Below are 288358 nucleotides of genomic sequence, written 5' to 3' on the forward strand. Positions count from 1 at the left end.
CATTAAGTTTCTTGAGGTCAGGGACCATGTCTGTCTTTTTTGCTATGTTCCCAGCACTCAGCACAGTACTCAGAACATGAAGGTGGTGGTCAGTGGCTATCTGCTGAATCAATGAGTGTGGGACCAAAGCCCAGGCTGCTCAAATGTATGTGCTGATGGCATTTATGTGCAGGTAAACAGCTCTTACCCACAGCTTACCTTATTCTACTGTCCAAGTATCAGCATCCTGTGACTAAATAAGAAATCAGAAATCAGTGAATTTTATGGGGACTAATTTTCTGAAGTTGGCTCAGGAGGGGAAAAACGGAGACCTGACATAAAATTAATTTATAAATCAGTTTATTTACAGATTTTATCTTTTCTTAAAGTATATTTCAGTTAACAAATCTATTTACACAGGTATACATGGGAATTCATCCCAGTTATTTTACAGATCATACTTACAAACCACACCCTTAAGTGTTCGGTGCAAAATTGCACTGGATGTGACTATTGGCTGAAAACGGCCTGATGACCAGGCTATTTACACGCACACAGTAAACGGGTTTATTTTTTCATGTCTGCACAGTACAGTACACACAAGGAGGCTGAACCTCCCACAGAATGCTTTGCAATGTGTTTACCAAGAAGGCTTTGCAAAGTTCAGAAGGAAAAGCTATTAAACATAGATTAATTAAAATGACAGTACCTCCTTTACATCAGTTTACATTTTTTCTTCACATTTTTATAATACAAAGATATTTTACTGAATTGCTGCACAACCAGTTGAAGATGATTTGTAAACATGTAAATTCCTACAATTTGCATTAAACGTCATTGTAGTTTCTATAATTTGCTCTTTGAATTAATGTTTTACTCACTAGTATTCTTAAGGTAGTAAAAGGAAGATGTAAGTTTGTATTTCTTGCAGAAAAGTTATGAGTCTCTAATGCTGTGCTACAGAAATTCTTTTGCGAGTACACACTTTATTCAAGTATTGCAAAAAGCTAAGGCCACTTTTTTTCAAGACAAGAAAGTGAACAAAATTGTTTTTATCAATAGGCCACAACACTCTTATGAGCAATGAAATCTCTTTTGAAAGATAATTTCTCAGAGACCTGTAGTCACAGAAGGAATTTTATTTTCTTTTAGGTAAAAGAAAAACAAATTACCTTCCTTATTAACTACGTTTGAGCTCTCCCCACTTTTCCCTACGGTAAAAATTCTTGTGTAGACCTGAAGAGGGAATCTATACCCTGTACTTGTTTAACCCAGAGTTAACTACTCTGGATAGCACAAATTGTTTTGGACTCAGAAGTAAATCTGAAGCCTATATGTTGGTTTACTACTAAATTCTGATAGTGCTATTCTAAAAGATATTACTGCTGATGCAAAGATTTTTTTTTTAGAGGAATTATGAAGGAAGAGTGAAAGAGGACGAGGATGTAGGGAGAAGGAACAAAGATTAGAAAGAGGGAATATTTAGGTTCTTGATTAAGAGGCAGAGCTGATTTAAAAGATACCAGCATGGAACGAGTGGCTGGGTATCCACATCTATCTTTCTTAATCCTAAGAATAAAGCCATTTCAATTAGATCCAAATAGTTAATAAGAAATCTGCTAATTATGTATTTTTTTTTTTTTTTTTGCTACCAAACTACAGATAATCATTTCTAGCAAAGAATAAGACTGATCCATTTCTGCCTCTCATGTGAAGCCTAGGATTCTTCAGATAGTAAAGGCAGTTGGAGTCTGTCAGGACAGCTACTGCCACATTCTTGGCAGCACTTCTTACCAGATTGCTGATTCCATGACTTGTATTATTTTTTCTCTTTCTGGAGTCATAATGTCATAAAGAATAAACTTTCTTATTAAAAACTGGTTTTAGGTCCAAATAATGAAGATGTAGAAAAACAACCTACAGTCCCATTATAACATTTTGAAATTCATTTATAAAAAATTTACAGCAGCTGTAAAGTTTCAGTATCATAAGGACAACGTGATCCCACAAACAGCCAAAAGATGCAGACAAGATGTTTTTCTGTCTTCCAAATAACACAAACTGAAAAGAAAAGCCTTTGCTTTTCCTTGACCACATAAAAATAGTATTTCCACACTACTGGTTAATAACCCCAAGAAACCTTTGCTTTTCTTAGTCAATATGCTCATTATGGCTACAAGACTACAGCTCAACATTACAAGCCCAGAAGAAATGCTGGTAAGACATCAATCTGAGCATTTCCCGAGACCCAATCACAACATTTCAGTGCTTTCCTTATTTGTCAAGAGCTATCATACCAGTCACTGTGCAAAATGCAAATATTCCAATGATTATTTCAGTACATTTCTAATAACGACAAGATGAAACCCAAGAGGAATGGGAGTGTGCATAGTGAAATATTTAAGATGCAAAGGCAAGTTTGGAGGGAAGATGCAGAAATGAACGAACGTGCACACTTAAAGATTATACCATCTTTGGGGTTTTTCTAACACATTTTGAAGCTATAACATTCCAGGATATTTGTAAATATGAATCCAGTGGATGTCTTGGATCATGCTTCTAACCAGGACCTTCAATATTAAGGCATTTACATTTGCGCCTAAGAGTTTCCACATTCTTCTAGATTACTTGAAGAGGGACAGGACTGATGAACAGAAACCAGTCAAGAAGGCAGGGTACTGAGGTCCCAGGAGAGCATCTCTTATGCTCTAATGTAGCAGCTGGAGTCTATAGATTTTTTTTTCAGATGCAGGTAATAGTTGTGAGAAGCAATGCTGCAAGAGAGGCAGAGTTAAATTGTACAGTGTCTTTAAATCATTTTATCCCATCCTGCTACTGCAGGTCATCTTGGAAAGCCCATCTTCGTTTCACTGAATTAAAATGACTTCTTCAATATGTGTATTGGTTTGTTAAAACCATAGGTTCCTGTGCAAAGACTGAACCACAGAAGCTTCAAGATGGAGGTTTAACTATTACAAGAAGAATCTTTCACTTCTGAATAGGGACATACATTTTCAACTTAATAATTTATCTTAAAATAAATTAAAAAATGTTCCATAGCACAAAACAAGCACACAAACAACAGACAATATCTTTTTGTCTTTGGTGCACACACTCATTTCCTAAATCATTCAAGTAACAGCATCTCTAACTTCTTGGGGAAAGATGGGAGTTGAAGGTTTGAAGGCCAAAATGAATTATTTCCACTTTGCCATGCCTGGATGCCTGAGATGGTCCTGAGTATCTGTGATTCTGGGAGCAGCTGGTAGAGATTCAGAACGAGTAAGAAAAGTGCAGGAGTAAACCAAGGGGTAGAAGAACCAGCCCTGCATTGGTCCTTTTGAGCCCAGTCTTCAGTAGGGGCACTTCTTTGTTTTTACGCCCACACAGAGAACACTAAACATAATGCAGAGGTTTAAAATTCTTTAGATGGTGCTCAAAAAGCAAGGCTACCACTTATTCCTGTTAGCCTGACAGTCCACTTGGTGCTGCTCAACTACAATAATGGAAGAAAATGGTCTTCAAAAAGAAATGAAATAAACTCCAGAATGTGAAGTTGGCAGACATTATTAAGCTTGCCTATTTTAGAAGCGGTTAAGGGTTTAATACTGTTTAGAGACTATAATGTCCATTTATGACTTCCATGGTATAGACCAGAATTACATTTCAAAAGTGATGTGATGCATTGATCTATACCTCTCTCACTTGACTTCAGACTCAAATAAGTGATACCCTAGTCTAAACTCAGAGGTAAGTCTGCTGTTTTTGGCCCTCTCTGAGACCCAGTGGGGTTGCTAGCGAGAGGTATACAATTACACTGTACAACTCTGCCCACCGAAAATAACCAATTAATCCAGTGGATAGTCTCGAAAGGCAAAGGCTGTAATACCAGATATACCACATTGTCCTATGAACTCCATACTGGTAGTCTTTAAGAATAAGTACAAGGTCCAGAAGCACTCTTGCTATGATGGCGATGGGGTGTACAGCAGGAGGCAGAAAGGCCCAGGACTCACATTAGCACTCAGTGTTCGATTTATTTGCAAGATGTCACACAAGTAGCATTCTCCCCTGCTTTTCACTGATCTGATTCAGAACATCAATAGTATCTTTGATCAGGGTCTCAAAGATCCCGTCGGCGAGCTGCATCTTCACACACAATTCATCCTCATCATAGTTTACCCACTGTGCCTCCTCCTCATGGAGCTCCTGAACCTAGGATTTAGAAGACAACAAACTTAGAAAATTCCTGTCACACAAAAGCTAGAAAATATAACTGCTGACTTTGTAGTCCTATCCATAGGAATACAGCCCAAGGAAATAAACCAGAGAAAAAAGGTAATTCATATGACATCAATACCCCTTTTAAAATTGCAAAAAGTTTTAAAAACCTCAATTGCCAAATAATATCAAGATGACTTCAAAAATACATTTGACAATATTAGAGTATTTCATAGATATTAAAGATTACCAGTATGTTGTCTATGTCAACATAAGGGAATATGTATTCCATAAGGAATTCCATACCATAAGGGAATAAGGAATTTAATGGAAGGAGAACACAAAATATTAGACAGAAATGTTCCTCTACTTACAATGAAGTTATGTCCAATAAATTCACTGTAAAGTGAAAATATCATTAAGTCAAAAATGCAGTGAATACACCTAACTTACTGAACATATAGCTTGGCCTAGTCCATCTGAAACATGCTCAGAACATGTACATGGGCCTAAAGTTGGGCAGAATCATCTGCATCACAGTCCACAGGAGGGTATCGGTGTTTACCCTCATGATGGTATGGCTGACTGTGAGCTACAGCCCACTGCTGCTGCCCCCATACCACATATCACTAGCCCAGGAAAAGATCAAAATTCAAAAAATCGAAGTACTGTTTCTAGTGAGTGTGTGTTGCCTTCATACCATTGTAATGTTGAAAAACAGTTAAGTCGAACCTTCATTACGTAGGGGACATCTGTATATGGATTTACAATTATAAAATGCATATATTAAAAGACAATATTGAATGTGATTCTGGAGTATTATAATAAATGAATAACACTTGTTATAAATAAATTTATCCTTATGGTAGTTTTCAAATGTAATATTGCTTAAGTTTATTTTTCGAATCACTGTTATATTAATACAATACTTGCTCTTTTTGCATTTTAGGATTCTTAGGTAAATAAAAACTAATCAAATAGAAATAACCTCCCCAGATTTATTGCTTGTTTATAATACATGGAAAAAAAACTACTTTATTCTAAAAGAAATACATTAGATTGGCTGGGTGCGGTGGCTCACGCCTGTAATCCTAGCACTTTGGGAGGCCTACGTGGGTGGTTCACCTGAGGTCAGGAGTTCAAGATGAGCCTGGCCAACATGGCAAAACCCCGTTTCTACTAAAAATACAAAAATCTGCCAGACATGGTGGCACGTGCCCGTAGTCCCAGCTACTAGGGAGGCTGAGGCAGGATAATCGCTTGAACCCAGGGGGCGGAGGTGGCAGTGGGCCAAGATTGCACCACTTCACTGTAGCCTGGGTGACAGAGTGAAACTCTGTTAAAAAACAAAACAAAACAAAAACAAACAAAAAAACCACATTAGATTTGCTATACAAAATAACACTGTGGATGGGATGGAGGCCAGATAGGGAAGTGAACCCTGATCTAGTCACAAATTCAGCAAAATTAATTGCAGTGACAGGGGTCTCTAACTAGAAGTCTTACTTGGCAAAAAGCCAAGTGACAACATGCTCCTGGCTTGCCCGGATCATAGTTTCATCTTTAAAAAAGCATAGCAAGTGGGCCGGCGTGGTGGCTCATGCCTGTACTTCTAGCACTTTGGGAGGCGGAGGCGGGTGGATCACGCGGTCAGGAGTTCAAGACCAACCGGACCAACATGGTGAAACCCTGTCTCTACTAAAAATACAAAAATTAGTAGGGTGTGGTGGTGTGAGCCTGTAATCGCAGCTACTCAGGAGGCTAAGTCAGGAGAATCGCTTGAACCCAGGAGGCAGAGGTTGTAGTGAGCCGAGATTGTGCCACTGCACTCCAGCCTAGGCCACAGAGTGACTCCGTCTCCAAAAAAAAAAAAAGCAGAGAAAGTGAACAGGGGAACTTGTACTCTGGTTTGCCTTATGAGGAAACAAGAAGACTCTAGCAAAAAAGAGACTACATCATCCTGAAGCTTGAGAGAGTAAGACAGGGCAAGAATAGTATTGTCCAACATATGTCCTTGGCTGGAGTTGACAAATATGTAACAGGGTGGCTGCCACATTCTTTCTCTTTTAGAAAGGTTGTTTGGGGGATATGTAAACATTCATTCCTATGTTCCCTAATGTACCACCAAAAAGGGTTCTATGGCCAAATAAGTTCTGGAGAACTCCCTCTGGGAGAGTTACATTGTAATTAAGCCTATAAGACAGAAGCCCACCAGTAAAGAAACTTGTCTTACTCAGCGTTTCCTATATTTAATTGACCACAGAATCATGGGTATCTACGAAATACTTGTCAACCTACCATGGAATTGGTGTTCCTCTCTTATGAAAGATGCTATAATAAACAGCCTAATGTAAGACTTCTTGAACTTGTGCTGAGGGATGGTCTAGGTGTGTGCACAAAAAATTTCACATCTCCAATGAATTTGTTACTCAAAATTGTGCAGCATTCCTTTCTATAACAGTTCTTGCAGACCCCCCCACCTGTTTTTTTTTTTTTGTTTGTTTTTTGAGACAGGGTCTCACTCTGTCACCCAGGCTGGAGCGCAGTAGCACGATCTCAGCTCACTGTAACCTCCACCTCCCAAGCTCAAGCTATCTAGCCTGCCTTGGTCTTCCAAAGTGCTGGGATTACAGATATGAGCCATGCTGCACAGCCTCTCTTGGCCTGTAATATTATATCTGTTCTTTGAGCAATTTCCTCCACAATAACAAAATTTAGGAAACACTAAGGAAACCTTTTGTGCGCCTGCAGTAGAAATACATGCTCATGACATTTTTTATTCTTTCTCTCGGTGTAACCTCAATGCAGCCCCCACTGAAACTAAGATTTCAGTGTTGGCAAAAGCTTTGTTCCTACTTAAGAACAGGAACTATTTCTCTGTCACTCAGAAAGAACATGAACTTTTCCATTTCTCTTTGGCCTTTAGAAAGCTCAGAGTCTAATCTGGAACTTCAACTATAACAACTGAGGGATCTCATAGCCTGCAAATTTGCCTCTATTTTTTTTCTTCTGATCTTATTATATTCTATGACTCATTTCCCCGATCCTGCTCCTGAAGATATATGTATGCATATGTAAAAATTAACACATTTAAAATATAAACAGCCTAATTAATTACATCTAAAAGACTAACAGTTTTTTTGTTTTGTTTTGTTTTTTGGGAGCAGAGGAGGAGACAGGGTATTAGGCTAGTGGAAGAGAGAAATGTAGTAAATAGAATGTGGCCCAATTTCAGCAAGCAGATGCCAGGGTCTTTCACTGTATCCTTGTGAACAAGTTGGGAAAAAATAGACAGGTCAGTTAGGTGGATTTACACTTGTTTGAGACGGAGTCTCGCTCTGTCACCCAGGCTGGAGTGCAGTGGTGCGATCTTGGCTCACTGCAACCTCCGCCTCCCGGGTTCAAGTGATCCTCCTGCCTCAGTCTCCCGAGTAGCTGGGATTACAGGCATGCGCCACTGTGCCCAGCAAATTTTTGTATTTTCAAAGAGATGGGGTTTTGCCATGTTGGCCAGGCTGGTCTCAAACTCCTGACCTCAGGTGACCCAGCTGCCCCAGCTTCCCAAAGTGCTAGGATTAGGTGAGCCACTGCACCTGGCTAATTTACATTCTTTTGATTAAAGGACAGCTCTCAACCTGGAAGGAAGTTTCTGACTTGAAGACTCAGGGAGTTTTTCCTCTACACTCCCATTCTATTTTCTTCATATTCCATTATAGCAATTATCATGCTAAATTATATTCTGTGTATCTGTTTTCCCACTAGGCTGTGAGCTCTTAAAGGGCTGTTTCTTTTTATTTATGATTCCCTCGTGACTAGGACAGTCCAAATAGAAGGTGCTACATAAGTATCTGGCATATAGAATAGATCATTTTTGTGAATAGTGAAAGGCTGTCTTTAGCTCTACTTCATTGTTTTTAGCAATGACCTAGATGAAGGCAGGTACATCAATTTTAGAAATGACATGAAGCTGGGAAATATAATAACTACGTTCAAAGAAAGAATCAAGAAATGTGGTGGTAGCCTGAAACAACGGGCCACATTTAACAAGATGAAGGAATAAATAAAGTTCTGTAATAGGGTCCAAAAAAAATCACTACAAAAGCACAGGTTGGTCTTGGGGTTTTCCTCAGCTCCTGCAAGTACTCTAAGTATGATACAGGTAAAAATAAACAAAAGAAATATGATCATAAACTGAGCTAATCAAAATATACTATCTAGAAAAAATAGGTTGAATGACTACTAATTAAATAATATACAAGGCTGGGCGTGGTGATGCATCCCTATAATCCTAGTGCTTTGGAAGACTGAGGCAGGAGGATCCCTTGAGCCCAGGAGTCCAAGGCTGCAGTGAGCTACCATCATGCCACTGCACTCCAGCCTGGGTGACAGAACAAGACCTTGTATCTAAAAACAAAACCATGAAACATTATAAGGCTAATTCTGAGCACTGTATTTAAAGAGAGACACTGACAGAGCTACAGTTATGTTGAAGGGCTCAAAACTATATCAGACAACAGGAGACAATACTAATGTTTTATAAGGAGAAAAGACTCGGGTGAAACATGATAGCTGTTTCAAAAGGGTGTAGAAAAAATTAAAGTTGTTACGTAAAACCCTAAAGCTGTAGAAGCAAATTGTAATTAATTGTGTGAAGGCCAACTTAGGCTTAATATGAGAAAGAACGCAGAGACAGGAGGAACTCAGGAGTGCTGAGTATCCTTCTTACCAGCTCCCAGGCTATAAACTATAAAGGAGATTTATCATCTTAGGTGCAATTCTACCTACAGTACAGAGATTTTTCAAGGCTACTGTACATAAAGGTTATACAAACAGTGCTCTAATTACTTGCTACTCATTCCACAGCATCTATACTTTGAGAATGTACTGCTAAAAATAGCTCGAATTCTTAGCTAACCTAAGATATAAATTAATCAATGCCTTTGTGAAGGAAAAAAAGGGCAGTGAATGAGAACTAGAGGTGAAAGAAAGATTTCTCTTCTTGTTTGGCTAACAGAAGCCTTTATGTCTAAAAATTATTTGCATTTTATTCACCTGAAATAATGCCTGAAGACACAAATATAGTTAGATTGATTAGGGACATTCTCAGTCCAAGCAACAGCTAAAATATACATTTTCTTAAATTGGAAGAAGCAACTGTTTATTATGAAATGTTTAGTAAGATAGTTTATCATGCTACAAATATTTTAAAATGGGGTAATTAAGATTTTGATAAAAGAATCACCACGATCAAGTGGGATTTACTGCATACACAATCAATAAATATGACACACCACATTAACAAAATGAAGGATAAAAATCAGAGGATCATTTAAATAAATGCAGAAAAAGCCTTTGATACCCTTTCATGATAAAACTCTCAACAGATTGGTATAGAGAAAATACACCTCAGTAGAAAGGCCATACATGACAAACCCAGAGCTAACGTAATTCTCAGAAGTTGTTTTGAACATGTGAAATTTGAGATGTCTAACAGACATCCAAACGCAGATACTGAGTAGGGAAATGGCTATCTGCATCTAGAGTCAAGCAAGAATCCTAGGCTGGAGATACGAATTTGGGAGTGGTGAACATACAGATCGTAGCCATGAGACTGAGAAGGAGTGTAGACAAAGAAGAGGTCTGTGGGCTGATTCCAGGAGCACGTCAATGTTTCAAGGTGAGGATGAACCAACAAAGGAGACTGAGGAGCAGCAGCCAGTGAGGGAGCAGAGAGCCAGGTTTCAAGGAAAAGGGAGGGATCAACTGTGCTGAATGCTGCCAATGGTTCGAGGAACACAGGAAGTGAGATTTCCCACTGGGTTCATCAATCCAAGCAGTTTTGGTGGCATGGATGAGGTAAAAGCTTGACTGGAGTTGGTTCCATAAGAGAAAGACAGATTAGGGAGAGTAAAAATGGACATGTTAAAGGAGTTTTATTGTAAAGAGAAAATTGGAGGGGGAAGTGATGACAAGAGAGTTATTTTAGCTTTAAAGAAATATGCAGTTTGTATGCTAATGGAAAAGATTCAGTAGAGAAAATGCGTAATGCAGGGGAGGTGATGGTCTATGCTTATTATTAGTCCAAGTGCTTTTGCCTTCAAGAATGCTGTATCAGGTGGCAGATTAAAAATGCTACATCTGAAATAGCTTTAAGTGCAAGGAAAAAACTACTGTGTATCAATGAAAATAATTACATTAATAATATCTAATATTTTTGAGAGCTTCTTATATGCCACTTAATACATATTAGACCTTGGTTAATCATCCCAACTCTACAAGGTTGCTACTTTAAAGAGGGGGAGACTGAGAAAGACAGAGAGGTGAGAGAACTCACCCAAAGTCACATTGTTAATAAGTGGTAAAGACAAGACTGGACACTTATAAGCTGTCTGATTCCAGAGACTTTGCTTGTTATATGCCATTCTCTCCATTTATAAAATAATCCCCGTGAGAGAACTTTGGGGTTTATTACATGCAAAAATACTGAAGGAGGCTCAGGAAGTTTCAGAAACTTTTAAAACTAGAGATCCTAAGCAAAATTCCCAATAGTCAAAACTCTAGAAAAACAATAAAAAACATCAATTTTATAGGAAAAGATGACTTCCTTTTATCTATAGTATTGTGTTGTCTAAAATATTAACCACTGTCTTCTCCTGCTCTTTTAAACTACAATATCCAAATATTAATTACAGATAAAATTGGAAAAACTCTTGGAGTATATCAAAAAACAACTCTACAAGAAAACTACAGCTGTCAAGATTCAGTTCCAGCAAAAATGGTAAAGATAAGGCCAAAAAAGTCCTCATATAAATATGTAGACGTATTAGATAAGATATAACATAAACATCTGTAATGTATAAAGAAATTCTGAGAAAGGAGGGAAAATCCTAAGTAACAAATAGTGATTTAAAAGAGGGGCAAGTGCTATGACTACCTAGGGGAGGAGTTAAGAGCCACGGAAAGAGAATAAGGCCAAAGATGTCTAAAGAAGTTTCACAGAGAATTGGGAAAGTTGGGAAGAAGCAATCTTTTAAAAGACAATAGCTGAGAAATTTCCAGAACTGAGTAAAGATATGAATCTATAGATTCAATAAGCACAATGAGTCTAAAGCAGAATAAAAACAAATCCACATTTAGACATATCCAGAAAAATTAGAGAACAAACACACACACATACAATCTTAAATGGAAAACAGAAGAGGCCAATTCTCCATAAAGAACCGACAGCAGACTTCTCAAAAGCAACAAGAGAGGTCAGAATGATATAAAAGTTAAAAAAGAAATTACTTAAGCAGATAGGGTAAGGAAGTCCTTGGTAAGGTTTTCCTTTTAATGAAAAGCAGCCCCCAAATCAGTTTCTTTTCTAATGAAGAACAGCCTGTAAAATCAAGCTGCAGACATAGACAAGCAAGCTGAAAGCTTGCACAAGCGAACGCTAGCAATTGTGACAACAGAAAAAACTACCCGTGGAATAGGCATATTCAAAATGGCGGCTCCATCCTCTCTTCTTTTTGCCACGTGTACAGTAAGGAGCAGGCAAGATGGCACTGGCCAAGTAGAAAATCCATTTGCCTAATAAGATTAGGGTGGGGTGACCAGCCTTTCCCGCACCAGTAAACATCACACCTGGTGGAACCAATCTGTAGGCCCCATGTAAATCAGACACCACCTCTTGAAGCCTGCCTGTAAAATCTGCTGTGGTCCACTGCTTTTCCTTTTTTGGAACACCTCTCTTTCATAAGAGAGACAGATGCTCTCCTCTCGCATTTCTTCTGCCTATTAAACTTTCCACTCCTTAACCCACTTCATGTATGTGTGTGTGTGTGTCGTTAATTTTCTCAGCTCGAGACGACGAACCCTGGGTATTCACCCCAGAAAACGATGCTGCTTCAAAATTACAATGAAATATCTTCAAACTGCTTAAGTAAAAAGAGTACCAACTTAAAATTTTATATAGAGTTAAAATATAACTCAAAAGTAAGAGCTGAAATACAGACATTTTTAAACAAAGACAGAGTTTACATTAAAGGCCTGAAGTTAATGGAATACTAAGTGTGTACTTTAGGTAGATGCAACCAAGCTCAGAATGAAGGACAAGGATGCAGAAACAATGCACTCTATAATATTTTCTACTCTTTTTTATACTTTAAAAATATTTCATAATTAAACATGTAAAAGACTTAGAAAACCAATAACAGGTGAAAAGTGTTAACAAAATCATAGAGCAAAATAAGCTCATTCTTTTAGTAAAAACTTAAAAAATGGCTAATAATTCCCATAGCCCTTGTTATAGTCTCATTAAAATGTGGGGGGTTGGCCAGGTGCAGCGGCTCACACCTGTAATCTCAGCACTTTGGGAGGCCGAGACCAGGTGGATCACCTGAGGTCAGGAGTTTGAGACCAGCCTGGCCAACATGGTGAAACCCCGTCTCTACTAAAAATACAAAAATTAGCCAGGCATGGTGGCATGCGCCTGTAATCCCAGCTACTCCAGAGGCTGAGACAGGAGAGAGGAGAATTGCTTGAACCTGGGAGGCGGAGGTTATAGTGAGCCGAGGTGGCACCACTGCACTCCAGCCTGGGTAACAGAGCGAGACTGTCTCGCAAAATAAATAAATAACATAAAATGTCAGGGGTGTTAGGCCTCAGTGGCAGGCCTGCCCTCCTTTCATTCTAATGTTCCCCTGCCTTTCTGACTGTGGGTCTTAAGGCCCTCCCATGAGAGGGTCCAATCCAATCTTGGGGGAAGGAATGCTGATGTCATGAAGCTTCCAGAAAAACCCAAGAGCAAAGAGTTCAGGGAGCTTCTGGATAGCTAAACCTGGAGGTTCCTGGAGGGTGGCAGCCCAGGGAAGGCATGGAAGTTCTGTGCCCCTTCCCCATACCCCACCCTATGTGTCTCTGTATCCTTTGCAATATGCTTCCTAATAAACCAGTAAACCTAAGTAAGTGTTTCCTGAGTTCTGTGAGCTGCTCCATCAAATTAATTGAACCCAAAGGTGGGAGCCCCAACTTGAAACTGGTCCATCAGAAGTTCTGGAGGCCTGGACTTGCAACTGGTATGTGTGTGTGGAGGGGACAGGGGCAGTCTTGGGGACTGAGCACTCAATCTGTGGGATGTGACACTATTTCTGGGTAGAGAGTATCAGAACTGATTCAGAGGACACCCAGCTGGTGTCCACTGCTTGATGTGTATGGGAAAAGTCCACACACATATGGTCACAGAAGTTTTCTTGTGTGGTGATGATTGTTGTGATGTGAGAGTAGAGGGAAAATGTGGTTTGAGAAAAATTTTATGTGTTATTAAAAAAAATTGTTGTTTTAAATCTCAATCCCCCTAAAATGTAAAAACATTAGAATCTGAAAATACAAGATTGACCAAATCTAATCATGGGAGAGGAGACTAGTTCATTTAGCATTTCTTGTTAATAATTAGCTCAAGAAGCTGACAGTATCGTTTTGTTAAAAACAAACTAAGAAGAATGAGCTCATGCAAAAAGTTATATAGGTCAGGTCTCTCTGTAGGAAGCTAAAAAACATTTTACAACCAGCAAAGGGGATAGTCACATAATATATACTTTATTATTGTTGTTTACCAGTTGCTAAATTGCTTCAATTCTTATGCACAGTACTCCCCTCACCCAAACTATAATAACCTTACCCCTGAAAAACAAATATTTTGTTTAGTATTTGAGAATTTCTGATAACTGTTAGAGAGATGTCTCTGCTTAACTGACCCTATTTGGCACCTACTGGAAGCCTCTGCTGTCAGGGTACTGATATGGTTTGACTGTGTCCTCACCTAAATCTCAACTTGAATTGTATCTCCCAGAATTCCCACATGTGTGGGAGGAACCCAGGGGGAGGTAATTGTATCATGGGAGTCTTTCCCATGCTATTCTTGTGATAGTGAATAAGTCTCGTGAGATCTGATGGGTTTACCAGGGGTTTCCACTTTTGCTTCCTCCTCATTTTCTCTTACTGTTGCCATGTATTCATCTTTAAGATCTGAGCTCAAATGTCACTTCCTCAGAGAAGTCTGCTCTGACCATCCTCATTCGATCAGCTTCCTGTGGTTTTAACAGCTCCCTATTCTTCCATTTTTATGCTTAACTTACAATTATACACTTGTGTGTAAATGATATATTAATGGCTAGTTTCTGCCATCAAACTGGAAATCTACGAAGGTGGGGTCTATGTCTGTTTTGCTTACTATTGTAACATCAGTCCTTAATTAGCACAATTTTTGACTCGATGTATACACAGAGGTGATGTACAAGGGATATCATCAATTTAGCTGATAGGTTAGATGAATGCCTCTTAATATGCTTTTTTCTTTAATTCCTAAGAAGTAAAGGAAGTAACAACTTGGAAATTAATAACAATTCAGACTTTAAAACATGATGGAAATATGAGAACAAGTTCACTTTCTTGAGATGCGAAGATCTATGAAGAATTAGTTGATTAAAATCTTGCCTCTTATTTTACTGGGCAAATCACTTGATATTTTTGAATCTAAATTTCCTCATTTGTAAAACAAAGAGCAACATTAGTCCTTCCTACCTCATTTAATTATTGTGAGGATCAAATAAGGCATAAGACACCAGGCATGTAATCCCAGTGCCTGTAATCCCAGCACTTTGGGAGGCCAAGGCAGGCGAATCACTTGTGGTCAGGAGTTTGAGACCAGCGTGGCCAACATGGCGAAACCCTGTCTGTACTAAAAATACAAAAATTAGCTCGACGTGGTTGCAGGTGCCTGTAATCCCAGCTACTTGGGAGGTTGAGGCACGAGAATCACTTGAACCTGGGAGGCAGAGGCTGCAGTGAGCGGAGATTGAGCCACTACACTCCAGCCAGGGTGACAGAGAGCGAGACTCTATCTCAAAAAAAATAAATAAATAAAAAATAAGGCATAAGAATGATAAACTATAAAATACTAAGCAAATGTTATCTAGTACAGTTATTACTGAGTAAATGAAACACTAGAGAGGTACATACATGAGAACGGTGATAAATTTAAGTATTACACTTTTTTTCATTATATAAATGTCAATATAGATAAGATAAAAGGTCCAGAATTAAAATGTTCAGAGTTAAACCTGAATTTTTTTTTTTTTTTTTTTGATAAACACTTTTCTAATGTTACAGAAATATATTGCAAAACCAAATAAATCCTATCCAGGGAATGTTCTGGATAATGATAATAGTGATGAGGTAACAGCTAATATTTACTGAATTATATATGAGGACCTATTCTAAGTGCTTTACACATATACTCATTTAATGTTCCTAATAACTTTATCAGGTAAGTACTATTATTGTTACCTTCACTTTGCATAAAAATGTTAGATAAATTTGTCCAAGATTACACATCAAGTAAGTGGCAAAACAAAGATTTAAACGTGGGCAGTCTGGCTCCAGAGTCCACACTGGTCTCTTTTCAATTCACTACCTTAAACTTTGCTTCCATTCGAGTTAATTTCTCAAGTTCTACATAAAATACTACTGATCAAGTTAAATGTTCATCTACTGAGTACAAAAGAAAATAATCAACAAAACTGAGGGGTAGAAATGCAGCAAGTAAAGGTTTTAAGATTTTAATACCACAGACTTAAGAATAATTCTATCCCTTTTCCTTTTAGAATCTAACTACATTCTGAGTTTGAAAGATATGGTCAAAATAAAAACAGTTTGGTTGTATACACTGACCAGGATATGATCCACTCGGTCTCTTTTCTTTCTTCCAAATTTCATCATTTTCTGCCAATCTGTTTTGTGGTTTGGCTCCTTTTTAAGACTGAACAACTTGAGTACTTCACTTGCTATGAAGCTCTGTGGAAATAAGACAAATACACGAAACACAAACAACAGAATTCCTGAGTTTCATGTGTTTACAATGCAGTAAACAGATTCGTGCTAAGAATATAGTATTTACAATAAAATATCATACAAATTTCTTCCACTTACAGTTCTACATAGCAATTTGAAGGGAAAAGCATTCCAAATGCTGAGACTTTATTCACTTACGAAACATATAAAAGTAAAACCTAGCTGGGCACGGTGACTCACATCTGTAATCCCAGCACTCTGTGATGCCAAGGCAGGAGAATCACTTGAGCCCAAGAGTTGAGACCAGCCTAAGCAACATAGTGAGAGACCTCATCTCTACAAAAAATATATAAAATTAGCTGGGCATGATGGTACATGACTGTAGTTGTGGCTACTCAGGAGGGTGAGGTGGGAGAATTGATTGAGCCCAGGAGGTCCAGACTGCAGTGAGCTGAGATTGCACCACTGCACTCCAGCCTAGGTGACAAAGTGAGATCTTGTCTAAAAATCACAACAATAAAGTAAAACCCGCTGATTAATCTGCAAAGAAAAATTACTTTAGAGTTTACTTAAGAACTACCATGCTGGGTGCAGTGGCTCATGCCTGTAATCCCAGCACTTTGAAAGACCGAGGCAGCGGATCACCTGAGGTCGGGAGATCAAGACCAGTCTGACCAACATGGAGAAACCCCGTCTCTACTAAAAATACAAAATTAGCCGGGTGGGGTAGTCGCATGCCTGTAATCCCAGCTACTCGAGAGGCTGAGGCAGAAGAATCGCTTGAACCCAGGAGGCGGAGGTTGCAGTGAGCTGAGAACACGCCATTGTACTCCAGCCTGGGCAGCAAGAGTGAAACGCCATCTCAAAAACAAAACAAAACAAAACAAAAAAACAAAAAACCTACCATTAGCTAACTTCAAGCTGGCAAAACTACTAAAGAAAGCATAAAATAAATCTCTGAATTGGAAAAATCTCAAAGAAATTTTTGGGGACAATGTAATGTGAGAAAAGCAAAGACTTTATCTGGGATAGTTTATTTTGAAGCACCAAAACTCAAATATGTTAAATTAAAAAATATCAACACTTCAGTATGAGAAGCATAATAATTTTACTACTAACAATATTTGAACTATCACCCTTAAAAACTTTACAAAATGCTATGTCAATACTAAAATCTGTGGGCATTTATTGTACGCTATATTGATGCATGTAGTTTGATTGTTGGTATATATTATGTATCTTGTCTCACCTCAACTTAATGTTATTAATAATTTATTTTGTTACTTTTATGGTTGTTCTGTTAAAAAAACAATGTTCTTAACAGGGGAAGGGACACATTTATGAATCAGAATCACCTGGGAAGATTCTCAAAGTACCAATGTGCCCGCAAATTCCATCACTCCCTACCTGTTCACAGACACACATAGCATTCAAGCATTTATCAATTGTGGAAGGGTAGAAGGAATGGAGTATACAGTGTGTTTTTAAAAAGCTACTTACTTTAAGCCAGGGGCTGGCCAACTTTTTCTGTAAAACATCAGACTGTAAATATTTTAGGCTTTGTGGGCCATGTGGTCTTTGTCACAACTATTCAATTACACTGTTGTAGCAGAAAAGCAGCCATATATAACATGTAAACAAATAGGTATGGCTGCGGTCCAACAAAGCTTTATTTATAAAAACATACAAGGGCCTGGATTTGGCTCAGGGGCCATAGTTTGCCAACCCCTGAGGTAAGCATACATCCCATCTCATAAATATCTGTTGGTGTTCTATCAGTATAAAATATTTTTAAAGGCTTTCTGTGATCAAGTAAGTTTGGGAAATACAACTTTAAAGCTTTGTTACTCAGCGTGGTCCTGGGACCAGCAGGACCAGCATGACTTGAGAGCTTGTTGGAAATGTAGAATTTCAGGTCCTACTCTAGACCTACTAAATCAGAATCTCCATTTTAACAAGATCCTCAGATCATTCACATGCACATTAAAAGTTGAGAATCACTGCTCTGGAAATATAACCTTTCCTGTAAGGAAACATGTGACTAGGCAGAACAGATTGCCACCAATGTGACTTTAAAATTCGCAGTCCTTGTAGCTTCTGGGCAAGGGTCTACAACGGTTTCTTAGATAACAAAATAAATATTTTTATGTATTATATTATTATCCTACATAGTTCAAAACCACATTACCAATTTGAAACCTCCAAAGTCAAAGATAGAGAAGTAACACCTATCTGTCCAGGGCTGGCATACTGAAAAGACATATATATGACATGTATTCACATGTACTTTTAGAACATTATACCTGTCTCTAAAGCCCCCCAAACTTACCTAAAACTCCTATGAGTTGCAATAATTTATCTCCCTAGGTATTTCCTAATTTTTCTTAAATATTATAATTATGTATATAGAGAAAATGACTGGTAAATTTTTTTTTTTTTTTTTTTTTTTTTTTTGCACAAACTTGAGGATTCAGCCCTTTCACTCGCTCCAATCTTTCCACTGTTCATGGATTCAGTGAGTCAACAAATCTTTATTGAATACCCACTATGGAACAGGTCCTGAAGACACAAAGGTTAATAATACAGAAGAGCACCTGCTTTTACAACATTTATAGATATGTGTAAATGAACAGCAAGTCAAAAAAGAAGACACTTTATAGTTTGCAGTTTACCTTGATTTCATCAAGGTTATTTGGATTTTTCACTCGTCGGAAATAACTAGAGTTGATTCTACATGGCTTCATCCAGACAGGCTGATTTAAGTTGGGATCCTCAGCAAATATTTCCTCAAAAATCTCTTTTGTTAAATCAAAAACCGCCTTGATAAAGAAAAACAAAACAAAATGGCTAAGAATCAAATTTCAGACAATGGGAAAGAAGTTTAAAAACTAAAATTATCCTTTTATTTTACCTACCTGTTTGTAGACCCTTTTGCTAGTGCTTTCTATATCTAGACCTTTACTGGCACAGCCAAGCAGTTTTGTAGGAATACTGATGCTATGAAGATCATGGCCTAATTCTTTCCATTTCCAAAGTTCTTCTGCTGCATTATGTACAAGAATCTCTACTTCCTCTGCAGTATGGGGGACTGCCAATAATGTTTCACATGGTTGTTGGGTTACTCTTTTAGATTCTGCCATTAGAGGTACAATGGTTGCGTCTGCCTTATTTTTTTGGATCTTGTGAGAAGAGCTCAAACCAAAGTCTTCATCAAACCAGTCTTGATCATCTCCTAATGTGCTCAGGAACTCCCGGCTGAGCTCAAGTTCAGCAAGTCTCTTAGCAAGTTCTTCCTGCCCACTGGCACCAAATACTGGGCTCTCCTATAGAAATGGAACCATTCAAACAGAGCACAATTTAGGGACCTCATATCATTTTTTTAAAATAAAGACAGAGTAAATGTACTATTTATATATTTAATATTTCTCTGTAAGTAAGCAGAATAAAAAAAATATGGTGGCTACTCATAAACAATCTTAAGAAAAAGTTATCCTGTTCCCTCAATTCTACTTATATAAACCTTACACATAATTTAATTTTTATAAAATGCTTATTGATTAGGGCTCTCCCTGCTTTTTGTATGATCATTATTCTGTTTCTAAACAACTGTCCATCTATGGGATATGGAAATGGGATATAAAATTTCTCACCTCTGGTGACCATCTGGCTCAAGTTACTCAAAGTCATTACTTTTGCTCAACTGTCCATGGGCAACATAAACAAGCTGATGGTCTGAGTGCATGTCATAGTGGATATATTTCATTTTACCAGAATCAACATCACAACTACTAACCTCTGCAGGCCAACCATGACTGAGTAGACATGTAAACAAACAATTTCACAGGCAAAAAAGAATTGGGTGGTGAGCCACTGGAAAACTCCATGGAATGAATTTGTTCAGTGAATCTGGAAGGAGATGTAATTTGTGGACAGTACAGGGGTTGTCAACTAAGCAGTTTAAATGGATATTTTAGTTCCCCAAAACCTGCCAGTGCTTGTGACAACCCTATATTGACTACTCATGACATAATAGAGGACAATTACACTTCAGCCAGAAAAACAGCTACAAGGCCTTTAAAAACTTGTATAGTGATCCTTCTCTAATAAACAACAAGTCAAGGAAAAAAAAAACCTATCAGGAGTTACAGAATTAAAATGTACTATATAGGCAAGGTAAGTTGCCTTGTTAAAAGTGTCAAAAGGTATACTGATACTTTTTCTAGATGAAATACTCACCGGTCTGGGACACATATCTGGAGAGGAAATCTCTTCTTTCTCATCTTCCAATTCAGATCTTAAGAAGCAACTTGAAACACTTGGTGACTGTTCCTCAACATTTTGGGATAGGTCTTGGGGTGTTACTTTCTTTTGGTCATCACCAAGAAGCTCCTGATTGCTAAGCTGGATTTTCTCATCTCGGGTTTTTTTGATTTGTTGTAGTTGATTGACTGTGTCCTTTACAAAAACTTTTAGTAAACTGTCTGTCAGTAAGCTGATTGTTTCCAGTTGTTCTTTTGACTTTTTTTCCTCATTTAGTGATGACTTCAGTTGGGCTTCCAGCTGGTTTTTTTCTCTTGTTAAAAGATCCAGAAGTGGTGTAGAAAGCTTTTCTGAAGTTTTAGCACATAGGTTGTCTTCCTGTTCTGTAAACTGCTGTTGCTTCTGCAATTCTTCAGAAAAGGTATTGTCTAAAGTATCGTCTTCTGCAGCAATGGAAACCTTTTCTGTGGCATCAGAAATGAGGTCTTTGTTTTCCTTTGAAGAAATCTGTGAATCCACTGAAGACTGCTGGTGAACATGGGCTTCAAGTACCCCAGAAGTGTCCTGTACGTTGTCTGTTTCTATTTTAAGGCTTCTATTTCTATTAACTGAGGCTTCTATATCATTCACACTAGGTAGGGATTTCTCATAAAAATATTCACTGGCATCCTTTTCTCTGTCTTTTGGACCCTCTGTATCATTCTGCTCTTGATTATAGTACTGATATTGTTCATCTGAGTAACAGTCTTCATCTTCATTAATGTCTACATAGTCATCAAAGTTTTCTGGAATGTGAGATATTTTTTGAGGAGGAGCAAAAATACCATGCTTTTCTTTGCACTCAAAATATGCAATGCCATCATATGTTCCATTGTTATTTCCTTCAGGTTTATCTAACTCCACTCCCGCCCAAAATCCTTTAGCAAAACTAGTCTCACCTTTGAATCGAAGAATTCCTGGCTGAACATTTCCAATCAACACCCTATCACCAATGTGGAAATCAAATAACTCATCTGCAGTAGGAACTGAAGCCAAGGAAGGGGATTCAGTAACTTGCTGTTCATGCTCCACATCGCTGCGCTCCTTACTTTTCATCAGCTCAGTAGGGGACTTGAGTTCCAATAGCCTGTCAGAGTGAACATTGCTATGGATAGAAAGGCTTTTCTCACTTAGGCACTCACTGATTTCCTCATTACTACCAAAGCTAGTGGCTCCACTTGTAGAGCTCCTCATTGGCTGTGGCTTATCTCTGCAAGACTGAGAGTCTTTCCTGAGTGACAGCAAAGATGACACCTCAAAATCATCTTTGTATAATTCAGCTGAAATTTCTTTCTTGAAAGAAGACACTTCAAAATCTTCAGAGTATGGTATCTCTTTAGGAGCAAAAAGATGTTCTGACCAAGACAAATCTTTCTCCTTTGTGTTCTTTTGTTCATGAATGTCTTTCCCTGATTGGATGTTTGGACTATGATTCACATCTTGATCTGACTGTCTCTCTTTCAACATTTCCTCACTTTTATGGAGATTTTCAATAGCTAATCCAACTAGGTCTTTCTGAACATTTTCAGAATCCAAAGGAAGATCTTTCTTTGAAAGAATTTCAGATGAGTCTCCCTGTTCTAGGACTAATTTCAGTAAGACACCAGATTTACCTTCTTTAGAAAAGGCATCTTCAATCTTACTCTTCTTCAATTTTGTGTATTCTATTTCTTGTATTTCTGATTTTTTACTAGATTCTTCAACCTTGCCATCTGACACGTCAAGAATTCTACTAGCGGCATTTAATTCTTTGAGAAGATGTAATGCAGGTACATTTTCTAGAGAATCTCCAGATTCTTCCCTGATTTTCCTTGATGATCTGAGAACTGGAGATGGGGTATGAAAACATTCTGTTCGACTGTCCCATTCATTTACTCTCTTTGCATATGCAGATAAAGACCTTTCTGATACGGATCTCTCAGAATCTGACAGTGAAGCATCTTAAAGAAAAAACAAATCACCACATCAAAATGATTTAATCACAATCTTTCAATTTTGTGGACCAAAGTTTAGAGAAAAGCCAAATTTTAGTGGGGGAAAAAAAACCCTCTAGTCAACAAATATGACTTGTTTTGGCTACTTTGTAAGTTTTTCTTTTAATAGAATATCATCTGTATCAACATTTAAAATTGCTTAAAATTCTAAAGTTTGGAATAATTTCTTAAGCATTGTCTTAACTTATAAAGTGAAGAAAAATATATCTAAGTTGATGGAGCCATTGCTTTGCACATTCATCCTCAAATCATGCAAAAATATAACTGTATGATGGTTATTACAAACATTTTTCAAACAGGAAACTAGTGAAGGAGAAACAGACTTCCATATATACTTCTAAAAGAATACATTTTCCTAGGAGGTTCAACTAAGCTCTTGAATTAAAAAGAAAACAGATCAACTATTTCTGCAAATATAGCACTTTAAGAGCTTAACTTGCAAAATATGATCAAAGTACAATATAATGAGCTAACAAACCAAGAGTTAAAAGTTTTAAATTCAAATATCTTTTTTTTTTTTAAGAGCAAGAATCTTGCTCTGTCACCTAAGCTGGAGTGCAGTGGTCACAGCTCTGCGTAGCCTTGAACCTGGGCTCAAGCAATCCTTAGCCTCAGCCTCCTAAGTACCTGGGATTATAGGCACAAGCCACTGTGCCTAGCCAAATCTCTCTTTTGTCACTGATGTTTCTTTGCGCCTCAGTTTTATTTTCTCACTGAATTGCATTTTATTTTTTTGAGATAGTGCCTCACTTTGTCACCCAAGCTGGAGTGCAGTGGCTGATCACAACTCACTTCTTGGGACTTCTTGGGTATAAGCGATCTTCCTGCCTCAGCCCCACAAATAGCTGGGACTATACGTGTGCACCACCATGCCCAGCTAATTCTGTATTTTTTGTAGAGATGGAGTTTCACCAGACTGCCCAGGCTGGTCTCAAACTCCTGAACTCAAGTGATCTGCCTACTTCAGCCTCTCAAAGTGTGGGGATTATAGGCATGAGCTGCTGCACCTAGCCTACATTTTATTTTCAATAATTAACTTTCTTTCAGTTAAACTGAAAAAATGTATACAGCTATTTACCTGAGAAACAGTTAGGCTGAAAATATACATAACCAGATAAAAAATCTGGTTAGGGGAAATTTAGAGATGCTGATGATATACTCAGCTATTTAATCATTATGCTTTGGTTTTTCTAATAAATTTTGAACAATAAAGACTGATTCAGCTGAGTGTGGTGGCTCATGCCTGTAATCTCGGCACTTTGGCTGAAGTGCTGGTAATTTTCAACCAGGCTGAGGTGGGAGGACTGCTTGAGCCCAAGAGTTCGAGACCAGCCTGGGCAACAATGGTGAGACACCCATCTCTTAAAAAAACAAAAAAAGATGAGCTGGGTGTGGTGGCATGTGCCTGTGATCCTGGTCCTGGTTACTTGGGAGGCTAGGATGGGAGGATTGCTTGAGCCCAGGAGGTCAAGGCTGCAGTAAGCTATGATCATGCCATTGCACTCCAGCTTGGGTGATAAGAGTGAGACCCTGTCTCAAACAAACAAACAAAAAAACCCTAAAAACCAAACCAACCAAACAAAAAGGATTCATATAATTTACACGTAGCCAATAAATCACTTTAAAATATAAAAGTAACTTTAAAATGTTAAATAATGTAATTAAGAAATTCACTTTTTAATAAAAAAGCTATAGAGGTAGAATTTTGTAGGCCTCTGCATAAATCTTTAGACTATGTAGCTACAAGTTAATTATTTTTTCTAGTTACATACCAACATGTTCAGCAATAGACTCCAGGGATCCTCTAGAACGTTCTGAGTCTGTCAGTGATTTCCAATTCTTTGCCGTTTCAGATCTGACGTATAAAAATTAATGAGCAGAAATAAATATATTACTATAATAACTGGTAACAAAAAGCAGGCATTCTTAGACAACTGCTTCTTTCCTCTTCTCCACAGTAGGTATGTCAATCTATGCCACTTTCATCAAGCCTATTTCTAATTCTTATCACTCTCACTAAATGAGCTTGCCTTTGTCACTAGATGACAAAAACAGAGGCCATCAGGCATGAACTTTACCTTCAAACTTTTACCTACAAGTTTATCCATATTCACAGCCATCCTAACTGCCTTTCCTCCTGTCTGCAGGATGAAAAGTTGTCTCTCTCTCATTTGTTCAAAGCTATTTGCTCAAACCACTCCCTATTACTGTCCTCTCTTGTTCTTTACAGATAACAGAAGAGGCTACATTCACTCTCTTTATTTTCTTGACTTCATTTGCTAAACTGTAATACTTGGCTTTTACTTCCTACCTTTTTATAATGCCCTAAAATGTTGCTATTTTATCATCTTGAGTACCTGGCTCCCATTTATTCCCTCTGAATGCTATCTCTTCTGGGTGATTTATGGCTTCAACCACTATCTATGTGCTTATCATCCTCATATTTCTAACCCTGTTAACTTTCCACATAGTTTCACTTAAACAACAGGCACTTAAAATTAACACTTAAAACCAAAATCATAAGCCTCCCACAGAAAACCACCTTTTCCATTTACATTAATGAAACCATGACCCAATCAACTACCTAAGAGAAACCTGGGATTCATCTTAGACTTGCCCTGCTACCCCATCTAGCACTTTAACTAGTCAAGTCTACGTGTTTTTTTTTTTTTTCTTCTTAATCCTTCACTATCCTAAAATATGTCTCCTATTTTCTATTCTTAATACTGGTTACTTGAGGTCTGGCTTCAGACTATTTTTCTTCCTGTTTCCAAGCTTACTCTTTTCTATCTTTCTTCTATATTGTGGTCAGAAAGATTTCTGTAAACACAAATATGACTGTGTCACTCTCTGGTTAAAATCTTTCAGTAGCTTGATTAAGAAAATTACAAAGCCATTCAATAACATATTATGTAGAAATTAAAGTGTACACTTCATAATATAATGGAAAAATACATATGTAACAAAAGCACACACAAAATCTGAGCATAAAAAATCCTAGAAGGAAACATATCTAATTGTTGACATTTGCTATTTTGGGATACTTAGGTATGATATGATTCAAACTCTTTTCTTTTTACTGCTTCCCTAGAAATAGTAACAACAATAATAGCAGCAGCTAATGCACGATGCTTACTGTGTCCTATGCCCTGTTAAGTCTTTTAACCCTCATAACAAGTGTATTAATCAGGTGGTATTATTACTCCTTTTTAATAGGGTATGAATCCCTATTAAAAAACTGAAACACAGAGGGGTTAAATAACTTGCCCACAGTTACAGAACCAGCTAGAAATGGAGCCAGGATTCAAATTTAGGTAATGCTAAATTAATTGTAATGAGCCTGCAATACCTCTCTAACAAAAATGTCCCAAAATACTTTTTAAAGAAACCTTCAAAGGCTCCACATTTTCTAAAAGGTAAAACACAAACTGCTAAGGACAAATGAGTACAAGGTTTTCACAGTTTGGCTTTTATTTATTGTTCCTTCTGCTAACTCCAGCAATATCCTATTATGTTCAGCTTCTATGATATGCCAATCTGGTTTTTTTTTTTTTTGCTTTTAGTCATTCATGAATAACATTCTTTCTGAAATGACCCCTATTTCTCAATTGAACTGATCTGTCTAACCTTTTTGTTCAAAATTTAGTTTAAATATTATAACCTGACTTCCTAATACACAATATTATATATTCTAATGTTGCAACTTAGTATCTTCTGTATTTGCTTACTGACTGCATACCATTCCATCACTTGCAGAGAACCATCATTTACTGAGTTATTCATCCATTTTTGGACATAAAAATTGTTTCCAATGTTTTATTATATAAAGAATGTTCTGATAAATATATTCATGCAAATAGAGATTTTCAGTACCCCACATTTTCTCAATTTAGACTTCCAGAAATACATTACTGGGTCAAAGGTTACAGACTTATTTTTGACTTTTGAAACATAGCCAAACTGTTTTTTTCAAAGGTCCACATCAACTTATGCTACTACTAGCAATGTTGGAAAGTACCATTTTCATTGTACCCATCAGACTGCAGGATTAAAAATGTATTTTAAAATCAATACCTTACATATGTAATTTTTAATTGTAATACATAACAGTTTTAATTCACTGACACTAAAAATAGAAAATAATATTTTTACTTCTATAATTTCAGTTACTTAAAAGGTAACTTCTACTGAAAATATTCCCTTATTCCTTTTCCAAACAAGGCAGAATACAGACAGTTATCAAAAATTTCTACCTGTGTAGTGGTGTGAGGGGTTTGATCTTGGGTTTTTCAGAAGCTGAGGAGAGTGTTTTAATCTGAGGCTTGGCTGTTGGTGATGTTTCCAAATCTCGGCTAAGCTCGGCTTCAGTTTTCTTAATAAATTCATCATACGACTAAGTTCAGAAAAATCAGAGGAGTCACTAGGCATAATTTTTAAAACTTATTTTAAATTATAAAATAGTATACTTTAAGGTAAAATACTCAAACAATAAAGAAGATGCAATATAAAATCTCCCTCCTTGCCCCCTCAGCATCATTCTCCAGAACTCTATAGTTATTTGTACAATCTATAAGCAAGATATATAATTGTAATTCCAGTATCAATTAAGAAACGACATTGTGAATCTACAGAAATTTAATACGATGAAGCAATAACTCATACCTTGCCACATTAAAAAACTTCTTTGACTATATTTGCTAAAGAGTGTACTATTACTTTCATGATATTTTTAAGAAGTTAGCCATTCTGTTCTGAGTTTCAATGGCAGTAAGTTTCTTATGGGCTAAGTAAGGGATACAAATTATAAAAAGAGAAAGGTATAGTTGACAGTATGATAGTTCAGAAATACAAAGAAAAAAAAAAAAACACAAAACTTTCCTGGTTATTACCCATTCTTTGTAAACAAAACTTTACTAATTTATAATTTGCATGAAATATAAGGGAATCCCTCCATCTCATATTATCATTCCTTAGTTTTCTGGGCTGAAGTCCTTACTTTTACAGCTCTCACTATTTGAAATTAGTGTTTTGTTCAAAACTGTATGTCTGGTACGTAATGTCCTATTCACAATGTCTGGTCCAAAGTAGCCTATCAATACATATTTATAGAATGAACTAATGGATGGATGGATGCTTGTCAACTGCTACGGATCCCTAAAATCTGGGCTGAAATCACTACTTTTACAACTCTGATCATCCATGTTACCTTCATCTGAATTGTCAACATTTTGTTAAGGTAACTCCTGGTATTAAACCTATACCACAGCTAGGTGTTCTAGCTCAGTAGGTATACATGAGGACTATGACTACTAAGATCTGAAAGCTATACATTTATGAGTACAGTCCATTTATTAAATCTGTGATCAAATAAAATCCAATAGATTTTTTATATTAACTGCTAGGTATTATATATATCTCTCTCATATACTGTAATTTTAAAAGTTAAATACAGAATTTTCTTTTGTCTTTGTTTACGCCATTAAGTAGAATGCTGGAAGAGATGGATCATATGGCACTTCTCTAGAGGGCTCTTTTCTGACTGACATAGTTATTAAGGAACATTTTTGAGCAATACCATTCATTCTAATAGTACTTTATCTCCAACAGTTACTTCAATGACTCATTAGCTGACGTATAAGATGAAATCCAAATTCATCAGTTTTACTTCTAAGGTCCTGAATATAATCTGTATTTTTAAATTTTATTTCCACTTCTTTCCAGCATGAACTCCCCAGTATGGTCATTGTATCTTAATCACTTTTCCTACTCTAACCATTGTGTAAGTTACAATCCCTATTCCATCTGTGTACTGTGTACCTGTTTAAATGTTTATTTTCTCCAGATCTATTAACAGGCCTCTTTTCTATGTGGAAGACAATACAATGGTAAAGGCACAGAATTTAAAATTAGAACTAGATTAAAATCCTAGTTTCACCATTTATGAGCTGTGTATCCTTGGATAAATCATTAATCTCACTGAAACTCAGTTTCCTTACCTGTAAAAGAGGGATAATAATACTCACACCTTGTTGTGAGGATTAAATGAAAAATATGTGTAATTAGCTGAGCTCTTGGCACATAAATAGGCATCTGAATATTTGATGATTAAATTAATAGCGGTAGGAGAAGCATGTGTTTGCTGTTATGTAACAAGGACCAAAAGGTGGAAATTGAAAGGACAGAAATTTTGGCTAAATACAACAAAGAGCTCTTCTAATACTTAGAGCACTTAGAGTTTAACATGGAAACCAATTAGCTCGAGATTTTGAAAATTCCTATTACTGGAAGTGTTCAGGTAGAAGTTGAATGATGTTCTCTGGTGATGAGATGAGAAGGGATTCTTGCAATAAGTAGGAGATTCAGTCTGATTCTACAATGAATGTCATGTTCTAGGAACACGGGGCTGGCAGAATGTGTGTAATAGAAAAGCAGAATGTGTGTAATAGAAAAGCAGTGTGAGGCAGAACATCTAAGAGACTACGCAGACAGTAGAGGCAAGAGGTCATAAGGGCCCCAACTAGCCTGGAGGCAGTAGGAATGGAAAGGAACAAACAAGAAACTTTATAAAAAAATCCATGAGAACTAGTGACTGAATGGACAGGGAAAAACAGAATAAGGAAGACATCCCAGCCTGGGACAGAATCAGGAAGGCTGCTACAGCTTGGGGGAAAATTCAAGTTAAGTTATAATTTAGAATCTATTCAAACAGTACAAAGAGTTGTACTATTTAATAAGTTGTGTGGCATGAAACACCATTCTGTGAAATAAGGGAAGGGAAGGGGAAAGGGGAAGGGAAGGGGAAAAGGGAAAGGGGAAGGGGAAGGAGGAAAGAAAAGGAGAAAAAAAGGGGAAAGGGAAGGGGGAAGGAAGAGGAAAGAAGAAAGTTGGGGAAGGGAAGCAGCAACAATTCCAAACGCTGAAATTATTTACCTGGTAGTTCTCTGCTTACAAGGGTATAGATACCAATCTTTCTTTCGAAGGCCTAATCTTTCTTATTTAGGAAAAAAAAAAAATCTAATACTTTATTTTAATATTAATTTTTAGAGGTGGGGGTCTTGCTATGTTTCCCAGGCTGGAGTGCAGTAGCTATTCACAGGTGCAATCATGGTGCACTACAGCCTCAAACTCCTGGCTTCAAGCAATTCTCCTGCCTCAACCTCCTGAGTATCTGGGACTTCAGAACACACCACTATATATAGCCAATTTTAATATTTATTTTAATACTTATTTTAATATTTAAATTTAAAATTTAATGTTTAGGCCGGGCGCGGTGGCTCATGCCTGTAATCCAGCACTTTGGGAGGCCGAGGTGGGTGGATCACGAGGTCAGGAGATCGAGACCATCCTGGCTAACATGGCGAAACCCCGTTTCTATGTATTGTATACTAAATATACAAAAAATTAGCCGGGCATGGTGGCAGGCGCCTGTAGTCCCAGCTACTCAGGAGGCTGAGGCAGAAGAATGGTGTGAACCCAGGGGGCGGAGCTTGCAGTGAGCACAAATTGCTCCACTGATCACTCCACTGAACTCCAGCCTGGGCGACAGAGTGAGACTCTGTCTCAAAAAAAATAAAAATAAAAAACAAATAAAATTTAATGTTTTAAGCAAGAATGTCCTTAGACACCCTCAGATTTTTTTTTAAGAGAATAAAATGTGGCACCACACTAATAATGAAGAATCCTAATCCATTACTTTATTAACAACATTAAAAACATTTTAGACGTCACATACACATTAGCCTTGACATTAAACCCCTTTCTTCCTATGTCTAACCTCTAACTGCTTGATCAGACTGGCTTCTTGGGCTTTCAGTCTTTCCTTTTGCCTTTTTTTCTGTTCCTTCTTCAACTGGTTCACAACTGATTTTCTTTTCCGCAATTCATCCTTCAGAGCTCTGATCCTACCTTCAATGTCACTCTGGTCAGATGTAGTTTCTGAAAGAGATACAAAATCTTTTATTTATAATTTTGACTTAAGCATAATGTTAACTCAGTAACTACTAATAAAAAGCTGTAATGTAATATTCCATTTAAATAAAGCCAATCTAATAATTAAAATATGAGCTTCTGAAAAAAATGTATTACTAAAATGCATCCCTATAATTTCCCCCCTTGCCACACACACTTTATTTTTGGCTTGGTTCCTCCTATTTATTTTCACTTTCTAATTGTACTACTTGAAATTATAAATAAATCTTGAGATACGCTGTCTTGGTAAGACATGCAGCTGGAAGTTGAGAAATTTTTAGACTGATGAAATTTGGATATTCTGCAAGAAATTACTTCTGGTGACAAGATAATCATATTTAACTGTCTCTTGCCTTGGTTATTAATACATAATTTAATAGTTTTTAAGTCATATTAAAATCAAACTAGAGTTTTACCACTTCAAATTGCTTGTGATTCATTAGCTGATGGCTTAATATCACATTAAAAAGAGAGAAATTATAAAGAAATAGACTCTGCTGTAATCTTTCTTTGAAAGCTCTCAAAATATTTAAAATAAATGAAAGGAAGCTAGTTAAATCTTTCCTCTCCAACAGTTCACATATACAAGACGTCTACTCATAGCAACATCATGAAAAGGATATTTCATTATAATGTGTCATACACATGCTATGAAAACAAACAGGTATCATTTAAAGACACTGCTTATTTCACTACACATGGAAATTACATAGCATAGGAATTACTGTTCCTCACACCTCCCTCAATCACACAATGGTGTCATTTTCATACACTAATGTTGAGTGAGACATTTAATAGTCTTACAATAGAAATAATATCATACACAAATCTTAAGACTCAGACTTAACATTACGTCAAAGACCAGGATTCTATCAGTTACTTCAGGTTAAACTGCGTAAGAGCTAGTTATATAAGTTATTTAAATGCAAAAAGATTACAAATGTCTTTTTAATAGTGTGGTCGGTCTAAATATCTGAATAAGAAATAATAAAATGTGAGTTCCTGTCACTTCTATGACACTGAGTTAAGGCATACTAGGAAAGTTAGGCTTGTTTTATATTAGTGGTGGCATCATACTGAGCCCTTAGCATAGGCAAGGCTCAATTATTTACTTATGTACTTCCAAAATTATTATTTTGATAAGATTTTGTAGACCACTACACTCTCACAGGCTTAGTTTCAATTTTGCCCCCAAAATAACTATTTTAAATTAATATTTTAAAAAATTATATACACCAGCAGTGATTTTCTAATAAAAAAATATATTTACCATCTATGGTTGAAGATTTAATAGCAGGCGATGAAAAACTTGGGGTTTCTAGATGAAAGACCTTGGAAAATGTTTATGTTTTTAAGTACTAAAGAAACCAAACACAGGCTGGGCGCACTGGCTCACGCCTATAATCCCAGCAGTTTGGGAGGCCAAGGTGGGCAGACTAATGAGGTCAGGAGTTCGAGACTACCCTAGGCAGCATGGCAAAACTCCATCTCTACCAAAAATACAAAAATTAGCCGGGTGTGGCAGCATGCACCTGTAGTCCCAGCTACTCAGGCGGCTGAGGCAGGAGGATCATTTAAGCCCAGGAGGCAGAGGTTGAAGTAAGCTGAGATCATGCCACTGCATTCCAGCTTGGGCGACAGGGCTAGAGACTGTCTCAAAACAAAATAACCTGCTAGAATAACTTGTTTGTAAAAAATGAGTTTCTGATTATTTGACACACACTGATTATATTAGCTTGGTTGATAAAACTCTCCATCATTTAAGTAAAGGTATTAAAACTTTACTACATTAATATCTGCCACTTCTACAAATACTGAATATAAATAATGTCATCTTGAATAGTTAGTGAATCTGTTGTTTAGAAACCTCAGAGCTACTTTTTTTTTTTTTGAGACGGAGTCTCACTCGCGTGTCACCCAGCCTGGAGTGCAGTGGCGCGATCTCGGCTCATTGCAAGCTTTGCCTCCTGGGTTTACGCCATTCTCCTGCCTCAGCCTCCCGAGTAGCTGGGACTACAGGCGCCCGCCACCTCGCCCGGCTAGTTTTTCGTATTTTTTAGTAGAGACGGGGTTTCACCGGGTTAGCCAGGATGATTTCGATCTCCTGACCTCGTGATCCACCCGTCTCGGCCTCCCAAAGTGCTGGGATTACAGGCTTGAGCCACCGCGCCCGGCCTAGAAACCTCAGAACTACTTTTCTAAAACCATTTATTCTTACTTAAATAAGCGTCACCAATAAAACAGTATCTTACAAACGTTATTATTAATCCTTGGTGCATAACTCATGCAAGGATGGTTGAAACATTATTCCATTGCTAACAAACGAAAAAGATAAGCCAGTATTGGCAAAGAAACCTGAAGAAAGTCACCAGTAAGTAAGAGATCCAGGATAAGAACGCACGTTTCCAAGTATTTAAGTTTATGTCTACTGACAAGTTATTCTCTTGGAAGCAATTTTTCACCAATGTACATAAAAGCAAATATATAAAAACATTAATAAATTTCCACAGAGAAATATGAGACAACATTCTTCAACTGGCCTGACTCAATTATTCTATTCCTAAGAATCTATTCCACACTGAAATATACAAAAAGAATTTTTATCATATATATGATAAACACACATATAAATGACATATGGTATTACACACACACACACGAGTCATGCACCACATATGATGTTTTGGTCAATGACAGACTACATAGCAGACTACATATCATATATTATAAATATATGATAGTGGTCCCAAGATTATAATATTTTTACTACACCTTTTCTATGTTTAGGTATACAAATACTTAACATTGTGTTACAATTGCGTATAGTATTCAGTATAGTAATATACTGTACAGGTATTACACTCTAGGAGCAAGAGGCTATACCATATGGCCTGAGAGTGCAGTCAGGCTACACAATCTAGGTTTGTCTAAGTTCATTCTATGAAGTTCACATAATGATGAAATTGCTTAATGACACATTTCTCAGAGCATATCCTGGATGTTAAGTGATGCATGACTACATATATGTGTAAATATTTACATAAAGATGTTTATTATAGCATTATTTGCAATTGTGAAATATTTGAGAAAATCTAAATGGCCATCACTAGGGAAACAGTTAAATAAATTACGGTACATCTACTCTTTGAAATATTATATAGTTACTCAAAGTAGAAAGAAGAGCTGTAAATATGGGTAGGAAAATTCCATGATTTATAATTGTCTGACACATGGAAAACATAATCAATTACGAAAACAACAACAACAAAAAACAAAGAATAACATTTTTCATGTTTCCTTTACTAAATGTTTACTCTCAAAACTAAAACTGAATTCAAAAAGCAATACACTGGGCTGGGTACAGTGGCTCACACCTGTAATCCCAGCACTTTAGGAAGCTGAGATGGGCAGATCACCTGAGGTCAGAAGTTCGAGACCAGCCTGGCCAACATGGTGAAACCTCGTCTCTACTAAAAAAAAAATACAAAAATTAGCCGGGCGTGGTAATGGGCACCTGTAATCCCAGCTTCTCGGGAGGCTGAGGCAGGAGAATCGCTTGACCCTGGGAGGTGGAGGTTGCAGTGAGCCAAGATCGCACCACTGCACTCCAGCCTCAGTGACAAAGTGACGCTCCCATCTTAAAAAACAACAAAAAAAAGCAATACACTGAATGTGCCTAACTCAATATATTCAATATGGCAATACTCAATATGGTATTAATCTTCTTCACAATCCTACATAAACCCACCCACCACTGTCTGTCTACATATGCTTCCTAAAGTCAACAAACTCCTTGAAGCCTTTTAGAGTAGAGGCTGTTCAAATACAACACAAATAAAAACTCCTCATGATTAGTCTTACCTGACTGTGTCATAGATAATGACTCATCTGACCAACTATAACAGTGCTGATGGGACTTGATAGGCAGGTGACATTGTCCTCCAGTCCTATGACTTCCTTTGCTAGACTCCTGCTTTGACACAGATGTGCAGCTTTTGGGAAGCGACTGTTCAAACAGAAAACCAAACAAACTATTTTGTGATATAACTGTAAAATTCTATTTAAAATTTGAGATACTAGCCATATAAAGATAATATTTACAAAGAATTTAAGATAAATGTTAGGACCCAAGTGAAAAAAGTTTACAAATTATTCAACCTGGGAAAGCTGATTTTTAAAAAAAGTTTACAAATTATATAAAGGATAAGACCTCAATTTTTTTTGAAGACATAGAAAAAAATTATAAAAGAGAGCATGCTTTTAAAAAGTTTTACAATCAATTAGAAGTGATTATTATGTCAGTGATATTTACCCCTCCCCCAATTCTTTTAATTTTGAAAATACTCAGTACGTACTTTTACAGAAAGAAGAGAGGAAGGGAAGAAGAAAACAGAGCATAAGACGTTTGCCCACAAGAGAACAAAAGACAAAATTTCTACCCTGACATCAGGTGGAAGTGAGATGCCTGATTTGATTCCTAGCTACAATCACTTCCTATCCCTGTGACTTTGGGCAAATTTCCTAAGTTGGGGATTAGAACAGTATCTATAGGATTCTTTCAAGGGTTAAATGAGATAATCCATGTAAGGCACTTGGTAAAAACTTTGTAAATAAACACTTAATAAATATTAGCTTTTATTATAAAAACTACTTTAAGATATACTAGTTTTGATTTCCTTGATATATTTTCTTGTGAAAAAAGCTCTAATTTTTAATAGTCAATCAGTTCGTGGCTACTCCGAGCCTCATCAATAATGATGCTAGGTAGAATGTAATTGATTTATAAGAGCTAATAAACTTTTAAGATTGTATAAATACAGTTTGGTTGTAAATTCCTGGAAGGCAGAAATTTACAGAATAGATAATGCTACAAGTAAATTATCTATATAAGTCTAATATTATCATACAATAAATAAGAGACCACTAACATAATTATTAAAAGCCTTTAATAACCTAAAAATGCTGATTTCAAGTATGTGCACAAGGACACTGAAATATTTTTTAACATAATATTGAATAGGCTCTTCAATGAATAAAAAATGTTCTTCTGGCCGGGCACGGTGGCTCACGCCTGTAATCCCAGCACTTTGGGAGGCCAAGGTGGGAGGATCACCTGAGGTCAGGAGTTTAAGACCAGCCTGACCAACATGGAGAAACCCTGTCTCTACTAAAAATACAAAATTAGCTGGGCATAGTGGCGCATGCCTGTAATCCCAGCTACTCGGAAGGCTGAGGCAGGAGAATTGCTTAAACCCACGAGGTGGAGGTTGCAGTGAGCAGAGATCGTGTCACTGCACTCCAGCCTGGGCAACAAGAGCGAAACTCCATCTCAGAAAAAAAATGTTTTTCTTCTAGATCTTCTAGGTGCTGTAACATAAATGAACCTGATTGACTTTTCAATGGGGAAATAAAATTAATTCTTTCCATCACAATAAAAATGGAAGACTCTAACAAAGAATATTGCATTCTGAATTTGGGCAGATCTTTTTTTAAACATAAAGAGGCTTTAACAATGTCTGTGTATACTTTAGTATACCACAGTATACTAAATATTTAATATTGTTATGCTAATTATTTTCTATATTTTAAAAAAACAGTAAAGTTTCTATCTTGAGTTTTTACCAGCTAGTTTTTTTTTTTTCTATAAAGTACACAATTAAGGACAATGTAGAAAATCTTAGTCTAATAATGGCCATTATCTTCATTTAAAATCAATAACTATTTCAGACCTGCCTTTAAGTGGTTAAACCATTACTTTTATTCTATGAGTTATACAGAAGTTATTAATTCAGTTACAGTAAAAGTACTCTGGTGTGGTTTAAGATCTTACTGTTTTTGTTATGTGAAAAAACAAACTTCAGAAAGAACTTGTGTTGTTCCCACAAATTGTTTTTCATAAAGACTTTAGAAGTTCCTATTCACTCAATATTAACAGACTTGATAGCAAATGATTTTATAACCGCCACTAATGCCAAAATTCATATATTTGTAAATGAAAAGCTTTATTTCTTTTCATTTTAGACAGCTTTTTTCCAGAGAATCTTTAAGATATAAATACACATTAACTTACATGTTTACTAGGAGAGGTAGAAGATTCTAGTTCCTGTGAACAAACCATTTCTTCAGTAAGTATACTGTGATCTGGAGTCCCTGGCTGTTCCTGTCCAATAGACTCGGATGGTACATATTCAACAGCAGGGCTGCCTAATTCTTCTGGAATGGAGCTTTCACTGTTTAGATGAGAGTACAGAGGTACTGGAGATTCCTCTTCACTTGCTATTTCTAGAAAGAGAGGGTGAAAACAAGAAAAAAATACATACAATCTTGGTCAATGGGAAAATTATACTGATAAACATTGTTTTTAGCATATTATTACTCGTTGCATTTTTGCCTCCCACAAACAGGAGAGTCATAGCTTCCACAGATGCACAGATCTATTTCTGGGTTATCTGTTTCACAGTCTATTTGTCTCTCTCTGTGCAAATGTATTATTTTAATCACTACAACTTAGAAGTCTTGATATATGGTAAAGTAAGTTTCAGCATTTTGTGGTTCTTCTTTACTAGTGTCTTTGCTTTTTGGTCATTGTTCTTTCATGTAATTTTTTTTTTTTTTTTTTTTTTTTTTTTTTTTTTAAGATGGCGTTCCGTTCTTGTTGCCCAGGATGGAGTGCAGTGGCATGATCTCGGCTCACTGTAACCTCTGCTTCCTGGGTTCAAGTGATTCTTCTGCCTCAGCCTCCCAAGTAGCTGGGATTACAGGCACATGTCACCACACCCAGCTAATTTTTGTCTTTTTAGTAGAGACAGGGTTTCACCATAGTGGCCAGGCTTGACTCCAACTCTGACCTCAGGTGATCCATCCACCTCGGCCTCCCAAAGTGCTGGGATTACAGGTGTGAACCGCCATGCCTGGCCTCATATAAATCTTTTAATGAGCTTGTCAAAGGTTTCCTATGAAGAAACCTTGCTGAGTTTCTGATGTAAATAGTCTTGAATCTACAGATCAGTTTAAGGAGAATTAGTATCTTATGACACTGAATCTGTGAATATGGAATAATGTTCCATTTATTTTGGCTTTTTTTTTTTTTTTACTTTTTGAGACAGGGTCTTGCTTTGTCACCCAGGCTGGAGTGCAGTAGCATGAACAGGGCTCACTGCAGCCTCGACCTCCCAGGAACAAGCAATCCTCCTGCCTCTGCCTCCTAAGTAGCTGGGACTACAGGCCTGTGCCACCATGCCTGGCTAATATTTCTGTAGAGGCAGTGCTTGGTCATGTTGCCCAGGCTTGTCATGAACTCTTGAGCTTAAGCAATGTGCATGCCTCAGCCTCCCAAAGTGTTGGGATTACAGGCATAAGCAAGCCACTGTGCCCAGGCTGTTTTGGTTTTCTTTAACGTCTCCTAATAAAATTCTAAATTTTTCTATACAAAGATCCTGTACACTTTTTGTTAAATTTATTCCTAGGTACTTCATATTTTTTGTTTCTATTATATATTGTTTCTATTTGTATCTTTTTTAAAAAATATTTTTCTAATCAATTTTTGATCTATAGACATGCAATTGAATTTTGTATATGAATTTTATAACCAGAAACCTTGTTAAGCTCACTTATTAATTGTAATAATTAACATGTAAATTCTGGATTGTCTATGTGTGTAGCTTTATTAACTGTAAGTAACAAGAATTCTGCTTCTTCTCACTCCTTATAGCTTTTAATTCTTTTTCTAGCCTTAAATGTACTGTGTAGGACCTCTACACAATGCTGAACAGAGCTAAAAATAAGCATCCTAGTCTTATCTCCAAATCCAAAGGAACTTTCTGTATTTTATCATTAAGTATGGTATCTATTATAGGTTTGGTTTTTTGTTTTTGTTAACACCGTTTATCGGGTAAAGAAAGTTCCTTTCTACGGCTACTTTCATCTGAGGTTTATTTATTTTATCACAAATGCTTTTTATTTTTATGTAGTCATTTTTTTTTTTGAGACAGAGTCTCATTCTGTCACCCAGGTTGGAGTGCAGTGGTATGATCTTAGCTCACTGTAACCTCTGCCTCCTGGGCTCAGGTGATTTTCGTGTCTCAGCCTCCCGAGTAGCTGGGACCACAGATGCGTGCCACCATGCTCAACTAATTTTTTTATTTTTGGTAGAGACAGGGTTTTACCATGTTGCCCAGGCTGGTCTCGAACTCCTGGGTTCAAGTGATCCACCCACCTCAGCCTCCCAAAGTGTTGGGATTACAGGCATATGTCACTGAGTCTGGCCCACAAATGCTTTTTAAATTTTATCAAATGCCTTTCTGAATCCATTGAGATGATCAATTCTTCTCCTTTAATCTGGGTAAGGTAATTCACCACATTATCAACTGTTTAATGTGTGCTAATCCCACTCTGTCATTAAGTATTAGGATTTGCATATATAGTTGAACTTGGTGTGCTAATACATACTTCAGGATAGGTAAGATTGGCCTTTCGTTTTCTATTACTGTCCTTCTATGGACATAATATCAAACTTATATACTAGCCTCATAAAATGAGTTGAGAAATGTCTCTTTTTTTATTCTATGGAAAAGTAAAGAATTATAATACCATGTTTCACCCCCCCCCCTTTTTAATCTAGTATACTGGTAAAGATGGATGAGGTCTATGTAAAAAGATGCCTAGTTACTGGGGTACAATTCCTTTACTGGTGAAAGAATCAGGAGGGTTCTCTTATCTTACTGAGTAAGCTTTGGTAAGTTGTATTTTTTAGAAGAATTTAGCCACTTCTTCTAAGTTTTCAAGTTTGTATTGGAATAAAGTTATTACAATTTTTTTTTTTCTTGAGAGACAGAGTCTCGCTGTTGCCAGGCTATAGTGCAGTGGTGTGATCTCGGCTCACTGCGACCTCCACCTCTTGGGTTCAAGCAATTCTCCTGCGTCAGTCTCCTGAGTGTCTGGAGATACAGGTGCATGCCACCACACCCAGCTAATTTCTTTTGTATTTTAGTAGAGACGGGGTTTCACTGTGTTGCTCAGGCTGGTCTTGAACTCCTGAGCTCAAGCAATCCACCTGCCTCAGCCTCCCAAAGTGCAAGGATTACAGTCGTGAGCCACCATGCCTGGCCACAATTTTTTTTTATCTTTCTAATTTCTCCAGCATTTGTGGTTATATCATCTTTCTCATCATTTGCATCACCTCAATCATCTGCATTTTAATTACAATTTTATTTTATTTTTAGAGACAGAGCTCACTCTGACACACAGTCTGGAGCACAGTGGGGTGATCACAGCTCTCTGTAACCTTGACCTCTTGGGCTCAAGCAAGCCTCTCGCCTCAGTAGCTAGGACTATAGGTATGTACCACCATACCCAGCTAACTTTTTAATTTTTTGTAGAATCGGGGTCTGCTATGTCATCCAGGCTGGTCTTGAACTCCTGGCCTCAAGCGATCCTCTGGCCTTGGCCTTCCAAAGTGTTCGGATTACAGGCATGAGCCACTGTGCCCAGCCTTGCATTTTTAAAAGTAATGAAATATATCTTTCAATTATGTTAGGCTTTAGTTTGTAGTGTGAACAGAATTAGTATTTATTACCTTTCTGTTCTGTTCTCTGGTCCTCCAGTTCTTTCTTAGGAGTTTTGGGTTTTATTAATTCTTTGTCCCAGGCAGCCAAAGCTTGTTTTTCCATTTGACGAATTTCTGCTTCTTCTGCATCTAAACGTCGCTTCCACTCTAGGAGCTCCTCTGCATGTTGTCGCCGTTGCATTAATTTTTGCTCCCGCTTTGTTAGAAACCTATGGTCACACCATGAAGAACAGTTTGAGAGAACAAATCTATAGGCAGAGATCACTATGAGAGCTCTATCACTCACCACCTTATCAACAAGCTGTGCAAAAGCAGAACATTCATACTACTCTTCTTTCTGAAAAAGGCTTGAGATAATATAAGCTTTCATGAGTCAACTTATTCAGAAAATGAGGGAATTTATGTTTTACTCATAATGGTTTGTAAAGTTAGCAAAGGAAAAATAGCAGTATATTGAGAAAAGAAAACCTTCAGAATATCTAGACAACCATAATTGATAATGTTCATATTTATATATTCATTTTTTGTAGGTTATTCTTTTCTATAACAGAAGAGGTAAGGAATTTATTCTGAAGGCTCAGACCAGAAAACACACAAAACCCGAAACAACAAATACCAAAAATAATAAAAAACAAACCCAAAAGCCCCAAAACAAGCAAGCAAACAAAAAACATGTTCATGTCCCTTTTTTACTTTTATTTTAAAGTTCTGCCTGGCTTTGTTTCAGGTCTAGTGAGTTTTGTTTCTTCCATTACCTAAGAGATGCAATGTCAAGTGGTAAATCTTTTTTTCATGGAGAGAACACTGAGTACCACAGTCCATGTTTTATGCATATAAACCTAACTATTTATTTACTTAAGTAAAGATATGCATCAAATTCTCAATTTAACCTGATTTCTGAACTTAAATAGCCAATGATATCTTAGGCCCAAAGGGTTAGGAGAAATTACTGAGTTAGGAAAAATTACTTAGTTTAGAGGCTACTAATAAACCATCTTCGAATGTAGATGCCACAACTAAATAAAATGTGGGCTGCTCACATTACTAGTGTTATATCTATAGTGGTAGCTAACCAACAAAAATGCATACATGTATCGCACAAACACTAAAAAGCACAAGAACTGTCACTCTACTTCTTGAGCAATCATCATGTCAAATTAATGTGGAAACAAAAGGTAAAATTTATGGGACATTTGACAAGAGGCCTCCAGGCTGTTAAAAAAAAAACAAAAGAGAGAGAGAAAAAAAAAAGCAAACAAAACAAACAAAAAGAACAGAGCATGCTCTATCAAAGAGTGCACTGAAAAAGGTGCAAAGTTACCTGACCAACTGGTTGTAGATATACAGCTGGAATTTGGGATGAAGGTTGGGAAAACAGACACTGAGAGAGGCCCAGTGATGAGACGTAAAGACAGAGAAGAAGTAGTGAACAGGAGAGCAGTGTCTACAAAATAAGGAGGAAGATTTTAAAACCAAGAGATCAAGAGGCAGAAAGAATGAGAAAGGGAAAGTGTAAGAGCTGAGTGAAGAAATTTTAATATGCTTCCTGAAGAACATTATAAGCGACTCAGTTAAAGCAGGCATTACACTCTGTGTGACATTTTTTAAAGTGTATTTTTATAGATCTTACCAATGATTTCTGAATAAACATGCCTTTCTTCTCAAATGTTGCTTAACCACCATCTATATTTTCAGTTAAATTTACTTATTTGTGAGTAAAGTAATAAGAAGTACATTGTGGGACTAAATTAGTTTTCAATTAAGCTTTAACAGACAGTACAACAATTATGGCCATGAACCTAGTATATCAACAACTCTACACACATACGTAATCCTGAGCAAGTGATTTTTAATCTGTACCTCGTCATGTATTTTAAAATACTACATTTGCCTTACTTAACCTTACCATCACAATCTAGCTTGAAAATAATACAATTTAGTAAACTGATTTACACAAAAATACCTTGTTCACCTCTACAATATAAAACTTACAGCTAAGAGGACCTACTGGAGGTATCTTGCTTTATATCTAACAAAGGCCCACTTAATTGATAATATTGAAATACAATACCCATTCTATAAGATATCAGGATGCATAATTAATAAAGTGAGCTACTCCCAATAAATACTGTCAGTAGAAAAAAAAAACTGATATGGATAGCTCAAGCATAAGGTTAAAGGTAAGAAGAACATTCCATTTTATAGTTATAAAAGCAGGAAAAAAACCCCACATTTTCTTCTTTTGTAATAGTAAATAGATCTGTGTGTGTGTGAATGGATTAAAAAGTCTAGTAGTACCTTTGGAAAGGTTAATTCTCTTTGACAGAGCATGCTCCTGTTCACATGCACACAACAATAACTTGTAGATCTGGGCAACATTTATTGCCTTGGAAGGGCAAGGAGTAATATAGTATGTCATAGAAGTGAGAAGATCTAGGTATAAATCCAGCGATTCATTTGGATTTTAAAAATTATGTATAATCTTGCCTATGTGTATTTTTTGATTACAGACTATTTCAATGTCTGTTTCATCACATATAACTCAGTATTTCATTTCCCCTTCACTTACACACACACACGCAAAAACACACACATTCATACCTGGATTGCCTTGATTTTCTGCATTGAAGTTCAAGAAAAACATTTTTGCTAAATTTCAAGTTAAGACATTACAATCTTCCTTGCCATTCTTTATGAACGTACAATAAACTTATTTTGATGTCAATTATCAAAATATTACGCAAAACAAAGGCACTTGGCAAAAGGCTCAAAAATCTATTCATAACATTCAAATATTACCCACCCTCTTAAGTGTATAACTGCTAAATGCATGCATGACCTAGTACAAAAAGTAAAATAATATTGGAAAATGTGAAATAAACTTTAAAAATATGCAATTTAAACTTTTTCTCTAGCCCAATACAGAGAACAATAATTTTCCTCTATTAAAGATTAAGCATATTCAAAAGCTCTAGTTTAGGAATGAGGAACGAAATAACTAACTAATAGAAAATGAAAATAAAATAGTTTAAAAAAGTGTAAGAAAAGTTTAACTTAAAGTTAGAACTTCTTTCCATAAACATGTTCCTTATTAAATATAAATACATTCTATAAGGAGTGCCCTTTAAACGTTGAATAAAGTTGAGATAAAAGAGCATTACTTCACAATAGAATAAATAATCCTTCAAGATGCTACACAGAAACAAAAATTGTGAATGATGCAGACATAAATGCCGACTAATACAAAATGCTTTTGATTGATGTCAACGCATTGCCCCAACAAGTCCCCTGATGGTAACGGAACACTGGACAAGAATAAGATATACAACAGATTTAGTCTAGTATGGAAATCATTAAGTTTTTTAAATGTTTGAACTTAAGGAATTAATGAGTACTTAATTAGCTCTTTTTTTTTTTGAGACGGAGTCTTGCTGTGTTGCCCAGGCTGGAGTGCAGCAGCACCATCTCGGTTCACTGCAACCTCCACCTCCCGGGTTCAGCGATTCTCCTGCCCCAGTCTCTGAAGTAGCTGGGATTAAAGGCACCTGCCACCATGCCCGGCTAATTTTTGTATTTTTTTTTTAATAGAGACTGGGTTTCACCATGTTGGCCAGGCTGGTCTTGAACTCCTGACCTCAGGTGATCCACCTGCCTTAGCCTCCCAAAATGCTGGGATTACAGGCCTGAGCCGCTGTGGCCAGCTTAATTCACTTTTTAAATTTTTTTTTTTTTTGAGATGGAGTTTCACTTGTGTTGCCCAGACTGGTGTGCAATGGTGCAACCTCAGCTCACTGCAATCTCCGTCTCCCGAGTTCAAGAGATTCTCCTGCCTCAGTCTCTTGAGTAGCTGGGATTACAGGCATGCACCACCACGCCTGGCTAATTTTTTGGATTTTCAGTAGAGACAGGGTTTTACCATGTGGACCAGGCTGGTCTTCAACTCCTGACCTCAGGTGATCCACCCACCTTGGCCTCCCAAAGTAGTGCGATTACAGGCATGAGCCACTGTGCCTGGCTTAATTCACTTTTTTTTTTTTTTTTTTTGAGATGGAGTCTTGTTCTGTCACCATGCTGGAGTGCAATGGTGCGATCTTGGCTCACTGCAACCTCTGACTCCCTGGTTCAAGCAATTCTCCTGCCTCAGCCTCCCGAGTAGCTGGGATTACAGGCACGTGCCACCACGCCCAGCTAATTTTTATATTTTTGGCAGAGACGGGGTTTCACCATGTTGGCCAGGATGGTCTCGATTTCCTGACCTCATGATCTGCCCACTTCGGCCTCCCAAAGTGCTGGGATTACAGGCGTGAGCCACCGCGCTTGGCCTTAATTCACTTTTAAAGTCACACTTTCACATTCTGAACTTGCTCTGTACAGCTATTCAACTCCAGTAATTAGCCATCTAGCACTTTGCTAATTTCAACAAAATACTATTTAGAAGGATCAGTTTCCAATGAAGATAACTTTAAGTCATCAATTTAGGTTTTAAAAAAATCTATGAGGTTGAAAGCAGATATGCTAACTTAACTTTGACTTTAGCTAGCTGAACTCTGGAAAACAAGGTTCTAGTTTCAGCTCTGCCATTCTGCTGTGTGTGTGTGACCTGGGGAAAGTTACATAAACTCTGTGGGCCTCAATTTCTTCATGTAAAACAAAGGGACTATGTTTTATGGCTTCCCTAAGAGCCCTTCTAATTTTAACATTTTATGACTCTCCGTTGGACTATTTCCACTTATTTTGTACCTCAAAAGACTGTCAGACCATGTGACTGCTAGACCATGTGATGTAGGTGAGAACTTTTGTTGCCCACTGAGCTGATATAATTGTGGCCGCATTCTAACAGATTATAAAATCATTCTATAATTTGAATAAAATTATAATCTAAATTTTAAATAGAACTCCTATGTCTAAAAATCCTTTCATTATAAAAGATATCAAAAACAAACAAAATCTTAATACCTTCACAGAAGAAACATTTACAGTTCTGTATTTGTTTAGTATGTTACTGTGCTTCCATTATCATTAGTTACTCCACTGGAATACCAAGGAGTCCATGGACACCCTGGAATTGCATGTAAGATTGTATACATGTGTGTATATGCATTTTTCTGAGGCAAGGTTCCAAAGCATTCGTCTGATTTACAAGTGAACTCAAGATCCCCAAAAAGTTAAGAATCACTGCTGTATTTGTACTGATCTTGAAGAAAATTACTGCTGCTTTATTAATGAATCCTTATGCAATGCTATGTATCTCCAAACTACTGAGACTACCTAGCTAAACTAAAATATTACTTTTTACTCTTCCCAAAACAAAACTCACAAAAAAACAATACCTTAAATCATTTTATTCCTTCTGGGTTTTTAATTCTATTACTGTTATAATTAAAAATGGAACATTAGTGCTTTACATTTTAAAACGGACTATTTTGAGTATTTTAGCATCTTTAATAATTAAAAAAAAAAAACAAAACAGGAGGACAAATGAGGATACAGACAGTTTTGACCAAAAAGAAAATGTAGCTTAGGTCTGATTTTCTTTTCTTTTTTTTTTTTTTTTTTTTGAGACGGAGTCTGGCTCTGTCGCCCAGGCTGGAGTGCAGTGGCCAGATCCCAGCTCACTGCAAGCTCCACCTCCCGGGTTCACGCCATTCTCCTGCCTCAGCCTCCTGAGTAACTGGGACTACAGGCGCCGCCACCACGCCCGGCTAATTTTTTGTATTTTTAGTAGAGACGGGGTTTCACCGTGTTGGCCAGGATGGTCTCAATCTCCTGACCTCGTGATCTGCCCGTCTCGGCCTCCAGGTCTGATTTTCTATAGCAAAATCTATTCTATTACTTAAAATTATCTAATAATTTACATACACCTAAGTAAACAAAAGAATACAGCACATTACTCCTGACCTAGGAATTCCCGCAGAGAATAAAAACAAAGTATCAGACTATCAGGATTTATTCAGCTACTATACGTAGACTAGAATGTTATCTAAGAAAATTCTATTCAATTTAAGGCAATGCTATTTAACATTATTATTTAAAACAATCTAATTAAAATATCTCCTTTAATGGAATATCAAAAGCCTTCTCTTGAAAATCCTTCATTTTTAAAATTCATATTAATGGTGAAGATTTCGACATTGATCAGACAATAAATTTGGACAGAGACATTTGGACAGAGAAATGTCATAAAATATTTATCTGCTTAACTTTTTGATCAATCATTTAAAACCAAATACATTAATTTTTCTCCTTTAACAGTTTTGTAAGCCAACTGGGAAGTGTAAAAAGAGTATTTAAAATGTTGTGACTAAAGGTTTCATCTTTCTATGCTACCGTGGTCTGCAATGAATGACCAAACCAAAAAATAGCTATATACTTTCTGCCCCTTCTTTTGATGTTTGAAAGTACTTACTAATTCAACAATATATTTAACTCCCTCAGGAGGCTGAGTGGGGAGGATCACTCATACCCAGGAGTTTGAATTCAACCCTATTGTGGGCAACATAGTGAGACTCTTAAAAAAAGTACACTCATCCATGAAAATGTCCTTGACATATATCACACTGTCAGTAAGAATTTCTCTTTTCTGAACTTCCTTAACAATTGATCTAGATATACTTCTCTATATGAACCTGCCCCTCATTCTTTTTTCCGTCTACACTCTAAGCTTGAGACCAGGGTTTAAGTCTGATTTATCTTGGTACCCCTCAGAACTTAGCATACTCAAACATTAATCAATAAACAATTGCTGAGAGAGTAAGTGTATAATTAATAAATAATATGGAAGAAGAAGCTACTGTTAACGAATGAAAGAAAAAATGCAGTGTCCTATTTTAAGTAATGAAACACTTAAAGATGAAGAAAACACCATTCTTTCAGTGTTTCGTTTGTTCTATAAACAGGAAGAGTCAATCGGGATGTTTTTCCATGAATATCTGTTTCATGTTTATAGGCAATCCACTTAAATTGTAAATAACATCCCTTGCAGTAATAAAACTCAGATTTCACTTACCAATATAACCAAAAACACCAAGAGTTATTCAGTTCATGGCTTAGATCTACTGTATGTCTTTTGCAAACATGTTTTCATTATTGTCTTTTGCATTTTGAATATTATTTTTTCCTTTTAATATGATGATAAATGGAAATTATATGACATTTATAAAATGTCTACTCAACGAAGAGGTCAAAAGCCATATGTTAGGAATATAACGTATGGCTTTTAATATTCAATAAAGGCATTACTGTCTCAGTAAAAAAAAAAAAGGAAATCTTTCACTATAGCCAAAAATGATATGATCACTTCAGAAAAATATCTGTCATAAAATCAGAGTTCAGAAGGTTACCAATAAGCAATGACACAAAATGAAAAGGTTCCCCCTAAAAACTAGCTAAATTTACTGAGAAGGACGACTACTCTTTGGTGATTTATAACAATAAAATAGGAATGACTACCTTTGCAAATCTATGGAACAAATAAGTTCCTGGTCACGAAGTAGCAGAGGTTCAAATGATTTTGTCGTTAGGTGTCTACTGTAGCAAATGACTATGAAATTAACTGACTCTGTATTTATTGAGCTGACATTCCAACATCATTGAAGGAGATGAAACTATGGTGCTCTGATAATATAAATGGTATTTAAAAGCTAGTTTTCACATTACTTTGTTTCAGAGACCAAAAAATAGTGCATAACAATACTCTTCCTTTTCTATGCACCACCAATTTCGGAAAATACTTTAGTTCATCCTCAGATTTCTTTTTTTTGAGACTAAGTTTTGTTCTTGTTGCCCAGGCTGGAGTACAGGGGCGTGAGCTCAGCTCACTGCAACCTCCATCTCCCAGGTTCAAGTGATTCTCCTGCCTCAGCCTCCAGAGTAGCTGGGATTACAGCCATGTGTCACCGCACCTGGCTAATTTTGTATTTTTAGTAGAGACGGGGTTTTACCATGTTGGCCATGGTTGGTCTTGAATTCCTGACCACAGGTGATCTGCCCGCTTCGGCCTCCCAAAGTGCTGGGATTACAGGCGTGAGCCACCAGGCCGGGCCACATCCTCAGATTTCAGCACCATCATTCAAACATTTCTTTGACACTACTGTCTTTATTCCTATCACAAACACAATTTCATTGCCTCAAACAGATCAAAAAGTCACTGAATGCTTCAATGCCTATTCTCCTTGACAAATCTCTCAAAAATCAATTGCCATAGTTGTCAAGGAAAGGTAGAGGAATAATACAAACACTCTAGGTGATTAATATTTTGGAGTATATTAAAATAATTAACAAAATTTGGAACAAAGTCAATAAATCCAAACTTAAACTTGTTATTTAGGATTTTTAAAGCTTTAACCAAATCTGAAATAAGCAGCCCAGAAACTGACTGATCTCAAGGGCAGACTAGAATTAACAGCTTTTTTCTACAAAGGTGGTCAAATTAGGATATCATTCGTAGACACTGGCAATGAAGATTTTACTGAAATAGAAGAGCAAGGGATCAATGAAGAAATCACCCTGACACTGTGTTCCCCCAACATTTACCACTCAAAGACATTTGTGGCAGATATACAAAGTCAAATTAGTGATAAAAATCGGAGAGATTATTCTAATTTTTATTTCAAAAGATTGCTGGAACAATACAGTATGCCCATATAGGCTACTGGAAATTTTTATCAGGAAAGGAAGAAAACATGTTTAATCTAAATTTTAATAAATTCCTACTTGAAGAAGCCTTTATCAGTCTATCCCATGGAAATCATCCAAAAGGAACATTCATTCATATATTTGTCAATACTTGGTTTCACCTCTTATATTTTTAATTTTTTAAAGCTGTATTTAAGACATTTTCATAATCAATTTAAGTGTTTTTAAGTTATGAAATGCCTTTCTTGCAATGAAGTGCCAATATAGAACTGCACCTACAGAAAGTAAGGATTTCACTTACAACTGCTTGACTGTTGCAAAACAAACTAAATCATAGATTGATTTAACATATAAATAGAGCATCATTAAATTTGGTGATGTGTGGTATACTGCCAAAGGTTATCAAATTAAAACTTAAATTCAATCTGTAGTAGTTCAAATTGCGAACTTAAAATGGGTGGTCAACAAAAATTTCTAATGAGTCTCTTTCATATTTAATGGGTTTCGAGGAAGCTAGATATGGGGTGGAGGTTACAGAGGCAAGAATAGAGTCCACAAGCAGTTAATTTATAACCGTATTTAATTAAATATATACCCCAAAGAGTAAAAGTCTCACATAAATGTCATTTTATATGGTCAACACTGATGTACACCTGAGCTATATCTAAGTTGGAGTAGCTTTCTTTCAGAGTCTTTACACATTAATTCTCAGAACTATTTTAGAAGAAGGTTAGACTGCCAAATCAACATTCCTGGAAATTTTCAGCCTTTCTGCTTTTAGCTAAGGAACTCATACCTATTCACCAGGTTAAAATTTCATCTATTTGAATAAGCCTGAGAGGTGCCAGAGAGCCACAGGATGAAATGTCAGGATATACCATTAGTTGCTTCCCCAAATTATTAGACATGCTTTTCTTTTAGTAAAAGAAAGGGGAAAACTTTGTTATGGGTACACGTGCAGATACTTTTTTTTTTTTTTTTTTTTTTTTTTTTTTTTGGAGACAGGGTCTAGCTCTGTCACCCTGGCTGGAGTGCAGTGGCACAATCATAGCTCACTGCAGCCTTGACCTCCTAGGCTCAAAGGATCCTCCCACCTCAGCCTCCCACATAGCTGAGACTACAGGCACATGGCACCATGCCCAGCTAATTTTATTTTTTTGTAGAGACGGGGGTCTCACTATGTTGCCCAGGTTGGTCTTGAACTCCTGGGCTCAGATGATCCTCCTGCCTCAGTTTCTCAAAGTGCTGGGATTATAGGTGTGAGTCACCACTCCTAGCCTTGTTTTTTGGTTTTTTAAAATAAGAAACCTGTTCGTATTAAAATTGTTTTATAAATAAGATCTACAGTTAATTGGCTTCTAACAATTCTGCTAAAATGCTACTGAATCCATAAAATATTTATCTCAATCTAATGAAGTATATTACAAATGTTATTTGTTGTACTACTTTCAATGTAACTAAACAAGAGATATTTATACAAAACAAATTACTTTTCATCCATGCGGCTTCTCATTTTCTTCAGTTTCTGCATAATGCTGCTAGTTTCACTGCTGGAGATTGAAATGGGAGAAGGACTGCGGGTCTCCAAGTCAGTTGGACCAGGACTGGTTGCCTTATTATCCTTTGTATCTTCATCACTATGAGAGTCCTGCAAACAAAAAGAGGCAAAATTGTATTGGACTTTAATAGGACCTTGAAGTCATCATAATACTGTCAATTCAAAATTAAGTTTATCCACAATACAATGTTTATAAAAGAGTTGAAAATAAGATAATAAAGGACAAAATATATCACACACTTAAAAATGGTTAAACTAGTACATTTCATATTATGTATATTTTTACCATCATTTATATATAGAGAGAAAAAGAGAATATCACAACATGTAATAATTTTAAAGAAATGTAAGAAATCCAAAAAAGCTTCTGCTATTAGTAATCTAGTATCTACACGTCCTCTCTGAGATTTCAAAGTTGAACCACTCAAAAGGAATAAAAAAGTTAGATCTATAACTATATAAAACACACATGTACAGACACAAAGAATGACTGGAAGATGTAACATTTATTTTAATCATACGAGGGCAAGGGTTTTTTCCTTTGAATATTCCTTATGCAAAACTAGGTTTTCAAAAATCAAAAAAGTTTGTAAAGAAAACATCTGGAAACTATTAATCAATATATTATTTCTGATGAGCAAAAAGTAAAACTTTAATTGCTTAGTATGCCTTCCCCACAGTCATTTATTCTCCTAACTTTTCAGGAAGATGGGTAGGGACAGTCATGACTGTTTTTATTTTGTTTAAAAAAAAAAAAAAAAAGTAGAGCCCTTGAGCTTCCCTTTCTTCCTCCTGAACAGTTCAGTCTTAAAGTCACTGGATGGGACAGAGCAAGGCAGGCATCTCTGTAGGGGTTGAGGGACACAGGAGGGCAAGAGTGGGGTCTCAGAACCTGAGCAGGATGAAGAGGGCATTTAATGCAGGAGGGTGGCTGGTAAGGAGAATCAGAGCCCAAGAAGGCCAACAAGAATGTCACATGGAAGTGACCCCACACACAATTGCAAGCCCAAACACAGTGAGGATGGCCTTACCACAGAGAACTTCCTAGCACAATAGCCAGAGTCCAAAGAGATAAGGAAGAGAAGGTATGAGGAGATGGGAATAGCCCAATTTGGGGAGTCAGAGCCCAGGTGGAATGAGAAGGGCAACCACTTTCAGGTAGTCTGCAGATTAAGCGGTAGTAATGTATCACTGTTAATTTGTTGGCAACTTACTCTCAGATAACTCAGGATAACAGAATTTTTTGTACTGTTTGACATTTTTCTGTAAGTTTCAGATTTTTTCAAAATTTAAAGTTTACTTTAAAAATCAAAGCAGAGCATATTAGGAATTTTAAAAATTATACTGCTATACAGTTTGAGTTTTCTCACACTATAATGACTTTTTTTTTTTTTTTTTTTTTTTTTTTTGAGACAGGGTCTTGCTTTATCACTTAGGTTGGAGTGCAGTGGTGTGATCACAGCTTACTGCAGCCTCGGCCTGCTAGGCTGAAGCAATCCTCCCACCTCAGTCTTGCAAGTAGCTGGGACTATAGGTGTATGCCACCATGCCCAGCTAATTTTTGTATTTTTTGTAGAGCTGGGTGTTTTGCCCTGTTGCCCAGGCTGATCTCAAACTCCTAAGCTCAAGCGATCTGCCCACCTAGGCCTCCCAAACTGTTGCGATTACAGGCGTGAGTCACAGCACCCAGCCCTACACTGACATTTTATAGTACCTTAGAATAGGTCCACTGAACATGGTGGCTCACACCTGTAATCCCAACACTCTAGGAGGCTAAGGCAGATGGATTGCTTGAGCCCTGGAGTTGGAGACCAGCCTGAACAACATGGCGAAACCCCATCTCTACAAAAAGTTCGCTGGGGGTGGAGGTGCATGCCTATAGTCCCAGCTACTGGAAAGGCTGAGGTGAGAGGATTACTTGACCCCTGGGAGGTCAAGCCTGCTGTGAGCTGTGATTGCACCATTTTATTCCAGTCCAGGTGATGGAGTGAAACCGTGTCCTCCCTCGACAAAAAAAAAAAAAGTTTCAAATTTTGTTTTTGTCTAATATCTCCTTTGAATCATGTATCATTGTATTAAAGTTGGATAGCTAAGATGAGTATCATGTAAATAGTAAAACAGTGTCCCCCATTAATTCTGAAGAATATATTTGGATTGATAAATAAGAGCAAAGCCCTCTGTTCCAATTTAGTTTGTAAGTGAAATATATACTAAATTAAACTAATATTGTATAAGAACTATGTGGCCCTTTCAAAATTTGAATATTCCATAGGAAAAAAATAAAACTCTCACTATACATTAGGGCATTGCTACAGTTTGAATGTTTGTCCCCTCTGTAACTCATGTTGAATCTTAATTTTCATTGTAACATTAAGACAGTGGGAAATCAGACTATGGTATTTGAGAGGTAGAACTTTTGAAAGGTAATTAGAAATAGACGATGTCATAAGGGTTGGACTTTAGTGGCTTAATAAGAAAGAGAGGATTGAGTTAGCACGCTCAGCCCCCATGTCATGTGATGCCCTGCATCACCCCTTGGGACTCTGTGGAGAGTCCCTACCAGCAAGAAGGCCCTCATCAGATGTGGCACCTTGACCTTGAACTTCTCACCTTCCAGAACTGTAAGAAAAAATTTTGCTCCTTTATAAATTACCCAGTCTTAGGTATTCAGTTATAGCAACAGAAAATGGACTAAGACTGGCCCATCCATAGAACTTTATCCTAGTTCATTATTGTATCATACTGTTTGAATGACTATCATCTTAGAACATGAGACAGGGTGAGATACCGGCAATCAACCTAAGACAGGAAACAAATAATAACTTCATGTAGTTTACCAATTTACTCTCCCCTGCAGACTTCAACTTCTCCTGTAGTTTTATGGTGGTCTGTCGGATCCTTTCTATCTCCTCCTGCTGTTTAAGAATCAGCTGTCTTTCCTTCCGAGCTGCCTTATTGGCTTCTTGAAGACGTTTTATTTCTGCCTAAGGTTTAAAGAGTTAAGACAGGGATCAAGATTGGGAAAGACAAGGCCAAAGTAATATTAAAAAAAAAATCATCACATATATTAAAAACAAATACATACAGTATTTTATAACAAAAGTAGTAATACTGAAAAGTTTAAAAAATAATGAGGGAGGAAATAAATCACATACAATCCCACCATTCTAAAATAATTTCATATGATCCCTTAATTTTATTTAAATTATAATTAGACTGATAATTCATATCCCATTTTAAAACATACATTTCACATTTTTCCATAATGCTACTTAACGTTTACACTTACTAGTTTAATAGCTGCTTATCAAGTAAACTAATTAATGTAACTATTATTCTATTGCTAAACTTTTAGGCCCCTATAATGTTTTACTATCCCAAATAATGCTTTAATGACCATACCACAGACTAGTTCTCTAGGAGAGATTTCTAAAAGTAAAATAAACACGTCAAAGACAATGAATCATTTTATGGTTCTTAAAAACAGTTTTTAAAATTGCTTTCAAAAAAGGACTGCCCCCGCCTACAATGCTACCAGAAACATTTAAGACTACATTGCATCAATCTCTCTCCACACAGAATACTAAGTTTTCAATTGCTAAGTGGGCAGAAGATAACACATTTCACTGCTAATAATTGTCAAAATTTAACAGATAATCCTTTTTTAAAAATAAATTTGTTTTAAATCTGTTTTTTTGGTTAGATATGTTGGCTCACATCTGTAATCCTAGCACTTTGGGAGGCCAAGGCAGGCAGATCACTTGAGCCCAGGAGTTGACTAGCCTGGGCAACACGGTGAAACCCCGCCTTTACAAAAGATACAAAAATTAGCCAGGCATGGTGGCACTCACCTGTGTTCCCAGCTACTTGGGAGGCTGAGGTGGGAGGATCAACCTGAGCCCAGGAGGTCAAGGTTGCAGTGAGCCAAAATCATGCCACTGCACTCCAGCCCGGGAAACAGAGTGAGACCCTGTCTCAATCAATCAATCAATCAATCAATGTTTTCTTATTAATAAAGCATAATAAAGACATTAAAATTTGTAGTTATAATTATTTTAATCACTGAGATTTTTTGAAACTACCTTAAAATGCAAAAAAGTGCTTTGTAAACATCTACACTTCCAAAACATCAAATTAACAATTGTTAATATTCAGTTATATTTTCTCCAAGTCTTTAATCCTGTAAAGAAATAAAACATTACGGATAAAACTAGTCTGCAATCTTGTGCCCCAGCTCCTCAGAGGTAACAACTATCATGGCTTTGGTATCTATCCTTCCAGCACATTCTTTTTAAATTATTCTAAAAATATTTGTGCTTATCTGTAAACAAAAAGATACACTATTTGGTTTGTATGCTTAAAAATATTTTATAAATATCATATGTATATGTTTTAAATCTTGCTTTACTAGATATCACTTTCGATATTTCGCCATGCTAATTTATGCCTTTTAATGCTGCATAAAATTAGAGTGGAGAACCATATATTTATCTATTACCCATATGGTGGGATTATTTTTATTTTTAAAATTTTTTAGAGACAAGGTCTTGCTCTGTTGTCCAGGCTGGAGTACAGTGGCTCAATCACAACTCAATGCAGCCTCAAACTTGTGGGCTCAAGTGATCTTCCCACCTTAGCCTCCCAAGTAGCTAGGACTACAAGCACGTGCCACCATGCATAGCTAATTTTTATTTTATTTTTTTGTAGACACAGGGTCTTGCTATGTTGCCCAGGGTGGTCTCAAACTCCTGGCCTCAAGTGATGCGTCTGCTTTGGCCTCCCAAAGTACTGAGATTATAGGTGTGAGCCACTGTGCCCACCCCATATGGTGAGATTTTAAGGTTGTTGTTTATTTTTTACTATTGTACAAACAATGCTGTAAGTAAACAGCCTTATATATTTTGTCTTCTTGGGCACATTTATAAATTTTTCTGGAGTAGTAGTTCTCAGAGTGTGCTCTATGGAGTCCCTGGAAGTCTTGAGACCCTGTCAGGGGACTCTGAGCATCAAACCATTTTTTATAATACTAAATACATTATGAGCAAATATATTATTTGCTCTTTATTCTCATTCCCTAATGAGTATACAATGGTTGTATACATTTTAAAGAAAGTAACTATATTTTCCAAAACAAAAAATAATTTAGTGAAAAGAATGATATTTTAGCGTTTTGCATATCTCTTTATTGTCTAGCTTGATTTTTTTTAACATTGTGCATTGATCACTGGGAAAATGTTGGTTCACTAAGTTATGCGGATTTTCTAAATGTTGACACACTTCATTATGCAATATCAAACAGTTATACTCATGAATATCACCATTAATCTCAAAAGAAAAATTATTTTGGGTGGGCAATGGAAATTTTTCAGAATCCTGACTTGTGTGTGAAAGCTTGAATTTTATCATTGGCAATATATGCTGTCAGTTATTTTTCTGAAGTGACAGGGATACTTGCTTCGTTTTTGAGAAAAACATTTGTCAGATAACCAAATCTGAATTAGCACAGTTTGCCTTGAATCATTCTTTCAAGTAAAAATGCTATTCCATGAAAAAAAATTTTTAAAAAAGCTCACAATTCAAACAAGCGCACAAATACTTCTCCTTGAATTAATCACTATATTCTGGTATCGAGCAAAGGTGTCTGATTATGGATTTCCCGTTTCTGTCACACAGAATACAAAAAAGACATGTACTCAAGAGTTTAAGACAATAAGATTAATAATTCTTACTACTCAATCAGGACATTCTAAATGAAACTTGCTTTCTTTAACTGCAAGTAAGTGGCATGAAGAATAAGACAATTACCAATACGGTTTGGTGCCACTGACTTGTGCTAAAGCACCAGCAGTTTTACTCAGCATTGTTTTCTCCTATTTAGTGCAAATGTCAACACAGTGAAAAGGGTAAATTCATATCAGAGTATCATGAAAATAGTTTTGATCTTCCAGACCTGTGAAAGGGTCTTAGAGGCCAGAGTTTCACAAAGTACATTTTGAAACTTCCACTAACTTAGGCCTGAGTTTCTGAACCAAATAATGTATAAATTCACCCAATTCAAGCCTAGAAGAAAAAAAAGACAATTTCTAAGGAATACTTGGGAAACAAGGTTTGCTCCTCTTGTAAGAACACATAAAGTTGTACAAATGAATTGCTTACTTTAAAATGGTGAATGGTATAAGTGAATTATTCACTTTATTAAAATGGTTATTTTTATGTGTTATGAATATCACTTCAGGGAGGGTAAAACTGGTAAGACATAGGAAAATACGGTCTCTCTTTTTTGGATACGGTTGTACCAAATTGCTTAGAGCCAGCCATTTCGCTATCAGTCAAAAGAATTCTTTCTGCTACAGTTGCAATAGATATCTTAGCACATATATTCTTACACTTTGGTTCTTTCAACCTTATAAGGCAACTTTTCAGGGGTAACCAATTGGATCAAAGAGTATATTTTGCATATTTACTTTAAAAATTCTTAAGTATTACAAAAAGAAAAAGTAGTCACTCATATCCCTACCACTGGCATTAAACATATTTAACAGTTTGCACATTTGTTTCAAATATGTTATCTATAAATAGATAAACATAGATGAAACCAAACTCCATGCCAATCTCTTCCTCCTTCCTCTCTTCCCCAGAAGTGTATCATTCCTATATGTGGTTTTTTGCTTTTGATGCATGAGTGGTTCCACAGAACAAATACTACTAATTGGTTACATTAAAAAAATTTACATGACTGGTATAATACTGTATATATTCTTTGCATCTTGCTTTTCTATAAAAAAGAACATTATGGTTTTTGGTAAAGGAAGATCTACTGCTACACTCTCCAGTATGACAGCTTCTAGCTACATGTGGCTAGTAGCTACAGTATTGGACAACACAGATATAGAAAATTACTATCATTTCAGATATCTCTATAGACAGTGTTGATATCTAATACATTCAGTTTCCTGTAGTACTATACTTTCTTGTAAGAATATGTTTTATTTCATTTATTCTTTTATTGAAGAAATTAAGTTGTTTCCATTTTCCTCTGCACATATGTGAAAGCTTTTTTAGGATATATACCAAGACAGAACTGCTGAGTCATATATCATATATGTCCTCAACTGAACCAGGTAGTGGCAATTGCTCTCAACTCAAAGTGGTTACACCAGTCAACACTCTAACCAGCTATACAGAGCCGCAGTGACAAAACTGGAGACTCAGGAGATCTTAAACTCACATTCTCCTCAAAGCAGTTGTCAAGTTCTGAAGGAGCACATAGAGGGCTAAGGAGTTAACCCAGAAAAGCCTTGAAAGCACAGCAGAAATCTCCAGTCTCTTGTGCTGAGTAAAAAATTGTATCTGGGTTTCCAGTGAAGCCCTGGAGAGCCCCAACCCAGGGACAATGCAAACCAGACGTAGACTGAGGCTTACCAACTCTACAACCCAACCCTAACCCAGCACAATCTTTGAATGAATTAAGATGAACAGTTGATAACTCTAATAAAATAGCAAAAGAAAACTCTAATAAAATAGCAAAAGAAAGGATAAATCCTCTCTGGGGGAAGAGACCATCAGCTGGAGCCTTTGCAGTTATTTATATACTGCTGTCTAGTACTCAACAAAAAAATTACTAGGCATGCAAAGTAAAGGAGCCATACGATAGTTAAAAAAAAAAAAGAAAGAAAACAGACAATAGTAAATAATAGAGGCACAGATGGCTACATATAAGCAGACAGGGAAGAAATAACAGTACAGAAAATTAAAATAACTACGGATAATATGTAGAAAAAGATAGAAAAGTAGGCCGGGCACAGTGGCTCATGCCTGTAATCCCGGCACTTTGGGAAGCCAAGGCGGGTGGATCACCTGAGATCAGGGGTTTGAGACCAGCCTGGCCAACATGGTGAAACCCCATCTCTACTAAAAATACAAAAAAATTAGCTGGGTGTGGTGGCACACGCCTGTAATCCCAGCTACTCAGGAGGCTGAGGCAGGGTTTGCAGTGAGCCAAGATCGCACCATTGCACTCTAGCCTGGGCAGGAAGAGTGAAACTCCATCTCAAAAACAAAAACAAAAACCAAAACAAAAACAAAAACCAAGTAGATTAAAGGGTAGAAAATTTTAACAGACTTAAAATCTATTTTAAAAAGAATAAAATTGGGTATTATAGAACTAAAACACTAAAACAGATCAAATTAAGAACTCACTGGAGAGACTTAGCAGTACATTGGGCAAAGTAGAAGACATACTAATGAACTCAAAGACAGGTCAATAAAAACTTTCCAAACTGAAGCACAGTGTTTTTAGTTTTTAATTTGTTTGTTTTAAGGAATAAAATACAAACAAGACAGAGGAAAGGGATGTGGCAAATGGTCAAAAGGTCTAACCTATGTCTAATTGAAGTCCCTGAAGTAAAAGAGAAAAAGAATGAGGCAGAAGTGGCCAGGCACAGTAGCTCACACCTGTAATCCCAGTACTCTGGGAGGCCAAGTTTGGGGATCACTTGAGTCCAGGAGTTCAAGACCAGCCTGGGCAACATGGTGAAACCCCATCTCTACAAAAAATCACCTGGCACTGGTGGCGCACACCTGTGGTCCCAGCTACAGGGGAGGCTTGGGTGAGTGGACTGCTTGAGCCCTGGAGGCAGAGGTTGCAGTGAGCTGAGATCGTGCCACTGTACTCCAGCCTGGGTAACTGAGTGGGTCCCTGTCTCACAAAAAAAAAAAAAAAAAAAAAGGGAGGCGGGAGCAGAAGCAATACATGAAGAGACAGTTTCTGAAAAACTGATTAAATAAAACAACCAATACAAGAAGCTCATCAAATCTGAAATAGGATGAATACAAAGGAAACCACGCCTACATGCATCATAGTAAAACTACTGAAAAATTGGATAATTTTTAAATAATCTTAAAAGGAACCTTCAAAAGAACAAGATTAAGATAACTGACCTCTCCACATAAACAATAAAAGCAGTAAATAATGGAAAAACATCTTTAAAAGTGCTGAAAGAAAATAATTTTATGCCTATTAAAAATATTCTTCAAACATAAAGGTGAAACAAACACATTTTCAAACTAATCAAAACAAAAAATGTGTTATTAGCAGGCATGCAATAAAATACCAGATGTATTAAAATGAAAAATCTTATACTTCAAAGGATACTATCAAGAAAGTGAAAAGAAACCCCACAGAATGAGGGATAAATTTATAAATCTTGTTTTCATTTTATTTTATAACAGAAAGCTACTGTAACATTATAGAAAGTTATTTACTTATTTTAACTAAGAAAAAATTTTAATTTATTTTAAAATCAATTTTTTGGATTAAAAATACACAACTTTTTTTTTTTAATAGAATTCAGAATTTATTCAAATTCATATCATCTGTAATGTTTCCTGGGATAAACATATAACTAAGTAATAAGCCAATATATAATTCAGATAATTAGGTTCCTAAATCATTTAACATAGTAGCTAGCACCTGGCAACAGGTTAATATGGAAAAAAATAACTAGAATCTATTGAATACTTACCAGGCACAGTGAAACACATTTTACATATGTTACCTCATTTAATCCTCACAACCACCATATGAAGTATAATCCCACTCCTACAGATGAGGAAATTAAGTCTCAGAGAGTTACTTAAACTTTGACCGTGATTACACAGTTGCAAGGGACAACACTGGAATTCAAATAATAGCAACTAACATTTATTGAGCACTTACCATTGTGCCACAGTCTGCTCTAAGTTTATTTTATGTATTAACTCACTTATTCCTCAAAACAACCCTATAAAGTATGTTACTATTATTATCTTCAGTTTACAGATGAGGAAACTGAGACACAGAGAAGTTAAGTAACTTGTTCCAGGTTATGAAACCAGCAACTGGTAAAGCTGGGATTTTAGCCTAGGAAATCTAACTCCAGAGCCTGAATTCTTTACCACTACACTACCATGCTGCCTCTCCAGAATTCAAAACTAAGGTCTTTCTAAGTCCATTAAGCCAAAATATTTATCAATATGTAATTAATATGTCATGAAAGTCTAGGAAACAATAATTTAAAATTTAATCCAAATAGATTCTTTTACACATATCTTAATTTTTAAAATATGTATTTCAAAAGAGTATTTTTCTTTTACTTACTACATGAAGGTAGAAAGTTTGCCTGTGTATTTTATTAATTTAGCAGTGACACACAATCCTAATTTAGGAGAAATACAGTAGATTATCATGCAACCCCTATAAGTATAGTAGTATGAACATAAACAGTGGAAGTATCAACTAAATCTCATTTAAGGCAATAATAAGGAAAAGAAATCAGGCAAAATAATAGATTCCATAACCTAACTTGCCTTATAAGCTATCCTAAAGGGGTGTCTTCCCTAACATACCTTTTCTTGCTGCAACCTTAAAAGCAAACCACGCTGTTTCTTCCGGAGTGGGGGCATTTTATCATCCTCTCCTTTGTCTCGTAGATGTCTGCAAATAATATTTTTCATTCAGACAAAGATTTGATTAAATTTCTCTTACCTGAATAATGTCAAGAATTCTTGACTACTAAAAAGTCTACAAACCAATTTAACATTTTCAAATGTGAAAAGCAGTTGCTACATGTAGCTGTAACCATTCATATCCGAATAAGTATTTTACTGAGGTATATGCAAGCCCTAGAATGTGTCCTCTGAAGACAGAAGGACTTTGGGAAATTTACAATATTGTATCATATGACAACATAAGATTACAGTCAGTTAAGTGGTAAAAGAGGAATGCAAAGAAAATGTTATGTGAGTAGGAGGAGGTCTTGAAAGAAATACAAATCAAATATGACCGCCATACTTCTAGCTTGAGAAATTGGGTTGCTCAAATCAAATCAAATGAGGAAACAAAAACATCTTAAAATATAAAGCATTCTGTTTTAAGAATGAAGAAATTAGTGAAAACTGTACTCACTGAAAGAACTTACTTTTTTTGATGCTCTAACCAGGCCAACTCAGCCTTAGTCTTCTCCTTCAAGGCCTTTTCGCGGAGACGCAGGAGTGAAGACTGGTGAGCTGCCCTCATTTCTTCTTCTTTCATATACTGTCGAACCATCTCCATAGTAAATTTAGAAAAGCTATCTTGTCCTCCTGAGAATGGCATGTTCAGTTCCTAAAGTAGATGGTTTCTTTCTTGTTTATCATCATCTAACCTTTTGGTACTTCACTCCACTAAAAGTGGTATGCATTTACAAAAACAAACTATGTATTTAACAAGGCCATCAACAATGTAAGAGAATATTCTTTAAAAAGGCACATGAGGCAGATTAACATTCATCTGCTAATTAACTCAGCCAATAAAATTTTAATAAACTACTGCAAGCCAATTACTGTCCCAAGGATCCAAAGTGGGATAAGAATTTGTTTCTGCTAACCAAAAAACATACAATTTGGTAAGAACGAATGTAAATTTCTAAATGGAATACAGCATTAGAAGAGTGAAGCAAGTACAAAAGCTAGAGAGATAATATTGGCTCAGATCCTCAAAGGCCTCATATATCATTCCAAAAAATAAGTTTGTATTGTACTTTGTAAGGAAAGTAAAGCCAGATTTCATAGGAAAACTATAAAATAAAATTGATATCTTAGAAAAATCATTCTAGTAGCTGACAAATGAGACAAGTACAAAATGTTTTCTCATATCTTTGAGAGAACATATCCACAACCATTTACCTCCACACATAAAGTGAAACACACCTTGGCAGTAGACAGCGTAGTTTTTTCTGGAGAAGCTTCTTCATCAGAGTCATCATGATGACCTCTTCTCTTTTCCATATTAAATCTGCGGTGACTCTCTGAAGGTAGTAATGATCGAAATGATTGTTCTTCTATTTCATCTTCTGTCATGGATTCATCAAATTTCAGAGAATATTCTGTTGCAATAGATGTTGAGTCTAAAAGAATATGGAGAAAGTAGATTTTATCATTATAACTGTTCTCAGTAGGTATTCAATTAGTAGCCCTTTGCCTCTTTATGGGACAATCCAACATAAATTCATAAAACTGATCACTAAAAAATAGACATGAAACATTAAAATTCATTTGCCTTACAAGCAAGGAAAAAACCTCTAAAAATACCTAGAAATATTAGGTTAAGAAATATAAAGATTAATGTTGCAAAAAATTTAGAGAGCTCTTACAAATCAATTAGAAAACCACTAATACACCTATAGAAAAATGAAAAAAGGTCAGATCAGATGCTTTACAAAGCAAATATAAATAGTAAAAGTGAAAAACTGTTTAACATTACTATCAATCAAAGAAATGCAAGTAAAAATATCTTTTTAAAAAACTCATTAATTCCAAGTTTAATTAGAATATGACAGATCTTTCAGGCTGCTTCCTGTGTGCCTTTGACACGGTTTTTTTTTTTTTTTTAATTGAATACTTCTTCACTTTCTGGTACTACAAGATACTCCAGGCTCATTGTATTTTCCCTACAGCCCTAGAATCAGCCATTTCTCCAAAAAGCTCTTATTTATTTTATTAAGGAATGATACTTAGAAACCACAATCTAGGGGCCAGGCACAGTGGCTCACACCTGCAATCCCAGCATTTTGGGATGCCAAGGTGGGAGGATCCCTCGAGGCCAGGAGTTTGAGACCAGCCTGGGTGACAGAGCAAGACCCCATCTCTTTAAAAAATCAGAAAGAAAGAAAGAATTTGTAGGCACTAGTTGTCCTTGTTACTACAGGTGTATCACTGCTTCTGCACTTGCTCAGTGGACAGAGCTAGGTAATATATGGATGTATATTAATCCATGTGTACAAGTGTGTGCACATACTTACGCACACAATTACAATTGCTTTTATATCCATTCAGTCAGCCAGCTAAACATGAATTCATACTTACGTCTATGATCCAGTACCAGAGTTCATTCTAGTCTTCCTTTCTTGTGTATCTTCCCTTCCAATACTGAGAAACATGGCTCCCACCATCCAACACTCATTTACTTATTTGTTCAAACCCAATATATATGTAAAGAACTGTTAACCTGTACCCCCGTGAAAAACTATTATCCAACTAGAGTATAGGTTTATGTACCGTTCCTTTTGTATTAAGCTTATATTAACAGTTTCCACTCAAGACACCATTTTCCAAAGTTACTTACTTAGGTCAGCTCTTTTCCCTAACTGCTTCAATGTCGTTATGCCATATATTTGTAATACAGTTAGATCCATTTATCGCAGGCTGCGTTCCATTTTGGGATCTCCCAATATCCTGATTCATGTGTGTGTTTGCATGATTAGTTCACAGATACTAAAATTTACTCATTGTGATACACAGTTCCAAGGTTTTGACAAATACACAGCATCATACAGAACATACATACATACAGAACAACTACTCTATGTAACAGTTCCTTCACCCTAAACGTCCCTCCATGCATCCTCTTTGCAGTCAACTACTTCCTCTTCCCCCTAATGCCTAGAAACCAATTGCTTTCCATCTCTTTAGTTGTGCCTTTTACATACTGTCATATAAATTGAATCATATTATAACAGATAGATTTTTGGGGCCTGCTTTTTCACTTAGTAAAATTCACTTAAAATTCGTCCAAGTGCGCTCCCTTCAATAGCTCCCCCGGTAGAGGGGAGGTCTGGTAGAGTGCAGGACTGTAAAATTTGTCCATGTTGTTGCATGAATCAAAAGATTATTCCTTTTAATAGCTGAATAGTATTTCATTGTATGGATGTACCAGTTTATTTATCCATTTTCCTAGTAAAGGACATCTTGATTGCTTATAGTTCTTAGCAATTATGAATATGCTGCTATGAACATCAGTATATAGGTTTTTATGTAGACGTAAATTTTCAGATCACTCAGTAAATACCCAGGCATGTGATTGCTGGATTGTATGGTTAAGTCTTACAAGACACTATGAAACTATCTTCCACGGTGATATATAATTTTCCATTCTCACCAACAATGTATGCAAGTTCCTGTTGCTCTGCATCCTTGTCACCAATTTATTATTGTCCGTTTTTCTGATAGTCATTCTAGTAATGTGTTATAGTATCCTGTGATTTCAATTTTAATTTCTCTAATGATATATGTGGTTGAAGACTTTTTCCTGTGTCTATGTGCCATCTGCATATTTTCTTCAATAAAGTATCTGTTCAGATCTTCTGTACATTTTAAAAATTGAGTTGTTTTTCCTATTATTGAAAATTTTTTTTTTTTTTTTGAGACAGAATCTCTCTCTTGTTGCCCAGGCTGGAGTGCAGTGGCACAATCTCGGCTCACTGCAACCTCCACCTCCAAGGTTTGAGCAATTCTCCTGCTTCAGCCTCCTGAGTAGCTGGGACTACAGGTGCGTACCACCATGCCCAGATAATTTTTGCATTTTTGGTAGAGATGAGGTTTCACCATATTAGCCAGGCTGGTCTCGAAATCCTGACCTTAGGTGATCTGCCTGCCTCAGCCTCCCAAAGTGCTGGGATTTCAGGTATGAACCACCACACCCAGCCTTCTATTATTGAGTTTCAAGAGTTCTTTACATACTCTAGATAGAAATCCTTTATCAAATATGTGATTTGCAAATATTTTCTCCCAATCTGTGGCTTGTCTTTTCATTCTCTTCACAATGTCTTTCACAGAGTGGAAGTTTTTAAATTCTGATAAAGCACAATTCATCAATTTTTTCTTTCACAGATCATACCTTGAGGTGTTACATACCTGAGAAGTCATCACCAAACCGAATGTTGCCTAGATTTATATTTTCTCCTACGTAGGAGGTTTTTAAGGGTTTCGTTCTTTGGATAGTGGCTGCCTTGTGAATTCTAGCTGTCTTGGCTTCTTCAGATTCCTAACTCAATTTTCTCAACTCAAGAAGACCACTGGGCTCCATGCTCTGTAGTCTGGAAACTCCCTAGGCAGTAAACTGGTAGAACTGTAGCACTCATTTGTTTCCAGTCTCTCATGAATCAACACAATTCACTGCCTGAGGCCCCACTGTCTTAAAAATAGTTACTTCATGTTTTGCCTGATATTTTACTTGCTTTAAGAGGGAAGCAGGCTGGGCGCAGTTGCTCAGACCTGTAATCCCAGCACTTTGGGAGGCCAAGGCGGACGGATCATGAGTTCAGGAGTTCGAGACCAGCCTGAACAGTATGGTGAAACCCCGTCTCTACTAAAAATACAAAAATTAGCCAGGCGTTGTGGCGCATGCCTATAATCCCAGCTACTCAGGAGGCTGAGGCAGGAGAATTGCTTGAACCCAGGAGGCGGAGGTTCCTGTGAGCTGAGATCATGCCACTGCACTCCAGCCTGGTGACAGAGCAAGATTCTGTCTCACACACACACAAAAATAATAAATAAATAAAAAATAAAAAATGAAAAAAAAGAGGGTAAGCAAATCTGGTCCCTGTTGTTCCATCATGGCCAGAAGTAGCAGCAGTCCAACTAATAATACATTTTTGTTTTTGTATTTCTGCTAGTCAAGTAAAGCACTGGGCAAGTAATTCAATATTGTTTAAAGAAGTTAAATAAAGTCACTGTTCATGATATTTTAAAACAGTCACTTGAAAATTATTTATTCACTGTTATTGGAAGTCCAGGCACCATGGTACAAACAAGTCATACATGGTTACTGTGTTTCCTTCTAAGGCTTACAAATATTATCTACAATTAAATTTGTCATCAGTGCTTTAATTAGAAACACTATATTATTCATGAGATAAAGTTTAGTAAATATTAACGAAATAAAGTTAGAAATCTCCTCAGCTAAGTATCCAAATACATCACTTTTCATGTCTACATTCCAAAATACTAGAACACAGTTGTAGTCAAGTTGTCTGCCACTTTATTTACTTATTTAATTTTTTTTTAAGACAGGGTCTTGCTCTGTTGCCGAAGCTGGAGTGCTATGGCTCAATCACAGCTCACTGTAGACTTGATCTCCTAGGCTAAAGTGATTCTCCCATCTCAGCCTCTCACGTACTAGGACCATAGGCTGTGCCACCAAGCCTGGCTAATTTTTAATTGTTTTGTAGAGACAGGGGTCTCCCTATGTTTCCCTGGATGGTTTCAAACTCCTAGGCTCAAGCAATTCTCCCACCTCAGCCTCCCAAAGTGCTGGAATTACTGGCATGAGCCACCGCATACAGCTTATTTGCTACTTTATAACAAGGATCCCCTTTTCTCTGGTTTCCGAACAAATGGTTACACATTTATTTGCAAAGAAAGTTACCTTTTTCATCAGGAAGAGATGGAACGCTATCACTTCGTAGAGAATCATCTGCAGCAGTCTGAACCTGTTCATCAATGGAACTCTCTATCTTTTCACCATTAAGTTTCTTCTCATTTTCCTGACAAGATGGAACTGAAGGACTTTCTTGGCGGCTGTTACCACTACTGCTTCTTTTTATAGATACATGGAAACAACAACAACAAAATTAACAAAATAAGGATTATAGCTTCAAAGTAAACTTATTTGGCCAAATGACTGTACTTTATAGTCAAGATAAAAATGAAGAAAGATGTAATATAAAACAGAAAAAGTGAAGTAACATAAGTCTGAGAATATTTTGGAAAAGATGAGAAAGATGAGTAGGAGAGAGGAAGGTTTCGTGTTTGAATAATCATAATAGGCAGTGTTGCTAGGTTATCACTCCCTTTTTTCCCTTCGTTTCAAAATCAAACTTCTGGGAAAGGGAACTACTGCTCACTGTTTCTACTTCTTTACTTTTCATTAACATCATGGTTTATCACAATCTGCTTCCATCCCAACTGCTCTACTAAAACTATTCTGAATAAGCTTTATCTATACTTTGAATTGCTAAATCCAATAGAGAATTTATTGCTTTGTAACATTAGATGTTGACAATATCTCCTTTAAAAGCTCTACTTGCTAAACAAAATACAGTAAAAGGTTAGGATAATCTGGATGAAAGCTATTTGAGGACTTTCTATTATTCTTGCAACTTTTCTGTAAGCTTGAAATCATGTCAACATTCTTATATCCTATGACTTTACTCTCACCTGCTTCTCTTCCCAACTCTCTAACAAGCTTTCCTTGTTTCTTTCATTTGCTTTAAATTTTTCTGTCTTTCCTTAAATTGATGGTTTTGTTTTGGTCCTTTTCTAACTTTTTTTTTTGAGAAGGAGTCTCACTCTGTCGCCCAGGCTGGAGTGCAGTGGCACGATCTTGGCTAACTGCAACCTCTACTTCCCGGATTCAAGAGATTATCCTGCCTCAGTCTCCCGAGTAGCTGGGATTACAGGCATGTGCCACAACACCCAGCTAATTTTTTTTTGTATTTTTAGTAGAGATTGGGCTTCGCCATGTTGGTCAGGCTGGTCTCCAACTCCTAACCTCAGATGATCCACCCGCCTCGGCCTCCCAAAGTGCTGGTATTACAGATGTAAGCTACCACGCCGGCCCTCTTTCTATTTTATACTACATGTTCTCCTTGGGCAATCTTAACCATGACTTCAACTACTATCATTTAGAGTGAGTCTCAAATTTGTATCACTATCTTTGCCCTTTCCTTGATTTTAAGCTTCAAGTGTTGAAATGCCATGTGAACTTCTGATTTTGGCTATTCCTCAGCCAACAAACTAAGCATATATTCCCCCAAGTGTTTTCCTTTCTCTTTCTTACATTTCTTGGTTTATTCATTCATTACACAAGCCGGGTTAATATACTTAGGATCCTCAGCACATACTTATTTCTTCTTTCAAATTGCCCTTGCTGCTCTGTCTGCCTAACGACCTATGGAATTAAATAATCAGTTCAAGTGTTATTTCTGAGAAGACTGCATGGACCCCACCCCAACTCTCAAGGAAGCTTTGGTCACTTCTGACCCTGTGTTCATACTTTTTTGTGTGTGTATATTTCTGTGATAATACTTATCAGAATACAATGCTATTGTTTGGTTTAATAAGTTTTTGAAAAGATAAATCTTCTAATAAAGCAATAAGGTAAAAGATGTAATGCAGCACACAGTAAGGGACTTTCAAGTCAGAAGGACATGGGGTTGAATCCCAATTCTAACAATTGCCAGCTATGTGCTAATCATTCACTCAGTAAATTTGTAGTAGATTGCCTATCATGTGCTAGGTACTTTGCTAAGTTCTGATGATACAAGTATGCATGGTACCCTCTTAAGATGGCTACAATAAAAAACACAACAAGCATTGGTGAGGATTGTAGAAAAATTTTACGTAGTGGAAAAATAGTATAAAATGCTGCAGTTACTTTGGAAAATAGTTTTGCAGTTCTTCAAAAAGTTAAACATAGAGCTACCGTACATGATCCAGCAATTCCATTCCTAAATATATACTCAAGAGAAATGAAAACATATCCACATAAAAGGTTGTATGTGAATGTTCACAGCAGCATTACTTACAACAGTCAAAAAGTGGAAACAACCCAAATGTCCACCAACTGATGAATGGATAAATAAAATGTGGGATAGCCATGCAAGAGAAAATAATTTGGCCATATAAACAAAGTAGTGATACATGCTACAACATGCATGAAACTTGAAAACATCATGCTAAGTGGAAGAAGTCAGTCACAAAGGGCCACATACTGTAATGATGCCATTTATATAAAAATCCAGAATAGGCAAATCCATAGAAAATGGAGACAGGAAATAGTGGTTGCCAGAGGAGGGTATAGGGAGTAACTGCTGATGGTTACTGAGTTTCTTTCTGAGGTGATGAAAATGAAGCCCTCAATGAGCTTCTGGTCTAGAATGTAACTGACTAACAAAGAAACATGTACACATAGGGTGGTCAAGACTGTCACAGCTATACTCATAGTGCTATAGGAGAACACTTAGGTGAGAGCTAAAGCAGACGGGGTAAGACTGATTCTTGAAAGGTAAATAAAAGTAAACTAAATGAAATGAGGGGATGGTCTAGAAAGAAGGTATACCATATGCAATGGCACAGAAGACAGAAAGCAGGGTTCTTCTGAGAACTGGAAATAGTTAGAATGAATGGAGTATAGTAAAAGAGGGAAAGCCAAGAGATGGGGCTAGAGATAGACCAAAGGCTCAATTATAAAGAAAGTTTTTATGCCAGGATAAATAATTTGGACCTTAATTTGAATCTTCTGAAGGAATACTGAAGATTTCAAATAGGTGAATAACCAAATTGGCTAGAAATTTTAGAAAAATCACTCTGGTTATCATGTGGCTAACGAATAGAGTGGAGAAAGATTAGAGGATGAGGACAAGTATTAGGAGTTCACCACAGTAATCCAGATGATGGTTGACATGAAGTTTCAGTGAAGGTGTCAGTAAAGGTTAAATGAAAGTCAGATAATTTCAGAGACATAATAGCTACTCAATAACTTTTGGTATTTTTTCCCACATTTTCACATCTTTTAGTTTCATTATTTAATTTTTTAAATTGGTGTTTTACTATACTTGACAATGTCAGTATGTTACCTGTAAAAATGCTGTAAAGTAGCCTCTAAAATCTTCTAATCCGAGATGGAACCATAATTGAAAGCTATAGCCATTCATATCACACTAACTACCAATGACAAGCTATTCCATTTTTTTTTTCTTTTGAGACGGAGTCTCACTCTGTCACCCAGGCTGGAGTGCAGTGGTGCGATCTTGGCTCACTGCAACCTCTGCCTCCCTAGTTCAAGAGATTCTTGTGCCTCAGCCTCCTGAGTAGCTTACAGGATTACAGGCACACGCCACCACCCATGGCTAATTTTTGTATTTTTAGTAGAGATGGGGCTTCACCATGTTGGCCAGGCTGGTCTTGAACTCCTCACCTCAGGTGATCTGCCCACCTCAGCCTCCCAAAGTGCTGGAATCACAGGCGTGAGCCACCACACCCGGCCTATTCAATATTTTTTATAACAATAAAAATTTGTAACATCAGGAAATATGAATGTCAGCAAGGAAATGTACAATAAACACAGTCTTTGAAGGCAGATAAATTAAGGTGCAATTCCTTGATGTATCATTATTTATGTGACCTTGAATGTGTTTCTTAACATCTCCATGAGCTTCAGTTTTCTAACCTATAAGGATAATACCATCAACTATTTTGTAAATTGGCTAATTAGGGAAGCCAGCATTTTGAAGGGAACACACTGTTCTATTTAAATAAACAATATTAAGAAATCAAAGAAAGCTATGTTTAAGCCATTTATCAGCGTTTACTAAACTGTACTGACAAATCAAATTGTCTCACCTTCTATCATGATTCTTGTATCCTGAAGACTCAGAATAACTATCGTATGAAGGGGAATACTTTTGATGCTTTGAGTCAAGGGTCCCTTCTTTCCTCCGAGAGAGTGAAACAGATGGACTTTTCCTACAAATAAAATAAAAACTGATTAAACATTCAAAGTCTCTAATAATGGAAAGATTTTAAGTATTGCTTACTAGCAATATGACATAAAATCTTGAACAAATAGATATTATAAAATAACTTACAACACATTAAAGAATGTCTTCTGTTTTACTAGGGAAGTAAACACAAATCACTCCTAGTATCAATGAATGTAAACAGAGACTTAAAATCTAAGAATTAGAAACAGTCAAAATATGATTAAGAAAAACACACACACACAAATATGGTAATGTCACCCAGTCCTGCCAAAAATAATTTCTTTAATGATTTCATTGCTCCTAGAATAAACTCCAAAATCCTAAGTCCGCAAGGTCCTATACATGATCTGATCCCTGCATCATCTCATACCATCTTCTTTGCTCCCTGCCTCCAGCCACAATGGTCTTTATTTTCTAAGGTTTCACCTAGCTATAACAATCTATGAATTAGACAGAAAACCTTTTAAAGCATATCATAAGCAGTAATAAGCCAAAAATTAAATCTTCCTTCAAGAATCAATTTAATTACTACTTCCTTTCTAACTCTTTGCTGACCAATAGGTGAAGTACATTTCCCTACTCTTAACCACTACTGCAAGTGCTGCATGTACTATTCATTCGGTATTTGTTCAAGCACTACTTTGAGCTATTCCTTTTACTAATGACTTAAAGTGTTTTGAAATCTTTGTTAATGTTGTCTACATTAAAATTTTCTTGAGAAAGGAGACTCAATTTTATACTGAAACGTACAACTCCATAATACCCAACATATAGTAGGTTCATGGATTTCCAATAACCAAGTCATTTTACAAATAGTACTAACTTTTGGTTTAAAAACGTGTAACTGCTAAAATAAAGTGAAACTGTATCAATTACGAATTGTGATATCCTATGTAGAGACAGCAATAAAACTACTTCTGGCTGTCCCCCTGTTATAGAAAAGACAGTAACTAATATCATTGTGGGTAAAAATGAAACATCTTCACACAAAGCAGATCAGTGGTTCCCCAGGACTGAGATTAGGGACTGGTTGCAAAGAGACATGAGGAAACTTTTTGAAGTAACAGAAATATGCTATTTCTGGATTGTGGTGATGGTTATAGGGAGATACGTGTGTGTGTGTGCGTGTGTGTGTGTGAGAGAGAGAGAGAACTCACCAAACTGCATACTTAAAATGGGTACATTTTATTGCTTATAAATTATACATCAATAAAGTTCATACTTTTCTAAAAAGCTTACCAGAGGGCGGAAATTTAGAGCTCTTCATCTTTTTTCTGCCTCTGTAACATTCACATGTACAACACACCACAGTCAATGGTGCCTCTTATTTCGATAGGGTATGTCCCCCACTAAAAGTCACTAATTCAAAGTATGCATTTACTAAGATATTAGAAACCCATTACTAAAGACCAAAGTTACTCAGATTGACTAAAAAGAACTAAAAAGAGAAGGGTTCTCAATGGCATCTACCTCACAGATTTGACGTGCTGCATCTGTGGTAAGGCGAGCGGTCTCTGACTGTTGAGCTGCTATTTTACATGTTGCTTCCTGTAGGACTTCAGTTACTTCGTGTTGTGATTTAACCACCTGCTGTAATGATTCTGCATGGACCTTTAAATAAAAGGGGTTTAAAAAAGAAGTTATGTTTTAGTTTCCCCGCCTCCCAAATTAATTTTAATTTATAAATTTATTTCATGTCTTATTTGTAGTAAAAAACACTTTACTACAATCCAGATTTCATGATTGAAGTCTTAACTCCACTGTTCACAAGTTACTGTATCTGTGGATAAGTAAATACAATGTACCTCAGTTGCCATTTCCCTAAACTGGAAATGAGTCTTGACAGTTTATTTCAGAAGGTTGTAACAAAAATCAAATGACATGGAATTATCCCACAAAAAGTACTAAAATTTTATTATTTTTTTATATATATATATTTTTTTCTCCTATATAATTAAAAGAATGCTAAAGTAATTTCTAAGATACAAATTTAGGTTTAAAAAACAAGAACCTGCTGCAAAATAAGTTACCTGAGCTGCTTTGTTTCGGGTTTCTTCTAATTGTCTCTGACTCTCCAGAGCCTCTTGTTCAGCCTTCAGTTTCAAGAGGGCCAAGTCTCTTTCATGGCGTTGCTGTTGTGCCTTCAAAGTAATGGTCAAATGTTAATTCTCAAATACTAAACTATTTTAACACAGTGACTATAACACACACCATGCTCTCTTACTAATACAAATCATTTGAAGCAACTAATTAGAACCAAAAGGAAAGAGAGTAAAAAGAATAGTCAACAGCCACTTACCATTTATCAAAATATTTAATGACCACCTCCCATGTGCCAAATAATGTAGTAATATAAAAAATTTCCAGTGTATATAGGACTAAGAATTAATACCAAAAAGCTGGTTAGAAAGCAAAGGCTATAGCACCCAACTTTTTGGAAGACATAAAAAAATGTCTTATGTGTAAAAATAAAAATAATGCCTCACATCTCACAATTTTATGATTCTTTTATTTTGACTTTGAAGTAGTAGTTTCATTAAAAAAAAGATGTCCCCATATAAGGTTTCCTTGTCACCAGGACCCTTTCTTACCACAATTCCACACAATATTATCTATAAATATATATATTTTTTCATCTCCTTTGAAATAGTGCTAAATAATAGAGGTTTTCAAAAGGTGGTAAGGGCTGGGCGCAATAGCTCATGTCTGCAATCCCAGCACTTTGGGAGGCCAAGATGGGAGGATCACTTGAGGCCAGGAGCTCAAGACCAGCCTGGTCAACATAGTGAGACCCCCCATCTCTATTTTTTTTTTTTAATTAAAACAAAACAAAAGAAAACAAAAAATTGTGGTAAGGCTGTATGTAAGGCTGTGGTAATGCTCTGCCCAAATCTGGAAACCCAAAATTATAATGTATGTCCAAAGTGGCAGAAAACCTCAGTGCTGACTCAGATTTCAAGGTCAGTATGGCCCTCCACTACAATGGGGTCATTTCCTCAATACAATGATTCTCAACAAAGTTGGCATTAGTCCCTCCCCACCCTCTACCAGGAAACATCTGGAAATGTCCAGGGAGTTTCTGCTGTCACAATGATTGGACAACACACTACTGCTATTTAGCGGGAGGAGGGCAGGAATGATGGTATCTCTGCAAAATATGGGAACAGTACCACACCAAGAACTGTCTGACAAGTCTTTTGGGAAGAACAAACAGAAAAGGAAACTGAAAAAAAAAAATAGCATCAAAAATCATAAAACATTTGGGAATAAATTTTAAAATGTATAAGACCTCTACAATGAAAACTGTAATACTAATGAGAGAAATAGTCAAAGATTTAAATAAATAGAAAAATATATCATGTTTATGAATTAGAAAAGGCAACACTGTTAAGATGTGAATTCTCCCCAGACTCACTGATCTATAGATTCAATACCATTCTAATCAAAATCCTACCAGGCTTTTTGTTTTTTTTTTTTTGTAGAAACTGACAAACTGATTCTAAAAGTTACACGGAAATGTAAAAAACCTAGAATAGCCAAAATCATCTTTGAAAAAAAGAAACAAAGCTGGAGGAATTATGTCTTGATTTCAAGACTCACTAAAAAACCACAGTAATAAAGACAATATGGTACTGACATTACGGATAGATGAATAGATCAATGGAAAATGAGTCTAGAAATAGATCTACACATAATTGATTACTTAATCATTGATAAAGGCATTAAGGTAATTTAAGTCTTTTTAATAAAATGGTGCTGGAACAATTGAATATCCTTATTAGGGAAAAACAAACTTTAACTCTCTTCCTCACATCAAACCCCAAAATTAACTTGAGAAGGATTACACACGTAAATATGAAAGCTAAAATTATAAAGCTTTTGGGAAAAAACATAAGAGAATGTTAGGATATCTTAGTATCTTAGCGTAGGATTTCTTTCTTTCCCTTCCCCTCCCCTCCCTCCCCTCCTCTCCTCACCTTTCCCTCCCTCCCTCCCTCCCTCCCTCCCTTCCTTCCTTTTTTTGACACACGGCTTGACTCTGGAGTCCAATGGCACAATCTTGGCTTACTACAACCTCTGCCTCCTGGACTCAAGCGATTCTCCTTCCTTAGCCGACCTGCCCCCCGCCCTACAAGTAGCTGGGACTACAGGCATACACCACCGTGGACGGCTAATTTTTGTATTTATAGTAGAGACGGGATTTCACCATGTTGCCCCGGCTGGTCTTGAACTCCTAAACTTAAGTGAGCTGTCTGCCTTGGCCTCCCAAAAAGTCCTCGGATAACAGGCATGAGCCACCACAGTCAGCCCAAAGATTTCTTAGAAAACGAAAGGTACTACCACAAAAGAAAGCAACTAAAAACTGGATTTCATCAAAATTTAAAACTTCTATTTCTCAAAGACACAGTTTAAAAAGTGAAAAGATAAGCCAAGACCTGGAATACAATATTTCCAATACATCTGAAAAGGACTTGTTTCCAGAATATATGAACAACTCCTATAAATCAATAATTAAAAAGACAACCCCATAATGAAGGGTGTAAAAGATTTGAACAGATATTCACAAAAGAATGCTCAATAAATACACAAAAAGACAATCAGTCTTATCAGTAACAAGAGAAATGCAAATTACAACCACAATGAGATACTACTTCACACTCAATAGAATGACTGAAATAAAAGACTGATAATACCAAATGATAGCAGGAATGCACACAACTGGAATTTTCCTATTTATAACAAGAGTGTAAAGTGTTACAACCATTTTGGAAAACTGTACGGCAGTTTCTTATAAAGTTTCATATACCTGACCCAAGCAATTACACTCCTAGGTACTTATATAAGAAAAATGAAAACATATGTAGTATGCATAGAGTTGTTTAAAAATGTTCATAGCAGGAATATTCACAACAGGCAAAAGCTGGAAATAATCCAAATATACATCAATAGGAAAACTGATAAATTGTGATATTAATGGAATATTACTCAGCAAAAAACAGAACAAAAAACTACTGATAAAACAATATGGATAAATCTTAAATTGATATTGAAAATAAGCTAAACACAGAGTTCAAAGTCCACTTCCTTTTATACAAAGTTCTAGAACAGGCAAAAATAAACTATGGTGCCAGAAATCAGAATAGTAATTGCCTTTGGAAGGGGGAGTAATTGAAAATGGTCATGAGTCAACTTTCTGGGGTAACAATGTAAGGGTTGTATATCTTGATTACGGTGGTTCTTACACAGGTATATACACTGGTCAAAACGCATCAAAACTGGGCCGGGCGCGGTGGCTCACGCCTGTAATCCCAGCACTTTGGGAGGCCGAGGCGGGTGGTTCACGAGGTCAGGAGATTGAGTCCATCCTGGCTAACACGGTGAAACCCCGTCTCTACTAAAAATACAGAAAATTAGCCGGGCGTTGTGGCGGGGGCCTGTAGTTCCAGCTACTAGGGAGGCTGACGCAGGAAAATGGTGTGAACCTGGGAGGCAGAGCTTGCAGTGAGCAGAGATCGTGCCACTGCACTCTAACCTGGGCAACAGTAAGACTGTCTCAAAAAAAGCAAAACAAAACAAAACAAAACAAATCTGATCAAAACTGTACACTTAAAATCTGTGTATTTTATACTATGTAGGTAAGAACTCAGGGTTTTGTTGTTGTTGTTGTTGTTGTTTTGTAAAGCAGTTCCACTAACGAAGAGTGCTTAGACCGTCTCCGGATTTTTGTTTGCTAAAGGAAAATCCACATTATCCTGGCTTTCTCAAACACCCGGATTTCAGAAACTTCTCTTTTGGTACAAATAAAGCTTAAGAAAAAAAAAAAAAAAAACCCTCAGTATTCTCTCACCTCTCAATGAAAAGAGACAATATTAAGAATGTTTGACTAGGCCGGGCGCGGTGGCTCAAGCCTGTAATCCCAGCACTTTGGGAGGCTGAGACGGGTGGATCACGAGGTCAGATCGAGACCATCCTGGCTAACAGGGTGAAACCCCGTCTCTACTAAAAAATACAAAAAACTAGCCGGGCGAGGTGGCGGGTGCCTGTAGTCCCAGCTACTCAGGAGGCTGAGGCAGGAGAATGGCGTGAACCCGGGAGGTGGAACTTGCAGTGAGCTGAGATCCGGCCACTGCACTCCAGCCTGGGCGACAGAGGGAGACTCCGTCTCAAAAAAAAAAAAAAAAAAAAGAATGTTTGACTAGACGATTTTTATACTGTTAACTAAGCAAAGCAGAAAACATGGAAAACAAAGTATTTGAGAGAGAATGACTTATTATTGTTCTGCTGCCAAACACTGTATCTTTTTAGTGTCCTGATAAGTTTTTCCCAGGACTATTTATTTACAGGTGTTATATGGTAGACTATTTTTTTCTATTTGGCACAGTAGTTTAAGTCATCATTAAGACTATTTTAAAAAGCAAAGAAAAAAGAAAAACCACAGAAAGCTAAAAAGGAAAACTCCAAAAATACCTTTATGATCTGAGCTAGAGACACACTCTCCTGCTGAGCAAGTGAAATGCCTCTAACTCTTTCCACATCGGACAGTTGGCGCACCGACTCCTCAATGGCATTCAGATAACTGAGTTCTGCTGCCATACGATGATGGAGGCCAGCAGGAGAAAAGCGCTTAGAACCTGGAGGGCATGACAATGGTCAAATGGAAAAGTTAACATGAAATTACACATCAGATTTCTAACATCTGTCATTTTAAGAGCCAAAATCAACTTTGTTTTCCTATGTAGAAAAAACTGGGACTCAGTAAAGCAATACCTTGGAGATACTGCAGGTTCAGTTCCAGACCAAAGGAATAAATATCAGAATAAAGCAGGTCATACAAATTTTTTGGTTTACCAGTGCATATGAGAGTTATATTTGCACTATACTGTAGTCTAGTAAGTGTGTAATAGCATTATGTCTAAAAAAATGTACATACTTTAATTTAAAAATACTGTACTGCTAAAAAATGCTGACGATCATCTGAGCCTTCAGCAAGTCCTAATCTTTTTGCTGGTGGAAGGTCATACCTTCCACCAGCTACTGACTGATCAGGGTGGTTGGTGAAGGTTGGAGTGACTGTGGCAATTTCTTAAAATAAGGCAATAATGAAGTTTACTGCATCGATTGACTCTTGCTTTCACAAAAGATTTCTCTGGAGCATGTAATGCTGTTTGGTAGCATTTGACCCACTTTCTGTAGAACTTCTTTCAAAACTGGAGACAATCGTCTCAAACCCTGCCACTGCTTTATCAATTAAAGTTTATGTAATATTCTAAACCATTTTTGTCATTTCGCTAGGAGTAGATTCCATCTCAAGAAACTACTTTCTTTGCTCATGCAAAAGCAGCAGCTACTCATTCATTCAACTTTTGTCATGAGACTGCAGCAATTCAGTAACATCTTCAGGATCCAACTATAATTCTAGTTATCTTGCTATTTCCACCATATCTGCAGTTATTTCCTCCACTGAAGTTCTGAACCCCTGAAAGTCATCCATGAGGGCTGGAATCAACTTCTTCCAAGCTTCTGTTAATGCTCGTATTTTGATCTCCTTCCACGAATCACAAATGTTCTTAATGGCATCTATAATGGTGAATCCTTTCCAGAAGGTGACCAATTTACTTTGCCCAAATCAGCAGAGGAATCACTATCTATGGCAGCTATAGCCTTACACAGTGCATTTCTTAAATAAGAAGACTTAAAAGTTGAAATTACTACTTGATCCATGGGTACAGAATGGATTTTGTGTTAGGGGACATAAAAATATTAATCTCCTTTTTTATGTCCATCAGAGCTCTTGGATGACCAGGTGCATTGTCAATAAGCAGGAATAAATATTTTTTCAAATTTTGAAAAGAACACTTTGAAAAAAATCTTTTTTTTTCCTGGGCAGTAGGTCTCAACAGTGGGCTTAGAATACTGACTAAACTTGAGTGCTGTAAACAGATGTGCTGTCATTCAGGTTGTTGTTCCATTAATACAGCACAAGCAGAGTAGATTTAGCATAATTCTTAAGGACTCTAGGATTTTCAGAATAGTAAACGAGCCTTGGCTTCAACTTTAAGTTGTCAGCTGTATTAACCCCTAAATAGTCAGCTCATCCTTTGAGCTTTGAAGCCAAGCACTAACTTCTCTCTAGCTATGAAAGTCCTAGATGACATTTTCTTCCAACATAAGGTTGTTTCATCTCGTTGAAAATCTGTTTAGTGCAGCCACTTTCATCAATTATCTTCTGGATAACTTGCTGCAACTTCTACCTCAGCACTTCTTGCTTCACCCTGCACTTTTATTTTATAGAGATGGCTTCTTTCTTTAGCCTCTGCTAGCTTCCAACTTTTCTTTTGCAGCTTCCTCACCTCTCCCAGGCTTCACAAAATTGAAGAGGATTAGGGTCTTGCGCTGGATTAAGCTTTGGCTTAAAGATGCCACTGGCTTGATCTTTTATCTCGGTCCCTAAAACTTTCTGCATATCAGCAATAAGGCTATTGTGTTTTCTTATCTTTCATTCATATGATACCTTTCATTTCCTTCAAAAACTTTTCCTTTGCATTCATAAGTTGGCTAACTGGCACAAGAGGCCTAGCTTTTGGCATATCTTGGCTTCTGACATCCCTTCCTCACTAAGCTTAATCATTTGTAGCTTCTGATTTAAAGTGAGAGATGTGACTCTTCCTTTCACATGAACACTTAAGAGATCACTGTAGGGTTAGTAACTGGCCTAATTTTAATATTATTGTGTCTCAGGCAATAAGGAGGCCAGAGGGAGGGTTGAAGAAGGGAACACGGTTGAGTTGGTGGAGCAGTCAGAACACACCCAACATTGATCCATTAAGTTTGCCCTCTTAAATGGACTGGTTGGTGGCACCTAAAACAATTATTAATACAACAGGAACATCAAAGATCACTAATCACAGATCACCATAACAGATACAGTAATAATGAAAAGCTTGAAATATTGAGAGATTTATCAAAATTGTGGACACAGGGACACGAAGTGAGCACATGCTGCTGGAAAAATGGCACTGATGAATTTGTTCAATGCCATGAGCCTTTAATTTGTAAAAACAAAAAAACAAAAAACAAAACAAAAAAAACAAAAAAACCCTGCAGCATCTGTGAAATGCAATAAAGTCAAGCACAATAAAACAAGGTATGCCTGTACAATGTACTTTACTTCTATGTGTGTGCACAGGCACGTGTGTATACATACATACGTATACATATAAACAGGAGTGCACATACGGGACATAGTTTTCAGATATGATTTGACTAATGCTGGCTGACAAGATGGGAAAAAGTCAACATTACTGAATCTCTTGTGCTTTTCAGTATTTAATTTCTGGAAGGTTTTAATACTTGAAAAGTAATCATATTCACTTGAAATAATATTTCTCTATGACTCAATTGAAAGAAAAGGAATTTTGAGAGAAAAAATTTCATATCGTATTCTAAAAATTACAATTGCATGGATCTACTTACCTGGTATTGGAGCCGCATTCTCTGTCGTTGTTCTGCTGGCAGCCAGGTTCAAATCAGTGAGAGCTGCAGTAGGCTTAAATCCTGTTATAGTTGTAGACATTACTGACGACTTAGATCTTTCTGAAGAAGTTCCTGGAAGGTCAAACTGCAACGATTTCTGGGAACTTGGTGACAGGGGAGAAGTTGGAGTTTTCTGAGATCTTCCCTTATCTGATGAGACACTAGAAATTTTGATCCACAAAAACATTAGAGGAAGGAAAAGTACTTTGTAAACCTGCTAAATCATTCAAAAGAACAACAAATAAAAAAACTTTATCAACATTAGCTTTAAAAAGTTGTGATTTAGGCATTTATTCGTTAATACAGTCACTATGCTGAATGAACGACTATGAATATTCCTCTAATTGCTAGAATTACAGTGGTGCACAAGCACGGCACAAACCTTGCCCTAAGTACAATGGAAAGGGAGTAGCTTGATTAAACTAGCACTGAACTGTTCCCTCTACAGTGTACATATATTATGATTCACTCGTTATAGCATGAAGCAAAGTCTTCTAAAATAGACACTCTACAGCAATAAAATTGGAGCCATATATGGGTCTTAAAATACATTTCTGAAAGAGAATCAAATATTTTATGTTAAAAGGTAAGAAAAGACAAAAACTATTCTTTTGTTATACCCTCTTGTTAATCCAAGAGTCTCAGAAAAAATTTTCACACTATCCATCTCTAAATACTTATTTCATTTCTTTATATCTACTTGTTAATACATCTCTTTCTTGAACTTTCTAATAGGTAACGTAACAGTTTGTAACAACTCTTAAGGCATTTAATTCAGTACAAGACACGTTGCTAGCCTTTCTTTGAAAAAGTAAGCTCATTAAAGGTATTATTTCTCATAACATCAAGCATGTTGCCTTGCACTGAATATTTATTTACTGAATAAATTATTCAAAGATACTCTATAAAGCATTTTAGCAGAGTTATATTCCCAATATGCCAAAACAAGTTTGCTTTTAGCTTCTAATAAAATGATGAAATAGTTTTCAAAGGTAAAAATTTCTCTTATATCCAGTATAAAAATATTTGAATAGAAGTAGACCTGAGAGGCACCCATGTGTTTACCTGACCCTTAATTTTCTATTCATACTTTAGATAAATACTATTTCCAACAGTCTATTTCATGCATGAAACACAAAAAGAATGATCATTTTAACAAATTTCCATTAAATAATTAAAACACAACATCAAACAAAACAAAGTACTCTGCACCTCACCTTAGGGTTTTGTAAGATGAATTTATATTTGCTGTGCACATAAAATTTAGCTAGACTAGCATTTCTAAAAGTATATTTCCAATAATGTCAATAAGCTTTCCCAAAAAGAAAGAGAAAGAGCTTGGGGACAAAGAGTGACTATAGCCAAACAAGTTTTTAAAAAAAAAAAAAAAAAAGGAGATTAAACAAGTTTTGAAAAATCTGGACTCCTCCTTATCAAAGCCTCAAATTATTTTATCCCTGTGAATCTCCATGGGTGGGGAAGGGGAAATCTAGATTGCAGTATGGGGCGTTGATGAAACTTATTTGGCTATGGATCGCATTAAGAAATGTTTAACTTTGTAAATTTTGTCAAGTTAAATCATCAGAGTAATTCTTAAGGAAAGGTAAAGTTTTCTAAATTCCAAAATCACTGACAAAGAAAATAAAATTTAATTTTAAATACAGAAATAATGGTATTAATGATGCAATATGATTTGTAACATGAAAGCACTAAAAATGGTAATCTTTATGTGTCACAGTACTAGAAAAAGCCCAAAGTTACTTTAAAAGGAAAAAATAAATCTGTGTCTTCTCAGAGCCTCTACTTCCAAGATAAAACCAGTGCACAGATGAAAAGTCATACGGACAAATGAGTAGGAACTGTACAGCTAGCAACAACTGAAGGTTATTTGTCAGCAACAGACTAAGTGCATCATATACGATATTAGAAAGAAGAAGAAAACAGTATGCAAGCTCCATAATCAGTAAGACTGACATTTTAAATTCTGCCTGAGTGGTCTAGTAAGTTGAGCAGAAAAGTTCAGAGGAAGAAATAAACAATAAGACAATAAGTATGCTAAGTAGCTGTGTTGGAAGAATGGATGAATAGATGAGAATTGAAATAGATAGACAAAAGAAATGAGATAGTTTGTGGTAGCCCAGCGAAAACACTTCAAGTAGAGTTAGGCACTTAGAATTGATCTATGACCTCACAAAGTACCCCAAGCAAGGTAGCTGCTTAGTCAAAAGATTGAGCCAAGAAAACAACTGTAACAACAGCATTCAGCATAGAAAACCGGGTTGTACTAGAGGGAGAGAATTCCTGAGAAAGAGGTTGTAACAGTTTAGATGATACATGACCATGTTCTAATATACAGACCAAGATTAGAGCTGTGAACAAAGCTCTGAAGTCTATTTGTAATATATACAATTTTGTAGTAGCTCAGACATGCACAGTTAAGGAGATTGCTGAGCTAAAATTCATTATATGGATTTTCTGAATATCAATTATATTATAACTTTAATTATATATGAATTACAGTATAAAGCACACATTAACTTTACCTCACAGAATGTCCAGAAAGATCTTCCAAAGTGCTATCTGTATCAAGAGTATGCTCAAAATCTTTAACAGAAAGTTTGCTGCTGGTCCCAGATTTCTTTCCTTGATGGGAGCCATGTTCTGCTTTTTCCTCATCAAGAAATGAGTTCTGAACATTTCCAGTGAATGAATCCAACCCTGTAAAGCAAATTTCTTATAAAGCTGATTCCCAATATTAGAAGTTATTGAGATAGATAATTGACATATAGATTTCAATAAAATAATAAAAAGTAGAAATCAGAATATTTAAAATTTGACCTATATTATATTCAAAATCTGTTTTCCATATCTAAAATAAAGCAGTTCATCCTTCTGTCTCCATTTAAGGAAAGTGAAGTTTCTTCCATTAATTCCACTTGCTATTAATAAATCATTCTTAGCTCAACTAGTAATAAAAGATAAGCATATTAAATAACAATAAAGTACTAATCTATCCCTATGAAAAAGTAAGCAAAAAGAATTTTTTAAAGGATAAAATCCAGAGCTGGGAGAAAAATCATACCAACTGCTAACTGAACTACATAATTCTTTTGAAAAAAGTCTATGGTAAGAACTATGTAGCCTGATTTATAAAAATATTCATATTCTCTGAGTGAATAATTTTACTCATAGGAATATATCTTAAGGAGATGAAACAAAAATTATGCATGTTAATCAATGTGTAACTTTGTAACTCAAAGAAATTTAATCTACATTTCTAACAAGAGAATACCTGTCTAAATCACACAGATAATAGTAATCTGTACATTTATATAGAACATTGTAATTCAAATGTACTTCATGTATAGTACCTTATTGCTCTTAAACATGTTATGAAATAAGTACTATATCCCCAATTTACTGATGAGGTAACTAGAGATCTATGGGGTTTAATAACTTGCTTAACAAGGTACTCTGCTTTGGTCAACAGCAGAAATAGGACACACACTCAGGCCTCCTGACTCTAGTACACTATTCATCCTGATTGTATGCTTAAACAGCAGCATGGGAAAATATTTATTATTACCTTTTAAAAAAAGCAGATTACAAAACTGCCTATAAATTTTAATAGTGGCCCCCCAAAATTTTAAATATAAATACATATTTTATATATTATATATACTATATATGTTTATATATACACATATTTATGTATATATACATATAAATATATAATGTGTACATATACATTAAAAGTTTTTTATAAAAATTTATTGTAAAATTACTATATATACTTTATATATATACAAAAAAATTTAAGTTAAATTTTAAAGATATATATGGTTAAAGAGCAAAAGAAAATACAAAAGTGGAAAAAAATTACCCTTTATACTCATATTCATAGCAGTATTATTCAAAATAGTCAGAAGATGAAAGCAACCCAAGTGTCCATCAACTGATGAATGGACAAACAAAATATGGCTTATACATACAAAGGAATATTATTCAGCCTTAAAAGGAAGGGCATTCTGACACATGCTAGAACACAGATGAACCTTGAAGACATTATGCTAAGTGAAATAAGCCAGTCAAAAAAGGACAAATATGATTCCACTTACATGACATAGCTAGAATAGGCAAACTTAGAGAGAGAAAGTAGAACAGTTGTTACTAGGCGTTGGGAGAAGAGAATGAGAGTTATTTTTGAATGGGTATAGATTTTAGTTTGGGATGATGAAAATGTTCTGGAGATAGTGATCACGATGGCAAAACAATGTGAATGTACTTAATGCTAATGAACTGTACACTTGAAAATGGTTAAATTCCCTAGTGAAATTCATGGAGACAGAAAGTTAGAATGGTGATTGCCAGAACTGAAGGGAGGGAGGAATGGAGAGTTATTGTTGAATGGATACAGAGCTTCAGTATGGGAAACAGAAAGTTCTGAAACTGAGTGGTGGGGATGGTTGTATAACAGTATAAATGTGCTTAATGCCACTGAACTGTACACCTAAAACAGAATATTATTAATCAAATAGAAAGGACTCTATTATAAAGTCTATTTAGGATCCCGAGGCTAGAAGCAAGCTGTTAATACTGATTATCGCTAATTTTTCTACAATAAAGCTGCACTGCTTTCATAATAAGAATGCTTTATTCACTTAATATTGTTTGTTGACAATACATACACAATTTAAAACTTCTTCTTGACTTTAAACAACTAGAAATTATAGACAAGATAATGTTCTGTGCAAGAAAGGCCTACACTCCAATCAAGGGACCCATATGAAAAGAAAATGCCCTGACATTAAAAGATTGCCAAGTAAAGCCATACTCCATATCTTAAAGCAAAATTTTTTCTTCTTAGGATTACCACTTTAATCTACCAACTACTTTCAACTACACTGGGTAAATTTTTGTACAGAGCATGCAGACACTCTTTTTCACCACCAGATGGAGCATATACAATTAAAATCACACTGATTTTAGAACTTGGGGATGAAGGAGAAACTAAGTTTAAGAAGATGCTGTGGAAAGTGAAATCTATCAGGATTTTTCTGGTACTGCAGGTGAGGATTAGGGAAACTGAAAGCCACAAAACACTACCTATACTTCATCTAATCTGTTTTAGATGATAATGTTTTAAACCTACATTAAATCATATTATTAATACACATATACTCAATATATCATGATTTTTTCTTTTTTTTGAGACAGGTCTCGCTCTGTTGCCCAGGCTGGAGTGCAGTAGCATGATCATGGCTCACTGCAGCCTCAATTTCAGGGACTCAACTGATCCTTCCACCTGAGCCTCTCCAATAGCTGGGGCTACAGGTGTATGCCACCATGCCTGGATAATTTTTCTATTTTTTCTAAACACAGGGCTTCATCATGTTGCCCAGGCTGGTCTCGAACTACAGGATTTTGAACTCCTGCATCAAATGATCCACCCCTCTCAGCCTCACAAAATGCTGTGATTATAGGAGTGAGCTATCACGCCCAGCCTATATCATAATATTTTAAAATTGTGCAGTATACCATAGCAGAAGATAGACTGGATTTGGGAGTCAGAAGTCAGAATCTGGGCTTTGCCAATAACAAGTTAGTGACCTTAGGTGAGACACTAACTTAGCCAACACTAACAATTGCAAAATAAAAGAATTGAGCAAGATCAGCATTTCCCAAACTGTGTTCAGCTGAATTCTAATGCCATAAAATGATGATTGATGATTCTGTGGTCAAAATACACTTGGAAAATGCTTCATACTACAGCCTCATCCTTATCCTAAAATAAGTAATGCACTAGCATATTTATAGTGTTTTTGAGTCTTACAGGAAAGAATCTTGTTTCACTCTAAAATAATTTCCCAAATTTATGGAACCATGGAGCTCTTTTATTCTCAGAACACAAAACAGTCTATACCACTAAACTTGTATTTCACAAGAAAATACAGAGTTTGGGAAGTGCTGGTAAAATGATGTCTAAACGTCCTACAAAGACTTTCAGAACACTTCCAAACTGCTTGTATTAGGTTAATGATTTAAAAATAATTTCTCCTAGCACTCTCATTGGAAGTATAAACTGGCACTAACTTTCTGAAAGGCTATTTGGCAAAATGTAGCACATTTTAAACATGGCATATTATTTGCCCCATTATCTCACCTCTAGGATTTTCCCCTATAGGAAAAAACCCGACTAATGCATAAAGATGTATTTACAAGGATATTCAATGCAGTAGTATTTATAATAGAATAAAGAAAAAAGAAAATAACCTAAATATCCAGCAATGGGGAAACAGTTAAATAAATTATAATATATTCAAATAACAAGCCAGGTGTGGTGGCTCACGCCTATAATCCCAGCAGTCTGGGAAGCTAAAACAGATGAATTGCTTAAGCCCAGGAGTTTGAGACCAGCCCTGATAATATGGCAGAAGCCGTCACTACAAACAAAAAGGAAAAATTAGCCACGTGGGGTGGTGTGTGCCTGTAATCCCAGCTACCTGGGAGGCTGAGGTGGAAGGATTGATGGAGCCCAGGATGTTGAGGCTACGGTGAGCCATAAGCTGTGATCACACCACTGTACTCCAGCCTGGGTGACAGAGTGAGACCCTATCTCAAAAAACAAAACAAAAAAGCAAAAACAGAATAGTATTCTGTTACTTAATGGGTCTAGAGTTTGTTTAGTGGGTAATCCTCACAAATAGCAATCCATATTTACTGACAAAAAAAGATACCCATACCCTATAGACAGAATAAAATTGCATGTAAAATGTGATCCCATACACATAAAATTTCCTATTTGTGTGTGCCTACAAATTGTCTGGAAGGACTCTTACTAAAAATGTTAACATTTCACACCCATTAGGATGTCCTATTAACAAAAAAGCAGAAAATATGAAGTGTTGGCATAAATGTAGACAAAATAGAACCCTGTGTATTGCTGGTGGGAATGTAAAATGGTACAACTGCTATAGAAAACATTATGGCAGTTCCTCAAAAAATTAAACATGACATTACCATTTGATCTAGCAGTTCTGTATCTGGGTTAAAGCAGGGATTCAAATAGGGTATTTGTACACCAGTGTTCATAGCAACATCATTCACAATAGCTAAAAGGTGGAAAATACCAAAATGTCCATCAACAGATTAATGGACAAACAAAATATGGCATATACACAGCATGGAATATTATTCAGCAATAAAAATAAATTCTGATACATGCTGTACATAGATGAACGGTGAGTCAGATATTATGCTAAGTGAAATAAGCCAGATAAAAAAGACAAATACTGTATTATTCCACTTATATGAAGTACCTAGAGTAGTCAAATTCATAGGGACAGAAAACACAAGAATGGTTACCAGCGGCTGAGGAACAGAGGAATGGAGTTATTATTTCCTGGGTACAGAGTTCAGTAGGGGAATATGAAAAATTTCTGGAGAGACAGTGGTGATGCTTGCAACAATAATGTGCATGTACTTAATGTCACTGAACTGTGTATTTGAAAATGGTTAAAATGATAAATTTTATGTTATGTATATTTTACCACAATTAAAATAGGCAGAGGGCAGTGGCTCATGCCTATAATCACAACACTTTGGGAGGCTGAGGCAGAAGGATTGCTTGAGCCCAGGAGTTTGAGACCAGCCTGGGCAACAAAGTGAGGCCCTCGTCTCTGCAAAATAAATAAGATAAAATGAAATAAATAAAATACTTTTTTTTTTTTGAGACGGAGTCTCGCTCAGGCTGGAGTGCAATGGTGCAATCTCGGCTCACTGCAACCTCCGCCTCCTGGGTTCAAGCTATCCTCCCGCCTCAGCCTCCCGAGTAGCTGGGATTATAGACACCCACCATCATACCTGGCTAATTTTTGTACCTTTAGAGACAGGGTTTCACCATATTGGCCAGGCTGGTTTAAATGTTAACATCCGTTATCTCTAAGAGAAAGAACTAGAGGTGATTTACTTTTAAAATACAGGTTTCTATATTTATTGATGTCTTCCTCCTATTCCTGTTCCTTCCACCCCCTGAAGCCTTTTAGCTGAACAAGCAGGATTTATTTTATGTATTTATTTTTTATTTTATGTTCTGGGATACATGTGCAGAACGTGCAGGTTTGTTACAGAGGTATACATGTGCCATGGTGGTTTGCTACACCTATCAACCCATCATCTAGGTTTTAAGCCCCGCATGCATTAGATATTTGTCCTAATGCTCTCCCTTCCCTTGCCCCCCGACCCCGACAGGTCCCAGTGTGTGATGATCCTTTCCCCGTGTCCGTGTGTTTGCATTGTTCAACTCCCACTTATGAATGAGAACACACGGTGTTTGGTTTTCTGTTCCTGTGTTAGTCTGCTGAGAATGACAGCTTCCAGCTTCCAGAAAAAACATTTTTGGAAGCAAGAAGCAAAATCATTCCCATAGCTAGACACCATCCTGTGAGTTTACAAAGCCTTTGCCTAATCACTTTATACAGTGATTATCCGTCTCCGTAGGCCTATGGAGCAAATTTAAGCCAAGAGTAGAAATTAGGACATTAAAGGGTATCTCAATCACTCAAAAATATTTACTGAACGCCAATGAGTCAGCTACAGTGCTGGGTACCAGAATGTACACATTATCTCCCTTAACTTCATATGAGCTTGAAAATTACCATATAAAGTATCTATTATCTCTACCTTATAGATAAGGAAATCTGGGTATTATATTTAATGATACTCAGAGATGTATATACTATTAAGTTTTTTTAAAAACCCAACTGCAAAGCAATTATTTACATTTGTTTTTAAAATAAAGTCGTGTGTGTATAATTTTATGTATACATCAAAAATGTTAATAGTAGCTAATCTCTGAACAGAAGGCTCAAAGGAAATTTGTCTTTCCTTGAAGAGTGTTTATCTCTAATTTTTAATTTTTTATCACTGCAAATGTATTCCTTTTGTATTAAGGAAAAGATTCATAATGTTATATATCAAAAGGTATTACTATAATGATAAATATGAAAGTTAATTACTGTAAGAAATTCTAACTTCTTATGGGATCAAATCACAACTTTAGATTACTACAACAAAATCATTGGTAAGAGAAAAAGTTACCATGTGGAATTCCACTTACATTCTGTCTTTTCCTTTTTTCCTTTCTTTCCTTTAGAAGAAGTAGATGAACGAGATGATGCAGCAGACTGGGCTCCTGATGAATGCTGGGAGGTAACATCCACAGAGGAAGGATCATAGGCAGACTTTCTGTTAGAATGGTCCTCCTGAGGGCCTGAAGTGCTACTGTCAAAGAATAAATAATAGTAATTCTAGAAAGAAAAGTCTTACAACACAGCTAAATTAAAGATATTTACAAAATCTATTTAATCACTAGGAGAATATAACTACAATCAAAGACGGCTTCCACTTTATTATTGATTTTTTTAACCACCATCAACCTGGATTGTTCCCTATGGTTCAACTTGTTACTAAGAAAAATCTCAGGTAAGTGAAACCAATAAAAACTAATATTCAGAGAAAAGTATATAATGTTGAATACTGGAATGGCCTCAATTTCTATTCAAATTTATAATTTATTAATTATAACTATTTCTCCTCTTATAATCTTATGGAGAACAATAACTTAACATGTTCTTCCTCTACCTGGAAATAAAATGCATCAAATCATATTGATTGGTGATATTAAATGTCACCATAATTAAATCATTGAAAGTTTTTATTTAAAAATTTGATATTTTCTTTAGAGCTCAAAACTTAAAACTATGCTTTTTCTCATATAATTTTCATACCTATTCCTACTAATCTAATTACATTTAACTAATTTTTATAAGATCACCTAATAATTTTACATGGATTACAATTTGTAATATTTGAAAAAGATGATATTAAGTATGAATAATTACAGATAAATGTATACGGTAGCAAAATATAGGGAGAAAATTCTCTCCAACAAAGTCTGATTCACTTACTATGTGACTATGTACAAGTAATTTAACCTCTGCTTCAGTTTGCTCTCTAAAACAGAAACGGTAACAACAATACTTTCCACATCAGGCTATTATAAAAATGAGTTAATATAGGTAAAGTCTTTCAGTCTTTTCAGTGTCTTGCACACTAAGTGCTCAATAATGATCAGATGTTATAATCATTATAATTATTGTTTTTCAAAGCTTTGCAAATTTTTCAATGTTTTCTTGATTATAAAGAAAATTACTTATTATTTGGAACCATGGAGTCACGTATCTATCTGATCTTCCTCAATTCTATCACAGAAAACCATTTCTCAAGCTTTTTATGTTAGTATACCATGGACTAATTTCCCAATACTCCAATACTCTACTGGGAATTCATGGACTGACTTAATAACCTATACTCTGCTTGCTATGTGCCAGGTCCTGTTCTAAGTATGTGATTTATTTTTTTCTTTCTTTTTTTGAGATAGGGTCTAGTTTTGTCACCCAGGCTGGAGTGCAGTGGTGCAATCTCGGCTCACTGCAACTTCCAACTCCCAGGGGTTCAAGCAATTTTCGTGCCTCAGCCTCACTATATTTCATTTAATACTCATAACAACTCTATGAGGCAGGCAGGTACTATTAATGTCCCCATTTCACAGAGAAGGAAGCAGAAGCATAGGATGGCTAAGTAATGTGCATAAATACAAACAACTAATAATCAGGAGAGCCTGGATTTAAACAAAGGCAGTCTGGATCCAGAGCCCCATGCCCTGGGATTTCCACTACGATGTGCAGCCTCTATATGTATCTTTAAACAAGCAAAACTTTGCTAATATTCAGACCAGAGTTCTCATTTGTACATTTTCTCACTCTTCAGAGTTTTTATTCCATATTGCCAATATTTTCTTACTGAGGTTCAAGAGCTGACTTTTTTTCTGTCAAAGTCCCACTCCCTGGAGAGGAGACAAAATCATCTTCATATGAAACACTGCTTAGAGGAGTTGTGGTGGCATTCAAAGGCCGTGATGTTGATGTTCCTCTGTCCAACTTGTCTTCAAACCCTGACAAAAGTAATAATTGAAACATGGTTAAAAATGAAAATCAAGAAACTGTAAGAAAAGCATCCCATACATGGAGATTAGCAATATGGGCTTAGGGACATTTTAGTTTCCTTTAATAGTGCTTCTTTTCTATTTACCTTTATATCCAACGATACTTTTTTAAAGCTTTTTATTAGGAAAATTTAAAACATACATAAAAACAGGGAGATTGGTATAATGAAACCAAAGTATTCATCATCCAGCTTCAACAATGACCAATACATCAGCAATCTAGTTTCAAATAAACCTCCTACTACCTTCATCTACCACCCCCCAGACTATTTTAAAGCAAATTGCAGATAACATTTCATTCTCATTTCATCTCTAAATATTTTAGTTTAACTATAAAATCTTAATGAACATTTAATAGAATTTAAGAAGAAACAATTTTCTTATAAAAAAAGATGTTGATTTAAGCACTTTACTTTCATCAAAAGAAATCAAAATAACTTTCAAATCAAAACAAATTTAAAATTACCACTAATAGAAATGTGGCTAAACAAAAGAAAGCAATAGCATATGAAGGTCTATACAAGACCATTAAGAAATACCTAAATATGAATTCTAGGAAAAAGCAATGTGATACCCAGTTGAGCATAAGAAGAACAGATGAAATACATTCACTATACAGAGGGGAAATCTCCGATCCAGAAATTCTAAGATAATGTTACCATAAAATGGGCAGATTCCAAATATAGCAGGAAGGATAGAGAAAGGGACTTGAGGGAATTGAGTCCATCATAGAAAAGGAAAGCCGTGTTACAGGATTTCAGGGATAAGAAGGGAACGTTAGAAGTCATTGTTTCAGGAATCAAATATATAGCTACGTTACTGTTCAAAGTCTGATTGCTATTCAAACTAGTTTTAACAAACATTAATAGAGTTGTTTTCATATTAGAAATAAATGTTACTACAGTTATCCCTCTCAATTCTTGATTGCTATATTCCCAAGAATTCGCAAATCACCACTGTGGTAAGAAATACACTTAGTTTCTTTTTTTTTTTTTTTTTTTTTGAGATGGAGTCTCGCTCTGTCGCCCAGGCTGGAGTGCAGTGGCATGATCTCAGCTCACTGCAATGTCTGCCTCCAGGTTCAAGCGGTTCTCATGCCTCAGCCTCCCGAGTAGCTGGGATTACAGGTGCATGCCACCACACCCAGCTAAATTTTTTTTGTATTGTTAGTAGAGGCGGGGTTTCACCATGTTGGCCAGGCTGGTCTTGAACTCCTAACCTCAAGTGATCTGCCTGTCTTGGACTCTGAAAGTCCTGGGATTACAGTTGTGAGCCACTGTGCCCAGCTTATACTTAGTTTCTATAGAAGTACATAACTATGGTCACAGAAAATGTAGTATACATGTGATATATATCCAATCTTGAACATCATCTATGAATTTCTCTGAACTAGATAAAAATTTCTACAACTACCAGTCAACTATTATTTTATGACAATAACAATTTTTAAATGAAATCTTAAAGATTCAATTACTAATACTCTATTTGAGGCTTGCAGGAAATTTAGAAGATGACTAATATGGACAATAATGTCTCCATTATCCACTTAATGAAAAATGTGTACTAAAGTATGTATCTTGTACAGAAACTATAATTCATCTTAATATACAAATAGTACAAGTTATACTTATTTTTCTCACCTTTTCCATATAACTGATAGGATTTTGTAAAAATATTAATGACGCTATGTGGGCTTCCCTTTGCCAATTCTTCCCATGGCCCTTTGCTTTGTGTCCCACCTATGTGCCCAAAAAGTGGCAAGAATTTTTCAGCTTCTTTCTGAAACTCTTTGATGGGTTCATGACTATTCCTTTCTCCAGCACAAAATTCCTTTTCTTTTAAAATTTCTGCTACTTTCAAAAGGGGCTGTCCATGCTGGTCTCCCTCTTCTTCGGAGAGACTCCCCTCACTAAGAAGAGGCCCTTCACTGACTGAATCTATGCTGGAACCAAGAGATATTTTGGCTTTGTCTTGAGAACAGGCTTGCATATCAGAGCTAGAAGAGTCAGTCTGTCTTTTACATAACTGTGCCAGTAGCCCTTCTGGTCTGGGACCAGGGGATCTCACTCTAAAGCTTGATATGGCACTCTGAGGTCTTATCATCTCAGGAAGCTTTTTAAATTCACTGAGATTGCCTACACCAGGAAGATCATCTTCAAAAGTTGCATGAGATACACAGGTTCCCAGCATCTTCTGAATTCTGGCAGAGAAAACATCTTCAGTATCATCTTTCACAGGTGGAGTTACAGCCTTGGTCCAAGGTCCATCTTCTTGAGGTGCCTGCTGCACATCATACTCAGTGTTCCATGCTGACCCATAGTTAATGTTGGCCCCAGCTAATTTCTTGGCTTCACTTTCAATTCTGCTGGACAAAGAAGCAGCTGTTGCTTTCAAGGCTTCAATACGATCCAGTTTACTCTTATACTGACTGGCACTAGGTTTTAACAAGGCATCTGTATAAGTAGCTGGTGAGGTCACATATGGTTGAGGTGTAAAAGTTAATGGCCTTGAAGCCATATTATGATTCTTTCTGGTTGGTAAAATAGATTCAAAATCCTTATGCAAAATTCCTACATGCTCTAGACTCAAGAGATGGGAGAGTAAACTTCCAGCTGTTGCAGCAAAAGGCTGTGGTTGAGAATGGTGAACTTGTGGGCTCAATCTGTCAGGCTGCATCCATGTAGATTCCGTCAAGTCTTTCCTGGAAATGAAAGTCACAATATGTTAGCTAACTAAACCATCATTTAAAAAAAGTTTTGTTTTTGTCTGATTATAAGAGTAGTGAGTATGCACTGCAACAAAATAAGGACAGATAAAAAACATAAAAAAGATAAAGATCATTCAGCAAAACAATAAAAAAGAGGCACTGTTAATATTTCATTTAGAATTATATACTTCCAAACATTTTTCTATATGTACATTATGTTTTGGTGGTATTGTTTGTACAAAAATGGGATTTTTACCATATATACTGTTTTGCAAACTGCTTTTTTCAACTAAGATGCCATATTTTTAAAAAAAGTATTTAAAAGAAGGCAATAAGATCGTTAAAATTCTATAAACAAAATTCCTTACAATACTGATTATAGTTTTTTTTTTTTTTTTGAGACGGAGTCTTGCTCTGTCACCCAGGCTGGAGCGCAGTGACCAGATCTCGGCTCACTGCAAGCTCCGCCTCCCGGGTTCCCGCCATTCTCCTGCCTCAGCCTCCCGAGTAGCTGGGACTACAGGCGCCCGCCACCTCGCCCGGCTAGTTTTTTGTATTTTTTAGTAGAGACGGGGTTTCACCGTGTTAGCCAGGATGGTCTCGATCTCCTGACCTCGTGATCCACCCGTCTCGGCCTCCCAAAGTGCTGGGATTACAGGCTTGAGCCACCGCGCCCGGCCCTGATTATAGTTTTTAAAATAACATTACATAAAAGAGAAATGCTTAAAATTGCTAAATATTAATGTAGACATGATATAGATTATTCTAATCAACAAATATTTACTATATGCTGAACACTTACGTTTAACAATGTACATGCTAAACAGGGAGGTTATTATAACCTACTAATACTTGTGAAAAATTAATGAATGTGAAACAATTAAATGCAAAACTGTGAGTGCCAACTATAAATATGCAACTATAAATATAAATATACAGGGTAGGGTATCCATTAAGTATAGAAACAGAATAAAGATGTCCTAAACAACATTATGTGTATTTACCTATATCTCTAGACCATAGACTTCCTCTATATTAAGGGATACTACAGAGAGATTACAGGATGACGTCAACTATTAAGAAGACCCTTAGAGGAACAGGCCAGGAACAGTGGCTGATGCCTGTAACCCCAGCACTTTGGAAGGCTGAAGCAGGCAGATGACTTGAGGCCAAGAGTTTGAGATCAGCCTGGGCAAAATGGCGAAACCCCATCTCTACTACAAATACAAAAAAATTAGCTGGGCATGGTGGCATGTGCCTGTAGTCCTAGCTACTTGGGAGGTTAAGGCAGAAGTATCACTTGAACCCGAGAGGTGGAGGATGCAGTGCCCGAGATCGTGCCACTGCACTCCAGCTGGGAGACACAGTTAAGACTCTGTCTCAAAAAAAAAAAAAAAAAAAAAAAGGACAACAACATGAGGCTTTGTCCTTGGTCTTGTCCATTATTTTAGGATGATGACATAAAGGTATGCTTATCAAACTTGCAGATGACAGAAAGCTGGGAGGCATGGCTGACCCAACAAATGACCAAATTATGAGACAAATTTATTTTTATAGGCTGCAATCTTAAACCAAACTAATATGGATAAAATGTAAAGTTCTGCAACTGGATTAAAATAAGTCATCTGAAGGGGGGTAACCAGGACAATAAGAAGTTGAAAAGCATGTCATTAGAATGAAGGAAGAAAGACTAGAGCACAGATTCTATGCCTTAGAATATAGGCTATTACAAATGCAAAGCGTGAGGTTACTGGGGCCTAAACTAAGCTGGTAGTAATGGGAATACAAAGGAAGTTATAATATAAAAGATACTGATGAATAAAAATCCAAGAGCTTTAAATTCAAGTATTTAGAATGCCAATTTTACAGCAGGTGCTATGTTGATGGTAGAGAAATAGGAGACAAAAATGGATATACTTAATCCAGTTAATCCTGAGCTGGGCATGGTAGCTCACACCTGTAATCCTACCTACTTGGGAGGCTGAGGCAGAAGAATCAATCACTTGAGGCCAGAAGTTCAAGACCAGTCTGGGCAACATAGCAAGCTCCTCATCTCCAAAAAAATAAAATAAAAATTAGCCAGGCATGGCGGTGCATGCCTACAGTCGCAGCTACTTGGGAGGCTGAGGTGGGAGGATCACTTGAATCCAAGAGGTTGAGGCTGCAGTGAGCTATGATCATGCCACTGCACTCCAGCCTGTGTGAAAAAGCAAGACCCTGTCTCCAAATTAAAAACAAGTAAAAAGGCTTCTTTTTTTTTTTTTTTTTTTTTTGAGATGGAGTCTCGCTCTGTTGCCTAGGCTGGAGTGCAGTGGCCGGATCTCAGCTCACTGCAAGCTCCGCCTCCCGGGTTTATGCCATTCTCCTGCCTCAGCCTCCCGAGTAGCTGGGACTACAGGCGCCCGCCACCTCGCCCGGCTAGTTTTTTTGTACTTTTTAGTAGAGACAGGGTTTCACCGTGTTCGCCAGGATGGTCTCGATCTCCTGACCTTGTGATCCACCCGTCTCGGCCTCCCAAAGTGCTGGGATTACAGGCTTGAGCCACCACGCCCGGCCAAAAGGCTTAATTCTTATACTTTAGGATCTCAAGATCTACCAGGGATGACAGACTAATAAACAAACAGCTAAAATAAGACATCACAAATACTAAAACAAAGATATTAAAAGTTCAGTAGGGTATAGATGAAGAAGTAATTAACTCTGCTAGCCAAGGAAAGTGACTGTTAAGTTGGATCTTCAGTTTTCAAGGTCAGATATGGAATCTGGAGTTTTCCAGGCAGCTAACACAATAGGATATAAAGAGCAAGGAAAAGAAATGCCAAATTTTAAGCAAAAAGTAGCATGCTTTTAAACATAAAGTTATGCTAAAACTGCTAACGGAATGGGGGAGCTCAGGAATTCGGTAGCAAGAAAGTGGACACAATAAGTTAGACATCACGAGTCAAAGAAGTTGGATATTAAAAGAAAAGCGAGGAACTGATACAAGGTCGTATGGTCTAATACTAGATTTGTTTGTGTTTGGCTTGCTTCTAATATTGGATAACTTGTTTAAAATTAGAAGGAAATTCAGAGAAAGGTAAAAATTGGAGACATTAATATACCAGGGTATGTCTGACAACAAAAATAGGACTGAGGTGAACTAGAAAGTATCACCTATCTAAAAGCATTCAATCGTCTCCAGAGATGACACTTAGAAAAATAAGTAAATAAATAAATAAAAGCATTCAAATTCAAAACAAAAATGTTATTTATACTTAAAGTTTGAAATGTATTTAGAACCTTAAGCAAAGCATATGAAATATTTCACTTTTGGGGAGTAGTATATAGAGTAGTTAAAGCACAGGCTTCTAGAGTCACACTGGCTAAATTAAAGCCTATCTCTATCATTAATGTTTTGACCTTTGAGAAGGCTCTTTAGGCCTCAATTACCTCTTCTGTAAAACAGGAATAACAACAGTACCTAACTCAAGGAATTACAAGGGTTAAGTAAGATAATATATGCAAAGCACTTAGATCATTGCCTGGAACCTAAGAAACACTAATAAATGTTAGCTATTTTTATTGACAGTATTATTCTAGGGACAATGGGGTAAAAAAAGGACTATGCGGGCCAGGTGCAGTGGCTCACGCCTGTAATCCCAGCACTTTGGGAGGCCGAGGTGGGTGGATCACTTGAGGTCAGGAGTTTAAGACCAGCCTGGCCAAGATGGTGAAACGCCGTCTCTACTAAAAACACAAAATTAGCCAGGTGGTAGTGGCGCTTGCCTGTAATCCCAGCTATGCAGGAGGTTGAGGCAAGAGAATCGCTTGAGTGTGGGAGGCAGAGGTTGCAGTGAACCAAGATTGACCACTGCACTCCAATCTGGGCAAGAGAGTGAAACCCTGTCTCCAAAAAAAACCATAACCCAATGGATAGTGATTTTGATTTCTATTTATGCATTCTCAAAGAATTTCAAAATCTTTCCCTTTCCAAAATGGTTATTATTACAAAGTATAATTTATAACCACGTAATCTAAACATCACCTTTACTTCCAAACTCAGTTTTTGTTTACTTTATTGTAAACAATATATTACAGCAAAAAAAAATTTCTTAAGAAAATTTAAGGTAAAATAGTCTGTTGACTATCTGAAATCAAATCAGATCCCTCCCTAGTCCTTATTAGTATGTTCACAAGCATATCCAAAGGTAGCTCTTGAAAGTACAATGGATAAATTGTTCTTACACATAAGAAGAAATCTTAAATAGCAGTGGATACAGAAATCCTGTCTGAAAATTATTAACCACAAACACTTTAAAATTTCACTGTCATTCATTCATCCAACACACTTTTATTGTAAAGGCAAGAGTGCTTCCAGCTGTAAAAGAAACTGACATTTATATTAAAAGGTAAAATTTGAACAATTGGCCTAGGGCATACAGTAAGTACAGATGTGCACTATGCTTAAATTTCAGAAGATATGAACCAATTTCTAAATAAACCTCTCTGCCCTCTTGTTCACAAAGGTCAACAAAATTCACTGAACACAGACTACTCCACTAAATTTCATGAAAAGAAAGAATCTTAATCATCTTTCATTCTTCCCTTTTTACCTTGCAAGAGGCTGTGGAGGTTCCGAGAGAGACAGGTCACTACTGGAAGACGCACTTGGGGGACGTTCCTGTATTTTGTTTTCTTTGTCAGATTCTCCAGATGGCTGATACCCTGGTTTGGCCTAGGAGAAAAGGACATCAAATTTATATGAGTTCTATCACAAAGATATATTCAGGTAGCACCTAAGAAAAACATTAAGTCACCTCAGCTCTACAAAGATCATAAAATGTACGAGTTTTTTTCTCTAAACCAATTAAAATTTATTTTGTCTTAAAAACAAACGTTACTAATAGCTAAACGCCATCTAAAATCCAACAGGGAGCCACGCTCTTTGGGAGGCTGAAGTGGGAGGATCACTTGAGTCCAGGTGTTCAAGACCAGCATGGGCAACACAGTGCGACCCTGTCTCTACAAAATATAAACAATTTCCCAGGCATGGTGGTGCACACCTCCTACCTCCACTTCCACCTCTACCTCTTTTGCCTCTGCCACCCTTGAGACAGCAAGACCAACTCCTCCTCTTCCTCCTCCTCTCAGCCTATTCAACATGAAGATGACGAGGATAAAGACCTTGATGATCCATTTCCACTTAATGAATAGTCAATATATTTTCTCTTCCTTATGATTTTCTTAATAACATTTTCTTTAGTGTATTTCACTGCAAGAATACAGTGCATAATATAGACAACATATAAAATATGTGTTAATCAACATTATGTTATAAGGCTTCCGGTCAACAGTTGGCTATTAGTTAATTAGTTTTTGGAGAATCAAAAGTTACAAGTGGATTTTCAACTGCAAAGGGGTTGGCACCCCAATCCCCACATTGTTCAAGGGTCAACTGTATTTGTTCAGTACTACAATGAAAACTATGCAGGGATTTAACTAATAGCAATGATGAGAGGAAAATAAATCAGTCACAATCACTGTAGGAAATTCTTACTTCAGCTTTTATTTTCCATCACATTTATCACTTTACTCCCCATATTTAATACACTTCATGAAGGCCACGATTTTTATTAGTATTATCTGAGCATACTAGGAATGATGGGTAATGTTTACATAGTATAGCAAATAAGCATTTCCTAACCATGAACGACTCTCCTTTATATATGTCACTACTATTACCTGTGTTTCCTGCGTAACATGTTGATGAGATGGCTCTTCAAGCAAGGTCTTTTCTAGTAGCAATTTGGAGTAAGTCTCCTGTAGTCGCCTAGTTGCTGATGGCTCAGAAGGAGGCACATTTTTTACTTTAGTAAAGGCTTCTTTCTGCTTCCGGTAGAGCTCTTGTAATCGTTTGTTTTTCTGTTCTGTAGCCTCCTTTTGAGCCTTCTTCTCTTCATTTTGCTTTCTCTTCCTTTCCTCTTGCTGCCTGACAATGTACTGTCGTACCTCGTCTGTGTCATAGTGGCGCCTTTTAGAAATAACAGGGGGATCCTCATTAGCTGTTATTTTGTCAGGTTTTCTTTTTACTGGGCTGTGACTCCTAGGAGCGTGTATTGGTGCTGATGACTTCTGATTCTGTAAGTCTCCAGTATCTTGCTTTGCAGTGTGAGCTGTAGAATCTAGCTGTAGGTCATCAAGAATGCCACGAATTTCAACAGGTAAAAAGTCCTTATTTAAGGCAGTATTTTCCTCCTGCTTATTATCTGGAAGAGATGAAGCTAGTTTCTTTATATTATTTTCAGACCGAGATTTACTTCTCGAACGTTCTGAATTTCGTTGAAGATGTCTATGTAAAACGTCCAACCTGGGATCAGATTCTGCTCTTCCAATGTGACCCCCTGCAAAGTATGAACTGTTAGTGATATACTGAAATTCTATACTCATTCCTAAGATTTAACTGCATTAACAAGAAAATTAGAGAATTTCATTTTAACTTAAACTCAAATTCAAATATCCTATAGTCTTCTGAAGAACATTATAAAAGGAAAGAAAAGCTTCCCTTTTTAGCAGAAAAAGAATCTCAGTCTTCTGGAAAACTGTATTTCCTTGGTTTGTTTTTAAATACAGTTGGAAATATTTCTGGAAAAAAAGGATAGCTCTTATGGTTGTTATGAATATTTAGCATTTCGATTTCTCTCTCATATACATATTTAATGTTACTATTTCTCTCAAAAGGCTGTTAAAAACGTCAACAGTCTTTTTAGTGGAAGGCATCCCAATGAGAAGCAAGGAAATGGAAATGTCTTAATAATCCTAAAAAATATATTTTTTAAAGCTTTGCAAAGACCAGACTGCATATGCCAAATAATAATGGCACTGAAAATATTAGTTTTTCTGAAAATTCTACAACACTGATCCATTTCATAATTACATGAAATGGCACTACGTTCAGACAAGTTTATCAAAGGATTTCTGAAACTTTGTATTTCTCGTTAATATAAGGAAAAGATTAGCATTAGTCTCTCATCTGATCACATTTACATTTTTAAACATCTATATAACAAATGCTCAAATATTCTTAAAATTGTGTGTATTTTACCCTATTTCCAGAGAAAATGGGCAAAGTTTAGCAAGAAACATATGAAGAATATAATGATTCCTTTTACTAGAATGCTTCTTCTACAGAGCCAGGGATTGGGTCTATTTTGCTTATTTTGAAGCCCAAGAGATTACAGCAGTGCCTACTATGTAGTGGGCACTCAGTAAATATTTTGTTGAATAAATGTTAAGCCTCTACAACTCTCCAGTGAAGGATGGAAAAACTTAAAATATTCAGGAAAAAAAATCATGTTATCATCAAAATATCTGGTAACATGGCTTTAGACTGAGAATACACATGAGCGTATTTACAAGCTAGATAAAAGTGAAGAGGCCCAAATACAAAATATTGACTTCTATGTGCCAAATTATAGTTGCAACTGCATCTTACTGAATCCATTCCAGAAGTTCACATTAAATTGAAACAAATTTGGCTGCTAAAAAGAAAAACTGGCATATGAGTATTTATTTCACTTCCCAAAATTAGTGTTCATGAAAAAAGTAGTTATTTGAAATAGTGTTCACTCAAGAAACTTTGATAGGAGAAAAACAGTGGACTTGAGGGTCAAACTAAACAGTTCTGCCACCAAGTCTGACACCCACTGACTACATACCCATGGGAAAAATCACTTCTCTTTCGGAGCCTGTTTCCCTAATCTGTCAAATAAAAAAATCCAACCTTGTGAATGTTTGTACATGTTTGCTTGAATATGTTGGGATGAACCAGGTTGGACTTGATTCTCTCTAAGGTCCCTAAAAGTCTAATATGATTTCATTAAAATAATGCTTTCATATTCACAATGACAGCTAATTGAAATTAATACAACATAAAATTATTCATAAAGATGAACATAACACCTATATGCAGATATTATCCATAAACAAGCCCAATAGAACATTTTTTTCTTTTTTGAGCTACATTCAAAATTACAAAGCAAAGTCCTAACACATTCTTAAGAGTACATTTTCCTTCTCTAAGTACTTGATAGCAATTTTTAATTGTTTTCTCAACAATTTTAATTATAGCTACTTACCAGATTTAACAGTTCTTTCTCTTCCACCTCTGTCACTTGATGCTGTTCTTCGCTGTTTTGGCTCCATTCTGGGTGCAGGTCCCAGAATCTTCTTTACTAATTTTTGTCCATCTCGCCACGAAGATGTACTTATAAGATGACTACTACCTAAAAAAATACATTGCACTGAAATTAAAATTTAAATTTTAATTGTAAGAAGTGTATCTACTCAACCATACGGGTTTTATTATTAATCTTATGCTTATCTGTCAAGGTCAAAAGATTTACAAATAATGATATTGTTAAACCCTAACCTCCCCAAGTCAGTTAACCGTTTGTTTATATCTTGATTTACCCACACATCTGAAATAAATGTAAAATGCTTTGAAAGTTAAGTACCAAATAATGATTCCTAAACCTCAAGAACTAAGGCACAAGACCGGCCTGGCCAATATGGCAAAACCCTGTCTGTACTAAAAATACAAAAAATTAGCCAGGCGTGGTGGAGGGTGCCTATAATCCCAGCTACCAAGGAGGCTGAGACACGAGAATCGCTTGAACCCAAGCAGCAGAGGTTGCAGTGAGCTGAGATCGCACCCCACTGCACTCTAGCCTGGCGACAGAGCAAGACACCATCTCAAAAAAAAGAACTAAGGCAGCAAACTTGACAAAACAAAAATATGTCTTAACACACAACAAGTGTTTGGTTTACAAATATCTAGCACCATACATGGCACACGATAAAATAATACGTTTGCTTAAAAAAAAAAGACTTAATCAAAGAACATGTAAAAACTTTTGAGGAAACATATAACAAAGAGTTAACAATGATTACTTTTGAAGGGGATGGTCTTACAGGGACTTTCACATTATATTTTACAGGTATATACCAAAAGTACACACCACTTTTCTATGTACAAAACAGTAACATTTAAAAAGTATAATCATTTTAAAAGGTCCTCACATCACAAAAATTCAAAAAAATAAGTGATTCAATAAATACAACTGTTTACCAGGAGAAAAAAGGATTTTCATCCATTAGCTTCAGAATGTAAGAAATTAAAAATTAAGCAATCATCTCAAAATAGTGACTAAAAAAAAATGAAATAAAAGACTGTTTACAAAATAGAAACTACAAAAAAAAAACATGGAATAAAAGTGTTTAAATGCAAAATAAGATAAGAAATAGAGGTCAGGCCTGGTGGCTCATGCCTGTAATCCCAGCACTTTGAGAGGCTGAGGTAGGAGAAATGCTTGGGGCCAAGAGTTCGAATCCAGCTTGGGAAACACAGCAAGATCCTGTCTCTACAAAGAATTAAGATTAAGAAAAAATTAGCTGGGTACAGTGATGCGTGCCTGTAGTCACAGCTACCCAGGAGGCTGAGGTGGGAGTATCACTTGATCCCAGGAGTTCAAGGATACAGTCAGCTAAGATCACGCCACTGTGCTCCAGCCTGGGACACTGAGTGAGATCCTGCCTCAAAAAAAAAAAAAAAAAAAAAAGGAAGGAAAAAAAGAAAGGAAGGAAGAAATAGTAGCACTTCAAGCCTAATTAAATTATTATAAACATTTTTACATTAATAGCCAATGCTGATAAAATTATAATAAAATCATTCTGCCTATACATTACTTGCTGAAATATAAGTGGGTATAGTTTCTTTAAAAAAAAAAAAAAAAAAAGCAAACATGAGATTATGTGTCAGGGACCCCAACAGTATTCATTCCCCTTGATCAATGATCCAACAAACAGAAATGTATACAATATAAATAATCTAAAAGAAAGAAAAAAATAAATGAAAATGTTGACTGTATCATTTTTATACTATCAGAAGTAACTAAATACTGAATAATGGTGAATAATTACTATTTCTACTAGAATATTGTGTGGCCATTACAAATCGCAATTTTCATAAGAAACAACAGAAATGTTCCTCTGAGAAGATGCAAAAATCAATGAAATTTTACATATACAAAAAAATTTACATAAACAGTGATTACCATAACATACTATTATAATTTTAAAATGAATGTAAGGAAACATACAAAGTAATACTTGTTCTTTATTTAAGTCTGGATTGTGGTTTTATCTGTTTTCTTCTATTTTCCCAGCTGTCTGTGATGCTATCTTATTGTATTTATAATAAAAGACATTCCATTTAGAGTTTCTTTAAAAAGGGCTTTAATTTGTAAGTATAAATGGAAGTATCATTTTAATAAAAACATCAATTATAAAAAGGTGAGTTTTAATGTGTGCTGTTTACTTTAGAAATGTTTTTGCACCTTGTTATTAACCTTATACAGTTGACCTAAAATATTTAAAGGGTTTTAAGTATACTGTTCAATCTATTTATAAGAAACTTTATGTTCTTATGTAAAATGAGAGAACAGGCTTCTCTTCAATTTCAGCCTGATTTTCTGAATCAAAAACAAGCAACCATGAATACACTGGGTAGTTATTTATACATTAGGCATCTGAATATGTTGAGGGATTATTTCTAAATTCTAACTTTCTGGAAGAGTTACACACAGTCACAGGTTTTAAAAAAAAAAAAAAGGACTTCCACTACATAAACTATTAATACAGCTTTAGCACATTTAATGACTATCTAGCTCATTGCCACAGTGCATATATGAGAATTAGCCTACCACAAAACTGGGTGAATACAATTCAAGATCAGTGTTCATAAGTTTTAGTGGTCCCTGTGCTTCATTTCAAACTACGCTTCTGAAAACAGTATTACGTAATGCCACATGAAACACAATACTTTTTAAAAATGTAATTATTGCCTGGGTGCAATGGCTCATGCCTGTAATCCTAACACTTTGGGAGGCTAAGACAGTCGTATTGCTTGAGGCTAGGAGTTCAAGACCAGCCTGGCCAACACGGCAAAACCCCATCTCTACTAAAAATACAAAAATTAGCCGGGCATGGTGGCACATGCCTGTCATTCCAGCTACTCGGGAGGCTGAGGCACGAGAATCATTTGAACCAGGAGGCGGAGATTACAGTGAGCCAAGACTGTGCCACTGTACACCAGCTTGAGTGACAGAGCAAGACTGTCTCAAAAAATAAAGTAAAATAAAATGTAATTGTTAATGCTCAGATAACTCACGTTTTTGTAACATTTTATTTTTTTATCTGTATATAGCAAGTGTCACTCTATTATGACATCTAAAGTTAACAATGGGTGTCACAGAATGTGTTATCCGCCATTCTACTGATTAGCGTATGACTAGAAAAACAGATGCCTGATCAAAAACCAGCACCCCGTCAGTTCTGCCCTGGTGTTCTCATAACATCTTGTGACCTCTTACCGCAGCACTCATCATACTTTATTGTAACCACATATCTATTTCCTGACAAGACTATAAGCTCCATGAAGGTAGCGGTTAGATGCATCTTGCTTACCAATGTATTGTCTAAGTTTAGTACAGCACAGTATCTCACCTACAGCAAATGCTCAAAAATATTAATATTTGTAGAATAAATGAATGAATGAATGAATGTAGAATGTCTCTAAATTGATAGTGACAGGTTCCCAACTTTCTCCATTCTCTTGGCCCAAATTACTCACTGAGATGAATATGACATTCTAAATAGCCATTTTCAATATGGCCAGAAATAATAATTACTATTATTAATGGAGTCATAGCTAACAGCTGAGTCCTTATCATGTGCCAGGCATATGAGTGTTTTTGGGTATTAACTCCTAGTTCTCAGAACACCCCTGTGGGATAAATACTACTGCTTTCCCATTTTACATATGGGAAAACCAAGGCACACTAAAATTAGCTCATTTACCAAAGGAACAAAGCTAGTCATAAATCTGGGCAACCTGGATGAGGGCCAAAATGTTATGGAACTAGAGAATTATCTTCTTTCTATCCTTGATCAATTCAGAGTTCCACCTGACCAATAATGGGATGGAACACCACAGTTCTGATGTGCAACATTTATTATCTTTTGAGAATAAGTGAAAGGATTTAGTGACATTCAGAAACAATCCCCTTGTATATAAATTTCACAACCTAAAAATTACCTTTAATCTGGTTAACTTATATTAAAAATAATCATTAAAAAAATTGGAGGGATGACCGATGTGTTCAGTACGTTGATGAACATATGGTGAACAAATGGTTTCATGGATGTATAAAAATATGAAAATGTATCAAACTATACATTCTAAATATGTGCAGTTTATGTCAATTACACCTTAACACACACACACACACGTGCACACACACACGATACATAAAATGTATTAATTTTTCATATGTGCCAAACAATGAGAAATTTGGTAACAGTAATATTTAACTTCAAGATGGATTAAAGACTTAAATGTAAGACCTAAAACCATAAAAACCCTAGAAGAAAACCTAGGCAATACCATTCAGGACACACGCATGGGCAAAGACTTCATGACTAAAACACCAAAAGCAATGGCAACAAAAGCCAAAATTGACAAATAGGGTCTAATTAAACTAAAGAGCTTCTGTATAGCAAAAGAAACTATCATCAGAGTGAACAGGCAACCTACAGAACGGGAGAAAATTTCTGCAATCTATCCATCTGATGAAGGGCTAACATCCAGAATCTACAAGGAACTTAAACAAATTTACAAGAAAAAAACAAACAACCCCATCAAAAAGTGGGCAAACGATATGAACAGACACTTCTCAAAAGAAAACATTTATGCAGCCAACAAACATATGAAAAAAAACTCATCATCACTGGTCATTAGAGAAATGCAAATCAAAACCACAATGAGATACCATCTCATGCCAGTTAGAACGGTGATCATTAAAAATTCAGGAAACAACAGATGCTGGAGAGGATGTGGAGGAATAGGAATGCTTTTACACTGTTGGTGGGAGTGTAAATTAGTTCAACTATTGTGGAAGACAGTGTGGCAATTCCTCAAGAATCTAGAACCAGAAATATCATTTGACTCAGCATTCCCATTATTGGGTATATACCCAAAGGATTATAAATCATTCTACTATAAAGACACATGCACATGTATGTTTACTGCAGCACCATTCACAATAGAAAAGACTTGGAACCAACCCAAATGTCCATCAATGATAGACTGGATTAAGAAAATGTGGCACATATATACCATGGAATACTATGCAGCCATAAAAAAGGATGAGTTCATGTCCTTTGCAGGGACATGGATGAAGCTGGAAACCATCATTCTCAGCAAACAAACACAGGAACAGAAAACCAAACACCGCATGTTCTCACTCATAAGTGGGAGCTGAACAATGAGAACACATGGACACAGGGAGGGGAACATTACACACCGGGGCCTGTCGGGGGCTGGGAGGCTAGGGGAGGGATAGCATTAGGAAAAATACCTAATGCAGATGATGGGTTGATGGGTACAACAAACCACCATGGCACGTGCATACCCTGTGTAACAAACCTGCACGTTCTGCACATGTATCCCAGAACTTAAAGTATAATGAAAAAATTAATCAATTTAAAAAAAAAAAAAGGATGGATATGTTGAGAAAACTAACCTGTTCTGCATTCTGTACTTGATAACTGTGCTACTTTCTGGACTTTTCGTACTGGCTTGACTACTTTCTTCTCTTTACTTTTTTCAGCAGGTTTCTCCTTTATAGAAATATCATCTGAAAAGCAGAAACATTTACAGCAAATATAACAATGATTCTCACTCACTTACTTATCCTCCCCCTATAGGAAAAATCAGTGTAAAGTATATGCTGCAGGAAGGGAAAAAGAAACGTACATTAAGGCTATTTCTATGGCCCATATAATACCAAACATCAACTCCTTTTATGGAAAAAAGGAGTTGGAAAATATCTAAAGATTACCACTACTCCACTATTGGGTTCCAATCCTTTGTTATTTATTTATTCTTCTAAGAAACTCTTGAGAAATTTACTTAGTTTCACAAATGCTTTCCAAGTCAGGATCATTGCATTTTATAGAATCTCAGAGGTGCGCACTCTCACAGATTCCTATTTCATTTAGAAATTTCTATATAAAAACTTTACAAAATACTCAATAAAATATTCTTAAATTAAGGCTTTATGATGATGCTAGTAAAACATGTCAAGGTATTTTATACATACATTATTACTAATTTTTTAAAAATCCAACTTGCAGAAATAAACTGATTACACATGTTAAGCTTAAAAAATTAACCTCAATTATGGATCTGAATAAATGTACTTTAAAATATGTGTAGAGTTCTGCATTCTGGACAGAGTGGAAATAAGTATAAGTAAAGGCCTTAAAGCAGGACCATACCTAGTATCTAAAAAAAAAACCAGCAAGCAGGTCAGTGTGAGTGGACTGAACAAAGAAAAGAATAGTAGGAACTAGGGTCAGAGACATAACTAAGGGCCAGATCATGCAGGGCTATTTAGGCCATTGTAAGAATTTCAGGTTTCACTCAAGAGTGAGATGGAAGGTTTTGAGAGATTATGAACAAAGGAGCAACATGATCTAAATTAATTTTTAGCAAGTTATGATGACAATAGACTCATAAGAAGAGCAGATAGAGGAAGACCAGTGAGGAGACTACCAGAATAATCCAGATAGGAAACTGATGGTGCTCTCGATCTAGGTGGTGGTGATAGAAGTAGTGAAAGTGATTACATTCTAAGTATATTTCAGACAATATTACATACAAAATATGAGGCGGGGATGTGATACTCAAGAGTGACAAGATTTGGGGGCCTGAACAATTAAAGGGATATAATTAAGTGACATGGAGACACTACCAGAATAGCAGGTTTAAAGGGTATATCATGACCACATTTATTTAGTTAGTTCCATTTTGGATATATTTAGATTGAGAAATCTATTATACATCCAAAGGGAGACATGGAAGTAGCAGCTGGATATAAGTTAATTCACAGGGCAAGTGTGGGCCAAAGACATTACTTTGGGAATCACTAGTAACAGGGAACATTTAAAGACCTGAGACTAATTTGTCCTGTGTGCATATAGACAAGCTTTAAAAAAAGAAAGAAAAATAGAGTGAGTAGAGGGAGGGGGATTGGAGAGACAGAAAATGAAAGAAAGGGAAGAAAAGGAAGGGGGGAAGGTAAGAAAAAAAAAAGAAATTAAAAAAAAAAGAGAGGCCGGGCGCAGTGGCTCAAGCCTGTAATCCCAGCACCTTGGGAGGCCGAGACGGGCGGATCACGAGGTCAGGAGCTCGAGACCATCCTGGCTAACACAGTGAAACCCCGTCTCTACTAAAAAATACAAAAAAAAACTAGCCGGGCGAGGTGGCGGGCGCCTGTAGTCCCAGCTACTCAGGAGGCTGAGGCAGGAGAATGGCGTGGACCCGGGAGGCGGAGCTTGCAGTGAGCTGAGATCCGGCCACTGCACTCCAGCCTGGGCTACACAGCGAGACTCCGTCTCAAAAAAAAAAAAAAAAAAAAAAAGAGAGAGGAGAAAGAAAGAAAGCAAGCCAGCCAGCCTGCCTGCCCAAGCACTGAGGACTGAGGTCAGGGCATCCTGATGATTAGGGAAAAACAACTGAAAAATAATAGTTAGATTTAGGAGGAAAACCAGATACTTAAAGTATTCTAGATGTCAAGTGAACAGTTTCAAAGAAGTGATCAATCATGCTGCTGACAGATCATGATAACAAATTAGTATTAAATATTGCATTTAGCAATGCAGAAGTCACTGATGATCTTGATAAATAGGAACAAACACCTATAGAAAGGATTTAAGAGAAAGACAGGAGACAAATTGAAGACAATGAGCATAAGGCAACTTTTTGCAGTTTTGCTGAACACAAGAAACAAACAGGGCAGCAGCTGGAGAAAAGTAAGGCCAAAAGAGGGGTTCTTTTATGATGACTGATATAACAGCACATTATCACATAGTATGTTGATGAGCATGACCTGGTAGAGAGGGAAAACTTGATGATGCAAAAGAAAGGCAATAGGGCTGAAGTAACATCCTTAAATACATAAAAGCAAATGGAATCTAAAACACAAGCAGATGGTGAGTCTTAGCTAGGCACATCATAGTTCATCTACCATAACAAGAGAGAAGGCAGAATATGAAAGTCTTCTGACATAGTTTACTAGTCTACAATGATACTATCCTATGAGATATATTGTTATTATTCCTATTTTACAGATGAGAAAACCAATAAAGAGAAGTTATGTAACACAGCTAATATACTCAACTAATAAGTGACAGAGGCAGAACTGGAACCCTTGAAAGCTGATTCCAAAATCTTTGCTCTTAACTACTACATTATTCTTCCTTTCCACATGAGAAAAAAATTTCTGAATTGAGTGTTGTTGTATAATAATAGCAAGAAAACTGGATTGGACACTTAATGCCACAGAAATGTATTAGTAGAAGCTTTATGAGGGCTTACTACAAAGACCTCACACTTTAGAATCAAAGTTGGTTTCGAATCTTGGCTTCCATTCTTAACTACTCTATCCAACCCTAGGAGACTCTTTGAGCCTCCATTTCCTCAACTGTAAAAAATACAAAAGACCACTCAGCATCTTGCCCAAGCTCATACTATTCGGTAGGTAGTACCATCATTAGTATGACCTTCCTAATACCCTCTCCCAGTCTTCCATGGGTTCCTCTTACTTACAATTCCTAACTTATTCCCTTCCTATAATAATTATTTTTATTTTGGTATCTTGCTCTCAAGTAAGTATCTTATCTGCTCCTGACAAATTACTACGTCGAAGATCTCAGAGGCCTAAGCAGAAGTAAACTTCAACTATATTCTGCTATGTTTCCTTCAAATCAGGCAGTCCCAACTCTGAAAGTCCCTCAGTTTAAACATAGCCTAGTTTCTGTCTCATTAACCATGTAAGCTAATTTTAACCCTGGAGCTGAGTCTAGAGGCTAACAGAGCCTTATGCCTCAAACCACTACAACTTCAGTATGCCGTGCAGTTAGAGAAGGAAAATATTGTTAGTTTGGTGACAATTTTATATGTAAATATTATAAATTAGAGAGCATGTATGACACTCAAAACATAAGAAAGTTCTACTCTCACCTGCAAAGTGAAGTGCTAAATCTCGATACAGTTCTCTACTCATGTTTTGAAACTCAGCCTCCTGCCACACTTTCCCATCAGGTGTTCGAATCTTGGTCTCTGAAGGGTTGAAACCTAATACATACCAGTAACACAGAATATTCTTATCAAAGTTGCTTTATAAGTTTTGTTTGTTATACTTTTTAAAGTGATATATAATCGACATACATAAAATTCACGCTTAAGTGTACAATTCAGTGGTTTATAGTATAGTCACAAAATTGCAAAACTATTGTCATTATCTAATTCCAAAGCATTTAATCAGCCTGAAAGAAACCCTGTACCTCTTAGCAGTCACTCCTTGTATGACCCACTCCATCCCCTGGCAACTACTAATCTACTTTCTATCTTTACGGATTTTCCTATTCTGGACCTTTCATACAAACCAAATCATATATCATGTGGTCTTTTGTGTCTTATTTTTATCTCACTTTTCATGTTTTCAAGGTTCAACCATCATGTAACATGTATCAGGGCTTTATTCCTTTTTATTGGCAAGTGATAGTCCATTGCATGACCATACCAATACTTTAGCCATTCATCAGCCGATAGACTTTTGGGTTTTTTCTACTTTTTGGCTGTTATTAATAATGCTGCTATGAACATTCTTGTGTAAGTTTTTGTGTAGACATGTTTTCAATTCCCTTGGGTATTATACCTAGAAGTAGAATTGCTGGGTCATACAGTAACTCTATGCTTAACTTATTGAGGAACTACCAAATTTTATTTTATTTATTTTACTTTATCTATCTTATCTATTTTATTTTATTTCATTTTACTTTATTTTTTGAGATAGAGTCTCAATGTGTCACCCAGGCTGGAGTGCAATGGCATGATCTCAGCTCACTGCAACCTCCGCCTCCTGGGTTCAAGTGATTTTCCTGCCTCAGCCTCCCAAGTAGCTGGTGCTATAGGCACACACCACCATACCCAGATAATTTTTGTATTTTTATTAGAGACAGAGTTTCACCATGTTGGCCAGGCTGGTCTCAAACTCCTGACCTCAAGTGATCCACCCACCTTGGTCTCCCAAAATGCTGGGATTACAGGCATGAGCCACTGCACCCAGTCTACCAAACTGTTTTCTAAAGCAGCTGTACCATTTTACATTCTCACCAGCAATGTATCGGGGTCCTAATTTCTCAACATCCTTGCCAATACTTATTGTATGGCCACCCTAGTGGGTATAAAGTAGTAACTCATTGTGGTTTTGATTCATATTCCCCTAATAACTAATGATGTTGAGCAGTTTTTCTAAGCTTTTAAAAGAGGAATGCATAATTAGCTACCACATAGTATGTTAACACATACTGTTTAGGAAAAGTAAGCATCAGTGAGACAAAGCAATATACATTCATTCAAAAAGACTAGAAGTGGAGAAGCACTAAATTAAATGATAAAAGAATACCGATCATAAATCATGAATTTCAAAGACACGAACTACCCTTCTCCAGATGAAGGGAGAGACAATACTATGTATTCTTCTTATCTTTGAAGACAGGCATTATAATTGCTACCATCCATCTGTTTTTGCCTATGACTGAACAAATGGGCAAGCTGCTGTTTATTCGGACAAATTGTGTCCAAAGTGTGGAAAATAGGTCTTTCAAACATACTTTCAATTTCTCAAGAAACCTTACACATATGGGATTTCCTAGGAATTACTATTTAGGTTTCCACTTCAAATTTATCCCTACTCTTTGGCTGGGTACGGTGGCTTACACCTGTAATCCAGCACTTTGGGAGGCTGAGGCGGGTGGATCACTTGAGGCCAGGAGTTTGAGCCTGGCCAACATGGCAAAACCCCATCTCTACCAAAAATACAAAAATTAGCCAGGCATGGTGGTACACGCCTGTAATGCCAGCTACTCTGGAGGCTGAGGCATGAGAATCACTTGAACCCAGGAGGTGGAGGTTGTAGTGAACTGAGACTGCATCACTGCACGCCAGCCTGGGCGACAGACTGAGACTCTGTCTCAAAAAATAAAATAAAATAATCACTATTCTTTAAGAAATACACTGAACTTTGTTTTGTCAAAAACAATAAAACAATGAATATAGATGATCACCAAAGTAGTACAAAGATTTTTATCTTAAGGTTGGCTCGGCTGGGCATGGTGGCTCACGCCTGTAATTCCAGCACTTTGGAAGGCCAAGGTGGGTGGATCATGAGGTCAGGAGATCAAGACCATTCTGGCTAACACGGTGAAACCCCGTCTCTACTAAAAGTACAAAAAATTAGCTGGGCGTGGTGGCGGGCATCTGTAGTCCCAGCTACTCGGGAGGCTGAGGCAGGAGAATGGCATGAACCCAGGAGGCGGAGCTTGCAGTGAGCCCAGATCACGCCACTGCACTCCAGCCTGGGCAACAGTGTATGATTCCGTCTCAAAAAAAAAAAAAAAAAAAAAAAAAAGATTGGTTCAACTTATCAAAGAATTAGCAACCTATACATAACTGTACAATTAAATCAACGTAAAGAATAGGCTGGAGTAAAAAACTGGTAGTAGTACTTTAAAGGTATAAGAGAAAATGTACTGGTAAATTAATTACATATCTAATAGTAAATAATCTATTCAGCCATTAGGCACAATAGCATAAGTTTAATTTCACCCAACATTTGTGGCAAGGAACACACCATTACATCTGTATCTACATACGAGAAAAAATTTATAAACGTAGTGTTGTTTTGCAAAATATAGTATGCCATTAAAAAAGTGTGGTGATTCTGCCTAGCTGCCTGAGGACTGACTGCCATCATGAATGACACAATAACTATTTGTACTAGGAAGTTCATAACCAATCAACTACCTCAGGGAGCACAGTCACAGATGTCCTTCACCCTGGAAAGGTAACAGTACCAAAGACAGAAATTTGGGAAAAACTAGCCCAAATGTACAAAGCCACACCAATGTCATCTTTGTATTTGGATTCAGAACCCATTTTGCTGGTGACAAGACAAATGGCTTCAGCATGATTTATGATTCCTTGGATTATGCAATGAAAAATGAGACCAAACACAGACTTCCAAGACATGGCCTGTATGAGAGAAAAAAAGACCCCAAGGAAACAGCAAAAGGAACGTAAGGACAGAATGAATAAAGTCAGGGGGACTGCAAAGGCTAAAAACAGGAGTAAAGATTCTGCAATGACTTTACCTGTGATAACTGCAGATTTTTCATGAGGATTAATAAACTGCAAAAAACTTTCAAAAAAAAAAGAAAGTGTGGCAGTTCTATGCAAATGTATTTCTGTCTTCCTCAACTTTCCAACATCACCTAACCCCACTGCTCAACTATGTAACCCTCTTTTTCTCCTCTCCTCTTTTTCTCCTCTCCTCTTTAGGAAACATTTATCCCTATGAGTCTTTCTTTGCATTCACATCTTGTATGTTAACTTTAAGAAGATTTCACTATCTCCATCAGTTTATCTTTCTGTCCCCAAGTCTTTATTTCCATTGCTTTGTCCACTTTTTTTCTTACTGGTTAAATTTATTGAATAAAATAAAAAATTTACTGTGCACTTACTTATGTCCATGACACTGTAACAGGTTCTGAGATAAAATAAGGGTGACCAAGATAGGCTCTTTATCTTCATGGGCATTTATACCAGGAAGAAAAAGATACGCAAACAACTAAATATAGTACAAGAAAGAATCACATAAACACCATTCATGTTCACCATTTCAAATTTTTAAAGCAGAATCATAGAGCACCTCTTATGTTTCTTTTTAAAAAAACATAAATAAAAAATCAAGGTGCAAAATGAGTTTAGTATGCTAATAACTGTATAGAAAGAGGAAGAAAATAAATAAACACACAAACACACACAATACACACATGCTCCTATTTGCTTATGTTTGCAAAAGTTATTTCTGGAAGGATATACAAATTGTTGACACAAGTAACCTCCAGAAAGGGGGCCAAGCACAAGAGTGACAGAACTTTTCGAGGTACACTCTTCATCTTTTGGACTGTGAACAAAATGAATTTATTATGTCTTTAAACAAACGAACTTAAAATGTCATTTTAGAATACAGTATTTTAAGATGCTTTTAATTTACACTACCAAAAAGTTGTCAGAAAAACAGTTTTTCATTGTTGGAAAAAAAAAATCCACTGCTTAGGACATTGGAAGCCACATTCTATAATGAGTTCTCAAATGTTTGTTATCTTTTTTAAAGTAACCCCCTCCAAAAGTTATATTTATAAAATATTTTAATATAAAAACTAGCACATTAAAAAAATAATAAAAGGACTATGGGAAATCCAGTCATCAACTCAAAGAAAGTTATATTTAAGATTTTCACTCTCATTCTATAGAATTGTTTTTAACTTTCAGGTTTTTGTTTTTTTTTTTTTGAGACGGAGTCTCGCTCTGTCTCCCAGGCTGGAGTGCAGTGGCCGGATCTCAGCTCACTGCAAGCTCCGCCTCCCGGGTTCACGCCATTCTCCTGCCTCAGCCTCCCGAGTAGCTGGGACTACAGGCGCCCACCACCTCGCCCGGCTAGTTTTTTGTATTTTTTAGTACAGACGGGGTTTCATCGGGTTAGCCAGGATGGTCTCGATCTCCTGACCTTGTGATCCACCCGTCTCGGCCTCCCAAAGTGCTGGGATTACAGGCTTGAGCCACTGCGCCCGGCCAACTTTCAGGTTTTTACAAATTATTACAAAATATGAATTCAAATTGAACATTTTAACTTTTTCTCAGTGAAATAACCATTGGTATTTCAGAACTTTGACTTGTATAAAGAACAAAACTTAAATGTGTAATCTGTACTTAATGGGTCTGTATATAATTACAGCAAAGATTTGGGGTAATCACTATCTTGGAACCAACAAAGAATATTTTGACCTCACCATTTGCTATGTGCTGTGTTAATGGTATGGATGTGATACACAAATGACTAGAAAAATATTAAAGAATTGTGTTAATATGTTATTAAAAAATATTATTACTTATAATATTGAACAATGACAATTCTTCAGTATTCTCAAGTGAATTGGTCACAATTTTCTTGCAAATTAGCTAGAATGAAATGCAAATTATCCATTTTTATCTAATTCACAATGAGGATCACTAGCAAAACATAGTAAACAATACAAAATAAAACTAATAATCGGCGAAAACTATATGCAGTAGATGTGTTTTTAGAGAAAAATGACTAAAGATGCCTTAGGTCTACAAAAACTGCAAAACTTATTAGAGAAAAATTAAGAGTCAATACAGAAATACAAAAAAAAACTGTTTACAATAAAAAAAAGTGCCCTGGATTGTTACTTAAAATTAATAGAAGAAACAGGCTGGGCGCGGTGATTCACGCCTGTAATTCCAGCACTTTGGGAGGCCGAGGCAGGCGGATCATCTGAGGTCAGGAGTTCAAGACCAGCCTGGCCAACATGATGAAACCCTGTCTCTACTTAAAATACAAAAATTAGCTGGTCATGGTGGTGGGTGCCTGTAATTCCAGCTACTTGGGAGGCTGAGGCAGAATTGCTTGAACCCGGGAGGCAGAAGTTGCAGTGAGCCGAGATCATGCCACTGCACTCCAGCCTGGGCGACAGAGTGAGACTGTGCCTCAAAAAAAAAAAAAAAAAAAGAAATTAATAGAAGAAACAAAATTATATATATATATATATATAAAAGCATATATACAAAAACTACCTAAGCATATATAAAAACTAAAACTGGAAAAAATACCCACAAAAAAATTAAAAAGGCTACCCTGGCAGAAGTTTAAATAACAAAACTCTAACACGAATTAAACTAATCAAGAAATCAACCCTTCATTAAAAACTTCACATGATGACCCTGTGAAAATAATTTCAGGAACATAAAAATAAAAATAGAAAAATAGAAACCTCTTAAAACCACCATATATAAAAACTTGAGTTGGCTTTAAAAAAAAAAAAAAAACTCTGAAGAGCACTTTCTAATGAAAATCTACCAATGTTGGCACAAATGTGATTTAAATATTGTTTTCTTAAATATGAGGACAGTAAATCATTCATGTTAAAATTAAATATCAACAGGATCAATGCCAATGCCAAAATATTGTGTACTCAAATATTCACTGGAAATGGAATTATCTTTTAAATATTACTTTTCAAATAATTCCTAATAACAATCCAAATACAACGGCAACATAATATAAGGGCAGTATTCTTTCAGTTCTCTGAAAATAGTATCAATTATTATTTGTATAACTTAGTAAATGTTCATATAGTGGTTCTCGAACCACAAGAATCCCCTGAAGGACTCATTAAAAATTCCAATTCTGGACCACAGCCCCAGAAAATCTGACTTAGGACTAGTGTTGGATCTAGGAATCTGTATTTTTAACATGTATATTGAAATAATTTCTTTTTTTTTTTTGAGACGGAGTCTCGCTCTGTCACCCATGCTGGAGTACAGTGGTGCGATCTCGGCTCATTGAAACCCCCGCCTCCCAGGTTCATGCCATTCTCCTGCCTCAGACTCCCAAGTAGCTGGGACTACAGGGGCCCACCACCATGCCCGGCTAATTTTTTTTGTATTTTTAGTAGAGACGGGGTTTCACCATGTTAGCCAGGATGGTCTTGATCTCCTGACCTCATGATCCACCCACCTTGGCCTCCCAAAGTGCTTATGCAGTCAAGAATAACATCCTGTTCTAAAGATGATCCTCTCTATTCAAATACATCCTAGGGAGAAAGAACAAAGAAGCAGGGAGAGGAAGATATAAAGACTGATTACAAACCTTTATATGCTGGAGCAGGGGGTGCTGTTGCCACTTTCCTGACTTTTGCTGTTACTGAGTTATCAACATTAACAATCATTACTGGATGGTCAATATGACCCAGCTTCTGACCCTGGCCATTTGTTTCTTCTGAGTGTTCCCACTGTTTTCTAATCCGTTCCTTAAGTTTTTCCAGTTTGACATCATGTTGTCGCCGCTTTAGAATATCTAATCTTTGGGAATTAGAAGTACTAGTAGAGGATGGAGAAGAGTCAGTTAGTCGTAACACTTTTGGATCAATATCATGGGCCATGTTATTCACAGAAAGCTTCAAATTGTTCTCACTTCCTTTTGTTCTGTTAGGCATTTCTTCTTCAGTTCTCATAGAAGCTCCCATCCTAATCAAACATTCAGAACTTTGCAATGCATCAATTGCTGGTCGATCATTTAAAAACCTAACAACTGTATCATTGATGACAGATGATTGGGAGCTCTCAAAATCACAGCTCCGTATATTCCGTTCTTCTCGACTGCCTATCATCCAGTTACCACTCTCACTCTTTTCTTCATTAACATCTACACAATATACATCCTTTGACTCCAGATGGCTGGAACTCAAATTGGAAGGTGCACCATGGATTTCCCTACAATAAAAAATAATAAGTTCTGTGACTATAAGAAATAACATATTGTATAGTTGAAAATTGCTAAGAGTAGATTTTAAGTGTTTTCACCACAAAAAAAATAAGAATATGAGGTAATACATGTTAAATAACTTGATTTAGCCATTCCACAAGGTATACATATACCAAAATATCATGTTGTATACTATACATACAGTTTCTACTTGTCAATTTTAAAGCTAAATCTTTTTAAAAGCTTTTCATAAAAGTACAAAAACTAGTCAAATGGAAACCAGTCATACAAACTGAATGAGAACTCTAAGCTAGCATTAGAAACCAAAAAATAAAAAGCCTAGAAATTCCAGTAAGTTAGAGATTGCAAAATAACCATTAGTAATATTATAACTCAATGCTCAATACCCCCTCTATCAAGTAAAATGGCAAATAATCTAAATAACAATCTGCATATTATAAAATAAGAAATATGCAAAAGATATGTAGAGAGATTTCCTAAGAACTCCAGAAAACAGGATTATAACCTGACTTTGGGTATTCACTTGACATTTGTCAATAAAATGTGTTATTTGCTACTCTATAAAATCTTACATACCAGGGAAAGAAGTTCTCAAATACTGGCATTTCATATATGTCACTTCTAAATAAGGAACAAAATTAATAAATAGACTAGGGGTAGAAATATAGTGGAGGTACAATAAATATTTTCCTCCAAATAAATGTGGTTAGTAATGTTAAATCTCTTAACCACAAAGTATTTTTTGGCAGCTTCAAACTTTGTAAAGCATATCTAGAAAATCAGGAGTAAGCAAAGAAGGCTGGGCAAAGCCAAAGTACCTCTCACAAGTCCATATTCTCTGCTCACAGAAAACACTACCAAAAATCTTCCTCCAGAGACTATTTTTATTTTACATGTCATTCTAATAAGCCTTACTTTAGATTTATTTTATTTATTTATTTATGTATTTATTTTTGAGAAGGATTCTCACTCTGTCACCCAGGCTGGAGTGCAGTGGCATGATCTCACTCACTGCAACCTCTGCCTCCCGGGTTCAAGCAATTCTCCCGCCTCAGGCTCCCGAGTAGCTGGGATTACAGACGCGTGCCATCATGCTTGGCTAACTTTTCTATTTTTAGTACAGACGAGGTTTCACCATGTTGGTTGGCCAGGCTGGTCTTGAACTACTGACCTCAGGTGATCCGCCTGCCTCGGCCTTCCAAAGTGCTGGGATTACAGGTGTGAGCCATTGTGCCTGGCTGAGCCTTATTTTAGGAAAGCAGTTCATGAAAAGGGAGGCTAATGAAGACAAATGTTTCAGCAGTGAGAAGAGTACATGAATCATGAAAAAAATAGTCAAGAAAATTATAAAACCAGACATAACAACAGGCTGGACCTGAATGTCTGAAACAGCAGCCACTAGCCACATGGGCTATTGAGCACATGAAATGTGGCTAATCGAAATTGACAGCTGCTGTAACGTAAGTTACATACTGGGTTCTAAAAATTTAGGAATGTAAAATATCTTTTTTGTGTGTGACCACTAAAAATGTTGAATGTGTGGCTAACATTAATGGTTCTATTGTATAGCAATGATCTGATCTAGGGCATTTCAGGTAAAAGCATAAAACCCTAAATACTACAAAGATTTTTAAAGCCACGATAACATAACATAGTAACTGTTTCTATTGAGATCATATGAGCATGTGCATTTTTCTAAGAAAACAGTCTACAGCTGGCTGGGCGCGGTGGCTCACGCCTGTAATCCCAGCACTTTGGGAGGCCAAGGCGGGTGGATCATGAGATCAGGAGATTGAGACCATCCTGGCTAACACAGTGAAACCCTGTCTCTACTAAAAATACAAAAAAATTAGTAGGGCATGGTGGCAGGCGACTGTAGTCCCAGCTATTCGGGAGGCTGAGGCAGGAGAATGGCATGAACACGGGAGGCGGAGCTTGCAGTGAGCCGAGATCACGCCACTGTACTCCAGCCTGGGCAACAAAGCAAGACTTGGTCAAAGCGAGACTCGGTCTCAAAAAAAAAAAAAAGAACAGTCTACGGCTTTTGTCAGATTCTCACTGGGGTCCATAACCCAAAAAACTTTAGACCCTGTTCTGAGTGGTTGATTTTGAAAAAGATGGGGATCGCCAGGTGTGGTAGCTCACAGCTGTAATCCAAGCACTTGTAGAGGCCAAGGTGGGCAGATTGCTTGAGCCCAGGAGTATGAGACCAGCCTGGGCAACACAGCAAAAACCTGTCTCTACAAAAAATATGAAAATTAGCTGGGAGTGGTGGTGCTTGTCTGTAGTCCCAGCTACTCTGGAGACTGAGGTGGGAGGATGGCTTGAGCCCAGGAGAACAAGGCTGTAGTGAGCTGTGATTGGGCCACCGGACTCCAGCCTGGGCAACAGAGTGAGACACTGCCTCAAAAAAAAAGAAAAAAAGAAAGAGATGGGGCTGTGAAATCAGTCCTAGAGACTGAGGCTAAATGTGATTATTTTCACTGTATTAACAAGACTGCAACAATTGACAGTTAAAATAATTTAGTTCTAAAATTAGCACATGCAAAAAATAAAAACATAAAATGGTAGGTTACATATCATGTCCCACTCTCAAAAGAGGATAGAAAATTAACACCCCGCAACAAAAAGTAATTTCATACAATCTTTCTTTCACTCACTCATTAAATATTTACTGAATACATATAAGGATGTTCAGTATACAATTCCTTCAACTTTTCTGTAAATTTGAAATTTTTCCTGGTAATAGGTTAGGAAAAAGTATTTAAATATTTAGTACATGCTAGGCATTAAGCTAATGCCATGAGAGTAAGATTTACACCCTTAGATAGACTAATGGGCAGATATGGAACCAAAACATAATGCCACCTGAAAATGTTTTAACAGAGGAAGCTACACAGTACTTTGGGAGCAGAGAGGGATGATGAACTAGGTTGGGAAAATGGGAGTGGGGTAGAAATAGATCTGGCCATTTTTCCCAAAGAAAGTAATGAGTTTTAAGTGAGGAATGGAATCCACCAGGTGGAGGGTATTCCATTCACAGCTATCCTCTGGGTATTTTTTTCTTTTCTTTTTTTTTTTTTTTGAGACGGAGTCTCGCTGTGTCGCCCAGGCTGGAGTGCAGTGGCGCGATCTCGGCTCACTGCAAGCTCCGCCTCCCGGGTTCACGCCATTCTCCCGCCTCAGCCTCCGAGTAGCTGGGACTACAGGTGCCCGCCACCACGCCCGGCTAGTTTTTTGTATTTTTAGTAGAGACGGGGTTTCACCATGTTAGCCAGGATGGTCTCGATCTCCTGACCTCGTGATCCACCCGCCTCGGCCTCCCAAAGTGCTGGGATTACAGGCTTGAGCCACCGCGCCCGGCCTTTTTTTCTTTTCTTAAAAGATACATAATTTACAGGCCAGCCGCAGTGGCTCACGTCTGTAATCCAAGCACTTTGGGAGGCCGAGGCAGGTGGATCACCTGAGCACATGAGTTCAAGACCCCCCTGGGCAATATGGTGAAACCTCCATCTCTATCAAAAAAAAAAAAAAAAAAAATTAGTCGGGCATGGTAGCTCGCGCCTGTAAGTCTCAGCTACTTAGGAAGCTGAGGTGGGAGAATCGCCTGAGTCCAGAAGGCGGAGGTTGCAGTGAGCCATGATTGTGCCACTGCACTCCAGCCTGGGCAACAGAACAAGACCTTGTCTCAAAAACAAAAATCCATAATTTACATACTTCTAAATGTAAAGTAGTATTATTTGCAGGAAGAACACTGAACATAAATATGAAGTGAGCAACTCAGTCTCAATTCTGATAATGATTATGTCTTTAGGCAAGTTGCTTAATATCTGTGTGTTTAGAGATTCTGAACTTCGATTATTCTTCTTCAAACTTTTCCCTTCTTTTTCTTAAACTCTGAACTTTACCCAGATTATACCCCTGACCTTCTTTCTATATTTTTTCCAGCCCTTCTAGTGCTTCAATACTAGTGATAACTCCCAGATTTATATTCTCAGCCCTGACCATCCCACATACATTCTTACCCAAATTTTTAAATGCCTACTTAATATTTCCACCTAGATAATTCAAAATTGCATCAAATGCAACATATTAAAAATTGAACTGACAATCCACATCCATCTCCCAACGTATGTAAAATTTAAGAGTACAAATATATACCTAGAACTACCAAGTATCATCATGAAACTTCTTGATTTGTGTTTAAAACACACAAAAAAGCTTACAAATGAAACAAAAAAAGGCCCAGTGTTTATTACTTATTAATATTTGCCATACTAAGAATATGAATGCACTGAAATCATTAGTAAAGTGTCTCTCAAATACAAAATTCTGTAAGTTTATCAGTTGAATATCTTAAGCTATGTTAACAAAAATGCAAAGCATTTTATATCATCTATACTATCAAAATTCTTACATCAATCTAAGTTGCTGAAAGCCATTGGCAACAAAATAAAACAACAAATCAACTCATATTCTCAATAAGAAAGGAATTTTATGTGACTAATTAATGCTCCCCTCTCAAAAAAGAAAAAAAGTTAGCAGTATAAAGTTCACTATATAAAATAAATGATCTGAGTTATTAAGAAGAAACAAAAAAGCCACACTTCCAGAGATGGAATAATTTGTTTCTAGGAAACATATTTATTACAATAAAGGTGGCCTGAGGCAACTATTACTATTTCTTTCCCCTTGAATACTTATCTGTAGAAGAGGCTACTGCAGTCAGTATTTCATGTTTGCACTATCTTTTGTAGCCATCTTTTGTGAAGAATGAAAAAGGTAGTAATACTACAGTATTACACTATTTCACAACCAGAGTGCTGTAAAAAACTCAGAAAACAAAGTATACTCTTACTGTAAATATTACAGGCTAAACCTATTTGATACCTTTTTTTTTCAATACTAACCTATAAGAAACCAAAGGTTCACGAAATTCCACATGATTATTTTTCTTCACATTACTCTCCAGGGTGGTAGCTCTGAGAGGACTACGAGATTTCTCTTTTCGTGATTTAGAGGATTTGGAGATTGGAGCATTAACCCAAGAATCATCCAGGTATCTACCATCTGAAGGAAAAGGAAATCTGTGAGAACATATGATATAAAATACAACTGCCTCTGAATTTGGCTGGTATCTTAAAAAAAAATTAGGTATCTATTATTTCTAAGAGTTGGATATTATATAAGTTATCTCTAGTATCTCTAGTTGGATATTATATAAGTAGATGAAAAACATTCAGGTTAAATTGTTAAAGTAACTCCATTGATAGAGAAATTATATTCTGAGCAAACAATGCAAAATAAAATTCTACATATAAAATTTATTTTTGTCATGGCTCTCACTTAAAAGAGAAGTATCAGATACAACCTAACAAACTGCCAGGTTAAAAAAAAAAATCTATCTATCTATCTATATAAATATTTATATATATAAATATATCACAGTTTAGGTAGAAAGTACTGACCTGGAGGTTTTCACCCACCAATTAAAAAACCACAGAATGGCCCAGCATGATGGCTCACACCTGTAATCCCTGCACTTTGGGAGGCCAAGGTAGGCGGATCACAAGGTCAGGAGTTCAAGACCAGCCTGACCAACATGGTGAAACCCCATCTCTTCTAAAAATACAAAAATTAGCCAGGCCTAGTGGCACAGCTACTCAGGAGGCTGAGGCAGGAGAATCGCTTGAACCTGGGACGCAGAGGATGCAGTGAGTAGAAATCACACCACTGCACTTTAGCCTGGGCAACAGAGTGAGACTCTGTTTCAAAAAAAGAAAAAAGAAAAAAAAAAAAAGGAAAGAAACCACAAGATCAAAATACAAAAGGTAACCCAAGAAAATATTTGCATTGTATCATTTTATAACAGTCACCATATGAAAGAGATTCCATTTATGATTTTAAATCCCAACAAAAATATACATTTTATTAAGTCAACTAAATTTCATTTCCAAAGCACTATTTATCTGTGAATTTAAAAAACAAATCAGACATACATAACCTCAAAATGAAACTCATCGCTAAAAACAAATGAAAACTCATTGTCAAGGGTGATGTAATAGTGCTAAAGTCCCTGATCAAAAGATGGTGAAAACACCATCTACAGTCACTGAACATGAGGCTATTTCATAGCTACCCAATATCAAAAGAAAAAGATTAAATGCCAGTGTCTCTGACAAAAAAGCAAGCAACACGAGACTATAAGAAGAAATTAAACTGAAACAAAACTACTACATCAACAAATTATATTTAAGGCAGAGTGTGGTAGCTACACCTATAATCCCAGCACTTTAAGGAGTCCAAGATGGGAGGATTACTTAAGGCCAGGAGTTCAAGACAAGCCTGGGCAGCACAGAGAGACTTTGTCTCTACAAAAGATAAAATAAGATTAGCCAGGTGTGGTGGCTAGATCTACAGGCTATACCCCTGTAGATAGAGCTGTCTGTTTTTTCAAAATTTATATTTAATATATGTATATATTTGGAAGTAACTTCATACATACCTTTTCTACTTATTTTTCGGGTAGCACTTGTAGAAGACTTCTTGGTATCCATGACAGAATCACACACAGCTGTACTTGTAGGGGCTACTTCTAATTTATTTTCAATGTGTCTCAGCTAAAGTTTAAATACCATCACAAGACATAAGTTAATTCCGTAAATAATCCACCATCAATTTACATGGTTATTTAAAAGTATATTGCCCGATACCTTTTTCCAAAGTAGAAAAAAAACTCAGGAATGCTTTCTTAAAATATTTGTTTTTCATCATTTTTTACTTTAGCTGTAATAATATCTGGCATAATGCTCCCCAAATTTAGACAAGAAAAATCAGTAAGATTCTGAAGAATATCAAAGAGTTTTCACTTGATATGCTGACCTATTTTTTAAATTGTTTAGTAAAAAAAAAAGTAGTAAATTATCTGACTTTTTTTTTTTTTGAGACGGTCTTGGTCCATCATGCAGGCTGGAGTGCAGTGACATGATCTCGGGTCACTGCAACCTCCACCTCACGGGTTCAAGAGATTCTCCTTCAGCCTCCCTAGTGGCTGGGATTACAGGCGTGCGCCACCACACCGGGCTAATTTTTGTATTTTTCATAGAGATGGGGTTTCCCCATGTTGGCCAGGCTGTTCTCAAACTCCTGACCTCAGGTGATCCACACGCCTCGGCCTCCCAAAGTGCTGGGATTACAGGCATGAGCCACCATGTTCAGCCAATTATCTGACTTTATATGTGACATACCATTATGCAATATATCCTGTGCATTTTACACACAAAAATGAGTAAAGAATTATTTACCTGGACCAAAATTTAGGACTATAAGTACTCAAACAGCCACTGTGTTTTACAGTTTTATGTCTATAAAATAAGTTTCACAATAAAGAGAAAATATAACTCTGCAATATAAGTCAACTTTTGGTTATAACCACCAATGTTCTCAATGACTGAAAAGCATTTTTTCCTAAATAGTAAAATATTACATGCTTATAAGAAAAAACTAGGAAAACAGAAACAATATAAAAAATAAAATTAAAATCATCAAAATTCCATCACATATAGACACTTTATATAAAATTTTGATATATCTTCCTTCAGTTTTTTTTTTTTTTTTTGAGACAGGGTCTCACTCTGTCACCCAGGCTGGAGTGCAGTCACATGATCTCAGCTCACTGCAACCTCTGCATCCTGGGCTCAAGCGATCCTCCCACCTCAGCCTCCCAAGTAGCTGAGACTACAGATGTACACCACTAATTAGCCCAGCTAATTTTGTATTTTTTGTAGAGACGGGGTTTAAAATTCAGAATCTGAATTTTAATAAGCTCCCAAATGTCCAGGTTGATCTCGAACTCCCGAGCTCAAGTGATCTACCTGCCTCAGCCTCCCAAAGTGCTGCGATTACAGGCATGAGCGACTGCACCCAGCCTTCCTTCAGATTTTTGCATCCCAATGCATTTTAAAAATTGGAATAATTTTTGATATACTAATAGTTCTACATTAGATTGTCTCCCCTACTTATATTCCTTTATCATCCTTAAATGTTCTTCAAAAACACCCAATAGTTTTGAAAAACAACTATTAACAGTTTAACTCTAAATTAGTTTAGCACTAAGTTAAACTGGTGGATAAAAACTATTTCTATACTATACAAAATATAATGCTCAGGTAGAAGAGAGAGAATATATATTGCTACATTCATAGGGCCAAAATACGACTCTGCATTGGGACCAAATCTAGGTTATATCACCTTTTCCAGATTTATTTTCAAACTAGTTCTAAAGATTAGAGGACAGAAAATATCACTGAAATACTTAGTAAAGAAGTAGGTGATTCAAAATCAGATGGTATAGAAAACAAAAAAGGGTATATTAGGAAAGTAATTTGCCCAGAGAGCAAATTAAAAAGAAAAGAGTTTCCCTTTGAATGAACTATTTGCATCACCTGCCAAACTTGGATTCCTAAACTCTAGACAAGATTGGCCAGAACACAAATGGGAACAGGTTGCCCACAGTCATTCTTCTTCAGTAGTAAGAGAAAAAAAAAACCTATTATTGCCACAAAAAAGAAGTAACTCTTTCAACACTGTTATTCAACATAGTACAGGAAGTCCTGGCTAGAGCAATCAGACAACAGAAAAAAATAAAGGGCATCCAAATTGGAAAGGAAGAATAACTCACAGTCCATTCAAGAAGTTGGTTTCCTTCATTTCCTCCCTAACGATGAGCCTTCTACATAGACAAAGCCACTACCTTCATCCTCTGTTTTAAATTTTTCTTTCTTTCTTTTTTTTTTTTTTTTTTTTTTTTTTTTTGAGACAGGATCTCATTCTGTTGCCCAGGCTGGAATGCAGTGGTATGATCACAGCTCACTGCAGCCTTGAGCTCCCGGGCTCAGGTAATCATCCCACCTCAGCCTCCCGAGTGGCTGGGACCACAGGCGCATGCCACCACACCCAGCTAATTTTTGTACTGTTGCAGAAATGGGGTTTTGTCATGTTTTACAGGCTGGTCTTGAACTCCTGGGCTCAAAATGATCCTCCCACCTTGGCCTCCCAAAGTGCTGGGATTACGGGGTGCGCCACTGCATCCAGCTTAAATTCTCTTTTCCACCTACCAAGTGAACAAATTTATTAAAGGTGAATGAACAGTACAAATTATTATTATTACTGAGACAGGGTCTTGCTCTCTCATTCAGGCTACAGCGCAGTGGCACAATCAAGGGTCTCTGCAACCTCAAAGCCTCAACCTCCCTGGGCTCAAGCAATCCTCCTGCCTCAGCCTCCTGAGCAGCAGGGATTACAGGTGCACACCACCAAGCCTGGCTAATTTTTGTCTTTTTTTGGTAGAGACAGGGCTTTGCCATGTTGCCCAGGCTAATCTCAAACTCCTGGGCTCAAGCTATCTACCCACCTCGACCTCCCAAAGTGCTAGGATTACAGGTGTAAGCCACCACAACCAGTTAATTTTAATACTTTATACGCCATGGTGCTTGTGCTCCTAATCCCTAAAGTAGTATCCTGTTTATTACTTTACCATTTAATAGTTGTCATTTATGTTCATTTTATAATATACAGTGTGTGTGTGTGCGTATATATATATATATATAGAGAGAGAGAGAGAGAGAGAGACACTAAGAGAGAGAGAGAGAGAGAGAGGGGATCTCTTGAGCCCAGGAGTTCAAGACCAGCCTGAGCAACACAGTGAGAACCCGTCTGTATAACAAAAAATAAAAATAAAAGTAAATTTTAAAGAACAGTATGGAAAAAATTTTAATCTATTCAATCATAACAGGAAATTGATTTTCATCTAGAAATAAATAAATGGATGCTAAAACTACTTACAGCAGCCTTGGTTTGAGAAAGTGCATCCCACGATGTGGTAATATCTCCTGGGAAAAAAAATGATATTTACTATATCAACCAACCAGAATCTCTGAATTAGACCTCAGAATCTGAATATTAATAAGCTCCCAAATGCACTCAAAAGTCTGAAAACTACCTTATTAGGCAGAACAATTCCTCAGCAAATGCTTTATTATATTGAGTCAAAATGGGTTTTTATCTATAAGATTATTAAGCCAACATTCCCAACATATGGTTTAAAGGTAAATAGACACTGCTACCATTGGACTGGCATTTCCACTCACATCTATATCAGACAGCTCCAAAAATAAGCAGCACCCTCAGTTTACCCCAATGAGCTGAACAAAAATTTTATATTGTACTATATTTTATAATACAATGTGAGAAAGATTAGAAAGCTACTCCAGATTTTGATCTACCAGTAAAAACATAGGTAAAATCCATTCAGTCTTTCAGATAACAACCCTTCAAATAGTTTAAGGTCATGTATTTTCCATAAGTCATCCTTCTTCAGGATAAGTATTTCCACTTCCTCCAAATACTCTTCATATGACTCGATTTCCAGATCTTTCACAAACCCAATAATCTTCCTCCAGATGTACTCTAGTTTGTCAATCTCCCTCAAAAAATATCATGCCTTAAAATTACCTCTAATGCATTATTTTAAAAAGAATTCAGTGAGACTCTTACTATTATTATCTGTAACCCTGTAAGTCTGTAACTATATTGGGGCTATACCATTTATTGAAATTAGGCCAGAATTTCTGAAAAATTTTACATATACTGGTTCATTTTAAAAAAGGATTCCTGCTTTACAAAACAGTTTACCATAGGATGCTTTTAACAAGAAGCACCATGTATATTTAAAATATAAGAGAATTTAAAAATTATTTATCCACTTTCTATAAATCAAAGCATAGGTATAATTTTCATTTATTTATTAGACCAAAATGTAATACACATGACCTAAATGAGGTATTAAGTTACCTTTAAAAAAACAAAATCATACCTTGAACAGTATCCTTGCTTTGAGAGTTCCTTGGATTTTGTAAAGGCACCTCTTTTGATTTGCTGCTCCTCATCCTGCCAATTTACCTGCAATCACATCAGCATTCACTGAACATCAATCTTATATTATTTTTCCTCAGAAAAATAACTCATTACAAATTATATTATGACTACTTCACACCCATTAGGATGTAAATAGGACAGGCTACTATCAAAAACACACAAAATAGTAACTGCTGGCAAAGATTTGCAAAACTAGAACCCGTGTGTGCTGTTGGTGGTAATGTATAATGGTACAGTCACTATGGAAAACAGTGTGGCAGTTCCTCAAAAAAGTAAAATTAGAATTACCATAAGATCCAGCAATTCTACTTCTAGATATATGATACGGTTTGGTTCTGTGTCCCCACCCAAATCTCACCCTGAATTGTAATCTCCATAATCCCCAAGTATCATGGGCAGAACCAGGTAGAAGTAATTGGATCGGGGGGCAGTTTCCCCTATGCTATTCTCATGATAGTGAGTCTCATGAGATCTAATGGCTTCATAAGTATCTGGCATTTCCCCTGCTTGCACTCATTCTCTCTCCTGCCACCCTGTGAAGAGGTGCCTTCTGCCATGATTGTAAGTATCCTGAGGTCTCCCCAGCCATGTGGAGCTGTGAACCAATTAAACATCTTTTCTTTATAAATTACCCAGTCTCGGGTAATTTATAGCAGTGTGAGAATGGACAAATATAGTATACAACCAAAAAACTTGTGGAGGCTCGAACTATTTGTACAACCATGTTCAAAGCAGCATTATTCATAGTAGCTAACATGGAAGTAGCCCAACTATCTATCAACAAATGAATGAATAAGCAAAATGACATTTTTATATATAATAGAACATTATTGAGCCTTAAAAGGAAGGAAATCTGATATATGATACAACATGAAAGAATCTTGAGGACATTATACTAAAGTGAAATAAGCCAATCACAAAAAGACAAATACTGTATGATTCCACTTATATGAGACAGTAAGAATAGTCAAAATCATCGAGACAGAAAGTAGAATGGTGGTTGCCAGGGGCTGGGGAAAGAGATGAATAGGAGTTACTGTTTAATGGGTTTCAGTTTTGCAAAATGAAAAGAAGTCTGGAAATGGATGGTGGTGATGGCTGTAAAACAATATGAATGTACTTAACACCACTGAACTGTATAATTAAGAAATGGTTGTAATGGTAAATTTTATGTTATGTATATTTTACCGCAATAAAAAAATGAAAGGAAAAAAATTACGTCACAACTCAAAGGGAAAGATCATGATCTGCCTATGGTTAGACAGCTTAGTGATAAGTCATACTATATTTTCCTATGAATATAGAGGAACTAGTCTCTTATAAAAATCATGTAACAACACAGAAAGTTTGAAAAATATAAGAAGAAAAACTCATTACTCCCTAAATCCTAATACGATCATTAATAAATAATTTTATTACTATCATCACTGTAACTTCAATTTTGTGCCCTACTTTACCTAACTGCTGGACATTTGTGGTGGTTTTAAAACATATTCAAAATTTGTTTCATACTCCTTTCTTCAAAATGTGGAAATTAATTATTCTCCCATTGAATGTGATGGGACTTAGAGACTTATTTTAAACTAATATCACATGTGATGAAAGTGACAACATGTGACTTCCAAGACTAGGCTATAAAACACATTCCCTTCTCTCTTTATACCTCAAGGATCCAGGTGTCATGTCCTAAGAACAGTCAAGCAATCCTATAGATGTCCATGTGGCAAAGAACTGAAGCCGCCTGCCTACAGTTATGTGGGTGAGCTATCCCTTGCAAGTAGATCCTCCAGCCCAAGTCAAATCTTCATAGGACTACAGCTCTACCTGACATCCTGACTGCAACCTCATGACAGACACTGAGCCAAAATCACCCAGATAAGCTGCTCCTGAATTCCTTACATACAGAAAGTGTGAGATCGCAAATGTTTTGTGTTTTAAACTGCTTAAATTGGGGTGGGAGGTTATGAATTACACAACAAGAGATATCCAATACAATATTATGTCCCATTTTCTCTTCTACAAATAATACTGAAATGAACATATTTGTATCTATGAATTTCTGCTTATTTGGATTATTTATCTAGAACAGTATCTGCAAAGTGTGCTAAAACTGAACGAAAGAATGTGAAGAACATGTTGCTCTTGAAACACCATGTCACTGAAGTACAATGGGTCTTCCAAGAAGGGCCTACCCATTTCATAAATATCTCAATATTATCTATTCTTTCTACTTTTGCTGATTTAACAGGAAAAAAATGTACGCTTTAATTTGAATTTGGTAGATGCTAGCAGGATAAAACGTTCTGCTCTATATCTTAACCTTAGTGCTTCATTTGTGAATTGTCTTTTCTATCCTTTGCCCACTTACCTACCAGGATCTTAATGTTCTTCTTATCAAGTTGATGAGTTATTTGCCTTACAAATATATTAAACCTGTCATATTTGATAAACATTATTTTCTCCACTTAGTTGTATGCAGAGGCAGTACAGTATGTTGAATATTAAAAACACCAATTTAAATTTAAGAAAAATAAGGGCTCACCTATTAGGTCAAAATATGTAAAACTAAAAGGTATGGTTAATTTTTAAGGAAGTTAATTTAATCTGATTTATCAGAGTAAATAATCCTGACTTATAAATGTTCCTAGAAAACACCTCAAAAATGTTCTAAAAATAGGGTTGGGCACAGTGGCTCACGCCTGTAATCCCAGCACTTTGGGAGGCTGAGGCGGGTAGATCACCCAAGGTCAGGAGTTCAAGACCAGCCTGGCCAACATGGCGAAACCCAGTCTCTACTAAAAATACAAAAATCAGCCAGGCATGGTGGCGCACATCTGTAAGACCGGCTACTCGGGAGGCTGAGGCAGGAGAACTGCTTGAACCCAGGAGGCACAGGTTACAGTGAGCTGAGATCACACCACTACACTTTAGCCTGGGCAAGAGGGCAAGACTCCATCTCAAAAAAAAAAAAAGTTCTAAAAATAAAACTTTTTCATAGATTATAGAATATGGCTCTAAGAAAAGTAAACAAGTTTTCTGAAAATAGAGGAGCATGGTAGAAAAACAACATTTTATCAACCATAAAACTTTAATCTGCCAACACAGTTTAACAAATTAACTCATTTTGGCCTGGTGCAGTGGCTCATGCCTGTAATCCCAGCACTTTGGGAGGCCGCAGCAGGTGGATCATGAGGTCAAGAGATCAAGACCATCCTGGCCAACACAGTGAAACTCCGTCTCTACCAAAAACACAAAAATTAGCCAGGCATGGTGGCAGGTGCCTGTAATCCCAGCTACTCAGGAAGCTGAGGCAGGAGAATTGCTTGAACCAGGGAGTCAGAGGTTGCAGTGAGCTGAGATTGCACCACAGCATTCCAGCCTTACAACAGAGTAAGACTCTGTCTCAAAAAAAAAAAACAAAAACAAAAACAAAAAATTAACTCATTTTCCTTTTGATAAAAATATTTTTAATCTAGCCAACTGAAAAATTAAGCAAACATCAGTTATATTACTAGAGTATCTGTCAATGATTAGACAAAAAATTTCTTTGGGCAGACATCTTTTTGCTTTAAAACTAAAATAAGTGCTGAAATATACAGTGATTATCAATTTTCCAATAGAAAGGATAAATAGATTAAATAATCAAAAACTACATATGTGTCCACAACCTCTATGTCTTCTTAGCTAACACTAAGGCTGAGACAGTATAAATGAGTAAACGAGAAAATTTATCTGCTTCAAAATAAATACCCTATTAATGGGCAATCATCTTTAATATAAATGACTAAATATTAGAAGTATGACATTTATGTAAAAGTTCATACTATAATTATAGAATATCTCCCACTAATAATGAGACTGAATTACATCTACATGCAAAAAGATAGCTGAATATCACAAACATGTTGTGAAGAATGCCAGAAACAAGAGTAAAAACCATATAGTTCCATTAAATAAAGTATAAAATAAGCAAAAGGAATCTACAGTGATAGAAGTGAGGACAGTCATCACCCTTGAAGTGGCTAGAGAGGTGGCTGAAATTGGAGCAAGGAAGTGCTGCTAATCTTCATGGATTTGGGTGCTGATTTCAAGGGTACGTTCAGTTTAAGAGACTTTATCAACTTGCACATTTATGTGCTTTTTCAATGTATATTATACTTCAAAGGATTTTCAGATAACATGAATTATGTCCTGTTTTAGGTTGCAGTAGTGCAATCAGGGCTCACTGCAGCCTCAACCTCCTGGGCTCAGGTGTTCCTTCCACCTCAGCCTCCCAATAACTGAGGCTACAGGTGCACACCACCATGCCCGGCTAATTTTTTTTAAATTTTTATAGAGATGAGGTCTCACTATGTTGCCCAGGCTGGCCTCAAACTCCTGGGTTCAAGTGATTATCCCACCTCAGCCTCCCAAAATGCTGGGATCATGGGTGTCAGCCACCACACGCAGCCTATAATTATAGTTCGTTTTTTTTTTTTTTTTTTTTTTTTTTTTGAGACGGAGTCTCGCTCTGCCGCCCAGGCTGGAGTGCAGTGGCCAGATCTCAGCTCACTGCAAGCTCCACCTCCCGGGTTCACGCCATTCTCCTGCCTCAGCCTCCCGAGTAGCTGGGACTACAGGCGCCTGCCATCTCGCCCGGCTAGTTTTTTTGTATTTTTTAGTAGAGACGGGGTTTCACCGTGTTCGCCAGGATGGTCTTGATCTCCTGACCTCGTGATCCACCCGTCTCGGCCTCCCAAAGTGCTGGGATTACAGGCTTGAGCCACCGCGCCCGGCCTATAATTATAGTTTTAAATCAGTTTTGTGGTATCTATTCTCATGAAGCACCTCAATTTGCCAATAACCTACCTTTTAAATCTTTGGTTATCCCATGTCCTGTAAGTGAATATTTTAAATATAATGTATTTAAGTTGGTCTGTTCTTTATATAAGAATACATTTTTTAAATCACCATTCTTGTAGAAATTGAAAATAGAATTAGTGAAAAAAGTGTAATAAAAAACTTACTTATAATAATAAGATGATCTATCAAAAGGTTTACTATCTTTAAAGTGCAACTCTCAATTTGCATAAGGCCTTTTTCCCAACCACTTTTAAGTGTTTACCAAGTCAAATAGATTATTCAAGATCACTTCCTGGGGAATAATGAAAGCACCTTCCCAGTTAAATCTTTTAGAGATATCATGACAATAACCTTATTCAACACTCATATGGAAAACTTGGATTTATTTATTTGTTGGACATTTATGTATTATCTTTTGTCTACTTAATTTGCCAAGAATTAAGAGATGAACAAAAATTCACCAGAACTACTGAATTTTTGTCCATTTCATATTTCTAAAATACTTAACTCCTAAATAACTTGATATCATTATTTGGCATATAACAGTTCATGGTTATGCTGTCAATGGATTTTATATTTCATCAATAAAAAATGACTCTGTTTATCCCTAAAGAAATGTGTTTTAGTATTTAATTCTACTTTGCATGCTATTAATAAAAAGCAAACATTGCTTTATTGCATCTGCCCTATCCTTTTAATTTTAAGCTTTCTGGATCACTTTCTTTTAAACATATATTGTATTAAAGATTTTTTTAACCCAATGTAATAATATTTGTCTTTTAAGACTAAGAATGAGGAAAGTAAACTTGCATATCAACAGCTTGTACTAACAATGTTTTTTGAGTACCTACTTTGTGCAAAGCATTGTGTGTTACTAAAAAAAAACTAAAAAGAAATGGTCCTTACAGATGAAAAAATAAGAGAGAGAGAGACAGAGAAAGAGAGAAAAACGGTTCTGACCTCTACAATCTCACAATGTAGTACAAGTATTCTTAACCTAGTAATCCATGAATGAGGTTTTCCTCTAAGATCTGAAACAAGACAAGGATGACCACTTTTACCACTTTTGTTCAACATAGTTCTGGAAAACTTAGCCACAGTAATTAGGCAAGAGAAAGAAACAAAGGGCATCCAAATTGCAAAGGAGGAAGTCAAACAGTCCCTGTTTTCAGACAATATAATCATACATATAGGAAATCCCAAAGACTCCAGCAAAAAAAACTATTAGAACTAATAAATGAATTCAGTAAATTCGTAGGATACAAAATCAACATACAAAAATCAGTAGTGATTCTAAACATAAATAATGAACTACCTTAAAAAGAAATCAAGAAAGCAATCCTATCCACAGTAACTACAAAAAAAAAAAATCTGGCTAGGAATAAGTTTAACCAAGGAAGTAAAAAATCTCTACAAAGGAAACTGTAAAACACTGATGAAAAAAGTTAAAGACACACAAAAAAGAAAAACATCCTGTGTTCATGAACTAGAAAAATTAATATTGTTAAAACGATCATACAACCCAAAGTGATCTATAGGTTCAATACAATCCCTATCAAAATACCAGTGGCATGCTTCACAGAAATAGAAAAAACAATCCTGAAATTCATATGGAACCACAACAGACACCAAATTCCCAAAGCAATCCAAAGCAAAAAAAATAAACCTGGAAGCATCACACTACCAGATTTCAAAATATACTACAAAGCTACAGTAACAAAAACAGCATGGTACTGCCATAAAATCAGACATACAGACCAATGGAACAGAATAGAGAACATCCATGTATTTATAGCCAACTAATTTTTTACAATGGTGCCAAGAACATTCATTGGGGAAAGGATAGTCTCTTCAATAAACAGTGCTGGGAAAACTGAATATCCATATGCAGAAGAATGAAAACAGACCCCCATCTCTCACCCTACACAAAAATCAACTTGAAATGGATTAAAGACTTAAATATAAGACCCCCAAAACTACAAAATAATTAGAAGAAAACATAAGGGAAACAAACAGTTCAGAGCACTGGTCTGGTAAAAGATTTTATGAATAAGACCCCCAAAAGCACAAGAAACAAAAGCAAAAATTAACAAATCGCATTATATCAATCTAAAAAGCTTCTGCACAGCAAAGGAAACAATCAACAGAACAAAAAAACAACCTACAAAATGGGAGAAAATATCTGCAAACTACTCATCTGTCAGGGAATTGATATCTAGAACATACAGAACTCATACAACTTAAGAGCAAAAAAAAAAAAAACACCCCAAATAATCTAATTAAAAATGGGCAAATACAAATGGTGAAGAAACATGTTTTTAAAAAGCTCAACATCACTAAATATCACAGAAATGCAAATCAATACCACAATATCATCTCACTCCAGTAAGAATGGCTATTACCAAAAAGACAAAAAACAACAAATGCTAGCGAGGATATACAGAAAGAGGAACTCTTATATACTATTGGTGGGAATGTAAACTAGTATATCCACTATGGAAAACAGTATGGAGATTCCTCATAAAACTACAAATAGAACTGTCATATGATCCAGCAATCCCACTACTGCATATTTATCCAAGGGAAAGAAAATCAGTATACTGAAGAGCTATCTGCACTTCCATGTTTATAGCAGCATTATTCACAATAACCAAGAAATGGAAACAACCAAGTGTCCGACAACAGATGAACAGATGAAGAAAATATAGAACTACATCCTGTCTATAAGAGACTCACTTTAGATCTAATGACAAAAATAGACTGAAGTTAGCAGGATGAAAAAAGAAACTGCATGTAAACAGTAACCAAATGAGAACATGGGAGGTCACAATTATATTAGGCAAAATACACTTTAAGTCAAAACCATTCACATTTCCATAAAAAAGAAAAGAAAAAACATATATACACAATGGAATACCATTCAGCCTTAAAAAGAAAAAAATTCTGTCATTTACAACAACATGGATGAGCCTGGAGGACGAATATGTTAAGTCAATAAGCCAGGAACAGAAAGTTAAACACAGCATGTTCTCACACCTATGCAGAAGCTCACAGAAGAGCTCTTCTCATAGAAGAGTAGAACAGAGGTTAGTAGGGACTGGGAGGGGAGTTAAGGGCGCTTAGGAGAGATTTGTTAAAGGATACAAAATTATAGCTAGATAGAAGGAGTAAGTTCTAGTGTCCTATAGCACTGTAGGATGGCCATAGTTAACGATAACATATTGTGTATTTTCAAGTAGACAGAAGACAAGATACTGAACGTCCCCAACACAAACAAGTGATAAATATTTGAGATGATGGATATGCTAATCACCCTGATCTGATCACTATACATTGTATCAAAACATCACTATTGCCCCATGAATATGTACAACAATTGTGTCAATTTAAATTTTTTTTAATTTAAAAGATAAAGTTAAGCATTCTATCATATAGTAATAAGCTTGTCACAACATTCTACTTCCATAATGGAAGACAGCCAAAGTTCTCTGTATAGTCATGCCCATGCAATGATGTTTTGGTCAACACAAACCACATATATGACAGTGGCCCCTTAAAACTATATTGGAGCTGAAAAATTTCTATCGCCTAGTATTTACTATACCATATTTTTATTGTTATTATAGAGTGTGCTCCTGCTATTTACTAAAAAATAAAAATACATATTTTACAAATATTTTATTTTGAAAAATATTTTTAAAGCATAAAAAGTAAAAACATAAAAACAAAATTTAAATTGAACAAAAGCTTACAGAATAAGGATATAAACTATTGCTGTACAGCTGTATATTTGTTTTAAGCAAAGAATTATTACAAAAGAGTCAAAAAGTTTTAAAAAAAAGTTTATAAAGTAAAAAAAGTTACAGTAAACTAAGCTTATAACTGAAGAAAGATTTTTAAATCAACTTAGTGTAGCCTAAGTGCACAGTGTTTATAAAGTCTACAGTAGTGTACAGTAATGTTCTAAGCCTTCAATAGCCTGTTGGACTGCTTTATTTTCTGAGGCTTACTGTCTGCCAAGGTCTAAATTTAAATAATCTTCAATTATCAGAAAACAGCTTTCTTCTTCACATCAAGTGACATAAGAAATAATATAATAAAACACCCATGTACCTACCTCTCAGTTTAAGAAATAAACTATTACCAATTTGGCTGGAGTCCTCTGTGTATCTCTACTCATACTCATCTCTCCCCCCTCATCCAGAAAGAATAACCTCTAGGCTGAACTCAGCATTTATGATGTTTACCTTCCTTCAACTCTAACATTTTTCAGAAGTCAAAAAGGCCACCTTCCCACTAGGCACAAAACAACTGATCACAAATTATGCCTTCAAAATGTTCCCATAAAGCTTTGTTAAATGAAACTGTGTAAATACTAAAGACATCAATCACTGTGTTTAGCCTACCAATAGTCCTTTTCTCTAAGGAATTACCCCTACCCACTACTGTGATCCACAAAGATCTGCCCCTCACTCCAGCTCTAGCTGATTGGATAAGGACTAAGGAAGTGACTTGAAAGCATCCTATCCGGTCCCCGGAAAAAGAGACTGCAGAGTTTTGGAATTGAAAGGATAAGCAACTGACCCATGAGCTATAAGGAGCCAAGCTGAAAAATACAACGAAAAACAAAGAGGAAAATCAAAGAAAAACAAATTTTTAAAAAGTGGCCACGAAAGGAAAAAGTGGTCTTGTTCTTGACAATTTTCCAGTTCCCGTAACACTAGTACCTCATTTTCTGCTCTTGCATTCTTGGATGCCTTTCTCTAATTTCCCTTTATTTGAGTTTCCTCACGGGGGGAAAAAAAAGATAAAAACCTACAGAAAAAGAGGATCCAACAAAATAATCATTCATTTCAAACCTCTAAATCATGTACTTAAGAGGGGAAAAAAGCTATTAATGAAAAATATATTTGAAATTCATTTCCTGTATTTCATTTCTTATATTTCTTATATTCATATATTTCTTAATACATTTTTTGTAGCATACTGGAAATGAATCTCAAATATACTACACAAAATGTGTTAAGAAATGTACTGTTTTAAAGAGAGAGAATACAGAAAATACCCCAAAATGAATGACAGTTCCTCTCACAGATATGTGCAGGGTTTTCTCTGGTCATCAGAAAATGTTTTTTTTTTAAGCCCACTGACAAAATGTTGCCTTTATCTTTCACTTTGTTATGAACAGTTCTTCAACTAAAAAGTCCATATTTTTTAAACCAAAAATTGGAGCATAGTCTAAAAAGCTGTATTTTTTTCTGATTTACAGGTTTATTCTTACTAAAGTCTTAGAAAAGCCTAAACATTAAAAAAGAATTGTATCTGTCTAGAAAACCTAGGAAATATGCCTACATTCTAGTAATACAATTTTCCAGTCAACAGGCATTACAACACTAAGTTATTAATATTTGGGATCTTAAACTTTCACCTTAAAACTCTCACTACTTTTGGGATTCGTAAAACATATTTCTCCTGTTTCCCTTGCCTCTTGATTGTTTTATCTCTTACCTCTCAACTCCTGATGGGTTCTCTACTTCTGTCTAATTTATCAATGGTAACATTTCCAAGGCTTTTTCCTAGGCCTCTTCTTCTCTAGCTCCTTCTCCCCAGGCAACCTCACATACTTTCATGGCTTTAACTATTTCCTAAATGTTATATTTCTTCCTCAGATCTATTTCTGAGCTCTAGATGCAAGTTTTCTGTCTATTTGATGTCTATCTCCAAGTACCATTGGCACCTCAAATTTTTCATGTTCAAAACCAAATAAATTCATTATCATCTATCTTCAAAATTTTATTCTTGTACTCTTAATAAATTGGATTAACACGCATCTAGCTCATCTTTGACATTCCTATCTCTCCCACATTCCATCATATATTTAGTTACCATATCATTTATACCTTTAAGTTGTTTCTCTATTATGATATGTAAAATATGCCTCATACATAAAGCTGTTTGTAAAAAAAAAATTTAAGATGTTTCTCTAATTTTTCTTTCTTCCCCTTGCCTCTGTTCAAAGCATCATCTTTAGCTTAAATTATGGTAAAAGCTTCCTAAATTGTCCTGCTCCTAAATCCATTCTCCATACTGCAATCTAAGTTATCATTCTAAAACAGAACCTAGCAATTCTGATTTTATAACTCTTCAATGACTATCATTTATGGGACAGAGCTCCAAACTCCTTAGCATGATGGACACTTGGGGACCTTCACAACATTAATTTACAGTCTCACCTTTTTATTTTTATTTTTTTTTAAGCAAAACTGTGTAACTACTTTCCTGTCGAATAGGTATATCTAGAGTACATTCTTTGAATATCCAGAACATTTCATTATCTCCATACTGTCTTTTCCTAAATTTTCTCTGGCAAGAATGCCCTTCAAAGCCAAACTCTAATGTCATCTCCTTAAATCTTTCCCAAACTGGCTCTTAATAAAATTAGTACTTCAATTAGTACTTCTCTGTTTCCTATAGTACTTTTTTCATTTTTTCCTTTTCTTTTTTTTTCTTTTTTAGAGACAGGGTCTTGCTGTGTCACCCAGGCTGGAGTACAGTGGTGCAATCATGGTTCACTGTAGCCTGAAACTCTTGGGCTCAAGCGATCCACCTGCCTCAGCCTCCTGTGTTGCTAGAACTACAGGCATGTGCCACCATGTACAACTAATTTACCTTATTTTTTTTAGAGACAGGTCTCTTTTGTTGCCCAGGCTGTTCTTCAAATCCTGGCCTCAAGCAATCCTCCTGCCTTGGCCTCCCAATGCACTGGGAATACAGGCATGAGCTACCATGGCTGGCCTCTGTTCATTTTTCATAGTTCTTATCATTATATACACATACACACATACATACATTATACATAATTCATTCATTCCATGAACATTCATTGAGCACTTAAGGCTCACAATCAAGTAAAGGAGATACACACATAAACAAGTAGTATACAATATAATAAGTGCTATAATAGAGTTACAAATAGCATATATGTATCAGTCTCCCCACAAGGTTGTGTGGTCCTTAAGGACTGTATCTTCTTACTCATCTAGAGATCAACAGAACCTTCAATGAACAAATGAACAAACGACAGCATTAGAAGCTGTTATGAGCTCCATTTAAACAGAAAAAAATAAAGGAGAATCAAAGGCAGGTCTGCCAGTGGAAGGATGAGGTATGATGGGTCAACAGCAATGTTAAGAAACATGATCTCAGAAGCAGAAGAGGCAGTTAAAGGGCCAGGCTGCAAAACCACTCATAAGAAAGAAAGAGGAACAATTAACATATTTATCACTATGGCAGTAAATGAGGGAGGAAAAAAGAAACTGAAAAAATATAAAATGAAAAGAAATGAAAAATAAGGAAATGAAACTCACATACTATTTTGCAAGTAGCCTGTAAGAATATATAGCAAAACAAACTACAAGGAACACACACAAAAAATTTGACCTGCTGATAACGGCAAAGAAAAGCGCTACAGGTAGTCACATAAGCTAAATATATGATGTCATGGAAATAATGGGAGCCATTTGATAAAAGTATGTCATCATTAATGTGCAATAAATCAGAAAACTGGAGTAAAAGATAATGCTACTGCTCTATCACCAAGTAAAAGCCTAATTATGATTACACTAAAAAAAAGTATAATAAATACATATAAATGCTACTAGATACTCATTTATGCACTCACTGACACGAACAGGGTGATTAACAGTTAAACTGGAATAATGAAACATTGCCATCTAGATTCACTGAACAGCAGAAACTACTCAGAAGGAAAGACATTTCTCTCAGCCACCCACTCAAAGCAAACACTGACTACTAGGTCTATGGCTTCAACCTTACAAAAAACGTCAGTGTTTCTTAAAAGGGAATAATGTACGTAGATTATTTGCAGAAATTACTAGAGGGGTACCACTGCTAATTATTAGCTACAACTTAGCAAACATATTTGCCTTGTTAAAAATTTTGTGCCTACTGGGGCCGAGTGCGGTGGCTCACACCTATAATCCCAGCACTTTGGGAGGCCAAGGTGCGCAGATCATGAGGTCAGGAGGTCGAGACCATCCTGGCTCACACAGTGAAACCCCATCTCTACTAAAAATACAAAAAATTAACCGGGCATGGTGGCAGGCGCCTGTAGTCCCAGCTACTCGGGAGGCTGAGGCAGGAGAATGGAGTGAACCCAGGAGGCGGAGCTTGCAGTGAGCCGAGATCGCACCACTGCACTCCAGCCTGGCAACAGAGTGAGACTGTCCCAAAAATACACTCAGTGTACATTTAGACTCTTGACTCTTCAAGCAATTCCAATGTGGTTGCCATCCCCATTTCTCCACAACTCTCATTAAAATCACCAAAACCTCTTCATCTCCAAATCTAATGGGCCTTTTCAATCCTCAATCTACTTGACCTTGACCTCCTGGCAGCTTCACTACAACTAACCATTCTCTAAAAACACTCTTTTCAGCTGGGTGCGGTGGCGCGTGCCTGTAATCCCAGCTACTCAGGAGGCTGAGGCAGGAGAATCGCCTGAACCAGGGAGTTGGAGGTTCCAGTGAGCTGAGATTGCATCACTGCACTCCAGCCTGGGTGACACAGCGAGACTCCATCTCAAAAAAACAAAACAACAACAACAACAAAAAAAAACAGCACTCTTTTCCCTTGACTTCTATACACTACACTCCTTTCTCAGTCTCCTTTACTAGCTAGTCTTTCTCTATATGCCTTTTAAACCTTGAAGCTCAGAAGGATGTGACCAGCTTTTTTGCTTCTAATACTATACTCTCTCGCTGGGCAACCTCACTCTTGCAAAAGGCTTTCAAAACCACCTACATGCCAATGACTACCAAAACACCAGATTTTACCTCTGATATCCTAACCCACATATCAAACTGCTTATTTAGAAATCTGAAAGGCACATCAAACTCACCATCTCCAAATGCCAGCTCATGATTATCCCACAAAAAACAAATGAGGTATTCCTTATCTCAGTAATCTAGCTGCATAAACCAGAAACAACTACAAGAAAAGGTGACCTCAAGAAGAGATGACCATATGACCTGTAAGGTTCTTTTCTACTCTGAATTTATAATCTGTACTACCAGTTCTCAAAGTGTGGTTCATGGATCTTTGAGGGTCTCTCACACTCTTTCAGGAAGCGTCTTTGAAATCAAAACTATTTCCATAATAATATTAAGACTTTGTCTTTTTTATTCGCATTCTCTTACGAATGTATAATGGATTTTCCAAAGACCACATGACATATGATATCACAGCAGACTGAATGCAGACAGAAGCAGATATGAGAATCCAGATGTCTTCTATTAAACCAGACATTAAAAAGAGTTGAAAAACGTCAAACAATGCCACTCACTGCTTTTTACTGTTGAGATACAGGTAGTTATTTTTCATTTAAAAATGTTAAGCCCAGGTGCAGTGGGTCAGGCCTGTAATCCCAGCGTTTTGGGAGGCCAAGATAGGAGGATTGTTTGAGTCCAAGAGTTCAAGACCAGCCTGAACAACATAGTGAGACCCAGTCTCTACAAAAAAAATTTATTTTAATTAGCCAGGTGTGGTGGCACGCACCTGTAGTCGCAGCTACTAAGAAGGTTGAGGTTGGAGGATCACTTGAGCCTTAAAGGTCAAGACTGCAGTGAGCTATGACTGCACTAATGCACTCCAGCCTGGGCAACGGGGTGAGACCCTGTCTTAAAAACAAAACAAGACAGGGCACAGTGGCTCATGCCTATAATCTCAGCACTTTGGGAGGTCAAGGCAGGCAGATCACCTGCGGTCAGAAGTTCGAGACCAGCCTGGCCAACATGGTGAAACCCAGTCTCTACTAAAAATACAAAAATTAGCCGGGTGTGGTGGCATGCACCTGTAGTCCCAGCTACCTGGGGGGCTGAGGCAGGAGAATTGCTTAAACCCGGGAGGCAGAGGTTGCAATGAGCCAAGATTGCGCCACTGCACTTCAGCCTGGGTAACAGAGCAAGATTTTGTTTCAAAAAAAAAAGAAAACAACAGCAACAACAGAAAGTTATTATTTTAACATGCAATATGTTTATCATTATTTTAAATAAACAAGTACATTGAAAATTTCAAATATAGTAAACATCAATAGAGAAATCCCACATGAACAAAATCTTTTTGAGTCTTTCTAACTCAAGTGCATGAGGCAGTCTTAATACCAAAACATTTGCGAAACAATGATCTATACCTGTGGTGTGTATACACAAGTAAGATATAAGATGACATTGTGAAATAGCCAATTCTCAATTATCTTCTAACAGCAAATTTTTGTTTCACATGTATTGAGAGTGTTTTCATTCAATCACATAGTTTCATTTTGCTCAATATTTATTGGCCTCCTACTAAGTGCCAGGCATTAAGGGATAAAAGATGAAAAAAATGACTTCATTCTGGCTCTTAGAGAGAATATTTCCCATACTTTTGCTACATTTCAGTTCTCTCATCTATATCAGATCCTATATAACAATCAACTCTGCCTGAAAGGTTAAGAAAAAGACGAGTCTGCAATATTCCTACTATCTATCCTCAACATAAAATGGACAAATAGTAAATTTAGTAAGGACCAGCAGACAAAAAAGTGGAAAATACTCAGTTATAACTCAGATCTATTACACTGTTCCAAGTAAATTCCAGAATAACCAACACTCCCATAACATAGTCTAATATACCACTAACCTGAGAATTTAGCCTGACATGTTTCTACTTATAAAATATAAACCTCAACAACTACTTTTACAAAAACTGAGTGACTTACTGTAATCCAGGAAATCCAGAAGATACTACGTAACATTAGTACTACTTTGGCCTTTGCAGCATAGGAGGCAGAGTAGGATAAAAGAGAAAACAATGCCCCACACTGATGAAACAGAGTTAAACTTCGTAAACAAGACACCCATAGATTTGTACTTTAGGAGAGCTGAGGGCAGCAAACAGGACCAGGAATAACCAAAAGAAGGGGGGAGCCCTAAAAATAGGCCTACACTTTTGCTTACTATCTAGTTATCCTGAGTACTTTTCTAAATTAATATCAAGGAATATATCTACAAAAAGGAGTCTTACAGTTTGCAAGTCAGGATTATTTTTTGCCTAAAAGTATAAAAGTTTCACTATAGAATTTTCCCTTATACATAAGAAAGTTAATATTGGTTAACTCCAAGGAGAGGAAGTGAGGGTCCAGGATAGGAAGTAGATTTTTCAGTGTATATATTTTTTATTTTTTATTTTTTTGAAGACAGGGTCTCATTATGTTGCCCAGGCTAGTCTTGTTGAATTCCTGGGCTCAAGCAATCCTCCCACTTCAGCCTCCTAAGCAGCTGGAATTACAGCACACACCACCACGCCCAGCTTCTCCTTCTGAATTCTTTTTTTAAAGCAGACACAATGATCACTTTTTGAGGAAAACTCCAAGGAAAAAAGAAATAATTTCTTTTTGCCTTTTTTAGAAACTGCTGTTAATTTTCCATCAACTCCGTTTCCATGTTGCTTAAGAGTCCATGCAAGAACAGCTTAAGATCATTCAGTGATTATTCCTACCCATTCAGTGGCCTGAGCAGTGGGAGCTGTAGATCAGTCTTCTGAGCACTCCAGTCTTTAGTAGGAAACTGCTGAATAGGCACAGAGGGCACCTGCATGCCCTCAGACCAGTCTGCAACCTCAGGCTGAGTAGTGTTAAACTCAGGTGCTGACATAGTCCATTCACCCTAAAATTCTTCCTTGGTCACAGCCTTTTCAGCAGCAGCCTGCTCTGCTTTTTCAGTCTCTTCAGGATCTCTGTAGAAGTAGAGATCAGGCATGACCTCCCACAGGTGTTCACGGGAAATGGTGCCACACACACACAGAACTTTCCAGGCCGGCACCCACCACATCAAACCCACTGAGTGAGCTCCCTTGTTGTTGCATGGGATGGCAATGTCCACACAGCGCAAAGGAGAATCTGTGTTACACAGAGCAATGGTAGGTAGGTTAACCTAAGATGCTTCAGTGAGAGGCTGGTGGTCAAAGCACCACAAGCCGTGGCTCCCGGCAGGCTGCCTGGATCTGGTTAGTGAAGGTTCCAGGAGTGAAGCGGTCAGCAATTGGAGTGGCTCCAGTGGCAGCAGCAAACTTCAACACAGCCTTCTGGCCAGTATTTCTGGAGAATATGACGCTGACATCAGCAGGGTTTTCAAAGGTAACAATGGCATGAGCTGCCAGCAGAAGCTTCTTTCAGGTCCTCTTCAGATTTATGATGCAGATGCCATCACTTTTCCTTTTATAGATGTACTGTTCCATTTGGAAGTCAAGGCTGGTGCCACCTAAGTGGGTTCCTCCTGCGAGGAACTTAAGGACATCCTCCTCCTTCATTTGCAGGACATCTAGGCCTCTGGATATTGTAAACGTTTCCCTTTAAGTTACAATGGGAATCCAGAACAACACTGTAGGCACCCCTCTCTGGGTAGCGTGGAAAGCAAGATCATTTTCAAAAGTCTCCTTCTACATTCAATAACTTAGTCACTGAGAGGCTGTTTAAGGAAATGGAAACAATTTTTCTTTCATTGGAAGCCTTTAATGACTCCTTAATGCAGTATACTTGCTTCCTCTTTATGAATCCATCCACAGAATTTTATCAATTCTCTTTACTCCTCTGTACTATTATTGACATATCTGTCTCTTACATAAAACTGTGGAGATAGTTTATTCCTCTAATTTTTTTTTTTTTTTTTTTGAGACAGAGTCTTGCTCTTGTTATCCAGGCTGGAGTGCGGTGGCGCAATCTCGGCTCACTGTAACCTCCACCTCCCGGGAACAAGTGATTCCCTTGCCTCAGCCTCCTTAGTAGCTGGGATTACAGGCACGCACCACCATGCCCAACTAATTTTTGTATTTTTAATAGAGATGGGGTTTCACCATGTTGGCCAGGCTGGTCTCGATCTCCTGACCTCAGGTGATGCACCCGCCTTGGCCTCTCAAAGTGCTGGGATTATAGGCATGAGCCACCACACCTGGCCTTATTCCTCTTTATATCCCTAGTTCATGCACAGTATATAGCCACACTGAGTGCTCCAGACCTGTTTGCCAAATGACATTGATAAGTCTCAGAATCCAATTCTTAAAAGCAAACAGGCACAAATACACATATGAAGCCAGGTATTTTATACAACATGAAAAGGTTAGACATTCCTAAACAGAAAATATCTTACATGGTAACACTTAAAAAAAATAAGTATACATATGCATATATATTTTATATTTTAAAACAATCTCAAAATTAAAAAGAAATTATTTCATAAAATATTTTCACTTTTAAAATTTAGACATGAAATCATGAACGAAATGAAGCCAGTAGGGCTCGGTGGCTCACACCTGTAATACCAGCACTTTGGGAGGTCGAGAAAGGCAGATCACCTGGGGTCAGGAGTTTGAGACCACCAGCCTGGCCAACATGGTGAAACCCCGTCTCTATTAAAAATACAAAAATTGGCTGGACGTGGTGGTGCATGTCTGTAATCCCAGCTACCTGGAAGGCTGAGACAGAACTGCTTGAACCTGGAAGGAGGAGGTTGCAGTGAGCCAAGATCGCGTTACTGTACTCCCGCCCAGGCGACAGAGTGAGACTCAGTTTCAAAAAAAAAAAAGAAAAGAAATGAAACCTATTAAGTTATGGCCAGTGCTATTACTATTATTCATCAATGATTTTTAGATATAGTTTTTAAAAAGGAAGGTGCCACAATTCCAGAAACAACTTCTACAAGCCCACTAACAACAACAAAAACTATAAATGGCTTTTTAAAAAAATCACCAAAACCCAAACTAATCAAAGATAAATCAAATTTTCTCTTTGGAAAAATATCCTTCTATTTATACAAAGGTCTTCTTTACATCATTATTGCTCTATAACATTTAATAACTTATCATACAAAAATGTAGCAACTACACACATTTTCAGAGATGATCTATTGTATAAAGGGTAGTCTAAGGAGCTTCTCTGAACCTATTCTGGTTTGGAAGCTGACTGATTCATGAACTGTTCTCTGCTCAATCAAATTCTGTTAAATTTAATTTGTCTAAGGTTTTTATTTTAATAGATGGTGTCAGAAGTGGGATCCAAACTAAAGCTTCTAGCAACTCCCAGGAACACCAAATGACAAAGCAAGGTACCCACTGGACTCATTTTGTCCACTGCTCTCTCAAAGCAGCTGGAGATTGTGGGTAAGTTCTCTCTCAGATTCTGAAGCTCCATGGGTGTGCATTTGAGCTATCCGAGTTTGAGCAAATTTCTGATCCAAACTAGGTTTGGAAGTTACAACAGAAACTGGACTGGGTCCAGGATCCAACTGTATCTAACTGTCTTGGATCTAGTTAAAGGCCTCAGAATGTCTGGCTGGTTTAGACAGAAATTAGTTTAAATGGTAATACTGAAGGGGGTAGCAATTTCAGCTTTCAGAAATTTGCAAAGATTTGTGTGTTCTAGCCCCCTTTATTTCTTTTTTCTTGCATGCTTAGAGAGGGAAAAATCATGAGCTAAGTTGACCAAGGGGATCCGAGAGCCAAAGCCACTATTCAAGGTAAAAATGGGATCCTTATTTCTAAGACCTGAGTACTATACCTTCCAGCTTATACATGCAGTATTGTTAGGTCCCAGAAGCAGCAAATGCTTACAAAAATGGTGAAATCTTACTTAAGGTAATTTAAAATCACAACGGTACATTCCAAATGAACACTGTACTTTAAGAAGTACATTTGAAAATGAGGGCTCCCAAATCAGTTTCATCTAGGGATGCCTGTTGGTGTACAGAAGCTTTTAAAAAGATTTCAATATTTTTATTGCTTTTTAAAAAAAGACTGTTTGTAGAAGGCAAATAAAAAGCTTAAGCAACTAATTGATAAGAAAAATTAAATCTGCTAACCTTTCGGCTCTGTTATTACTCTTCCCTGAAGGTGAAAAGAAAGTTATCCTAGATAGTGTTTATAAAAGGTAGACTGTCAGGTAAAGCAAGCTTCCTCCTTTTTCAGATCTATTCACGCTGAGTCCAGGTACAGAGAAGGCTTTCTTTGCCCTATTCCTTAATGGGCTCCATCCTGAATTTAGTAATTTCACCTAAGAAATAGTAGCCAGGTTAAAAAGATCACCTGTAGGCTGAGCACGGTGGCTCATGCCTGTAACTCCAGCACTCTGGGAGGCCGAGGTGGGTGGATCACCTGAGGTCAGGAGTTCGAGACCAGCCTGGCCAACATGGCAAAACCCATCTCTACTAAAAGTACAAAAAAAATTAGCCAGGTGTGGTGGCAGGCGCTTGTAATCCCAGCTACTCAAGAGGCTGAGACAGGAGAACCGGGAGGTGGAGGTTGCAATAAGCCAAGATTGCGCCACTGCACTCCATCCAGCCTGGGTGACAAGGAGTCAGACTCCGTCTCAAAAAAAAAAAGATCACCTGTGCAATTAAAATACACTTTTCTGGCATTTAGCTGGCTATTCTGAAATCCTTTTGTAAATGAAATTTACATCTATAAAGGAGATTTCCATTTGTAAATGTATATGTCTATATACATTAGAAACAGAACGTCAAAGTATAAAACTAACAAAGAAACTCTGGACTTAAACACTTGACCAAATGGACCTAACAGACTTCTACAGAATGCTGTACCTAAAAATCACAGAATATACACTCTCATCTACACATGGAACATTCTCTAAGATGGACCACAAGCTCAGTCATAAAGCAAGTCTCAATACATTCTCAAAAAATGAAATCATGTCAAGCATATTATCAGACTACAGTAGAATAAAATTAGAAATCGACACCAAAAGGAACTCTCAAAACCACAAATACATGGAAACTAAACAACTCACTCCTAACTAACTTTTGGTTAAACAACAAATTAAGGCAGAAATAAAAAAATTCTTCAAAACAAATGAAAATAGAAAAACAAACACACCAAAACCTCTGGGATACAGCAAAAGCAATGTTAAGGGGAAAGTTTATAGCACTAAATGCCTACATCAAAAAGAGTCAGATATCAAATTGACAACTTAATGTTGAACTCAAAGGAACCAGAAAAACAAGAACAAACTAAACCCAAAGCTAGCAGAAAACAAAGTAACTAAGATCAGAGCAGAACTAAATTAATTGATACCATTTAAAAAAAAATACAAAGGATCAACAAAACAAAATTAGTTCTTTGAAAGGATAAGCAAGATAGATAAACCTCTAGGTAAATTAAAAAAAAAAAAAGTGAGAAGATCCTAAGAAGCATAATCAGAAATGACAAAGGTGACAGAACTCGTACCATAGAAACATAAAAGAGCCTCAGAGACTACTATGAACATCTTTATGCGCACTAAACTAGAAAAACCAGAGGAAATGGATAAATTCTTGGGAACACACAACCTCCCAAGACTGAACCAGGAAGAAGATGAAATCCTGAACAGATCAATAACGATTTACAAAATTGAATCAGTTATAAAAAAAAATCTACAAACCAAAAAAAGCCCTGGATCAGATGCACTCACAGCCAAATTATCCTAGACAAATGAAGAGCTGGTATCAATCTTACTGAAACTATTCCAAAAGATCAAGATCACACTGAATGGACAAAAGTTAGAAGCATCCCATCCCCTCTATGAACTGAAACAAGACAAGGATGTCTACTCTTACGACTCCTATTCAACATAATACTGGAAGTCCTACCCATAGGAATCAGGCAGAAAATTAAAATTTAAAAACAAAGGCATCCATATAGGAAAAGAGAAACTCAAATTATCTCTGTTCAATCCTAAAGTCCTTCAAAAAACTCCTAGATCTAAGAAAAAAACCAGTAAAGTTTCAGGATGCAAAATCAACGTACAACAGTCAGTGGCATTTCTACACACCAATAATGTTCAAGCTGAGAATCAAACAAAAAATGCAATCCCATCTATAATAGCCACATGAAAAATAAAATACCCAGGAATAAACTTAACCAGGGAGGTGAAAGATTGCTCCAAGGGGAACTACAAAACACTAATGAAAGAAATAACAGATGACACAAACAAATGGAAAAACATTCCAGGCTCACGGATTGGAAGAATCAATATTTAAATGACCATACTGCCCAAAACAATCTAAAAATTCTATTCCCATCAAATAAGCAACATCATTTTTCACAAATTAGAAAAAACAATTCTAAGATTCATATGGAACCAAAAGAGCCTGAATAGCCAAGGAAAAAGAATACAGTGGCATCACATTACCCAACTTCAAACTATACTACAAGGCTATACTAACCAAAACAGCATGTTACCAATACAAAAACAGACACGTGTATCAATGTAACAGAATAGAGAACCCAGAAATAAAGCCACACACCTATAACCAGCTGATCTTGAACAAAGCTGACAAAAGCAAAAATGGGGAAAGGATACCTATTCAATAAACGATGCTAAAAAAAAAAAAAACTCCAAAAAAACAAAAACAAAAGAAAACTGGCTAGCGTATACAGAAGAATGAAACTGGACCCCTACCTTTCACCACATACAAAAATTAACTCAAGATGTATTAAAGACTTAAACATAAAACCTCAAACTATAAAGATCCTATTTTTAAAAAACCTAGAAAAAAACTCTTCTGCACATTGGCCTAGGCAAAGAATTTATGACTAAAACCTCAAAAGCAAATGCAACAAAACAAAAATTGATAAACAAGACTTAATTAAACTAAAAAGCTTCTGCACAGCAAAAGAATCAACAAAGTAAAGAGGTAACCTAAAGAATGGGAAAACAATATTTGCAAACTGTACATGTGACAAAGGACTAAGATCCAGAATCTACAAGGAATCATAAACAAATGAACAAGAAAATAACAAATAACTCCATTAAAAAGTGAGCAACAGACACTGCTGGTGGGAATGTAAATTAGTTCAACCCCTGTGGAAAAAGAGTATGGAGATTTCTCGAAGAACTTAGATCTATCATTAGACCCAGAATTCCCACTACTAGGTATCTACCCAAAGGAAAAGAAATCATTCTATCAAAAAGACACTACACTACTATGTTTATCACAGCACTATTCATAATAGCAAAGTCATGGAATCCACCTAAGTACCTATCAACAGTAGATTAGATAGGCTGGGAGCCTGTAATCCCAGCACTTTGGGAGGCTGAGGTGGGCAGATCACGAGGTCTGGAGTTCGAGATCAGCCTGACCAACATGGTGAAACCCATCTCTACTAAAAATACAAAGATCAGCCAGGCGTGGTGGTGCGCGCCTATAATCCCAACTACTCAGGAGGCTGAGGCAGGAGAATCGCTTGAACCCGGGAGGCAGAGGTTGCAGGGAGCCAAGATCAGGCCACTGTACTCCAGCCTGAGCGACAGAGCAAGACTCTGTCTCAAAAACAAAACAAACCAAAAAAAACAAACCAAAAAAAAACCCCAGTAGATTAGATAAAGAAAATGCGGTATGTATACACCATGGAATACTATGTAGCCATAAAAATGAATGAAATCATGTCCTTTGGAGCAACATGGATGCAGCTGGAGGCCATTATCCTAAGCAAATTAACGCAGAAACAGAAAATCAAGTATCACACGTTCTCACTTATAAGTGGGGTCTAAACAATGGGTAAATGAAGACATAAAGATGAAAACAAGATACTGTGGATTCCAAAAGTGGGAAAGGGCCAGGCACGGGTGGCTCACGCCTGTAATCCCAGCACCTTGGGAGGCCAAGGTGGGCAGATCACTTGAGCTCACAAGTTGATGACCAGCCTGGCCAACAGGATGAAACCCCACCTCTCCCCAAAATACAAAAAATTAGCCAGGTGTGGTGGCTGGTACCTGCAGTCCAAGCTACTCAGGAGGCTGAGGCAGGAGAATCGCTTAAACCTGGGAGGCGGAAGTTGCAATGAGCCTAGATCAAGCCATTGCACTCCAGCCTGGATGGCAGAGCAAGACTCCGTCTCAAAAAAAAAAAAAAGTGGGAAGTGAGGGGTAAGGGGTAAAAGTTGAAAAACTACCTACTGGGTACTATGTTCACTATTTTAGTGATAGGTTCAATAGAAGTCCAAACCTCAGCATGATGCAATATACCCATGTAACGAACCTGCACATGTATCCCCCCGAAACCCAAATCTAAAATAAAAGCTAAAGCGTAGTCTAACTTCATTTATAACTAATCAGAGAAACAAACCGTATTAAAGCTGGACATTAGAAGTCAACCATACTCATGTTTTCAAGTATGTCGTCATGACCCGTTAGCAGGTTAAAACAAAACAATATGGTGGACTGGAGCTAGAATTTTATTAATGGAACTAAATAGGATTGATTTGCAAATATCAGGTGTATTGAAATTAGTGAGGGCTTTATTTTATTTTATTTTTGAGACAGAGTCTCTCTGTTGCCCAGGCTGGCGCGCAGTGGCGCGATCTCAGCTCACTGCAACCTCTGCCTCCCAGGTTCAAGTGATTCTCCTGCCTTAGCCTACCGAGTAGCTGGGATTACAAGTGCACGCCACCACGCCAAGCTAATTTTTTTGTATTTTTAGTAAAGATGGTATTTCACCATGTTGGCCAGGCTGGTCTTGAACTCCTGACCTCAAGTGATCCGCCTACCTCGGCCTCCCAAAGTGCAGGGATTACAGGTATGAGCCACCATGCCTGGCCATGAGGGCTTTTCAAAGTAAAACTTTAAAAAGTGAAACTTTTATTTCATTATATATATACACATACACATATAACACACGTCTGTTCGTTTTATTTAAAAAAATAAAAAATAAAGGTTAAATGTAAAAAAACCAACCTCTGGGAACACAGAACATGGAAAATATATTTCTTACTGTAGGTGTCCTGGTCAAAAGTTCAAGAGGTTCCTAAACTTTCTCAGTTCACAAACCCCTCAGTATGCCAGTTTTTTTTTTTTTTTAAATCATGGAACCCCTAGGCCAAAAAAATACCTAACAGTTCCATTTATTAAGTAGTTAAGTTCACAACCTAATAAGTATTTTTAGCCTAACAACTTAATAGCAGTTCAAAAATATGTATAAATTAAAATAAATATTTTTATTACAAAATTACAACTACTTAATAAGATGTGTGTACCTACTAGACATTACACAAGTTCTCAAATCTTGAAATCATTTTGGACACCACCACCTTCATTTACTGCTCCAAACTGATTTTTGCATAGTACTTGCTTTTTATCACAGCAACCTCCCAAAACCTAGCGTTTGGAAGACACAGTGTCATCAAAAAAAAGGTAACACAATCTCTTGTGCAGTATCTCAAACTGGTAGTTTGAGCAGTGTCCTATAGATGTCAAATATCCCACAGCTATCCAATATTGCTGTTTCCCTTAAGATTTCTCAAATATCCCATAGTGTCCAGGTGAGTTACTACGGTGCTCCACAGTACAGCAGGTCCTCCATAGCACAGTTTCATTCAATGTCATTTCTTTACAATTTTGATTAGAAAAAAATTTTGATTCCCCACCAGGGCTACCATGTATGAGTTTGCATGTTCTCCCCACATCCGTGTGGCTTTTCTCCGTATACTCCAGTTTCCTCCCATATCACAGAGGAGAACGCATTAGGTGAACTGACATGAATTGGCATGTCTAAATGGTCCCAGTCTGAGTGAGAAAGAGTGTGTGTCTGTGTGCGCGCGCGTGTGCGCGTCTGTGTGTAAATGCTACCTGCGATGGAATGGCAGCCTATCTTGTGCCCTACTTGCCGGGACAGGTTCCAGCCCCCTGCCATCCTGATCTGAAATAAGTGGGTAAATAATTACCTTGACTTTTCTTGGTATTTCTTAAATGTATGTATAGGTCCCATTTATTTCAATGTTTAATATTAGAGGCATTTGGGGTCTTAGAAGTTGCAGTTTCCGAGAACTTATGGACAACATTAAGTGAGGACTTACTTCAGTGCACAGTTTAGGAATACTGGATTTAAGAAACACTGATCTAGCCTACAGCTTTACTTTGTAAATTAAGAAATAAGACTTAAGGTTACAAAGCTAGCAGAAAAACAAACATATTTATTAGGGATTTTCCTAAATTTCAATCTTCCACCAACAAAAGTATGTTTGTCTGTCTGTTTTGAGACAGAGTCTCACTCTGTCACCTAGGCTGGAGTGCAGTGGTATAATCTTGGCTCACTGCAACCTCTGCCTCTCAGGTTCAAGCGATTCTCCTGCCTCAGCCTCCCCAGTAGCTGGGATTACAGGCACCTGCCACCATGCCCAGCTAGTTTTTTATTTTTAGTAGAGGTGGGGTTTCCTTATGTTGGCCAAGCTGGTCTCAAACTCCTAATCTCAGGTGATCTGCCCGCCTCAGCCTCCCAAAGTGCTGGGATTATAGGCATGAGACACTGCACCCAACCAACAAAAGTTTTGTTTGTTTTGAGATGGAGTCTTGCTCTGTTGCCCAGGCTGGAGTGCAGTGGCACAGTCTTGGCTCGCTGCAACCTCCACCTCCCTGGTTCAAGCAATTCTCCTGCCTTGGCCTCCCGAGTAGATGGGATTACAGGCCTACTACCATGCCTTGCTAGTTTTCGTATTTTTAGAAAGAAACGGGTTTCACCATGTTGGCCAGACCGGTCTCAAACTCCTGACCTCAAGTGACCCACTCGCCTCGGCCTTTCTAAGAGCTGGAATTACAGGCGTGAGTCACCAAGTCCCGGCCCTTCCATTAACAAATGTTTTGACACAGGATCTAATTATGAGATACTCTGTTGATTAAATGTGTATATCTCTAAAAATCACATTCAAAATTACATTTGTAGCACTATTTAATAGAAGAAAAAATTTACTTCAGTTTTTTTTAGAAAAAGTTTCAAAAATTATGAAAGTAATTCTTATAATAAAACCATACAAAAATGTCTAAAGTAAAAAAGAAAAGTCATCCACTCCCTCAGGAAAAACACATGTTTAATGGTTTAATGTCTGTCCTTATAGCCCTTTTTTCTATTCACATGCAAAATGAAAACAAAACTACATTTATTTGTCTATGTGTTTTTTAAATGAATCATATTCTATAGTATAGTGCAACTTATTTTTTCACTTAATTTTATATCATGAACATTCTTCCAAGTCAATACATAATAGTAACAGCAAACACGTGAGCTTATTAATGCTTACTTAGGGCATAAGTGTTAACTCATTTAATTCTCATGGTACCCCTGTAAGATGAGAACTACTAGTATATCCAATTTATAGCTGACTTTTAGTAATTCACCAAGAGTCACAGCTAGAAAGTGGTGCAGTCAGGTTTTGAACCCAGAAGGTCCACCGCATGGTCCCAGGAGCTGAAGGATATGCTCAGCCGCTGCTCATGAAGTAAATATAGATACCCTGAAACCTGTTAACAACTGCATAGTAATTCACAGCATAAATATACTAGACTTTTAACTATTAGCCTACCAACAGACATTTAGGACATTTTAAAATTATTTATAAAAGTTATTGACATCCTGGAATAATGCTAATATAAATATTCTTAAAGAATTCCTGTGCTGTGTTAAAATTTATGTAAGATAAACTCCTAAGCAGGAAATGATTCTATCAAAGAATATATATACTTTTAATTTTGATAGGAAATGCCAAATTTCCTTCCAAAAGTTTGCTTCAATGGCATCATTTTATAGTCCTAATTACAAAGGAGAGGGTTCAGATTCATTAGTTAACATTTTTGATTCATTAAAAAAAAGGCCCATTTTGAGTTTTTAATTAATACTAAATAGACTGCCAGGTTGATCACAATTATGTTCTGATTTTACAATTATCTGACATATTAAACAAATGTAGACTTAGCAGCTGTGCAGTGGATTCTTCTCCCAGTTATGAAACCAACTATGCGTGAGATGTCACCCCTATACAACCCTCTGTTTTCTTATGTATAAAATATGGGAATTGGACTAGCTGGCCTTGAAGAATTTAAACTCCCAATGCTGAGATTAAGAAGTGACTTAAAAGCTATTACAAGCCTATAATTATAGTACTAGTATAACAGGTTAGGGTCTTAAAGTTTCTATTTCCTTTAAATTACCATAACTATTGCCAGAGCGCCCAGGCAAATCACTAAAATAGTAAATAAAGTTTCCACTTGCGGCATACTCCCAGTGGCTTTTTAATCCCAGGCTGTCATTCCCTTGCTACCTAGCAAATTTGAGCATATCTCTGGAATATATTCCCAAGAGGTGAGGTATGCCTAGGAACTAAGAACTAGTCTTTTGTTTTGCATTTAAAATATTATCCTGGGACCATTCTTTAGTCAATTTCTTCAACTAGTATTTGTTGACTATATTACCATATGCTAGGCACTGGGTGCATAGTAGTGATTAAAGGATCTCTGCCATTATGGAACTTACAGACCAGATGAGAAAGGCAAAGAATAACTCAAAATAACCACAAATGATAACAATGAACAAAAAAAAAAAAAAAAAAAAAAAAAAAAAAAAAAAAAAAAATACTATGCAATCTGTTTTTTTTTTTTTAAACTATAACACTAAAATTTTTTGACATGGGAAAAGTCAATAAGGAAAACTATTTCAGTTTGCCTCACATTGCAAAAATAACAATCACAATTATACACAGAGAATTAACTTTTTAAATCATCAGTTGTCTCAACAATAAAATCATCAAGATATTACTACTTTTCAGTTATGTTACTGATCATGTGGCTTGAACGTTTGTTTTACATAACTAAGAGTATAAATGACTGGAAGAATAAAGAGGACAGAACTGAGTATCCAAACAAAGTGAAAGACAAGAAATGAACTACACTTTAAGAATCTTGTTCAAACAAAAAGTATATACGTAAAGAAGTAAAGTGATCCATTATAATTCATGACTTGTCAATAATTAACAAAATGTTATAAAAATACTAATGTTTTAAAAAAACTGGCGATTATCAGCATAAGGGGCAAGTGGCATGTAAAAAGGAATAAAAATATAATAATTTTTTTATATTTTAAAATCATGCCAAATGCCAGAGTACCTATATTAATATTTACTTTAAAATAAAACTAATCCCAGATTATCTGCAGAAATGACAGGCATTCACATAAATGATCTTCCGTATGTGTCAGTTTCCACGACTGCAAAATAAGGATATCTGCCATACATACTTCACAAGATCACTGTGAAAACTAAACAAAATAATGTATATAGAAGCACACCAAAAAATGATGTCAGTTATTTTGGACAACTTCTTTTTTGCTCCCACTATAAATTATAGCAATTTAACAAATAAAATTGATTACAGCAGGACTTCATCTCCTTTCTTCTGCTCATGATATGGTAGAAGTGTTATAAAATGGGCAAAAGACTGACAATCAGAAGCAGAAGGAAAAAATCCAAAAACTTTATAACTCATAAATTGATTGCCCCACAGAAGGTTGGTTAAGTATTAACGCTCTTACATGACACACACACAAATTAATCTCAGAAAATCAAAGAAATTCGTTCACATATGTATGAAATTTTTTACCAATAGAACTTGCCATCTCTACATACACAAAGTTCTGCTCCTGAGGATGAACAGAAGAGATACAGAGATGCGCATGTATTTATCCACACATATAATGTATTCTAGCTTGAAGTTTATTTTCAGATTACAGTATCTTAAATTTAATGCAATGACAGTTCAAATGATTCAGATTTATTTTATTACATTAAATGAAATTTGTCAATTTAGCACACCGAAACTAATTATTATATGCCCATGGCTTTGAAGCAACTTCCAGCATGGGTCGAACAACTAATCCCTCAAAGTCATAATTCCATGTCATTAGCAGTGCATTTCCTTGTTTAAAAACAATATTTTAAACTAACAGATTTTTAGAATGGAGGGCAACTTTTTGTATTTTATCATTGTTTCTACAGAACTTTTCAGGTTGTTACTAGCTCTATCAAAGATAGTCTTTCTTTTAAAACTCTTCAAATACAGGGCAGGAGGTATCGTTAACATGGTAACAATAACGACTTCCCCAAATTCAAAACAAGGATCACCATCAAAACAAAACAATCAGGTGGAGTACATGGATACTGATCACTATTTCTGACAACCTGTTTTTTCCCATATGAAGGATCTGCTACTGCATTAAAACATTAAAATCTATGCCTATGTGCAACTTTCTATCTCAAAATTTAAAATCCAGGCAAATTCCAATTCATATATTGTGACATTGGATGTTGAGCGGCATTTAAAAGGCGGAGGAAAATACTGCTAACTTCCAAAACATAAAGCTTTTTAAATCTCTCCCCAAATTATCTGTGAATAAGCCGGTAGACTACCTTCAGCAACCGCTAGACTAGAGTAGATCAAAGTTTTCCCTATACTTGAGAATGTGATCCCCACCGAAAAGGAACAGAAACTGATCATCCTTGCCACTGGAGTCAGTCCCCGGAATCTCCCCAAATATGCCTGATCGCCAAATGAAGAAGGGACACTTCTCCGGGGAGCAAAGGCTAGAGGTATCTTACCTCTCTGCAGGCTAGAGGAGGGGCAGAGGAGGCGGGAGGACACTGGCAGGTAAGGAAGGAAATTCCGTCTTCAGCAGGCACTGGTGGGACCCGAAACCTAGGTCCCCCAAAAGCTTCAGAACCCAGGGAGGTTCCCCGAGGGGGACGCCAAGCAGGGCTAAAACTCTCCGCGCCCGGCCCCGCCTCTCTCGCCGCCACCGGGGACCCGGGACCGCGGACAGAGACAGTTGAGGGTGAGCGAGACTCCGCGGTCCCAGCCAGGTCCTACCGGAGCTCACCTGAGAGTGTCGCCTCCGCCCTCGGCTCCCACGGTGCATCCCGCGGGACCTGGCGGAGGGTGCAGTGACGCCGCCCCGACCGGCCCCAGGGCTGCCCGGCCTGGCCTCCCCGCTCCGGGGACGCACCGGGTGCCCGCCTCGCACCGGCTCCGGGGATCCGCCGGTCCGCTGGCAAGGAAGACGAGGCGAAAAGGCTGCCTCCCCTCCCCTAGGGCAAGCCACCCCCCGAGCTGCGGCTCTCTGCAGTTCCCTCTGGCGCAGGTCTGGCCCCGCTCCCCCGCCCGGGAGTCACTTCGGCAGGGGCGGCCCAGTCGCCATTACAGCCCAACAACTGACACGGAGGAGGAGCGGCGCCAGCGGCAGTGGCTGTGGCGGCGGCGCGAGGCAGGGCGGGAACAGTCGGGCCCAGGCAAACCTCGCGAGAACTGTCCTGAGACAGTGCCACAGAAATGCCAACCTTCGGTTAGGGCCATGTTGAGTGTGGCCGAAAGGTGGGAGCGAGATAAAACAAGGAGCGGAACCGCGAGGAAGCCATGTTTGGCGTGGCGAAGTTTAAACTCGTAGGACTCGGGAGGAGCCAAGGTATATCCGCAGAAGAGACCACCCCTGCCCTTTCCCTTTGACGCTCATTGGGCCTTTTGGCTGCGCATTTCACCCCGGGCTGAGAAAACAAGCTGGGGATTTGACAAGAATGAACTCAAAAGTCTGGAAACGGCAGCTTCTGAGAGTTTACAATGTTTCACCAATTGTCGTCCAAATAAATCGTCACCCCTGTCAGAGTAGTTGCAGCTCTGCGGTTACCCACTACTGTCACTGTGGCCGTTTTATTCGCGAGGGTTACAGTTCTGTTTAACATGCACTCTAATGACTTAAGACTCCACGCAAGTAAAACGGAGTTTCCTCCCATTAAGTATTGGCTTTGCTGTAACAGTGCTTTGAGAGGCCCTCTGTGGCCAACATGTCTTCTCATATCTTTGTCCTTATTTCCCAATCTCCGCGTGGTGAAATCATCTGTCAAGACTTGGCTGAAAGGACCTCTCTTCTGCAAATAATGCCACCTTCCACTAGGTGCTCACTGCACACAGACTCGCCCATCACTTCTGTCCACCCTCTGAACTCCGATAGTTATTTACCCAGAGATTGTTTCTCATCAAGTGTCTTGAAGACGTTAAGGTCTCTTTTATCTCTCTATGCCCCAAAATGGCCTAGCACAGTAACTTGGACATTGTAGGTGCTCAATAAATGTTTGTCGAATATCAATGACAGCAGGAGGCAGTAATGATCCCTCTTTGTAGGGCCTACAGCTATACCTGAATGGGATGTGCAGAAGTCCTGTATACGTGTAAAATGTCTCCAGGAAGCTGCACTGGAGGGGACAGGAAATGTGGGTAATCGTATGGTGGAAGTGGTAGCAAAAAAGACAACATAAGGAAAATGTTATTTAGATTTTGCCCAGTCTTGCTGTTTAAAGCCCTGTGTTAGATGCTTTTCATGCGTTATTTTACTGAATGTAAACAACCACCTTATTAAATATACTCACTTTTTTAAAACGAAGAAACACGTACTGGCCGGTCACGGTGGCTCACGCCTATAATCTGAGCACTTCGGGGGGCCGAGGCGGGTGGATCACGAGGTCAGGAGTACAAGACCAGCCTGGCCAAGATGATGACACCCCGTCTCTACTAAAAATACAAAAATTAGCCGGGCGTGGTAGCGAGTGCCTGTAATCCCAGCTACTCGGGAGGCTGAGGCAGGAGAATCGCTTGAACCTGGGGTGCTGAGGTTGCAGTGAGTCGAGATCGCACCACTGCACTCCAGCCTGGGCTGTTAACAGAGTGAGACTCCCTCTAAAAAAAAAAAAAGAAAGAAAGAAAGATAAAAGAAAAGAAAAGGAAAGAGAAACAAGTACTGAAAAAGCTAAGTAATTTGCCCAATTTTATACCATCAATCAGAGGGAGATATAAGATTTGGGATCTCCTTTACCCCAAAAGCCCGTTTATACTTTTTCAGCCCCATGCTATCCCCTTGGCAACAGAGAAAACACTAAAGTTCTGTCACTGTGCTTGGAGCAGGGTTACCCTAGTATCAGCCTATGCACAATTTCTACTTCTTATACCTTGTGTTGGTCCGTCTTCTCCTTGCCTCCTAAATTCCCCAAGCACATCAATGTCTTTCTTTTCTAATATCCTGTTACTCTTGTGTTTACCCTACAGATTGGCCCTGAGTCTGTCAAGTTTTGTACTAGTTGCATATAGTTTCATGAGAGTAATTAATCTCTGGAACAAGATTGGAAGCGTAATGCGAAAAGGTTTTTTGCCTTTCCCAGACATCTCCACAGTGTTAGGCCAGTAATAGGTGTTCAATATGGCTTCCTATTTCTCCTACTTTTTAGTAGACATTAAGATTGGATTTTTCTTTATATTCTTTGTTGATTACTATGGCCTTGACTCTCACCACTTTTTGGATAACTAGATCTTGGCCCTAGACTAAATCTCCAATTACCTGTTACCTATCTTCACATAGATACAGAAGCCACCAGCACTTTCAGCTCCCAAATTAAGCTTATCATTTTTCCTCTCCTGAGTCTTACACGGCCAGCTCCTCCTCTTTTCCCCTGTATTTCTGTTCATGGCTGTCACAGAACGCTCCTCTGAGAACTAAGAGGACCAAAGTTTCAGAAATATTACATACTCCTCTGTATGCCTTGCTCCCACCGAGTCAGTTATTAAGTCTCTAAATACCATTGATGCATATTTCTTTTTTTTTTTTTTTTTTTTTTGAGACGTTGTCTCGCTCTGTCGCCCAGGCTGGAGTGCAGTGGTGGGATCTCAGCTCACTGCAAGCTCCGCCTCCCATGTTCCCGCCATTCTCCTGCCTCAGCCTCCCGAGTAGCTGGGACTACAGGCGCCCACCACCTCGCCCGGCTAGCTTTTTGTATTTTTTTAGTAGAGACGGGGTTTCACCCTGTTAGCCGGGATGGTCTCGATCTCCTGACGTCGTGATCCGCCCGTCTCAGCCTCCCAAAGTGCTGGGATTACAGGCTTGAGCCACCGCGCCCGGCCACCATTGATGCATATTTCTTATATGTACTTCCCTTTTGTCCAGTTGCACCACTGCCCTCCTAATTTAGACTCTCATTTCTACTGCCCAAATGATTATAGTAGTATTTCCACAGTTCAGCTTGACTTTTATCTCTACCATGTCTCTACCTGCCAAGGTAAGTAAAAACTTTTCGCCTCAGCCATCAAGGCTTTTCTCAGTATGGCACCAACCTAACTTTCCATCTCCCTGAAGTAAGACAGCACAATAAAGTAAAAAGGGCAGGAATGTAACATCAGAAAGACTCTTATGCAAATCTTGGCTCTATCACTTACTTGCCCTATGACCCTCAAGAACCTCAATCTTCTCGTCTATATCAAGGTCAATGATATTTACCCTGTAGGATTGTCTTAAAGATTAGAAATAATATCTGTCAAGAGCTTGACATTAAAAGACAGAAATAAACAGTGCTAATGTCAGGAAATGGGAAGTGATACACTGATTGAGAATGTTACATTCAAACCACACTGGATCTGAGAAACAACCTGTTCATTCCTACCTCTAGGCCTTTGTTCCCTAACCTGGAACACATCTTACCCCAGTTCTCAATTTCTGCTACATTCTCTAAGTGCCAACTGAGAAGTTAACTACTACAGAAAAAAATCCTTGATTGCTCATACTTTCCAGATGCTCTTCCACCCCTGAACTGTGTGATGCTGTGTCTCCTGCTTAGAGCGGTATCTACTATCAATAGTTCTCCTTGTGTCTTATACCTCATGATCATGTTAGATTCTAAGGACCTTTGTCTCCTACGTAGTGGATTAAAAGCATGAATTCTACAAATAGCGAATGACATCATTATATCGCCAAAGCTGTATCTGTCTATTAATTCATTGTCTAGAGATCAATATCAAATTTTGCATTCCCAGGAAAGAAAACATAACTATTCATCTAGAATTTAAATTCTGGGTTTAAACCTTAGCTGAGGCCGGGTGCGGTGGCTCACCCCCATAATCCCAGCACTTTGGGAGGCCAGGGTGGGTGGATCACTTGAAGGCAGGAGTTTGAGACCAGACTGGCCAACATAATGAAACCCCATCTCTACCAAAAATACAAAAAATTAGCCAGGCATGGTGGTGAACGCCTGTAGTCTCAGCTGCTTGGCAGGCTGAGGCACGAGAATTGCTTGAACCCAGGAGGCACAGGATGCAGCAAGCCAAGATTGCACCACTGCATTCCAGCCTGGCTGATGGAGTGAGACTCTGTCTCAAATAAATAAATAAATAAATAAATAAATAAAGCCTGGCTGAACCACTTACTGGCCATATAACTTTAGTCAGGGTACTTAACCTCTTCGTGACTCAGTTTCCACTTGTGTACAGTGGAGATTGCAATGGTACCTACCTCATTGGTTTGTGTAAGTATTAAAAAAAATAACACATGTAGAATATAAAATGTGTTCAGAATATACAAATATACAGAGACAGAAGGTAGGTAAGTGATTGCCTGGGACTGGGAAGTGGAATAGACATAGGGGAGGGGAGGAGAAATGGGAAATGACTACTAGTGGTTATGGAGTTTCCTTTTATTTTGAGAGGGAGTCTCGCTCTGTCGCCCAGGCTGGAGTGCAATAATACGATCTCAGCTCACTGCAACCTCCATCTCCCAGGTTCAAGCAATTCTTCCACTTCAGCTTCCTGAGTAGCTGGGATTACAGGCACCCACCATCATGCCATATGAATTTTTGCATTTTTGTAGAGACAAGGTTTCACCATGTTGGACAGGCTGGTCTTGAACTCCTGACCTCAGGTGATCCGCCTGCCTCAGCCTTCCAAAGTGCTGGGATTACAGGCATGAGCAGGCATGAGCCACCGTGCCTCATCTTTCTTTTTCTTTTCTTTTTTTCTTTTTTTTTTTTTTAGACAGAGTTTCGCTCTTGTTGTCCAGGCTGGAGTGCAATGGTACGATCTCGGCTCACTGCAACCTCTGCCTCCTGGACTCAAGTGATTCTCCTGCCTCAGCCTTCCCAAGTAGCTGGGATTACAGGCATGCACCACCATGCCCAGCTAATTTTGTATTTTTAGTAGAGATGAAGTTTCTCCATGTTGGTCAGGCTGGTCTCGAACTCCCAACCTCAGGTGATCCGCCCGCCTCAGCCTCCCAAAGTGTTGGGATTACAGGTGTGAGCCACTGCTCCTGGCCCCGGAGTTTCTTTTTTATGTGATGAAAATGTTCTAAAATTGATAGTGGCAACGGTCACACAACTCTGTGAACATACTAAGACCCATTGAATTGTATGCTTTAAGTGGGTGAATTGTATGATATGTGAAGTATATATCAATAAACCTGTGTTGAAAAAGAAATAACACATGTGAAGGACACATAGTTGGCACATAATAGGTGCTGAAAAATGTTGCTTCTTTTTACTATTTTTAATACACTGAATCAGTGCCTTGCATATAGTTAGGTATTCAATATTTGTTGAATTAAATGTATTTGTTGAATTTAAATTCTAGGTGAATAGTGATGTTTTCTTTCCTGGGAATGCAAAATTTGATATTGATCTCTAGACAACAAACTAAGAAATGGCAGATACAGCTTTGGTGCTGTAATTATGTCATTCACTATTTGTAGTTCATTGAATAAAATTATGTGTCAGGATTAACTAAAGGCATTCCTAAGGAAATGTCAAGCCTAGATGCCAAATCTGGTCTATAATCTTGTCCGCCACGTTTTCAATAATAAATTCAAGCAGAACAAATTTCCCTTTCATTTTAAAACGCTATGCAGATACCAAGTTTAGGGATAGGTTTTCTGGTTACTTTTATTTTTTCTAGAGTCGGTCTTTTGGCTTAGTCTTGCACTTTTCTAGGGGATTTGTTATTCTGCTGGGCAGAATTATGAAAAAACTAAAATTTATCAAAAATAAATGTCTTTGATAAGAAAATAGGCATAACCATCTATCTTCATGTATATAAATATTTGTGTATATATATGTGAGTATGAGTACATGAGCACACAGCCAAGGAAATATTGATCATAGAAACCTCTATGATATCAAATCCAGAAAGAAAAAAAAAGGCATATCTACAAAGGCAGCATTTAACCATATTTGACTACAATTGAAAGTTAAAAGTTGAAATTTTTGAGTGAGGTCCCAAAACAAACTGATAGCAGCAACCAGAGTAAGTTGTGAGACAGGCACACAAGATGCACATTTTCTTAATTAATGTAAATATATTCAATATTTAATATAAAAGACAACAGACATTTATGTCTTGCGCCATAGTTGGTATACGCTTACAGATGCTTGCACCATAAAAGTTATTTTTAAAATCACTTAAAAAATGTTTTTGCCATGTTTATTCACAGGTATCTCTTGGAAGTTCTTTACCATTCATCTTACTGCTGTCCAAATAGAAATAGTACAATCTGGTTTTTTTTCTTTGATACTACATCTTAGGAAATGATCCCGTCTGCTATTCAGTGTTGTATATAAGAGTGCTTTTGTGTTTTTAGTTTAGGTGTAAATATTTAAAACTACCAGATTTTTTAAAAGGAAGTTATTCACAATAGCCTCATTCATCTTAAAGAGTTTTATAATTAAAAATTGATGCTAAGGTTAACTCTATATAAACATAAGATATAGTTACCTAAAAATGTATTTCAATGTATTGCATATTTTTTATTTTATTTTTTTATTTTTATTATACTTTATGTTCTAGGGTACATGTGCACAATGTGCAGGTTTGTTTCATATGTATACATGAAGATGCACATTATAATTATTTTTATTTTTTAGAGTAGGTCTTACTCTGTCACCCAGGCTGGAGTACAGGGGTACGGTCACAGCTCACTGCAATCTCAACCTCTGGAGCTCAGGTGATCCTCCTACCTCAGTCTACCCAGTAGCTGGGACTACATGCACAACACCTGGCTAATTTTTGTATTTTTGCAGAGACGAGGTCTTGCCATGTTGCCCAGGTTGGTCAAGATGCACTTTTTTTCTTTGATACAGAGCCTTGCTCTGTTGCCCAGGCTGGAGTGCAGTGGCGTGATCTCGGCTCACTGCAACCTCTGCCTCCTGGGTTCAAGCAATTCTCCTGCCCCAGTCTCCCAAGTAGCTGGAACTACAGGTGCACACCATCACACCTGGCAAATTTTTGTATTATTACTAGAGATAGGGTTTCACCATGTTGGGCAGGCTGGTCTCAAGCTTCTGATCTTAAGTGATCTGCCTGGCTTGGCCTCCCAAAGTGCTGGGATGACAGGCGTGAACCACGCGCCTGGCCCTTAAGATGCACATTTTAGGAGGAGATATATGAGACCAAGTATGTGATTCTTGAACTTCCTCATGCAAGACCCTTCAACCTGGTCACTGATATGAAAGGATGGAGAAATTGTACTCTCAAAGGGTTTGACAGGAAGATTTCTTTGGATAGGCAGTGGGGTGTGGAGGTGGCTTCTTCCTTAAGCTCGTAATAGGGGCATTGAGAAGACAATATGGAGAGCTTGATGCGTGGGCCAGAATCTGAAAGGCAGAGTAGCCTGTAACTGGATTCAGGCCTGAAAAAGGCACAGCAACCTTGATAGCAGGGTAGAGGATGGTGGCAGGGAAGGTAAGTGTTGCTGCTCTGAAATGGGAGTTAGGCCAGCCGCAGTGGCTCATGCTTGTAATCCCAACACTTTAGCAGGCCGAGGTGGGCAGATCACTTGAGCCCAGAGTTCGAGACCAGCCTGGGCAACATGATGAAACTTTGTCTCTACAAAAAATTAGCTGGGCCTGGTGGCACGGGACTGTAGTCCCAGCTACTCAAGAGGCTGAGGTGGGGAGATCACTTGAGCCCAGGAGGTTGAAGCTGCAGTGAGTCATGACTGTGCCACTACACTCCAGCCTGGGTGACAGAGTGAGACCCTGTCACCAAAAAAAGAGAATAGGCATTTTCCTAAAGAAGAAGAAGAAGGAGGAGGAGGAGGAGGATATTAAAATCCCAGCACTTTGGAAGTCCAAGGTGGATGGATCACCTAAGTCAGGAGTTTAAGACCAGCCTAGCCAACATGGCAAAACCCTGTCTCTACTAAAAACACAAAAATTAACTGGGCATGGTGGTGGGCGCCTATAATGCCAGCTAGTCAGGAGGCTGAGGCAGGGAGAATTGTTTAAACTCAGAAGGTGGAGGTTGCAGTGAGCCAAGATTGTGCCACTGCACTCTAGCCTAGGTGACAGAGCCAGACTCTGTCTCAAAAAAAAAAAAAAAATTAAAATTGAAGGAATCCCCCTAAGGAGGTAGCCTACCAGCGTGAGTGGACCTCAGAGAAAGAGGAATATTTGGCTACGGGACACTGGGAATGGCCACCCAAAGGAGAGGCAATATACACATCCAGAGAGTTGTAGCTGCAGAGGCTGAGCAGGAGAATCTTTAAAGAACCCAGGACCTCTAAGAGAAACAATGGGCTTTACCCATCTACCAAGCCTGAGACAAAGCCACCTTACAGCAGTACCAGTCACGTAAGAATGTTCTTGTCTCCCTTACGGCTCTTCCCTGACTCCCCAGTTCCCTGCCTTCCACCCTGGGCAGGGTAGGAATCATAATTAGCAAACCTGAGGAAAGGGATATAGTCCAGATAGGAAAAGAGAAAAGAAGGACCATGCCTGACTTCGTGGAAGGAGGCAGCACTACTGCAGGAAGTCCTAGATCCAAAAGGATAGAAGTTGTACCTTTGTGTAAAGATTAAAATGTTGATTCATATACTGGGCTGAATATTTTTTACTGAATTAATGCTGTGTTTGCAAGCTAATGTGATATAAGACTTTTATTAACTACAATGGATGAGAAAAGTCATGGGGCTAGCCTAAGTTTTTGTGCAGGAGTAAAAGGAATTTCCCCACTAAGGACAGTGGGAGAAGAAAATAAAGTTGCTTCTATTATTACACCGCTGAGTCTTGTTTAGTTGCATGCATGAATAATGACCTTTACCAAAGACATAACCTTTACCAAAAGGAAGGATTCTTTGTTTGTTTGTTTTGAGACAGGGTCTCACTCTGTTGTCCGGCGTGGGGTGCAGTCGCGCAGTCAGCTAATTTTTGTATTTCTTGTAGAGATGGAGTGTCGCGGTGTTACCTAGGCTGGTCTTGAACTCCTGGGATTAAGGAGTCCTCCTGCACTGGCCTCCCAAAGTGTTGGGATAACAGGCGTGAGCCACTGCAACTGGCCAGAAAAGAAGGACTCTGAGAGAACCTGAGCCAGGAAAAAGTAACGGTAGAGGTAGAAAAGCAGAAAGCCAGTCATAGAAGCATAACATTCCACAGGCAAGAATGAAATGATAAAAGGAGAAAGAAATAGGAAAAAGAGATTAAAAAGCAATAAGCAAACATGGTTTACCTTTGAAACATTGAATAAAAGGAAGTTATGAATAAAGAAAAATTGAAGATTAGCAGCAAAAGTCCAGAAAAGTTCAATGCTTATAAAAACACTAAAAACTATTTTATCTTGTTTTATCTTATTTCATCTGACTTTATTTTATTTTATATTTTTTTGAGACAGGGTCTAGCTCTGTCCCCCAGGCTGGAGAGCAGGGGCATGATCTTGGCTCACTGAAACCTCCCAGGCTCAAGCTATCCTCTCACCTAAGCTTCCTGAGTAGCTGGGACTACAGGCGTGTGCCACCACACCCGCCTAGTTTTTGTATTTTTTGTAGAGATGGGTTATCACTTCATTGACCAGGCTTGTCTCAAACTCCTGAGCTCAAGTGATCCACCCACCTCAGCCTCCCAAATTGCTGGGATTATAGACATGAGTCATTGCATCTGGCCTTATATTTTTTTTGACACAGGGTTTCACTCTATGGGCCAGGCTGGAGTGGCATGATCACAGCTCACTGTAACCTCAAACTCCTTGGACTCAAGTGATCCTCCCATCTCAGCCTCCCAAGTGGCTGGGACCACAGGTACATGCCACCACACCTGGCTAATTTTTATATTTTTAGTAGATATCAGGTCACATTGCCCAGGCTGGTCTTAAACTCTGGGCCCAAGCTATTCTCCCACCTCTACCTTCAAAAGTGCTAGAATTATAGGCATGAGTGGCCACCATGCCCAGCCTAAAAACCAGTTTCTGAAAAATGGCAAGATGCTTTATATCATTAACAATCAAGGAAAGAGAAAATAAAACCATACTGAGAAGCCACTTGATGCTTTTATCAGAGTTTAAGCCAAACTTTATATCCAGATTTGCAAAATTTAAAAGGTCTAATGATATTACATGTCGGCAAAGATGTGAAACAATGGGAGTTTTTAATTCACTTCTGATGGCTGTGTAAGTTGGTACAATGATTTTATAAAACATTTTGGAAATATGCAGTAAAATTGAAGATATGCCCATGACCCAACAATTTCATTCAAAATAGTCCACATTCTCAAACTCTTTGTTACTAGACCAATAAGATAAAGAGCTCATGCAAGGATGTAAATCAACTATGTCCCTAAACATACTATTTAGGGACGAGCTGACTTTTTTTTTTTTGAGATGGAGTCTCGCTCTGTCACCTAGGCTGGAGTGCAGCGGCGTGATCTTGGCTCACTGCAAGCTCCGCCTTCCAGGTTCACGCCATTCTCCTGCCTCAGTCTCCTAGCTGGGACTACAGGTGCCTGCCACCACGCCTGACTAACTTTTTATATTTTTAGTAGAGACGGGGATTCACCATGTTAGTCAGGCTGGTCTCGATCTCCTGACCCGCCTTGGTCTCCCAAAGTGCTGGGATTACAGGCATGAGCCACCACGCCCAGCTAAGCTGACATTTTTTAAGATAAGACTTCCTTAATGAAGGAGACAGTATGATGATATATATTCTTACACAAACTTCTTATCTCACTGCAGACTTGGATTAAATGGTTCACTGCCATAAGAAACTCACCCAGGTGCACAAGGAGACAAGTACCAGGAATTTTACAGAAGCATCGTTTATAATAGCAAAAATGGGAAATAACATGGCCATCAATAGAAGAATGGGTAGTAAACTGAGGAATATTCATATAATGAAAGACCAAGAAACAGTGAAAATAAGTTTAAGGATGTATCACATAAATATAATTTTTATTTATTTTATTTTTTATTATACTTTATGTTCTAGGGTACATGTGCACAATGTGCAGGTTTGTTACGTATGTATACATGTGCCATGTTAGTGTGCTGCACCCATTAACTTGTCATTTACATTAGGTATATCTCCTAATGCTAGTCCTCCCTGCTTCCCCCACCCCGCACCAGGCCCCGGTGTGTGATGTTCCCCTTCCTGTGTCCAAGGGTTCTCATTGTTCAATTCCCACCTATGAGTGAGAACATGCAGTGTTTGGTTTTCTGCTCTTGCAATAGTTTGCTGAGAATGATGGTTTGCAGCTGCATCCATATCCCTACAGAGGACGTGAACTCATCCTTTTTTATGGCTGCATAGTATTCCATGGTGTATATGTGCCACATTGTCTTAATCCAGTCTGTTCTTGATGGACAGTTGGATTGGTTCCAAGTCTTTGCTATTGTGAATAGTGCTGCAATAAACATACGTGTGCATGTGTCTTTATAGTAGCATGATTTATGATCCTTTGGGTATATACCCAGTAATGGGATGGCTGGGTCAAATGGTATTTCTAGTTCTAGATCCTTGAGGAGTCGCCACACTGTCTTCCACAATGGTTGAACTAGTTTACAGTCCCACCAACAGTGTAAAAGTGTTCCTATTTCTCCATATCCTCTCTGGCACCTGTTTCCTGACTTTTTAATGATCGCCATTCTAACTGGTGTGAGATGGTATCTCATTGTGGTTTTGATTTGCATTTCTCTGATGGCCAGTGATGATGAGCATTTTTTCATGTGTCTGTTGGCTGCATAAATGTCTTCTTTTGAGAAGTGTCTGTTCATATCATTTGCCCACTTTTTGATGGGGTTGTTTGTTTTTTTCTTGTAAATTTGATTGAGTTCTTTGTAGGTTCTGGATATTAGCCCTTTGTCAGATGAGTAGATTGCAAAAATTTTCTCCCATTCTGTAGGTTGCCTGTTCACTCTGATGGTAGTTTCTTTTGCTGTGCAGAAGCTCTTTAGTTTAATTAGATCCCATTTGTCAATTTTGGCTTTTGTTGCCATTGCTTTTGGTGTTTTAGACTTGAAGTCCTTGCCCATGCCTATGTCCTGAATGGTATTGCCTGGGTTTTCTTCTAGGGTTTTTATGGTTTTAGGTCTAACATTTTAATCTCTAATCCATCTTGAATTAATTTTTGCATAAGGTGTAAGGAAGGGATCCAGTTTCGGCTTTCTACATATGGCTAGCCAGTTTTCCCAGCACTGTTTATTAAATAGGGAATCCTTTCCCCATTTCTTGTTTTTGTCAGGTTTGTCAAAGATCAGAGGGTTGTAGATATGTGGTATTATTTCTGAGGCCTCTGTTCTGTTCCATTGGTCTATATATCTGTTTTGGTACCAGTACCATGCTGTTTTGGTTACTGTAGCCTTGTAGTATAGTTTGAAGTCAGGTAGCATGATACCTCCAGCTTTGTTCTTTTGGCTTAGGATTGTCTTGGCAATGTGGGCTCTTTTTTGGTTCCATGTGAACTTTAAAGTAGTTTTTTCCAATTCTGTGAAGAAAGTCATTGGTAGCTTAATGGGGATGGCATTGAATCTATAAATTACCTCGGGAAGTATGGCCATTTTCACAACCACATAAATATAATTTTTAAAAAGCACGTTGCAGGCCAGACGTAGTGGCTCACGCCTGTAATCCCAGAACTTTGGGAGGCCGAGGTGGGTGGATCATCTGAGGTCGGGAGTTTGAGACCAGCCTGACCAACATGGACAAACCCCATCTCTACTAAAAATACAAAAAATTAGCCGGGTGTGGTGGTGCATGCCTATAGTACCAGCTACTCAGGAGGCTGAGACAGGAGAATCGCTTGAATCCGGGAGGCCGAGGTTGACATGAGCCAAGATCCCACCATTGCACTCCAGCCTGGGCAACAAGAGCAAAACTCCATCTCAAAAACAAACAAACAAACAAAAACAAAAACAAAAATTAGCTGGGTGTGGTGGTGGGTGCCTGTAATCCCAGCTATTCGGGAGGCTGAGGCAGGAGAATCGCTTGAACCTGGGAGGCAGAGGTTGTAGTGAGCCGAGATCGTGCCACTGCACTCCAGCCTGGTGACAGAGCGAGACTCCATCTCAAAAAATAAAAATAAAAAGCAGTTTGCAGATGGATATATATAGTATGTTTCACTTCCATAAAGCTTAAAAGCATGCACAGTACTGGTATAGATTATTTAGGAACATAGACAAATGTAGTAAAAGATTTTTAAGTGCTCAGGAATAAAAAATACTAAATTCAGAAAAGCGATTACCTCCTGAGGGAGCAGAAGAGATTACTATGTGGTAAGGGTGAACATAGGAAGCTTCAACTATGTTGGTAACATTTGATTTCTTAAGCTAGGTGTGGATACACAGATGAGTGTATTATTATCTTTGTAGCTTTTTTATTTTCAAAATCTTAAATAACAAATTTTTAAAATAAAAATAATTAATAGGAATTTTAATATACATGTGGGGAATGGGCGAAAGAACAGCCAAGAAGGAGGCATAAAGGTTACAAGAAAATAACTTCACTCAGTTGAAATGATATCCCACTGATTTGAGGCTCAAGAAACTTTTCCTCTTTGTAACACTGAACAGACAAGTATAGTTGTTATGTTTTTGAAAGTTTAAGCCAAAATTTATATCTAAGAAAAAATAGCAGCAACTACCTCGAAGGTAAATTAGCAGCAGTTCCAGTAAGAAGTAACTACCCCCTTGGGAATGGTAGGGTAGAATCAACTCTACCTATCCTGGCTCTAAGCTACTTTTTCATACCAACCAAGAGAGGTCATCTTCTTGCCTCAACCCAGCCCCTCCTCTACCTAAATTCCTACCAGAGAAAGAGGCTTGGAAAAGCAGAACAGCTGGTTCTAAGTAAAAAGAGACTCGAAGATAATGCTAACATTGTCCAAATTGGGATTCACTCAAGCCAAACGATTAAATTGTCTTAGATGGCAATTTCGTTAATTGCATTCTCATTACATGTTCTTTTATAAAACAGTTTTGTAGCCTTAAGGGGCACATGAAAACTTCTTAGTTTTACATTGAACTTACTTTGTGTGACTGTAAGAAAAAAAATCAAGATACTAAAATTTAGGGGAATTATGGCCAGGTGCAATGGCTCACACCTGTAATCCCAGCACTTTGGGAGGCTGAGGTGGGTGGGATCACCTGAGGCCAGGAATTTGAGACCAGCCTGGGCAACATGGGGAAATCCCGTCTCTACTAAAAATGCAAAAATTAGCCGGGCCTGGTGGTTCCCAGCTGAGGCAGGAGAATTGCATGAACTGGGAGGCAGAGGTTGCAGTGAGCCGAGATTGCACCACTGCACTCCAGCCTAGGCGACAAAGTGAGACACTATCTCAAAAGTAAATAAATAAATAAAAAATTTAGGGGAATTAAAAACTGGAAATTAAGTTTTTCAAGTATACATCTCTCTGATAATAAAATAACCACTTACAGTGAAAAAAAGAAAAAAAAAGAATGGTTAACGAGTGGATCTACTCAAAAAGCAGAGCATCAAGCATTAGTAACCCTAAATAAATAGAAAATATGTTTTAGAATCTGAAAACATTAGTGAGGCAGATGGTATTTTTCAAAGATGGCTGCACCAGCATATTTCATCCCACATGTTTTTCTTATAATGTGATGTTGACATTTCTGCATTGAGAGATGGGGTCTGAGTTCCCTCTTCCTGAATCTGGGTGGACATTTGTAAAGGCCTCAACCAATAGAAGACATCATGAATGATACAATGTGACCTCAGAAGTTAAGTCATAAAAAAATTCAGATTCTGCTCTGTTTTCTCTTTCTAGGGACAAATGCCTTTGGAATCCTGATCTGACATGAAAAAAGTTCACCTGAAGCTGCCATCCTGGAAGACTATGAGATGGAGATGCCCAAGAAGCCCCAGGTAGTCCTAATCCCAATTGTTTAAGTCTTTCTAGTGTTAACCACCAGACATGTGATGGAGTAAGGACTTCAGATTATTCCAGTTCCCAGCTGTCTTAGTCAGGGTCCTCCAGAGAAGTTATCACATGATTACAGAGGCTGGCAAGTCTGACATCTACAGGGTAGACCAGCAAGTCGGAGACCCATGGAAGTTGATGTTGCAGCTTAAGTCCAAAGGCAATCTGCTGGCAGAATCCTCTCTTCTGTTTCCTCAGTGTGTTTTTACTTAAGAAACTGATTGGATGAGCCCCACCCACATTATGGAGAATAATTTACTTTACTCAAAGTTTACTTATTTAAATGTTAATCTCATTTAAAAAATACCTTCAAAGCAACATCCAGACTGGTGTTTAACCAAATATCTGGGTCCCATGACCTTGCTAAATTGACACATAAAATTAACCATTACACCAACCATCGAGCTACCCTGGCTAACACCAACTGGAACAGCAACAAGCTGCTCCGCCAAGTATGCGCAAATTGTAGACTTGTGAGCAAAATATTGTTATTTTAATCCACTAGCTTTCAGGATAATTTGTTATTCAGCATTAGGAGCTAAAAGTGATATTTGTAAACCACAGTCTGTTTGTGTATACATTTGTTGTTTCATTCCTTTTTTTTTTTTTTTATTTGAGATGGAGTCTCGCCCTGTCGCCCAGGCTGGAGTGCAGTGGCGCCATCTCAACTCACTGCAAGCTCCGCCTCCCTGGGTCAAGCGATTCTCCTGCCTCAGCCTCCCAAGTAGCTGGGAGTACAGGCGCCGGTCACGTGCCTGACTAATTTGTGTGTGTGTGTGTGTGTGTGTGTGTGTGTGTGTGTGTGTGTGTGATGGAGTTTCCGCTCTTGTTGCCCAGGCTGGAGTGCAATGGTGCGATCTCGGCTCACTGCAACCTCCACCTCCCGGGTTCAAGTGATTCTCCCTCCTCAGCCTCTCAAGTAGCTGGGATAACAGGTGCCCGCCACCACGCCCAGCTAACTTTATGTAATTTTAGTAGAGACGGGGTTTCACCATGTTGGCCATGTTGGTCTTGAACTCCTGACCTCAGGTGATCCACCCCTCTCAGCCTCCCAAAGTCCTGGGATTACAGGTATGAGCCACCGTGTCTGGCCTCATTCACTTTTATTTTCACCTTTGTTTTGGGCAGGAAGGACATTAAAACATAATCACTAAAATTGGGAGCCAATCAGAATGGAGCAGAATCAGAGGCCCTCCTTGTTGGACTGGGTGTAAACTCCTTGGTTGTTAGATGTTGGAAGTCAGCAGCTATTTACCAATCAGTGTGGAATTACGTTAACATTTAAATAACAAAACCAGTGCAGGCTAGGTATCAGCTAAGCATGAGGTATGATACCTTATTGTAGTGTTTTCAGTGGGCTTTCGCCCATTTGTTTAATCATCCTAACAGCCTTAGAAGAAAAACACAGCGACTTTGCCTTTGGTGAGAATGCACTGGACAATCTAAGCAGAGTCTGTTTTTCACTGGGCAGATCTCCAGGTATGAGTCTACCTCAACAACATGGTGTTTGTCTCATGATGGATACTGCTCAGCCCTGAGACAGCAACTCAACTCAAAGGAATTGCCCTGAGATTTTGAGACTCTGTGGGAGGGCACATGATGGAACCTGTTGCTGATCAGACACCTAAAAACCAAAACACACAAAAAATCATGTAGAATGTACCTTAAAGTTCTTTGAGTATTCAGTCATTCGGAGTCACAGATAAAATACCAGTAAGGAAACAATGTTTGTCTACCACACAGAAAAAGAGAAACTTGAAATTTGAGCTCATCAATGGCTCAGAATCTCACTCTCTTAAATGTGAAGTTAACCTGACCATTATGAAAAGCCATAGCTTAGAACAGAAGAAACTCTAATTAAACAGAGTCTAGTAAAATTAAAACAGAGCCCTTTACCTCATTGGTTTTATTTACAATCTCTTGTTGGTAAATATGAAAACAGATGGGTTCTGCTTTATTGCTAGGTAAAAGTGTATTGCTATCTATGAAAGTCAAGGCATCACTCCAGGAAAAAGATCAGAGAGATCTTCAATCTACATTGTGCCTAAATGAATTTAGCAACAAACAAGCCCAAATAAGCACAAATTCATTTTGGATGGTCTGGGAATTTATTTCCTGACTTTAAAAAAGATCTTAAAATCCACACCCCAAATAATCTATAAATATAATTAACGTTGATTTTGCACAAGCCAGATGCTGAAAATGAAATTCTTGTGATAAAATAGCTCAGCGTTTATAAGGGCTTAAAACTTTCATATTTCAGTAGCAGGATATTGTTGATCTAACCTACATCTGATTGCAAACATTGTACTCACAATTACTTGCCCTGTGACTCTAGAATAACGAATTTAACCTCTGTGGACTTAGTATTAGCAGGAATTCTAATTTTAAGGTATGTATCTTTTTTGAAGTATAGGATACATCTTGAAGATTTGGTGGAACTATAGAACAAACAGCTAAATCCGTGGTAGCACCTATATTTTCTCTACCACCTTGTTTGAGTTATTGGTTCATAGTGGTTGGGAAAGGTAACTAGGATTTAGGAAGTACATCCTGTAATATGTAAAGATGACATAAAAAGAATAAAGATGCCCTTCACAAAATTAGTTCTTCACAATCAAAACTAAAACAACTTGTTAAATGCAGTGCTGTGCATTTAGCTGACAGTTAATAAAAACTCATTGAATGGGTGGATGAACTAATTCATCCATCAGTGAGATAAACTAGGAGGAACTAGCTGGAAATCCAAGGCAGAACAAATCCATTTCTTAAGTATCTGGTTGTTCAGAACAAAGTAGTTTTGAGGATTAAATTACATATCAGGAATATTGCTTCAGATCCACGTTTCACTTTTGTTGGCTAATCTCTCCTTAAGATTAGTAGTGAAGTGCTCTTGGAATAAAGCCAAGCAATGGAGTTAGTTTCTTCCTCCTTTATTTCTGGTAATGTCAAAAGCAAACTGGGATTTAGCAAACCTGAGGCTGGCTTTAAACAAACAAACAAACAAGGACTTAGAATCATAGACTCATTTACTGTAACAGTTGTGAGACAGAAACAATGGGTACATCTTAAAAACATTTAATGCTTGTTTAAAAAAAGCATTGCTGAGTGAAAAAAAATGAAGTTGCTTAAATGATGTTTGTAGTCTGACATTTACATAAATAAAAGCCAAAATAATTCTATGTATATGTACAAATCTATAACAATATATAAAAATGGTAAATTCTGGTGGTGGGGAGATGAGGCCAATTTTGATCCATTTAATTGCTGTGATTTGCTTCCATTTTGTTAATTTCCTCAACAAGATTTGTGAATCAGACAACCAATATATTTAAATCTCACTACTAAGTCTTTCCTATTTCACTAAATTACGTTTTATACCTGTTAAAAAAAAGAGTACTTCTGAAATGTGTGATTTAGGAATGTTTTTAAGCTTTAAAAATTATATTTTCCTACATTTAATCTTTACAAACCCTCAAAGATTAGTTTCTTTCAATGTTGAGTATCTTCTTTAATACATTCCCTATGGGGGCTTCCTTTAAATAGTGTAGCTCACTGGCAAGGTAATCACTTTAACTATACAAAGGCAATGCCTTTTTCTTAGAACACTCTTAAAAAGAAGAATGTCTCTCTTAAGAGCATCTCTCTGTTTTGTTGCTGATTTATAGCCTAATAATACAAATGAAATATGCAATGGGACATCTTATAGCAAGACAGCTGCAATTTTTAAAAAGCTGAAGGATATGTCAGAGTGAGGTTATATGTAATCAAACCAGGTTATATTTTACAAGGGATGAATCACCCTATTTACAGGCAGTGGAAAGTTTTAAACTTTTGACAGGAGATTTTCTGTGGTCCTTCCAAAAATAGAAAAAGGCAGCTGGGTGCCCAGCCTGGGAGAAGACCCTCAGGTTTTAGTGAGACTCACTGACTACTAAAAACACTCCTGGAATCCCAGGACTGAGTGCACCCACCTGTTGAAAAAGGAATGAGAATCTGTGAGCATTTGGTTACAAATCCTACTGCATTAACAGAAAGCCCACAAAATATTATAAAGGGGGAAAAGCAGCTGAAAAACTGTCAGGTAGAAATAAGAGTAATGATGAAATGGTAGCTGGTTTTGGAAATACACGTGATTACATGTATTATTAAGCAGGAATTGAAAAACTTGTGCAAAGCAAACATTTAATACAATCTAACATATACTGACCATGTATTAAATGTGTATATATTCTAATTTTCATTATATATAAATATATAATTATATATAAATGGTTCTAACACATATGTATTTTATATAACACATATATGACAAACACTTGTATAACCTCTAATAACCTCAATACTTTCACATACTTTGTCTTGTTTAATTCTTATCAAAATTGATGATATATTACCATAGTCCTCTTTCACAGATAAGGAAATTTATTGGAAAGGTGAAATGATTTGCTTATGGTCACAAGGTTGGAGAAGTGGTATAGCTAGAATTTGAACCTCCATTTTCTGAATCCAGAATGTATAACTATTCCATTACACCATATGGCTGTGCAAAGTCATTCTAAGAAGGACTGCCTGCATATCCTATAAACTTCCACATACAAAAATCAAGAACTTGCCTTGAACCCTTGAACTGGGCCAAACTGTACAACTGCCAACCACAACATCCTGGAAAATATTGATGTTGTCCCATAGATCCCATATACTTTGTTCATTCCTTTTCATTTCTTTTTTCTTTTTTCTCCTCTGACTATATTTTCAAATAATCTGTCTTCAAGCTCACTGGTTCTTCTGTTCGATGAATTCTGCTGTTAATGCTTTCTATTGCATTTTTCATTTCATCTATTGTAATTTGTAGCTCCAGGATTTCTGTTTAATTTTTGTGTTTATTGTTTCAATCTCTTTGTTAAGCTTCTCTGATACATTTTTGAATGGATTTTCAGTGTTTTCTTGAAGTTCATTGAACTTCCTTAAAACAACTATTTTGAATTTTTTGTTGGAAAGATTACACGTCTCCATCACTTTAGGGTCAATCTCTGTTACCTTATTTTGTCTGTTTGGTGAGTTCATATTTCCCTAAATGCTCTTGATGCCTATGTAGATGCAATGATGTCTGCACATTGAGGGATTAGGTATTTATTTTAGTCTTCATAATCTGGCTTTATCTGTCCCTGTCCTTCTTCAGAGGTCCTTCCAGGGATTCTAAGCAGACTGACTGATGTGTTCCCTTAGGCCTTAGGCTGTGATTACTGCAGCTGTCCCAGCACTAGAAGACACTCTGGGCCCAGGCTTGTCATTAGTCTCATGAGGACTCCAAGGTTGATGGGGCTTTCCAGATGGACCTGGAGAAAATCCAAGGAGGGTACTGGGACTGTGTGGGAACACTGACAAGGGACCTGGATCCAGAAGACTATGTGCCAGTGGCCCAGCAAATCTTTGCACAGACAAGATGAGTCCCCAATTGCAGTGAAAGAGGCCATTTTCCCATAGCCTTTTGACTTGGGGAACTCCAGGGCCCTTATCAGTTTCTGTTAGTCCCTTCAGCTCTCATTCACTTAATTGGCTGAAATTTTTCTGGAAGCCCACAAAACTCACATTTCTTTCTTCCAAAAGAGGGAAATGCAATTACTACTGGAAAAAAACTGCTATAGAGGGAACCCTCGAGGAACTCTCTGTACTTTCCATCTCTATATTTTCAGTTCTTTAAAACAAGGAGAAAATATCACTTAGTGAAACATTTCAAGACCTACTTCCTCTCTACTCTGAAAACTTATGGTCCAAATGCACCACAGATATTGGCTATTTTCATTCAGCACAACCAATTAACACACAAATAGATGAAACAAAAAGACTTCCAAATGTTAAACAATTAGATTCCCTTATGCCAGGAACCCATTCAGGGAATCAAACTAATTATTGAGGACTACCTCAAGCAGGGACTAACCATTCCATGCACTAGCCCATGTAATACCCCCATTCTATGAGTACAAAAAACTAATAACCAGGGATGGAGATCTGTCCTGGACTTAAGAGCCATCAATAACATTTTAATACCCCATCATCCTGTTGTACCTAGCCTGCATACATTACTATCAGCCATACCACCAGGTAGTCAGGTTTTCACTGTGATTGACCTCTGCAGTGCTTTTCTTTCTTTCTTTCTTTCTTTCTTTCTTTCTTTCTTTCTTTCTTTCTTTCTTTCTTTCTTTCTTTCTTTCTTTCTTTCTTTCTTTCTTTCTTTCTTTCTTTCAAATCATCCTGGTTGATCCAGCTAGCCAGTATCTTTTTGCCTTAACATGGAAAGGACAACAATATACCTGGACAGTAATGCCTCTGGGGTATGCTGATAGTCCCAAATACTTCTCCCAAGTCTTAAAAACAGACATAGCAGATTTGGCATTTCCTTTGCATTCTGTTCTCGTGAAATATGTGGATGACTTATTACTTTGTTCCTTTACCTTAAAGGCCTCCATAGAGGACAGCCACTGTTGATTAAAGAAATTAGCCACTAAAAGCCATAAAGCTTCAAAAGAGAAGCTACAACTTTCTCTCTCACAAGTGAAATATTTAGGACATCTAATTCCAGGACAGGGTATTTCACTTGATCCCCAAAGAATAAAATCAATCTTGGGCTGGGCGTGGTGGCTCACGCCTGTAATCCCAACACTTTGGGAGGCCAAGGTGGGCAGATCACGAATTCAGGAGATCAAGACCATCTTGGCTAACACAGTGAAACCACGTCTCTAAAAATACAAAAAAAAAAAAAAAAAAAAAAAAAAAAATTACCTGGGCATGGTGTCATGCGCCTGTAGTCCCAACTACTCGGGAGGCTGAGGCAGGAAAATTGCTTGAACCTGGGAGGTAGAGGTTGCAGTGAGCCAAGATTGCAACACTGCACTCCAGCCTGGGCAACAGAGCGAGACTCCATCTCAAAAAAAAAAAAAAAAATCAGTCTTGGCTTTTCCTGTTCCCATGATCAAAAGACAACTCTGAGTTCTTGAGATTAACAGGGCACTAGAGAGTGGATCCCAAATTTCTCTGCCATGGCTCAGCTTCTGTATTGCCTCCTAAAAATGGACCAGTTTGAACCCCTACAGTGGCCTGAGGAGCCTCCTCCTCTTTTGAAAATATTGAGGAGAATCTTCTTGAGCCCCTGCATTAGGGCGTTCTAACTGGAGCCACCCCCTTTCTGTTTTTGTTCATGAACAAAATGAAAATGCCTTAGGGGTTTTTACCTGAAGGCATGGAGACCATCAGTCCCCTCAAATATTACAACCAACAGTTAGGTCCTGGGGCAACATGACTCCTATCCTGTATGTGAGCTAGCATAGCCACTGCAAATTTATTAAGTGCAATCAAATAATTAATGATAGGATCTCCATTAATTTCAATCCATACCCAACTAGTGAGTCACTGCTAGTAGACTCACTTCTTACAGATCCTATTATTATCATCCCTCTAATGTAACTGTTGATTGCTGTAACTCTTTGAATCCTGCCACATTATCTCCTCTTCCTTCTGATGAGACACCGCATGACTGTATAACACTAACCCCCAGAAAAAACCTATCGGAAATCCCCATTCCAAATGCTGAATTTGTCTTATTTACTGATGGATTCTACCTTGAAAGACCTCAGGGAAATGTCAAGCTGGCTATGCTGTTGTCTCATAGTCTGAAACCATTGAAAGTGGTTCCCTACCCAAGACTACTTCTGCACAGCAGGCAGAACTCTTTGCTCTCTCCCAAGCATCCTGGCAATTAATAAGACTGCAAATACCTATACTGATAGACACTGTGCTTCTGGGGTCACACGTGATTTTGTTATGCTCTGGAAACAAAAAGATTTTCTGAATTCTACTTGCCAAAAGATAAAAAAAAAAAAAAAACAGTGACTATATCCTGAAATTACTTGATGCTATCTAAAAACCTAAATCTTTAGCAATAATTAAAATTCCGGGCACAAAAAACTGATACTAAAGAAGGTAAAGGAAACGACTTGACTGACAGAGCTGCAAAAGTTGCAGCTTCTACGAACCAACCACCCAAAACTCAATACCCCTTTAGATCCTCTAATGGCCAATGTAATATAATCAAGACCTGTATCCACAATGCATGACAGCCCCCAAATTGAAAAAAAGATAGGAAAACCGAAGAATGTTTTCATGACTCTAAAATCAGCTGTGATGATTAATATTAATATTAGGTGTCAACTTGATTGAATTGAAAGATGCTTAGATAGCTGGTAAAGTACTGTTTTTGAGTGTTTTTGTGAGGGTGTTGCCAGAGTCGACTGATGTTTGAGTAGGTAGACTGGGAGAGGAAGACTCACCCTCAATGTAGGTGGGCACCATCCAGTTGGCTGCCAGCATAGCTAGAACAAAGCAGGTGGAAGAAGGTGGGATAAGGTGGCTTGCTGAGTCTTCTGGGTTTCATCTTTCTCCCATGATGGATGCTTCCTTCTGTTCCCCCTGTCCTTGGACATCAGACTCCAGGTCCTTCGGCCTTTGGATTCTTGGACTTACACCAGTGGTTTTCTGGCAGCTCTTGGACCTTCAGCCACAGACTGAAGGCTGCACCGTCAGTTTCTTTGCTTTTGAGGCTTTTGGATTCAGACTGAGTCACTACTGGCTTCTTTCTTCCCCAGCTTGCACATGGCCTGTAGTGGGACTTCAACTTGTGATTGTGTGAGCCAATTCTCCCTAATAAACTCCCTTTCATATATCCTCTGGAGAACTGTGACAAATACACCAGCCTATGGTATGGGCTCCATAAGAGACCAGTCTTGCCAGAGGGCCTCCAAGATCAAATTTTAGATTATATTAATCACTTAACCCATTGGGGATAAAATGATAATATTATTGGAAACCCTCCCCAAAGGTTGCTTCTCAAGTTTAGCAAAGATCCCAAGTCTGTCCCAAACACAACCCTAGAAAACATATTCATAGTTCCATAGGACGTTTTCCTTTAGCTTCAGGATCTTTTGAGATATGACAGATGGATTTTATCTAGTTACTACCATCTCAATGATATAAATTTCTTTTGGTTATGATTTGTCTGTTTTCCCACTGAGTAGAAGCCTTTCCCTATTGCAGACTAACAGCCTAAGCAGTAAGTTAAATCTTATTAGAAAAAAAAAATCCCCACATGGGGTGTACCCTTAGAACTGTATAGTGATGAAGGCACTCATTTTGCTGAGCAGATATAAAATCAGTATGTAAAATTTTGCCTATTCTGCATTTCCACTATGCCCACCACTGACAGTCCTCTTGATTAGTGGAACATACTGATGGGACAATTAAGACTCAATTGGCAAAATTAATTGAATCTTTCAGTCTGTACTAGCCAAAAGTTTTGCCCTTGGTGCTGTTTAATCTTAGACCTACCCCTTTTGGAAAACATAGGTTATCCTCATTTGAGATGATTACTGGAAGACCCATGCACTTTATGAATCAAATCTAATCAAAGGTCACGTGCTCACCTGCTGTAAGGAACTGGTCCAGGTGTTATAAAAAAATTTTTTTTAAAGCTAAGTCTCCTAAATGGACATCTCAATCTGATGGTGATCTGAAACTAAAATTGACCGGGAACCACTCTGCTGCTCAGTCTTGGAATAAGAAGCAGGCAACATGAGAAGCTGACAGCTGGCCCAGGTCTCTGGCCCCCGCCTGTATAAGACTCCAAAATATTACTCACTCTTTATTACCCTTGTACTAATTTTTATCCTAATTATAGAACTACTTTATCTGTCATTGAAAGTCTACAAGGACCACAACACCATGTGCCAATCCTTGTACTTCTGCCAAAATAATTTTCTTTTCTTTTCTTTTTCTTCTTTTTTTTTTTTTTTTTTTTAGACAGAATCTCACTCTTTCGCCTAGGCTGGAGTGCAGTGGCATAATCACAGCTTACTGAAGCCTTGAACTGGGCTCAAGCAATCCTGCCTCAGCTTCTTGAGGAGCTGAGACTCCAGGTGCACACCACCACACCCAGCTAACTTTTAAACCTTTTGTAGAGACAGGGTCTCACTATGTTGCCCAGGCTGGTCTCAAACTCCTGAGCTCAATCAATCTGCCTGCCTCAGCCTCCCAAAGTGCTGGGATTACAGGCGTTCACTGTCCTGCTCAGCCTTTAAAATGGATTTTCCTAAATAATTTAAACCTCACATGAATACCTTTTCAAATCTGGGAGAATTTATTTTTAAAGCACCTCTTAAATTTCCCCCCCAAAAAGCAACGATGACTTACAACAAAAATATTTCACTGGATTGTTTACAGAAGATAATCAATTTTCTAAGTATATTAACAACAATTTACAATGTATTAATTTTAATAAAAATTCATACATGTATTTTGGTATCTAGAAAGCTGACCTAGTGATTCAAACTGAAAAGATTAGATTCCTGAAATACATTTCTGATTCTATCACTGACTCATTGTGCATGCTTAAGCAAGTTATCTAATCTCCTAGTAGCTTAGTTTCTGCACCTATAAAATGGAGGTAATAATATTTGCTGTAAGATAATGTCAGCTATGCACTTGGGGAACCTCAGATGGAAGGCGCCAGAAGTATTTTGCTATCTGCAGCATGACGTCATACTGTCTGAGAAATGGACTTCACCAGGCTTGCTGATTATCCCAGCACCTTACTTCCAAACTTTTCCTGTTCAACTTACTTTATACTTTATTCATTTCTATTTACTGGGTACTCTTTATGTATTTTAATTTCATTGGCTGTTTTTATTGTTTTGAAGAGAATTGAGGCTTTGAAGAAACCATGAAATTAAAACTTTAATTTTTTTGTTTAAATTCTTATGTTTAAAATTTGAAAAAAAATTTTTAAAGCACTTAACTTTCTAATTATGGGAGATGGCTATAGCTATGAGGGTTATATTAGCCGTATCCATTCATTCCTCCTGTTTACTTAGAGTTTCTTTCACATTAATGTTAGCATGCACATATTTACATTACTTCCTGTACACTTTGCGAAAGATTTAAGGCAGATGTTGAGACTGCTAAAAATTTGGATGTTTGTGTTCCTTTTCTGCAGGAACGAGATAACAGGTGATATAAGGGCAAAGGATTAGTTGCTTAGAGCTAAATCTAAGCTTAACCTATAGTCCAACCAGCTAATACATGTCGATCTCCTTTGGGCAAACTGCAAAGGTCAAAGGGCCACCCTGAGAATAACCAGAACTGCTGATTCAATAACAAAACTTAGAGGTAAAGCCAGAGATAGGAAGTTGGCTGCATTTTCTGAACAAAAAAGTACTTCGTTCCCTCTGTCTGCTAACCTGCTTTTTCAAGGCTAATGAAAATATTTCAGAGGAGCAAACCTTTGGTCTTTGGAACTTGCCAGTTAACAATAGAAAGCTTAATTCTTTGGAACTATTTCCAAAGGAAAATATTTCATTGGAATTTGCTCACTCAGATCTTATATATCAAGCAGCAAGTATTACACTACTGCAACACAGTTTGAGATGCCTGTTGAATGTTGGACAGATCATGGACTACAAGTGATTCTCTTTCAGAGGCTGTATCAAGCAAAATATTCTGGGCTTTACATTATATTCAGCTACTACAAACTTTGCCAATTTTATAGAATCAGCATTGACAGAGACTTTAAATATCATCTAGTTCAAGTTACTTTTTTTTTTTTTTTTTTGAGATGGAGTCTCGCTCTGTCGCCAGGCTGGAGTACAATGGCGCGATCTTGGCTCACTGCAACCTCCACCTCCTGGGTTCAAGTGATTCTCCTGCCTCAGCCTCCTGAGTAGCTGGGACTACAGGTGCATGCCACCACGCCCGGCTAATTTTTTTATCTTTAGTAGAGATGGGGTTTCACCATATTAGCCAGGCTGGTCTAGAACTACTGACCTTGTGATCCACCCACCTCAGCCTCCCAAAGTGCTGGGATTACAGGCGTGAGCCACCGTGCCCTGCCCAACTTACTTTCAAATTAGGATATCAGAACCATAATAGGCCTTTGTTATTAGAGAGCATTCTTCCTAACAGAGTTCCAAATATTATTGTAGGGTTTTTACCTCTATAGCGAGGTGTAACTTTCACTAGATAATCCAGTGATTCTATGGGCCAGGCAGTATGTTTTCTCAACATACATGCATTATGTATCTTTTTTTAAGTGTAAGTATGGACTTACAGTCTTTTGACGACTACAAATTACAAAGTAAAAGCAGATCACTACAAAGAAATCTAGTGAATACAATTTTCCCTGCATGAAAACTTTATCAAAGTTATTCATTTAACAAATTCACCCCATTCACACTATTTAGCTAGTGTTCTTTTTAAAGTTACTATACCTTTATTTCAAATTATATTACACGTTATTCCCTCAAAATGAACTTTTAAACGACAAACTTTTGGCTCATAAGAATGGCACCTTCAAAAGGGGTGATTTCCACTCAGTGTCTGGTGGCATTATTCCAGGTTAGTTTCTTTCACCAGTTAAAAACCTTCAAAATGTTCACTTTTAACGCAAAGTCTTTCCATAAAAAATGTGGCTAGTTCCCCCCCACCCTGCAAGCATTATATGTTTATAAGATATTATTTAATGCCATTTTTGCTCCTTAAGAAGTGGATACTGCCCTGGTATGGTGGCTCACGCCTGTAATTCCAGCACTTTGGGAGGTTGAGGCAGGTGGACCACTTCAGTCCAGGAGTTCTAGACCAGCCTAGGTGACACACTGAACCCATTTCTACAAAAGTTTGCTGGGTGTGGTGATGTGTGCCTGTAGTCCCAGCTACTCAGAAGATTGAGGTGGGAGGATTGCTTGAGCCTGGGAGGTGGAGGTTGCAGTGAGTCGAGATCATGCCACTGCACTCCAGCCTCAGTGACAGACTGAGATCTCATCTCAAAAAAAAAAAAAAAAAAAAAAAAAAGAAGTGGACTTTATGATGGAATACAATGTAGAATTGTAGAATGATGGTTAAGAAGCAGATTCTGGAGTCAGACTGAGTTCAAATCCTAGCTCCACCAGTTACTAACAGTAGTTCTGAGTTTGTGTTTCCTCATTGGTAACAGAAAGACAGTAATAGTACCTACTCCAAATATTATGAAAATTAAATGATACAGTATATGTATGGTGCCTAGCATGGTGCTTGGCACATATTAAATGGTCAATAAACATTGTTGACTTAATTATTTACAGACTACACTAAACTTAGAGTGTGACATAGGTTGAGTTCTCTGAGAAGCAGACTCAGAGTACAAGGTGTTTAGTAGGGAGTGCCTTGGTATCAACACCCATGGAAAGGAGGAAAAGGAAGGAGAGGGGAGAGGAAAAAGTCATGCTATAATATGGACTCTATAGCTTCATCCAATCCCATGGGGAAGCTCTGGAGTGCAAATGGCCCACCATAGTTGCACTGTGTGGGGCTGAGAAGGCCAAGCCTTTGTATCCCCCATCATTGGAGCGCACCACTCTCCCCCTCCCCAGATGTAGTCTTGGGCAAGGTGGTTTTCTGCAGCTGAGGCAAGCCGTGAAGTGGTTGAGAGTGAAGACTGTCCACTGAACACACTCCCAGCAGCTGGCAAAACAAATTCTTCCTTGAAAGGAGATCCAGGTGGCACATCTTCATGTTCAACACAGGGCAGTCTGTGCAGCACTTGGAAAATATTAACAAATTATAGTTGCTTCAATAAAAGAAAGTGAGATTGATTAAGGAGGAGAGTAGGATGGTGAAGATGAATGGGAAGAATAAACCATGGAGAGAAAGAGCTATTTGCATGTGATCGAAAAGCTTTCTTGAAAAAAAAAAATTAATTAAAAAAATTTAAAAAAACTTTTTAAATTTTATAACTAGAGATGGGGTCCTACTATGTTGCCCAGGCTGGTCTTAAACTCTTGGACTCAAGTGATCCTTCCACCTTGTCCTCCCAACGTGCTGGGATTACAGGCATGAGCCACTGCACCCAGCCAGGAAAGCTTTCTTATTCTTTATAGTACCCCTGATTTGGGGCAAGGGTGGATTCTGGTAACCGTAGGTCTTTTGTTTAATAAACTTTGTGATGGGTTGGGGTTTGTAATGGAGGTATAAGATGGGAAGAAAGCCCAAGTTCTTCGTATAACAAGGGTCACCTAAAGGGCTGGAGATAGGAGCCATCACATTTGATGCCACACAGGAAAAGGGGAGAGAACTGTTGGTGGTTAAGAATTTTGGTAAATGAGGCTGGGTGTGGTGGCTCACACCTGTAATCCCAGCACTTTGGGAGGCCAAGGCGGGTGGGATCATCTGAGGTCAGGAGTTTGAGACCAGCCTGGCCAACATAGTAAAACCCCATCTCCACTAGATACACAAAAATCAGCCAGTGTGGTGGCACATGCCTGTAATCCCAGCTACTCAGGAGGCTGAGGTAGGAGACTTGCTTGAACTTGGGCAGCGGAGGTTGCAGTAGCCAAGATTGCACTGCTGCACTCCAGCCTGGGAGACAGAGTAAGACTCTGTCTCAAAAAAAAAAAAAAAAAAAAAAAAAAGATAGTAGTTACGTTATTTTCCCCATTTTTAGAGACAAGGAAACTGAAGCATAGAGCAGAGGTTGCTAGTGTCATTCAGAGAGAAAGGCATGGAGCTGGGATTTGGCCCCAGGCAGTCAAACTCCAGACGGTAGGGCCTGTACTCTTAATCATACTCTCCCTCATTACAGTAAGGATACGGGTGCATCTGTTTTCTGTGGGATGGGTTCTTTGTGTACTAACAATTTTTCCTCTGTAGGAAATTGCCAATGCTCTGGACGCAAATGGATATTTTCTTAGGAATTCAGAGTTGCTGAGTTTTGCATCAAGACGGAGAGAGGCCAAAAAGAGGGACTGTGTTTGGTAAGCAGGGGCAGTTAACCAACCCCTGGAGTACATGTAAGCATTCTGAAAAAGATTAACTGTGAGTCACCATTGCAGTAAATTTAGTTACAAAATCATGATTATGTATGCAAATATGTGTCAACAGGTAGGACTGTGTGATGACTTACCATACTCAAAATTCTCTAGACTCGGTTTGTGCAATTTGGATTCTACAATGCTGAGCAAAGGAACAAAAGTGTTTAAAGGAGAGCCACAAATAAGAATATACAGGTTGAATATAAACTTTATAGAGCCTGAATAAATTAGAATGGAATAGATGGAGGCTTCATGCTCCTCCCCATATGCGTTGTCCTATGCATCTCTTCATCTGGTGTTCATCGGTATCCTCTGTAATATCCTTTATAATAAACTAGTAAATGTGCGTACAGTCATGTGTCATGAAGGAGACACATTTTGAGAACTGTGTTGTCACCAGGCGTGGTGGCTCATGCCTGTAATCTCAACACTTTGGCAGGCTGTGGTGAGAGACTTGCTTGAGCCTAGGAGTTTGAGACCAGCCGAGGCAAAATATAGCGAGACTCCAGCTCTATAATAAATAAATAAATAAAATAAAAAAGACAATGGCATTGTTAGGCAATTTTGTTATTGTGCAAACATCTTAAGAGTGTCCTTTCACAGAGCTAGAGGGTACAGCCCACTACGCATCTAGGCTGTATGGTATATCCTATTGTCTAGGCTGCAAACCTGTACAGCATGTTCCTGTACTGAATACTGTAGGGAATTTTAACACAATGGCAAGTGCAGTTAACCCTGGAACAACTAGGGGATTAGGGGTTTGACACCCACACAGTCAAAAATCCATGTATAACTTTTGACTTCTCCAAAATTTTACTAATAGCCGACTGCTAACTAGAAGACTTACCAGTAACATAAACAGTTGATTAAAACATGTACTATATACTGTCTTCTTATAATAAAGCTAGAGAAAATAAAATATTAAGAAAATCCTAAGGAAAACATATTTACTGTACTGTACTGTAATTATCAATACTGTACCTTTAGGGTTTGTTAAATGCCCCTTCATTTCCAAAATGAGTCAGCTGTCTGAAATGGCAGGGAACTGCAGCTACAGACCTCAATCTATGGTACTTATCAAGCAATTCCACTTTTTCTCATAATGTCATTTTTTTTTTCTCTGCTTCTTGGGAGCATTTCTAGCATCACTGGTGGCACTTTGTGTGGGGCTCATGGTGCTATTCAAGGTTTAGGGTATTGCATTAAATATGATGAAAAACGCGAGAAGTGTGACAGATCACTTTTTACTGCAATACGCAATTTACTAGAGCAAAGAACTGCTCACATGGAGATGATTAGCTCACAGGGTGTTTCATGTGGATATTCTCAACACTTGGGTTCTGCTGTAATAGCAACAGGAGGTGGTTACAAAATTATTTCAGTGGAACAGTATGTACTACAGTAATTTTATGCAGTTATTTGTTTCAATTAGTTAATTAAATAATTTTTGTTCTTTCCATAGCTTTAGTGGTACAAGTGGTTTTTTGTTACATGGAAGAATTGTATCCTGGTGAAGTCTGGACTTTTAGTATACCCATCACCTGAATAGCACACATTGCACCCACTAGCTAATTTTTCATAAGTTACGGTTCAACACTGCATTTTTAGATTTTTAAATATTTATCTAGACTGCAAATGGTACAATGTATGTAAGTCACAAAGGGGAAGTTGCTAATTGGGTAGCAGCAATAGAGGGAATGGCTGCTGGTCTCCATATGAAAACAGTTTTCACAGTTCCCGTATTTTCTCTTCTTGGAGTCTGAGATGTATATTCTTGCAATCTTCAACCCAGCCCTCTTTTGCTCATTTCCTGGTGGGACAGGGTTTTTATCCTTTTTTTTTTTTTTTTTTTGAGACGGAGTCTCGCTCTGGCCCAGGCTGGAGTGCAGTGGCCACCGATCTTGGTTCACTGCAAGCGCTGCCTCCTGAATTCACGCCATTCTCCTGCCTCAGCCTCCTGAGTAGCTGGGACTACAGGCGCCCGCCACCACGCCTGGCTAAGTTTTTGTGTTTTTAGTACAGACGGGGTTTCACCCTGTTAGCCAGGATGGTCCCGGTCTCCTGACCTCATGATCCGCCTGCCTCGGCCTCCCAAAGTGCTGGGATTACAGGGATGAACCACCGTGCCTGGCCAGGGTTTTTATTCTTTAAAATTTCTGACCAAATATGTGTGGCTCTACTTCAGACTAAAAGTCAACATATTGACATGCAGAGATAGGAATTTCGTCTATCACTTTGTGCTATCTGGGGAGAAGATACATGAGCTAAACAAAACGCAGAGAAATTTTCAGCACTTTTACATTCAATCAAATCTGGTCAGTTCTACTTCTCAAATATTTTTCTTATCCATCTTCTTCGTACATCCATAGCCATCTTTTATCTGAATTATAATACCCTCTTAAGCAACAGAAAAAGGTGGAGGAATACTTGCTAGCTATTTTAAGAAAATGCAAACGCCAAGTATTACTGCGGGAAGACCTCATGGCTTCCCAGTCTTTTCCCTTGATACTCACCTTTCCCTTGAGGACCTGTAATGATCACTGTCTCCACCAGAGAAGTGCCAGTTTCCCTTCCACGGCGTAGATTGGTCCTCTTTGTTTTTCCTCATTCGTAGCATTGCTAAATCCACGTGAGTTATATAAAGCTTTTAGATAGGGCTTAGGAGTAATGGGGGATGGGGGTGGGGGAAGCAAAACACTAAGATGCAACTTACCTAGCTATAACTAGGTACGGCTTGCTCTTTTTATTCAATAAATATTTGAGCACTCTGTGATTACCACGGTGCATATATTGACGACGCGTCACTGCTCGCAAGATGCACGTGGTAGCAGGGGTATGCTAATGCTGCCACAGGGTAATAAAGGATAAATCAGAGTGTGGAGCACCTCAGTCACTTTAAAATGTGCAGGAAAGGCAGTGTTCTCTCCTTTTATCTGGAAGATTCACCAGTCATTTGAGCCCTTTGAAGTGACTCATTCAACCCCCAAAATGGTTTGGCTGGACACGACCCAGTTTTGGATAAGAGGACAGGAGCTGGCTTCAGCTAGCAGCTTGCAGAGGTTTTCTTTCACCAGGGGTATATCTTGTAATGCTTGGGATGAATTTTTCCAGCCTCTAAGTCACCCAACCCAGGAACTCCTCACGCTGCTGGGTTTTGTAACAATAAAGGTCTTATTGTTTAAATCACCAAAAAAAGAAAAAAAACCAAAAACAAACCAGGAGGCACCTAAAATAGTATTTGGGGGAAGGGAATTATGAAAGATTTCACTGAAGTGCTGCCCTAAGAAAACGAAGACTAAAAGGACAAATAAGAATGAGCAGAACGTGAGATTGGGGAAAGCAAGAGGGCAGGAAATGAAGTATTCCAAAAGAGTCTAAGAATGTGCAAAAGACAAGTGAATGATGTGTTTAGGAAATTGCAAGTAGTTCATTATACCCGGAGTGTAGAGTACAAGGGGGTTCTCCTGTTTATGCTCAGGTGACAGGAACTAGTTCCTCTACCACCCACAAGGGCCCTTAAACACACAAGGAATTCTCTGAATCCAGGCCAGAAACAGGGCGTTCAAGGGAGGAATTTCCTCCCCTTCCAGTCAATGGCAGCCTTCTCAGCTTGGTTTTCCAGGCTGAAGAACCCCATCTTTGGTGGTTAATGCCAACAAAATCCTCTTCCTTAGGGAAAAACCCTATCCTCTTATACCACAAAATTTTACTCCATGATCTTGATAAGGACAAAATAGCAGAATAGTGCATTATCTTTATGTATTTAATAGAACTGCTTGTTTATACTGCCAAAAGAAAGGCTACTTTCCATAAACCCAAGATCTTAAGGAAACTGGATATTATACTTTTAGCTTAGGTATTAACTAATGGTACAAAGTGTGTAAACCCCTATCACTTCTAAATGGCAGTTCTCTTCACTGAATGAAAATCAGTTTACTTCCAATTTTTTTTTCAGGATTAGAGGTTTAGAAAACATCTTTAAATATTAAAGTCATTAAAAGAAATGAAGCAAATTAAGTTTCAAAAGTTTAAGAATGTACCATACTGTGGTTTTCCTGGGCCACTGTTGTCGGCCAGTTACAATGTGCTCCATTTCTCTAGAACTAGCTCCTATTTTGAAGCTGATGTCTTAAATTTTCCTTTCTAGGCCACGCTCCGCAGCTCATGCCTGTAATCCCAGCACTTTGGGAGGCCAAGGCAGGTGGATCACCTGAGGTCAGGAGTTCAAGACCAGCCTGGCCAACATGGTGAAACCCCATCTTTACTAAAAATACAAAAAATTAGCCCGGCATGGTGGTGTGAACCTGTAATCCCAGCTACTCAGGAGGCTGAAGCAGAAGAATCGCTTGAACGTGGGAGGCGGAGGTTGCAGTGAGCCGAGATTGTGCCACTGCACTCCAGCCTGGGCAAGAGTGAGACTGTCTTAAAAATAAGAGTAAGTAAATAAAATAAAAAATAAATTTTCCCTTCTAAAAGGATCACAATAACATGAATAGCAAATAGAATGTTTTAGGCAGCAATTATCTAAAATGTGGATGCTCTTGAGCATGCATTCTCAATAGGGGTGAAAATTGGTTCATTGGGGACAAAAAAATTATATTTTATATAAAGCAAAAAACATTTACAGTCCATAAACAGATACATAGTACATATGTGGTGTTGAAATTTCATGGGGAAGGGGTGACTAGAAAAAAATCTAAAAAAGCTCTTCAGGGAGGTGATGAAGAAAAGGTTAAGAAGCCAGGGGTTGTGACTCACACCTGTAATCCTAGCTACTTAGGAGGCTTAGGCAGGAGGGCTGCTTGAGGCCAAGAGTTCAAAAACAGCCTGGGCAATATAGCGAGATCCCATGTCTACTTAAAAAAAAAAAAGAAAGAAAAGCTGCTGTGGAGATTCTTTTGCCAAGTCAGGAATACCTAAATTAACTATATTTTTACAAACCCTAAGTGCCGAGATAAAATGGAAAGTTATGGCTATCCCACTTCTAACCAATGTACTTGCAAATGGCTCCAATTCTTTGGTTTTTGTTTCTCCTAGCCAAGGTTGCTAAAATTGTTCAAGGAAAAGACTTGGATTTCTTTTTTTAAATATGATAAATCATTAAATATATAACACAGAGTACAAACCAAGAAAGTAAATTTATTTAAATTACTAAAATAGCTTTTAAAGTCATTTACAGATCAGCTGCTATAATTATTTTTCCTGAAAGACACAGGTAACATATTACTTTTAAATTACTTGGGTCAGTGAAACATTTAATAAAAACAGTTATTTCTCTATATAATATGTATGTATAAAATAAGCCTTTTCAAAAACTCTGGTTTTCATAATCCTCTATAAATCAGATGATCTGACTTCTAAGAGGAACAAATTATAGTAAGGGGCATACATTTATGAATACTGGTAGTACTAGAGGAAAGAAGTTAGACCACTCTACTACCACTTGTGGAACTCTCAAAGGGTAAATGACAAAGCCAATGACTGACTCTCTCTATAAACAATATTTACATTTAATGGTTTGTGGACAATAAAAAAACAAGGTGGATAGATATAGAATTGTAACATTTTAAGAAAACCATAGCAGTTGACAGATGAGAAAGCTCAATTATAGATGCAAAGTTATAACTATACTACTATAGTAGTAAAGAAATACATTTCACACTCTTCATGTAAGTTCACTATCTTGGCTTGAGGCACTCCATAAAATGTATCACGTGCATAGTAAATCTTTATATTTGCTATGGCGTTGCACTAGAGGACCTGGACTGCAACAACTGGATGCACAGAAAACGAAATCTTCTTCAATAGCCCAGGACAGCAGGTTGACAAATGGTTTGTCAATTCCTGAAACTATTTCTTAATTCAAAACAAAAGCTTCAGGATGTGTCCAAAATAAACTGTTACGAATTGACCTAGTCTTTTTTTTTTTTTCTTTTTGAGACAGAGTTTTGTTTTTGTTGCCCAGGCTGGAGGGCAATAAGCCTGGTCTCGGCTTACTGCAACCTTTGCCTCCCGGGTTCAAGCGAATTCTCCTGCCTCAGCCTCCCAAGTAGCTGGGATTACAGGCATGTGCCACCATGCCCGGCTAATTCTTGTATTTTTAGTAGAGACAGGGTTTCACCATGTTGACCAGACTGGTTTCGAACTCCTGACCTCAGGTGATCCACCTGCCTCGGCCTGACCTACTCTTTTTTTTTTTTTTTTTTTTTTTTTTTTGAGACGGAGTCTCGCTCTGTCGCCCAGGCTGGAGTGCAGTGGCGCGATCTCGGCTCACTGCAAGCTCCGCCTCCCGGGTTCACGCCATTCTCCTGCCTCAGCCTCCCGAGTAGCTGGGACTACAGGCGCCCACAACCGCGCCCGGCTATTTTTTGTATTTTTAGTAGAGACGGGGTTTCACCGTGGTCTCGATCTCCTGACCTTGTGATCCGCCCGCCTCGGCCTCCCAAAGTGCTGGGATTACAGGCGTGAGTCACCGCGCCTGGCCAACCTGACCTACTCTTAAGAGTCAAGTGAACAAATATATTAAATCTTGCAATATACATGAAGAATCCTTGGGAGGGCCAAGAATTTTTCTTCAAGGAAGGAAAAAGGAGATATAAAAAACAAATCCCAATGGAATCCACTAAGATTAACAGTTCATATACCTATGTTTGACCTACACCTCAGTGGATTACTATAACATTTCCTCCCTTCAGCTTCCCCATTAATTTCTTCCTTGCCTTGTTCTTTCCATCTTCCAACAAACAAAAGAAAAAAAAATTCCAAACACACACCTACGTGACCTTTCATTACTTATGTTCCTATAGGCAGAAGCTAAGGAACTCACACCTACATGGTATAAAAGGGAACATAATGGGAAAATCCATGGTTACATTTAGGGAGCAATCTTACTAATAACTCAAGAAACTTAGTGAGAAATCTAAGTTAAAAAATCAGGAAGGTTCATAAGGAGACAAATCCCTTTCACTGGTCATACATAACTGTAATAATTCAGCCCAGAATCAAAATAGATTCTCTAAGGAACTGCATATAATCTGCACTCCTAAGATACCTTTAACACAGCTCTCAATGGAAACTGAAATGATTCTCTCATATCCTAGATAATTAGGTTGACAAATGATTTTTATGTTCTGTGTTTATGTAAGAACTTAATTTCCTTTAAAAAGAAACCAGTTCTTTCAAAAAGAGCTCTGAATTCTGTCTCTGGTTAGAAAATGGGAACAATTCTCAGAACTTGGGACATGATTTTTCTTCTCTCACTTCTTATAAGCAGATGCCCCTTTTCAAGGCATTTTCAGGTTGCACAGGCAGAACTAAGTGAGAAATGCGGCTCCAGAGGCCATTCAGTTTGTCTGGGTCCATATGATTGTAGGAGTTGGGTGTGTTAGAATTGGTGAACTTGACTTTAAGGAAATCTCTTACTTTTTCTTCAACTTCCTTTAGGCCTAGACTGGTTCCAAGTGTCTCTTCCTCCAATAAGACAGTCAGGACTAGGGCTACATCTTTGAAGGCTGCGTTTTCATGGTCACAATATTTGTAGAAGATCAAAGTAGAGCCTGCGGGCAATGACTCAAAGCGGTGTACCACAGCTGCATTCTGGCCGTTCTTAAATCCATTGCTCAGTTCTTGGTCTACCTCTAGTTTGACAGTATCACTGTCTTGAGTAGCTTTATCTGTCCCATCAATCCGGATGGCACGGACACTACGAAAAGAAGAATAGGCATCAGCAATTTGTTCACTCAGACACCTAAGCGCTTCTTCAGCATCTCGGGCAGCAGTGAGCAGCAAGATAGCAGGCTGAGACCGAGGATGGGAGCTATTAAGATGTTTTTCCAGGAATATTTGGCTCCTTTTCCACAGCTTCTCATCTTGACCTTGATACTTATTCTTAAGTTGATTCATCTGGTTCTGGAACTCTTGAACAGCAGTGGTTTCTACCTCAGGAGTACTAAAGAACCAAAGACTCCCAGAGGCAAGAGCAGCTATCAGAGGAAGTAGCCACCAGCAGTTCCTCTTGCCAAAAGATGCATTTTGGGGTTGTCCAGTCACTTCTACTTAGAAAAAAAGAAATGACAGATATAAATACCATTTTCCTAGATTCAAGGCAAGTGACTTTTAAAATCAGTATCAATCTTTGTAAACATTAGGTAAAAGAGAAAACTTTAAAGAAGAAAGCTGATAATTTTCTTAATAAAATAATTTATTGCATTCTCAAGAAAATCTTACATGCATACACTTGGAATTATGTATATAAATATGCATATGTCTCTTCAATATAAAAATATCTTTGAGGAAAAAAGTTTTTAAACAAAAGAAATGGCATAGGCCGGGCGCGGTGGCTCAAGCCTGTAATCCCAGCACTTTGGGAGGCCGAGGCGGGCGGATCACAAGGTCAGGAGATCGAGACCACAGTGAAACCCCGTCTCTACTAAAAATACAAAAAAAAATTAGCCGGGGCGCGGTGGCGGGCGCCTGTAGTCCTAGCTACTCAGGAGCCTGAGGCAGGAGAATGGCGTGAACCCAGGAGGCGGAGCTTGCAGTGAGCCGAGATCATGCCACTGCACTCCAGCCTGGGCAACAGCGTGAGACTCCGTCTCAAAAAAAAAAAAAAAAAAAAAAAAAAAAAAAAAAAAAAAAAAAAAAAAAAAAAAAAAAGAAATGGCATAAACAAGTCAGAAAAATAATACAGTTTATAAAGTGAAGTTTATTATTTCCACTGCTAACAGCTGGGAGAATAGACTATTAAAAGACAATTTATAAAATATTTTTTAATTTAGAAACTCAGCATTCACATGGCTAATTATTCAAGGTGAAATATTTCTGAAGTATATAAAAGGATAAAGAAAAGGATGCAGGCTGGACACAGTGGCTCATGCCTGTAATCCCAGCACTTCGGGAGGCCGAGGCATGAGGATCACAAGGTCAGGAGATCGAGACTGTGAAACCTCATCTCTACTAAAAATACAAAAAACTAGCTGGGTGTGGTGGCACAAGCCTGTAGTCCCAGCTACTTGGGAGGCTGAGGCAGGAGAATCACTTAAACATGGGAGGCGGAGGTTGCAGTGAGTCAAGATCACGCCACTGCACTCCAGCCTGGGTGACAGAGCAAGACTCCATCTCAAAAAAAAAAAAAAAAGAAAAGTAGGCAATATGAATGAACATCTTCTACATGTTATAATAGCTAGCTGTCCCTTTAATTTTACTGATGTATGGCCTTTTGTGGTATGCAAGTTAACACTGGTAAAACTTAGTTTGTAACTCGTTAATTACTATTGGCAATAATAATAGTATTAATTTATATTTAGTGCTTTTCAGTTTATAAAGTTCTTTCTCATATTCTACTTCATTTATTCAGTTAATATGATAGTACCAATAATACTTTTAGACCTTCTATTTATTGACTGTTTCAAGCTATTAATTTTAGTATGGACCTTTTAGAGCAGCAGTTCTCAAGGTGTGATCTGTGGGGTACCTCAAGACCCTATTTTGCAGGGGAGATGTCCATGAAGTTAAAACTATTCTTCTTTTTTTTTGTTGTTTTTATTTTTTGAGACGGAGTCTCGCTCTGTCGCCCAGGCCGGAGTGCAGTGGCCAGATCTCAGGTCACTGCAAGCTCCGCCTCCCGGGTTCACGCCATTCTCCTGCCTCAGCCTCCCAAGTAGCTGGGACTACAGGCGCTGCCACCTCGCCCGGCTAGTTTTTTGTACTTTTCAGTAGAGACGGGGTTTCACCGTATTAACCAGGATGGTCTCGATCTCCTGACCTCGTGATTCGCCCGTCTCGGCCTCCCAAAGTGCTGGGATTACAGGCTTGAGCCACCGCGCCCGGCCAGTTAAAACTATTCTTCTAACACTAAGATGTTATTTGACTTTCACCTTGTGTTGACATTTGCACTGATAATGCAAAAGCAATGGTGGGAAAAACTTTTGATGCTTTAGCATGAGTTACAGGGCAGTGGCACCAAACTGTACGACTGTAGTCGTTGTTATTTTTCACTGCCATGCATTCAAGGTTTAACAAAGCGACATTCCTTTACTTAAGAATGTCCTTTATGAAGCAGTTAATTATTTATCTTATTAAATCTCAATCCTTGGGTACATATCTTGTCAACATTCTTTCTGAAGAAATGGCAAGTACGCACAAAGCACTTCTGCTGCATCATACAGTACCATGGTTGTCTCAAGGAAAATAATTTTGTGCAAATGAATTACAAGGTGAATTAGCACATTTTTCAGGAATACTATTTTTTACTTGAAAGAACAAGTAAACTATGGTCAGACTTGTGTATTCTGCAGACATTTGCTTTCAAGTGAAAATTAGGATTTTAGAATCCTAAATCTGCCACCATGAGTTTGATATTTTATATTACATTCCTAATGTGTCAATGTTTGGGAAAATCTGCATTTCTCAGTGAACCAATGTTTTCCAAATGACCAGTGCACGATACTCCATTCAAAGTATAAGAAAGACCAATGAATTTTACTGTAATAGAGTACTAAAAGCTCAGTAAGATGGTTTCAGATATCCTATTTCAAGTAACATTTAAGAAACTAACACTTGTTGAGTTTTGGAGAGTTCAAAAAAGAATAGCCACAATTATCTGAAAAGGCTATTAAAATTTTTCCTATCTGTATAAAGCTGGATTTTTTGTAGATACTTCAACCAAAATATATTGTAACAGACTGAATACAGAAGCATATATAATCGAAATCCATTTTTTAAAGAGATCAGAAAAAATGCAAAGCAATCTGATCTGTCACTCATCTTGCTAAATTATTTAAAATCAATTAATAAATATTTTTTTTAAATTTCAACTTTAATTTCCTGGTACATATGGATAGATATAACCCATATTTTCAACAAAAAGCTCTTTGAAGTTCTTAATAACTTTACTAGTGTAAAGCGGTACCAAGAACAAAAAATGTGAGAATCATCATTAATCTATTTTCTTTTTTTTTGAGACAGAGTCTTGTTCTGTTGCCCAGCCTGGAGTGCAGTGGTGCAATCTCGGCTCACTGCAAGCTCTGCCTCCTGGGTTCACACCATTCTCCTGCTTCAGCCTCCTGAGCAGCTGGGACTACAGGCGCCCACCACCACCCCCAGCTAATTTTCTTTGCGGTTTTTAAGTAGAGACGGGGTTTCACCATGTTAGCCAGGATGGTCTCAATCTCCTGACCTTGTGATCCGCCCACCTCGGCCTCCCAAAGTGGGGGGATTACAGGCTTGAGCCACCGCTTGAGATGGAGTCTCGCTTTGTCTCCAGGCTGGAGTGCAGTGGTGCGATCTCGGCTCACTGCAACCTCCGCTTCTCGGGTTCAAGCAATTCTCCTGCCTCAGCCTCCTGAGTAGCTGGTACTACAGGCGTGTGCCACTATGCCCAGCTAATTTTTGTACTTTTAGTAGAGACAGGGTTTCACCATGTTGGCCAGGATGGTCTCGATCTCTTGATTTCACGATCCGCCTGCCTCGGCCTCCCAAAGTGCTGGGATTACAGGCATAAGCCACCATGTTCAGCCCATGAATTTATTTTCTTAGTACTGTTTCAGGATAATAAGACTTGGAGAACTAAAGAAACTTGCAACAAGGCTGTAAAGGAGGTAAGTGGTCCAATCTAGTTCAAATGCAAGTGTGCAGACTCCGAAAGCCATTGTAATCCCAAAAGTCATGCTCTGGCTGGCTGTCTTTCAATTCAGCATGGTTTCCTCAGTTAACAGTATTAGTAGCTTTACTTATTATTAGCTATTACTTTTGGTCTTATGGACGGTAAAGTGAAGGGGCAATACCAGATGTTGTCTCATATATAGTTTGTCCATAAATAATTTCACTGCTAGTAGAATATATACTTTTTCCTCTAAAGTGCTTAAAATATGATTCTTCAAATAGCATCAAGTCATACTGCTGTCAAAAACCATTTTTAAATAATTATGGAATAATTATGGAATACCAATTTTACAGAAATATTTAATTAAAACTGAATACACAAACTTACGTCGGCTGGAGGTTGATGGTGACTGGTTTCCAAGCTCTGATTTCTGAATGTTGTCATCTAATGGTGAGAGTAATAAAATAAGACTATCAACTTATGTTTCATAATTTGAGTATTTATTTCTAGTAGACAAAGAAGATACAAATTCCACCAGGAAAAAAAGAAGACAGAGATCAGCCAGAAGCAGAAGAAAAAGTAGAACATCTGAGTGCTGATTAGACTGAGGGCTCCTTGAGACACAAGACCTATTTCTTTCATAGCTGTTCACAGCATATGGTGGGGTCTAGTAGAAAGCACACAATAATTAGTTTTCAGAGGAAGTTTGGAAGTATTTGACCCGTAAGTATCTAATGGGATTGGTGAAACTTCTGGGATAAAAAGGACAAAGAAAATAAGCACACCATAATAAAATGAAACATACCACTTGAAAAACTGCCATATATTGAACTCTTGCCTGGTGAAGATGCTGTAAAGAGGGGAAAAATAAGGACAAAATGTGGATTATAGACTACTGAGCTGTCTGGATAAGGTGTTTTAATATAAAACTCAATCTTAATCTTCACTATTTTCTACCTCAAACCAATTCAATATTTCATCTGGGGATTCTGACCATTTCAAATACTAGTAGTAGTTTAAAATCACGTTTAAAAACTTCTCATCATTTCTGTTAATAGACAAGTAATTAAGTAATTCTGTTTTAGGCTTGTGGTTAAACAATAGAGCTCAAAAATAATTTTCTCACAACTGTCAAATCTCTACATCCATCTAAATTTATTTAGAAAATAAATTAAGCCGGGCACAGTGGCTCATGCCTGTAATTCCAACAACTCAAGAGGCTGAGGTGAAAGGACAGCTTGAGCACAGGAGTTTAAGACCAGCCTGGGTAACACTGTGAGACCCCATCTCGGATAAATAAATAAATAAATAAATAAAAACAAGAAAATAAATTAAAAACAATCCTAACCCTTCCCTTTCCCTTCCATCTTTTTTTAGCATACCAGCAGGTTTTAAAATCTAAGAGAGGAAATGGAGGGACAGGCTTCAGAAAGTATAGAGGCTGAGTTATCTCATTCATATGACCTATATTACCAGTATTGCCATCTATCACTTGACTGGACTTTTATAATTTTTGTATATATAAACGAACTTCCTGGTGGATCTTCTTAGGGTTTTATCAATAACTTTCATTTGAGAAACACTGGAATAACTGGAGGAATAATATTAGCTCTGCTAACATTCAGAAATAGCCTTATTTTTGGTCATATGACAAAAAGCTCCATAATGATGTCATAAGACAAAATGACAGCAAATCTAAGAGGAATATTGTTTTTCAGTTACCAGTTTAGCTTAGGATATTTCATTATTTAGGAGCTTCTAAGTTAGGTTATCAAAGTTACAACTAAAATAACAAAATAAAAAAACCTAACCACACAAAACCCAAATCCATCAGATGTTTATTTTGAATACTTCACTCCATGGTTGCAAAGATCAAATGAGATAATATATATAAAAATGCTGTGAAGTGCAATTCTATGATGTTAATGAAGGACAGCTAAATAATAATTATGTACCATATATAATATTTATATAATTCATATAACACAAACACATACACAACAGGGTATATACTGCCAAGGCAGGACATCGTCCAAAGGGTAACTGATATCCTTTTCATCAACATTACTAGAGATGCTAACAACAATTCTAAAAAACATCTTTTTAAAAGAAAAAACTCAGCTGGGCACAGTGGCTCACACCTGTAATCCCAACACTTTTTGGGAGGTCAAGGTGGGTGGATCACCTGAGGTCAGGAGTTTGAGACCAGCCTGGCCAACATGGTGAAACCCTGTCTCTATTAAAATACAAAAATTAGCCGGCTGTGGTGGTGCACCACCAGCTACTTCGGAGGCTGAGGCACGAGAATCACTTGAACCCAGGAGGCGGAGGCTGCAGTGAGCTGAGATCACGCTACTGCACTCCAGCCTAGGCAACAGCGCAAGACTCTGTCTCAAAAAGAAAAAAACTCAAGCTTTTCTAGTCTAAAGAGTATGGTGATAATCAATCACTCTATAACCATCAAGAGTAGAGGGCACAAATCCTCCATAGTTGCTACTGATTCTACAGAAAACATTGTTAACAATAAATAAGCCTGGATAATTATGAGATTTTAGACTTTAAAAAATTGTGTTTACACATATAAGCTCATTACAATAATTTAGTTATAGGCACTATTGTCTCTAAAGGCAAGAAAATTGAGGTTCACAAAGGTTAAGTGATTTTACCAAGATTACTCAATTAGTAAGTGGAAGAGCTAGGCCTGGAGCCCAAGAGCTTTAACTACAAACTGTCTTCTTTACCTAAATTTCTGAGACAGGTTCCAAAGCATTTATATTAATGCTCTGACCTCTCCATGCACATATATTCTTCTCTATAATCATTGTTTTATCACCTGGCAAACAGGAAAAAGTAAAGACAGTGGTTCCATCTTTCCTAAAAGGTTTGGATACAGGCAGAAGCCTGAACTGGGACCTGTCTACCCAGGAAACTGGTGCTAACATTGGGTGACAATGTTCCATGGAGTAGAATCTATAGCCCAAGGTTCCTGAACATTCAGGTCTAAAAATGACTTTTTTTCCCTCACCAAAGCAGGCAGAAATATATAAAGAATGAGAGATAAAATGTGGAATGCTAAGAAAACATTTTTAAAAATACTCTTGAAGAGGAATCTATTATATAACATTGTTTGAAAAATCACTGTAGTCTTTCACTTCCATTGAAAATATTTTCTTCTTGCTCATCGTTCTATCTTAAAGTCCTCACGTGGTTGAATGTCTAAAAGATCCTATTACACGCACACGTCTGGTATGTTACTGTTACATAACTCTGAAAGCTCAATGTGGTATCTATATATGGTAGGTGGCTGGCAACCAAGGTATAATTCTGTAAGCCATAATAAATATAGTAATTTAAGACAAAGTAGAAATGCAAACAGATAAAACACTAAAAATTAGCTATTAATTTAGCAACTAAAAATATCTATTTCTGCATTTTAATTAGATGTTCAATATAATTATTTTTTCCTTCTGTATTGCAGTGTCTTATTAGAGGAAAAATTATGCAAACATTTTCTGGTAAGTATGTACTAACTTCACTTATCTGGAAGTCATTTATCTGATATTAATTACTCAGAATATATAGTTAAGAACTAAGAAATGACACAGATGCCTCTAAGCTTTTCACATTATATATACTAAAACTCATGCATTTTTACATCCAAGAGTATCTCTTGGGTCTTCAAATTTAATTTTAATGTTTGATTCTGGTTGCAAACATAATTCTAATAAGCTGAATAATTAATATTTGGTTTCCTAACTACAATATTAGGTCAGGAAGAGCAAATTATAAGAGGAAATGGTTTTCTAATATCAGGCATATACTCACAGCAATAAGAAATGACAATCGACAATAAGACAAGGGCAAAAAGTTATTTCGGTTCTAGGCTGCTGAAGAACTCACTTATATGTGCGCTAAAAAAGTCACTGCTAAGAAAAAATGAATTATGACCACTCCCAGTTTACTGATGGAAAAGCAGGGCCACAGACATCATCTGGTTCAATTACAGAGTTAATTATCCCATGATCAAGAGATACATGATGTGGATTTTTACATTATCTAAATAAGAGAATACCTGATGACCTCCAGACCTATTGTGGCTAGATGAGTACAGTAGGGAGCGAGGTTAAAGGTCACTTAAAGCAGAGAATATGCGTGGACTTTAAAAAAATATGGTCAAGATTTAATGTGGACACATTTCCACAGAAATTATAGAAAGTGGGTTCAGAGTATGATGGTTTTATCACATAAATTTATAGTATTCCTTAAATTCTGTGACATTTAATCCATCCAAAACCTAAACATGAGGCTGGGTGTGGTAGCTCATGCCTGTAATCCCAACACTTTGGGAGGTTGAAGCAGGCAGATCACTAGAGGTCAGCAGCTCAAGACCAGCCTGGCTAACATGGTGAAACCCCATCTCTACTAAAAGTACAGAAATCAGCTGGGCATGGTGGCGCATGCATACAAGTCCTAGCTACTCAGGAGGCTGAGGCACAAAAATGACCTGAATGTGGGAGGCGGAGGCTGCAGTGAGCTGAGATCGTGCCACTGCACTCCAACCTGGGCAACAGAGGGAGACTTCATCTCAAAAAACACAAAAACAAAACAAAACACAAAAACCCAGAAAGGCTGGGCACGGTGGCTCAAGCCTGTAATCCCAGCACTTAGGGAGGCCAAGGCAGGTGGATCATGAGATCAGGAGTTCAAGAGCAGCCTGACCAATATGGTGAAACTCCATCTATACTAAAACTACAAAAATTAGCTGGGCGTGTAAAAACACAAAAATTAACCAGGTGTAGTGGTGTGCACCTGCAGTCCTAGCTATTTGGGAGGCTGAGGCAGGAGAATTGCTTGAACCTGGGAGGCAGAGGTTGCAGTGAACCAAGATTGCACCACTGTACTCCAGCCTGGACAACAGAGAAAGACTCCATCTCAAAAACAAAACAAAACAAAAAACAGAAAAAAAAACCCAAACCCTAAACATGAAAATATAACTTGTGCATTTCAGCCTTTATTATGTAAAATTATGAGTATACAAAGCTGTTCCAAAATCTGCTAAAAGCGAAAAATAAGTATTGTTAAAAGAGTAGAATTTCATTATTGTATACAGACTGTATTGCTGCTAGAACTGAGAGCTTGTTAAGACTCATCAATCTCTGGTTTGCTCCCGCCAGTATTTACATTCTACACCTAGCCCATGTGCTGCCAGTCCAAGCAAATAGAAATTACTAACCTAGTAATCATAGCTGTACTTTATTAGTGAAATCACAAACAACCTAAATGTTTACCTGAAGAACTAAACATTTTTGTCAAGAAAAACATAGCCAATACGCTTCAGATTATTTCACTAACAGAGCTTTATCTACTTACTTTGCATCCTAGTTCTTATTCTTGCAGTCTGGGGGGCCCATTCCTCAAGAGTTCTTTGATATCCTGAGCCTGAAGCAAATACATATATCAAAAGATAATTTCCCATACTTTGAAAGTTTATACCATATTCCAGTGCTATAAAATTAATCTATCAGAAAGACAAAATAAAAGAGGGGAAGAAAACAATAAAAGCAATAGTTTTATAAGTAAAAAATAATTTCAAAGGATCCTATCAGTGAGGATGAACCACTTCCTATAGCAAAGCAGGTAGCAAATAAATATATTATCACTCAGTATAAATTACTTGTGGTAAAATAGCCCTGAACACATTTCCACATCACAGAGTAATTATTACAGGTAGTACCAATCCGTGGTGAATTAAAAAGGTAAAGAGGGGTAAAATGACTTGAAATTTTATTACGACTTTTGTTAGGAGAATAAGGCAAGGTTAGAATTGATTGACTGAGGCTAGGCGCGATGGTTTATGCCTGTAATCCCAGCACTTTGGCAGGCCGAGGTGGGCGGATCACAAGGTCAGGAGATTGAGACCATCCCCGTCTCTACTAAAAATTTAAAAAATTAGCCGGGCATGGTGGCGGGCGCCTGTAGTCCCAGCTACTCAGCAGGCTGAGGCAGGAGAATGGCGTGAACCCGGGAGGCGGAGCTTGCAGTGAGCCAAGATAGCACCACTGCACTCCAGCCTGGGCCACAGAGTAAGACCCTGCGTCAAAAAAAAAAAAAAAAAAAAAAAATTGATTGACTGAAAAAAGAGCAGGCAACCAACTACTTACTCAGCACTGAAGGTTGCTTATCATGAGCTGTGAAGTTGCGACCTGAAACAGAAAACAGGGATGAGGTCATAGAATACTTGAAAATAACAACAAAAAACATGCTGCATAGACATTTTGCTTGTTTACTGTGGATACTAAAAACAAACAACAAACAAAAAACATCAGTTCCAAGCATGTAAGTATATAAGTGTGTATATATATATATAAAAACCATGCATATACTCTATATATATATATAAAAAGTGTGTGTATTTCTTTTCCCCTCATTTCTAAACTTCAAAATGTTTAGGAATTGGACAACAAGAAGGAGTCAGTTTTAGGATCAGTACCATCAAAACAATGATTACGTACAGTCAATGTGTATCAGCTATTGAGTATAATTTTGTTTAATTCTTGTTTTTTGAGACAGGGTCTGACTCTGTCACCCAGGCTGGAGTGCAGTGGTGCAATCTCAGCTCACTGCAACCCTCGCTTCCCGGGTTCAAGATATTCTCCTGCCTCAGCTTCCCAAATACTTGGGATGACAGGTGTGCACCACCATGCAAGACTAAATGTTTTGTATTTTTAGTAGAGACAGGGTTTCACCATGTTTGCCAGGGTGGTCTCAAACTCTTGACCTCAAATGATTTGCCTGCCTCGCCCTCCCAAAGTGCTGGGATTACAGGCATGAGCCACCGTGCCCAGCCAATTTTGCTTAATTCTTGTGTGGCAGATGCTATTGTTGTTCCCATTTTATAAATAAGGGAAAACCAGCCGGATGTGGTGGCTCATACCTGTAATCCCAGCACTTTGGGAGGCCAAGGTGGGCAGATCACAAGGTCAGGAGATCAAGACGATCCTGGCTAACATGGTGAAACCCTGTCTCTACTAAAAATACAAAAAAAAATTAGTCCGGCATGGTGGCGGGTGCCTGTAGTCCCAGCTACTCGGGAGGCTGAGGCAGGCAGGAATGTCGTGAACCCGGGAGGCGGAGCTTGCTGTGAGCCAAGATTGCGCCACTGCACTACAGCCTGGGCGACAGAGCGAGACTCTATGTCGAAAAAAAAAGGGAAAACCAAAATTGGTAATTTTTCCAAAATTATATATCTAAAAGTAGTGGGGCCGAGATACAAATCCAGGCAGTCCATATCATATACCACATACCATACCATAGAGAAATGGTATATACTATCTATGCAGATTTATGGACATTGCAAAGTAGCTATGAAGTAAAACATGCTACTTCAGGTTTTGAGGAGGTATTTAAGGATAACTGTAAAATGACACAATGGGATGACTAACAAATGGCACCTTTTAACAAGGTGAATTTTCAGATCTGCCCTGAGGAAATGAGTTACTCTTTGATGATAAATACAAGTATCCATTTACATTTATTTATTTTCAACTTTTTCTGAATACAAACATATGCTAGCTGTTTTAAAAAAGTGCCATTCTAGAAATGCGTAATTTAAAAATTCATGAACATCTATCTGTTAAGTATGTGCAAAACATTGAATGTAGAAATACTATGGTAAGTAAGACAGATATATATTCTCTCAGCTTTGTTTTCAGTCTATACTAAAAATACACTTTTTAAAAAGTGGATACATACCTTTTAATACTTTCTTTCATCAAATTCTAAGACATACTTTTTAAAAAATGCCCTCTGATCTACAGATGTATCTTTTAATTAATGGTATGGCACAGTTTAACTGGATGGTTTTTCTTTCTCATTGATACATAAAATCAATAGTATCTTAAAGTCAATGAAATACATCTTGATCACCTTTTCATTAGTATATATAACTCATTATATAAAACTCATTTTTCATTTCTAAATAGTATTTTTTTTTTTTTTTTTTGAGATGGAGTCTCACTCTGTCACCCAGGCTGGAGTGCAGTGGTGCGATCCCAGCTCACGGCAGCCGTCGCCTGTTGGGTTCAAGCGATTCTTCTACCTCAGCCTCCCAAGTAGCTGGGATTACAGGCACCTACCATCACACTTGGTTAATTTTTGTATTTTTAGCAGAGACGGGTTTCACCATGTTGGCCAGGCTGGTCTCAAACTCCTGGCCTCAAGTAATCCACCTGCCTCAGCCTCCCAGTGCTGGGATTACAGGTGTGAGCCACCACCCCCAGCCTAAATAGTATCTCACCACATGGGTATAACATCATTTATACAGGTAGATACATTTAAGAGTTTCCAAAGATCAAAGATTTGGAGTAAAATAGGGCAAATACATAAAATAATTCAAAGAGTAATTTTCCACAACTGATTTTTTTCCAGCAGCTAATTCATTTTATGTCTCATTTTATAGTCATAAATCCAGAACCTACTAAAAATTAAAATGAAAAATATAAAATTGAATTCTATAAACACAATGATTATAAAACATATTTCCAAAGGCTTTTTCATTTTTTCTTTTTTTTGAGACGGAGTCTCACTCTGTCGCCCAGACTGGAATGCAGTGACGCAATCTCGACTCACTGCAAGCTCTGCCTCCTCCCGGGTTCAGGCCATTCTCCTGCCTCAGCCTCCCGAGTAGCTAGGACTACAGGTGTCTGCCACCATGCCCAGCTAATTTTTGTGTTTTCAGTAGAGATGGGGTTTTACCATGTTGGCCAGGATGGTCTCGGTCTCCTGACCTCATGATCTGCCTGCCTCAGCCTCCCAAAGTGCTGGGATTACAGGTGTGAGCCACCATGCCCGGCCTTCCAAAGGCTTTTTCTTAAGAAAAGAAAGTAATGTGGAAGGAATAAAAAAGTTCTTGAAGGTTTTTACATACAAAGATATTTTTGGTTAATAACTCAGATTTTGGGAGACTTGATTTAAAAATGTCCAAAGAAAAAAACAGTAGTACCAAAATAATAAAGGTGGCTGGGTGCAATGGTTCACACCTGCAATCCCAGCATCTTGGGAGGCTGATGTGGGAGGAATGCTTGCGCCCAAAAGTTTGAGACCACCCTGAGCAACACAGTGAGACTCCGTCTCTATAAAAAATTTAAAAATTAGTTGGGCATGGTGGCACATGCCTATAGTCTTAGCTACTCAGGAAGCTGAAGCAGGAGGATCCCTTGAACCCAGGAGTTCGAGGCTGCAGTGAACCATGATCGCACCACTACACTTGCCTGGGCAACAGAGCGAGAACCTATCTCAAAAAAAAAAAAAGAAAAAAAATAATAAAGTTAAAAAAAATGTCACCAATGATTCTTAAGCAAATCATTATTAGCATTTTGGTATATTACTTTCCAATCTTTTTTTGTTATATCTTCTCAATATTTGATCACAAAAATATTCAGTTGTAAGACTGAAATGAATATTTATATACCCATCACCGAGCTTGCCATTAACTTTTTATTACATGTGCTTTATCACTTATTCATTCATCCTTCCAAACTTTTACAACAGAGTTGAAATTGTACTAATATAACATTTTATGTCCTTATTAGAATAAGTGCATATAAATAGGCTCAAACTACTACATTAGTCTGTTAAAATAAAAACAATCAACCCATTTATATTGCTAGCAGACATTCAACAAATCACAGGAAGCAGTAGTTCCTTTGCTTGTTTTTTAAGTTCAAATTCAGGTTTGGATATAGAGAATAACAACTCCATAAGTGTCATAAGGTCAAGGGGTAGAGATATATTGGATAAGTTTTTTTTTTTTTAAGTATTCATTATTCCTCTTTTTCAATATTTACATTAAATTTCAAAAGAGGATCTTCAAAAATAGGAACAGCATTTGACCAAGCTCACAGGTAGAACTGTAAACACAGCTTTACCTACTTTGTGATGACTGCCAAAATGATTCTGTATATTGACTAGATGATCTGGTGGCTTTATCTAAAAAATAAAAAACAGTACACTACAAATAATATTCAACTTTTAAACTGCACATTTTATAAGACAACAGTGAGAAATTAATAAAAAGAGCAAAAATATTCAGATAACTCCCAGGTGGTTAAAAACTTGGATGCATAATTTATTTTAAAAAGTTTCTAGGCTGGGTGCAGTGGCTTTCACCTATAATCCCAGCACACTGGGAGGCTGAGGCAAGCGGATCACCTGAGGTTAGGAGTTCGAGACCAGCCTGGCCAACATGGTGAAACCCTGTCTCCACTAAAAATACAAAAATTATCTGGGCGTGGTGGCGCGTGCCTGTAATCCAAGCTAATTAGGAGGCTGAGAGCAGGAGAACTGCTTGAACCCGGGAGGCAGAGGTGCAGTGAGCCAAGATCACACCACTGTACTCCAGCCTGAGCGACAGAGTGAGACTCCATCTCAAAAAATAAAAGGTTAAAAAAGTTTCTAAAGTATCACGTCACATCTAAAAAATTAGCTGATAATCACTTAAAAAATTGTTATGATATAGAACATGCCACAAGGTAATGAGATAATAAAACCTTTGAGTTGAGAAACATTTTGTAAGTTTACAACAGTGGATCATCTTGAAATCATCAGTATCCAGTTTTGCTTTAAATTTTTATTGCAAGTGGGCAATATTTTTGTATACTCTTTTTCTTTCTTTCTTCTTCTTCCTCTTTTTTTTTTTTTTTTTAAAGACATGGAGTCTCACGTTATTGCCCAGGCTGGTCTTGAACTGAAGGGATCCTCCTGCCTCAGCCTCCTCAGTATCTGGGACTATAGGTACCTATCACTATGCCTTGCTTTCAGTCTACTCTTCTTAAAAACATATAAAAGTAGAATTTTTATATGTTTTTAAGTAGAAAAGTTTCCATATAAAAGTAGAATTTATAACTAAATTAGTTTAAAAGTGATCAGGTTGCTGTTTTGGAAACAGCCACATTGACACAAAAAGGTGAAGTGGCCTTTTTTTTGTTTTTGTTTTTGAGATGGCGTCTCCCTCTGTCGCCCAGGCTGAAGTGCGATGGCATGATCACAGGACCTGGGGTTTATGTACTTCCAAATAGTTATGCTGGTAGCAATGGCAGCAAACTATTGGCTATATAAATGGTTTAATTAATCTCTGATTTTTAGAGCTTCATGTAACACGTATGAACACTAGTAATAGCACTTAGTGTCTACTATGTGCCAGGTAATGTTTTGCATATATGAATTAATTTAACACTCACAACAATCCAGATGACGAGACTGAGGAACACAGAAGTTAAATAACTCTCTAAGGGCAAACAGCTAAAAAGTGAAGGAATGGAACCCAGGAATTCTGGTTAGACACTACCAGCGTGTTACAAATCTCCATTTCTATATCAAGAATACTTAGGAAAAATGAGGAAGGGTGGGAAATACACAGAATGCCAAATGCCCATCAACTGGCTTATAATGCCAGGCATGGTGGCCCACACCTATAATCTCAGCACTTTGGGAGGATGAGGCAGGAGAATTGCTTAAGCCTGGGAGGTCGAGGCTGCAGTGAGCCATGGTCGCATCACTGTACTCAAACCTGGGTGATACAGCGAGATCCTGTCTCAAAAAAATAAAAAACAAAAACAAAACCAGGTTATGTACTTATTTTTATTTTATTTTGTTTTGTTTTGTTTGAGACGGAGTCTCGCTCTGTTGCCCAGGCTGGAGTGCAGTGGCGCGATCTCGGCTCACTGCAAGCTCCGCCTCCTGGGCTCATGCCATTCTCTTGCCTCAGCCTCCCGAGTAGCTGGGACTACCGGTGCCCGCCACCAGGTCTGGCTAATTTTTTTGTATTTTTAGTAGAGATGGGGTTTCATCGTGTTAACCAGGATGATCTCTATCTCCTGACCTTGTGATCCGCCTGCCTCAGCCTCCCAAAGTGCTGGGATTACAGATGTGAGCCACTGTGCCCAGCCTTATGTACTTATTTTTGAAGTGAAATGATGAAGTAAAGGATAGGAATTACAGGTCAGGCATGGTGGCTCACGCCTGTAATCCCAGCACTTTGGGAGGCAGAGGCAGGTGGATCACCTGAGGTCAGGAGTTTAAGACCAGCCTGGCCAACAAGGTGAAATCTCATCTCTACTAAAAATACAAAAATTAGCCAGGTGTGGTGGTGCACACCTGTAATCCCAGCTACTCGGGGGGCTGAGGCAGGAGAATCACTTGAACTCGGGACGCAGAGGCTGCAGTGAGCCGATATCGCGCCACTGCACTCCAGCCTGGGTGACAGAGCGAGATTCCGCCTCAAAAAAAAAAAAAAAAAAAGAATTGGAATTACAGAAATTTTAAGGAGGTGGTGAGGGGAAAGTGCAGGACTAAAGTATAAAATTACTCATTATTTACAGAGTTTACAAATTTGTTTAGCATTATCTTTTTTGGGGGGGGGATCTTGTTCAACATTATCTTAAGCCTCAAACTGGTATTTTTCTCTCTTTAGTCTTTAGTCAACTCTTTCACTGAATGAACTTAAATTCACATAAACAATCAGAACTTGTTAATTAATAACTTGGTTTGAATTTGAAAATCCAGAGATAAAGGTAGTTATCTAATTAAATGAAAACTTCCTAAAAGTAACACTCCAGATAGTGTTGTCAGTTCCAATGGCAATGTGATTAGTTTCTCTATAAAATTCAAAAACAACAAATTCCTTTGAACACAAAAATATCTTATTTTCCACAAATATCAAAAAAAGCTAAAAGTGATTTGTTTAGATGTCATGACATATTATTAATCAGATCTATACATGAAATAATTAATTTTAATAAATGGTAAAAGAAAAATTCACTTTTTATAAAGTAGTAATAAAAATATGAAAGTTTTTTTTTAAAAAGCAAATTCATGGAATACCAAAGATAGTTCTATGAGAAGAGTCATATGTATATAAAGCAACGTTACCTCCAGATTCATCAGAATCCCTGGATCTGGCCTTAACAGTAGTGACACTGCTCTGAGAGCTGTCTTGATCATCTTCTTCAGTTTCTCCTAAAGAGAAGTAAACAATATACTAGTATACTCTTATTTTAATGCTCAAAAGATCTGAATTTTAAAAAAACAAGCAAGTAATTTAACATTAAGAGAAGGCTTTTAGGTTATCAGATACAGATCTGCTGTTTGTTTATCATGCTTATTATTTTGAATCCCAAAGTTCCAAATGAACTAAAATTTAGCTCAATTTGTGTTCTCTGGGGCACATAATACTTTCCTAAACAAATATTCACAGTAATATCTAAAAAACTATATTCTAAGCCTTTAATGTGGAGTCAAAAATGAACAGATGAGCATTAAACAGTGGAAAAAGTTTATGGGGAGGAAAACTACATATAATTAGTGTGTAGTTAAATTCAGATGTGTGTTTGTGTGTGTGTGTGTTGGTGGTGGAGCGGTAGTGTACACACACCTGCACACAAACATTCTATTATGCAGGTGACCACCCTCAGATTATGCTGGGCTTCAACAAAAACTAAATTTTACTCCTGTACTTTTCAAACATAAACTGATTATGAGAATTTGGAAAACTGATTTTTTTTTTTTTTTTGAGACGGAGTCTCGCTCTGTCACCCAAGCTGGAGTGCAGTGGCCGGATCTCAGCTCACTGCAAGCTCCACCTCCCGGGTTCACGCCATTCTCCTGCCTCAGCCTCCCGAGTAGCTGGGACTACAGGCGTCCGCCACCTCGCCCGGCTAGTTTTCTGTATTTTTTTAGTAGAGACGGGGTTTCACCGTGTTAGCCAGGATGGTCTCGATCTCCTGACCTTGTGATCCGCCCGTCTCGGCCTCCCAAAGTGCTGGGATTACAGGCTTGAGCCACCGCGCCCGGCCGAAAACTGATTATTTTAATACCATAATAGCAAATATTACCTTTGCTTAAAATGAACCCAAATAGACAAAAGATGCTTAAAATGTAAGGCTGTCATCACTCATTCTATCTTTCCTATTATTTCTGCCCAGTTAACAGTTTAGATAAGCATGAATTTTTTTTCATGAAGAAAAATACATTATTTTCTGTTCTCACTTTTTAAAGAGATGGGGTCTCACTACGTTGCCCAGGCTGGAGTGCAGTGGCTATTCACAGGTACAATCCCACTACTGATCAGCACGGGAGTTTTGACCTGGTCCGTTTCTGAACTGAATGGATTCACCCCTCTTTAGGCAACACGGTGGTCCCCCGCTCCCGGGAGGCCACCATATTGATGCCAAACTTAGTGCAGACACCCGGTCGGCATAGCACACTACAGATAGCCCAGAACTCCTGGACTCAAGTGATCCTCCTGCCTCAGCATCCTGAGTAGCTGGGACTATAGGCATGTGCCACAGTCTCCGGCTGTGTTCTCACTTCTTAAGTATCTATCAGAATGGCTTCTAATGTAAAGAAAAAGACTTCAAATATATATTGTATGATATTTAAAAATAAAATACCTTCTTCAGAGAAATTGACCTTCTGTTGGACACTGGTGGCTTCTAGAAGAGAAAAGCATACATCAAATATTAAACATATAACATCAAAAGTTAAAGCTTAGAAATAAACAAAAGCTTAGGAAAAAAAGTTAAAGCTTAGGAATAAAAAAAGCATCTCATTTAGGAAAATGAACGTAAGGACACATTAAATACATTCTTTTCCTGTTAAATCACTAAGAATTGGCCGGGGGTAGTGGCTCATGCCTATAATCCCAGCACTTTGGGAGGCCGAGGTGGGTGGATCACTTGAGGTCAGGAGTCTGAGACCAGCCTGGTCAACATGGTAAAACCCTGTCTCTACTAAAAATACAAAAATCAGCCAGGCGTGGTGGTGCATGCCAGCTACTCGGAAGGCTGAGGCAGGAGAACAGTTTGAACCTGGGAAATAGAGGTTGCAGTGAGCCGAGATTGCGCCACTGTACACCAGCCTGGGCGACACAGCAAGACTCTGTCTCAAAACAAACAAAAAAAGGAAATGAAGTGCTTAATTTTCCTTCAGTCACAGGTCTATTTTTACTCTAAAATGTAACCTTTGTATGCAAAAAAACATTAAATTCTACATTGAGAAATATTCTAGTGTATATAGGTTTACTATATTCTCATTCTCTTATTTGCCAAATCCCCTGTACTCCCTTTAAAAACCAACTACACTAACTGGACTGATGAACCAGTTCTTTAGGGCACTGGTATATCCAAAGAGGAGGAAAGGTAAAGAAAATTCTCCTTCCGGCGGGTCCATGTACATCACTGTTTTCCAGAGCAACAGAGAATCTGAACAAAAATAAATAAGCAAAACACATCAAATAAACTTGGAACATAGTATTTTTACATGGACTATTGTGAAATTAAAAAAAAAAAAAAAGTGAGAAGTACCCAAAAGCAGGTATTGCACAATTGGGTTAAAATATCACTGAAGGATCATATGTAGAGAAGTAGCGTGATTTACACTTCTTCAACAAAACTCAGAATATTTCAGTTTTTAGCTCTATTAATTTTAACCTCAATTTTCTTATTAAAAGGGACAATAGCATTATAGAAAGCAACTGCCAACACATTGTATGGTGAATTTGAAAATATTTCTTTTAAATCCATTTAATTAGATTAGTATAATACTAGTCAAGCTTTGAGTTCCACTGAAAATACTTCCTCTTGTCAGTGGCAAGTGCAAATTAGTATCTGAAATATATTTGCCAGCATTTTTTAATTAAAAAAAAAAAAACTAACCCAGAGAAAACTGCTGATAACACCATGTTACTCTTAAAGAGCTAGACTCTGGTGTATTAGGTACTATTTTGCTCTAGGTTCCTTAGGAACACTGTCCTTTCTTTTTCTCTTTTTTGAGGGAGAAAAAGGAAAAGTCAAAAAAAAAATTTTTAATTTAAAATAAGAGATGGGGTTTCACATGATGACCAGGCTGGTCTCAAACTCCTGGCCTCAAGAAATCCTCCCATCTCCTAGCCTATAATCCCAGCACTTTGGTCTCTTAAAGTGCTGGGATTACAGCCATGAGCTACACAGCTGGCCAAAAATTTTTAACTAATATTTCCATTCTACAAAAAGGTATTGTTCTCTTTTTGAAGTTTTATTCTCGAAGTGCATAATTATTATAGTACTTCGTATTTTTGTACAGCAGTTTTACTTTGTTCATTTATGTAACTATTCACATAGCATGCAAATACAAGATGCTTTCTTAATCAATAATCATATTTTTGTTATTATCTTAAAATGCTAAGTCCTTAATATTTGCATGATGCTATTTGGTTTTCAAAAAACCCTTCACGAATGTTATCTGATTCCCATCTTATCATAAGGGAAGATTTTCATAAGTAAGGTTCATAGATATCAAGTGACTTGTCTAAGGGTATAGGACTAATGTAATAATAAAAAAAGCTAGAAGACCACAGGCTCTTTTGACTTCCAGTCTATTACAATTCTGCCACCTCATCAGTCTTGTTCATAATAGCACATAATAAGCACTCAATAATTTTTTGTTTGTTTTGAGACATGGTCTGGTTCTGTTGTCCAGGCTGAAGTGCAGTGGTGTGATCTTGGCTCACTGCAACCCCTACCTCCTAGGCTCAAGCCATCCTCCCACATCAGCCTCCCGAGTAGCTGTGACTACAGGCACATGTCACCATATCCTGCTAATATTTGTCCTTTTTGTAGAGACAGGGTTTTGTATGCCATGTTGCCCAGCTGGTCTCGAACTCTTGAGCTCAATAATCTGCCTGCCTTGGCCTCCCAAAATGCTGGCATTACAGGCACGAGCCACTGCACTTGGTCAATTTTTTGAATAAATGAATGAAGAAAAGGCTGATAGCTGAACTTTTCCTAATATGAGAGGTTCCAACAAACTTCTAAGTGTAATTCATATAATACAGTAGGCTTTACTAAAGTCCCATTTATATTTCAGTGTTATGTTTTACATAGTTACTTTAAAAATTAGAAGGTAGACAAAACCTCTTTAACTACGGCTGAATGGATTTTAGAATCTATAATAATGGAAAGGATATGTTGGAGATTTACATCCATTTGTTGAGCTATCAGAACAGTATAGTACATAGTACAGTAGTATGACTAGTACAGTAATCCCTCCTTTTTTCATTTGATAGGCATGTTTTATCTGTGTACATTTGAAGATATGTTTTATTTCTGTCCACATTTGAAGCTCCAGGTCAATTTGTCTAGAGCCAATTCACTTAATATTTAATCCTCCATATACCAAGTTGCCTAAAATTCAGTCTGCTTTTTTCTATTTATCCATGTGTTATCTAATTAGCATGGATGGTTTAATAATTATTTTTTAGCCAGCTTACATAAGGGAGCTCCCCATTTGAAGTATCTAATAAATCATGGATTCTATCCATTTTTCAATACTTTTCAGACTTCTGGATTTAATCTAGTGACTAAAGATCGTGTTTTAGAATTCTATGTTCCTGACAATAAATATTTATCAATAGTATTCAAAACAGGAATAACTAGTTATGCAATGCTATCTTGATCCCATCACTAAAACCAAAAAAAGTACTATTTGGTGTTTTATAATCCAATAATATCTATGAATTAGATATCTTAAATAATAATAATCCCTGTAGATTTGAAGACTAATCATTACTGAATCAGGTTATCCATTGTTTTGGCTACAGATACATTTTAAAACATAGTTTTCATTCTGGTAAACAAAGCTCAAGAAACCCAAGCCTGCTATGATTTAAAATGTCATTCTAAAAATTATTTAATGTCTCAGATAAAGAATCATGGCTAGTGTGAGACTACTGTCTGTAATATAAAGGACTTTCTCATATTGCATGCTCTCTAAAGGTAAAATAATGTCTATTATAAAGCAAACTGTAGTATTTGCAAGTCTCCGTCCTCATCCTGCCTGCTATTCATCCCTCAAAATTCAATCCAAATGTCATTTCCAACTCATAAAGCTGCCTCAACCTCTTCCACTGAGTACGGTGCTTCTCGTCTAGGCTCCCACAGACATGTATCACTATTTAGCACTTTAAAAAAAATGATTTGTAAACTTGTTTTTCTTTTCCATTACCTCACATACATCTAAGAGGTAGAGGAAAAAAAAAAAAAAGAAACCGAATGGCTATTTATGAGCCTAGTATTTAGGTCAGTCACTGACATAAAGAAGGTGTTTAAAAATGTTTGGCCAGGCATGGTGGCTCATGCCTTGTAATCCCAGCACTTTGAGGTGGAGGCTGCAGTGAGTGGAGATCACGCTACTGCAACCCAGCCTGGGTGACAGAGTGAGACCCTGTCTCAAAAAAAAATTTAAAAATAAAAATGTTTGTTCCATGAATAAAATATATTTTATGATTACAGAATAAAGTCTGTGTAGTCTAGACTTTTGCTAATATTTTTCATACTATGATTAATGTTACTTAGCAACTTAAGAAAAAGTCTAAAATTAGTGCTCAATAATTAGATTACCTGCAAAGTTTTAAACATTCTACCTGTTTTCCCCTTTTTACCCAAGCTGCAAATAATGGAAATAAATATTTAAGTGTGATCTGATGATGAATCAGTAGCTATGGCTACATAAGCTTTAATTTCATTTCCCTCTTTTGTTATTCAGCTACCTTTATTTTAAACTTGGCTGCTACATGTAGAAAGTTAAAGCATTAGATTTTTTTGTTTTTGTTTTTGTTTTTTGAGACAGAGTCTCACTCTGTCACCCAGGCTGGAGTGCAGTGGTGCGGTGTCGGCTCACTGCAACCTCCGCCTCCAGGGTTCAAGTGATTTTCCTACCTCAGTCTCCTGAGTAGCTGGGACTATAGGCGTGTGCCACCATGCCCGGCTAATTTTTGTATTTTTAGTAGAGACGGGGTTTCGCCATGTTGGCCGGGCTGGTCTTGAACTCCTGACCTCAGGTGATCCACCTGCCTCAGCCTCCCAAAGTGCTGGGATTACAGGCATGAGCCACTGCACCCAGCCTCTTTTTTCTTTTGAGACAAGGTCTCTTTTTGTTGCCTAGGCTGGAGTGCAGTGGCACAATCTCAGCTCACTGCAACCTCTGCGTCCTGGCTTCAAGTGATCCTCCAGACTCAGCCTCCCAAGTAACTGGGACTATAGGCACATGCCACCACACCCAGCTAACAGTTGCATTTTTTTCTGTAGAGATGAGGTTTCGCCATGTTGCCCAGGCTAAATTTCTGGGTTCAAGTGATCCACCTGCCTGGGCCTCCCAAAGAGCTGGCATTACAAGCATGAGCCACCATGCCTGGCCTTAAAAAAATACTTTTTTAAAAAAGGTATTACTCTTCCCAATGTTCATATAGAAGCTTTGAGAATGAAAATCATATTTTGAGCAAAAAATCCTTAATATTAAAACATTATTGAGAAACTCATAAAGGCTGTGGCTGTAACAAATATATAGACAAATGGTAATAACTAAACCATGCTGTTTAAGAAGGTGTTATATTTTCCAATAACCTCAACCAAGGTTACTTTCAGAAGTCCCAGGTCTTTATGTTTGTTTTAAGATAGACCACTTAATAGTCATCCCCTCTAGTGAAAACCAAGCACTAATTGTGCCACTTTCTATTTACTTTCTGTTACTTGGCCACAGTTTTTAAGGAATTCAAACCTTAGGTATAACCCAGCTTTTTACAACTTACAAAATTCCCTAGTTATTTTGAAAGCCCAGGTGCCAAAGCATCTACATTTCTCCTGTAGATTTCGCTATTCCTAGAGATTTGTGGGAGGTACTTGGTGTGAGGAGCAAAGGCCACTCAAGAAAATATAAACTTGGCTTACTTTGTGTTTTGTCTGGGGACAGACGTGAAAATATAAATAAGACCACTGTGCTTTCTCAAAGGAATACTGGATAGAACACAGGAGTCATTGTTTCCTTTCTTCATTTTTTTTTTTTTGAGATGGAGTCTCGCTCTTGTCGCCCAGGGCGTGTGATGGCACTATCTCGGCTCACTACAACCTTCAACTCCCGGGTTCAAGCGATTCTCCTGCCTTAGCCTCCCGAGTAGCTGGGATTATAGGTGCCCACCACCACGACTGGCTAATTTTTGTAATTTTAGTAGAGATGGGGTTTCACCATGTTGGCCAGGCTCATGTCGAACTCCTGACCTCAGATTCTGTCCACCTCAGCCTCCCAAAGTGCTGGGATTACAGATGTGAGCCACCACGCCTGACTTGTTTCCTTTCTTCTTGTGCTCTAGGTACAACCTAGTATGGAGTGTTGTAATAAATATATGTTCAGGCAAGTATGTAACTTCTGAATTTACTCTGACAACAAACGACCATTTGGGTGATTTGTCGTCTTTATTCTTGCCATCACTATAAATCAGGGGTCAGCAAACTTTTTTTTATAAAGGACTAAATAGTAGATATTTTAAGCTTTGTGAGTCACATAAGGTCTCTGTTACATGCTTTGTTTTTTTTCAGGAGTGTAAAAATTCCTTCTTAGTTCATCGGCTGAATAAAAAGATTGTAGGCCAATTTCACCCAGAAGCTGTAGCTTGCTGACCCCAGGTACAGATAGTTTTAAGACTATCTGCTGGGCATGGTGGCTCACGCCTGTAATCCGAGTACTTTGGGAGGCCAAGGAAGGTGTATCATTTGAGGTCAGGCGTTCAGGACCAACCTGGCAAGCATGGTGAAACACTGTCTCTGCTAAAAATACAAAAATTAGCCAGGCATGGTGTCATGTGTCTGTAATCCCAGCTACATGGGAGGCTGAAGTCAGAGCATCGCTTAAGCCTAGGAGGTGGAGGTTGCAGTGAGCTGAGATTGTACCACTACAGTCCAGCCTGGGTGACAGAGCGAGACTGTCTCAAAAAAAAAAAAAAAAAAAAAAAAAAAGACTATTCGATGCCAATCATGCTTTTGAGAATACAGTCAAGAGTGGGGCAGCGGCCGGGTGCGGTGGCTCAAGCCTGTAATCCCAGCACTTTGGGAGGCCGAGACGGGCGGATCATGAGGTCAGGAGATCGAGACCATCCTGGCTAACACGGTGAAACCCCGTCTCTACTAAAAATACAAGAAAATTAGCCGGGCGAGGTGGCGGCGCCTGTAGTCCCAGCTACTCGGGAGGCTGAGGCAGGAGAATGGCGTGAACCTGGGGGAGCGGAGCTTGCAGTGAGCCGAGATCGCGCCACTGTACTCCAGCCTGGGCAACAGAGCGAGACTCCGTCTCAAAAAAAAAAAAAAAAAAAAAAGAGTGGGGCAGCAGGAGGAGAGAGCAAAGAATAGTCTGGTGTTATCACTAGTATTCAAACTCCACGAATCGCCATTTCATATACTCCAAGGTGTACTAACGTTACTATAAAGGAATTGAAGAATGTCATTCTTTGTTTTATTTATTTATTTATTTATTTATTTTGAGACTGAATCTCGCTCTATCGCCCAGGCTGGAGTGCAATGGCACAATTTCGGCTCACTGCAACCTCCACCTCCCCGGTTCAGGCAGTTCTCCCTGCCTCAGCCTCCCAAGCAGTTGGGATTACAGATGCCCACCACCATGCCTGATTAATTTTTTGTATTTTTAGCAGAGACAGGGTTTCACTCTGTTGGCCAGGATGGTCTCAAACTCCTGACCTCAGGTGACCCACTTGCCTCAGCCTCCCAAAGTGCTGGGATTATAGGCATGGGCCACCGTGCCCAGCCTCATTCTTTGTATTAAACCCACAGAAAATGACTTTAAAATGAAAATCTCTTTTTTAAATTTACAATCACAGAAAAAAATGAATTTAAATAATATGACAATTTCAGACAATAAAAAACAAAGTTTTTATTACAAGGTGCTCATAAAAATGATTTTTAAGTCCAGCAAAGAGTGTTAGGTTATTTCAGCTCCAAGTTATCTTTTTTAAAAAGTTTTTTTTTTTTTTTTTTTGAGACAGAGTTTTATTACTCTTTTTGCCCAGGCTGGAGTGCAGTGGCGCAATCTTGGCTCACTGCAACCTCTACCTCCTGCGTGTAAGTGATTCTCCTGCCTTAGCCTCCCAAGTAGCCGGGGTTACAGGTGCGCAGCACCACCACGCCTGGCTAATTTTGTATTTTTAGTAAAGACAGGGTTTTGCTATGCTGGTCAGGCTGGTCTTGAACCCCTGACCTCAGGTGATCCACCCGCCTTGGCCTCCCAAAGTGCTGGGATTACAGGTGTGAGCTACCACACTTAGCCTAAAAAGTTTTTTTAAGTATCTAAAGAAGTGGCCTGAACTTAAGCGAAAGATGAATTAGAAGAATGTGCAATGATTTATAAAGAAAAATGAAGCGTTTCCCTTTTGGCTCATCTTCAAATTTAGAAAAAAATTAAAATGTAAAAAAAACTAAGTCCAATGACATTCAGTGTAGATTCATTTAAAACCAGAAATCGTAGTATGTCATGTCCTACAGCCAGAGAGACACTGAAATGAATTAAAACCAGTTCAACAAACATATTATAGCAAAGGGCACTGAACTTACTATGAACAAAGTATCAAATTCACTTTCTAAATCAAGAAAGGGCTGCCGTGCAGTCGCTCATGCCTGTAATCTCAAAACTTTGGGAGGCCAAGGCAGGTGGATCGCTTGAGGTCAGGAGTTCGAGATCAGCCTGACCAACATGGTGAAAGCCCATCTCTACTAAATATACAAAAATTAGCTGGGTGTCATGGTGGTCATCTGTAATCCCAGACGCTTGAGAGGCTGAGGCAGGAGAATCACTTGAACCCAGGAAGTGGAGCTTGCAGTGGGCCAAGATCACGTCATTGCACACTAGCCTGGGTGATAGAGCAAGACCCTGTCTCGAAAAAATAAAAATAAATAAATAAAAATAAAAAATAAAAATAAAAATCAAGGGAAAGACTGGGTGTGGTGGCTCACGCCTATAATCCCAGCACTTTGGGAAGCCAAGTGGGGTAGATCACAAGGTCAGGGAGTTTGAAACCAGCCTCGCCAACATGGTGTAACCCTGGAGTTTGAAACCAGCCTGGCCAACATGGTGAAACCCTGGAGTTTGAAACCAGCCTGGCCAACATGGTGAAACCCTGTCTCTACTAAAAATACAAAACAAGTAGCCAGGCGTGGTGGTGGGCACCTGTAATCCCAGCTACTTGGGAGGCTGAGGCAGGAGAATTGCTTGAACCTGGGAGGTGGAAGTTGCAGTGAGCCAAGATCGCACCATTGCACTACAGCTTGGGTGACAGAGCAAGACTCTGTCTCAGAAAAACAAAAACGAAAACAAAATAAATCAAGAGAAAAAACTTAATTGGTAAGTTGATACCTTTTTCCGAATAGTGTAAATTTAATGAAGACTAGCAAGGACTAAATTGATTTATTAAATGTTTTTATATGAATTTAAGCAATAATATAGGCATAACTACAGACAACAAAAACCAAGGCTATTTATGGGAGGTCCTAGTCATAGGGACTATGTCCCCACGAGCTGACGTAATAAATTAGTATTCTCAAGCCAATGACTAGATAAGTATACTCTTGTATTCTATTAATCTAGACCCTTAAAGAGGCCCTATAAGAATTAGAGATAGGGTTGGGTGCAGTGGTGCATGCCAATAATCCCAGCACTTTGGGAGGCTAAAGTGGGTGGATTGCTAGAGCCCAGGAATTCAAGACTAGCCTGGGCAACATGGTGAAACCCTGTCTCTATAAAAAATACAGGAATTAGCCAGGCATGGTGGCGCATGACTGTAGTCCCAGCTACTCCGAAGGCTGAGGTGGGAGGCTCAGTTAAGCCTCCGGAGTAGCTGGGACTACAGTGGGAGGAGGAGGTTGCAGTGAGCCAAGATCATGCCACTGCACTCCAACCTGGGTGAGAGTGAGACCCTGCCTGGAAAAAAAAAAAAAAGAATAGAGATAAACGAACCTAATTCACTCATTTTAGTATTTTCATTTGTTTTGTAGGTCAAATCTGCAAGAGACATAGCAAGAGAATGATTAGGGCTGAAAAGGAAATGCATCATATGGTTCTTTACCACAGGTTCATCAACAAAGCCTTAGTAGATCTTTACCACTGGAATACTTAATAGGATAGTCAACGATCTATTGAAATAAATCAACATAATTCTTTGTTAAAGAGAATGGGAAGCTACAGAAACCTAATGTAAAGATAAATACATTTCCCTTTCAGTTCCCATGATAAAGCATCTTTAAGAGCCAAAAAAACAATGAAAATGAAGTAAAAGTAGACTGGAGTAACTTTACTAGTTTTCTTCATAGTCATGAAATCAATTTCAGGGCAATACTTTTAATCATTTTAGTCAAAAAGATAACTGAGGGAGGGATATTTTGTCGTCCTGTGCCACGGAGCTCCATCTTGAATTTTCTGTTAGCAGTATACTGGAAGAATAAAGTCCCTGACCATAGTTTAAAATCATCATAGTTAACAGAAAGAATCACAGGAATATATAAAAAACAATCTCTTCAAAAAAGGAAGCTTTTTATATATAATATAGAAATATCTCTGGTATATATGTTAAGTAAAAATAAACAACAAGAAAGTGCAGAAAAGAAAGCCAGGTGCCGTGGCTCATGCCTGTAACCCCAGCGCTTTGGGAGGCTGAGGTGGGTGGATCACTTACCCAGGCGTTTGAGATCAGCCTGGGTAACATGGCAAAATCCCATCTCTACAAAAGATACAAAAATTAGCCAGGCGTGGTGGTGCATGCATAGTCCCACTACTTGGCGGGCTGAGGCAGGAGGACTGCTTGAGCTGGAGAGGTTGAGGTTGTAGTCAGCCCTGGTTGTGCCACTGCACTCCAGCCTGTATGACGGAGTTAGACCTTGTCTCAAAATAATAATAAAAAAAAAAGACAGAAATGAGAGTTTATAAAGCCGAAATTTATGTTACAAAAAGGACAAGATAATTTTATCCATGAATTTCTGTGAATCTCCAAAAAATATAAACTGACAACATTGGTTGCTTTTGATGAAGAGACTGGCTGGCTGAAGAACAGAGGGGCAGGGAGCCTTTTTCACGTATATTGATAGTAACTTTTGAGTTCTGAATCATATGAATACGTGTACAACCATATTTAAAAACAGAATTGTATTTATAGAAAAGGTAAGCCAACAGACAATAGAATTGTATTTACAGAAAAGGTAAGCCAACAGACAATCTCTTACCAGATCGTGGGTATCTTAGAGGGGGTCGACATAAGCTGATTGCAAGATCTTCACTCACCGCTAATACAGGAAGAGAAAACATTTAAAAATATATAAAATGTGAAACACACTAGCTTTATTATATGATAATCTCTTATCTATTCAACAAAGGTTTACAGAGCTTTTATTTATGTTAGAGGAGCAGAGACAAGTTTTCTAAGTGACAACTATTGTGAACTAGTGATGACAATGAACTAGAGACAAGTTTCCTGCCATATAAAATTTACAGTCTTGACGGAGAAATTTGCAATTTTTCTCAGCAAACCGTAGTTGTAGAAAGGAAAGAAATACTAAATAAAAATATTCTAAATTGCTCAGTTAAGAATCAAAATCTGTATTATGGCACCAACTCAATTACCTATTCCATTTGTGATGGACCCTCATTGTGGATTATTTATGGAATATTTTAATTTTAGGCTTAACATCTTGAGACTTAATATACTCATTCTAACTATTTAACCTTGTATTGAAGAAATGCAAGTTAATTTTAAATAAAAACGTTAATGTGGGCCAGGGTTCATTTCAGACCCTCTCTAGTTCCATAGCATTGGGTTAGTGGAAAAGCCGATCCTATTAAAATGTTAATTTTAGTCTAGAAAACCACCTATAAAGGTATATTTTCTCCAAGTACCTCAATAACATATTCTAAAACCAAAGATTTACCAAAATTTGGATTATGTTTTGTTTCATTCATCTGCATAAAAAAGCTTTATGTCTTAGCTCTGAGTTGCAAAAACCACATTCTGGAACTCTGACGTTCCCCTTAAATATTCCAGCTCTAAGATTCTATGAAATATCTATCTCAGTATTTCACATATCAAGTATTTAGAACTTATATCAATATCTTTAAAAATAAATCTTTCCAGCCTAGGCAACATACTGAGACCCTGTCTCCACATAAAATAAAAAAAATTAACCAGACATAGTGGTGTGTGCCTGTAATTCCAGCTATTTGGGAGGTGAAGGCAGGAGGATGATAGTTTGAGTCCAGGAGTTTGTGGCTGCAGTATAACTGCACTGCACTCCAGCCTGGGTGACAGTGAGACCTTGTCTCTTTAAAACAAAAACGAAAACGAAAACCCTGCACACGTGATAATAAAGGCAAATTTTAGTTCCTGTTACTCCACATATTACAACTACCTTTCTCTTTTTCTTCTCTGTACTTCTAGCCTTTTCAGGTTGAACTAAAAACTAAACCTCAAAATCTGTTTGTGGTTTGTTTGCTTTTACTAAGCTACATTTAATCAAACTTACTCTACAGACATTAATCACTACTTCAGTTCCCATCTTTTCATTTAAGAAGCATTTCCTGTATATGCTACTATATACATAACCCACGTAAAGTACTTGAATAGGGTACCAGACAGAGATATGAGAGAATAAAATATTAAGTACCCTTCTTTGATAGGAGGCTCCCTCACTTGTCTGCTTTTGTTCACCACTGCACCCTCAAATCAAAGCATGGAGACTGGCACAAAGTAGGTGCTCAATAAGTATCTGGAGAATGAATGCTCTAACTACAGTAGCTAGAGAAGCAAATGTTCATGATAAAATAGTAAGCATTTAAGAACAACTATTTATGATTATTCAGCTAGAAACCACACTAGTAGAACAAAAATATCCGGTTAACTTTTGGAAAAATAAATAAAATTTGTCCTAATATATTTTTGGATTACAAAATTAGTGTCATAATTTCCAGAAAGGAATGAATCTGGCCATAGGAGAATAACTGTTATGTAGGTATATATGACCTGAATTGATTAAACAACCTAACAGCTATTTTAAGTGAAAACAACTCAATTATGGAATTTCAAACAATGAGAAGATTTCAAACTATATTCCTGTTCTGAATTAATCAACATTTTTCAAGTTTTTCAATAACAAGATGACCAAATGATGTATTTTTACTATGTTTTTTTATAAGGTGGTCCTTTGGTTTAGGTCTTTATTCTTTTTTTTTTTTTTAGACGGACTCAGGCTCCACCACCCAGGCTGGAGTGCAGTGGCACGATCTTGGTTCACTGCAACCTCCGCCTCCCAGGTTCAAGCGATTCTCTTGCCTCAGCCTCCTGGGTAGCTGTGGTTACAGGCGCCCACCACCACACCTGGCTAGTTTTTGTATTTTTAGTAGAGACGGGGTTTTCACCATATTGGCCAGGCTGGTCTCGAACTCCTGACCTCATGATCCGCCCACCTTGGCCTCCCAAAGTGCTGGGCTTATAGGTGTGAGCCACTGCACCCGGCCTAGGTCTTTATTCTTAAGGGCATCTTTGCATAATTTTCTCTCAGACCACACCAGTAGCCTTACATACAATTATAGCACTGTTTTGAATATCAAAGTTAAACTGAATGTCTATCATTCTATGAGGAAGAAGGGCTTATCTTTACCTTAAACTTATACTTAAAGCAGTCCTCCATCAAAGAGTGACTCCATCTAAATAATTTCTCTTAGACTTTATAAGCATTTAATAATTCCCTAAACTCTCCTTTCATTAAGAGGCATGGGATGGGAATATGCTAAGTATTAGATGTAGTATAAAAGCACCTTTTAGAGGAAGAAAACCCTGAGTATCTCAAACCTCTCAAAGACAGACATATTCTTATTTCTAGTAATAGTGAATGCACAGTATGCTATTGATACAGTCCAAGTAATCTACGTACAGATTCCATTTAATCTGTCACTTACATTGGTAAACATTTTCAATTTCCATTTATAGCATAAGCTTCTTGAGAAGAAGGATACACTTAAGCAAAATGTATGTTTATTGTGGCACTTTTCACAATAGCAAAAACTTGGAACCAACCCAAATGCCCATCAATGATAGACTGGATTAAGAAAATGTGGCACATACACTATGGAATACTATGCAGCCATAAAAAAGGATGAATTCATGTCCTTTGTAGGGCCATGGATGAAGCTGGAAACCATCATTCTTAGCAAACTATCGCAAACTATCGCAAGGACAGAAAACGAAACACCGCATGTTCTCACTCATAGGTGGGAATTGAACAATGAGAACCCTTGGACACAGGATGGGGAACATCACACACGGGCGCCTGTCATGGGGTGGGGGCACGGGGGAGGGTAGCATTAGGAGATATACCTAATGTAAATGATGAGTTAACGGGTGCAGCACACCAACATGGCAGCTGTATACATATGTAACAAATCTGCACATTGTGCACATGTACCCTAGAACTTAAAGTATAATAATAAAAACTTAATCCATTTTAAACAGAGGACAGTATGACATATTCATTCAGTTGACATTTAACAAACTTTACTGAGTAGCTAGTTATGACATGAGAGAATGATAGTGAGGCACTTGGAAGATGAAAGGGCTCTGGAGAAGACAAACCTGGGTCTGAATTTTGGCTCAGTCACATACGTGACCTTACAGAACTGTCTTAGCTTCTCTGTGCTTCAGTTTTCTCTTCTTTGAAATTGGTATAGTATGTATGTTACAAGGTTATATGGGTGGCTGGTACTCTTGAGTACTCACATGTCTGCCCTTGTCTTTTCTTTACACATACTTACATTGCTTACTTCAATGAACATTTAAAAAGTTGGTAGGTAAGGAGATAAACAAAAAGTCAACTCTTCTTACCTGGAGCCTCTTGTATGCTCCTGACAGTTTTCTTTGAAATCGTTTGGCTTAAATCAGTTTCGGAAGATGGTTCATCCTCTAAAAAACAGACGTAACTAGAGTTAAAATTCAGAATATATGACCTGGGAGATAATGGCACAGATTATGCATTTTTGTAACAATACATATGCAAAAATGCAAGAAATTCATTTATTTAGAAACAGGTGGTTAGGTTTACCAAAACTTAGGAATTAAACTAGTCAGAACTCCTCTTGGGACAGAATACAACTAATTCGTTAGAATATAGTAATATTTGCCACTGTTGTTTTACAAAAATATATCATTTCAGAAAATCAAAAAGATGGGGTAGAGAATCACAAACAATGTGGAAGAATGCAGAAGAGTGAAAATGTTTAGATCTTTAAAGATTTAATAAAATAGGGGTAAATTCTTTACTTGTTAAAAAAATGTTAGCCTATATAACTGCACTAGGCTCTGTGGGACTCAATACAATGTAACATATTTATTGCCTACCTTGTGCAAAGCATTCTTCCAGGTACTGAAAGATACTGAATTAAACCAAGTACTTAAATTACTATCAAATATATATGATAGGCTCCTTGTCTGCAAAAACTTTGTAATTTTTTTTTTTTTTTTTTTTGAGACGGAGTCTCGCTGTGTCGCCCAGGCTGGAGTGCAGTGGCCGGATCTCAGCTCACTGCAAGCTCTGCCTCCCGGGTTTTTACGCCATTCTCCTGCCTCAGCCTCCCGAGTAGCCGGGACTACAGGCGCCCGCCACCTCGCCCGGCTAGTTTTTTGTATTTTTTAGTAGAGACGGGGTTTCACCGTGTTAGCCAGGATGGTCTCGAACTCCTGACCTCGTGATCCGCCCGTCTCGGCCTCCCAAAGTGCTGGGATTACAGGCTTGAGCCACCGCGCCCGGCCAAAACTTTGTAATCTTAAAAGAGATAAAACACACATATATATGGGCTAAACTGTCTTGAGTTGCTACACCCAAAAGTAACTGACACAACTTTAACATAAAGTTGCCAAAATCAAGTCTTCAAATCTGTCAGTACCTTCACGAGTCAGCAGGTAAACTTGCAGCCTATCATCGTGCTGTAAGCTGAAAACCCACTCCTCCGCATATCAATAGTCTACCACAAACTATGTCTTTCCATTGTGACTCAGGTCCGCTGATTTTTACCTCACAGGTGCCTTACGTGGGACTAACATGAAACTTCATCTGTGACTCAGTGTTGGGTCCCAAAATGGGGGGGCAGGGTGGGAGAGGATAGGTTAAGGAAACTGATTCACCTATGACTTACCTAACACTATACATTCACTCTGTCAGCATCCCTTTTGTCCATTTAGACGAAAACTAATTAATAGTATTGTTTTTCAGGTTGCTTTGTCAGCCTGATTTGCCAGACTACTTGAGGTTACAGTGACGGCCACCAAAGTGGCAGATTTTTGGCAGGGACCACCACACTGGAGAAAGAGCAATCAGCTCAAGTTTATCAGACACTGGGGAACATGAGTTCAGGAAAAATGAGTTACCCCATTTCGGTGTAAGTATTGGGTGAGGTCTCAAATCAATTAACTAAACTCAGCAATCCCTCGAAATGCCCACTCACAAAATTTCTCCTTTCTCTCTCTCCACCTGGGTGGGGAGGGAAAACGACTGAAAGGTTTGATCCTCAGCTGGAGACTCTGGCCTGCCAGCGTTAAAAAAGGAAATGGAAGTGGTTTCCGTAGAAACATCCGCAGGGTAGACGAAACCAAAATGAAACCGAACCTGGAGTAATTCGCTGTCCCCTCGTGAAGGCCTGCAGAAAAAGGCAGCCCTGACTCCCCTAAATTGATGCCCGATGTTGGTCAGAGCGCCCCAGCCCTGCCCGGGTCGCTCCATACGACCATCTTTCCACTCCTTGGGTCGGCGCTTCCTTCCCCGCTGCGGGTCAGGATGGCCCTTGCACGGCGACACACGTCCAGAAGGGGCTGAGGAGTACCCAGTACCCAATCCCAGTACTTAGTACCCAGGCGGGGATGAGCTCCACGGAGGCGCGCGCCCGCCCCCGCGCGTTCCCTGGCTCGCGGCTGGGACTGTTACCTCCGCGGTCCTCACCTTCAGAGGAATGACAGTCCCGCAGCCCTCTCCTGGTCGTAACGGGAGACGGCTGTAGCGGAGGCTGCTGTGAGTACTGCTGCTGAAGGCGGGTAGCCCTTCGCGTCTGCATCTCTTCGGCTTCCTGGAGTCGCGGCAGCCTCCGCCGCTGCCTAGAACGAAGGTAGTACGCGCTTTCTCTCACTTCCTCTTTCGCAGAATCGGGCCGGAACTCTTCTAGCCGGCTTCGTTTTCCCACCGGGGACCTTTCTTTGGCCACCAGGGGCTCGAAGTCTCCGTACACTTCTGGCGGCTCCTCCGAGAACCTCACTTCCCGCCGGCCCTGGCGCGACAGAGGAGTTCCGTACGCAGGCGCGTCGCTGCTGCCGCCATTTTGAGGGGCGAGCCGGCCCCTTCCTTCTCGGATGGGGGCCCTGGGAGTGACGTACACACCCCATCCTTCCCGCACCGCCTCCGCCCGCGGTCCCTCGCCCGCCATAGTTGTTGACGTAGCTTTAGTTGATCGCGAGGATGGCTTTCTGGACCCTAGGTTCTCCTGCCGGTGGCGGCGATGGCTTCTCGGGTGTGTTAGGCGGTGGTCGCTGTGGTCAGGGAGGCAGTTGCGAGTCGCCGGGGCCGCCGCCTGCGTCGTCGCTGCTGTGTAGCAAACCTGCCTCTGGGCCCATGGTGTGTCTTGAGGGCTGTGGAAGAGGCAGTGCCTGAGCTGGGTCAGCTGCTGTGGGTCGCTCCCGCCTCCTGGCTGGAGACACCAAAGAGGAGGAGAAGGGGGAGGAGGACGTCTCTGCCTTCGGCCTTCAGTAAAGGAGGGGTGGGGGCGACGGAAGGGTGGCAGGGCAAATTGCCTGTCCCAAGTCGAGCCGCTCGTGGCAAGTTTTGCCTGCATATAGGAGACGCCCGTCCTATCTCCCACTACCAAGTCTGCGGGAAAAGGAGTGAGACGAGGGTGAAGACGACCAGGTTTCGCTTCTCGGCCCCAGGCTGTTGCGCAGTTTCCCTGGAATCGTTTTGATCGACTGCTACGTTGAGCATGTCCTTCCCAGTGTCCTTAGCAGGAGCGATGGCCAGAGAGATAACTTTTGCACATGTCATGTTTTCGTGGCAAAAATTTTAGTTTCAAGTTCCTTATGAAGGCGGTTACCTAGTTTTAAATTTTGTCACCTGTTGAGGTTGTACGAAATCCTGTCTACAGTCATACTCTTTGAATGTATTTTCTTTTCCGAAATGTACCCATAGGAAACATGACCTTATTCCTGGTCTTTAATATTTCTTGGTTTTATACCAAGCAGCACTGTTCGGAAGACCATGTTAGTGCTACATTGTGCACAGTGAGGAACACGTTTTTTTATTAAAGACAGTACTGTAATTTTAAGTTGTGATCCATTATTTTTACTTTTATTCTGGATATGACGTGATACTCTACATTTGATTTAAAATGCTTTCTGGACTTTCTGGAATAAGCATGGTAAAAGCTATTTGTTTCACCTCCATATACCATGTTTATAGATGTGGCTAATCTGCAAATACCTAACCAAATTTAGACACACTCACAGAAGGTCGATTAAGTTCGTGTAAAGTCTGAATAATTATTGAAAAAAAGCTCAAATCACCTTCAAATATACAACTTCTTGGGGATTTGCTATGATTGGAGTGAACAGATTTTAAAAATTGTAATTTGGATACCAGTTACAATGAGTGATTCTGAAAAGTTTGAAGGTGTTTGTTTATTCTTCCAAGTAATCACCTTAAAATGCTTCTGAGCAACTCATTTGTTGCTCAGACTTGGCACAAATTTCAACTACTTAGGTCGTAATGTGTACTACGTTTTTAGTTTTTATTTTATTTTATTTTGAGACGGAGTTTGCTCTGTCACCCAGGCTGGAGTGCAGTGGCACGATCTTGGCTCACTGCAAGCTTCGCCTCCAGGGTTCACGCCTTTCTCCTGCCTCAGCCTCCCCAGCAGCTGGGACTACAGGTGCCAGCCGCCACGTCCGGCTAGTTTTTTGTATTTTTAGTAGTGACGGGGTTTCACCGTGTTAGCCAGGATGGTCTGGATCTCTTGACCTCGTGATTCGCCCGCCTCGGCCTCCCAAAGTGCTGGGATTACAGGCATAAGCCACTGCGCCTGGCAGTGTACTATGTTTTTACTAATATTGTCCATAAATGTGGCCACAGGCACGAGGAATTAGAGTTTTAGAGTGAGATAGGGTTTGGCCTGGTAGGAGCTTAGTTTACTGTAGCTTTATATACAATATAGCTTTTAAAAACTGCAGGAAAGTAACAAAAGAGACCTCTTTATCCCTGTCTCTTTCTTTTTCTTCTTTCTTCTTGTCTTTTAAGGAAAAATGAAAAGGGTACTCTCCCTTGTCAGCCTGGATTAGATGGTATATTTCGGAAATTTGCTAGATTTTTCCAACAAAATACTGATAAGTATTGATATGGTAATACATGGCTTTTATGTATGTTTTAAGTAGGGCTTTCCCTTTAAGGTGGCTATTACATGACTCATTAGTAACACAATAGTGTAAGTTCCTTGATAGATTTAATTATTAAATATAAATTTTACGGTAATATATTGAGTTCATGTTATGAACATTAAAGTCTCCTTGAAACATTTTACCAAGACAGATGACTATATAGAAACTGGGATACTAGCTTATAAAACTTGGATACAGGCTTGTAAAACTTAGGGTTGAGGGACAAGTTAAAAAAGAGAAGAGATTCTACATACTGAACAATCAGAGAAGATGAGAGGTTCTACATATTATTGAATAATCAGAATATGCATATTTTGTAATTAAAACTGCTTGTAAAGGCTTAGGAATGGCCTTTCAACTAAATTAATGAGACACTGTAAAATTAGAGGCATAGTAACTTTAATGGTAATATACATACATACATATATATATATGCATAGGATTTTCCCTCTCTTGTCTAGGTTGTAAGCATACAGAAACCTACCTCTACTGTGACTGCCTCCTTCACCTAGAAACCTTGCAGATACCACACTGACTAACTCTGAGGCAAAACTAAACTGTTATAAAACTAGATACTCTGCTGTAGCTATTATCCAGACTATAAGAGTTGCTCAAAAGAGGTGACATTACAGTGACAGTAGACTCATAGCCAATATTATAAGGGATGCGCTGGGCCACTAAAAAAGGAGGCCTCAGCTCTGGATGTTAAAGTTACTTTGGGAATTTGAGAAATCTGGAGGAATTCAGCGACTCATAAAAGAAGACCAGTAAGAAAAGAAATGATTAGGCCGGGCGCGGTGGCTCAAGCCTGTAATCCCAGCGCTTTGGGAGGCCGAGACGGGCAGATCACGAGGTCAAGAGATCAAGACCATCCTGGCTAACACGGTGAAACCCCCGTCTCTGCTACAAAAATACGAAAAAACTAGCCGGGCGAGGTGGCGGGCACCTGTAGTCCCAGCTACTCAGGAGGCTGAGGCAGGAGAATGGCGTAAACCCGGGAGGCGGAGCTTGCAGTGAGCCGAGATCCGGCCACTGCACTCTAGCCTGGGGGACAGAGCGAGACTCCGTCTCAAAAAAATAAAAAAGAAAGAAAGAAAGAAAAGAAATGGTTAAAACAATACACTAAATAATTCATTTACTTACCAAACATGTATTTTGTGCCAGCAATGAGGAAGATTGCTTTACCTTTAGGGAATTTGCCATTTATTGGGAAAGAGAAACACGAAAAATTACAATTCAGATTAAATGACTGGCATTAATTCACACACTTAACTATTAGGGCTAGGTCTAGAAATCCTGTGCTCTTGAGACTGGGTTCCTAAATCAGTTATTTTGTTTCATTTTTAATTTATTTATTTAGAGACGGAGTCTGGCTCTTTCGCCTAGGCCGGTTCCCGCCACCCCGGGTTCAAGTGATCTCATGCCTCAGCCTCCCGAGTAGCTGGGATTACAGGTGTCTGCCACCGCACCCAGCTAATTTTTGTATTTTTAGTAGAGACAGAGTTTTGCCATGTTGTCAAGGCTGGTCTTGAACTCCTGACCTCAGGTGATCCACCCGCCTTGGCCTCCCAAAGTCCTGGGATTACAGGCATGAGCCACCACGCCTGGTCAAAATAAATTATTTTAAATGAAACATTTGAGAACAAATTTTGTACAGGAACTTTTTGCTTAGGGTAAGCAGAAATTCATTTATTTAAAGAGAAATCATCTATCTGTTGTGACTTAGTAGTAGAAATGAAGTGGGCAACACTTAATTTTAATAAGGAAAATATGATTAAAATATTAAACAGGAGGAAGTTAATTAAAGATATAGTAGCTGGCTCCATTTATTCCCCAGTCTTACAAATGATAGAAAAAATATTTTAATGACTTAATACAAATGAAAATAGCTGGAAATGTTATACTGAAATTAAACACAATGAATGGATGGAATATAGTATTCTACTTTTTGTTGAATTAGGAATTGCAGTTAATTATTAAACACCATCCAAGAGAGTTACCATATCCTGTCACTTCTGCCAAAAGAGGATGGTTGAGAAGTGAAGGCACCAAAAAATCACATTAAATGAGGAATTATTAATTCAATAAATACCTGAGCTACTATGTAGTAGTCAGTCCCTGTTCTCTATGATGGGGATACAGCATGAACAAAATTGATTTTAAAAAAAATGTTTCCTGCCTACTTGGAGATTATATTCTATGGGAGGAGTCAGGCAAAAATCAAAATAAGTAAAATAGTGTGTTGGTCAGGACTGTTATGGATAAAACTGAGGAAAGGGGAAGGGAGTTTTACATGAGTAGATTTCTTCTTGAAATTGGTTTAGATTTGTCTTGAATTGGTATAGGTCAAGAACAGGAATTTTAGACTTACTCGATTTTGCCCCCAACAAATTGTATGTTCTTGGGTAAATTGCTCGCCATCTCTTAATTTTCACATTTATAAAATTAATAGATCAAAACAATAGCTATTTTTTTGTCACTACTGTCATTTAGCAGACATACTGCATATGTCATCTAATTTACTCATAACCATCTTATGAGGTAAGTAACGTTGTCCCCATTTGACACACGAGCAAACTGAGGTTTAGATTAGGCAATTCGTTTGAGTACATGCTCCTCTTAATGGCACAGAGGGTGTGTTCCAGGACTTGGTGCTTGCCATTATCATTTGGTACTGCTTCTCACTGTGTTGGTCCTATGAGTTTCTTCAGTCTATGAATGTCAAGTCATATGGGTCAGGGTGGTCGACGTCTTACAGAGATGCCTGTAATCCTGTCAGATAGCATGAGAACTCGGGGACCTCCGCGGTTTGGTCGCGCATTTACCGCGCCTGTCGCTGGGTCAGACGACCTGGCAGTAGAGGGTGAAGGATAGAGAAGGCAGAAGGCAGGGCGCGGAGACTACTAGTCCCAGCATTCCACAGGCGCCTTCCGGCGGAAAGTGTTTGTCATATGGGCGGGGACCCTGGACGACATTCGGGCCGCAGCGGCCGCTGGGTGCAGCCGAGCGGTGTGGAGCGGAAAGACCACTCGAAGGGCTCTCCTGATACTAACAGTTCTACGATTTGAAACCCCGCCAGAATTTGTAAGTAAACAAAATGACTATGCAACTTTTCCATGTTTTAGTATTGGAATTAATGTCTTGAATTTTTCAAAAGGACTTCCAGAAACGGCCCCTCCCCACCCCCACCTCCCTACCGCACAAATGGTATTTTAATTTTTATTGTTTTTGAGACAGGTACTTGCCCTGTCACTCAGGCTAGAGTACAGTGGCGTGATTGTAGCTCACCACAGCCTCATACTTCTGGGCTCAAGCGATCCTCCCGCATCAGCCTCCCAAGTAGCTCGAACTACAGGCCCGCACCACCATGCCCCACTAATAACTTTATTTTTTATTTTTGTAGAGACAGGGTCTCACTGTATTGCCCAGGCGGGTCTCGAACTCCCGGCTTCAAGCGATCCTCCCGCCTCAGCCTCCCAAAGTGCTGGGATTACAGGCGTGAGCCACCACGCCTGGCCTCACTCAAACAGTAAACGAGGTAGGTTGGGGGTATATTTTTGTTTTAGGATAAAAAGAAACTGAATCTTATAAATATTAAATGGGGTAAGATGTGAGTAAATTTTGGGGTTTAGACTTTAATATGAGAAGCAGAATTATTTTAGGGTTCGAAATGTAAGTGGGAAATTTGCCTACTAGTGTAGGTGGCGATTACTCCATGCCCAGCATGCCTAGGATCTCGACATTCTTAATCTTAATCCTGAAAAGATAGTACTTAAAAAAAAAATGGTGCTAAAAAGGGCAAAGTTGAAGTTTCAGTAAGACCTCCTACCATTTTGCTTACATATTATATATGTACATTCTCCCAATTGTATTTAATACCTGATGAAAAAGTTTGTGCCTTTTCCTTCTTTTAACAAAGTTCATAGTACTCTCTACTTTATGAGTAATGCTTAATTATCAGACTTTATACTGTTACACAGATCCAGAAATGAGTTATATAGATTAAACATACTGGTTTTGTTTTACCTGTCTTTAGGTTGTAACACGTTTTATTTTGAATCTGTATGAGAGATCCTTTCTTTAAGCTGTGGCAGTTATCCATGTTTTTTGAGCTCTATTTTTTGAGCACAAGGTGAGTATATAAAGGGCCAGTGGAAACATTTAATAAAAAAAGGAACTTCGTGGTGGAGTAACTACAGATGTTCTTGGAAGCCTTTGTGTGGATTAGAACAGTTTGAAAAACTAACATTTGCTATGAAAATTGAGTGCCTGTCTTCAATAATGTTTATTATGCTGAATGTGCAGTCCACAACTTGATTACCTGTTTTTCTGCAGGTTTGTTACGCAACCTTTCGTGACTCATTTAAGAACTGTTTTATCTAGTTTCTTTCCTAATATAGAGGTAATGCTAGCTTGAGAGCTTCAATAATTCACAAGTAAATTAACTTCAGAATGTAGCTAATTATTTGAGGATTATTGGGTGTTTTAACAATGCATTGTATTTTGTATATAACTTATTTTTGCCTAAGAAGTCATTTCTGTGTTTCATTCATTTCCATGGAACACAGAAGTCAAAACTCTATTCCAGGAAAGTCCACACTTCTTTGAAATGCCACTTGAATTTCCTGAAGGAAAGTTTGCTTCAAGAAGCCTTGTCTGCTTTATCACTTCGAGGTTGTTCACTAAGTTAACTGCGAAGGCCCATAAACTTGGAGATCTGACAACCTCCCAAAAAATTTGAAGAATGAAGAATTGGCTGTTTTATTTACCGTTTAGAATTTTAATTGTGTTAAAATTTCTTTAATATTTCTACATCATATGAACTACTGGATTAAACTGTGTCCCACAAGAAGGAATTCGTAGGGCGATCATACATTATCATAAATTTTGCACAGAAATCAAACATTTGGGAATAAGGAAGGGTGTCCCAATGAGCATAGACTTTGGAGTCATAGCTGGGTTTGAATTCCTATTTTGTCACTGTGTGGGCTGTTTCCCTTTTTACTAGTATTTAAAGGAGCTGACACATGAATTTTTTTTTTTTTTTTTTTTGGTGCCATGACTCAGTTATGAACTGTGCACATAATTTTGGTAATCAAAATTTCTGGGAAGAAAATTCACCTATAATTCCACTACCTCAACAAATCAAATTGTTTGGTTTTTGGAGATTTTCCTTCAGCCCTTGACTATGAGTATATATCATGTAAATGTAATGACATTTTTGGAAAAAGTCAAATTTTAAAACATTAGTGTCTTCTGGGATTTTGTTTTAATTAAATGAAGCTGTTTGGTTTTGCCTGTAGTAGTTCAAATAATAACAATTTACAGTTTTTGAGGACTTCTTTTCTGCCCCTGTGGTTGTCAGTATTGCTCATTATCTCATTTAATCTTCACATTGCCTCTTTCATCTAAGTACTGTTATTCCATTTTATAATTAAGAAAACCAAGGAAAAAGTTAGCCAGGGGCTGGGCACAGTGGCTCATGCCTATAGTCCCAGCACTTTGGGAGGCCAAGGTGGATGGATCACTTGAGATCAGGAGTTTGAGACCAGCCTGGCCAACATGGTGAGACCCCATCTCTACTAAAAATACAAAGAAATTAGCTGGGCATGGTGGCGGGCACCTGTAATCCCAGCTTCTCGGGAGGCTCGAGGCAGGAGAATCGTTTGACCCTGGGAGGCGGAGGTTACTGTGAGCTGAGATCACGCCATTGCACTCCAGCCTGGGGGACAGAGTGAGACTCTGTCTCAAAAACAAAACAAAAAACAAAGAAAACCAAGGGCAGAGAGAGAAAGAGAAACACCAAGTCAGAAGCTGGAACAGTCATTCAGGCCTAGACAGTCTGACCTTAGAGGATAGTGCTATATTGGGTTTTATGTTTGGTAGATTTGCTTTATGGATGTTAGGTCATATTTGTAGATAGGAGTTGATCCTGGAGGCTGACTTACAACATTCTTTGTATGAAAGTTTTTTGTTTGTTTCTTTTTTGAAACAAGATCTCTCTCTCTTATCCAGGCTGGAGTGCAGTGGCACAATCACAGCTCACTGCATCCTTGACCTCCCAGTCTCAAGTAATCCTCCCACCTCAGCCTTCCAAGTAGCTGAGACTACAGGCACAGACCACCATACCTGACTAATTTTTGTATTTTTTGTATAGACAAGATCTTGATATGTTGTCTAGGCTGGTCTCTGAACCCTTGGGCTCAAGCAGTCTTCTCCTGCTTGAACTTCCTGGGATTATAGGCATGAGCCACCATACCTGACTACGGTATTTTTTAAAGTACTGTATATAACTACTTTTTCTTTTCTTTTCTTTTCTTTTCTTTTCTTTTCTTTTCTTTCCTTTCTCTTCTCTTCTCTTCTCTTCTCTTCTCTTCTCTTCTCTTCTCTTCTCTTCTCTTCTCTTCTCTTCTCTTCTTCTCTTCTCTTCTCTTCTCTTCTCTTCTCTTCTCTTCTCTTCTCTTCTCTTCTCTTCTCTTCTCTTCTCTTCTCTTCTCTTCTCTTCTCTTCTCTTTTCTTTTCTTTTCTTTTCTTTTCGAGACAAGGGCTTGCTCTGTTTCCCAGGCTGGAGTATACTGGCACTATCATGGCTTACTGCAAACTTGAACTCCTGAGCTCAAGTGATCCTCCCACCTCAGTCTCCCAAGTAACTGAGACGATAGGCACACACTGCCATACCCAGCTATGTTTTGTATTTTTGTAAAGATAGGGTCTCACTGTGTTGACCAGGCTGGTCTCAAACTCCTGGCCTGACATGATTCTCTCACCTTGGCTCCCAGAAGGCTGGGATTAAAGGCATGAGCCACTGCGCCTCCCGCCCCTACCCCCCTTTATAACTACTTTGATCACTAGATTTTTAACAAATGTTGTAGGAAAATAAAGAAGATAAGGGAAATGTTTAGTTCCTTAACAGATGAGGCCATTCACCTATAGTTTTATTAGTTGTAGTAAAAATATAATTTATATACAAGGCAAATTATTAGGTCTAAGTTTTCCTTTTTTTTTTTTTTTTGAGATGGAGTCTCGCTCTGTCACCCAGGCTGGAGTGCAGTGGCATGATCTCGGCTCACTGCAAGCTCTGCCTCCCAAGTTCATGCCATTCTCCTGCCTCAGCCTCCCGAGTAGCTGGGACTACAGGCACCTGCCACCATGCCCGGCTAATTTTTTTGTATTTTTAGTAGAGATGGGGTTTCACCGTATTAGCCAGGATGGTCTCGATCTCCTGACCTCGTGATATGCCCGTCTCGGCCTCCCAAAGTGCTGGGATTACAGGCGTGAGCCACTGCGCCCGGCAAGCTTTCCTTTTTTAAAATTAAAAATATAAGATTTATAATGAAGGAAAACTAACTTTAAAGCAATGCTCCTTAAACTTTATAGTGAACACCAGAGTCATCTGGCAAATCTGTTAAAACATAAACTCCTGCCAGAGGCTCTCAGAGATTCTGGTCTAGTGGGTCTAGGTTGGGGCCTGAATTTGTTCTTTTAGCAAGTTCCTAGGTAATGCTAATGATTCCTAGCTAATGAGTTGAATATAGTAAGGAAACAAACACACTTGTTGTCCATATTGTTGGCTTGATAGTTATACCCCAGTAGCACTGAGCATTCAGATCTTGGTTTGTAAAGGCACTAGGACTTTTTAGAGAAGTGGCTGATTTCAGTGCGGAGGCAGAGAAAATACAAGATGAGCCTGAAACATCCTGTGGTGCTTGAAAGTAAGGAAATGCTAGAAAAAGTTAGGGACCTTGTCAAAAGGAGCCAACTTGAAGGAGTTCCTGGTATCCAGGTTGGAGCAATTTGAGCAGTAAAATGAATAGTGATAGTATTGGACTTTAACCCATAAAATAAAATGAGTTCATACTGATATTGCTGAATAAATAAGTAGGGGAGAAGGGACAACTCTTTCTAACAGAAGAATTCCAGTTAGTAAACATTGAAGGAAAGAAGGAAATACAAAACCACCATTAGGGAAACAGTACCGTTAGTAGTTGCAGACAAAATCCAGTTAGAGGACAATCAGAATATTTACATAGTTTCAAAGTATCTCTCCCAGGATAATTATTAACTACAAAGAAAAAATAGTAATCTGACAGTGGAGATACTATGTTAAAAAAGTGATTAAGGTTAACATCACCAGTAATAAGACAAGGACATCATGAACCCAAAGATACGCCGTGAGAAGGACACAGTGGCATTTCTGTGGTGTTTGTTATTGCCAAAAATGCATAATCTTTTTATCTTTCCAATCATGATAAAATATAAAAATCTAAACTGAGGAACATTCTACAAAATAACTGGCCAGGCCAGGTGCCGAGGCTCACGACTGTAATCCGAGCACTTTGGGAAGCCAAGGCAAGAGGATCACTTGAGCCCAGCCTAGGCAACGTAGCAAGACCACATCTCTATTTTTAAAAATTAAAAACAAAAAACACTAAACCCAAAATAACTGACCAGTATTCTTCAAAAGTGTGAAGGTCACAAAGACAAGAAAGGGCCGCAAATGACAGGTAAACACTGAGGAACTGTCACAGACTGAAGACTAAGGAAAAATAACAACTAAAAGAAATGATGAAATTTGAACATAGCCTGTGGTTTAGTTAACTGAATTGTATCAATGTTGATTTCTTGTTTTTGATAACTATAATTATATAAGATGCTAGATGAAGGATATAACGGAACTCTGTGCTATTTTTGCAACTTTTCTGTAAGTCTAAAATTAGTTCAAAATAAAAAGTTTAATAAAAATATGTTGACTTGAAGTAGATACTAAAAGTGATTAGGGAAGTTGAACTAAACCTGGCAGCCAGTCGTGCCACCCACTGTCGGAAATCTTAGCAAACTCTTAGATCCTTCGTGCATAGCTTAATACCTCTGCGTGGTCAACTGAAACTAGAGAGACAAGTCAAAGGAGTTGGGAGGGAGTAGGAAGAAGGGTAAGTAGGAAAGGAAGACTTTCTGTACTCAGAATATCTACAGAATTTCAACTTCGCCAGGCATTCAGTTCCTGTGTAAAAAACAGTTGCCTAGGGAAGTAGAGTGCTTTTTGTTCCTAGGCTAGTACTTTTTCAAACTCCCTTTCAAAAATCTAAAATAAGTCACCAGTTAGTGAAAATACAGAGAAACGAACATTTGTGAAAATAATGCTGGGATGCTATGACAGTGGGTATGGTACAGAGGGGTGGGCAAGACTTAGAAATTTAGTTTTAGACAAACAATAAATAGCTAGCACAGGTTATAGAAATACCTAAGCTTGGCACCAGATCTGACTGTTGAAAGTTGTGTATTAGCCTTAAAGGTTTGGCTGCTGGTGTTTTGAAGTGAAATTGTAGACAGAATTTGGACTATGGACTTTTGGAGCATTAGAGCAACATAGATAGAAATGTACCAGTAAATTTCTAAACCAGTTGTTCTCCTTTATGGCCATCCCCCCTCAAAAAGTATGCTAGCAATGCATACACACCTGTTTTGCTTGTCAGTTCCTGGGGCAAGAGAGAGGAGAACATTCTGCAGCTATTTTCTAACCTTGGATCATATTTTTTATTTGGCTTATCTGTTCTAAAGAGGGAACAGTGTGTGTACTACATAGTACTGAAGATTGTGATCCATATGCCTTCTCTCAGTGATCTCAAGATTGCCAAATTCCAAGTAGTTTCTCACAAAACAAGTTGACTTTTTTCCAGGAGCATTTTATTTTCAACACAAAATTATTTTAGATTATATGAATTCAAAAAGAAGAATGATTCCTTTTCTCATACTCCTTAATCTCTCATTATCTAAATTCAGAGGTAGTTGTGAAATAGGAAACTCTTAAGATATCACTTTGTACTTTGGGAGGCCGAGATGGGCGGATCACGAGGTCAGGAGATCGAGACCATACTGGCTAACACGGTGAAACCCCGTCTCTACTAAAAAATACAAAAAACTAGCCGGGCGCGGTGGCGGGCGCCTGTAGTCCCAGCTACTCGGGAGGCTGAGGCAGGAGAATGGCGTGAACCCGGGAGGCGGAGCTTGCAGTGAGCTGAGATCCGGCCACTGCACTCCAGCCTGGGTGACAGAGCGAGACTCCGTCTCAAAAAAAAAAGATTTCACTTTGTGTATGAAACTTATTGGAGAAACTATCTCATACAAACAAAGTTATGATTATTGATTAGCCTTGACTGTAGTACCCCCTAGAAGAAAATATTTAAAATGGGAATTCAAGAGAGTTTAAAGCATTTTTACTTTTTCTATGTGCCTATCTTGATTTTATATATCATATGAGGAATTGGTTGAGGCTAAAGTCTAAGGGATAAATTGCCTGGAAAGGTCATTCCAATCCTGACTCAGTCTGAAACTTAATTATTATGCTACGACAAAAAAGAATAAGGGAATTTTTATCTATTGAAGGCGGATTTGAACTTACTAACATACATTCAGGAAATAGCAAAGAACAAGGTAGACTATTTAGAGAAGTTGATTAAAAAGTTGCCATGGTTGGTTGATGTAAATTTGAGTGGATTAAACAGAACTACATTTTCTGTTTCAGTGTGAAAGTACTGTTTTCTTTTCTAAATTTTCTTTTAATAAAGTTTCAGGAAGGATCTTAAACTTATTTTAGTTCACATACATAAAACCCCTGATTTGTATTTTGTTTTGTATAGCATTTGTGCAGCAGAGAAGCTCCTCAAATTTTGTTCTTTTGCCCACTGTTTTTAGTGAAGGAGGTTTGAAAATACAGGCATCCCAGCTTCTGCTGTGGGCCTCCCTAAATTTCCAGTGATCTCTACAGGGGATCTTTTTTTATCCCTCTAAGGGCCCTTAGCCTTCACCTAAATCAGTGGTTCCAGTCTGGATTCCCTAGACTTCTAGAAGTCCTGAATGATTGTTCTTTCTGTATCCATAGTACTTGGCATTGGGCCTAGCACATGGTGTGCTCCTCAAATAACAATTATGTTTAATAATCATAGACTAATGGTAGTCCTCAAGGTATTTTCAGCATTTCTAAAAACCTAATGATAGTCATATACTTACCTTAAATCAGCTGCTTAAGTCCTGCTTAAATCAGGACTTAAGCTAATGGAGTTGAGAAAGGAAGCCAGTTTTAGGATATCCAGATCTTTCTAACTCTGTTATAGGGATGTAACGTATTTTGTCTAATTTAAAATGTTGGGGCCGGGCGTGGTGGCTCAAGCCTGTAATCCTAGCACTTTGGGAGGCCGAGACGGGCGGATCACGAGGTCAGGAGATCAAGACCATCCTGGCTAGCATGGTGAAACCCCATCTCTACTAAAAAAATACAAAAAAAAACTAGCCGGGCGTGGTGGTGGGCGCCTGTAGTCCCAGCTACTCGGGAGGCTGAGGCAGGAGAATGGCGTAAACCCGGAAGGCGGAGCTTGCAGTGAGCTGAGATCCGGCCACCACACTCCAGCCCGGGCACAGAGCAAGAGTCCGTCTCAAAAAAAAAAAAAAAAAAAGTTGGAAGTTTTTAAACCAAGACTGGTAGCATTAGTTTTTTGTTTTATTAGAAATTCTGTTTGGCAGATCTACTTATCTGATTACTAAAAATTAGAAAACGAAATTATTACAAGACTGCAGATTGTTTGGACATCTTTCCAAAATGGGGGAAGAGGGGTGGGGTTGGAAAAAAGTTACCTTTGATAGCAAAATGGTTAGGAACCATAGTGCCTAATGGTCCTGAATCATTTCAGATTCCTCTGGGAGTTTAAAAGGATGTACCATCTTTTTGGGAAAAAATGCACCTATGTATTAAAGATTTCTTTCTTTCTTTTTTTTTTTTTGAGATGGAGTCTTGCTCTGTCGCCCAGGCTGGAGTGCAGTGGTGTGATCTCGGCTCACCACAAGCTCCACCTCCCGGGTTCACGCCGTTCTCCTGACTCAGCCTCCAGAATAACTGGGACTACAGGCACCCGCCACCAGAGCTGGCTAATTTTTTTGTATTTTTAGTAGAGGTAGGGTTTCACCGTATGTTAGCCAGGATGGCCTCCATCTCCTGATCTCGTGATCCACCCGCCTTGGCCTCCCAAAGTGCTGGGATTACAGGCATAAGCCACTGCGCCCAGCCGTAAAGATTTTTATATGTAATTCCAGAGGATTCAGGACTCCTGGAAGTTTATCCTGTAGTTTTTGGTGTGGAAGTGAAAAATTATGAGAGGTGATTTCTCCCACCACCAATATTTATTCATGGTGGAAGAGTATCCTTTGGATTTGTGAGCAGATTAAATGAGTTAATATGAATAAAGTGTTTAGAACAGAAAATAGCACTCCATAAGTGTTAGCTACTAAATGTTATTATCTAATAGACAGAGGGTTACTGTATACTGTTTATCCTGCCGAATAAAGTTTTCTGAGTTGTATATTGTTGGAGGAACTGTGCCTTTTTCTAATTTGTATAAAGGCGTCATGTGAAATAGCAACTTCCCTACACACAAATTCATGCCTTCAGAGAGTATGCTAAGATAAACCCTCTTTTGTACAATCATTAGGTAGGCTTCTTTTTACCTCATTTCTATGAAGAGATGGCTTAAAATTTTGTGAGGAAACCAAAGATCCGTATCCTTCTATTTCGCTCTTCTTTATCCCAATGTAAGTTGCCTGCTTTGCCTCTGAGCAGATTAACTGCTGCTGGTCTTCTTGTCCACAGTGTGGAAGTTTGGTTTTGCTTATTAACCTCTCTCTCTTTTTAAACATTATAAAATATTGAATAGAGATGCTGTAAGCTATTAGGATTTATGATACAGTGGGTATTCTTGTACTTTCACCCAGTTAAAGAAAACAAAATTACAATTATCTTTGAAATTCTTTGAATGCCCTTCATCTCCCACTCTTCCCTCTCCCATCAGAGGTAATAATTATCCTCGAGTTTGGACTTCTTTTTTGTTTTTAAAGCTTTATTGCAGCCGGGCGCGGTGGCTTACGCCTGTAATCCCAGCACTGTGGGAGGCTGAGGCGGGTGGATCACCTGAGGTCGGGAGTTCGAGACCAGCCTGACCAACATGGAGAAACCCTGTCTCTACTAAAAATACACAATTGGGCCAGGCATGGTGGCTCATGCCTATAATCCCAGCACTTTAGGAGTCTGAGGCGGGCAGATCACCTGAGGTTGGGAGTTCGAGACCAGCCTGACCAACACGGAGAAACCCCGTCTCTACTAAAAGTACAAAATTAGCCGGGCATGATGATGGATGCCTGTAATCCCAGCTACTCAGGAGGCTGAGGCAAGAGAATCGCTTGAATTCAGGAGGCAGAGGTTGCAGTGAGCGAAGATTGCGCCATTGCACTCCAGCCTGAGCAACAAGAGCAAAACTCCATATCAAAAAAAGAAAAAAGCTTTATTGCATATTTCTCCCTAAATGATACATTAATTTTATATCCTTTTGAAACTTTATGTAAGTGGAAAGTTTATATAAGAATGTGTGCATGTGTTTATTTTTTTGCTTGTGCTACTTACATTTTTTTTAAGCTCAACATTCTTGAGTTTCATCTATGATGACAGTATCGTATAGCAGTACCTCAATTTACTCATTCTCCTGTTTGTGGCCATTGTGGCTGTTATTTTGCTATTACACAGTGCTACCATGAATATTTTTATTCATGTTTTTAAATGTACAGGTACAATTTCTCTAGGGTATGTGCCTAAGAGTGGAATTGCTGAGTTATAGGAAATGCACATCTTCAGCTTTACTAGGTAATGCCAATTCCAAAAGTGATTGTACAGATTTGTAGTCCTGTCATTAGAATATAAGAATTCAAGTTACATTTTATTTTTGTCATTTATTCATTCCAGAAATATTTATAGGACACTATAGCAGTAAATAAAAAGGTAAAATGCCCTGCTCTCAGGGAGTTTATATTTTAGTGGAGAAAAATAGCCAAAATAAATACTGTAGCAAAATGGTACCTGTTTTATGTGAAAAAAAATAAAGCAAGCGTAGTACTTGTTATTGCATTACTGATAGAGCCATATGTGGGGGGATTTGAGGCTAAGGGGATGGGATATAACCAAGAAGTCCTGTGTTTCAGGTGGTGATTGACATGAACAGAGATGTAGGTGTGAGATTGATCCTGATGCTTTCAAGCAGATAATGGTAGTGAAGCTGTGAGTGTTGGGGTGGGGATGGGGGTTAGGAATCTTGCCAGGAGCATTTTCCCAGGCCCCTCTCTTCACTTCTACTCATCCAGTAGCTCTAAGGCTAAAGAATGAGTGAGGAAGCTGGTACTGGGTGGTATTATTCTGAGCATTTGGAGTTCTGGGACCCCCTATTGGCTCTTACCTACAGAGGTTTAAAGGACCAGGAGAGGAGGGAAGACTTGTCTGGAACATATGGAACAGTGGAGTTCTCTTGATACAGGAATACTTGGAATTCTAGTGCTTGTTTGATTACTGAAGTTGGAAAACTGAAGGTTAGTGAATGGATGGAATTATTCTGAGCACTTGGAGCTTTAGGGCTTTCTCTTGACTCCTAGTGGAGTCCTCTGGGAGGAGTGGTTTTTCCTATAGTATGTGGAACCCCCTTTGTCAAACTTGTTAGTTTTTGTAGTGTGGTAGATATGAAATAGTATCTTGCTGATACTACAGTGGTATCTTATTGGATTTACTTGATTTCACTCTAAAAATCCAAAATCTGATCAATTAAATGTCAGACTTTTTATATTTTATCGTATGTGTTTATTGGGCTCCACCAGTGTGGGAGTTTTATTTGTCATCTCTCTGTACCATGACTAGAGACCCAAAATTTAATTTAGTAGCCGAAGCTTTTACTCTGGTAGCTCTTGTCAACAGACCCTCACAGAAATCTATTATGCCCTGTGCTATCATCACCAAGTATGTAGTCATTGAGTTGGAAATCCAACCTTTTGTCTGCTCTGCCTGAGGAACTGAATTAGTAGCCTTCACCCGTACATTGCTACCTAACCTCAGAAAACACATCAATATATCTACATTGACTCTATTTCACCCGTTCTGGGGCTCCCATCAAAATATGGGCCCCATGTTGTTAGAGCACTATCAGAGGCTCTTCATTTGCCTTTTAAATTTACCATTTTAAAATCTGAGAATCACAGCTATTACTTCTGTAAGGAAAGTGCTTTGGCTTACCACAACTAAGGCTGTAATTCCTTCTGTTTTTCAGGCCAAATGTTTATATTTTAACTCATGCGCTCCCCAGTGTATCTTACTACTCTCACAGGATCAAGTCTCAGAATTTACAAAAAGAACATTGGAGAAAGGCATGGTATATATAGTACCCTGATAATCTGTGACACTCTCTAGGTGGCCTTCTAGTTGCTCCATACATCGTACTGTCCTACCTTATTTACATGCTACATTCGGTGTCATGAAGGAGTGCAAAGATGATGATAACATCTGCAAATTCCAACTGATTTACTCTATGCATTTTCCAAGAATAGCTCAGGACTATTGCTCAAGGCTATGCCTTACTTGCCTTCTCAGACTGACACGGTGTATAAACCAATAAAACTAGATGGTGAGCAGCTGGGCATGGTGGCTCACTCCTGTAGTCCCAGCACTTTGGGAGGCCAAGGTGGGCAGATCACCTGAGGTTGGAAATTCGAGACCAGCCTGACCAACATGGAGAAACCCTGTCTCTACTAAAAATACAAAATTAGCCGGGTGTGGTGGCGCATGCCTGTAATTCCGGCTACTCGGGAGGCTGAAGCAGGAGAATCGCTTGAACCCAGGAGGTGGAGGTTGCAGTGAGCCAAGATTTTGCCATTGCACTCCAACCTGGGCAACAAGAATGAAACTCTGTCTCAAAAAGAAAAAAAAAAAAACCTAACAACAACAACAACAAAAAACCAACTAGATGGTGAGCAATGAGACCTGTCCCTCTTGATTTTTGACTTTTTTTTTTTTAAGCCTTCAAAAGGATTTCATCCAACTGCCTATGGTTAGCTTTTAAGAATATTATCTAAAAACTGTGTACACTTTTTTCTTTTTTTTTTTGGATGGATTGAAACCTATTATCGAAAGGCTGTCATTGTTAATGTTATCCCATACATTATGGAGATACCATAAGTGGCACCTGTTTCACAGAAGAGATGTATAAGTAAGAGATTGCTAAGTTTTACCAGGTTAGATATGATTATACAGACCTTATTATTCCCAAGGTACACATGGAGTAAAGAAGAAATACAGTCCTAAAAAATTAAGCTAGTCCTAGTATAAATGATCCAGAATTCTTCCTGGTGCCAACATATCAGTTGGTTTGAACCCATGTTAAATAGTCATGGGAAAACCCATGAGACATTTCTTATCTGCCTTAACTAACCTGAATAATTTCCAAATGCATGTTTCTAATAATAATGTGAACAACTGCAAAACCTGTGAGTCGTCTGAAGTTTTATCATTTACAGGTATGTGACGCATTCCCAGACTCTCCAGCCAACTGAGCATCAGCTCCTTCACGGCAACTGGGTCCTGATTAATGTCCTCCCAAGACAGACTTCATTGGATCCACACTCAAGAGGACTCTGCCAGGTTTTTCTGACCCCTCTACATTGCTATAAGGTGCCAAGGCCTTAAGACTTGGGTACGTGTATTACAACAGCAAGAGTGCCAGCGCCAACAAAAGACCCATTGGACCTGTCAGCTCCTCTGTTTCACCAACCAGACACAGTAACCTTACCAACAAAGAGTAAGCCAAGTGCCTCTGTATGACACCACCAGCAGCTGATAACGCATACGAAAAATATAACTAATTTAGACTAGAGCCCTATCTCTTCTTGAGAAGCTGGGATTTGAAGGAGCTATCCTGAGATCTGTACTGCTAGTAAGTGACTGATAACATTAGAAACTGGATCGGTCCCTGAGTTCAGAGACTGAGTTGCAATTGAGTGAAAAATAGACAACGAAATCTTGAAGAATTGCACTGAGGTGCAAGCCAAGTTTATTTGGCTCTCCAAATAATATTGGTTGAACTAAGAAATTGGTAATCCAAACCTGTAATAGGACTGGTGTTTGGGTGTCTCTCTTTGTCATTGTTGCCTCTTGCTGTTACATTGCTGTCTGTGTTGTCTTTCTAGGTCCAAATGTTTTCAGATAATTCACATTGCCCTGATTGTGGACAACAGTGGTTCCCTAGTTTAGAGCTAGGCCACTGGTTGTACCAAACTGAACTTGTTGAAAATGAATGTTACCAGGTATTCTTAGACCGTATTAACAGAGCTGATTATTGCCCTGAGTGTTATCCCGATAATCCTGCTAATAGAAGCCTTGTTCTTCCTTGGTCTTTCCCACTTGAGTGGGCTCCCCAGAATCTCACCAGATGGACCTTTGAGAAGGCTTGCCACCCATTTCTTCTGGGTCCTCCACTGGTTAGAAAAAGAATACATGACTCTCGAGTAGCTGGTTTTAACCCTGCATTACAGTTAATCTTGACCAGAACAGATAAAACCTTAAACAAAAAACTGGGTCAAAACAAATAGCTTCTATAATAGTCAAAATTGTCAACTCTAGAGGCTTTTGTGTAGGTAGCCCAAGGAAGATGGAAAAATAATTAATTTCTAAGTCTGACCCAGATTGTCACTAGTTTGGGAACTGCTTAAATTGTTGGATCTGCTTCTGTGGCCTATACATATTTTATTCACTATGAATTTAGTTAGTATTCTAGCCAGACTGTTCATCTAGACTGAGATACACACACACACATACATATATAATAATTCATATTTCCTATAAACTGTTTTGGAACTAACTTACCACTCCTAAAAAAATTTCTGCAGCCTAATGAGTGACATATGACGAAGTAGTCCTAGAGGGGAAGTCCCATACTGTGTGCTTCTTAATGGTATTTCTAATGATAACTTTTGTAGGAAAGCAGCCTCATTATAGCTGGATCCTAGATTAGTCCAGTGAATTTTAATAAGAAATTATGCTGTTGTAAACTCACCTCTTACTCATTGGTCAGCGATGATATATATATAGATAACATTTATCCATATATAGCCATTTATTCATCATTGGCCCTGTCTGGCCCATCCTCAGTGTGGCTGTGACATTATTGATAACTGGTCACTCAGATAAATCACGTTCTATTAGGAAACACCTACATAGGTGATGCAGAAACATGCAGAAATGCCACCTGTCTATACTTACGTGGCTTTACATAAACAAAAGACTGTCTTGTCTTTGTGGTGACTGAATTTACAGTGTCCTCCCCTGGAAATGGAAAAGTACCTATCTAGGAGATGTATGACAAAAGAAATTATCAAGCCTGACTTCATATATATTATGAACAGTCTAGGGGAAGCATCTTTCTTAGAACTAAGGTCTGCTGAACATTGGCCACATTCTGGACTTCTATTGTTCATTAAAATCATGGACCCAGAGTTGGGGTTAAGCCACTTAGAAAAAGCTGTTGAAAACATCTCAAAGGCCACTGAACAATTTTTAAATTATACTTAACATGCCAGGTATCTAGGTATCTAGTGCTTTTGTACCACCTCAGTAATATTATCAAGGTCCCAGCTTCTTTCTGTCCTTCCCCCTTGGGATCCTCTTTTTTTTTTTTTTTTTTTTTTTTAATTGCTTTTCTAAAAGTAGTGACCGAGTCTTGCTATATGGCCCAGGCTGGTTTCCAACTCCTAGGCTCAAGCCGTCCTCCTACCTCGGTCTCCCAAGGTGCTGGGATTACAGGCGTGAGCCACCCCACCCGGCCTAGGATCCATGTTTGCTTTTTATCGTTAGGATTTTTTTTTTCCAATGAGTACAATATGACTTCTTGTTGTAACAGACATTTTAATCCCTAGGAAAGGCTGGAAGTAGAGAGCAAAAGTCTTTCAAGTCTGTCTTTTATTTGGAAATCAAGTCTTTCCAAAAAATCTCTAGCAGATTTCTTCTTATATCTCATTATAAAGTATCAGTTTACAAGGGAGCCTGGGAAAGCTTGGCAAAGGGGAATAGGGTTATCATTGCCTGGGTAGGGCACATTGCCTCCATTGAAAAAATCAGGGCTCTTTTTTTTTTTGTTTTTTTGACAGAGTCTCGCTGTCTCGCCCAGGATGGAGTGCAGTGGCATGATCTCGGCTTACTGCAACCTTTGCCTCCTAGGTTCAAGCGATTCTCCTGCCTCAGCCTCCCGAGTAGCGGGGATTACAGGTGCCCGCCACCACACCTGGCTAATTTTTGTGTTTTTAGTACAGACGGGGTTTCACCATGTTGGCCAGGCTGGTCTTGAACTCCTGACCTCAGATGATCTGCCTGCCCTGGTTTCCGACAGTGCTGGGATTACAGGTGTAGCCACTGTGCCTGACCAGGGCTCTTTTAGCAAGGAAACCGTGAGGAATGAATGGCTATTGGTGTGCAGCAAATCATACTTGCTACGTGTTGTGAAACCTGAAGTTATTTGTTAGTCTGTATGAAGAATGTACCCCAGAGATGTACCCTGTATCTGCCTTATGTCTCTTACAATGGAGGTTCTCTCCTGTTATATTGCTGAATAAACTACGTGAACTGCTAAATTGACTGAAGACTAGTTAGTTTATCACTAACTCTTTAATGAAGAATTTCACTATCCTACAGTTCTTCCTAAAAAGTGAAAATTTACTTTAAGTGTTTTTAAGAATAGTATTATGATCAGTATTATTGCCCCTAAATTTTTTAATTATTAGAGAATGCTTATGTTGTAAGGACGTATACAAAGAAACATTCTACAAATATGAAAATTTAAATATCAGCAAAACAGAGAAAAGGTCTTTGTTTTTGTTTTAGTCAATCTCTCCATTAAATAGTAAGATCAGATTAAAAGGATTTATACCATCGATTTCTCAAATCAATACCTAAACAATATCTGTGAGAGCTTGTTTAAAAATGGAGATTTCTTGGTCTGCTTTAGAAATTTTGATTCCTTAGGTTGCTTGTAGGGCCCAGGAATCTGCATATTATAAAAAACACCTCATGCTGAGTGCAGTGGCGTGTACCTGTTACCACGGCTACTTCAGAGGTTGAGGCAGCAGGATCACTTGAGCCCAGGAGTTCAAGACCAGCCTGAGCAAGATAGTGAGACCCCTGTCTTTTTCAAAAAAAACAACAAAAAGATATAAATAGTACCTTTGGAGATTCTGACGCAGGTGCTCTCTGGACCATACTTTGAGAAATGCTGTAGTAATACGTCCATAGTGTTTACTTATCTGGCTTAAAAGGGTGGGAGCAGAGTACTCATAATACTGCAAGATAGTACCATTTATTTGGTAATACTGGTAATGTAAAAAGAGGTTTCATGTCAGACTGAAGATTACTCTTGATAATTTAGGTCATAACTGAGCCACATTTTTCTCATTAATTAATCAGGAATGTTTCTGTCCTCTTCACAAACAGTTTTGTTTGGTGTCATTATAAACTATGTGAATATATGGGCCAGAAAAATGAATAAAAAATATTAATTTTAATATTAAGAGGGTTACTTTGCCTTCAAACATTATCACATACCTGTTATATGGTAAGCTGTCAGAAATCAACATCATGTAGTAGAGCTCATAAAATTGAGCAAAGGAGAAAATTGAGGAAGCCTTTGAATAAAGCTTTTCACCTTAGGTCTTTCTAGTATGTCTTCATATGGCTTAAAATATTGCAGGTTATTCTAAAATACTCTATAGTTGATATGAATAATGAATTTTATTAAAACACAAGTGCTGTGTTGGTAAAATTAATTGTAATGACAAATGATCTGGAGGGTTATCCAGTGTTTTAAATAGTGTGAGCTACACTCGTCTCTATTTTTATAGCGTGGAAGAGTTGGTAATATTGCTTATATGTTATGGTAGCATTTCTAAAATGACCATTATAACTAGTTCCTGTTATTTTATGGCAGACCTGGTAGTGGAAAGGTTAATGGAAACATGCAAGGGCAGACTGGAAAGAAAATATATCCACCAAAGAGGTAGCTGTCGGGGGATGTGAGTGAGTGAGGTAAGATTCGTCTCTGAGTCACAGGTGAAGGAAGCCCAGGCAAACAAGAAGGCAGAAATGAGTCCATGGCATCCAAAGAATATGTTGCAGTCCACATGTCATAGCTGTCTGTAAAAGTGAGATGAGCTGTAGCCCTTTCATCTCTCCAGTCTCCCTGGCAACCCTGAGTCTCCATGGAATTTTGGGGACACAGCTTGAAAATTGCTTTTTATAGAGGCAAAATAATGGCCTTGCAGCCAGCTGGGTTTGTATTCTAATTCTGACACTATTAAATGACCTTAGGCATTTTAACCTCTCTGTATCTAGTTTCTTCATCTGTGAAAAAGGTTGTGTAATAATACCCACCTCATACTGTTGTGAGGTGTAAGTGCAATAACATATACCAAACATATGGCACATACTAAATCTTCAGGACAAGGAAAGATGTAGGGCAAGAAAGCAAAAGCAGAAGTTATAACTGGGGAATAATGTAGAGTCTCACTTGTTTTGTTTTGTTTTTGAGAGAGTCTCGTTTTGTCACCTAGGCTGGAGTGCAGTAGCGCCTTCATGGCTCACTGCAGCCTTGACCTTCTGGGGTCAAGTGATCCTCCCACTTCAGCCCCCTAAGTAGCTGTGACTACAGGTTTGCACCACCACACCCAGCTAATTTTTGTATTTTTGTAGAGATGGAGTATCGCCATGTTGCCCAGACTGGTCTTGAACTCCTGGCTTCAAGCAGTTCGCTCACCTCGGCCTCCCGAAGTGCTGGGATTATAGGCATGAACCACCATTTCCACCGAGTCTTAGTTTTAGAACAAGGATTAAAGCCAATTGTTTCAACTGATGCTGAATTATTATAAACTTATTGGCTGGTGGCTCACACATGTAATCCCAGCACTTTGGGAGGTTGAGGCAGGAGGATGGCTTGAGTCCAGGAGTTCAAAACAAGCCTGAGCTATAGTGAGACCCCCCAACTCTACAAAAAAGTTTTAAAAATAAAAAAAAATTAGCTGGATGTGGTGGCATGTGCCTGTAGTCCCAGCAACTCAGTAGGCTGAGTTGGGAGGATCATTTGAGCCTCAGTGAGCTATGAGTTTGAGGCTGCAGTGAGCTATGATGGTACTACTACCCTCCAGCCTGGGCAACAGAGTGAGGCCCTGTATCTAAAAACAAAAACAAAAAACTTCTTAAATCTCTCCTGATGAAGGACAAGATTGGTTTTGGGATGAGGTTGAGCCTGTGGCATAAGTCAAATGGTCTTAGGTGTAAAGATTAAAAGGCCTGGAGGGATGGATGACCCAACGCAGATTTTTGTCACAGTGTTTAGGCCCATTTTATAATCTTAATTATGGTAGATATAATTGCTATATGTTTTATATCACCTGAGACTTTCCAAAACACTGAAATAAATTCCTGAAGTGGCAGGTCCCTGAAAAGGAAAAAGAAAAGAAATAGAGAAAAGTTGAAGGATATATACAAATTCACTCAGGTCATATGTGCTAGAGTCACAATTCAAACCTAGATTTAAGTATTCCAGAGTCAAGGTGCTTGTGGTATGCTTAATACAAGTTTTTTAAAGTGTCATGGTTAGGTCCCACAGCTAGACTACCTGAGTTCAAATCCTGACTGCCCTCAGTAGTCACGTGTTCTTGGGTAAGGTTCTTAACTTTTCTTTATCTCAGTTTCCTCATCTCTAAAATAGTAGGAATATTAGTAGTCTACACCTCATAAGATTGTGGTGAAGATTAAATGAGTTAATAAAGTGCTTTGAATGATGCCTGGCACAAAGAAGGCACTCAATAAAAGTTCTTATAGTTGTTGTCTATGCTTTATATGTTACTCGTTTTCATAGCAGGATTGTAACTACTTGTTTCAGGGCCAAGATATCGATTTCTTTTTATTCCTAGAGCCTAAAATGGCATCATTCACTAAAATAAGATTGTGTTTAAAAATAAAGATATATACTTAATTCTACCCCAACTGTCATACATTTGTCATGATGGCATTTATATCTAAACTACCATCCTGGAATGGCTGATTATTTTGTGCTCTTCTTGGCTGCTAAACTTCTCATTTCCTTCTCCATTTAAAAAATGGTCTTAGTACTTTCTGATACCTACCCTGCCTCCCCTCCCCAGGTTTTCCCCAGGTCACCATCCCCTCCCCTCTTTTTCACTGGTCCTCATGGCAATGCTAGCAGTTTGCAGGATGGAGTGGAGGATGGGTAAGGTCCTTTTGCTCTCCCAGCTCTGATTTTGTTCTCAAAGGCAGCTTTTCAGTGTCCTGTCTCTTCCCAGCTGGTTGTGACAAAATGTCTAGGAGGCCGTGGTAGAAGCGTACTCTGTAATGTAAGGTCATTGCATGTAGGCTCAAAGAGTTTCCATTACAGGTCTTTCCTTTTGATACTTAATTTTTTTACGGAGACTAATTTTTTTATTACTCATTTAAAAAGGCAGTAACTACATCAAACATATAGAAAAGTGCAGAGAATAATATAACAAGATCTGTGCCCAGATGCCCAGATCTCAAATATATGAACATTTTATCACATTTACCTCAGTTTTTATTTTTTTAAGGAAACTTTATGTGTACAGTTGACACCCTCTCTTATTCCTTGCAGAAGCAAGCCCTAAATGGAAGTTGATGTGTATCCTTTCCATTTATGTATTTATGTTTTGTTATAAATTTGTATATGTAAATAATGCTGTACATTATTTTCTGTACATGTACATGCTGTACATATCACTCTGTAGTGACAAAAAATGGAATACTTTCAAACCTTCATTAGTATCAAATATATATACATACACACACATATATATGTATGTACATATATTTATTTTGTTTGTTTTTTTCCCCCGAGACAGGGTCACTCAGGCTGGATTGTAGTGGCGTGATCTTAGCTCCCTGCAGCCTTGAACTTCTGGGCTCAAGGGATCATCCTCCTTAGTCTCCTGAGTAGCTGGGATTACAGGCATGTGACACCATGCCTGGCTAATTTTTAAATTTTTTTTGTAGAGACATCATCTCATTATGTTGCCCAGGCTGATCTTGAACTTCTAGACTCAAGCAATCCTCCCGCCTTGGCCTCCCAAAGTGTTGTGAAGATTAAATGAGTTAATACATAAAGTGATTTAAATGCTGCCTGACACAAAGAAGGCACTCAATAAATAGTAACTTTTATAGTTGTGTGTGCCTTATATGTTACTTGTTTTCATAGCAGAATTGTAACATCCTGGCTTACATGTGTGAGCCATCATACCTGGCCCAAATTTAGAAACGTGTAATATGTACTGAATCGTAGTTAGCCTTATAGCACTTAATATTGTATGTTGGAACCTTCTAAACTTGGTTATGTAACTTCAACGCAAAAGTCATCTGGTATACCACACAATGTCACCTACCGGGTAGTCAAAGCGTTTACCATTTTACAGTGAGTGAGATGAAGCAGAAAGGGTACATCTTAGAAGACAGAGCACAAGGCAGCCACATTTACAGAGGAAGCAGTGAGGTAAATGTGTCCCTCTTAGAGAAGTCCCAGGAAATAGAAATTAAGCAAGGCATCCCTCAGCCGGCCATCTAGTATGTTCTCCATAAATGGAGAATAAAACCTTACAGCCTTAACCTGTTACAAGCCTTGATGGAGACAACTAAAGCAAAATGATGCAAGTTTTGCTGCAGATTTCAGGGTCACAGGGAGGTGGAAATGACTGTCAGTGATGAGGCTACATTTTATTTAAGTAGAAATCTGAATCACTATAACCGCCATGGATAGAGCACTGAACACCATTTCGTAATTGAACTTGCAAGGGATTCACTCAAAGTGAATGTCTTTCGTTGCCATGTGAAGCACACAGGTCTCATCAGTTCCTTGTAGAAGATACTGTCAAAAGCATCTATTTTGGGACATGCTTATGGAGTGTTTTTCCCTACAGCTATAGAAAGCTCCAACTACCCCATTTTCCTTCAGGATGAGGCTCTGCCTCACTTCCATTGTGCAGTCCCGAGGTTCCTAATGAACGCATATCCTGATAGGGATCAGACACCGTTCAAAAGATTGACCTGCCTGGCTGAGCGCGTTGTCTCATGACTGTAATCCCAGCACTTCGTGAGGCTGTGGCGGGCAGATCACTTGAGGCCAGGAGTTTGAGACCAGCCTGGGCAACATGGTGAGACCCTGTGTGTACTAAAAACACAAAAATTAGCTAGGCATGGTGGTACGCAGCTGTAGTCCCAGCTACGAAGGCTGAGGCATGAGAATTGCTTGAACTTGGGAGTTGGAGGTTGCAGTGAGTCGAGATTACACCACTGCACTCCAGTCTATGTCATAGAGCAAGATTCTATCTTGGAGGAAAAAAAAAAGAAAGATTGACTTGCCTCTGGAACAGTGGCCTCCAGATCTCTCAGATACCCTGCCATGTGATCTTATCTGAGGATTTGTCAAGAACTCTTGTTTGTCCCACTTCTTGCACTGTGAGGGAAATGCCATTTCAACTATAAACAGTGATGATATGTTACAGAAGGTCTGAATGAAGTGGGCTATAGGATCTACGTGTGCTTTGTGACAGGAAAAGTGTATGTTAAGCATTTGTAAGATTATAGAAATATCTGTGATGGCACCTTTGCAGATTCTTTGGACTGCAACCTAGTAACCAAGTAATATATTTTTGAAAGCCCTCAGTTCTGTTTGTTTGCCATAAAGTTTATTGAGGATAATCTATGTCACATACAATTAACGTACAGATTTTAAGTTTGATAACAAATGGAACCACCACCTCAGTAAAGATATTCAACATTTTTTTTTTCTTTTTTGAGATAGAGTTTCGCTCTGTCGCCCAGGCTGGAGTGCAGTGGCGTGATCTTGGCTCACTGCAACCTCTGCCTCCTGGGCTCAAGTGATCCTCCCACCTCAGCAGCTGGGACTACAGGTATGCACCACCACGCCCGGCTAGTTTTTGTTGTTTTTTTTTGTAGAGATGGGGTTTCACCATGTCCAGGCTGGTCTTGCACTCCTAAGCTCAATTAATCTGTCAGCCTTGACCTCTGAAAGTGCTGATATTACAGGTGTGAGCCATTGTACCTGGTCATCAGTACTTCAGTGCTGTAATTTTACAACTTTTAAAGATAATCTAATTTATTTGAATTGCTATGTATAATATTACATTGTAAGAATATGACAATTTTTCAAACCTACTTTCTTATTAATGAACATATAGATTTTCTCATTTTTCCTCATTTTAAACAATACAGCAGTGGATATTTTGGGGCATATGAATGAGTTTCTCTGTTATACGTCTAAAAATGGAGTTGCTGATTTGTAGAATATGTTTGCCTTAATTTTCTTTGCCATATTTCTCTCTGAAGTTGTAATAACAGTTTACTTGTCATTGGGGTTGTATTTCCTTAACTAGTCTTTTTTCATATTCATTATGTTTTCATATTTCCTCTTTGTTGAACTGCTTGTTCATCCCTTTACCCAGTTTTTCATAGCATTATTTGTCTTGTACTGATTTGTGGAATTCTTTATGTGTTCTCAATATTAACTCCTTACTGGTTTTATATGTTGCAGATGTTTTTCTAGTCAGACACTTATCTTTTAATTTTGATACCTTGTGTAGAAATTAAAAATTTTTTAATGGGGTCACGTTTGTCAAATTTTACTTTCTGGTTTGTGTATTGTGTATCTTATTTAAGAAACCCTTGCAGTTATAAAGATATTTGATATTCTCAAAGTTTAAAAGTTTTACTTTTTACATTTAGGTCTTTCATATGGACTTGATTTTTATCTGAAGTAGGAGACAGAAATCTAATTTTCCCCCCATTTGAATAGTCAGTTGTCCCCAAACTATTTATTCACTAATTCATTATTTCCCTTTGCTGAATTAGCCAATTTCCTTATGTATGTATGCTGCGTATACTTCTTTACTCTCTATTCTGTATATTGTTTGTCTATTCCTGTGCCAGTGTTCCATTGCTTTTATTACTTTAAGATTTTTTTTTTTTTTTTTTGGTGACGGAGTCTTGCTTTGTCACCCAGGCTGGAATGCAGTGGTGCAATCTGGGCTCACTGCAACCTCTGCCTCCTGGGTTCAAATGATTCTCCTGCCTCAGCCTCCTGAGTAGCTGGGATTACAGGCATGCACCACCATGCCTGGCTAATTTTTGTATTTTTAATAGAGATGGGGTTTCACCATATTGGCCAGGCTGGTCTCGAACTCCTGACCCTTGGGTGATCTGCCTTTCTCAGCCTCCCAAAGTGCAGGAATTACAGGCATGAGCCACCATGCCCAGCCTACTTTTAAGTTTAAAGAAGGTTTGATATCTGGTAAAGATTGCCCCCTTCTTCTTCAGAATTATGCTGACTCTTCTTGATCCTTTGCTGCTCTTTTTGAATTTTAGGATCAGCTTTTCCATTTCACTAGAAACCAACAATTATCAAAAAACTTGAGATTTTGTTTCAAATTGCATTAAGTTTGTAGATTAATTTGGAGAAAATTGGCATCAATGGTTTTGAGTCTTACTGTCTACTCATGATATATTTTTCTGTTTACTTATGTCTTTTTTATATACTTCAATAAAGTTCTGTATTTTTCTCTCTAAAGTTGTGTTTTAAAGAAACAGCTTTATTGAGGTATAATTTACATACCATAAAATTCACCACTGTCTAAAGATCTTGCATATCTCTTGTTGGATTTAATACTAGGTATGTTTTAGTTTTTATTCTAGGTTCCTTATGGTTATTGTGAGTAGCATCTTTGCTTTTGAAAATTTTTGTTATTGGTACATAGGAAACTTTTAACCTATTTTCTTGGTTTTGGCTGGCAGGAAAAATTTTTTTAAAGAAACTTGAAAAGGACTGGGGACTTTTTATTTTCTGTCATGAGCTAGGATAGGAGAGAAAACTTCATTGCAACATATGATGGCTTGAAAGCCCAGTCCCAGGAGCTTGAAGAAGATAAAAGCAGTGATAAGGAACCCTCCAAACACTTATGCTAAGTGTTCACAGTGGCAGAAAGAAGAGTCTGTCCCTAACTCTTCTCTTCCCTTCCAGTTTATCTATGGCATCACTCTTTATTTATACATTCATTTATTTTTTCATATGCTTTTAAGTTAAAATACAGAGTTCTTACTATACACTAGGCACCGTGTAGGCATTGGGGATGAAAGTTTTAATGTGTAAAATTAAATTTTACAAAAGAGTACTGAGAAAAATATAAAGACGGCAAGTTGGCTAGCCTCCCAGCTAGGCTGTCAAAAAACTATAACACTTCACACAGGTTTTTCTTATATATTTTTGTATTTAAGCCTCATAGGTATCATTATTCTCATTTTTATAGGGAATGAATGTTAAGTAACTTTACTGATCAATTTGTTTTTGACAAAAAATAAATTAACTACAAAATATGATTTTTAATTGCTTATAAAGTGCCTTTGATTTTGATTCCTTTTGTGTAAATCTTAATAATTTTCTTTGTCTTTGAGCATTGCATAAAAAGGCATTGTATAAAAGGATATCTGTCTCCATATTTTACAAAAGAATACTTCAAGAGAACCACTTCAAAGTCAGTCCAAATGTGTAGTGGTACACCTCACAGCAGCCATCTCAGTTTGTGGGAACCTCCTGTGCCTTGTTACTTTTTAATATAAGTGAAAGCTTCTGATAGGCAGACTATGAGAAAATCATCTGGGACAGAAATTGAAGACATGCAGGAAATCTGCAGTGATTGTTTCAGCAATGACTTAAATTTCTACGCTTAGATTTATTTTTTATTTTAATTCAAGCTATTCTCTTGAAGATTCTGGTCACTTGATCTTACTTTTTATACTCTTTCAACTATTCTGGAATGTATTAGGAGATTATGAAATTCATGAAAGATTAACAATCGAGCTTTTTTCAATAGTCTAGGATTTGGAGTATGATTCTCTATGAAAGGAACTTTTCTTCACGCAAAAAAGTTTCAGAGAGGAAATGTTACTCAAACTAAACATATTTAATAAAGCTGATACTTGCATTTCTCCCTTGTATGGATAAAAAGTCATTTAATTTTTTTCATTTTGTTTTAGTCACTGTATATATGGCTTATTTCCTGGGTCCACGGGAAGCATGAGTCTGTTGGGACTTGGGGCAAGAAGAAGACAAGACATCTTAACAAGGAAAACCAAGCACTAAAAAAAGTATCCCCCCAACTCTGAAGAGATAGAGCATAAACATGGCCGACAGTGGACTTAGGGAACCTCAAGAGGGTAAGACTGATTTGTCTAGCACTGAGGGTGCTGCTGTAGGAAACCAGGGCTGTGCAGAGAGAGAAAATCTCTGACTAAAATCTGAGGTTTTGAAGTAAAAAAGCTAATTCAGTGGATTCATTTGTTTTTATTATACTTATTCTTTCAAATTTACTGAATTTTACTATAATGTGAACCCTAATTATAATATAAGGAAAATAAATGTTTTAGAGACTCTAATAGTAGGGACTTACAGTAATAGAAAAATGCAGTGCTCTATTTAGAAGGGATCTTTCTTTCCTTTTCTTTTCTTTTTTTTTTTTTTTATGTCACCCAGGCTGGAGTGCAGTGGCGTGATCTCAGCTCACTGCAACCTCCGCCTCCCGGGCTCAAGTGATTCTCATGCTTCAGCCTCCAGAGTAGCTGGGATTACAGGCACCTGCCACCACACCCAGCTGATTTTTGTGTTTTTAATAGAGACGGGGTTTTGCCATGTTGGCCTGGCTGGTCTCGAACTTCTGACCTCAAGTGATCTACCCCCCCTTGGCCTCCCAAAGTGCTGGGATTACAGGCATGAACTACCACTCCTGGCCTTAGATCTTTCAGTTATAGGTAAGAATTAAATTTTAGTTCATCCTGCTTATATTTTATATAGGAGATAAAGGCAAAATATGAAATAGATTTTCCAGAAGAGAAAGAGGACATTTATTTAAAATCTTTGTTATGGGAGTTAAAAAATATATTAAAGTAGAGGCCAGGTGCGGTGGCTCACGCCTGTAATTCCAGCCCTTTGGGAGACCGAGGCAGGTGAATCACATGAGGTCAGGAGTTCGAGACCAGCCTGACGAACATGGAGAAACTCCGTCTCTACTAAAAATACAAAATTAGCTGGGTGTGGTGGTGCATGCCTGTAATCCCAGCTACTTGGGAGGCCGAGGCAGGAGAATCGCTTGAACCCGTGAGGTAGAGGCTGCAGTTAGCTGAGATCGGGCCATTGTACTCCATCTAGCCTGGGCAACGAGAGCGAAACTCTGTCTCAAAAAATAAATATAAGAGTGGAATAGTATAATGAACCCCTATGCACTCAACATGCAGCTTCAACTGTTACCAACATAATGCTGATCTTGTTGCCTGCCTTGGATTATTTTAATGTACATCCATGATATTACATCATTTTATTTGTAAATAGTTTACATCTCCTAAAGATAGATTCTTCGTAGATTATTTTTTAAAAAATAACCAAAATATCATCACACCTAAAAAAATAGACTAACAATTATTCCTTCATGTCATCTCATATCCTGTCATTATTCATATTTCTCAAAGTGTCTCATAATTTGTTTTTTCTTGACAGTTGGGCCACACATTGCATTTGATTTCTTATAGCTTCTAGGTTGTTCTTTTTTAAAGTTGTATTATAGAAAATTTCAGGGCCAGGCAGGGTGGCTCACACCTGTAATCCTAGCACTTTGGGAGGCTGAAGCAGGCGGATCTCAGGTCAGGAGATCGAGACCATCCTGGCTAAGACGGTGAAACCCCGTCTCTACTAAAAATACAAAAAATTAGCCGGGCATGGTGGTGGGCACCTGCTACTCAGGAGGCTGAGGCAGGAGAATGGTGTGAACCTGGGAGATGGAGCTTGCAGTGAGCCGGATCGCGCCACTGCACTGCAGCCTGGGAGACAGAGCAAAACTCCGTCTCTAAAAAAAAAAAAAAAAATTAAAACGCATAGAAAAGTAGACAGAGATAAAGCGAACCTCTGTGTACCCATTAAACAGCTTCATATGCTATCAACATATAGCTAGTATATAGTGGAGTAAAGAAAAAAACACGAAAACATATGGCTAATATGGTTTCATCCATATGCCCTCATTTCTCCCTTCCCCCATGTTGTTTAGTTGAAGCAAATCCTGGCTATCCATAATTTTAGTAATAAATACTTGAATATATCTCTGAAAGAGGATTCTTTTTAAAAAATGTAATTACAATACCTTTATCACACCTAAAAAGATGAATCATAAATCCTTCATGTCATCAAATATCTGGCATTCAGATATTCCTGATTGTGTCATAAATATTTCTTTAATGATTGGCTTTTTCGAAACTGGATCTAGACATCATAGTCCACATATTGTATTTGGCTGATGTGTCTCTTAAGTCTCTTAATCAATAAGTTAAAAGACTCCTGTTTTCCCCTTTTCTTGCCATTTATTTTAATTACTGTTTTTTATTTTTATCTTTATTTTTTCATTTTATTTGAGATGGAGTTTCGCTCTTGTCGCCCAGGCTGGAGTACAATGGCGTGATCTTGGCTCACTGCAACCTCCACCTCCCGGATTCAAGCGGTTCTCCTGCCTCAACCTCCCGAGTAACTGGGATTACAGGCACCCGCCACCACGCCTGGCTAATTTTTTATATTTTTAGTAGAGATGGGGTTTCACCATGTTGGCCAGGTTGGTCTTGAACTCCTGACCTCAGGTGATTCACCTGCCTCAGCCTCCCAAAGTGCTGGGATTACATGCATGAGCCACCATGTCTGGCCATTCTCACTTTTATTAAAGAAACAAAGTCTTTTGGAATTTCCCACCTGCTGGGTTTAACTGATTATATTCTTGAGGCATAATTTAATGTATTCCTCTATCCCTGTATTTCTTGGAAACTGGTAGCTCTAGAAGCTTATCAGATTTAAGTTCAGTTGTTTGGCAAGAATACTTCCTAAGTGGTCTAGAGTACTTCTTACTGCATTATATTAGGAGGTTAATGACATCTGTTTGGGTTTCCCTGTTTTCATGATGTGAATTCAGATTGGTCACTGGGTTCAGCAGTTGTCAGTCTGGCTCATCCACCATAAAAGTCCCCATCAGCCTTTTGCATAAGGTTTTGCTACCATTGATGAGCATTACCTTTCATTAGGGAAGAGGATATATTTAATATAACCAAAAGTTGGTTCTGTCATATAAATTGTTTTATATTAGTGTCATTTTGTATTTATTAACATAAGTTTTTTGTTGCTGTTTTAATCACCTTTAGTGGGAGCCAAGAGAAATAATGTTTAGGAAGAGTGTCTTGTAAACCATGAAAATCTATGTAAATATTATTAAACAGGGAGCTTTTTAAAATATAAATTTATGGGGAATTTTTTCCAATAAAAATTATAAATTTTTGTCTCAATAGACTCTCAAAAGGATTTGGAAAATAATCCATCAATAAATTCTCAGGCGCAGGAGACCACAATCATGGCAAGTAATGCTGAGGAAGCTCAGACCCTACACTCTGCCTGTGGTCTTAGCAAAGACCACCAAAGGGTGGAGACAGTGGGTCCGGAAAGTGCAGATACAGGTGATAAATCCGAAAGTCCAGATGAAGCAAATGTGGGGAAACATCCAAAGGATAAAATAGAAGATGAGAACAACCAGAGTTTTCTGGATGGTGAAAAAGGGCATCACCTCCCTTCAGAAAATCTGGGTGAAGAACCCTTGGATCCAGATCCCAGCCCTTCTCCAAGTGACAAGGTAGGAAGAGCAGATGCACACTTAGGGAGCAGCTCTGTGGCCCTCCCTAATGAAGCAAGTGACGGAACTGGAGCATCTCAGGAACCACCTACTACAGACTCCCAGGAGGCCCAGAGTCCTGGTCATTCCATTACAGGGCAAGAGGGCGAGGATACACTGAGGAGGCGACTGCTGGCCCCAGGTAAGAGAACCCCTGAACTACTCTCCTGTTTTGTATTGCTCTGTTAACTGAGAAAACAGCAGAAGTCAGAGGCCGTCTTTCCAGAGAACTTTTGTCTATCTTTCATAGGATTAAGGCCTTTGGGCCTTGCCCAAGCTCACACAGAGCCAGATGACTGAGTTGATTTTAGAATGAGTTTTCTCATCTAGGCTAGCTCATTCCACTGTATTAAGTTGCTTCCTACACATAAACTGCATTTCTAAGCAATGTTTTTATTAACTGTTTATATTGATGTGATATGACAAAAAGGGGCATGACTTTTTAAAAATTCGCTTCTATTTTTTTATTTCTTATGAGAATATTTTGACATAATTTTAAAAATCTTTTACTTTTTGGTAAACTAACTGTTACATAAATCAAGACATTGGTATAGTTAAAAATGAGCATTAATGGGACAGTGTCCTTAACTCAGTCATGTTTCAGTTTTATAGGACTTTGAGTAAGTCAGTTAGTTTCTCTATACCTGGTTTTTTCTGCCTATATGTTAAGAGGAACGAGCATGTCTTCCCTGATGAAGGTAAGCGTTGCAGGGTGCTAAATCCTTAACGGGAACTCAAGAGGTGTGAATTCTGGTTGTGGCCCTACCACTTGCTAACTTGGGTGACCTTGGGAAAGTCTCTTCCCTTCCTGGTGCTTCAATTTCCTATTTGTAAAATGAAGAAGTTGGATAAGATGATATCCAGGGATTCTTCTAGGTGTCACCTTCTGTGATTGTGTGTGGATTTGTATTTTATAAGCGCTCTGAAGAGCTCAGTCTGAAATGCCCATTTGCCAGTGCAAAAGAATATAAAATATAAGACACTCTGTTCATCAGGGACTTCAGCAAGGGCTAGTAATTCATGTTTCACTGCAAATCAATGACTAATCTCAAATATATGTTTTATTTATTAATCATCAGAATAATCTGTAACTTCAGTGAAGACAAGGACTGTGTCCCTGTCATTCATTGTGTATCTCTGGCACCTGGCACATAGAAACACCTTTATAAATTTTGTCAAATGAATGAATGTGATTTGTATGGACCATGACCTGTGTCAGAATTTCACTGTTATGAGCTAGGTGCAATTACTTATGCCTCTAGTCCCAGTTACTTGGGAAGCTGAGTTGGAAGGATTGCTTGAGCCCAGGAGTTTGAGCCTGCAGTGTGCTGTGATCACCCCTGTGAATAGCCACTGCATTCTAGCTAGCCTGGGCAATGTAGTGAGACCCCATCTCTTTAAAAAAATTCACTGTTAGGCAGGTTCACTGTGAGTAGAAAAAAATATTGTTTAAAAAAATCCAGTTTAGGCCAAGAGCAGTGGCTCACTCCTGTGATCCTAGCACTTTGGGAGGCCAAGGCTGGTGGATCACTTGAGGCTAGGAGTTCAAGACCAGCCTGGGCAAAATGACAAAACCCCATCTCTCCAGTAAACACAAAAACAGCTGCATGCACTTGTAGTCCTCAGGAGGCTGAGGTGGGAGGATTGCTTGAGCCCGGGAGGTTGAAGCTGTGGTGAGCCGAAATTTCACCACCACACTGCAGCCTTGGTGACAGAGTGAGACCCTGTCTTTTAAAACAAAAATGCAGTTTATGTATGGAAAGCAACTTACTATAGTTGAATGAAGTTATCTGTACTCTAAGAGATGAGAAATCTTGTTTTCATCTCAACTTAGCTACATCTCCTTATGTGACCTTGGGTAAGATCTTCCCTGTACCTTTTTTCATGATAGGTTAAGTAGTGCAGCCGGGGTATGTGTCCATTATAGATCCTTTCAGTTCTGAAATTCCATGATATGATATTTTAAGAACCTACTTTTTGGGGTGATATGAGCAATCCTTTATAAGTGAAGATGATCCTACTTATCTATGCTAATAGAAGTACCTGGCTGGGGTTAAGCACAAATTTAGAGTCTAGTGTGATTTAGCTTAGAGTGCTAAAAATTGTTGCCCATCTTTTCACCCACATATTTTAAGCTTGGCATGCCCACCCTACACCTGGATTTTTACATATTTTGTGAATTTTCTTCACCTTATATTCCTTGCTTTGTATATCTCCTTCACTAAGAGTTTCAAATTTGCTTTTATAAGCTATTTTGCAACTGTACAGTAATCTCTCCTATCTCAGAACTTAGTGCTTCTGTTATTTTTATATTTGGGGTCTTGAGGGACCATGTGAAACTCAAACACTGGAATTAGAGCACAATTACCCTGTGAAGTTGAATCTCGTGTATAGCCAACATTTCTTAAATCCCTTCTTAATTTTATACATTTTGCTGAATCACATTTTAGGTAAGTTTGGCCGCAGTATTTAAATGTCTTTGTCTTTGATATAAGAGGCAGTGAGGAATTGTGAATATAGCAACATTATCCTTGAATGAATTTCACAGCATTTCATTTTATTCTTCTAAGTAAAATAAGAGTAATAGTCTTAAAGAAAAGACAGGAAAAATGTTAACTTTGGTTTTTTTTGAGGTGGAGTCTTGCTCTGTCCCCCAGACTGGAGTGCAGTGGTGTGATGTCGGCTCACTGCAACCTTTGCCTCCCGGATTCAAGCGATTCTCCTGCCTCAGCCTCCCGCGTAGCTGGGATTACAGGCACCCACCATCATGCCTGGATAATTTTTGTATTTTTAGTAGAGAAGGGGTTTCACCTTTTTGGCCAGACTGGTCTCGAACTTCTGACCCCAAGTGAGCCACCTGCCTCAGCCTCGCAAAGTGCTGGGATTATAGGCGCGAGCCACCGTACCTGGCTAAGGTACAGAAATCCTTTTAGTCAAATCATTGTTTGGTTTGGTGAGAGATATAATGGTATACATACTGTCATTAGTGTACTGCCTAAAAATAATATTGATTCTTTTCCTCTCCAGAGGCTGGAAGTCATCCACAACAAACACAAAAATTGGAAGAAATTAAAGAGAATGCACAGGACACCATGAGACAGATTAATAAAAAGGGTTTTTGGAGCTATGGTGAGAACAAACCTGGTTTTACTGCAGTGTTGATTCACATTCAGAAATCCTCAGTGGAAATGCCTAGAAAACTAGCAGATTTAAACAGTTTTAACATTGTGTTTACATACACTTATTTAATGATTGGTAGTAAGTCATAGTAAAATAGAAAAATAGAGTTTTAGGGATTTTTCCCTTAAGGGTACTGGCTGATATTTTGCTGTGATTAACAAAATGGAATTTCTCACAGTAGGAAAAGCTTTTCCTAAATAAGAAACAAAAACTGCCTTTCTAATTAGAGAATATTAAATTTTCAAGTGCATTTTAAAGTTATGACTCCTAAAAAAAAATGGTCAGCTATCGGTAGTAGGTGCTTTGAGAAGATGGAAGAAAATCTTGATCACTTATGTCTAAATTACATCATTAGTTATAACAACAAATACATAGACTCAGCTTTTACCTTTTATTTATTTAAATTTTTTACTGAGTACTTAACTCTTCCATGAAGGTTTTGTCTTTCAACAAAGATATCTTCAAATAATTAAATCTGAGAAGAGATTAGAGAAGAGGTACTTCTGGTGGATTAAAAGTTTAAACAATTTATGCAAAAGAAACTTATTGCTCCTAGTAAAACCTGATGGTATTTCTGCCTCATTTTAGTTTACCATAGGCTTTGTTTCTGGCTTGTGTTCTCTGTAATTTTCTGTTTTCTCATTCTTTTGACAGGCCCTATCTTTCTTCTCTTCCTGGTTGTGGCTGTTGTGGCAAGTTCTGTGAATAGCTACTATTCCTCTCCAGCCCAGCAAGTGCCCAAAAATCCAGCTTTGGAGGCCTTTTTGGCCCAGTTTAGCCAATTGAAAGATAAATTTCCAGGCCAGAGTTCCTTCCTGTGGCAGAGAGGACGGAAGTTTCTCCAGAAGCACCTCAATGCTTCCAACCCCACTGAGCCAGCCACCATCATATTTACAGCAGCTCAGGAGGGAAGAGAGACCCTGAAGTGCCTGAGCCACCATGTTGCAGATGCCTACACCTCTTCCCAGAAAGTCTCTGCCATTCAGATTGATGGGGCTGGAAGGACCTGGCAGGACAGTGACACGGTCAAGCTGTTGGTTGACCTGGAGCTGAGCTATGGGTTTGAGAATGGCCAGAAGGCTGCTGTGGTACACCACTTCGAATCCTTTCCTGCCGGCTCCACTTTAATCTTCTACAAGTATTGTGATCATGAGAATGCTGCCTTTAAAGATGTGGCCCTGGTCCTGACTGTTCTGCTAGAGGAGGAAACATTAGAAGCAAGTGTAGGCCCAAGGGAAACTGAAGAAAAAGTGAGAGACTTACTCTGGGCCAAGTTTACCAACTCTGACACTCCCAGCTCCTTCAACCACATGGACTCAGACAAGTTGAGTGGGCTGTGGAGCCGAATTTCACACCTGGTACTGCCAGTCCAGCCAGTGAGGAGCATTGAAGAACAGGGGTGCCTTTTCTAAAGCTAAGCACAAAGTTGGTTATAGAAGGTGTATGTTTATGAAAAAGTTTGTTTAAAGGCCTTTCATTTATATGGAAGGAGGTTGATAAAATAGGTTGAGGAAATAGCCTGAAAAACAAAAATGAGCTTATTTTAGAAACAAGTTTTTATTTTTTACTTCTTGTAAAATCTTTCTAATCTAAGCCTTGACAAAACTAAAAATTAACCGACTTTTTTTCTTTGCCTTTTGGACCAAATCAGGTTTGAAGTATGGATGATATATATGAGAATTTTTTTAAAATTCTAAAATATAGCAACATTGCACATGAAGATACTCTTACTTCTTAGAGTAACTACAGAGTGATTTTTTTTTCTTGAGTGAGACTCTGAAGAGCCTTTTGGATGCTGTTTGGACTTGGATGAAAGCAATTAGAATTATGAAGCAATGATCACTTTTAGAAAATTTTTCTATCACATGTTGAATATTTTCAAAACCTCACTTTAATAATCTAAAGTTATGGGATTATATCTTATATTAATTTTACAGTTTTGAGTAGTATGATAAAAGAAATAAGAATTCAAACCATTAAGTACCTACCTGTACTACATGTAAGGCACTGTGCTTTTATTCCATTCAGCTGAGGTATAAGTGTACCTCAGTACAGAATAAGCAGCTGTACTCAAACATTCTTAAAAATGAGAACCAATGGGGAAATTGTTTATAATCATTGGAAATGAAGAAATTCCAATTGGCTATATCTTTACTTCAGCTTTTCTTGAATGATTTACAGCAGTGATTTTCAAACTGTGTCTACTGGCACCCTTCCCCTTTGTATCAGAGCAGTTCTGCTTTTAACTGTTTTATATGTCAGGCTCTATGAGATTTCATTGGAACAAAGAGTTTCACTGATACTCAAGTTTGAAAACCATTAAGTGAAAAAACATCTTAGAAGATAGGAAATATGTAAAAAAATTGAATGTATTAAATCTTATGAGTAGGAAGATGAAATACAGGTTTATCATATAGCTATATTGTTTATGAACACTAAAGATCTATACATGAACAGCAGAATGTATAAGCTAGCATTTACTAGCATGTCTCTGATGCTTTTGTTCATTTCTGTTAGTCATCATTTTTGTCCCCTCTGCATGGAATTTTATACTTGTCTAGGGTGAGAGTTTGTAGACTTTCAGCAGAACATATTTTAATAACCAATTTATTTGTTTTATTTTAAAAAATTATTTTTGAATAACCAATTTAATAGTAAATTTTATATGAACACTTGGCATAACTTTACCAAACAGTTTATTTCTATGCAGTGATGGAACATTATGTAATACAGCTCATTTCTTGACCACCTAGTTATAGAAGTACCATTAAGTTAAAAATTAGAGAAATCCAAGAGATGTTATACTTAATGAGAGGAAGCAGAAATGGTGGGTAGATTCTCAGAGGTTTTGATGTTCAGTACTGACTGTTGGACCATGTTCTGTGATTGTAAGAAATATTGAAAACAGTTTGTATGGAGACAGTAGGTGATTAGCATTTGAGCTCTGAAAGCAGAACTCTAGTAAAATGATCTCGACCTAACAAAGGGTCTGTTCTATTATATAGACTATTCCCATAATCCTGGAATGTTTCAACTAGGTTTTGGCCTCTCCATTATATGAGCTCATATGTATATATTTAAGAAGTCTGATTAAAGTATGGAAAGATTTTAGGAAACACTAAGACAATACAGGGATCTTTATTGATACCTAAAAAGATTACAATTGAGTAATTGCTTAATTGAGTGTAGGGGCATACCTGAAGGAAGAATTTGCATTTGGGACTTTGAAGGAATCTTCCAAGAGATTTGGGAAAAGACCTGAACAAAAAGTTAAAGCATAGTGAATGTAATATAAATGTCAATCCAGTATAAAAGCAGAGGAAACGAAGGAAAATCTATATACCATATGCACATTTTTTCTGTCTTTTTAGATCTTAGATGCTAACATTACATCCACAAAACCAGTGTTGCCTTGTACAACTATTATATTGGCCTGCTGACCTGTGCTACCTCAGATCTGTAAAGGAACCAGTATGACGCATATTCTTGTTTCGTCATTCGGTCGAATATGGTTTTTCATCATTTCCTTTCAAAATAATTTAGAAAAATAAATTTCTAAAGTCACAATGGCTTTTATTTAGCCTTTTTAAAAACACTTTTCCTTCCATGTGTAGTGCAATCAATTGAGAGTGTTGTCAGTTTTCTGTCCACTATTTCAAAAGTCGTTTTTTTTTTGAGATGGAGTCTCACTCTGACTCCCAGGCTGGAGTGCAGTGGCTTGATTGTAGCTCACTGTAGCTTTAAACTCCTGGGCTCAAGCAATCCTCCCACCTTAGCCTCCTGAGTAGCTGGGACTACAAGTGCATACTACCACACCACTCTACCACTCTGTTTTGTATAGAGACAGGGTCTCACTGTGTTGCCCAGGCTGGTCTTGAACTCCTGGCCTCAAGTGACCCTCCCACCTCGGCCTCCCAAAGTGTTTGGATTACAGATGTGACCCAATGCATCCAACCTCAAACTTTTTTTTTTTTTTTTTTTTTTTTTAGAGAAGGTCTTGCTCTGTCACCCAGGCTGAAATGCAGTGGCGCAATTTCACCTCACTGTAACCTATGCCTCCTGGGTTCCAGTGATTCTTGTGCCTCAGCCTCCCGAGTAGCTGGGATTACAGGCACACACCACAATGCCCAGCTAATTTTTGTATTTTTATTAGAGACGAGGTTTTGCTGTGTTGTCCAGGCTGGTCTCGAACTCCTGGCCTCAATTGATCTGCCCACCTTGGCCTTTCAAAGTGCTAGGACATGAGCCACCACACCTGGCCTCAAAAATCATTTTTAAAAGAAGCAGTATATTAGCTCTGGGTCTTCTCATTACTAAAATGACTTTTTAAACATGATACTATATTTTATAAATGTACAGATAATTCAAATCTATTATCTAATGTGTTCTCTTAGGTTAATTTCTATTTGTTTCTATTCTTTTCTTTGTGTGTGTGTGTGTGTGTGTGTGTGTGTGTGTGTGTGTTGAGACGGAGTCTTGCTCTGTTGCCCAGGCTGGAGTGCAGTGGCACGATCTCGGCTCACTGCAAGCTCCGCCTCCCGGGTTCACGCCATTCTCCTGCCTCAGCCTCCCGAGTAGCTGGGACTACAGGTGCCTGCCACGACATCTGGCTAATTTTTTGTGTGTGTGTTTTTAGTAGAGACAGGTTTTCACTGTGTTAGCCAGGATTGTCTCCATCTCCTGACCTTGTGATCCGCCCGCCTCAGCCTCCCAAAGTGCTGGGATTACAGGCGTGAGCCACCGTGCCTGGCCTATTCTTTACATTTTTTAAGGTTTCAGATTTTCTTTTGTGTGTCTAGTAATTCATCTTTTATTGTCATAGATAATTTGCTTATTTGACTTAGAAAAATGATTTGTAGGCATACAATATCGTACATGATACCTAAACATTGCCATTTAGTTACTCTCCTAGAACAACTTTCATTACACTGTCTATTAATATAAATTACCTCTTGAGTAATCCCAGAATCATAGAACCAATGGTGGAATCAGAAACTGTCTTTGGACTTGAGGTTTTTCTTCCCTTAGGGTAAATTTTAGGTTTTCTGGTTAGTTTCCAGGGTTGGCAGAGAAGTTCATATCACTAAAGGGGTTCATATCACTAAAATAGTAATGCTAATTTGTTTCATATTTCTATTTTAAAAAGCAATAAAGAAATTTCAATGCATTTCATTTGAAGCCCCCAAGTTTATGGTGGTTAGTGAGGCTCAGCATGCCGGTAACCCACCATTCTCTCAGCTAATGACTCCACTAAATAGTGCTAGCCACTGAGATGGTTTTGACCTTTTAAACAACTTTTTTTTTTTTTTTTTTTTTTTTTTGAGACAGCGTTTCTCTCTTGTCCATGCTGGAATGCAATGGTGCGAACTTGGCTCACTGCAACCACCGCCTCCCAGGTTCAAGCCATTCTCCTGCCTCAGGCTCCCAAGTAGCTGGATCCCAAGTAGCTGGATGGCGTGTGCCATCACGCCCAGCTAATTTTTGTATTTTTGGTAGAGACAGGGTTTCCCCACGTTGGCCAGGCTGGTCTCGAACTCCTGACCTCAAGTGATCTACCTGCCTCGGCCTCCCAAAGTGCTGGGATTACAGGTGTGAGCCACCGCACCCAGCCTAAACAGCTTTTAATTACTTGATTTATACTTTATTAAAGACAGGAAGCACAATGAGCAGTGATATTAAAATATAACAAATATAGCATGGGAAAGCGATAATTATTCAGATGATCCTCACCAGCACGGCATTTGTGTATATCTGTCCAAACTCTACGCCACATAGCAGGTCTCTGGCACTTCAAAAATGGATGTTAAATAGAAAATAATAAATAATAGCTGATTAGGGTAATCATTTATTTAATCGGAATAAAGATGATATCCATAAAATTTACTTGCAGAGAAATACTTTGTTTTAAAGACAGGGTCTCACTCTGTCACCCAAGCTATGGTGCACTTGGCACAATCACGGCTCCCTGCAGCCTGGACCTCCTGGCCTCAAGGGGTTGATCCTCCTACTTCAGGGATTACAGGCACACGCCACCATGCCTGGCTAGTTGAGAAGTACTTTCAAATAGCAACATGAAGCCTTTCTTTTATCATTTGAAAATAAAACATAGTTGTAAACATAAACCAGTATGTCTTTGTAAAGCCAGTAATATATCATTTTATAGGAGCATTGTCTTCTTGTGTTTTTCAAGTTGACTATGTAGTTCTATGTCAGTCTCCATTTTAATATCTCGTTTGTCAAGCTGAGCATATTTCATTTTGAAATGTAGTTGTTGAGAAGTCATGGTGGTTTTTTGTTTTTCACAATTCAAGTAGCTTGAACACTCATCCAATGGGAAAGCTGATGCTTATCTTTGTGACAAATGCTTGGTTGAATAATATATTTGCAAAGATGTTAATTCTAGAGAGAGCAAAATAAAGTTGTCTGTAGAACAGTTTCTCCAGATGACTTTAAGCCTTATTTTTGTAAATTTATGTTAAATTTTAGGTGTTAAGTTGTGAAATACCTAATGATATGGGCCTAAATTTGCCTCATTCGGACCAAGACGGGGCTGTTAAAATTCATTTCGAGCTAATAAACTGTGCTATAACTTCTTTGTATTATTATTATTATACTTTAAGTTCTAGGGTATATGTGCACAACGTGCAGGTTTGTTACATAGGTATACATGTGCCATGTTGGTTTGCTGCATCCATCAACCTGTCATCTACATTAGGTATTTCTCCTAATGCTGTCCCTCCCCCAGCAGGCCCCAGTGTGTGATGTTCCCTGCCCTGTGTCCAAGTATTTTCTTTGTGCAGTTCCCACTTGCGAGTGAGAACATGCCATGTTGGTGAACTGTGCTATAACCTCTGTATCTCTATAGGCCAATCCAAATGGCCTGAGAATACAATCAGTATCCCCTAATCTGCAAAGAGGTAAATACTTTAGTCTTCAGTACCTTTCCTTCCAGTATTATCTGCGTTATCTGTGTCCTCTTGCTTTGATGTCTTGAAAAGCCCATAAATTGGTGCTTATTTGGCAAATGGTCTCCTGCTTTTCCTCACTGAGGCTTATAAACTAAATTTGCCTTTGGCTAAGAGCAGTTACATGAACCAAAAAGAACATTTTAGACTTGGGAAGCAACAGGCTGAGTCACATTGCAAGGGGCAGAGTTGGCCAGGCCCCCAGGCAGTCACAGCCCTACTCCCTGTGTTCCTTCTAGGCCTAAGGACGCATCAACACAAAGCTCTGGGCAGTTCCTCCTGGTTCATCAGAGAGCACAGGAAATTTAAACCCATTTGCCTTTCCTGTCATAGAAGAAACAGCACATTGACTTTCAAACCCAATTGCATTTTGCTTATTTGTACTTAACAAATTTGGGCTTTGTCAGTATTAATGTCCCATTTCTTGGCACCCCCTTTCTTTATAACAGGGATTGCTTTTGTATTTGTTTCTTACAGGTGCTGATGAATGTGCCGTATTCAGATTAGTTGTCTGGTCATTACCAGAATAAAGAATAAATCTCCTCAATTTTTTTCAGTTGACTGATTCTTGATTAAACTTCCCAAAATAGCAGGTTTATAGAAATGGGCATGTGGTGATTAATGGTGGGAAAGGAAACTGCCCTCATATGGCAGTAAGATGAGAAGCTAGAGAATCCTGTGAGGGTTGTCAGGTGGCATTTGTGGCCATCAGTGAAATGGTACAGGGCAGACCCTGCCTAGAATCTGTTGCAGCTCTTGGTAGCATTCTTCGAGTGCTGTTCCTACTTAACGAGGCTTTCCTGACTATGGGAGAAACATTGGGGTTGTAAGCAGATCCCTGGGAATTGCTGCTACCCCAGCATGTGCTGTTGTGAGTGTGTGTGTGTGTTTTGAGACAAGGTCTTGCTCTGTTGCCCAGGCTAGAGTACAGAGGCGCCATCTCCCCTCACTGCAGCCTCTGCCTCCCAGGCTCAGGCAATTCTCCTGTCTCAGCCTCCCAAGTAGCTGGGATTACAGACGCACACCACCGTGCTGCGCTAAATCTTTGTATTTTTAGTAAAGAAAGGGTTTCACCATGTTGTCCACCCTGGTCTCAAACCCCTGAGCTCATATGGATCTGCCCGCCTCGGCCTCCCAAAGTGCTGGGATTACAGGCGTGAACCACTGTGCCCCCCCTGTGAATGTGTTTTTTAAGTGTGGACATCCCTTACCTTGTGTGTTGGCAATGGGGGAGGTCGGGGTGTGTTCAGAGTTTCTCCCTTAAGATGTTGCCAAACCAGAATTACAGAGTAGAAGCACCTGAGTACGCATCTCAGCCCCTCACCCACCTTCTCCCAGCTTCCTGCCCCCCCACCCCCATCCATACCCAACTAAAACCAAAGATCTTATTAACACATTGTATAGAATCGTTTTCTAACAAATCTGAATTGATTTTTGAAAATCTGAAAGACTTGTTTTTGCAGTTTAGGAAAATAGGAACTTTGGGAGTTAGCATATCTTAACTTTAGCATATCTTAGCTTTCAGTGAAAGGAGCTAAAGTCAGGCGATAAGATGAGCCTGAAGGCAAAGAGCCTAGGATTTCCTAATACCATTCCACAAACATCAACAGGATCAGCAGCAACGAGATTTTCTTAATGCATAAACTCACCACTAGAGGATATTACATACTAGTGTTCTGCTGTACACTAGAACAGACAGGCCTCAATACTAATAAGGGAGTGAGTGGCTCTCAATTATTTAGTTGCTGTAGGAATTGTGATTTTAAACAGGACACAATAAAAATGATTTCAAGTCTGAAGTTGCAGTTCGAGTCATAGAATGTTTGGTGCAGAAGCAGCTCCATCAAGCTAAACTGAGAAAAGATCTTGCTATTGGTCCAAGGTATTATCTACTTTAAGAAAAGGAAATGAGTAGGCAGATCCTATTATGTATATGTTCAGGGCACTCATTACTGTGGAATCTGCCCACATGGCTTTAGGGCTCACAGAAGGCCCCCATACACACACTAAAAATGAGGCACTAGCCGGGTGTGGTGGCTCACGCCAGTAATCCCAGCACTTTGGGAGGCCGAGGTTTGTGGATCCTTTGAGTCCAGGAGTTTGACACCAGCCTGGCCAACATGGTAAAACCCTGTCTCTACAACAAATGCAAAAATTTCGCTGGATGTGGTGGCACATGCCTGTAAGTCCCAGCTACTCAGGAGGCTGAGGCGGGAGGATCACCCGACCCTGGGAGGTAGAGGCTGCAGTGAGCCATGATTGCACCACCGCACTCCAGCCTGGGTGACCAAGTGAGACCCTGTCTTTAAAAAAAAGGCCAGGAGGCCGGGCGCGGTGGCTCAAGCCTGTAATCCCAGCACTTTGGGAGGCCGAGACGGGCGGATCACGAGGTCAGGAGATCGAAACCATCCTGGCTAACACGGTGAAACCCCGTCTCTATTAAGAAATACAAAAAACTAGCCGGGCGAGGTGGCGGGCGCCTGTAGTCCCAGCTACTCGGGAGGCTGAGGCCGGAGAATGGCGTGAACCCGGGAGGCGGAGCTTGCAGTGAGCTGAGATCCGGCCACTGCACTCCAGCCTGGGCGACAGAGCCAGACTCCGTCTCAAAAAAAAAAAAAAAAAAAAAAAGGCCAGGCACGGTGGCTCACGCCTATAATCCCAGCGCTTTGGGAGGCCGATGCGGACTGATCATGAGGTCAGGAGTTCAAGACCAGCCTGGCCAACATGGTGAAACCCCCGTCTCTACTAAAAATACAAAAATTAGCCAGGCATGGTGGCGGGTGCCTGTAATCCCAGCTGCTCTGGAGGCTGAGGCAGGAGAATTGCTTCAACCCAGGAGGTGGAGGTTGCAGTGAGCTGAGATCACACCACTGCACCCCATCCTGGGCAACAGAGCAAGACTCCGTCTCAGGAAAAAAATAAAAAATAAAAGACACTTTGTCCTTTTGACCTATATCTGACACTTTCTAGGATCACGAATTCTTAAGTATACAAATCAATATTTAAGATAAACCATTAATTCAGTAACATGTTTTATTATCGTATTACCTGAGATGCCATTTGAAGCTCTCACTTGGAGTTGGCACACCTCTGTAACTTCAAACATATAACAATAATAGGTAAAATATTTCAAGGAAAATTTTAGAAGACAGAGGCAGGCTCAAAACAAGATGCATCTTTGAGGGTCAGAAACAGAATAAAAACTCCAAGTGGTGAGCAGGGCTGAAGGCGCAGGCCTGTTGGACCTTGCATTTGAAGTCAGGCAGGCTGCTGGGGGCTTGGAGTTCTCACGTGAGGCTCACCAGGTTATGTAAACAGATTGCTTGTTAGAAGCCTTGCAATATTGGTATTGTTATCTGCAAATATTCAGTAATTAATTTATTTCACACAGCCTTTAAAAAAACATCTTGTTTGAATGTCTTATATAAAGTATGCTACAAGTTAGTTTCATTTTTTTTTTTTTTAAGAGATGACCTCTGTATTGTTCAGGCTGGACTTGAATTCCTGGGCTCAAGTGATCCTCCTGCCTCAGCGTCCTGAGTAGCTAGGACTACAGGAGCACAGCCCTCTGCCTAAGTTTTTTTTTTTTTTTTTTTTGAGACGGAGTCTCGCTCTGTTGCCCAACTAGAGTGCAGTGGTGCCATCTCTGCTCACTGCAACCTCCGCCTCCTGGGTTCAAGCGATTCTCCTGCCTCAGCCTCCCGAGTAGCTGGGACTACAAATGCATGACACCACGCCCGGCTAATTTTTTGTATTTTTAGTAGAGACGAGGTTTCACTGTGTTAACCAGGATGGTCTCAATTTCCTGACCTTGTGATGCACCCGTCTTGGCCTCCCAAAGTACTGGGATTACAGGCCTGGGGCTCTGCATCTGGACAAAGTTGACATTTTTAATACATCTTTACAAAATGTGAAGAATTCCTAATAGGACTTTTTGTTTAAATTTTTTTTTAAGACTCATAGCCTAAACAAAGTTAAATATAGTTTTTAAAGACTATTCTGTTAAGAGTACCCTAAATAATCATCTGAAGATGAGAATTATGTCTAATTTTTTATCTGCTTTGTATTATTTACATTTTAATGTATTAAAATGGCATTTGTTTGAAAAAGAATCTAATGTTTTTCTAAAGATATCTCAGTGTTAACGACTGTCAGTTTATTTCCCTATTTTCAGGTTCATAATAATTTTTGTACATAAACTTTCTTGATCATAAATTATTGCAGCATTTTATTCTTGCAGTAATAACTGTTTATTAAATTGAATGGTAGATTTTTATCTAATGCACACAAGGTGATTTCCACTTCAAGTTACATTATAGACTGCATATATATATTTGAAAGTGAATATTCAAATTTAACAAATCAATGACATGCTTCATTTGAATTGCTATAACTGTTCAAACATAGTTTATTGAGAATCCATCTTTTCCTCACTGATTTGAAATGCCACTTTGTCACATACTGGATTCTGATATGTATTTGTGCTTATTTCTGAATTTTCTATGCTGATCCATTGACCTGGCTGTTAGACATAAGTACCACACAGTTTTAATTATTGTGGCTTTAATATCTGGCAGTGGCTCATTTATCTTATTTTTTTTCAGAATTTTTCTAGCATTATTACTTATTCTTTCAAATGAACTTTAAAATCACCTTGTCTAAAAAGTAAGTATTTTTCACAGGATTACATTAATTTTTCTAGTGATCTGGTTGGAAATTGGCATCTTTATGATAATAAGTCTGCATATCCAAGAAGCAAGCAAACTGTTCGGGGTATGATGTTACTATGGCTAGAAGCAGCTAGAAAGTGTCGTGTCTGAAATCTAAAAACCCACATCTGGTGAAGTTCTAAGTTTGTTTAAAACACCAATTCTAGGCCGGGCGCGGTGGCTCAAGCCTGTAATCCCAGTACTTTGGGAGGCCGAGGCGGGTGGATCACGAAGTCAGGAGATCGAGACCATCCTGGCTAACATGGTGAAACCCCGTCTCTACTAAAAATACAAAAAAACTAGCCGGGCGTGGTGGCGGGCGCCTGTAGTCCCAGCTACTCGGAGGCTGAGGCAGGAGAATGGCGTAAACCCGGGAGGCGGAGCTTGCAGTGAGCGAGATCGCGCCACTGCACTCCAGCCTGGGTGACACAGCGAGACTCCGTCTCAAAAAAAAAAAAAAAAAAAAAAAAAAACACCAATTCTTTTTCATACTCAAATATGAAAGATGAGAATGGATTATCTCCTCTCCCCCTACTCCCTCCAGCACTGGGAGATTTCCTTCCATTTTCTGGAAACAAGGAATCTTTATTCATCTTTGGAACGACTCAATTCACTGAGGATCCTCACAGAGATAAACAGTGCCTGAGTTGCTTCCTAACTGCCACGGTTTTCTGTGATAGGAAACCCCTCTCTACTGGATTATCTTTAAAATGATGTTGAATAATAGAAGCTCTGTGAAAATATTCATTCCTAGAATAAGGATATAAACATCCTCATACCAAAGCCACTGGTGGTCCTTAGTTCTTCCCAAGTAATCCTAATTCTGTAATCCTTTTGTCTCCTGACTCTTTTGCTTTCTGTAATCTTGGGTATGAGGCTACACATTCAATTCACAAATATTTACTGAATACCCATCTGTGCTAACAACTGAGTTGAACATCAAATATCTTAATGACGGAGAAAAAAAACCTCGTATGGTTTGGGTGAATATTTCCTTCCACCCCAAGATCTGTAAACTTTGACTAGGATCCTCCCTCTTCTATCTATGGGAAATAGGACTAAGAAGATATAGTTTGGCAGGATGTCCTTTTTTTGCTGACAATAGGGTATCCATAAGCAATATGCTGTCCAAAGTCTCAAAGTGGGTCAACATTTTGAGACTTAGTAGCAGCATGCTTCGAAGAGGATACAGGAGGAGAAATCAGCCCTGCATTAGAAATAATTAATCCACTAGCCCCTGTGGGTCATTGTCTGCTACTCGTTGCAGCAGATAATGATATTCCCAGCTGTGATTTGGGCTGGTTGTCCCCTGACAAGTTTTCATGCACAGAACCCAGGTCAAAACCCAGGTAGAAAGAAAATGCAAACATGCCTCTCATCTGAGGGGGTGACCCTTTCGGGCCCAATGGGGATGCAGCAGCAGCCTTGCAGAAAGGTCTTGAAGAGATGAACAGCTGTAGTCTGATGGGGAGTATAAACTAGGTAAAGACTATGAGCAGGGTTTTTCTTTTTTCTTTCTTTCTTTTTTTTAGCAGAGTCTAGCTCCATCACCCGGGCTGGAGTGCCCTGGCACGGACACAGCTCACCGCAGCTTTGACCTCCCATGCTCAAGCGATCCTTCCACCAGTCTCTGGAATAGCTGGAACCACAGGCACGCACCACTGTGCCTGGCTAATATTAATTTTTTGCCTGTAATCCCAGCACTTTAGGAGGCCGAGGGAGTTTGAGACCAGCCTGGACAACACAGTGAAACCCCGTCTCTACTAAAAATACAAAAAATTAGCTGGGGGTGGTGGCGGGCACCTGTAATCCCAGCTACTCAGGAGGCTGAGGCAGGAGAATCACCTGAACTCAGGAGGCGGAGGTTGCAGTGAGCCGAGATCGCACCATTGCCTTCCAGCCTGGGCAACAAGAGTGAAACTCTGTCTCAAATTTTTTTTTTTTTTTTTTTTTTGTAGAGACGCGGTTTCACTACGTTGCCCAGGCTGGAGCAGGTATTTTTCAGACAGCATTTAGTCCCCATCATTTTGCCTTACCTTACTTCCTGGTGGGCAGCATTGCATGTAAGTTTTTGTCACATAAAACAATAAAGACTAGAGAGATGGCTTGTTCTGGTGCATAGACAACCTTTTGCAGAGGAAAGATGAGAACCTGTAGATTTATGTGGTTTTGATTAACTCTCCATCCACCAGTCCCAGCTGGTAGCATCAATGAGCAGGAATTTTCAGTCATCTGGAGAAAACACACCATATTAAAAAGCAAACAAGTTTTATGGGGGGGAGGAGTTCACAGATGCATTTGGGAAAAATTAGCAAATGGCCCCTTGCTTACCATCTTCACTCTTTTCTTTTTCATCCCGAACATCAAAGTCATTCAGTGGTTTTGGGATCACATATTCCACTTAATGTTTAAAGCAGATGCCAATGGGAGAAGCAGAAACATCCCTGTGAGAAAAACCACAACTATGCATTGTTATGTGAAATTTGCTCTAGTTTCACATTCTTAAAATGTTAAAAACTGGAGTGAGAACTGGCTTATTTGCTGTGAGGTGATGCTGTAAAATGGCGGCAGCCCACTGAGCTGTGGCTATCTGGCAGGTGAAGGTAGTTTTGTTGAGTGGTGCCTGCTGGGTTGGATTCACCTGTAGCTGCCCCGCCAGGGGGTACCAGATTCCACCATCTCCTCATCCTCAACACTGCCTTGGGCTTACTGTGACCTGGCCTCATGGCCACAACTCAGACGATGCTGTGACAGGGCTTTGGCTCTGTTAGCCATGTGGGGTACAGACAAAAGTGCCCCTGTGGCCAAGGCCTGCTACATTTATGCAGCTCCTGTAAACACACTTTCCTGTAGAATCACAAAGATGTAGGAAGTCCTGCATCTTCCATCTGCTTCTTTCCCATCCTGTAGCCACTCCTGAGTCTCCTGTTTTAGTCCCTGTGTGGTTCCAGTGTCTAAAAAATGAACACATGAGAGTTATAACCCCTTTTTAAGTATCTTCTGCCTACGTATCTTCCGTAGCTCAGTCCTTTTCTTCCCTTTTACAGCGAGGTAGCAGGCGCTTGAGTTCTCTGAGAGGAATGAGAAGGACAAATGCAAGCCCTTTCCCTTGACCCTTTGCAGCTGGTTGACTCAGTAATAGTTCCCGAGCACCCATAGGTCAGGCTCTGCCAGGGCTGGCTTTGCTCTGTAATGAACACCTTGCACTCCAGGATTGTTTGATTATCCTTCAAAACTGGACACACTCTTTCCTGTCAGATGGTTTCTGTGGTCATGCATTGCGGTGGGGGTGGATGTGATGACCTCTGCGATCCTTCTAGCCCTAGAACTCTGTAATTCTAATGGTCAGGCGCATGTCTTAGCATCTGTCTTCTTTCTCCCCTTGTTGCTTTCATTTACCACATTATTTCTGTCTACCTTCTCAAGACTGTAGCCTTTCACCTAGCACATCCTCTGCATATCTGCATCCATCTCTGGTTGAATTTCAGTCTGTAACCAGCAGACCAGTCTTATCTGGCCTTACTCTGTGGATAGCAGAATGTCCAGTCATTTTGCAGACACAGAGCGGAGAAGTTGCAACTTATGCAGCCAGGGCATGCACAGAAAAGAAAACTTCGACCTCAAATGACACCCAGAACCAAAGTCTCTCCCCAACCATGGAACTAAAAGTTTGGGACATAGGTGGAACCTGAACACTGGAACATTTTCAAAAGTGGGTGGGTCAATTGTCCAGGAATTTCTGGTGATAAGACCCCTCCCCATGCCTTACCAAAAGTCGTCTCATTTGAAGTCCTTCCAATCAAATCCTGCCCTGCCAGCACTTTCACATACCAACCTGTCCTTCCTAACCCATAAAACTTGTCCCAAAACCCAGATTTGGGAGACAGATTTGAGTTTTGACTGCTGCCTCCTTAGCAGTTGACCTCAGAACAAAGTCTTTCTTTTCTTTTCTTTTCTTTTTTCTGAGATGGAGTCTCACTCTGTCACCCACCCTGGAGTGCAGTGGCACAATCTCGGCTCACTGCAAGCTCCACTTCCTGGGTTCAAGTGATTCTCCTGCCTTAGCCTCCTGAGTAGCTGGGATGACAGGCGCCCGCCACCACGCCCAGCTAATTTTTTGTATTTTTAGTAGAGACAGAGTTTCACTATGTTGGCCAGTCTGGTCTCGAACTCCTGACCTCATGATCCACCCACCTCGGCCTCCCAAAGTGCTGGGATTACAGGCGTGAGCCACTGCGCCTGGCCAGCCTTTCTTTTCTCAAAGCCCAGTGCCATAGTATTGGCTTCTCTGTGTGTTGGGCAGCAAGGCCATTGCTTGGTGGCAAGTCTGTCTTCACTGTCTACAAAATGCTTTGATTGATAGCTCTCTGCCCCTCCTCTAGTGATCTAGATCCATCTGTGATAATTTCACTCTTTTCCTGAGGACAAAGTCTGGTGGAAAAGAAACACTGAAGCTAGCATCAGCTTCCTAAAGTAATGATTCCACATTTGGCAGACAGAGGGACCCACCCAGTTTCTGATTATGGCCAATCTTTGAACACTTGACTCCACTTCCTACCTGCAGTCTCCACTGTGTTTATTTTAGTCTCAAGCAAGGCAATACCTGGGAAGGTTTATACCTCACCTGTGAAAATACGTGTTAATTTTCCACCCTGGAGTTTAATAAGCTCCTTGAGGGCTGGGGTGGTATTTTCATTTTTATTTCTCTAACACCTAGCACAAACGTTTGGTGCCTAGTTTAGGTCCTCAACAAATGTTAGTTGAATAAACAGTTTTCTCTCTGTTAACTCTCCTCTGTAATGGCAATTTTTTCAAAATCCAGGCACGGATGGGCCTTACTGCACATTTCAGTGTAGGAGCCCGTCGGTTCACCATTAGAATAATGGATCTCAGGGGTCAAAGTTGTGGACGCAATTGTAGAGGAAACCTGTGGGCTCACCAAGAGAATGATGGTTTCTGGCCCCTTTCTACGTGACTTCATGCAACACGGAGACTCCTGAAAGTTGCTGATGAGTTGGATTTCTGAAAATCAAGTTGTTTTGTCTTTATTGAAATGTCCTAGCTTCATTTGACTGGACTTGGGTTACCAATATGTTTCTTACACTTTGGCTTTGGGTTTCTTTGCCTAGAGGCCTGTAAGTCAAGAAAGTCTAGGAAAAAAGGGGGGAGGGCATGAAATATTAACATGAAATGACTGGAAGGGTCATTTTGCAGATGGGAAAACCAAGGGGCTAAGTGACTGCCTAAGGCTATAGGTTATAGTGCAGACCTGAGCCCAGAACCTAGATCCAGGGCCCGAGGCCACTGGTCTTTCCACTGTGGGGAAATCTTAGTGAGCCAGGGAAGTACAGTATTTACAAGAACCTACCATCGAACTCTCTGGGGGTGTGGAAAATGGCTGTTTGCCTCCATTTGAGGCTTTCTCAGCATTCTTGTTTTACAGAGTACACCTCCCCATCTCCCTCCTTGGAGGTGCGTATTGTCTACGGCACCCATAACTGCAGGACTGGCAGCCTGGGAAGGGCCATGGCGGGGGCTGGCGGAGGCCCTCACTCTGGCGCTCCCGTGCACCTCCCACCCACATGATACAGAGGCCCGTTGTGCTCTCAATGGACCTGCCTGGCTCAATCCTTCTCTGCCTGCAGCTTCCTGGTGTCCCAGGATTCAAACTGTGCCCTGTGCCCCCGCCAGTCCAAGTACTATCAGGTATGTCAGCCGCAGGGAAAGGCCATTTCCAGGTTTCCAGTTGGGCCTGAGGGGCTTTGTGGAGTCAGTAGCAGAGGAGGCAGGGCGAGCAGAGCCGCTGGGCAGGCACAGCTCAGGAGCAGGGCCTGATGCGCAGCTGGAAGAAGAGGGATTGGCCCTGGAGTCTCCACTGGCTAGGCTAGGAATGGTTCTAGACACTGGTCCCAGGTTGGACGATGCGTGTTGGTTCCCCATGCTCCTGTGCAAGGGGCAGAGCTACAGTTGCTACTGATGTACCAAGAGGCTGACTGTCCTCAGTGTGCCCACTCCAGGAGAGAACCATGGCCTTATGTGCTTGCAGCCCTGCCTGGCCACTCAGGGTGCTTTACGTTGCAGCAGTGCTCTTGGTTTCATGCCACTGCCTTTGGGAGACAGCAGTGTCCATGGATACCTCTCTGGACCTGGATACCCAGGTGAGTCAGCAGCT

General features: G+C 38.3%; 4 protein-coding genes and 2 pseudogenes across 12 annotated transcripts; 3 read left to right on the forward strand and 3 right to left on the reverse strand.

The window, feature by feature from the left end:
* Positions 1-322: 322 nt before the first annotated feature.
* On the reverse strand, positions 323-133621 carry CEP350 (centrosomal protein 350). The gene is made up of 37 exons (XM_050793928.1): positions 129102-133621; positions 128072-128118; positions 124734-124848; positions 123139-123298; positions 117593-118215; positions 110818-110931; positions 107315-107428; positions 101810-101956; positions 99417-100075; positions 98288-98409; positions 92629-93689; positions 90787-90937; positions 89042-89205; positions 82467-82641; positions 79864-80084; positions 76858-77021; positions 72420-72530; positions 71829-72000; positions 70495-70522; positions 70250-70411; positions 66273-66442; positions 61778-61974; positions 61009-61193; positions 60437-60524; positions 52888-53034; positions 49983-50140; positions 39868-40067; positions 36364-36575; positions 34155-34299; positions 30100-30260; positions 26579-26718; positions 24098-24180; positions 20269-22271; positions 18948-19355; positions 18705-18851; positions 15913-16035; positions 323-4194 (listed from the first exon to the last, which is right to left on the reverse strand). Exons 1-37 carry the CDS (start codon positions 129172-129174, stop codon positions 4030-4032), a joined length of 9315 nt encoding a protein of 3104 aa, XP_050649885.1. The 5' UTR covers positions 129175-133621; the 3' UTR covers positions 323-4029.
* On the forward strand, positions 113613-114037 carry LOC126951470 (40S ribosomal protein S24-like; annotated as a pseudogene).
* A 931-nt stretch (positions 133622-134552) lies between the features above and the next one.
* LOC126940538 (40S ribosomal protein SA-like) lies at positions 134553-147247 on the reverse strand (annotated as a pseudogene).
* A 47615-nt stretch (positions 147248-194862) lies between these two features.
* Positions 194863-233548, reverse strand: TOR1AIP1 (torsin 1A interacting protein 1). 8 transcript variants are annotated; one of them, XM_050766184.1, is made up of 12 exons: positions 232186-233548; positions 230079-230156; positions 226432-226491; positions 225173-225217; positions 215797-215838; positions 214277-214363; positions 211280-211336; positions 207511-207552; positions 206720-206788; positions 202155-202199; positions 201737-201793; positions 194863-197798 (listed from the first exon to the last, which is right to left on the reverse strand). In XM_050766184.1, exons 1-12 carry the CDS (start codon positions 233066-233068, stop codon positions 197011-197013), a joined length of 2253 nt encoding a protein of 750 aa, XP_050622141.1. In that variant the 5' UTR covers positions 233069-233548; the 3' UTR covers positions 194863-197010. The 8 variants fall into 8 exon arrangements, with proteins under 8 accessions (XP_050622141.1, XP_050622131.1, XP_050622168.1 ...); XM_050766174.1 differs by having other exon boundaries at positions 194863-197801; XM_050766211.1 differs by lacking the exon at positions 225173-225217.
* A 4554-nt stretch (positions 233549-238102) lies between these two features.
* Positions 238103-277105, forward strand: LOC126940440 (torsin-1A-interacting protein 2). Of its 2 annotated transcripts, none has more exons than XM_050766350.1 (5): positions 238103-238197; positions 263623-263802; positions 266956-267474; positions 270360-270461; positions 271167-277105. In XM_050766350.1, exons 2-5 carry the CDS (start codon positions 263769-263771, stop codon positions 271922-271924), a joined length of 1413 nt encoding a protein of 470 aa, XP_050622307.1. In that variant the 5' UTR covers positions 238103-238197; positions 263623-263768; the 3' UTR covers positions 271925-277105. The 2 variants fall into 2 exon arrangements, with proteins under 2 accessions (XP_050622307.1, XP_050622296.1); XM_050766339.1 differs by lacking the exon at positions 238103-238197 and adding an exon at positions 251346-251443.
* Positions 251443-257532, forward strand: LOC126940612 (torsin-1A-interacting protein 2). The gene has a single exon (XM_050766631.1). The coding sequence runs from the start codon at positions 251703-251705 to the stop codon at positions 252096-252098; it is 396 nt and encodes a 131-aa protein (XP_050622588.1). The 5' UTR covers positions 251443-251702; the 3' UTR covers positions 252099-257532.
* Positions 277106-288358: the final 11253 nt, after the last annotated feature.

This window comes from Macaca thibetana, chromosome 1 (assembly GCF_024542745.1).
Source record: "Macaca thibetana thibetana isolate TM-01 chromosome 1, ASM2454274v1, whole genome shotgun sequence".
Lineage (NCBI taxonomy): Eukaryota > Metazoa > Chordata > Mammalia > Primates > Cercopithecidae > Macaca > Macaca thibetana.

Excerpts from the sequence above, each read along its gene's own strand:
- TOR1AIP1 (XM_050766174.1), bottom strand. The coding sequence starts at position 233,068 with ATGCAGGCAAAACTTGCCACGAGCGGCTCGACTTGGGACAGGCAATTT. Across the intron at positions 211,337-214,276 it reads GGATTCTGATGAATCTGGAG|ATAAAGCCACCAGATCATCT; the intron begins GTAACGTTGCTT and ends TTTATTTTTTAG. Across the intron at positions 201,794-202,154 it reads ATATGGCAGTTTTTCAAGTG|ATGACAACATTCAGAAATCA; the intron begins GTATGTTTCATT and ends TCTCACCATTAG.
- LOC126940612 (XM_050766631.1), top strand. The coding sequence starts at position 251,703 with ATGTTTTCAGATAATTCACATTGCCCTGATTGTGGACAACAGTGGTTC.
- CEP350 (XM_050793928.1), bottom strand. The coding sequence starts at position 129,174 with ATGAGGAGCAGCAAATCAAAAGAGGTGCCTTTACAAAATCCAAGGAAC. Across the intron at positions 123,299-124,733 it reads CCGAAAAATAAGTAGAAAAG|ATGGTAGATACCTGGATGAT; the intron begins GTATGTATGAAG and ends CTTTTCCTTCAG. Across the intron at positions 30,261-34,154 it reads ATTATCTATGACACAGTCAG|AAACTACATCTGACCAGAGT; the intron begins GTAAGACTAATC and ends TATCTCTTTCAG.
- LOC126940440 (XM_050766350.1), top strand. The coding sequence starts at position 263,769 with ATGGCCGACAGTGGACTTAGGGAACCTCAAGAGG. Across the intron at positions 263,803-266,955 it reads ACTTAGGGAACCTCAAGAGG|ACTCTCAAAAGGATTTGGAA; the intron begins GTAAGACTGATT and ends TTGTCTCAATAG. Across the intron at positions 267,475-270,359 it reads GAGGCGACTGCTGGCCCCAG|AGGCTGGAAGTCATCCACAA; the intron begins GTAAGAGAACCC and ends TTTCCTCTCCAG.